The sequence below is a fragment of the Lepisosteus oculatus genome, chromosome 3, assembly GCF_040954835.1.
Source record: "Lepisosteus oculatus isolate fLepOcu1 chromosome 3, fLepOcu1.hap2, whole genome shotgun sequence".
NCBI classification, from domain to species: Eukaryota; Metazoa; Chordata; class Actinopteri; order Semionotiformes; family Lepisosteidae; genus Lepisosteus; species Lepisosteus oculatus.
The window spans coordinates 41,941,051-42,194,101 of NC_090698.1; the positions used below are offsets into that span (position 1 = coordinate 41,941,051).

At 37.3% G+C, this 253,051-nt stretch overlaps 5 protein-coding genes across 12 annotated transcripts in view; 2 read left to right on the forward strand and 3 right to left on the reverse strand.

The window, feature by feature from the left end:
- Positions 1-16,022, reverse strand: part of tent2 (terminal nucleotidyltransferase 2) — a 21,173-nt gene extending 5,151 nt beyond the window's left edge. Inside the window, exons 1-13 of one of the 3 annotated variants that reach the window (XM_015365517.2) lie at positions 15,866-16,022; positions 15,333-15,376; positions 14,770-14,961; positions 12,803-12,925; positions 11,672-11,942; positions 10,926-11,040; positions 9,112-9,203; positions 8,828-8,891; positions 8,162-8,228; positions 5,834-5,910; positions 4,425-4,553; positions 4,239-4,282; positions 2,815-2,951 (exon numbers count right to left, since the gene is read on the reverse strand). In XM_015365517.2, coding sequence (XP_015221003.2) covers positions 2,815-2,951; positions 4,239-4,282; positions 4,425-4,553; positions 5,834-5,910; positions 8,162-8,228; positions 8,828-8,891; positions 9,112-9,203; positions 10,926-11,040; positions 11,672-11,942; positions 12,803-12,925; positions 14,770-14,924 — 1,274 coding nt within the window. In that variant the 5' untranslated portion in view covers positions 14,925-14,961; positions 15,333-15,376; positions 15,866-16,022. Of the gene's footprint in view, positions 1-2,814; positions 2,952-4,238; positions 4,283-4,424; positions 4,554-5,833; positions 5,911-8,161; positions 8,229-8,827; positions 8,892-9,111; positions 9,204-10,925; positions 11,041-11,671; positions 11,943-12,802; positions 12,926-14,769; positions 14,965-15,332; positions 15,377-15,865 lie in introns of all 3 variants that reach the window. The other 2 variants (XM_006626774.3, XM_015365509.2) reach the window with 2 other exon arrangements.
- A 12,763-nt stretch (positions 16,023-28,785) lies between these two features.
- homer1b (homer scaffold protein 1b) lies at positions 28,786-127,291 on the forward strand. 6 transcript variants are annotated; one of them, XR_011189075.1, is made up of 12 exons: positions 28,786-29,938; positions 82,421-82,577; positions 94,543-94,674; positions 96,461-96,553; positions 97,881-98,023; positions 110,980-111,045; positions 117,868-118,024; positions 120,061-120,171; positions 120,788-120,829; positions 122,061-122,141; positions 125,160-125,696; positions 125,990-127,291. XR_011189075.1 is itself a non-coding variant. In XM_069187179.1 (11 exons), the coding sequence occupies exons 1-11, from the start codon at positions 29,934-29,936 to the stop codon at positions 125,346-125,348; spliced, it is 1,176 nt and encodes a 391-aa protein (XP_069043280.1). In that variant the 5' UTR covers positions 28,786-29,933; the 3' UTR covers positions 125,349-127,291. The 6 variants fall into 6 exon arrangements, 5 of the variants coding, with proteins under 5 accessions (XP_069043280.1, XP_069043282.1, XP_015221096.1 ...); XM_069187179.1 differs by having other exon boundaries at positions 125,160-127,291; XM_069187181.1 differs by lacking the exon at positions 125,160-125,696.
- Positions 127,292-127,820: 529 nt separating this feature from the next.
- Positions 127,821-201,117, reverse strand: jmy (junction mediating and regulatory protein, p53 cofactor). The gene is made up of 10 exons (XM_069187178.1): positions 199,567-201,117; positions 176,564-176,737; positions 150,927-151,077; positions 148,004-148,173; positions 145,277-145,442; positions 141,991-142,178; positions 140,791-140,877; positions 138,734-138,829; positions 137,425-138,007; positions 127,821-137,085 (listed from the first exon to the last, which is right to left on the reverse strand). The coding sequence occupies exons 1-10, from the start codon at positions 200,476-200,478 to the stop codon at positions 136,775-136,777; spliced, it is 2,838 nt and encodes a 945-aa protein (XP_069043279.1). The 5' UTR covers positions 200,479-201,117; the 3' UTR covers positions 127,821-136,774.
- A 6,995-nt stretch (positions 201,118-208,112) lies between these two features.
- Positions 208,113-214,886, reverse strand: bhmt (betaine-homocysteine methyltransferase). The gene is made up of 8 exons (XM_006626723.3): positions 214,777-214,886; positions 214,018-214,150; positions 213,742-213,854; positions 212,944-213,135; positions 210,674-210,821; positions 209,717-209,899; positions 208,879-209,107; positions 208,113-208,473 (listed from the first exon to the last, which is right to left on the reverse strand). Exons 1-8 carry the CDS (start codon positions 214,846-214,848, stop codon positions 208,284-208,286), a joined length of 1,260 nt encoding a protein of 419 aa, XP_006626786.3. The 5' UTR covers positions 214,849-214,886; the 3' UTR covers positions 208,113-208,283.
- A 3,270-nt stretch (positions 214,887-218,156) lies between these two features.
- On the forward strand, positions 218,157-251,722 carry dmgdh (dimethylglycine dehydrogenase). The gene is made up of 16 exons (XM_015365644.2): positions 218,157-218,391; positions 219,799-219,973; positions 220,423-220,521; positions 222,179-222,343; positions 223,061-223,265; positions 232,976-233,224; positions 234,409-234,607; positions 236,350-236,519; positions 237,121-237,274; positions 238,508-238,673; positions 239,917-240,047; positions 241,452-241,669; positions 242,172-242,329; positions 243,602-243,661; positions 249,160-249,294; positions 250,626-251,722. The coding sequence occupies exons 1-16, from the start codon at positions 218,267-218,269 to the stop codon at positions 250,836-250,838; spliced, it is 2,622 nt and encodes an 873-aa protein (XP_015221130.2). The 5' UTR covers positions 218,157-218,266; the 3' UTR covers positions 250,839-251,722.
- Positions 251,723-253,051: the final 1,329 nt, after the last annotated feature.

The window sequence follows — 253,051 nt, forward strand, 5'->3', positions numbered from 1 at the left end:
TCTACTGTGAAAGTTACAGACAAGTAATGTGTGGCCATGAGTGGAAGCAATGCAAGGTGTATCTGAGATGTATGCATTTTGGGATTGTATTCCATTCCTCCCACAAAGCCCGAACCAGCATGTTCTTATTTACTAGTGTTCAAGCCCTAGACGTTACGCCATCCCAGTTCATCCCACAAATGGGGCACAAGTCGAACAAATAAGGCAACTGCAGCATAAACAATACATTTTTATCTCACAAGAAAGTCACTGTTACAGGAACACGTATGCATACACAGCTCCCCCTGAAAAGCCTGGAAAGAACAGTGAAAACAGGTGGAAAAATTGTTCCATGGATAACATCTGGAGGACACTGCAGTTCTTTTGGATCACCACAGTACTGTCTTTTTTCTTAACTGTATGTTTTGTACACTAATGATTGTAAGGCCAAACATAGCCAGACATCTTAAGCATTCAGATGACATAGCCCTGGTCAGCTTATTAAAGAACCCAGAACATTATCATGGGCCCATTCTATACATTTTTGAATGAAGTGATGAATTTACTTTGCAGTTGAATGAAAAATAAAAACTCATCATTGATTTTGGGAAACATGTAGTGCACCTTTAACTCAGCATAATAAATTATCAGACTGTAGATGTTTGTTGATGATTAAAAGTATTTGGTTCTGGTCATAGATAATTAAAGATGGGACAAATGTGAGACCTTTTACAAAAGGTGCAAACAAATACTTTTTTCTAAAGAAGAATAAGTTCTCATTTTTAATTTATTGGAAGTGTCTTAACATACTGTCTTAGTTATTATTATATATTGGTCTGGTATAGGTACAGCAAAATGTAATAATCTGAGGAAATACTCCATACTCCAGAGGTGTAACATTAATAGACTTAAGAAATATTTTATTTTCTCTGCAATTGAAGTCACTTCAATAATATAACATTTGTCAAAAGTTTGTTCTGAACTCTGCTCTTTCTTAATGATATCTGTTTTTGTAGTATTGGACACATTTCTTCGAGGGGGTAATAAAGCTTAAATGGAATCAAGCATTAGTCCAAAGAAAGTCTGACCCAATCTTCAAAAACTACGGATCATGTGCTCTATATCAAGAAAAACGTAGGTTTATCTCTTAGGCTGCTGACCTGATGGTTTGAAAGCTGACAGTGGAGCTAGAATACTGAGTTCTGGAAGTATGTAATACTCTATTTAAATTCACAAACACCCTCACTCTCCCATTAAGCCAAGGCTTCAGACATAGCTGACACAGACACAGTGTAAAATAAATACACTTGGATCTCATCACATCCAGTGTTCACATACAATTTGGAACTCCTCATATAAAGAAGCCATTTCTCAAGTCTCCACTGGCTCTGCCAAAGGCCGAATGTGAAAATGCCACCTGCTGCTGTCCATCACTGCAGCAATGTGTAACTAGAGTCCGGAATGGTACATGAGACACTCTGATTGCGTGTTACATGCGCAAAAACAGCTTTCATTTTCAGACACATATCAACCACTCTTCGGTGTAGAGCGGCTAAAGCTCATAGATAAACAAGGATTAAAATACTGAATTGAAATTCTGTTGCTAAAAAATATCCTTAGAAATTAATTCAGTATACCAACCTCAATTTCATATTCCATTTTTTTGGTTTGGTTTTTATTTTTATTTACTCATTTATTTCTTACTCATTCACAGAATATTGCTAGGCTGTTATAGTAGAAATTACGAGCAGGTGCTTAGCATTAAATGCTAAAGGATTACAGAACATTAAAGCTACTTTGGTGAGGAAGCTGAATTACTTAGCTATGTGTTGTACTTAACCAAGAACTGTTAGGAAGGTGAAAATCCAGTGGAAAATTGGGGGTTAGCGAGGGAAATATTACATTTTCTCAGTGACCCCAGGCCTATAATGGAATTAAAGGGTGTCAAAGGATTACTAGTGTTTGCACTGTTGACAGCAGTACAGACTTCTGTAAGCCCACTATCAGACTAGAGCTATTTTTAAACATCTAGAAAGGATAAAACAACCTAAAGCCTTAGTCCTTCACACTGATAAAAAACAAATTGAGAATTATTAAAAGCTTTAAAACATTCTTGCTTTTCCTGCTAATGCCACAGTTATGATTAATCAGAGATGACTTTAAGAACCATAATAAAATGCCATGGAGCAATTTAGGCATCTGACCAAGCTGGAAATGTTCCCCTCTACCAGTAACTCCCTTTGGAGAAAGACACATTTAATGTTTACATACTTCTTGCTTGTAACAAACAAGCTGAAATATTTATGCCCTGTCAGACATAAAATACGTAGGAGAAGATGAGGATAACATGGCCATTAAAAGGGTGCAAAATATTTAGACACCAGTCTTAACACAGTGGTACTGAAACCAATTGTAGATTGAACACTAAAACATGTTTAATGATCTATATTGTATATATTTTTTTCAGGATGTCCTGCTTGATCCAGAATTATTTACCAGAATTACATTTTGCTCATGTCTAAAGAACTTACAAAACCTTTGCCAGGACTGTCAGTACATCTTTTGACTACCCTGTTTGTTAGTTATTTGTATTAATTTGGCAGACAAATGTACGTTAAGTGGCTTACAAGGACACCATTACTTCCTATATAAGTATAGATCTGTGATCTGGTTTCCCTAAGCTTAAAGCCTTAGGTTTAGTGTGGTAATAATATCTCAAACTCACACCTATGTCTTATGAAAACAGCATACCCGCATATAGCTTGAAATTACATCTTTCACAGACTTTCAAAAGTCGCCATTTAAATTGGCTCATGACACTAAAAACTTGCTTACTTGAAAACTGTCGCATAGTATTTCAAGAAGCCCAAAAATAGGTCTCCCAGCGTTGATTCATTCTTTGAAGTGTAAGGAGGAATGTTTCTAGGTCCTTCGGGCACAAGGTGTATATCCATGGAAGGATTAAAGCATTCCTAGAGAGAATATTTTTAACACGATTATTAATGCGACTTTGAATAAATGGCTTAGAAATACATTTTATCTGAATTTCTAAATCTTAAGTACAGTAGAAAACTTACTGAAGATTTAGTTTAAGAGTTCACCAAGAAAATTAAGCGAATGTGTTTTGAGCATATTACATTGAAAAAATTAGAGTGAAAAGAAAATCAAGCTTTTTGGACATTCTCATCAGCATTATGTTTGGCATAAAAGATGAAGCACATGCTGAGAAAATATTTATGACCATGTGTACCATTTTTACAAGATACCTGTTTCTTTCTGGCAAGAAGTTCCAAGCTTAGCCAGTAATGGACAGTTCAGCATGACAATGCATACACTAACATAGACAAAGGAATGGTTAACTTCAGACAAAATACATATTATCAATATCCAGATCTTGAACGTTTGCAATGCTAGCTCAAAATTGCAGGTCACTAACAGAAACCAAAGGATCTGAAGGAAGCAATTCTACATAGAGGAATGTTCTTAAATTTTCCCTCCCTCATCCCAGAACCTCAAAGCAGCACACTATAAGAGGCACCTAGCCAGTGTAATTCCTGGCAATGGAGGATTTACGAAGCACTAACTACTGGGGTGTGAATAAATACGAGCATTGTGTTTTATGAATTTTATTTAGAACTATTTATGACTTTTTACCTCTGTGTAATGCTATGAGTTCACGGTATAATATTTTTAGAACATTTTAAGCAAGAATCAATACCTAATATGTTATTAGATGCTTATTGTTTCTGTTTCTGTTTTATCAGGTGTATGAACGAATCTGGATAGGCTCTGCAAGCTAAATTCTATATTAAGACTTTAATTACTTCAAACACACTGCAGCTTTAGAAAAACTGCAATGGAAACCCGTAGCGTGCAGTGCCAGCTGAGAGCCAATCCTGTCTATTTAAAAGCAGTGCGAAGACTTCTTTGCTCCAAGAGATGCTATTATTTCAAACAAAAACTCATTCAATCTGCCTAAAAGTTTCCAAGATGGTTGCCACCATGTAGAGACTAATCTCAATCAAGATCAGGGGGAAAGTTACACGTAAAAACATAGGAAATCAACCTTGCTAACAAACAGCAGATTGTTAAACATAGCTAGGAGTACAGTAGCTGGTTTTACATGTCCTCAAAAAAGACAAATACAAACCCTGTCATGTTCAACAAAGCAAAAAAAATCTACAACTGCGACTGAAGTCCTGTGAGACACCATATGAACTTCTTATTGACACATTTCAAATCTAAGGAGGAAGACTTACTGGGTATTCCCTCTGAAGACAAGGAATAACAGGTTCAGGCAAGGCTGGAAGAAAATGTTCCAATATGAATAAAACATACTTTTAAATCAAGCACTTTTCAGAAAAACAAAGGAGATATTGTCAAAGTAGCTACAGATTTGTTGCACCAAGAACTAAATGCTTAATTGATAAATCTCCCATACTCACTCTGTAGATAGTGCAAAACCATCAGTACCAAGGAGTAGCTGCTCAAAGTCCCACGGCTGGCATCGTTGATTCCATGGTGCCTGGCCCATTTCTTTACCACAAGGATAATTGGACGAACTCTATTCTCAACTGCCAAAATAACAAGAAACAATGATCTTCCAGTAAGCATGGTGAAGTACTATGCACCACCTCCAGCTCAGTGGAGAATTTCAAAAACAATCACAGTAGGGATCTTGGATTTCAAATGGTATAAATTCTTCTCGTAAGCAACAACGGTCTTTCACGGGATTTATATTCATACCACTTCTAGTAAAGTGCTCTGCTGACGTTCGTGTGTACACTTCAAAAACATAAACATCCAACAGAATAAGGCTTTTCCAATATAATAATTTCCAATAGAAATAGGCTTTTCCAATATTCAAAATTAATGATAAGATTTTCCGTACACTAATTTCTTGTTGATCACTTATACCCCATAGAATTTTTTAACAAGAACATTGATTTGTGGCAGAGACCTGCAATCTATTCTCTGTACCATAAACCCTCAGATTCCAATGAAGTTTTTTACAATGGCCATTTAAATACAATTCATTGATAACTCTATTAATGCTCAAACTGGCATTAATTGTTTACACATTATCACAACACTGACATCTGCAGTATCTCTCAATTGGTGTGCAAATGCAGAAGCAACCAACTACCTTATAAACAATAAGTTAAAAATGCAGCACTTTTTACTGAAATTTATCATCACTAATCACTAAAGCCACCCAACCTGGAATCACTGTTCATCTTCTTTATATCTTGGCTCATGTCTACAGACCTTGTATCTGCACACAATGGAGCATAAGGAAGTCTAGGCAGGCTCTTTTGATCTGCCAATCTGACTCTTATGTTTTAATATGTCACTGGGATGTACAGGAGGTTCAGCGTTCCCTGGAGGAGAGGTGCATGCCTCATTGATGATACTGCACGCTTGTAAGCACCAGGGAGTTCGCTGGACTTGCTGTTAATGTCCTGCCACTTGAGGAATTCCTTTCACAGTTAGCTAGTGACTTGACCTGGGCTGACAACCGTGATCATAGATGTTGGCACGTGCTGATGTGAGATCTATGATCTCAGACCTTTACTCCTTGAGACGCTCAAGAGTCCCAAAACATAAGCTTTTGAATACAATATCTGTTTTATTCAAAAATCCTGTGGGCATGAAGAAAGAATCACAAAGAAAATGTTAGGCAGGCTTTGCCAGTCTGTATTATCTTAAATACAAGAGTTATATCTCTCACAAAACTGAGGTTTTACCTAAATGTAATAATAGCATTTAGCTACAAGATCTAGTTCTTAATTAACCTTACAATAACCTCTGAAACTATATCACTAAAATGTCTTACAAAACACATTTCACTTACTGTATGCATAGGTTCTCAGAAGGAATGTGTTTCTTATTCCAACGACGTTGTTTACATTCAAGTCAAACTCCACTCCGCTGTAGGGTAAATGAGGTTGTTAATTTAGCAATCAATGGTTAATAAAAAAAGAGTGTAGCAATAATTATATCTCTTAAGCGTTCAAGGTAGTGACCTACATTAATAGTTTCAGCATCACGCAACAAAATGTGAGATATTTGATTTAAAAAAATTAAGTCATTTTTACACAGCTTAAATGTTATAAAAACAAAATACAGACCTTCATTCTGTAACTAAAACACAACACATCAATTCACTGACGATAGACACATTTACTTGGTCCCAAGGTTTTTAAAGCAGTCATTTGCCAAGATGGATTTTTTTGGTTCTATACTATGGCTAATGCAATCACACTTCATGGCTTCTCAATTTGGAAATCTTTGCTGTAAGTTTTATTATAGCCAAGAGCAAATAAAGTCATGAGGCTATTAGTAATAACAACTTGTTTTATTAATGCTAGGTGCTCTCTTTAATGCTTTAAATGCTCTCTTTAATGGTTGACAAAGCAGTTCTATTTGTCTGCTTCTGAATTATTATCTCTTTCTGTAAGTTAACCACAGCTTATTACAATGGTTTAAGTTTAATCACTTTTGTTCAACTTAGGAATACTGTATATAGTTAGCACTATATACAGTGCACACCTGAAGAAGGCTCCACGGCCAAAACGTTGTGTTCTCTTTCTTCTTTTTTTCAGCATGGAATAAACCTATTACTTGTTCCTTTGCAGCTTACGCATGCTGACGCAGCTACCCACCTGAACTATAGTTAGCACGTCTACTAAGCTCAATTAAAGGATGTCAGAGCAAGATGAAATCATGCAAGATGTGTGGTAATCAACTCAGAAGTATCATCAAAAGCTGTTTGAGCTGGAGTATTAGTGTGTAAAATGAAAGAAGAATCTCCATAACATGAAACAAGCAAAAACTGAATAACACATAAAAACAGAAAAAAACAATGATCAAAATCATATGTAAGATTTATTAAACAGAAATCCTAGCATGAACAGCTGCCTTTCTGAAATGAACTTAATGACAAGATAAACAGCATTTTAGACTGTCACGTCATTTACATTAGCCCAAACTGAGTTTAAATGTTTTGCAAGGAATAATATTTTAGCTTGTCTAAAATTTCCTTCAAACATTTGCCCTTGCAATATTTTCAGATCCTGCATTCAAAGTAAGCTACTCATCACTATTTTTTACATAATTCCAGGAAGTTCCACTAGTAAAGCAGGCATTATCCTAAGTACAGCTATTTACAGTGTTCTTATCTAAAAGACGTCTAATCTTAACTTAAGCCATGTAATAAAAAAACAAACTGACAATTACTTACACTCACAAAAACAAAAATTATTATTCTTTTGATCATCCTACAATATGTTTTGTTTTGTGGATTTATAAGCTCAAATTAACATTTTGGTTTAATGTGAAAATGACATTCTACACTTTGGTTCTGTAAGAAAGACAGACAGGGTTAAACTTGTCTACCCCTATATATACACCCTTCATTTTCCATTCAAACAATTTAGGGATATTGATATTAGTAGAAATCAAATCAGTTCACCCAAAGTGCAGACTAAATACTTAGCAAAAACCATAAAATACAGCAATATTAAGTCTTTGGGTTTTATATATTCATAAGATATTCATCTGTATGCTGAAGAAGCACTTGGGCATTAAAAAACTATACAATAATTAATGTTTTTTTCTGTTAAAAGATTCAATAATAATTCATCAAATTTCATACAGAAACATGCTTTTTCTCCACCAGCACAAATGAGTGGTGCTGCTGCTCACTCAATTGTGACAGTGAGTCAGTGGGGACTCACAGCACATACAGTTTTTATCTAATTGTGTCCATAAATTGAGTTTTATATTGATCAATTCATGGTGTTAATTTTAAAATAACACATTTGCTGATAATTATTTCTCTGTCATAACTGGCTCATTTCTACCTTCACTTTCCTTTTATGGGTAAACCACTTCCACAATATTAAACAAATCGATTAAGAGAAACATGGTAGACTGTTACTCAAAGATTTCTGCCAAAGCCCCAGCTGACAAGTAGAAAGTCTTCATGCATGACTCTTGCTAGCTTTCTCTTATACCTTAATGTTAGAATTTATATTTTTTCATGGAGATTCCGCAGTGTTACTGAACCATAAAATTATATTCAACTGCCAGCTGTCATTTGTGATTACATCATTCTAGAAGACAAGGTTTTCTCCACCCACACAATGCAACTACACAGAAAATGACATTCAGCACCTACCTGACTTTATCCCTGAATTTCAATATGGGCACTTTTGCTCGAATAAGCTGAGGTCTCTCAATATAAGCTGTTAACAGAAGGATAAAGCTTTACTTCTGGGAATTATAGAAATATATTTTAAAATGAGCTATGAAATCTCATTTCCAAGATACTCTTTTGATGTGGCAAAGTACCCATGTGTTTAGACAGCTAATAAAACGGTCTGTTTTGTGTAAAGGAGGTACCTTGTGTAAGGGTTCTCAGAATCCTACATTTAGACAATATACTAAGTGAATACAGAATATGAATGACCATTGGATAAAAAGGTGAAAAAGATAGGAAAAGCTATTGATATTCAAGCATAAACTTGGCAGCTGTAACACTAGTTCCCTCTAGAGGCTAACACAGAGATTTAAGATTATTATGCAGGCACTGGAATAGATACATACAGTGTATGCCAAGTTTATTCAAGGAAGTCCTTGAACTGACTAAAGTAAAACCTGGAGTTCTCTACCTTCTTTGATAAGTACATTATCACTTTAGATGGTTCACTCTGCTACATATGTTTTTTAATTTGGGTCTTAAAAATAACTGCAAAATTAATAATGAATAACTCAAAACTGAATACATCTTTTTGGAGTTGAACAAACAAAAAAAGAAAATAACCCCAGGAGATGGAACACTTACTCAGCCTGTAAAACAACTTCTGTACAAGACTGAGTATATATACAGCATCTGTTCTCTGGTTCATCTAAAAAGAAAAAAAAGTTAAATCAAAGCAATTTCAATTCAAAGAAACAATTTCCAGTATAGAATGAAAGCACAAAAATGTACATCTGAGAAAAGCAAAACTTTCTATGTCTCAATAATATTTTGGATTTGTTCAGGAAAGCAAAATACATGTGTCTATGAATTTAACACTATAAATGTGTTCCAAATGTTCCACATTACATTCACAACAGTTAGCTTACCGGTCCCTCTTGAACAACTAGGCAAAGATCTGCATCACTACTTCGACTGCCAAAACCATTGAGGGAAGACCCAGCCAGATACACCCGAGAATCTGAAAGGAAAGTAAGGACATACTTTTCTCACTAATTACTTAGGTTTTCAGCATCCAAAGTGTCACTTCACTAATGGCTGGGAGGCACCAAAGATATGAACTGAGATTTCAAAAAGATTTTTTCAGATGATATTAAAAGCAGATCACTAAGGCAAGGTTAACATCAAATTTCACAAATATGTTAAATTATATACATTTGAAAGCATAAATTCTAGGTTTCATTTATGCAAATTTTGTAGCTTCTGCAACAACTCTAGCTGTCTTTGCAAACATCTGGGAAGGAAAAGCTTTTGAGTACGAGTAATTTTAACTATGTGCTGACTCAATTTTATTACTTAAAACTAGTTTTGCTATTTATAATCGCATTAGTTAAAGTGACATTTTATTAGATAACACTTTCACTGCAAATGTTGCAAAACCTATGATAGAAACATGATATAAGTAGTGGAACTAGCTATGTCAGCATGGAAATCCAAAGGAAAAAAACAAGGGCTTTAGTGGATAGAAGTGCATACTGCAGGACTGCGATTTCTGTGTATTACTTCGAAGTGCAAGGCAAAACAGGTGAAGAACCGCAGATCAAGTGACCGCTATTTTCAACCTGGGGCCACTTTCATCATAAACAGTTTGTCGAGAATTTCACAGAGCGAGTTCCTGTAGTTGGGTTGCCATGCACAATTCTTCCCATCAGATCTGGCAATACATGTATGCAAGTCCAGAGGTGCAAAGAGCACGGGTAAGAACTGTGATCTGGTCAATGTACTTCTTATTTCTGTGGGTTCACAGTGCAGGAACAATTCATCACACTAACCTTAGATCAAAATATACCACTGTACTTTACATTGACCACTGTAACTGAGAAGGGGACACAGCAACATCTTCATGTATTCCAACCAAGCAGAAACTGGATTTTATGTAGGCAGAAAGTGTGCCCCTCTTTTATCACACTAAGCAGGGACTGGTGACTCCAAGAAATAAGAATTTCAGGTGTGGGAAAGACCCCCTTTCATCAAAAGTCCATCAGACCACCATGAGTCCCTCTTACAAGCTAACTGTCTCAACCATGGGGGGCTGCATGCAGACAGCTCCAGGATTGACACAGACAACATGCCATGGTGGTTAGGCTCACCTGTACCCATGCCCAACAGACACATGGATAGGGAATCAGGGAGAACACAAACACAAACAGTGCAACAAGGATAACACAAAGCAAACTAGAGCTGAACTATAATTTTATTGCTCTTTCTGACCTTTATTAGAATTGAAATTTTTGAATACCTACATCACTCATTATTATTCACACTTCTTGCCTTGGAGGCAGTATCACATGAGGCAAGTTTCCTACATGGCTCTTTGGCTGATAATATGCCTGTACCATGTTGCTGCCGTGCCTGTTCGAACACAATACCCCCTGGCCACTGGATACTGATAATGTATTTTCCAAATGTGGACATGCGGAATGGGCTGTGCACACAGCTCTAAATTAGAACCCTGTTTAAAAAGGCGCCGCTGCCTGAGGCAAGAGAAGAAGGGGAAAAAAAAACTTTCATTCTAGATCATTATATTATTAGGCCAGTTTGTACTATTGATGTGCAGTTTCTCAAGGACAAATGCCTTTTAACATCTCAGACTGATGATCCACACTCTTGCAGTCCTATCTCCTGCAATGTCACTCCTGTTCTACAAGTCATGTGCAGAGCTGCATTAGTATTTAACACATACGCGGAATGAGTCTCTGGATTTCCCACTGTAGCTGTGCTCGACATAGTTCCTTCTTCTCTAGATCATCATTCTGCTGTTGGCAAACCTGAAACAGCTCCAGGACCTGCTGGCTGAGCTGAAAATAAGACAAAGCTTTAAACGAGACTTCTGAAAGTATTCACCCCCTTCCAATAAAGTCCTAGATTGCTGAATAAAGAGTGATGTTTTTGGAGTGAACATTTTTCATTTAAAGGCTCACATTAAACATTTTACAGATGAAAGAAGTTAAATGTCAGTGAAAACTGCAAAGAAAAACAATCAAAAACAACCATTCCTAACCACCTTGTTAAAGAAGGGATGAAATCTGCACCACCCCAGTATACAAAGTAGGTAGAAATGTAAGCAAAAAGATGACTCACAGCTGTAAATGCTGTAAACAAAATGCTTCCATCAAGTAATGTTGCAGAACTGTGAATGCATACACAATCAAGATCATTTACAATCTTTTTTTACTAATATTTAAGTTCTTTCAACCATACAATTCTACAGTTTGAGAACTCAAGTTGTGATCAAAATATTTCAAACACCTCGTGCAAATGTAATGCAAATCCATCATGTTTCTCCAAAATACTCAAATGACATAAGCAGATTTAAAATAATTTATTATTTTACGTCTTTTATCAGATCTGTCAGAAAATGGCTAAAACGCGAAAGTTTGTACTGGCTGTCAGTCTTACTGGCAGTACAAGGAAAATCTGGAATGGTACCTTGTCCTGAGCAGGTGGCAGTAGGCGGTTAGTGACACTGGAACGGGGCTCACTCCTTAACGGTGGTACGCAGCCGCCTGGCTTTGGGGTTAGAGGGGACAGAGCGGTGTCTAGGGACAGGCCTGACCTGTGGCCCTCACTGCGCAAAGGCACTGCTGCTTTCCTAGCTGCTGCTGGAGAAGATGCTGGGGTGACCACCCCCAGGCAAGGACTTGGAGAGTGAAACCGCTGTCGCTTCAAGTCAGAAGGGCCATACTCGTCGCCCCTCCTCCTGAAACACAAACACAAACCTTCTCGTATTGCTGAACTCTCACTTCCTCTACAAAAGTGAGATCATTTTGTATGTGTGTGTGGGAGTTTTGCATGAAATCCAACTATTTTATTAACAATTTTAAAGAAAACTAAACTGGTATCTAGGTATCTTGTAATTAATACAGCTTTAGGCAGAATTAAACTTCTTTTTACTCATTATACACCTGCAAATCCACAATTATTGTTATTCTGGAATCTTATGCAAGGATAATTGTAACATAGTTTGACTTTGTAATACATTTCAAGAACTTTAAAAGCAATCATTAATGCTAATAAGATGTTTAGTCCTTTTTACAACAGCATAAAGCATGAAACTTACATTGTATTTTATGTGGCCAATTTAAAATGAAAATGTGATTAACCAAGCTGGATTTTCCATTTGCTTGTCAACCACTAAAGGCAAGAATGCATCTTCTGTAATTCTCAATTCTTACCAAGATTTGAAGAGATGGTCATAAAGCATAAATGTAACAATTTATGGGATTGAAAGTAACATTCTATGACAGTGGTTTAAAACTACATTATTACTTAAAGTTTTTTGTGCTGTAAACTCCTGAAAACTATCATTGTACCTACAAAAGCCACAAACACTGGGGAGGAAGAGTAAATGATAATTGATCAAAATTATAGCTGAAGATGTGAAAATGTTCAATTACTTTTAAAAATATAGTGAAAAAGACATCTTCTGAGGTTTAATTTACTATATACTTCTGATTTCCATACTGACATTTATAATTAAATCTTGTTATCAAAGCACATGTAATCCCACACAGAATCTTGCAATACAGATGTTTCAGGAGCAGGCTTAAATGAGCTTACTTTCTTCCTTGTGATATCGCTTGCACAGTGTGGACAACATGAGAGGTACTTGATCCAGGGATCCAGTCATGAGAAGGTATTGTTGGAAAACGAGGAACAGCATTCAAGGGGATTCTGTGAAAGCTGAAAAGGTTCGAGAACTTCAGCATGTAACCCTTTTCCATAGAAAATTTTAGCAGTGTTTCTCAAACTAGGGTCCTTCCAATATGTTCCATGTTTCACCATCCTTAATGTTATACTGACCTTCCTAATTGCAATTAAAAACTGATGAACTGTTGACTGGAAAGGATGTACACATGCAGTGGTGGTTAAAACAATGCACACACTCCTTCATCCTAATTAATCTTTCATCTTTGTTCTATTCAAAACACAAAAAGTGGGGATGCCTGTAGAAATGTATCCTTCAAAACTAACACCGCAGGAAGACATCCTGTGCGTAAGAATTTGATAATGGCCATAAACACACAGGCTAAATCTAAGAAACTACTCTAAATCTAATCTAAGAAGTAACAACAGGTTTTGAATTTGAAGCACTAGCCTTAGCCCCTAAGTCCTTTGAAATGTTATAAGTAAAGGATAAACATGGCACAGACAAGAGCACAGAAAAACAGACCAGAATCAAAGAATAAAAACAACATTCAATGTTAATGTTACATGTATAAACAACAAGACTTTATTTTCATTTCTGATCACTAACAAAAAGTAATATATAAATCAGTGAGTTGCGGATTGCAGTAAAATAATTGAACAACCAGTCTTGTGTGAAATTTTTCACACTAATGTTATCTACCCCTGAATGCACATACATTAGTAAGCCATTTGAAACTAGTTTAACAAGGTATTTTTAAGCATGGACAACACATTTAGAAAAATGCATCAGGAACAAACTTAGTGCTCCATTTAATAATTGATTTAAGGAGCAACAGTCAGCAATCATGCTTCTAATTGTAGTAATTCCAGTAGGTCCTGTTTAATTCAGAACCAGATCTTTAATTATTTTTAAATTACTATTATGTTATTAATTCCTACACCACTGTTCATTATTGTGCAAAACTCTCAAACTGGCAATGTGATTTGCTTATTGCACTTACTGTTAACAGGAAAGAAATATAATCAGGATGCCTTCATTACTGCTTTGTGTCCAGATTAATGCATGTTTTAATTTTTACCATTTCATTTTCCTTAGCACAGAACTTGTACTGCACTTCCATCTTGTGCTAGCCTGATTCATTTAATTAAATGTGCTGTACTTATGTGTCTAACCCAATGTAAAGGCCACATATATACGTAATGTGAATCACCTTAAAAAGTGACATCTGCCAAGATCTTCAGATAAGATCACTTTATTGGACATATACAATTTCTTGTATTAGGAATTTGTCTTTTCATATACCCCAACTTGCTCTCCATGAGACACACAAACAGGGAGAGAAGCTGGGGGTCAGAGCGCAGGGTCAGCCATTTATACGGCGCCCCTGGAGCAGTTGGGGTTAAGGGCCTTGCTCAGGGGCCCCATTGGAGTAGGATTCCTCTGCCGGCCATGGGATACAAACCGGCAACCTTACAGCCGCAGGCGCAGATCCTTAGCCACAGGGCCACGGCACTGTGTAATAATAACAACTTATGGTGGTGTTCAGGGCATTTGCACCAGGCTGTTAGAAACTATATTTTTAAGTATTCTAAGTCTTAACAATAGAATAATTCAAGATAAGGATAGGCAAGCACGCATCAGAATACTCACCACTGACCTCTCCATGCACCATTTGTAATGTGTAGTCTACAGTATCTGTATTTGATCTCCCAACTTTCAACAAAATCTATACCACTGCACATAACCAGAAACTGTACAATGTTAAATGACATTGAGTAGATTCCGATCACACAATACATTAGTGAACCTGGAACAATGTATTCATAAAGATGAACTGAATCAGGTACTTCTAGTGAAAAAAACATTGCATACTTACTTGGAATTTCTAAAATTGTAGTCTGCTTCAATCAGCTGCTGCTGAGAGATCAGTGCAGGTGGGTTGTTTAGGGGGAGCTGGCTAAAAATATTGTTCCCTGACTGTGGTTTAGGAATAAAGGGTGGGTGACCCAGGATGGAAGAATTGGGGAACATAATCTTCTTTACTAGGCTCAAGCATTTATTCTTCTTCCTGCTTGGAATAAATGGCGGGGTTCGTATCAGACCAGGTTCCATACACTTATGCAATTTGGCACTGAAGGAAAAAAACAACTTGCCCCTGGATCAGTTAGGAGCTTAAAGGACTCAATGTTATATAAATCCAGCACACTATAAACAAAGCAATCCTATTCATTAAAACCACTATTAAAAACTGAAAATGAAAGACACTATTTACCGTCTTGTATACATAACCTAAAGGACTGTAAGTCGCAAAAACAAAAATACAAAGCATAAAATGAATATTTACTTACGACGTCTTTGTAAATGAATTTAATTGTTTTTGAAACTATCTTTTAAGAGGGTTTGGATTTTTAAAATAAAATAACCACTTTGAAAAATCACCTTTTGATCGTGAAAAGAGGAAAGCTGTTTTGAAGCTGAGGTTTCTTTACGAAAAAAAAACAAAACAAATAATCCAGTACAGTATAACTTTTGTGTCTCTTTTGTGACAAAAACTTTAAAACGAAGTTGTCGCGACAGCCTAGGAAAACATTAAAGGAGGAAACTGAAATCTGAACGAGTCTCATGTAGCATTTCCTGTGTTCAGCTAAAATTGACAAACCAAAATCATCGGTTTCATTTCTTCACATCTCTTCTTCCCATTCAAAGGAGATGAAGAATTTTAAATCACTTACAATTGCATTTAACACTAGCTCTGTACAGCCCACAACGCTGAATACTATACATTCATAATGGCTTGCTGTTATTACTACATAATGAAAGTATTGTTTCATTGTACAGAAAAGACTACTTTTTATGCCCAAAGGAAAACGAATAAAACATTTCAAAAGTTCTTCTCGGGATGTGCGCAAGTTTTAACGTAAAAAATAATTCCTGAATTCCGTTTACCAGAACAAACACATGGTGAAACTTACCAAAAGTAATCACTCGTGTGCTAATAAAAGCTTTCACTTTTTAACCTTTTCTTTGCTGTTAATATTTTGTAACGCATGGAATTATCCTGCTTTCCCAAAACATGCACTTTTCTTTTCCCCATTTACAATCCGTAAAAGAGAGCACTTCCTGACTGCGTCAGGGTGTACAGTTTTAATTCCGGGTCACCTGTGTTTCGCACTACCGTACTATCAGGTGGAAAAGCGTATTATGCTTTTTTAATAGTGGTCCGTAACTTAGAGATACATGTACTGTACGTTTGTTCTTATGTAATAATCGGCCACTGATATTCTTGCTGTGTTAATAGAATACACGCATACGGGTATACACACGACAGGCAAATCGATCGTGAATAGTAAACATTATTAGGTATCACTTAAACACAAAACATAGTAAGACACGATTGAATATAGCAAGATTGCATAAACTCGAAGGTAAGACGTACTGTAATGACTCAGATACAGTATGTCTTTGAAAATAATCGTAATTTAATATATCTCTGCAAGTTTAGAGATGCCAAACACGGTTAAGCAAACAAGGGACCGCTATCGTTCCACTAACTAAAGATTTTTCCGTGTATTTTTAAGGAATTTTCCTATACAGTGTTTTAACCACATTCTCTTATTTCGTTTGCTAATTTCGTAAGGCCATGTGGGTTTGTTAATGACGATGTTTTAACACGACGTGGGCACTACTACAAGTGCAGTAGTGGTTACAGCTCTGGACTGAAAGGATTGTGGGTTAAAACTGGTGAGACGCATCCACTCACGGTTAGCCTACCAGCATGTCTTTGGATTGTGGGAGGAAACCCACATGAACACGAAGAGAGCATACAATGTCCACGCATATAGCTCCCCAGAAATTGAACCTGCCACGCAGTAGTGCTAACCACTGTGACACCATGCCACCTACGTAGGAAACAAAAAGTGCTATGTAAATCTATGGACAGTATTTAAATTGAACTTTTTCTACAGACTGTTGACTGTACTGTGTGGGAAATAGAAACACTGTGACCGGGCGTGTTGTATAATGTGTGGGTTTTTCTTTTCAGAAATAAAGTGTTTGTCAGAGGTGGGAAGAGTCCTGTCACCCTAATCCACCAGAAGGCTCCCCTCGCTTAAAAATTGGTAGAAGTGCTATGTAGACTATCATCACAATTATGCTCTTCAAGCAACTTTATTAGGTTCTTCATGTTCTTTCTTGTTTATGCAATGTCTTGAATACTTGTCTACCTGGTGAAACTACTAGTTTTGTCACAATATTATCATTTTTAGTGATAACAATGCCACAGTGCAACAATTACTAATTTTCTTTGTAAAATAACATTAAATGAATTGCTCTAGTGCACTATTTGCACTTTTTGAATTGCAAAAGCGATATACTCTTACTTATTCACATAAAAACTGGGACTGTCGTCTGTGTGTGAAGCAGGTCTTGAAATAATTGAAAATTATTTACAGTATTTTACATAGACAATAGCAATAAATAGAATGTTTCTGTATATATATATACTAATGTCCATCTGTGTTCTCTATTCTCATCACACATTAATGAATGGCAATGAACGGAGTTAAAGGAGCCCAAGGGGTTAAACAAAATGTGCAGCCTTGATATTTTTAACACCTGTGAGACCATCTGTTTTGTATGTCTGTCTTTTTGCACTAGCACTTGCCTACCAGAGGTCACCCCCCACATTTCTGGCCTCATAGGCATCAAGCTTAGTGTGCACATAAGACACTCTCAACTACTGTACATTGACACAATCCTGCAATGCAATAAAGATAAAATTTAGATAAAGAATAAATGTATCAATTAAAGTAGCACACTGATTGAAAAAAAGGAAACAAAGTGGGTTATTGCTTACTGTACATATAATGTCAGTTTGTTTAACTGGGACCCAGGACCCAGACCCAAGTCTGGATTCAATTATGCTCTCAGGCAGACAAACAGCTTGAGTTCAGAAAAAAACAGATACTTAGTTAGAATGTACAGCTTTGCAACACAGAAAACAGCATTAAAGAAATATTTAGTTTCATTTGTACAGTATAAAGACCTGCTCATTGTTGTATATTCTCCCTGGTGTATGTAATTAATCACTCTCTTCAGCTAACATGAGATTGTATTTACTTTCAATAATCATTATAGGGGTTAAAGGAGTCTCATGTGGCCCTCTTATAAAACGAAACAGTTTTGTAACATTTCTCCCTGGGTGATCAAATTGAAATTTAAATCCTGGTCACAAAGGTGAAATATTTGAATAATTAGACACCTACAGAATCTCAATCACAGCCCCATCATCAATGGAATGTGCAGCTCATTTATTCCCCATGGATACTTAATTCAATAACTGAAATAAATGTTTCCTAAACTGAGGAACAATTTAAACTTTTTTGCATATATTAATGTATTAATCTAGACCAGTAAAACCTGCTGGATTTGGGCATCCACAGAATTAAAAGGTGACTCATCCTTGATTGTCTTTTCTCATAATGTCAGTTTTATTTAATTATACTATCATTCATAGTGTTATACTATAATTTGACATTTTAGATTAATTCCCATTGGCCTAAAAAGTTATCCTCTTATTTGGAAGTAAGATACTAAAGGTTTTGCTGAAGAGGATATTTTCCTTCATGAAGACCATAGCATGTTCATGTTCATGAAATAGTCTTTAATGGCCAGCAGGGGTCGCCTAATTTTATATTTTATTATTTGGTGCAAAAATCCCCAAAATAATAATAATAATAATAATTGCTTACACTTATATAGCACTTTTCTGGACACCCACTCAAAGCGCTTTACAGGTAATGGGGATCCCCTCTACCACCACCAATGTGCAGCATCCACCTGGATGATGCGACGGCAGCCATAGTGCGCCAGAACGCTCACCACACATCAGCTATCAGTGGGGAGGAGAGCAGAGTAATGAACCCAATTTATAGATGTTACCCATAAAATGTTACCCAAAAGTAAATCCACTCCATAATTTTATTTTAATCTTAAGAAATATCAGCAAAAGACATTTTCTGCAGTGATGGAGAGTGTAAAGTACATGGTACTGGGGATACAGAGTTACAGAGAAAAATTGGGAAAGAGTGGGGTTGTAGTCTGTGTTGGGTCAAGTCTCCATGGGAAGATCTTGTTACTTGTTGCTGTTACTTTATATTATTGCACTAGCCATTTCTAAATGCAATATTTATAAATTATAAATAAATTGTATTATTTATTGAACTAATCTGGGATTTGGATCATTTTGGACATGTAGATTACCTCTTATTTTGATACATTCAACTTCAAAATACCCAACCTAATAATAATAATAATAATAATAATCTTCCCCACCCTTATAATTGTCTTCATGCTTCAAAAATGTTTCAAATGTGTGCACATGAAATACTACTTGGACTACTTGAAAATGTACTTGAAAGCATGAAAAATGTATTTTACTCATCAAAGTGTTTAGTTTGAGCATTCGAGTTTTGTTTCAAATATTTAAAAATGTGTTCACATCATTTGTAATGTGACATCATTGGAAGGGGGTGAATACCAAAGCGTTGTACTTTGATTAATCACCTGTGAAGAAAACTGCTGCACTTCATTTTCAAACCAGTTTGTCAAATCTTTCAGCTCATGAAGTCTGAAAAACTCAAAGCTGTTACAGATACTCATTGTTCAATGAAGAATTAATTCTGTGCCCTTTTCATTATCACTGCATATTTTAAAATGACATTGTTTAAAGACTGCAATCCCGATACATTTTGATTTAATTTTCCATAAGTCGATTTGTAAGACTGTAAACCTTAATGACAGCTTTTCATAATTATTAGCAAAGCCTCTGTGTACTAAAAACTTAAAGAAAACTTTTATCCATCAGCGTAATGCTAAATAATAATAATAATAAACCACAGATAATGAACATTCCCCTCTACCACTCCCAATGTAGAACACCTACCTGGATGATGATACACCAGCCATAGTGTGTCAGTACGCTCACCACACATCAGCTAGGGGAAAATTTGGCAAGGCCACCAAGGTAACACCCCTACTTTTTTTGAAAAAAGCCCTGGGATTTTTTTATGACCACAGAGTTAAGTACCCTTGTTTTAACGTCTATTCTCTACCTCCTCCTACATCTCTACCAGCAGTAATGTAGGGCAATAAACCTTCCCCATGAGCCATCAGCGTAATGCTAAATAATAATAATAAAGAGCACCTACTGTACCTGGAGGATGATACACCAGCCATAGTGTGTCAGTACGCTCAGCACACATCAGCTATCAGTAACCCTTGTTTTAAAGGCAAGGGGAAAATTTGGCAAGGCCACCAAGGTAACACTCTTACTTTTTTCGAGAAAAGCCCTGGGATTTTTTTATGACCACAGAGAGTTAAGTACCCTTGTTTTAACGTCTATCTGAAGGATGCTGCCTTTTTACAGTATAGTGTCCCTGCCACTATACTGGAGCATTAGGACCCACACAGACCACAGGGTGAGCCTCCCCTACTGGCCCCACTAACCCCTCTTCCAGCAGCAACCTTAGCTTTCCCAGGTCTCAAACCTGCTTCACTTCAGTGGGTTGCCAGTTGTGAGCTGCAGGGTGATACAACCGCTGGCTCCCGTCTCTCTCCCCCTGCCTTCTCTACCTCCTCCTACATCTCTACCAGCAGTAATGTAGGGCAATAAACCTTCCCCATGAGCCATCAGCGTAATGCTAAATAATAATAATAAAGAGCACCTACTGTACCTGGAGGATGATACACCAGCCATAGTGTGTCAGTACGCTCAGCACACATCAGCTATCAGTAACCCTTGTTTTAAAGGCAAGGGGAAAATTTGGCAAGGCCACCAAGGTAACACTCCTACGTTTTTCGAGAAAAGCCCTGGGATTTTTTTATGACCACAGAGAGTTAAGTACCCTTGTTTTAACGTCTATCTGAAGGATGCTGCCTTTTTACAATATAGTGTCCCTGCCACTATACTGGAGCATTAGGACCCACACAGACCACAGGGTGAGCCTCCCCTACTGGCCCCACTAACCCCTCTTCCAGCAGCAACCTTAGCTTTCCCAGGTCTCAAACCTGCTTCACTTCAGTGGGTTGCCAGTTGTGAGCTGCAGGGTGATACAACCGCTGGCTCCCGTCTCTCTCCCCCTGCCTTCTCTACCTCCTCCTACATCTCTACCAGCAGTAATGTAGGGCAATAAACCTTCCCCATGAGCCAAGACAACAGCTTCCTTGACTCCTGATTTCCACTGCCTGCCTCACACAATCCAATACTCACACTGGTGTGAGGAGAGGGATGGCACATCTCCAATATTGAACCCAGGACTGAGCAGAAATAGCTGGATTTGCCTTGGGGAAGCCCTTATGGAGTGGTAGACACTTGTCCATGTCTGAAAGAGGCAGTGGACCTCAAGATATAGTCACACATTAGCTTTATCCAGTATCTAACAGCACTACCATACTGATAATGAAATGTAATATTAACATGGATATTTTATTTTCTGGATATTGTACAGAAAACATATCAGGATAGCATAGATTTAAGAAAAGGGAAAGTCTTTAGAATGTCCTTTAATTCAATGTATACAGTATATCTAGGTAGATGATTATGCCTAAAACTGACTTTATTACATATTGTTTTTATGGAAAGCCCTTAAACTACATTAATATCTTTTGAAACCTAAAATGACATGGTAAACATGCTGTGCATTATGCATTTCATTTTAGAAACTTCAAAGAAAGCGTTCATCTATCACCTCAGGCAGAAGTTTTTAGGTACTGTAACTGTATACTTTCAGTCTTGAAAATTGAATATGTTAGTACCCGGGTAATAAATTCCAAACAAATGCTAGGAAGATTGTTTTATTTTTTAATGTCGTCTGAACTGTAATAACATGGCGAATTTTGTGTGTTTTTAGTTAGGGGGAGACTTATTGCCAGCACTCCTAATTAAGGAGGTCATACTGTATACAATACAAAAATGTATGTACTGTATAAAGAATTTATTTAAGAATGTTCTTAGAAACTATCGTAAAAAGTACAGTATATTAAAAGGAATTTTAAGAGGAATGAGGCTTGTAGTGGCATATTAAGGAGGATGTTAGTATTGCTATTTTACAGGCCTTGTGTACTGGGCTTGAACCCTTTTTGGAGCATCCACTGTTTGGAGCATGCATGTTTTTGCTGTGTTTACTTTCTTTTAACCAGTGCCCTGTTTTTTTTTCTCCCACCCTCCAAATACAGGCTGACTAGGTTTATTCATGTCTACAAAATTGACCCTGTGTGCTTTTGTGCGCCCTGCTAGAAGCTACAGTCCCATCTAGGGTGACTTCCTGCTTTGCAGACTGTGCTTCCAGGTACAGTAGGTGTCACAACTCCTACTGACCTAATTAATTATGTCTTTGGCTTCTGATTTCAGCTGAGGCTGTAACAGGGTCAAGACTTGAAGCACTTTTCTACAGTTTTTCTTTTTGCTTCTGGGTAAATGAACAGAAGCCTTCTGAGCGACGTGTGTCATCATTCCTGTCCGTTACAAAGAACAGCTCAGCCAAATGTTCAGTTGCACCTGTCTTAGCAAGTTTAAATAATAATTTCAACCACAGTTGTTCTCTTCTGAGCTTGTCAGCTTATGTTATGCTACACTGCAACGAGTCACTGCAAGATATTTCTCTTTCGCCTTGTGCCAAATGTAAATGGCAGCATCACAGGACAGTATTTCAGATTTACAATGTGAAAATGTTAAATTAGTTTGGTGCCTGGCTAAGCAGACAGGGGTCCTAAAAATCTGAAAGCCCAGACAGACCTTAAAGGAATGAACCTGCATGATCTTGTACGGACTCTGAGGTTAGTTGACCTCTGATCTGGACTTTCTGACATATGTGCCCTAATGGCTTTGTGGATGCTGTATGCTGCTGTATCTGTATCATTTGAAAAGTGTCAGTTTTCTTAAGAAGGTTAGAATCCCTAATTATTCCCCTGTATGAAATCCATCCATCTATCCATTTTCTTACCACTTTATCCAATTCAGGGAGCCTATCCCAGCAAGCAACTGGCACAAGGTGGGATACACCCTGGATGGGACACCAGTCCATCACAGGATACATAAAATTACGCACACACCCATACCAGGTATGGTTTTCCTAGAAGCCAACTAACCTACCAGCATATCTTTGGATAGTGGGAGGAAATCGGAGCACCTGGCAAAAACCCACAAAAAACATGAAAGGGAACATACAAATTCCACACACATAGCACTCCAGGTGCAGAATTTAACCCATGTCTCCAGTACCATGAGGCCATGATGTGTCATCACGTGTCACTGTACCACCATGCTATCCATGTGTCTTCATTATACCATATGAGCTGGGACAATTTGTCTAATATTGTGTGTTCAATTCTTTACACTTGTTTTGTATAGAAAAATCTGGACTCTAGAACACCTTCTGCATAGTACATTTACTTAGTCACCCACAGTATTAACATATCCTTGTCTAAACTATCAAACTATTTTTTGATTGGAGACAAAATTTTCAATTTGTTTGAAAGATTAAGAGAAGTATTAAAGTAATAAGAATCAATTAAAATTGATTAAATTGAAAAAAGTGTAGAAAAACCTAATTTATAAAGAAATTATGTTTCCATGATTGTATAAGTACAAAATGTATTTATTCAATATAAAAAGCTCTTCTCTTTCAGTAGCAATGTAATGCAACTGTAATGCCACTACAAAGAGGTGGTGATTTTTTCAACAGCCCACATCATTTTCTAACTCCTTGACTATTTACTCACAAGAACACTTGGGGCTGTATCTTAACAGAACAGGAATACCTACTACAATTGCATGGCTCTGTTGCTCATTTACACCCAGTGTAATGACCTAACAGTAGCTCAATAACAAACTTGTGAAATAAACACCTACTGTACCTCAGCAGGAACATCATAGTTTGAGCAGTACCTACAGTACTATGGGATTTCCTCAAGATTAGGTCACGTTTTAGGTCAGGGATCTGTGCCTTCTGTTAAAGATTCTCTGTACTGATTCTGAATATCAACATGCCTGTTGGATTTAAACATATTAAAGGTTGCCCTTTATCATTTCTCAAAGGCAACATACAAGTTTCAATATATCCCATTTAATCAGTATGTTAAATTGTTTGATTGGTAATTAAATTATTATATCGGCTACACCCAAGACGTAGGCTAGAGGGATTTTTAGGCTGATTGTTGATTTTCTTATGTCTAATCATTTGTATTTTGATTTGTGCAATAATAAAGATTATATAAACTTATTTTCAAAGAATTGTTAAGGTGTGAACATTGAAAAAATAATTTAACATAAAACATAATAAGAATTTCAAAAAAATATAATACTCTGTACTAAAGTATAATGCTCTCTACATACTTTATACAGTATGAATCTTTGAATTTTTCTACCATAAGTGCTATGAATATATTTAAAATGAGCTTGTAGCTAGCTTAAACTTTTGGTGCACATTAAACAGGTTCTGTTTATCTTCTGCTTTTAACAATTTAGTCTACCAAGAGACATGTACTTACTGTAGCTACAGTATGCTAATACACTACAATACATTAAGTGATTCTATCAGCCATGCATTCCCTTTTAATAGAGGCATAAAATATTACATTGCCTTTGAAAAGTGTCTGAACCTTGCCACTGTGCTTTCATTCCATGATTCATTTGATTTTTTCCCAACATGTTTTATAAGATCATACACAAGATAACTACTGTAAGCATTTTTTTGTTTTTATTAACGGACACATTCCACAATGAATCTGTTACACAGCTCTATTAATTTAATTGTATATAATGGTGTACAAAGAGTTTATACATCAGGTGAAGAAAATGTCCAGGGTTTTCTGTAGTCTTCTTTTTCTTGATAACCTGACTTCAGTTGTTGATCTTGGACATTGCAGGAAAAATTAATGAATGAAAGCACATTTAATGTACACGCTGTATCTAGCTTTCCTGTTCACTGGTTTTAAAATGGGACTTGCTGTTCTTGCAAGATAAAACACTTCCATTTTGAATCCCTAGTTCTGCACTGTACTGTTGGGCTGTCATTGCTCCCTGTCACACATATTTTATATAATGTATACATACTGTAAATACAGTATTCAGTGTGTTTAGCATAATCTATTAGGTTTGTGTTCAAGATATACAGTAATGTAATGATATGCTGATGCATGCTGATACAGCTAACATGCTGCTACAAAATATAACATATTTGAAAAATACATTTTTCAAATATATACAATATATATGTTATTTTAACCCTAAGAATTTTGGATTCTTCCAAAAACAATTTATGTTTATTATAAGCCTCTTCCTTGTGTATAAAACAATTAAATAATAGTTAAAACAGTATATCTTTGTGTAAAATTAAATTGACTAATATTACATTTTTCTTCTTCGTTCATGGGCTAACCACTGTTCATGATTTTAAACACTCACTAGTGTATTACAAGAAACCTGTGAAATCCCCTACTGCTGTCATCAATTAAAGCACATACTTCCAAAAATATACCACTTGACTAACAAATACTGTATGAAATGTCGAGTTTCACAACCAATGTGACACAGCAGAAAATGTGTCATGTAGTTGGAACATTCTTGGCAAAAGTCTAAACTATTGTATGTCATCAGGGAAGGTGAACAGGATTTCCATGGGTACCAAACCAGATTAAGTCAGGATTGCTGGGGTTATAGACACCTTTGTTACCTCTGATTTGTCATCACTCAACTGCAAGATCCTTCCAATTGATTCTAATTCTGCTGCATACTGCACATTGTGTACTATTTTAGGAATGGATAGCTGCACATCAGTACACCTTCTGAAGGAAGGCGTGCAAGATCTTTATCCTTCCCTTGGCTAGTATGAGGGTTTTAGCCAAGTTTACTAGGGGGTAGTTGAAAAAGAAATTCGGGAGAACCTTAAAAGTGCAACTAGATTTAGCCATACCTACTCTTAACACATAAAGTCCAAAAATAACTGTTAAAGTTACATCCCATTCGTACAAACATTGTATGGATCTTCAGAGTTGTAAGAATCCTTTGGCATACACATCAATGAAAAAAGATAATAGAAACCTTTACCAAAAAACAAACAAACATGGACTAGATCCATTGAGACAAAATATAGTTGAAACTATATTGAATATGAAACTATAAAGTTTTTTGGTATGATTTGGTCACATGTCATACTGTACTTGCAGTCAAGTGATCCCGGAAGTGGTAATTCCCTGGAAAACAGATCTTTATACTCTTTACTAGCACTCTACAGTATTCCATTAATATCTTCCATTTTAGACAGAAATGAGCAAGACAGCAAAACCTAAATCGAGACAAAGGTGATCAAATACAAATACATTACAGTGCAGACTCAAACCTCAACAAAGCCTGCATACATGTCATTAAACTTACCAATGCTCTAATTAAGTCTAAATATTTAGATTTATCCAAAGTACATTTGCTTCATTTTGTCATTTTTGTTTCTACTGCAGCTTTCACAGACTAAATAAAGTTTATTGTAAAACAAAAATATTTTCTTTTTCGCAATGCATTCACATTAGCTGTTTATCTAAACATTTTCAATTTTTTTTGCAGGGGACATTAAGTGGGTTTATTTGTCTGAATACTATGATGGCAAGATTTTCATGTATTAAATACAGATTAATCATAGAGTAGATGAAGGCTGAATACATTTTATTTGAATCTAATAAACAAACACTGTTTATTCATATAGATTTGATCTTTGGTAAATACCAAATACCAATATCCATACATGGCTTAAAAAAGTTATTTCTGATAGTTCTGATTGTTTCCATTAAGTCTTTGATAACACAATTACACAGATCTAACTCTTCTAAGACTTCTGCCTTGAATGTTAATCACCAGCACTACAGCTAGACAAAAATAAAGATCAGCTCATGTAAGAAACTGCTCTTGTTGAAGGACTTTAAAAGGTAATAGGAGTGTTATATTCCCTGTTGCTGATATTACAAAACACAAATGTGAGGTTAAACAACATGAATGACATTGAGTTGTACTACCCTTGTAAGGTACACATAAACAAAGGGAGCTGTTATCAAGTACAATTACTACTTATGGTAAAAACAAGTTTTGAGCTGCCCATCTAGCGATAGAAACTACTGAAAGTCCATGCTGTTTTTCCTACCTTCATTTTACTAGTACACATTCTAGTTATACTGTTTGACGAGCAGGTAGAGTGGAATGGAGTTGGTTGGGGGAACATCTGTTGGCAAAGCACACTTCTTTTCAATAAGCAGGTAAATCTTAATATTAAATATTATTTTTATAAAAATAAAAATATTATTTTTATTTTATTTGTATTAATACATATGTAATGCCCTAAGTTAAATGTAGGAGTAAATTGTTCTATAGACAATTGTTTTATAGGTATAATTATACATATTTTTATTTTTTTTCAAAAGTTTTATGTTACACAATACAAAAAAATTTTTGAAGGGTATACTTAATGAATATTTGGTTTCATGTCTGCACAACATTAGATCTGCTGTTCATCCATCTTGATTTTTCTACCTTGATCTTATGCTTATAACAGTTATTTTCAATTTTATTTTAGAATTGTCTCAGGACACATGCTTCTGTGCTAACTATAAGAAACGTAAATCTGGAAAAAAAAATGAAGTACATTTCTACCTTAATTCAGTCCATTGAAACAACATTTAAGAAGATGCAGCAAACGTCTTCACACCAATGAAAACAACAGTATTTGTGTCTCAAGTGTGTTCATGCACATATTTCTGTATTTGTTTTACACTTCTTTGAGGTTGACTTTAGTAATATTTATTAAGTATTGTGGATATTGTTTGACAGGTGGCACAGTGCCGCAGTAGGTAGCAGCACTGGGGCCCTGGATTCAGTTCCTGGGGTTCTATCTGAGTGGAGTTTGTATGTTCTCCCCAGATCTGTGTGGGTTTCCTCCTACAGTTCAAAGACAGGCTGGTAGATTAACTCGCTTCTGGGTAAATCTGGCCCTGGTGTGTGTCTGTGTGTGCCCTGCAATGGCCTGGTATCCTGCCCAGGGTGTATTCTGCCTGGTCCTTGTTTGTTGAGATAGGCTCTAGCTTCCCTGTGACCCTGTGCTGGACAAAGTGGTGAGTAATTGGAGAATGAGGTACTCAAGATTTTAATTTTTCCTGCTTTTCCTACCTTGAAGCAAATCCATGGATTTAAATGAGTCAATTGAAACATTCACTCTCACCCCTTCTGGTTCTAACCGGTTTGGTGGCAAAAATGGTAATATCACCATTCTTTTACATATGGGAAAATTACAGAAATTGCACTATTGTAAAAAAAAAGTAATAGATTATGTGTCATTGTAATGCCCCTGAATGTTTTGAAATTTTATTTAAATTTGATATTTTCTGTGTCCTTGTTATTATAAGTTCAGACAACTGCCTTTCTATTGTATATGCTGTCAACCAAATATTAATAGAAAGGATTTCACTTATATAAAAGGTGTATTACATTTCACAAACTCTGTTCAGTTTCTTTAAAATACTGAGGAAAATTTGTATTTTTTTCTCATTAATTCCATCTATATATAAATTACAGACAAAACGTCTTAGATTTTTTTTGTATAGCTAATCTGCATTTCTAACATCATAACACCTACATACAATGTTTTAATTTTAGAAGTTTGACCAAACCTGAACTACCGTACCGGGGTGAGAGAAATTGCCTTCTTTCCCTTTATAGTAACGCTTCCTGGAGTAATTGGACGTCATCCCCTTGACTGAAATGACGTCAGTCCCAAGAGCATGCAGTGACGTCAGTGCGGAGGGTTGCGTGGTGACGTAGACCTATTTAATACTGTCAGTGAGCGGAGGATGGAGACAGAGATGTTGACTGGGATTGGAGAGATGGAAAGCTGTGTTATAGACTCTAAATAACGAGGAGGATGGAATAGCAACAAAAAAAAATTGTAGCCCATGGTTAAAAACCTAAAACCTTTTATCCTCAATTATACCTCTGAATAGGCTTTCCACTCCTTTTTTGTACACAACCATTATCAGTGATGTACATTTCTGTGATTCTGTGAATATACAGAGGATGATGGAGCTATAAGAATGCACCAGGTTTCCTAACGGAAAAAAAGCTATGAAAAAAGCTGCCTTGGACAGTGCACTGGCGTCTTTTATCCTTTTTTGTACTGGTTTGATTTCTGATTTATCTCTTCCTTTCCGTGTGCCCATGTGACAGTGCGTTTTAATTTGCTCTGGAGGAATTTTGATGGCACAGAAGAGATAAGGAAACTGCAATACGAATGAATGGGGAATGGCAAAATAGTAACTCAATGCTGGAATGAAGGTTAAGCTTTTTTCTTGCCTGAGGATACAGCTTTCTGCGGTTTAGCCAGCTCCGTTCTGAAGAGGTGTCGGTTTTGGAAAGTAAATACCAGAGGGCGTTATGAAAGAACACGGAGTAGTAATACCCTGGCTTTCAGACCGAGTGGATATTTAAGGGTCATTCGGAGACCAGAGAAAGCAGCACTGCTGATAGCCCTCAGTGTACCTTTCTAACGAATGCAAGCTCTTCCCATTCATTTTAGTAAGAAAGGGAAGGAAAAGGATACTGTAGGTGGATTGCATACGCATTCGGGATTTTGTTAATCATGTACCTTGTTTCGAAGTAGCTATATCGCTATATGTTTTTTGGAATGCATAATTCTTAATGAAACCTGGGAATGCTAATTCGTGCAAGAAAAAAACATAGTTACCTTTGACGGAATGTGTATTCGTAAACGTGTATACATTTCTGTGGATCTGTTTTGAAATCAGTCAGCTTTAGACCGACGATCATAAAGGACTATATTGAAACAGTCATGTCTTGCTGAAGGAGCTGAATCTCAACAACCTCACCACACCACCCCCATCAAATCTCATCCACGGCGGCGTTATAATAGAAAATACAGTACTAACCATAGAGCAGAGGAATCTTTCATTTGCACTGACTGGATCATTTCAATCATCCAATCAACCAAAATGGGGTAAGTTATACGGCAATATGTATATTTGGTGAAATACTGTACTGTGTGTATTTTGGTCTCATAATATGAAATACAGTATACTGGTATCTTTTTTCATGGCCCCAAGTAAAGCTATGTAATGAAAGACTAGATGGTATAAATCTTTAGCATTACCTATATTCCTTATAACATAGTGCAGTTGAGCTGTCTCACAATGTTACTTACTCTAGGTCGTTTGTGATATACAGTAAGTGCATTGTATTATAGTCGCAGATAGTAGCTTATACCCAAAATCTGGTGGAGTGAGCCATGACTTTGGCCATGTTATTCCATTTGGAACTTCGTGAACTGTTTCTGAGTGAAGCAATTCTGTAACTTAAACCTACAACAATATAAGGGTAATTTACCACAGATTTAAATTTGGTTGGATACCATCCCACTAATGTAATGCTTTTGTACAGAAGGTTCACTGTTATGATTATTTCTTATTCATGAATTTGAATTAAACATTTCCCGTTTCGAAGAATGGGTTTAGAAGTGCATGTGTTACACAAGACACCCATGACGTTTACTCTGTTTATGTGATAGAAATAACATTGGAAATCGTTTATTTTTATGAAAGTGTTCCGTAGCAGATATCGTTCATTAGAACCACTTGCATGTTTTTTTAACAGCAATGAGTCACATTAAGTAAATTAAGCTCATACAGAACTTCCCGTATTTCACCATAAATCGGGGTGGAGAGAAGTTTGAAAATCTAATTAATGGTTAAAAATGTATGTCTTCTTAAGCCTTAGCATCCAATAACCTCTCAAGATTTACTTCATTTCCCGAAGACTTATCATAAAATAATTATTATTATTACGATTTACTCAATTACTGGCTTATGAGGAAGAAATTTGAAAAATATTAAAGTTTAATTTCCTTTGTTTTTATGAAACGTGATACACAATGTTTACAGTCACTTCTGTTTTTCCTGTAATTTTATTGTTTTACGTTACGTTTGGATTTTAGAATGAAAATTAATCGCATTTTATACATTCAGGTGACTTAAAATGTGGACTGTTTTCCTAGAATATATTTTAAAACTTGGATTTTAGGACAGAAGTAAGAGAATAATTTGCCTGATAAAAAAAAATGAGTGAGCAAGTTAGAGTTCCGAGGCAAACAGTAAGAGCTCGATGATAGTGAAAGGAATTTAAAAGTGGACTGCTATAAATTAACCTTTCAAAAAGTGCAGCTAGATAATGATTATTTAAAAATACCACAGGAAGCCAGAATCTGATTTCCAGTTATCTTGAGATATATCTATTTAATATTTTAAAATTTTAGTTTTCGAAATTATTTTTTCTTAAACGTCACCATGAGGTAAAGAGAATGTTAAACGTGTAAAAAACGTGTAAAAGTTTTGGGGTAGAGGTTTTGCAACGAGTGGAGACGTTCTGTCTCCTTAAAACGCGTTAATACTTAAAAGACGCAACTGTCATCGGACCTTTTTCTGTATTTTCCACAAAACTAAAAAATACAGTATAAAGAAAGTTCAACATTTCTCAGAAGTGTGTTCAAGCTTGTTATCTTCGTGGAATACAACGTCTGCCTAATCAGCTTCTTCGCAGATCAAATTAGCTTGATGAGCTGAAGTACAAAGTGCTTTAAGGACATATATTTCAGAAAAAGCATACCAAATCACAAATCGTCGTTTAGCTTTTGACTTTTGACACAAAGCAATCTTTCTTCAGCCTCTCAGAGGCTCCTTGACGAACATATGCACAGTTATTGGAGCTTGACAGTTCTGATTTACATTTGTCAGTACGAATCTTGTTCCACTGCTCTGGAAACAATGAGGCATGATCTTTTGAAGGAGAAAATCACTTTGATATATTGCTCTTTTTGCACAGTATGGCTTTCTTGGTCCCTTCCTAAAGAACAGATTTTAAAAATAGAACATGTTCAAGGTCACAAGATCCATTGATGGACAGGTTTGGATTTTAACATGATAATAGTCCAACTGCACAGTCAGAATTCACTTACTGTACAAGAGTCAAGTAGTACAACAGGTTTTGAAAACGATACACCTGCTTCCCCAGTCAGTTGACCTTATCACATTTAAGGAAAACATCATGGTAGGTTGAGCTTGACAAAAAGGTAATAGAAAAAAAGTAGAACCAGCATTAACAAGCTGAAGGAAATTGTTAGGGCAGAATAAACAAAAATAAAGAGTGAACTGTTGCTAATGTACTGTGTGATGGGAAAGAGATTGTGCAGCTGTGATTGAGGAAGGATAATTCTGATGAGACATGTTTGTGGAAAACACATCAACTGTTCAATTTTATTTTGATATGGGCAATACAGTTTTATCTTGTTTATTCCAGTTCTTTTTCAGATTCTACCTTTGAGATACGGTACTGTACTGTTTTCAGTACAGTTCCCAAATGGGCCCATGATTTGTCTTCACAAGTGGTAATTGGTGTGTGTGTGTAATGCAGTATATTTATTTTTTTAAATATGTATAAGAAAGTATCCTGGAGGTTCTATTGTGAAGTTAGAAAAACATTCGTGTACATGGGTGGTTGGGCAGTGACACGAAACAGTGTCAGTCTTATCTGAATATCTTCTGAAGTTTTGTTTGTACAGTATGTGGACTGCTGATGCATCACACTTACATTAGGAATCAAAGCAGTGTATATTGTCACTGTACACATTACTTGGTATTCTCTTTTTTGTAATGAGGGATTGCATTTGGATTAGTAATTCCAGGCCTTGTAAATTTGTCTCAACCCATACCATTTCTCATGATGGAATTATAAAACCTCACTAACACTCCTACTCATATACATAGTCATTGGCTATGTTTAAGCTACATGCTGTTAAAGCAGTACAGTAGTGGGTGACTACAATAAGCTAAAGGTATTCAAAAGCCACATAGAGGATTTTGTGGAGATTCAAATATATTGCAGTGTAATTAATAATGTAGGAAAGGATAGGAATAACTGGTGCTGTGGAGTTGTTTTTAAAACTCGTGTTGACTGGATACTGTTCAGTTGTCATGCTCTTTGCTACTTTAAAACTGCTCCTTTGGACTGTTTTTTTTATTAATGTGGGACAGGTAAAAACCATAATTTCATCAAAAAGTAATACAGCATTTGTGCATAATCTGTAATATAACCTGTACATAAAGTCGTGTTGATTTCTGTTTGTTTGGTCATTTTATTTCTTATCAGCGGTTGGTCTTCATGAATGTTAATTTCTCAACAGATTCCTGATTGCTTTTTGGCATGTTGTAGGGATCTGTGCAGTGGTTTTCTGTATTATTATCTTTCTATATTTGGGCAAAGAATTAAGTATTATGGGAGAAGGATTCAGCTTTCTGTTGAGTGTACTGTAGATTTATTAATGACTTCTTTGTACCTTCCATTATCACAAACAATCCTTCTGATATAAAGCTTTCAATGAAGCAGAACCTCTAATGAAGTCAGTTTTTATGCACGAGTTAACAACAAACACCTACCAAATGTTGTTTATTTTTACCCTTTACTACTAAATTAGGAAATTTGTTATGTTTGATATTACATGTGTAATCATGGCTGGCATTGTTACTCATGAAATGGTAACCATGCTATGCCAGTAGCTACTGTACAGTATATTACCCTGCAGCTCACAGCTGGCAACTGAAGCTAGGCTGGTCAGTACCAGAATGGGAGAGCTCCTGGGAAAAACTAAGGTTGCTTCTGGAAGAGGTGTCAGTGGGGCCAGTATGGGGCACTTATACTGCAGCCTGTGTGGGTCCTAATGCCCTAGTATAGTGACGGGGACACTATACTGTAAAATGGTGCCGTCCTTCGGATGAGACATAAAAGAGACTTTCTGTGGTCTTTAAAAACCCAGGGCATTTCTCGAAAAGAGTAGGGGTGTTACCCTGGTGTCCTGGCCAAATTTCCCATTGGCCCTTACCGATCACATAAATCCCCATTTATGTATTGGCTTTATTACTCTGTTCTCCTCCTCACTAACAGCTGATGTGTGGTGAGAGTACTGCTGCACTATGACTGCCGTCGCATCATCCAGATGGGGCTGCACATTGGTGGTGGTGGAAGGGAGTCCTTATTACTTGTCAAGCACTTTGTGTGGAGCTTCCAGAAAAGCGGTATATAAGTGTAAGCAATTATTATTATTATCAACCACACTAATAGTGGTTAGCATTGCGGCCTCACTGCACTTCAGGTTCAATTCCAGACCTGGGGTTGCTGTCTGCATGGAATTTGTGTGTTTTTCCATGTTTGCTAGGTGCTCTGGTTTCCTCCCACAGTTCAAAGACGTACAGGTATGTTAATTGGCTGCTGGGAAAACTGGTCCTGGTGTGAGTGTGTGCATGTCTGTGCCTGTGTGTGTGATGGACTGGCGTCCTGTTCAGGGTGTACTTACACCTTGTACCTGTTGCTTGCCAGGATAGGCTCCGTGAGCCTGGATTGGATGAAATGGTTAGAAAATGGGTGGATGGTCTCAAAGCTTTCCAAACTTTCAGCTTCCCTACTGATAAACTGTCATGCAGGGCCTTTGAGTGTGGTTCTTCCATTCTTTCCGGGACAGTCCAAAATCTTGGCATCTGTAATTGAACTCTTTATTGGGCTGATCAAAGGATGCTTCTCAAATTTGGAATGATGATACATACCATACCATTGTGAAAAACAAAATTCCCAGCACATAATATTCTGAGTTAATGTACTGTACTGTATGTGTTTTTGGGTAATAGAAGAGTGTTAAATCAAGGCTTAAACATTCTTGTTACAAGCATACCTTTCCAATATGTTTTTTACACATCTAAACTGTTCTTGTGTTTGTTCCTCTCTGTGTTTCTATTACTGTTCATACTATGCACGTGTAACTTTTATTTTCTGATGTTGTAGGAACAATATGATTACTTTTTAGTTGGGCTTGGATCAATGCATTTATTGATAGGCAATTGGAGAGAGCACTGAGCATACAATATATTTGGATACAGTATGTGAACTTTTCTGATTCAGTGACATTTTTGCTCTGCCTGCATGTCTGGGTCAGGCTCCTCGGTAGTTCAAAAGCTTGCTATTTCCAAGATTTATCAAGTGTCACTCTTCAGACAAACCCTGAATGATGGGCAATTAATTTGTCTGTCTTTCACACAGTCAGCAAATAAAAACCTTAAACACAAAGATGTAATTTTTAAAACATATCATTCTCTGGTGAAAGAAGTAGCATAGTAAGCTCTGTTTGCTCCTGAGGAATGTGTGTTATTAAAAGTTGAATATGCAACTTGAAAAGCATTTTTTTTATTCATACATATTCATGTTGCTGTAGTGCTCTTCTTTAAGGTGTAACATAGAGACGCTGATCATCAAAAGAAACCTACCACTTCAACATTCCAATATACTGTAAGTGATTTAAAGGCAAATGTTTTTTTATTAAAGACGCATAATGTCAATTTATTATGTTGAATAATATATTTGCATCAATAAGTTTGATCAACAGGTGTCTAAAGTACTATGAATATCACAGGGTGGTAGAATAGATGGTTCATTGGTGGAAGCAATAGAAGCTGTACATCTGCAATACATGTTGCAGATCCTGTCTTGTGGGATTCTGTTCTGTTCTTCCTGAAGATCCTGAACAAGGATCTGTTGTCTCCTGGTATCTGAGCAATGGATGTTAGATGTTATCCCAACTTCTCCCTCAAATGTACTATGGAGCTCAAGTCTGGCATGTAGGACATCCACACTGTAAGTGTCACATTCTGATTTCTCAAGAAAGCCGCTTTTATAGGAACAGCATGAGGACATGCTGGAATGCTACCACATCACAATAAGCCTGCAACTTAGATCATTTAACTTGATGAGTGTAGCACCATGCAGTCAGGTTGACATCAATCCCTGTAAGTGGAGTTCTGTAGCAGCAGCTAGACACTCCTGCCCAAAATATCACACTTGGACCTCCTGGTTGGTTGGTCTGTTCGACACAACAATTAAATATTGTTCTGAAAGTCAGCCATACTTGTTGATGTCCATTGTGGTGGTCTACACAAAGCCTTGATTCATCACTCATGAGGACTTGGCTCCACTGCAGGCATGTCCACCTGAGGTGTTGCTCTCACCTTTCTGCTGCATCTATGAACACTGATGAGCACCGGTTCCTTCTGTGGTCATCTTCAATGCAAGCAATAACTGAGTAGCTGACAGTTAAGCTGTCTAACATTTCTGATGCTTTGGAACAGGCAGTGTGAAAACAGTCACAAAGATGGAACATTTAAAAGTGTTCATCTTGGTGTGGTGTTGCCAGATTGTGACCTATTATTGATGGACTATGTTTGGCTATAATGCCTTGCTCATTTGGAAATGACTGGCTATGAATGCCCCTGATGGGTCTGTGACTGTACTCAGACTTAGTCCCACCTTCCTCATACTGAAAGATGTTGTTTTCTTCATAAGCGGGGCATATTGGTTCCTTGCTGTGTTTCTTTCTTAATTTCCACTCAGCCTGACATTCCACAGTTAAGTCACCTCATCATATGTGACCAATATAATCTCTCAATAATGAGAAGATTTAGTGCTTATACTACAAAGTGACGTGTGTGGATCATGGTCAGTCTTCAATGACCAATTAATCAAAAGTATGACAGACCTTTAATGTAATGCATATCCCAAATCTATATACTTTGTTTTCTAAAATAACCATGATTCAATATAGGGATATGTTTCTTTTGATTTCATTTTAATTAAAACATTTAAATGTATGTTATCCAGGATAATGAAGTTTTTCCTCAATTGGAAAGGTGGTAAAATTTGATTTAGTAATTGGCTGATGAAAAATGCATTTCTTACACAATAGTAAACAGCTGACATAGTTTGTCTGGCAATTTTACTTAATTGAATACAGTGGGATAATTCAAAGAATCAGATACCTGTATACCAGTGAGTTTCCACTCTGTCTTATACTTCTGTATCATATGACAGGGGATCATGCTTTCAGTATGTAACTTAATAATTCCTATTAAAATACATTGCTCTTTCAGACTGCAGTTTAAACTAAAATAGTTTTTGTTTTTAAAGTTGTGTTGGAATGGAAGAAGGCAGACTTAACTTTGAGAATACCCATAGGCCCCTCTTGTAATCTCTGCTTCAGTTTCAGGTTAGTATGACGCTGACTCAAACTTTTTAGTGGCTCCAGCCTCTTGCCATGTGTAATTCTCTTTGCATTTGCGCCAAGAAAACATCCCAGCTGTAATTCAATAGCACCAAGCTAGCTTGGTACATGACAAACTGATGTAGCAGAATGTTCCTGAGGAAAGATCAGTTAGCAGTCTGTTTTATTTTTTTCAAAACTTTATGCAATAGAAATGAACATAACAGAATTAGTGAAAAAGATATGGGAATGAGTCCTGGGTTATTACTTCTTTACTTAACCACAAGCCCGTTTTATTTTAGTCCCTAGCAATTCCAGATCTATGGAAATTTCCCCCAAGTTTCTTTTGTGCATTGATTCATAAAGCTATGCATCTTCTTCTTCACAAAGCTATGCAGAAATATCCAATTGCCATTTGTTGTTTAAACCATTACCACCATACAGTACATTTGTTTTAAATAAAGCAGATTGTTTCCCTCCCAAATGCAGTATGTAGGATTGCATGACCTGTGTATGTCGTTGCTGCTATCAAAGTCATGACTGTTCTGTTCAGTTTAGAGAATGGGATTTTATGCTTTTTAAACAAATGCCGATATAATTTGCAAAAGAGAGCAAAGATGAATGACAAAATACAAAAAACAAAAGAAAGCATACAAAAATGGCTCCTAGCATGAAAAAGGAAGAGAAAAGACCCTATTATTTTTATGAATGTATGTATAGTGGCATATCCAGGGGTGGGGTATGCCACATAAATATAAATATTTATGTAACATAACATAAATATAAAAAATAAATAAATAAGTCCTAGGAAACCCAGATACAACCATGAGGTAAAATAGTGCTCTTATTTGCATACATTATCTTTTTATACATTATACATTATTTGCATACTCCGAAAGTACAAAACAAAAACCTCGCTATTGTTAAAGAGAACGATAACTTCTACACTAACTACACTTCTTCAGTAGCCCTTCTTGATTCGGACAATTAAGTTGCTTTTTGGACCAAAAATGCTTTTTAAAATCCAAATGAAAATTACAACACATCCATGGGCCTAACCTACAGCCACTTCCTTGTTCCCTTCTCCTTCTGATGCAGCACATCTCAGGGGCTCTGCTCTCCTTCTGGATAGCAGAGGTTAATGACCCCTTTGGAAGCCACAGCTTCATGGTTTTAAATATCATCTGACCAATTGCTTTAAGCCCTCATCTTGTCTTGTCTCCCTTTTATTTATTTTCTTAGCAGGCTTCCTTTTTCATAGTGACATATAAAATATATACAGTAAATGAAGTGAACATTAGTGATCTACAGTACAAGGCACAATGGATTAATAGCTAGTCATAGACATACTTGTATATATATCTACAATTGAATCAAGAACATGCATAGGTCATTGTGTCAGGGATATCGACATCGCAACATTCTAAGTATTAATGTGCTCTAGGATAGTTATTAAAGGACGGAGTACAAGGTAGAGAAGGCTATTCCAAAACAGTGAAAATCTATGAAACATTTCACAAAGGCGGTTTGTAGTGATTGTACCCATTGGAAGGGAGACACTCCTGTCCTTAGGAGCAGAACATTAAAAATCCTGGAGTTTAATTGGCTCAGTTAAAGCTTCTGCAATTGGATGCGCAGGTGCTTCATTATCCAGTTAGGATCTTAACACTGTCAGTTGAAAAGCTCGATAGTGATATACTGTATACACCTGGATTTAGTCACGAAAACCTAAAGAGTGCTGTAAGGTTGTCATCTGGACAGTCGGATGCTACCCTATCCAGATGAAATGTGTTGTGAAAGAATTTTGTTCTTGGTGTATTTGGTGGTAGAGTAAAAATGGGATGATGAAATCCAACAAGCTAATGCCAAGAATATTTATTTCCCTAATGGAAATTGTACCATGTAGTGTAGCCTACAAAGAGGACAATCTAGTCAGATATGTTTTAATTTTTCTTCAGGCATATTCTCTTGATGAATGCAGTAAAGAAAATAGTACCCAAATCATCAAAACCTGTGGAGTGAGAGTGAACAGGAATATGGGGTGGAAGAGAAAGAGAACTGGCAGTGGGACTCAACAGCATTAAGACTCATATCTTCCCATCTGTTTTATATCAATCATTGTTATCAAGCTACATTTTACACAATTAATTGCATCTGATAGTGCTGACCAGCCCAAAAGGATCCTAAACTGATTTCCATGTAGACAAAGACCCACTTTAACCCATCTTGATGTTCAGCACCCACGTAGGAGACACATATACTGTAGCAATGTTTACTGTATGTATTGGAGAAAGGAGAAATTACTGCAGCAAAGGAATTAAGGAGGAAATTAACACCACTAATCTTACAAACTCTGCCAGACATTATTTGCCAGCAGCCCCACTGCACAGCAGATTGGGTGAAAAAGTGAGAAAATGCTTCACAAGTTAAATTAGGAGGACATTTACGAAGGCCAGATTAGGGACACACTGCAATTTAACCAGAACACTAGGGTCAACACCTTTTCTCTTTTGAGAAGTGCAATTGCATTTTTAGAGTAAGTGGTCAGGACCTTGCTTTAAATTTTCAGCTAAAGCACCTCCTACCATACAGTGTCCATACCAGGCCATTGTTTTGGACATTGTGATCCAGAGGAAAGAGAAAATTCTGTTATCCAGAGAAATGAAATTTAAACATTGCAACCAAAAAAGGAATATGGGGTGTAAAATAAGTCATCATAGGAGTAAGGGTTTAGAGGCACAAGACTTGTTTTGGACCAATATATTTTACATTCAGATAGTCTGTTATCAATTAAGCTTTAAGATGAGGAAGCGCCTTGTCCCGTTAAGGTTTTAACCTCCGTTCCCGTTCCCGTTCCCCGTCCGCCGGTTCCGACCCGGCCTTCGTGGTTTTTAATCCCTTCTTCTGATGGATCTTCTGGTTTTGGACTTACCCTTGTGTTTTGGATATTCCCAAAGGACTACTCTCTCGGATTGTTCGCCTCGGCCACACCTCCCCCGTGCACCAGCGCACCTTGGACATGCCCCCCTGTCTTCAGCCCCGTATTCCTGCATGACGTTTCCCTAGCGTTTCCCCACTCTGTCGGACTGTGTCGTCCGTGTAGGGTCCGGAAAGAACTGTTCGTTACAGAAAAAAAAATGGAAATATTGAGCACAGCTGGAATGAAAAGGTTACTCCACGACCAAGATTGGAAACCCCTGGTTTAAGGTACAGATGATAGTGATAAATGAAATGAAAGCATTCTAGAATAACCCTTAGTTGTTGCATTCTATGCATTCAGATTCCTTCTCTGCATCTGAACAAAGCACTTCACAAGAGGCTGGTGACTGAGTAGCCTCATCTCAAATCTGCAATAGCCACAATATGTTATTAGGAAAAAACTGGCCCCTAAGAAATCTACGTGGTGATAGTTTTGGATAATGCAGAAAAGTTTTCACCTGATTAGTCAGCCTTTCCAAATCATTTGAGTCGAAATATCTGAGTTTAACAACAATAATGGCCTATAGAAAAAGCATTTTAATAAGCATTTGCCTGATAAGAAACAAACTTAGAGCTGATATACTGTAAAATACTATTAAAAAATTCAGTTTTCATGATAAATTTTACAGAATTCAGTATTTAAAGGATGACTTAATTTTACATCGCCAGAAACATTGCAGGTGTCATGAAAACAAGACATTTCTGATCTTGCATCGCTTGGGCAGCTGTTTTAACTCCTGCAATGTTCCACAAATGTCTAAAAGCTCAAACTGCGCAAGAGGTTACTGAAGCACTTTATGAATTTTGACCTTGGCCATGACTGTACTGCCTTCAGAAGATTCTCCCTTTGTCAGCATTTTTGCCTACTCTGAGTCAAACCCAGTCTGACAAACTGACTCTTTTGCAGTGAATTGTGGTGAGAATAATTGATTGCTTTTAGCAAGATAAACTTGAACAATTACTGATAATTCTGTCTTATGTATGATTACTTTTATGTTTTGGGTTATCAATTAACCAGAAACGTTGTCTTCTATGTGCATTGCTTATCTGTTTGAAATATACAGGGCACTCATAATCTGCTTTATTTTGCTGTGTTAGGAGTGTCACCTGGACTCCTCTGTATGTTGACAGTTGTCTGCTGTTTTGTGTACTGCTAATGTATAAGAGAGCACAACCAGTTTTATGTATAAAAGGATATGACTTTTATATGAGGATATGAGGGCAGGGCATGTGTAGAAGTTTTTTTTATTTCTAATATTCATTTCCTTTTTGGAAATGAATTTTTGGAATTATTGGAAGAAATCTGTTAAGAATTCAGTCATGCTGCATGACTAACCTTATACTGTAGGTTTCCATAATGACTTAGTCACAATGCTTTGCAAACATAAAGATAATTTGTCTTGATCATAAAAAAAACACTTTGCTTTTATGCTCCTAGAAGGCAGTGGCTGAAACACTTCTGGTTTCCTTAGCAACTCACACTCATTAGTGTTCCAAAACATGGAGAAATCAGAATGATATCCAGGTAAACCAAGAACAGCATGCCCTGCACTTTTTTGTTAAAAAGGTCTATTTTATGAGATCCTAGAGCTGCATTTTACATGCCGTAATCGCTCAGTTTTCAAAGCTGTCAGAATGTCCTTTTAAAACCAAATATTTTGCAGTTGCAGCACCTTATGTAATACAGACTGTATACAGTAGATATGCTTCTGTTTGTAAATGTGGGTGTTTTATTGACCTTAATGCTAAATAACAATATCCGTACAGTCATTCTAACTTCCATCCAATTCGGTCAACATATTCCTTTTTGTTTTATCTTTGTAATATTTAAAAAGAAAACTTCACTTTCTTGACTATAAGGTTTTTTCACTTTGTACATACAAGGGTGACTATGTACATTAACTTTAATTGTAAATAGACCTATCCATTATTAACAAAAACTCATTTATGAACATTCATTTTTTTGCCTTATACACAATGTCTTAACATAACACCACTGAAAGTGCATTTTCTGTGAACGGCCAACATACTGTTCATTGGAAGAGTAGGAAAAAGGTCCCAGTGCCTGCTACAGTCAGGTCAGTGTAACTCCTCATCTCAGAACATATCTAAGCCAAGAGACAGAAAAATGAAAAAAACATTCTCTATTTTTATGCTTAAAATATCCGTTTACATGATGAAGTATGAAAAACCTTTCTTTGAAAGAATTAAATTGCAAATTAAAAGAAATAAATTGACAGAAATAACTCAGAAATGTGTATGTAATTTGAAATAAAATAATATTCTTCTATAAAAATGTACATTGAATTACAGTGTTGCTTAAAACCTGCTTTATTCTTAACTTGTGAGGTCTGAACTATGAATTATTGTGTCCATTGTGAAGGTTGTCCTACATAAAAACAACAACAGCACTGAGTTAAATACAGTACATTTCTATTAAAGATTTAAACACTTCTCATTATTTATTTACCAAACAGAATATCCTCTGGGATCTGCAGACTTTTTCTCCCTCTCAGGTTGATATTTCCATAAAGATAACATACTGCACTTGGATCTATTTTTGTTCTCTAGGACCACATTCACATAAACTAATATACTGTACTGTATGTGAAAACAATAAAATATAAATATATATTTTTTTAAATTGGATGGACCTTGTGTGTCACATGGCTTCAGGTCACTAATCGTAACACATTTTTGCTTTAACAAGCTGTTTAACCCAATTAAAATATTTTCCATTAGTGCAATAATTATTTTGGAGATACCTTCATGGAAGAAATAAGTGTCATATACAGTAATTTGATTGAACATGAGACACCACAAAAGTGTTTTTTTATCTGAATAAAAGTAGTTGTTTATGTTTTCAATGAGATTATGACTCTATAACTAATTTTTCCACATTCATTTTTATCATTTAGCAAATGGTTGAAGCCGACTCTGGCTTTACTAGACTTTGGTTTAACACACTGTATCGTGGTAGACAGAATGGAGAATATTCCTATTCTTTGGTCTTGGACTGTTGTAGGTATACAGTATGTTATAGTCACTTTCTAATAATCAGATTAGCTTCCAATTTTTATGTTCATGTATTCTTTCTTTTGTACTTTGTTGGAGACAAAAAATATGGTCCTAAAACTTTAAACCTTATTGTTATTAAACCTTGCAGCAAGGATTTAATGACAATAGACAATACTCAGACCACATTCAGAACCAGAGATTATTTGGTTTGATTTCTTTTTGTTGACAAATCATTTAGGGTGTTTATTCACTTGAAATCTAAATTCAAAGACAAATACAGACAATTAGAAATTGTTATAGATGAATTGTTGGATCTCAAATAAAAATAATCCCTATTTTGGCAATGTTGACCTTCTTGTAGGTGATAACGTTTTTGAGGGACATGTAGCCCTGTCTACATTACTTTTCAGTATCTCTATTTATGTTTAAAAAATATATTTAACTAGGTTAACCACAGTATTCTAGCCAAAATCTGGCATAACTAAATTTTTGTCTTTCAAAAATTTATTCTGTAAGAGACAATAGTTGCTTTAGTGTCAACAATGGCAGCCAGGCATGTCTGAGGGAGCTGCTCTTCAGGGGTGGATGAACTGAGCCCACATTGGAGATCCTCCTGGATGGAAATTGATATGTAAAATGCCAAGTACTAAAATGAAGCCACTGAGCTGTGAATATTAATGAAAATAAATTGTTTTTTGTGTGTGCTAAACATAATAATTAGAAGACGAAACTTGCTTTTACAGTATACAGTATGACACCTTTAAAAGTGGATTTTTTAAAGTAAAGTAAGAAAAAAATTACATTTATAGAATTACACAATCACAAAAAGAGTTTGGAGTATATCGTAGGAAAGCAAAAGGGCAGGCATAGAACCAACTAAATAAAAGCCCTTTTAAAGAAGAAGGTTTTCAGTCTTGATTTGAAAGAGATCAGGGAAGGTCCTGATATCCTTAGAGATAGTGTTCCAGAACTCTGGGGAATAGCAGGAGAAGGCCCTGTCCCCCATAGAGTGTAGACGGGCTTGGGGGATAGATAGGAGACCAAAATTAGACGAACAAAGGTTGTGAGGTAGAGAGTAGGACGATAGTAAGTCAGACTGGTACTGAAGTGCCAAGCCATGTAGAGCCTTATACTGTAGGTGAGCATGAGGTTTTTGAAGTCAACACATATTCTGATAGGAAGCCAGTGCAAGGACTCCAGGATTCTGGACATACTTAAGTTTGTTCAGTGTGGATTTAGTTACCCCAGTAAGTAGAGTGTTATAATCATGAATTTGAGAGAAGATGAAAGTGTTGACCAACTTTACAGCTAAAGTTACTGTAGCAGTAGGACACAGTCTGGCAATATTTCTGAGGTAACTTCAAAATGTTTGAAAAGTAACCTCCTAGATCGTTATTGGACATAATAAAATACTTTCCTGTGGTCTGGTTACAAATTTTAGCTTTATGAAGTAATGTTGAATTGATATTAGTAGGAAGAAAAAAGCTGCTCCATGCTACACTCTTCAGTGTATATGTACTAGTACCCCAAGATAATCTGGAGTGAAAAGCTCAGTGTTCGGACTCCAGTAAATAAATGGGGTGGGACTGGGTGTGTATTTCAGTTATTCCTACCAGTTATAAAAAACTGCTTGTTTTTTCAGATTTGCATCTAAACAGAATCATTTTCTGAAACAGTTGTTAAAAAAAATTAGAAGAATTGTCGTAAATAGAAACTAGTTTCAAAACACACAAATATATTTTTTTATTGTTAAAGCTGGTAAAAAACTCACATCTACACTCAGAAAATATGGTGTATGGTATGGGTTACATAATGACTGCAGCTATAGAATATTTAGTTTTGAGAGAACACTATGACAGCTTAACTTTTAAAGCTGGTAAAATTCAACAGCTCTAGGAACTCATGAAAAAAACATAAAAAAATGCAGGTTATAATGACGTTAATTTCCCTTGGTACTGTATGAATTTGAACTCTAAAAATCATCTGGCATAAGGAAAATAATACATTTGAAATGCAGCTGTGTGTGGAGTTGGTATGTTTTTCCCGTGTTCACGTGTGTTTCCTCCAGGTGCTCAGGTTTTTTCCTACAGTACAAATACATGTCTATAGGTTAATTTGCTTCTGTAAATGAGTGTGTGTGTGGTGTTTGTGCCTGTGTGTGACCTGTGATGGACTGGCGTCCCATCCAGGATGTATCCTGCCTTTTCACTTGTTGCTTGCTGGGATAGGCTTCAGCTTTCCTATGACCCTATATTTTATAAAGCATTTAGAACATTGATGGATGAATGAAATGCAACTTTGAAAACTAAAATAATGTATGGACTATATGTAAAGATTCAGGTTATGTAATATTAAGTCTTATTTTGTGTTTAATGAAAATAACTACTGTATGGTGATGCCAGGGGAAGTGACAGTATTATAGACATTCAGTAGTTCTCTGGGTATTAAAAGATAAGTTTCCCTGTTGGATTGATTGACTGTAAAAATTCTGGTTTATTTTACAACAAATAAGCGGTGTCCATGTTTTACATTTTAATGTTAAAGCACAGTTGAGGTTTAATGCAAAGAATTACAGGTACTTAAACAGTTTGGATCTTCATAGTGAAAACACCCAGTTTGATAAAAGGAACAGTGTTCATTTTCTTTAGTTTAGCACAAGAAACAGTAAATTGTACGTGAAGCAGAAGGAATTTATTCATTGTTCTTTTTCAGTGATGGAGTAGTTATAAAATATTAAACTCTACAAACATTTTTAGGAACAGTTTCAGGGCATCCTTCAGTGCTTTTATTTCTTTTTATGAATAAGGTTAGTACACCTATTAATAATTTGAAATGTTGTGCTGAATACCAGATGATAAGTTTTAAGCAACAGCTCTAACAATTAAAAAAATACATGTATAAAACCAACAGGGAGGAATTCATTGTCTATCCATTCATTTTTAGATGCTTCATTCAATTGAGGGTATCAGAGCCTATCCCAGTAAGCTAGAGGCACAAGACAGGACATTACAGGGCACACACAGACACATTTCCAAAAGGCTATTAACCTTACCAGAAGGTTTTGAACTGAGGGGAAATCCACACAAACTCAAGGAGAACATACAAACTCCATTAGATGAGTTTGCTATTAACAAATAGCATCTCAGGTGGGGGATTGAACCCAGGACCATAGTACTGCAAGGAAGCAATTGTAACCACTGTACCACTGTGTCACCTAATGCTTTTATACTGTATACAGTATTTGTGCTTTCATGTTGACACTCATGCAGTTAATTTCTTTTAAAGCAGTTGGGTTTGATTCATTGAAGCGCACAATGTGATATTTTGGAGGAATGAGGGTGTACTAGATGATAGAGAAGATGATGATAGAAATAATAACTTTGATAATATAATAATAATTGTCTGAATTTGTATGCATTTTGCATCTGTGGCTCAGTGATATAACAAATCAGGTAGAAAAGTGAAAAAGTGCTTCACCACTGGAATTAAGGATAAACTTTAGGGATGCCAAATTGCGCAAGCCCAAAATGGAATGCAAGAACACCAGAGTTAACTGGGGTCCTTGTGCGTAATGCCATGGGATCTTTAATGACCAAGTAGTCAGGTTTGATGCCTCATCTGAAGGACATCACCTCCTAAAGTTCAAAGTCCCCTGTCACCATACTGAGGCTTGGGTTTTGAAGTGTGTATTGTTTTAAAGTTGGCTCCACATAATGGACAATAGAAAAAAAACTATAGTGTACAGTTTTGCGTAATTATCACATTAATATAATGTAGATATTATGTGCAGTGATATACAGTAATTTGAATTTAACCAGATGGCTGGCAAATAGCAGAAATTATTTTCCCATTTGATTTGAAGCAAAGTGACAAATACGTGACTGTGTGTATCATTGATTGCTACTTAAAGTGAATTTGAACTAATATTTCTACTGTATCTGTGCCCAAAGCCATTAGGTATGCCATTTCTTCTAGGTATGTTACTGTGATGTTAGACTTCTGAAATGATTAGAGGAGGTAGCTATGTACAGTAAGTGTGTGAGATGCAAAGAAACAAGTAGGAATAAATTCCACACTCAAAAGAAAAGAGTAAGAGTAAAATACAAACTACTTCCACTGTGGAGTCCTATTCAGGAGAGGAGAAAGGGAGAGTTAAGAAATGAGTGAGAGGTGAGATGGGAGAAATGGAAAAAAAGGTAGAGATGTATTTGTTAAAACCTCTGTCTTGTATAATTCTAGAATAGGAGTCTTTACATCCTCGTGAAAGAGCACAAACAGGTCATTGTCATTGAGGTTAGGAGAGGGTGAAATGGGCATTTTAACACATCAGTATGAAGCCCCCCAAAATTTATAAACCAGCACAAAACAAAAAAATGGCAAAATGGTCAACAAGTTTGTGAGAATATGGACAATACTTGAAAGTGATTATGTAAAGGCACTGGATGTGGGTTTTGCTGCCTGGCTTCTGGTTCTGGTCCAAGGCTGCTATTCGTTGTGGTTCTGAAACATAGTTGTATAATATCCCAGCTGGCTTAGATTGAGACTAGGAGAGGAATTTCACAAAACCACTGAAAATGACACAATAAAACAAGACTATGGATAATTTAGATAATGGAAAACTTGTGCAGAAACAATCTTGGGATGACAAACAGCTTCCAATGGATAATTGGAGGTTTGAGACGGAAATGTGAGAGCAAAATGAATCTTGGATAATGTTGTGGTCATAAAGAAATATGAGAAATAAGCCTCACAGTATATAGCTCCTGAGGACACTGGATTTCGTAGACACAGGGCAAAACACCATCACATCAGACAGATACAGTTTTGCATTATTGAGAAATGAAAAGAAACACAAAAAAAAAGTAACATGGGGTTACTGTTGATTTGGAGAGGTCTTTGATTCTTACTCCTCATTGCTCATTCCCAGTTCTCATTATGGAGTGTTCTGAATATAAGAATGTAAGAATGGTTACAAATAAGGCCATACTGCTGATCTACCCTGCTTGGTAATTGGTAACAAATTGGTCTGTGGATCTCTTACAACTGTTCCTTGAAAGAAGCCAGGGTATACACTTCAACAATATGGTTGGGAAGCTTGATTCATACTCCCACATCCCTTTGTGTAAAAACTGCCACATGTTCTTAGATTTGCAATAGATAAACATCAATTGCATTTGTGTGCTGGATTGACTTTGTCAATACCTCTGATGATTTTGAATACTCCATACTCGTAGTCTTCATTGTTCAAGACTTAAAGGGTTTAGGATATTTGCCTGTCAGTGTAGGACACTTTTCCAAACTATATGTATTACCCGTGTCTACAATGACTGCTGTAGATTTGATAATGGACAATATTTAATTAATACTTAATACTTAATTATCCCATACTTAATAATTAAAAGAAATGGTTAATAATAACAAATAATTGTTAATGAATAACCTTTCTTTAAGTACAGTTAGTAGAATAAAACACAGTAAAAAAGTACTTCTTCTTATGCTCATATTTTTATTAATGATTTATGGATTTTTTAAATTATAGGATTATACCAATTTTATTGCATTTCTTTTGCATTTCTTTTTTTTAATTATGTTTTGGCTTTTGTTTGGAACATTTCAAATTATTTAATACCTAACATTCTCATCCAGTTAAGGAAATTGTTACACAAATTACGGCTATGCCTATCTATCAAGTTCTGAACACTTGCTTTATGAATTTTACTTAAACATTTGCATACCTATTTTCAAAGTTATAAAGAGATTTGCTCTACTGCATTAAAAATAATAGGGTAATTAACAAGCATAAACAAGCAGTCATGTTTTACTTTGACAGTTCAGTGCTTTATTAGATTAAAAATAAGTAACTAGTTACATTAAACAAGTAATTTCTAGATGTCTTGAATGTTTAACACATTTTTTAGATGTACAGTAATGTAATGGGATTTTCATTTTTAGTTTAGGAATTCTGATTCTGATTCTGAAAAATAGTTTTCAAGGAGTCAATAATGTTTGTAAAAAGAAGGATAGGTATAAGTTTATTTGCATGGGGATTGTGTCAATGAATGACCTACAGCAATGCCTTAATAATAGCTTCTCAATAATAATTAATTGAAAAATAAATCAACTACTTTGTGCAAAAGACCAAAAAGACATGATGAAAGATGTTAGCTTTGATGGGATAAATGCATTGTTCTCATTTGAGAGCTGTTCTGCAATGTCAAGCTTTCGTATGAATAAACCCATACAATAACCTGTTGATCTACATCAAAATTTCAAGTGTCCTTTCATCCATCCATTTTCAAACCACTTTTTCCAGTTCAGGGTCACGGGGGAGCCAGAGTCTATCCCGGCCAGCAACAGGTGCAAGACTTGATACACCCTGGACGGGACTCCAGTCAATCGTAGGGCAGACACACACTCACACCTAGGGCAAATGTTCCCAAAAGCCTGTTAACCTACCAGTATGTTTTTAGACTATGGATGGAAACCAGAGCACCTGGAGGAAACCATGAAGAGAACATAAAACATATAGACAGCACCTCAGGTCCAGAACAGAACCCAGGGCCTATAACACATAGAGGCAGCAAGGCTAATCACGTGCCAACATACTGTCTCAAGTGTCTTTTTCACTAGTGAGAACATTTCCAAATATCAGGATGAGTTGAATTGGCCACAGCAGATAGTGACTAGTGGTTCAATGCCTATAGAAAACCAGATTAAAATCTTTTGTGTCTAGTTGATTCATAGTGAGCGAGACCTAGGGGTTTTCGTACAGTTCCAGGCTAAACTCTGCTTGATTCAGAAGTTCAGTTTTTTGAATATGTATACTAAAAACAAGACAATAGGAGTGGAGGACACTTAGTGATCATGAGCATTCTTCATTCACATCTTTGTTTCGATGGTGAACTGGAAGCAGAACTGGGCATGCTGAATTGGGAAAGGAAACTAAATTAGGAGTTTTAAAATTATGTACTTTAAAATGCCACAGAAGACAATTACCATGGTTTTTCAAATCAAGGAATGCAATAATTCCACACAAAGAGCTTGCTGGCTAGAACAGTTTTGCTTGTCCCTCTTTGAATTCTAATTTACTGTACTATGCTAAAAAAATCATTTGTACCTCTTCGACATCAAAGGAAGTGGCAATAGTATCATCTTTCGGTAAGTGGGAGTGGATGAAGGCATTCTGAAGCTACAAATCATATAATGAGGAGGGGCGTAGGGAGTAGTCATAAAATCTGTGAATAACTTCTACCTACTGTATAGGCTTTTCCAAAATTTTAATAAACTGTCTTTTATTTCTACTTTTAAACTGTGAAAAATACAACACCAACTAGACAAGCTGCTTGTGAGTTAAAATGAAAGTGCTGTTATGATACCATCTATATCCTGGTCTGGAATCCATCTGAGAGTACAAGGCATTATCATTGCATCCTGTTTAGCACACAGAAAGCCATTGTTAGAGGTTAATGGTATTAGACTGGCAATCGCTGATAAACATTCAGTTGTACAGAAAAACTGATAAAGCAGTGGCGTTTACAGTAAGGAAACATTGAGCGATTAGGAAATAAAGGAGTGAGACAGCCATCTGATTGTATATATGTCACCATGATAACACTAAAATTATTTTGCATTCAATTTGTCTGACTAGCTCGGTATTTAAAAGGGAGTATTTTAACTTAATCTGGTTTTACGCAAACTATGGCACAGTAAAGTTATACTTGCAAATGTGATGTGTGATATATTATGCTATTCCTTAATAGTTTTCGTCATTTTCATTTGACCTTTTATTTGCTATTATGTGCCACAGGCATAGTCATAGTATTTTGGCCATTAATTTTATATGATATTTATATTGACATAAATGTAATTTTAGTTGCTGCAACTTTATCACATTTTAGCAGTTTATTGAACCATGACCTCCCAAAAAATCACAGTTCAGTGCTTATGTGATGCATTGATTAATTAATGTAATGCTTTCATTTCTATTAAATTAATATTTCAGTAAAGAGGACAATATCATTAGGGTATTGAAAACTCTTGGGTCTAACACTGCTAGCTTGTCCTAGAAAAAATATTTTAAATTAACTGAATATCATAAAATTAAATTTCTGTCTTTCATTGTTTAATACGCTGTTCATCTTACACAGAAATGTCTAGAGTATTTTTGTTTTAAATGCAATTCCATTAGTTTCCACTTGTGTCCTCTGGTTTGTGTTTGACTGTCTGAAGACGTTCCCTGAAGAAGCTGACTTTGCAAATTCTTTTGACGATTTTCAATACTCGGATAGGGTCACCTCAAAGTGTGTTCTTATCAAGTCCCCGAAAAGGTCCAGTTCTTTTAGCCTGTCAGTGTACTGTAGGTAAGTTGAGTAAATTATTAAATTCTTCTTACATATTTAATTTCTGCCTAGAGAATCGAAATGTGGGAAAATTGGCCAAACATTTCCCAAGAAGCTCAACCATGCAAGAGCAAATTGAGCTCTGTTATCTGGATGCCGCAGGTTAGAACTTGGGTCATTAGCTGACCGGGACTGTTAATTAGAATTCCCTAGCTGACAGTGACTGTGACTGTGACTGTGATTCACTAGCTGATTGTAACTGGGATTCCCCAAGTAGTAGTATATGCACAGTGCACAGAGACACTTGCAAGCTTGCATTGCTGCCAGTAAGGGATGCACCTCTCCTCCAGTCAGTACTGAATGTTCCATAGAGGGCTGTTGTGCACATACACAAACACAGGGACAATCACTAGTTTTCCCAGCAAGTAAGTCTATGCAGGAGTGCTCAAAAAACGCCAGGTGAACATGAGAGAGAATATGCATACCCCACACAGAAGGTCCCACAGCCCAGAATTGAAGATGTAACAGAAGTCAAAGTTCTGACTCTTCTTGGCTAATTGTGTGCAGGTTTCCCTATTATATTTATATTAGCTAATGCCAGGACTGGGTGATTATAAAATCAAAAGTAATTACATTTTATGTGTATTCAAATCTGTTACTTGACTTAAGCAAAGTTTTAAAAGTAGGGAAGAATCACAACTAGAGTTGATGAGACATAATTCTTATGACTGGGTTACAACACTATCTAGAGTAAGTTGTTGATGTTAAATGTTAGAGACAGTCAACATTAAATTTAATAAGATTTTTTCTTCTCCGCTAATTTATGATGATGCTTCGATACAGTGAAATCATTGCACATTCCTGTTCTAAGAGTGACCCTGAAATTTCAAGCCTTGTCTATAATACAGAGATAAAACGGAAAAGATCTGTGTGTAATGTGTACAGAAAGATGGAAATTGGTTCAGTTCATGTCTTTCCTACAGTACATGCCTGCACTGTCTGCGTGTATTTGGCCAGTAATGGCCAATTACAATATATAACACATTCAACAGATTTTTTTTCATATTAATTTAATTTTAATTGTTGAATATAGCTCACAAAATGTAATGGGAGCATAAGAATGATTATGTTCTGTGAATGGTTATTGTGTGCAGCATTTGTATTTCTTTTCTTGACTGCTTTTTTTTTGTTTGTTTTGTCCCCTTTCCTTATTGCTAATACTGTGTTGTGTAAAAATTCTTGACATGTGTCTATACAAAAAGCCATTAATCTGGTTCCAAAACTGAAGTAGTTTTCATTCTAAATACATATCGTTTTTTATTAAGAAAAAATCTCTGAATCTGTCTGACCATTTTTTGGCAGCAGTGGAAACGAGGAAAAGACAGATTTATTAAATATGTCAGAGGAGTCTCTAGCTGTTTTGACGCTATACGTTCATGAATAAAACCAAAAAAAGGACAAACCGTGACATTTTAAAGCATATTATATATTTAATTATTCATTTTTCAAATGAAAAAATAGTATTTATTTTTCAATTGATTTTAAATGTTACTACGATTGCATGCAGGTTCTGCCTGAAGTGATTATCACCATCTAGATTTGTAAATGATGGTCTTGTTGATCAGGTCAAAGGAGGAGTGCAATTAACCTTCCAAATTTATTGTTTATTGATTATTATTATATTAATTAGTGTTGGTGGTTTCTTCTTATATACCTTTCCTAGTGGTTATTTTTAATTCTATCTACATTATTCCCATTATTTACCAGTGTATGTATGAGCGTGCAAACGATAAACTGTATCTATGAGTCTTCAGGAAAGCATTTTCTTTTATTTTGCAGCTACTTATAGAAATAACTTAGCTTAAAACTTTATAGTTTATGATGTTTTAGGAGCTTTTTATCTTCGTTTAAAAGTCTCTCAAATTGTAGATTCACTTTTAAAACACCAGCAGAGAACACCAGCACTTCTCCCATTTGCTCTTAAAAGAACACCTAGGAAAGATATAAAGTCAGTCAGCTCATGACAGTTATTACAGTACACATTTTTCAAGAAACTAAATTCTAGAAGGTGTGACTTAAAACCCCTAGAATTTAAACACTTGAATAACCTGCATTAGAGTGACCTGACATAGATAGATACTTTATTGATCCCGTGAGGGAAATTGCTGAATTTTTTATGATAAGATACTTTATTAGCCATATACAATTTCTTGCATTAGGAATTTGTCTTTACGCATACCCCAACTTGCTCCCCATGAGACACACAGACAGGGAGAGAAGCATGGGGTCAGAGCACAGGGTCAGCCATTTATACAGCACCCCTAAAGCAGGTGGGGTTAAGGGCCTTGCTCAGGGGCCCAACAGAGTAGGATTCCTCTGCCAGGTGTGGGATTTGAACCAGCAACCTTCCAACCCCAGCCACCGCACCGCCCCATTCTGTGTGAAGTAGAGCAGAGAGAGAATACAAGGTGATAAAGACATGCTGCAATAGCATGTTAATGAGGGCAATAAATGAATATTAAGACCAATTACTGGAGGTAACATTCTGTGCCTCTGTACAGAAGTTATCGGAAAGTCCTTTCAATCGTGTGGAACCTCAAATAAGAGGTGAAGATTAAAGCACTCTGTGAAGGACATTGGACTTTGTGGAAACACTGTCAAAAGAAGTCAAGAAAGGGACCCAGTGGTCTTTGTTATTAAGACTCTGTGATTAGAGTGTGCTTTGATGTTCTCTTCCATGGGGAAGATGCCCTCTGGTACTTACAGATAAGTAGGATGCAATTGAGTTTACTTGCTGGTGACATTTACATTCAGTGCGAGTATGCTTATATAAAAAGTCTGTACTTATACAGTCTTAGTGCTTTTCTCTGTTCTTGTTCTGTATAATTCCTTAAATTTTCCTGTCTGGCACTTAGAGCCTGACTCCTTAAAACTTGCAAAGTTTCTTTGAGTAAATCTTTGGTGACGACCATACTGTAATAGTATTGCTAATACCAAAAAATTGATTTTTTGTTCCTGTGCATGTAAACACTTCAGCAACTTGTAAATCTGAATTTAATGAGACTTGGATTTGAAATATGTTTTTAAATACACCGAAATATATAAATGGGTAATTTAATGTGCCTATTGGGAAAGTAATTATGAAAAATACAAAACTTCATACAGTACAAACCGAATATTTATATGCTGAGCAGTCAGGTTATTAGTAGTAGAGTCTCTTTCTGAGGGACTGTGCAATGCCACACAATAATCTTTTAGAATGCCACAACACACATTTGCAGTCTCCCTTAAGAGAAAAGGGAAAATAATTCTGCTTTTGAGGAGCAATTTGTTACAAAAATAGACTCCAATCCATAAAATGCACCATGATACAGAAGGTAGCTGTGTTCTTACTGTACATAATTACATTTTTATGTTAATCCGGACTTAAAACCACAGAGAACTAGAACATTCACACCTGAAGAAGGCTTCACAGCCGAAAACGTTGTGTTTTCTCTCTTCTCTTTCCAGCATGGAATAAACCTATTACTTGTTTATTTGCTGTCTTGTTGAGTTGGATTTTTTTTAATCTAACACAAAACAGTAACATGTTTGATTTGTATATTTCTTTTGGAACTTTAAGTGTACATTTAGGGGTGGCATGATGGTGCAGCAGTTAGCGTGGTTTCCTTGCAGCGCTGGTACCCTGGGTTCAGTTCCCTGATTAACTATTTGTGTAGAGTTTGTATGTTCTCCCTGTATTTCTCTGGGTGCTCTGGTTTCCTCCCACAGTCTAAAGACATGCTGGTAGATTAATTGGCTGTTGGATGGAAGGTTCTGTTTAGACTAAAGTTTTATGTACTGATAAAATTTAGTTACAGTACATTTGTCCTGTAACAATAAATAGTATGGGATTCTTAATAATCATTATATAAAGAGAGACACTGAAGAATTCATTATTTCTTCAAACAAGAAGCTGAATTTCCTACTGGTGCTGGTTACATACAGTATTGGTATGAATTGTTTTTCATAATTTTTTTTTTTAACTTGCAGGCCTTGGCCCTTACTATTCAATATACTGTAGCTTACTGTATGTAGTATATTCTACAAATATAAATACTCTGCCATTTTCATGGTAAGTGAAATCTTAAAAGACCATTTAGTCTGATTTGATTCTAAATTGTTAATAGATGTGTTTAAGGAGTCCATTTATTATACAGTAAATTGTTCAATAAATTCCAGTAATAATAGTGAATGCATCAACATATATTTTATCTGTGACATGTTCAGGCAACTAAGCTATATGTTATTTCTTAGATCATTTGGTTCCAAATGTACAGTATGTGGTGAGACCTTTTGTTTTAAAGAGGCAGGTTTTTAAAAAACAAATCCTATTGATTCTCAACCAAACAGGCAATGAATCAATCTACAGTGTACTGTATATAGTTAATATAATTACGTTAATTTGTATGTGACATATTAATAATAGAATTCTTAGTGACTGACATCCAATATATTAACGGTTTTCCAGGATGGTCCTTTATAGTAGTTGCTATAGTAGTCATTCACATTTAATACATCTGCAACATTTAAAACATTTGGTTAGATATTCTATATTTGATATGAAAACAACAAAACAAACATAAAACATAATACACAACCATGAGAACTCTCACTAAAGAGAAGAAGAGGGTCGGAAAAGCACCTCAGCCATAACTCAGCTACCTGTAGATATAAAATAGCTTTACTAAATTTCATAAACACCATTTCAGCAAAATTAATGCAGAAAAGGTGTGATTTAAGAATGTCTTAGTGTCCAGCCAACCTTGTAAAATAGATTTTTGGGATAAGGTAAGATGCTTCAAGAAGATGGATAGTAAAATGGGAATCATTATCAGTCAGTAGCACAGTCACATCCAAAAGCACATTAGTCACATATACCCAAAAGTGCTCCATCACTTGTACACCTTGCGCACAGCTGTGACAGAGAGCACTGGTAGAAATGGTACACTGATATGGTTTTGTGCAGATTCTGTGTACAATTTAAAATGGATTAGCTGTTGTGCTAAATTGTTAGAGGAAGAAAAAGTATTTTCTCATACAGCATCCTAGTCAGGACTACCATTCAGCTTGCCTGTTTTTTTATCTAATCTAAACGTAACTGAGGGTCGTATTTAGACAACAGTAAATCAAACCCTAATTTAGGTAGAGAATAAGGTGTGATTCAAATAGTTAGCCAGAGTACTTTTCAGGGACTGGGGTGTTTGTCAAAATTGATAGGAACATACTGTAGATCTAGCATCGTACTGGTAAATCATAGAGGAAAGGCCTAAAATTGGAACAAAAGTTCACTTTCAGAAGGACAATGATTGAAAACACACGGCCAAAGCTACACTGAAGCGACTTAAGAATGAGAAAGTGATTGTTCTTGAGTGGCTCAGTCTAAGCCCAGTTGGTGTGAATCCCGTTGAGAAACTGTGGAAAGGCTTGAAATTGCTGTCCATAAGTGATCCCCAAGCAACTTTAGGTAACTTGAGTGAACCTGCCAAGAAAAGTTTGATTTCATGTGTCTGAATACTTATCAAATCAAATCAAAGTTAATTTATCAAATGCATAACAATACAGCGTGCAGCAGTAGTTGCTGGCAATGAAATGTCTTTTCCGTGAATATCACAAAAATCACAAAAACACAAAAATCACAAAATTTAGGTTATGAAAATAAGGTTACATAATAATAGATGTAATAGAAGTTTAATAAAACTCAATATGAATAGAGCTGCCATGTGTCCATGGTGTATGCAATATATACTAGTAGTGTGTTTATGCTGAATACAGTGAAAACTATGTGTCCATGTAGCGATTACATGTGATTTGCTAAAGGAGCTGCAGGTTGACTATTTAGCAGTCTTATTGCTAGGAAGAAGCTGTTCCGTAGTCTGTTGGACTTGGACCGAATGCTTTGGTACCAGTTACCGGACGGTAGGAGGGAAAACAGTTTGTGACTGGGATGACTGGGGTCCTTGAGAATGGACCAGCCTTCTTCAAACATCTAGCTGAGTAGATATCCTGGATGTTTGGTAGCTCACAGCCAGTAATAAGCTGCGCTAACTTCACCACCCTCTGCAGTACTTTGCAATCCCGTGCAGAGCAGTTCCCATACCAGGCACTCATTAGTGCACCTGTAGAAGTTAGCCTGGATATGTGACGGCATGCCAAACCTCTTTAGCCTATGGAGAAAGAATAGGCGCGGCTGTGCTGTTTTGACCCCGGTGTTGGTGTGGTGTGTCCAGATTAAGTCCTCTGAGATGTTAAATCCCGGGAATTTAAAACTGCTGACCCTCTCCACTGCAGTCCCATTGATGTAGTTGGTGTGTGATCTCCTCCCTGGTGTTTTCTATAGTCCACAATCATCTCCTTAGTCTTACTGATGTTCAGAGAGAGGTTGTTCTCCTGGCACCATGCTGCCAGGGTTTCAACCTCCTCCATAGAAAGGGTTTGAATACTTTTGCCAGATACTGTGAGTTACTGGGCAACGTTTTATGCATGTAAAGACTGCTGCTTAATTTTCTGATTTTTATTTAACCAGGTAGAGAAAAGATCAATGCAATCAGCATTGTTTTTTTTCTCTTTTGTTTTGCTAACATGTACAATGACTTATCTTACTCTTAGAAGTCTTCAATTAGAGTATTCATGTATGAAAACAAATACGTATGCATCATTTGAGAATTTCACAAAATGCTTCACCATAGAAAGGGTTTGAATAGTTTTGCCAGATACTGTGAGTTACTGGGCAACGTTTTATGCATGTAAAGACTGCTGCTGAACTTAATTTTCTGATTTTTATTTAACCAGGTAGAGAAAAGATCAAACAGAATATTAAGTAGCACAGAACATTTAGAAAAACTCACAGACATGAGAGATATACTGTAAGTGCAGACATCTTGCATAACCGCAAAGAGCAAAATGAACTGCCTAGTTCCTTCACATGAAGTAGTGAAAGTATCAGCTGGAACATGTCCCAAAATAACTCAGTGCTGACCTCTGATAATTTAAGAAACTCTTGTTAAAATCTTCTTTACTTTCCTTAGATTAAGTTATTTTATGGGGCTTTTTATAGCTTTAACATTAAAGAATTCTGATCTTTTTCATTTGATATTACACCTTAGTGAGAGAAATATTGGAATGAGTTTGAAGGAATTATTTTATACCCAGCCACTTACTGTGTGTATCAGTGTGTTTGCAGGGCACAATTCACGTTTTTCTTTTGTAAGTTAAGTTTGAAAAAATCTTTGATGCTATTTAAATCCTGTTGGAGACTAACATCAAAAGCTCAAGAGCAGATTATAAAAAGAGTTTAAACAAAGTTGTGAGAAATGTGAATAGCTTTTAATTTAGCTATTATACTCTACTTAAAATATCATCGGCATCTTCGCTATCAAAGGAAAAGTCTTCCAATAGCTCTGTTGGAATTCCCAGGAAAGCAAAAAATCTTTATCAGAACCCATCATGCTTTGAGAATGTCATGGTTTCAGCAGCTGATTGTTGCTGTTTTGGCAAGATCCTGTGCGTATTTATTGATGCATAGAAAACATTCAGGTTCATCCCAGAAAACTCCTGCTGATCTATTAACTTAAATTATCTTAAACAACCCTGAAGGCATTTTTAAACTACGCTCTTTGCTATCTCACTGTTTCAGGCATGGAATCTGGCTTTTCTTCTTCTGCATAATTTCAAACACGGAGAATATAAAGAGCCTTCTCTCCTAATGCCTGCTTGTTTCCTGACAGCAGCAAGATAAAACAAGGCTCCTTCGTAAAATGTTTTTGTCTAACCTGCCCTGCATTAAAAATGCGTGCTGAGGGGTTTCAGAGAGCACTTAAATGGTTTTATAAAGTAGGGTGCATTGTTTTTTTTAATTAAATGTTGAAAAAATGAACCGTGTGTGTGTACACAAAAAAGTGCATACTGTATGTAATACACCATACATTTAATTCTATTTGCAGTTAGATTTCTGTTTCTTGCTTCAAGATTATTAGAGTTTATAAACGAACATTTGGGAGAAGACAATAATTAACTCCTGTACATGTTGCAGGATCTACAGAGGCAGTCGCTTTATCAAAAGCAGTCACCTCCCACACCTTTGCATTTTGGCTTATCATCTCCCATTCCACCACCCTCCCCCAGTGCTGCTACTGTTGCAGTAGCCCCACATGGGATGGAATTCATGGTTTCTCATCCAGTGGTGAGGTACTTAGGCCTCATCCAAACATTTTAAAGGAAAACCTAATATTGGATACACACAACTCCAGTCAATAGATTATTGTTGTTAAACTACTGAATACACGATTAGGTATTAACTGTGACTATTACTGTGTTGTGGTTCAGTACTTTAAAAGAGTTACAGTTCCTTTGCACGTCTTCTGCTTGAGTAATGAGTAATGGGTCTACCTAATGTAAAATAGCCGATTTCTTTTCTTCAAAAGAATAAAGCAAAAAAATAACTTTATTCAATCAGAATTGTGAGCACCACTCAATTCCAAGTCTAGTCTAGTTTATTTTTTTTGCTGTATATTTGCAGGCTTAAGCCTGTATAACAAAGTTGTTATACAGGTGTTGCTTATACCTGTATTTGGTTGCTTTACCATTGACTTTTGTACAGTAGCTTTGGGTCATCTTCAGACTAAACGCACAATTTGACATTAGTTATATACTATTTGTTAATCAATTTACATGCCTGAACTGCACACCCCACCAGCAGCATTCATGCAGATAACTTAAGATGTACAATACCCTGATTATGCTCAAAGAAAAAGATAAACAGCTGTCCTCAATGTACCATTAATAGTTTAGTCAGTTCTGTTAATTGAGGTTGTTTGTTTTGCTTTATTAGCGTGTTTAACACTGGCTGTTATGAGATTAAACTAAAACTTCGGTAGTGTTTGCAGTACTGTATTCTTCTTTCCATCACATTTTGGATTTACAGTTTGCTTGAATTCATTATACCAGCTTCTGGTTTATACCCATGTAACAGTCCTGTTTTTTTAAGTAAAAAATTACTTAAGAGAACTGTTAACTATTATATTAAAAACAGTTCTCCACCAGTAAAATGAAGAAACAGGTGCTGAAGGAAAAACAAAGAAAAAATTAAAAGAGTAATGACCGATTAAGATGCTTTGCATTTTATAAAATGGAACAGTACAAACAGAATGTAAGGAAGTTAAGACCTTATGTCCCAAATTGCCCTTAAGAAATCCAGGGACATTGAAGGCTGATACTGTTGGATCAAGCACTGTGTTAACTTTGAGCTCTCCTTACATTTGTGCCCAGACAAGCTATTTCTTACAAAACAAAAGCATGTTTAAAACCTAAAACAATTTCTTTGAAGATTCAGTTGCACAGAAAAATGTTTTTGCAAATGCACTTGGTGTCATTCTCGACTCATAAGCTTTGATTTAATTTACACAACAAGTCTTTGACTAGAACTGCTTTTTAACACTTGAGTAACAGTGCTAATCTCAAAACCTGCTTGAACAGGAAGCACACAGAGCTGGCTCATTTTTTTCATAATCTCCCATCTTGACTACTGTAACTCATTGTTTGCTGGTGTGTCTGACAACAAACAACAAAGAGAATGTTGTTGCCACTCTATTATCCAGCCACCTGACCACATTTGTTCAGTTATTAAGTTCTTATATTGGTTACCTGTGAGTTGTCTTTTCAGTAGCTGTTATAACATATAACATTTTTTTCTGTGAGGGACCTCTTACCTTCAGGAGCCTTTAAGTTCTATCACCCACAGAAAATATAGACTGATTATTCCCTGATATCATCTCCAGTAAGCTGGATTCAGGGTTAACAGTTAATATGCCTGTAGATTCTGAAACTCCCTCCCAGTCTTCTTCAAAAATGGTGTTACAGTAGTCTTTTAAAAACTACATTGAAAATGTTGCTGCCTTGAATGTTAGAGCATATTTTACATTTGAACAGTTGCCTGAAATGTCTTGGTATGAAGGGCACTTTTTCAGACTAATTATATATATTATGTATTTTACTGGATTATAAACTGTGCCAAGTTAAAACACATGTGTCCTGACAAGGCTGAGATCTGTGTGCTTTTTCTTTTCTCAGAATCACAGTAATCACAGGATACAGTTAGAGGAACACTATCTGGTTCTGTCTTATTTTACCTACAGCATATCTCTTTAATGTGATCACCCTATGTCTTAACCAAGCCATTAGGAAAATTATCATTAAAACTCTTTTATTTACCCTTGATGGACAGATGGTTGGAAAGTCAAGCTGTGTTTGTCACTATAAGACATTTTCTCTAGATTTTGGTCGCTTTGTTTTGAGGTATTCTTTCTAGACTCCTATATACCAGACAGAGAGAACCAGATGAACTCAAGTGAAGGACACATGAAGGTTAATTGGATTGGAATAAGTGCTTCATAAAAAGGGGGCTTTTATGAAGCATTTAGAGATACAGAGCCTAGTACTGTATGCAGTCCAGTTTTACTGTGCTTTTTGAGAAACACCCCCTCCCCAAAAAAAACAGGGCCAAGTGGTGGCACTTTGGCTAAGGATCTGTGCCTGTGGCTGGATGGTTGCTGGTTCAAATCCCACAGCTGGCAAAGGATTCTACTCCATTGGGCTCCTGAGCAAGGCCCTTAACCTCAACTGCTCCAGGGGGGCTGTATAAATGGCTGACCCTGTGCTGTGACCCCAAGCTTCTCTCCCTCTCTGTGTGTCTCATGAAAAGCAAGTGGGGGTGTGTGAAAACATGAATTCCAAATGCAAGAAATCGTATATGGCTAATAAAGTGATCTTATCTTATATTGAAGTCTTGGAGCACATTCCATCATACCTTTTTACATTTAGAATGAGGGTCTCAAAGGCAGTCTCTGTATTCTGCTTTGTCTCTAAGCTAGTTAGCTTGTGCCATACTCCCACACCCCTTTATGTAAAAGGGTCCACTGTTTTCATTTGTAGTGCACTCTCCTATAGTTATTATTTTGTTTATTGTGTGTTTCACTGTTGATTTTGAATAAGTCTGTTGGGTTCACTTTGTCAATGCTTTTGAGGATTTTGGATACAGTTTTTTACCCTGTCAGAGTACAATCTTTTAAAGATTTCCTATATAGAATTTATTTTTTCACTCTTCTCTGAAATTATTCCAGAGCAGTGGCATACAGTATTATTCTGAATGTGGTAATCAAAATTGTGCATGGTATTTAAATGAGGGTTTACTAATCACATCACGTAATGAAAACTCTGAACTTTCAACTGTTTATCTTAACTATCTTTTTGCCTTTTTAGTGCTTCCCCACCTTCATAATCTTCAAAAGCACCTTCATGCTTCAGAAAACTTTAATTTGTTGCACAGAAATGTGTGCACATGAAATACTTGAAAGTATGAAAAATGTATTTTACCTATAAAAGTGTTTAGTTTGAGGATTCAAGTCTTGTTTCAAATATTCGCTTTATGAGACATTGGAAGGGGATGAATACTTTTGCAAAGCATTGCACTTTGATGTGTCTCCTGCGAAGAAAACTGCAGCACTTCAGTTTTCTTTCAGCTTCTGAAGTACTGAAAAACTTAAATATGTTACAGAGATCCATTGTTCAATCAAGAATTCATTCTGTGCCCTTTTTAGTTTTAGTTATGTGTGTTTAAAAATGACACCGTTTCAAGATTCAAGTTGTTATACACTTTTACACTTTCTCCAATGTGCAGCCCTACCTTAATGATACTACGGCAGCTATCAGTGGGGAGGAGAACAGAGTGATGAGGCGAGTTCACAGATGGGGATTAGTAGGAGGCCATGATTGGTAAAGGCCAATGGGAAACTTGGCTAGGACACCAGGGAAAAACCCCTTCTCTTTTCAAGAAATACCTCAGGATTTTTAATGACCACAAAAAGTCAGGACCTTGGTTTTTATGTCTCATTCAAAGGATGGCACTTATTTACAGTGTCCCTATCAGTATACTAGGGCATTAGGACCCACACAGACCACAGAGTAACAGCCCCCTACTGGCCCCACCTCTTCCAGCAGAAATCCTAGATTTCCAAGGAGGTCTCCCATCCAGGTACTGGCCGGGCTCTCACCTGCAGAGCTTCAGTGGGCTGCCAGTGGTGAGTTGTAGGGTGATATAGCTGCTGGCATAAATATATATGGAGTTTGTACAGTATGTTCTTCCCGTGTTTTGTGGAATTCCTCCAGGTCCAAAGCCATGTTGGTAGGTTAATTGGCTTCTGAGAAAATTAGCTGCTAAGTGTGTGCATGTTTGAGTCTGTGTGTGCACTGTGATGGACTGCTGGGCCATCCAGGGAGTACCTTGCTTTGCTGGATGGATGGGTAGAACATAACAAAAAAGTGAAATGTGTCACATACAGGATATTTGTGAAATGAAGCTAAAACCTAATAATGTAGCCTCTGTTTTTTATAAGTTATTAATGAATAGCCACGTCTCCCAAACCTTTGCATGCACCTTGTTGTTTGCTTTTAAAATACGGAACTGTAGTAAGAGGGGGACTCTTTTCTTTTTTTTTTTGTTCTCCTAGTTAAATTGCTTGCTGAACTGTAAATCACCAGTACATGCTTTATTCAGTTGAAGAAAATGGATCAACTCTGTATTTCAATTTGGCTTTGCACATTGAAAACCCCTAAAGGGGTCTGCAGCTCTGTGTGCCATTTTCATCCCTTAGCCAGACAATTTTCATCAGCATACAGATGACGATATTTTATTTGCACTTACTGAAGCAAGTGGATGTACTGTATATATCTCCAACACTTTGAAAATGTAAAAATGTCGTTTTAAGTTCTCCACAAAACATCTGGAGGGGAATATGTAAAATATTGAAATTTTAAGCAGTGTGATTTTTCTCCTGTGTTTATATTGAGTGTTCAGTAAGAATTGATTAGAGATCTTTCTATTTGAAAATCTTTGCTCTCTGATAAAGTACATTGGGATTTTTTTTCTATAATAATAATAATAATAATAATAAACTTTATTTTATATAAAGTGCCTTTAAAGGTGGCTTCTCAAAGCTCTTTACAGAATGACAACAACAATAAATAAAAAGAATACACAAGATAAAACACAATTATAATACACAGAGAAGACCGTGGATGGTGGTACTAAGTATAGTAGGAGCAGAGGGGTAAAGAATGGAACCAGTTAAGTAAAGGCTCTTCTGAACAAGAAGGTTTTGAGTCTGGGCTTGAAGAAGTTTAGAGAAGGTGACTCTCTGATATCTTTGGGGAGAGAGTTCCAGAGCTTGGGGGTATAACAGAAGAAGGCCCTGTCACCCGTAGAATGTAGAAAGGCTTGGGGGACAGTTAGAAGACCAAAATTAGAAGAGCGAAGGTTGCAAGATGGGGAGTAGGGCGATAATAGTTTCGACAGGTACTGAAGTTCCAAGCCATGCAGAGCCTTATACTGTAGGTGAGCATGAGGATTTTAAAGTCAACACAAATTTTGAAAGGAAACCAGTGCAAGAATTCCAGGATGGCAGTAATGTGAACACTTGCACTGGACCTGGTCAGGATTATGGCTGCCAAATTTTGGACATACTGCAGTTTGTTGAATGTGGATTTAGATACCCCAGGATTTTAGGATGCTGAGTACAAAATTTGAGCCATCTCCTGTGTTCTGTAAGCTGTCTCCTGTATTCATTGTGTTATTATTGTATTCCTTAATAACAAGTAACTCTAGAGCACCTAAGTTTAATTTCCCTGATTTCCTTGCCACAAGGTTGAAAATCAGAATGTTAGTTTTATCTTATCATTCTCATCCACATATGAGCTAAGGAGATTGAAAACAGACCAATATTTTCCCATCTTGTTGCCAAGGTTTTTTTCTGCCTATTCAATGAAAATTGCAATTGCACTGTCTGACCTGGAGAACCAAACTCACCACAATCATCTGGACTACAAGGGCATCAGCTAGACAGGGGTCAGTGTGACACAACAGGACAATTCAAAACCCACTGGTAGAATCTTTCCAGATTCTATTACCAGATCCCTGGAAATATATCTGTGGTAATATATTTTATTCACTTACTTCCTATATATATTAGTTTTTGTAGTGGACCTGTTATATACTACAGTATACAGCAAATAATTGATAAACAAGATAACATAAGAGTTGCTAATGGTCTTTTGGTCTAAGAGGCCAAATTAAATAAAAACTCAGTACATTTGTTGCATAAACATAGAAACCTTTACATAATACAGTATGTCATATGTTCTTAGGCACTGAATGTGTTTATTCTTAATTTTTACTTCAGAAAATTAAGAACCAGGGTAGGGTTGACATTGGCAATCCAATTTACATTTTTTGTTTTGTTTTTTGCTGATTTACCCAAAGTCTTCTTTGTTTCTGAAAAGGAATCAAGTTAATGTTAACTATTAGTGTGTAGGACATACCTATTTCAGCCCTCAGATAATTCTGGATGCTGACCATTTTCGACATACAGTAATATTCCAGTTTAGATTGGTGTAGACAGGTTTAAGCTCCTAAACCTAAAGGCATTTTGTTTACTGTTTTCTTGTCAAGCTTTCTGTGACACCACATTCTACTCCCATAGATGTTTTTCTTTACCTTGGGAGCATATAGATTCATTGTGTTCTGATAACATATCTATATCTGGGACTGATAGTTCTCGTAAAGCAAGAGGTTACTAGATAATACATTTACAGTATTTCCTTATAAATTGAAGGCAGTATTTTCAATGTAATCCAGCACAGGAAGCTAATATGAGGAAGACAGGGCATGGGTAATGTGCTCTCATTTCCCTCATAATCAGAACCATAGCATATCTGAATTCTAAAAAAAAACCTGCAAGATTACACAGACAGTAATGTTTGGGAATACCCCAAAGAGGATATTGCAGTCATGAACCGGGACAAATTCTACAGAAAAAATATACCCAACTTAAGAATTATTCCTGAAATAATTACTTCATTAACTTGAGTTATATGACCCTAAATAAAATATAATGGTTAATAATACCCCCTCCGATTTATCATTCCAGTCTCACTTCAATTATCCAACTCTGTATCTTCAAACTATGAAGTTTAAATTAAAAGGACTGCTTAGGTAAAAAAATAAATGTGAGACACTCCGTAGCCAATGGATGATACAGTGTCTCTACAAAGGCTGTGGTTATGTGTGGAAAAAACGTCAACATTTTTTTTTCATTGATGATGATGAGAGCTCAGAAGTTGTAAAACATATTTGCCATAGCTGAAACCACACAGTTAGAAAATTACTTCACCTGATTTTCTCTTTAAAAACTCTAAGGTTAACAATATTTATTTTTACCATAAAAGTCCCAATAATCAGGTGGATATACAGTAGGTAGGACTATCAGGGAATGAGACAAAGTTTAATGTCTTCAGGTTTTGTCAGTTTTAATTAATTGCAACATTACTGTATTTCCTGTTTTGATTCCCATTCGCGTTTGCAAGGGGTTGTGGAATTGGTGTCCACTGTCATCCTCTGTACTGCTTGAGAAACATAGCCCTTGAATGCTATTTTTAACTGAGTTGTGTCCAATCTGTTTCTCGTGCAGTAATAATCTACTTGCCTCTCCAATCCCCAGAAAACAGTACATACTGTACACACTCAAAGACCTTCATTTAGGAACCTCATAACTGCTTTGTTTCAGGTACAGTACAGAGAAATTGGAAGTAAGGAAAACTTTAGGGGTGAGTAAAAGGACAGGATATAATTTGTTTTGCTTGAAGGGAAATTAACTTTGAATTCCTTAATTAGCGCTTTATCTGCCTTTCCATGAGCAATCCAGACAAGCATCTTTGAAAGATCCATTTGAAATACTGACTGAAGAAGCAATTAAACAGTTTAGTGTGTAAATGCGCCATCTTTATGCCTTTGTTGACCTTGGTTTAAATCCAGCTCTCGTTAGGAAAGTGAAATGAGATTGGCTAATCTAGTTTATTCTTTTTGCACTAGGAGATGGAAAATGTACAGTAGCTCACAGTACATTTGTACAGTTGTAGCACTTTATACCTTGGTCATAGTGGGGAAAGATACAGTAGTTTAAGATCAATTCTAACTGACTAGAAGTCTCTTCTTCTGTTAGCTGAAGGTATTGTTTTCATGTCAACAAATACCTTTGCATTGCTTCATCACAAGCAGGTATGGAAATATAGGTGAAGATACACCACTATTTTTTCACTATGACGTGACACAGTTCTGCATAATTTCACCCTCACCCTCACAGACTCACTAACGATTTAAACAGTGATGAAAAATTCATTTTTTTTTGAATATTTTGGAAAAGGAATTCTGAACACGTTGTAATGATATTAGATATGCAGTATATACAATTGTTGAAAATCCTCAAAAAATCAATTCTAAGCCTTTATGTAAGTAAAAAATAGAAGCATAAAGATACTGTGTAAAAACTGACTTCATGATCACCAAGTACAAGCACCCTTTACTTTTAAGGCTAAGTAAAAAATACCGAAATAGACCATTATACATATGTTGGGCTGCTCTTATGAATAATTCAGAACATTGTATTTTACTTGTCTTGTGGTTCAGTTCTGTGGTGCAACTACAGAAACTACCAATGTTAATGCATCCTTAAATACTAGATTTACTGTACATGGGGGAGTGAGATGGGAGGTTAGCTCCCTTGTGCAAATTAGGTTGTATTGATCCTTTATTTGGCTATGGGTTAAAGAAACTACAGTATAGGAATAATAGATACATTTAATAAAAAGACAGCAAACCATTGTACAGAAAAGTAACCTTAGATGTTCAAAATATGTGGATTGTCTCTCACATAAACTATTCCTTAGTTCCTTTTTCCTGTGCATCCAAACATATAAGCCTTCCAGATTTGCCAGGGTCTTTCAGAAGTACTGTACTTGGTTTTTTCGTTCTAGTTGGGTATGTAATGCATTGTATGATGCATGTTTTCAGACACAATTAAAAATGAAGTACAGCAAATTTGCTGTTTACTGAGGATTTTTTTACTTTGATTTACATTGCTGTAAACTTAGTTTTTAATACCTATTTATAATATCTAACATTAGATGTAAGTGACTGGTTACTTTGTTTTAATTTAAAATTCGTTTAAACATTTCTGTTGACAGAGATTTTGACGGTTTTGTCAGTTCAACTAAAGACATTTCCCTTCTAACTAAAATTGTAAAAGTACGATGAGAAGCAGATTTCTGAGTGAAATGTGACTGGAAACAGCAATACCTACCTCATCCAGGTTACACTGAGGGTTTAGACCTGATGAGTGGCTCCTGCCCTCTGGTGGGGATGTGTCAGAACTGCAACTGTTTTATCTTCCCTTCATGGGTCAGGTTTCATCTTTTAGAAACCTACAGTACATGTGGTCAGAACTAAAGATCCAAAGATAAAGATGTTGGAATTTATTTTTAGTAACACTTATTGTTTTAAGTGTAAAATCCATTCCGCTACTGCAGATAAATTGCATGTGTTGCTGATAAGTATTTAAAAGGTATATAAAATACAGAAAAACTGGAATACTTTGTCTTCCATTCCCCTTCAAGCTTATACCATATAGACCTGAAGTGATGGATGGAAGTAGACTGTGAAAAGTACATTTACTTAGCTTATTCTTTATTTTACTAAATACAGTAAAATATTACACACAACCAATGTTCCTGTAATTTCTGTTAAATAGTGTACCAATACTTATAGAACTGTATAGGATTTCACTGTCATGCAATATTCTGGCAACAAAACTCATCATTTATTGTGATTCATTTTCTGTTTAGTAGCATTTTGTTTTCTACTTCATTTGTCCATGGGTGCAGTTTAATTAACGAGGCAAAGCAAGCAGCTTTAGTGCCCTGAGCTGTACTCAAGCTGTGCACATCCCCTGGGGAGATTTCCGTTGGGCTGGTATTGATTAGATTGCGTCATTTTCATCATACTGGTCCCTCAGATTAACATGCCAGTAGTGCTGTAGTCGAGCATAATCCGCTCCCACACTATAGTATTAATTTCCGAAAGATTAATACTATTTAAATGCGAAGAGCTTTAATGACAGTAATTTTAATAAGGATTGTACACCTGGGTGTGTTTTTTTGTAAAATGATATGTCACCAAGATTCATCTTGAGTGCAGCTATCCTTAGCTGGGCAGCGAACACATTTACAGTTTTAGAAGAACACAGACTCTTTTGTATTGCTGTAAAAGGTTTTTCTCTGCATATCTGCTAGGATTTTCATCTGCCGAAATTGCCTGTTGCGGTGGGGAAGGCACAGTAGTGCAGTATTTAGCATTTCGGGCCATGGGTTCAATTTTGGACCTGGGTTGCGGTCTGCATGGAGTTTATATGTTTTCCCTATGTTTGCGTGGGTTTTCTCTGGGTGCTCCTGTTTCTTCTCACAGTCCAAAAACACTAGTTGTTTAATTTTCTACTAGAAAAATTGGCCCTGGTGTAACAGTGTGGAAATTTGAGCCTGTGTCTGCCCTGTGACGAACTGGCATCCCATCCAAGGTGAACACTGCCATGTGCCTGTTGCTTGCTGGGCTCCCACACAGCACTGAGGTGGAAGAAGCGATTAGAAGATGGATGGATGGATGGAGCACTATTTTGGCATGCTCAGGGTTGTCCACACAGTCAGTCCACTTCATTTATTTGCTTTAAATGAAGATTGAAAGCACTAGATTCTGAGAGTGGACTTCTGTGCAGGCAGCTACTTTCCAAATGGACTCAAACACTACAGCCTGAGTGTGGAAAGATGACTCCATTTGGCGAATCTTTCTCGAGAACATCTGCCTTTTTTCCGGCACAGTGGAAACTATCCCATCCATGCTGCAATATTATTTATTGAAACACGTAAGGGTAAGCTTAGGTTTTTTTTAAACAACTGTTTGGTTAATACATAATGTTCCTTAATCTGTGTCTCTCACTTCTATTGTGGATTGAAAAATGTTGCGTATAGGTGACAAACAGTAAATGGCTTTAATTTTTTCTCCAGGGGTTACTTTTCAAGTGCGTTTGGGAAATTATCATACAAACAGAGCTCTTCTTCAGTACGCTCCATAAAGACTTCCTATGCAATACTATGATAAGGCTAGGATAAAGTACTGACAAGTTGTTCTCTAATTGTTGCCATGTGGTTTGGGGTAGTGTTATCTATTCCACAAATGACATGCTCATTTAAGAAATTTCTGGCTTTGCCTTCTTGTGTCATGGCTTCTTATCCTTTCTAGGAACAGAATGTATCAAATGAAGACTAGATTCCTTCCATTAATACATTGTTCAAATTCCATTTTAGTGAACCCTGAAAGTTCACTAAACGAAGTTAACTAAAACTAAAACTTTGATACACTGTTGGATACATTATGTTAGGAACAATCAAAATGTAGGTATGTATAGTTAGGTGTTCTGCATTTTACAGTACAGGCAGTACTTAAGCCTCTTTTTCAGTAGTGAAGATATGGTTATTCTCTATGTATACAGTATTCTTGCAAATGTCACACGGTACTGTCCTGAGCTTTTTGTATACCATCTTAATGAGTTTGAACGAAGAGCACACTGTAGTATATTAATACTTAAAAAGTTTTCTTTTTACGTCTTTAAAAGTATCTTCCATAATTGACATGGGGAAAAATTTTCAGGTACCTTTTTAAACAATTTTAGTTTCTGTGGCAGAGCTTCCTTCAGCTCAGTTTCTCCTGTTATCTTAATGCTTGAGAGCATATCTTTTCAGTTCCTAAACCTAATGAAAAGCAAATGGAGCATACAAAGATTCATATGGATTTTAGAAATGGGCAAAAACATTGCCAAGTTAAAGCTATGATCAGCACTGGGTCACAATCATTTCATATGGCAAAATAATAGCTGGGTACTGAACCTGGTTGATAGAATACATAGAATAAATGGGCTTGTGCTACAGACATACAGTACAGACATTTGCAAACACAATTATACAAAATTCCTTCCATTCTTTTTAAATAACCACTTTTGTTCCTAGTGGTAGTCACAGAGCTAAATCCAAGGTAGGATTGCACCCTGGATGGGACACCAGTCCATTCTTCTATGGCCATATTTCCCAGAAATCAATGAACTTACCTGTGTATGTTAGGACTGTTGGAGGAAACCGGACCATCCAGAGGAAACCCACGTGAATATGGGGAGAACATGCAAACTCCACGCAGATATACAGTAGCACCCCATGTCTGGAATTGAATTGAGGACCCCAGTGCTGCAAGGCAGTAATGCTAGCCACTGCAACACCATGCCACCCTTAACAATATAAAAATCTTTAATTTAATTCTCAGCAAAAATTTCGGAGGGAATAATGCATATCCTAACATATAGTCTTTTCTAATGTCTGATGGGTTAAATTATCTCTTTAAAAAAAAAAAATCTTTTTTTCTGCTGACACATAAGGATGACACATAATCATAAATCGAAAGAACACATAAATAAAAAGAATAGTCTTAACAGTAATTTACTTTTTTCCAGAATGAGGGATAATTGTTGATGGTTTTTACCTTTTAACATTCACTGTCAAGTGTGTTTATTTTTGTTTTGCTTAAAAAGATCTAAGGATCTGTGGTCTGCCAGAAACAAAGCTACAAACAACAGGCTCGGTTTTCAGAACCACTGTACACTGTGTCACAGGATGAATTATACCTGGCTAGTCTGATGTATATTTGACCTCAGCACTTTCCTTGTAGTTAAAATATCTTTCCAGTGACAATGAGTCTGAGTAAATATAAAAGGGATGAAACAATGTCATTTTAATCAATTATTTCTGCTGTTTTAATATTCTTTTGCTTTTAATAGTCTTTAAATAGTCATCTGCTCCCTCTTACGCCTCATGCCTCTTGTATAGCAAATCCCTTGCTCTTGTCTTTACAAAACACACCATACAAAGATATTTTTATCTTTTTGGAAGGCCGTCAAGCCCCATCATTGTGGCCCATTAGCTCACAGAAAGAATCTTTTCAGTAGCAGTAAGACAATTAATGCATTTAAAATACAGTTTCCCCATTTGTACAGGAGTCCTTCCTCGCTTGTCCCAGGGTCTCTCTGTTATTATTTTCATTTCAATCCCAAAGTGTTTCTTTCGGAACTCTTCCATAATCTGTCCATGGAAGTGGTGCTTCATTTTTTTCTTGAGCTGTGTATACTCCCAAAACAATTTATAAAAAGATTACGAAAGACATTTTTTTCCCTATACAAGAAAACTGTTATTATAATAACGGTGAAAGTAATAAATGTTGTCCTTACCCAAAGAGATGTGGACTGATGACACTTTCATATCAGCTATTCCAAATCATAGCCATTCCTGACGTCATTTCCCAAAAAGCTACTGTATAACACTGTAAGTGAAATTCTCTTTTCATATTTATCTTACGCATCCCTCCTCCACCCCATCTCCACCTTTACAGCTGCCCCTTGGTCACTTCTCCCTCTGTGTGGGTCCCTCCTCGTCCTATAGCCAGGGGACTGGTACTCAGCCAAGCAGGTTAAACCAAATTTCACTACGCCCAAGTCCTCAATAAACATTCTCAAATGTGCTTAATTCTTGAGTTACCCTTGTAAAATTACAGTATATGTAATTAATCTATTTAAACATTGCCCATTTCAATTAAGGCTCCACTAGCGAAAAAAGACACAACCACCTCATTCGGTAAAACATTTAATATATTTACAACTGATCAGAACGTATGCATTGGCACCCCTTTTTGTTTTTTTGTGATTGATCTTGCTTATGTACTGTAGTGTGCTTGACAGGATAGGCTCTGGCTCTCCCAAGACCCTGTATTGGATAAAGCCTGTATTGGATGGATGTACTGTTGTGTTATTGTTCTCTTTTAGTTTTTGCATTTAACATTTCTGCATGTTTAAAAATTAAAATAACGTGCTATCGTGCTATTTCCTTATCTGATGAAACTGTCAAGTACAAAAGAATCGTCAAACAGGAAGTCCAGGACTTAATCTGAGGTATTAAGTCTGTACTGCTGAACTCTAAACCACAGTGCAGTGTCAACATGGGTTAATTTACTTAAGAAAAGCTGATTTTTTTTTTTGTTCAACCAAGGAGCAGTTTATTAAATGGATATTTAAGTAAAGTGCTTTGAGGAAATATTGAATGTTTTATCCCACAAAAGAAAGATAACAGATTTCACAGTCTTGTCAAATAGTGCCATTGTAGGGCACCTGGTTATACAGTAACCGTGGTCCCTTAAAATAAACCTGGTTTACAGCGTTTTGAAAGAGTTGATAGTTCCTTCATCGTAATATACAACAAAAAGAAGAGTTGGGATTCCTAAATAGAGTTCTAAATGAGAAAGCTTCCTATTTGTGGGGATCCGGTACTTCGTCATCCAGAAAGGCAAGCCAGAATGGAAGGGAAACTCTATTCTGCATCCATTTTTGTCAGTAGTGAGCCACTGTTGATCCTTGAGTCTGACAAGCATGTATTTGTAAAGTCCTTCAAAACTACAGTGTTTACTAAGCAGTGACAGGATACCAAAAAAGCCTAATGGAAAGGGAAATACGTTTTTTTAATGAGTAGCTATTTAACCTTTTACTTCTGAACAAATGTAATGAAATGTGAATAGATGTGTCCTAAAAGATTAATACTGATACTAAACAAAACGGCTGACAGTACAGAGCTTGACCCGTTTTCCTGTTTTTACAGTTCCTATAAGGTTAATCATTTTACATCTCAAATACTGTATATCACATTTCAGAATTGATCACTAAAGTGAAGCCAGAGAGACTGCTATGCTTAGCCCCACAAAACAGATACAGTACAGTACAGTACTGTATATGCTGAACTGGACAACAGGGAGATCTGTGGTACCATTTGTTCCAATAGCTGAGAACCTTTCCTTTTTAGTCCATGTAAGGTAAATCACACTTCTTAAAATCACTAAAGCCCCATGCTTCCATCATAGGATGAATATACAGATTTCTAGAGATCTGTTGTTTTGTTTGCAACATGTAACAAGGTAACTGAATGAAAGAAAACAGGTAAGCAACATTTACCAAGTAAACGGACAGTTCAATGAACTGATTATCTTCACAATGTTATATTTGAAAGTTATTATAAAAAAAGAAAGTATGGATTACTTGGAAGGAAAGACTTTACAAATGACAGCTCTTAAACCTTTACAGACAACAGATTTAAAGTATTTCCCGTTTGGTTACATGTGAGTGTACCACAGCAAGTTACAAAACCAGAATTGTGTTCCCGAAAGGACAGAGACAATGCAGAAGTCCCCGATTTTCTCTACTCTTTTGTGCTTCTTTTGTTGTGATCACCAAATGCTATAAGTGATGCAATTGTGTCAACTTTTCTTTCTTTAAAATAACAAGCATCGGTTAGGATTAGTCAGCAACACTTTTGCAGTAAGTGGCCGCTCATATTGAATTCTAGATGACCAGGGAAGTCATGTGAACAGCCGAAGAATACCCTGTGACTTATGAATGCATTTCATATTAACGCCATTTAATCATTTGAACACATGCTTCTAGTGTAAAATCATTTCCAGATTAAATTTCAGCCATATTCGCCCTTATCGTAATAAAAATAAATTAAAGATAACCCCCTTTAAGCCTCTAAATGCAGAGCAGCTAAGCAGGACTGGCGGCAGTGAAATTCCCTGCTGCCAGCTACGAGTGGAAACTCTGGGGAGGGGGAGGGGGGTGACTCTAGGGTGCAAAGCGACAGATTGCACAGGTGACATTAACGCAGTGACACACAGGCCTCTCTCCACCGTGTGGGTCAACGCATTTATCTGTCACATCGGAGAGGGTATTAAAAAGTGGAACGCTTTATTTTCCACACGCATGCTGGCTTTTTGTGCGTGTGAAAGCTCTTAGGGAATGGGCATTTTCATGCAGTACCTCATTCACAAATTAATCTCTTTAATCTCTTAAGTAATATATCATTTTACTAGGGTGACACAACCCCCAAAGTATCAAAAAGCAACAGAGATTTTCAAAGCTTTTGCTTCACATTTACTAGTTGTACTGTAATTATCTGGGTAGGAAGTACAGTAGCTGACTAAGAAAAGGAAATCAGAAATTAAATTAAAACTTTCATTTATGTTTAAGGTATTTAGATGTGAAAAGCGAAAACATGGAGACATTTTTGGTCTTTGAGAGTTTGGCAGTTAATTTGTAATTTAATTGTAGAAATTAAGCCTCAATACAAACCATTAGAAGCTAAACATAGGTGCACATCCAAAGGGTATTTGGCAGGAACTATGAAACTATCGGATTTCAGGCTAAATGCCATATTCTTGTAGACCAGGTTCCTGGAATGCCAGTGTGTCATTGATTACCTAAATCTGCTCATTATTGACCAAATGACACCAATTTAACAGCATCTCCCAGCTCGTCATATAAAATTACAATCAAGTGCCTTCTTAGTTCATTTAAGGTTTCAATTAAGCAATTAAGCTCCGCTGGAATGAAAACTAGCAGTCGCATGGGCCTTCAAGATTAGGATTGGGAACCCTAATCTTAAAATAGCACTAACACTTAACCTAAGCACCAGTGGCTACTACTGTATATATTACCCTGTAGCTCTCAATTGGCTACCTCCTGAATCTACGCAGGGTTGAGCCTGGTCAGTACCTGGATGAGAGACCTCCTGGGAAGCCATGGTCACTGCTGGAAGAGGTGTTAGTGGGACCAGCGGGAGGGACCCACTGTGTGGTCTGTGTGGGTCCTAATGCCCCAGTATTGTGGTGGCAAATGACATGACTAAGCCTAAGCTTCATTAGAAAAAAGGGTAAAAAAAATAGTTTAAAAATATGTGTGAATGTGCAGTGTTTTACAGTTCTCATCTTAGACATTAACAGTTTCACCAGATAGCATATACAGTAAGTGTTGCATACAAAATCTTGCACTTAACATATTCTTGGTTTAATCAATTATAGATGTTTTATAGTTACTGTTCTTTAAGTTTTATCTTTTAAGGATGTCATTATGTGGAGAAGACTCTTTCTCCAAATATGTGGAGCAAGAGGAATAACTTTGCAAAGGCTTGATGATTAATTTACTTTCTTACTAAAGAGCATTCGTATTTGTTTTGCCTCATTTTAGAGCCATTGGTGAATGTTGTTAAAAAGAAAGTTTCATGGTTGGCTTAGCACAATGTTTGAATCATACATATTTTAAATAAATATCTCAATACATCAGTATATATGTAGCATATGCATGTTGGATTTGGTACCAGGATCTGGGTGGATTAGTTTGAAATCATCTGTTGCCTATATTTCATACCACTACTTGTGACTTTTGCATCAGGTTATTCAGAATAATGACATATGCTTTACTGGCAAAGTGTTCAGAATTCAAATTATTTCAATAATCCATTCAATTAAGATGACCCGTTTAGTCATAAGCCAAAGGTAGTTTAATTATTCAGCTTCAGTCATTTTCATCATTTTCATTTCCTTTAAAGATCTTTAGACATTGTGAACTGGGATAAACCATGCTGCTTTAGAGACAGGGATACATTATGTATTTCCCTTTTCTCCTTAATGTCTATGTTGTATAACAACACAATTTTCCATCAGTTCATTTTCCAATCTTCCAATTCAGGGTTGCAGGGGCAGCTAAAGCCTATCCCTGCAAGCAGTGGGCACAAGGCAGGGTACACCCTGGATGGGACGCCAGTCCATAGCCAGACACAAAGACAGACATGTACCATACATACTCATACTTAAGGCCTGTTTTCCTAAAAGCCAATTAACGTATGTTTTTGGACTATGGGAAGAAAGAGGTGTAACCTGGCAGAAACCCATGTAAACACTGGGAGAACATGCAAACTCCACACAGATAGCACCCCAGGTGTGGAATTGAGCCCAGAACCCTAGTGCTGTGAGGCAGCACTGATAACCACTGCATTACAGTTCTGCCTACCAGAGTTTTCATTTTGTTCAAAAGTTAAACGTTCTGTTAATGTTCCTGTCTCAGTACTGTTGTAAATGAAGTGTATACCCTGATAATGATAAAATACCTGTTAATCTGGTGTTTCTGTAACTGTATTAAACTTGTGACAAAAGAGATATATAACCTGTTGGGACAATTTATACATATTGCTACTCAGAACGCCACTTATTCACAGTAATAACAATCCATTACAGTGTATCAGGCTGACCATTTACCCTGTGGACATACTGATTGGAAATGTTTTAATTTCATGCATGAGTGAGCTCTCAGTATGTGGTTAGCAAGTCTTGGTTTCAAATGCAGTATCTCTGTTATGTTTTTTAATCTTAGAAAAAATCTATGCAGGAATATATTGCCAACATTTCCTTTAAAAAAAAGTTGAAACTTTAAAAGACCATTATATCACATCATAAAATTGCATTTATAGTGAAGTATTCCTCATCATGCATTCTGATCTGTTTTGGAAGGTTTTGATCTGTGTCCATTTTCTCCACAGCCTCTTTAAATATTCCTGTGGTTTGCGGTTTGTGCAGTTGTTGAATGTAGATCATTTGGAAAATTACGTCCTAGAAATTCTTAGAATGCAGGGCTGGGGGACTGCGTTCGATTCTGGTTCTGGGGTACTATCTTTGTGTAGTTTGTATGTTCTCCATAGGTTCTCGTGGGTTTACTCTGGGTGCTCTGGGTTTCTTCCACAACCCAGCGACATACTGATAAGGCAATTGGCTTGGGGGGTTATTGCCCCTTGTGGGAAGGTGTGCATGCTTATGTCTGTGTGTGTGCTGTATGTACTGGCATTCCGTTAAGGGTGTACACTATTCTACCTTGTGCCTGTTGCTTGCCGGAATAGTCTTCGGCAAGAGGTTAGAAAATGGATGAATGTAAAGTAAGTCAGATTAACAGTATTATATTTGAAGTATGTTTACATCACATTACATTTGAAGCTCTTAGAGCTGTACTTTTACACTCTTTCATGCAAATCTTTAGAACAGCCAGCTACGTTAACACATTTTTGTTACTGTGTACACATAAAATATTCCCTTAGATATCCTGGTCTGAAGTGCACTCTTAAACAGGCTCAATATTTAAAATATCTTATTACTTTTTAAAGATATCTTTATTACTTTTCTACTCATTCTTTACCAATTAAAGAGGTTCGGAAGGACACGGTCCTTGATTAGTTAATAGCTACAGTATTCATTGGTTTTGAAAAAAGCTTTTGTTGTTTGGGTTTTCAAGTAAATAGTTTCTTTATTTCTTTGTAGAACATAAGTTTTAACACACTGCCTTAAATAGTACTGTACATACAGTAGGTCTTGCTCGATTTCCAGCCAAAGACACAAGAAATATATATTGTTTTTACTGTAGGTAAAAATGCTGATGATTGCAGTAACATCATGTTTTGTTGAAGAATGTGTTAATGTTTTTAGACCATTCAAGAAAATTCCCCATTTCATGTATCTTGGGACAGGACCAAATTTCAGTTGGGTAAATGTCTCTGTGATCTACAGCTAGAGAATGATGTGAATTGATGGTGTTCTGTCTGGTGTATTTTTAAATACAAACACAAATGATCTGGTAGCTGCAGTTCAACAATTTCATGATCCTCAGTATTGTGACAGGTCTTCCTAGGTTTCCTACTACATCTTTTATACATGATTCACTAATACACAGGGTATCATACTACATTTTAAGAGGAAGCATACAATTTGCTGTTTCCTTACTGAAAACATCACAATGGAAATTATAACAAGAAAATGGCATACCTGTACATCAAATTTCATTGTCACTTTAAAGATACTCCTGTTACGAGTTTGGGTCATTTCTGTGGTTTTCTTCAGTGTGATCTAAAATTATTTGAACTGCCTTTTGTATAATGTGAGTGAAATGAGAATTCCCCAGAAGCAAATTGCTCTATATTTTTCCATGTTTCTGCAATGCACATTTACATTTACAGGATACAGGAATAATCAATAAAAACAACACTTCTCCCCATAAGAGTTAAAAAAAAACCACAAGCAGAATAATTGCTACAGATGAAGTTATTTCCTACTCTTCAGAGTTTAAAAGAATGCAGTCTATTTAGCCTGGGACATAGAAGACTTTTGTGAAAATGTGATTTGGGTATTCAAAACCCTGGAAGGGATGTACAAAAGTCATCTGAACTACATTTAGCTAAAGGGGAACCCAGACCAAAAGACACAGACTAAAATGAAGTGTGAGTGTATTAACGACTCAAGAGGGTTTTGTTTGTTTGAGAAAAAAAACTGCCATATTGTGGACTCTCATTTAGTGGGACCAGAAAAAGAGGCTTGAGGGGCCCTTGGATCAATAAATGTAATAGAAACTGTACTAGCAGGGTAGCTCAAAATGGCTCTGTTTCAGTTATAACCTTGGCTGGCAAGATTAACCAGAGACAGGTCAAGAATACGACACGTGACATTAATTGGACATTGTGGCTGTCCCTTTCCCGAACTGTGAACAGGACGAAAAATACCATTGGTTGCAAAATCATGAAGAAATGACCAACGGTAACTTTTGGTGAACCATGAAAATTAGATATTGATGAATGTATTTAAGCGCTTTGCAGCATTGTCTAAAGCCATTTTTCATTTAATTCATTTCATTGTTAAATTGTAGTGAATGTTACTGAATGAATCACTTCAATTATGCAAAGAAGGCTCCGGCTCCCCCACGACCCTGAATTGGATGAAGCGGTTAGAAAATGGATGGAATTATGCAAGGAGGCTTTGATGTTGACAAATGACATACTGCTTCTTCTGCGCTGTAAGAAGTTCCCTATCTGCTTTCCCATGTGCTGCTGCCTTTGAAAATCCTACAATCCCTTACTAGCTTGTTACTTTGTTACTGAATATCTTGCAGCGATGGCAGCTGATTAGAAACTCTGGGTTGGCATTATTTATTCAATTTTGGGAATAGGACAGAGTCCACGTGGGGAGATGTTGAAATCGCCTACCTACATTTTCCGATGCTGTGGCCCATTTACCTGGTCAATGAAAAATCTACTGCATTTAGGCTTGTAAATACGAGATAACGTAGTATAATATAATTTGTTAGTACATGTGTAGTTGCTGACATGGGAAGATGTACAGTCAATGTAGACAAGAAACTGAAATGGTATTTTACATGAGCGCTGGGAAGTTTAATCTTTTGATTCATGAGGTTTCATGGGAGAAAATGGCTGCCTAGGGGGCATATACTGGTGTATAAGGTAGGCGAGGGAAATAACTCATGGTACTGCAGTTGTGTTGTCTGTCTTGGGCCATGCTAGTGTTAGCTGCAGTTGTGTCTGAGCGAGGTTTTCACATCACTGAGCTTGATGTATGCTGTTTCTTCTTCCCTTTGTAAGGGTACTTATTTTAGTAATTTTAGGGTGGATGATAATCGTGCTCCAACCCCCCCCCCCCCCTTTAATCATGCTAAAAGCATGATAGGTTAGGGTAAGGTTTTCTATTCCATATTTAGTTGATTCCAGTGAGATCCTGCGTTTCTGATTAAAATTAATTTACAATACCTCTATCTGCTTTAAAAGCTTGGCTGCTGTGTAATCTCTTCAAACCTGTAACTGTAGTGGGGAAAAAGTGTCCTTAATAACAATTTTAAAAACAGGCATAACTTTGTTACTGTGCTCTAGAAAACACTTCATTAACACCATTTTTATACTATTAATTTGACTACTTTTACTTCAGGTTTAGAAAGGTTGCAGAAAGTATGCAGCATAGGTTGCACAGTGTACTGAGTTTGATAATTTCACAGAATGTAATACAGTTTTGTTCAATATTAAGATTTTGCTGAGAAGAATAAATAACAGAAACACAAAAGGTGTTTTTTTTGTGAACTGATGTTTTTATCATATTGAACACATATTGAACATCGCTGTGGTGAGCAGTGATGAAAGATGAAAATCTCTGTAGCTCACGGTATTACATAAATTAAGTTTTATTTTGTCAATGAGCATGCATTTCATGCTTTAAGAGATTTATGAATGCCCTATCAATAAATTCACTGGGCAGAACATTTTTTAATTCACTATTTTTTTCTAGTAATGTTCATGATATATTTGAGATTGTCAGAGATGTTTGTTGAGCCCACATGTTTTTGTAACTTTAATATTAGCCACAGTACCCCGGGGGGACTCAGCCCTTATAAAACATTTGGAAATTAGCTTGTAAAATTGAAATTGCCTTTGCTGATTTCTGAGAATTGAAGCGGCACAATCAGTGCTGGCATTATGTCTTCAGATGTGTGCTGTCACCCCTGAGAGGAGCTTGTGCTATTGATTTTTGATTCCCAAAGGCTGTGCTTCTGCTGGCAGGCTGTAGGACTAGTGGGACTCAGTAGCCTTTGAGCTCCTCATTTGTTGTTTTTGAAAGGGAGAAAAAAAATCTCAGCCCTCAGGTGCTCATGAAATTGAAGGAAACTGATGGATTGACAACCAGTGTGTACAGTAGTTATGACCTGGCACCTGGCTTAACCACTTTCAACACGTTTTGTCATAGATCCACTAGACTGAGTAGACACTGTTGACTTTTTTGCCCTCTCTTCTCTTTTCCCTTGTCCGCATGCATACTTGCTTGTGAGCTCATTTTCCCAAGGGGACTCAAAGATTAACTCCTCCTCTTCTTGACTCTGCTTCGCTGAACATTTGAATTGGGTTTTCTCTGAAAGCTGACATTGTCCTATGTAGAGGAAGGCCGGTGCGACACCAAGATGAACAGACTGGGGGTGGGACTCTGGCAGATTACTGTTTCTAGAGCTCTATATTTAGTTTGCAACCCTCTTCTGACTACACAGCTGGCATTTCCATTCAAGTGGCTAAGAGCACTGTCTCAGCTTTAAGGCTCTATAATTTGTTGCGTGTGTGGGTGCTCGTTCAGTTTGTGTGCCGCCCTGTGGTCTCTTGTCAAGTTTCCCTACTTTTTGAAGGCTAAATTGAAGAGACCCACGACGACGATGCAAGGGGAGGTGGTTTGCCAAACTAGGGGCAGCTCCGAGACCCCTGCAGGGCTCTGCGAGGCTACAATCCTGCGGCCGAACCAGATTCATCACTTCTACTTTCTTCCTCTCAGGGAGCAGCCCATCTACAGCACCCGAGCTCATGTCTTCCAAATTGACCCCAACACCAAAAAGAACTGGGTTCCAACCAGCAAGCATGCTGTTACCGTCTCCTACTTCTATGACAGCACAAGGAATGTCTACAGAATAATCAGCCTGGATGGGTCAAAGGTAAGCCTTTCACCTTTTCATCTGTTTGCAAAAAACTAAAGTTTCAGCCTCTGTTTTTGGAGAATTGAAGAATTTAGTTACATGGTGATTGAAATAACTGATAGTCTGCAACATTTTCAGCTGATGCCTTATGTAAATAAATATTAATAAAACTTAATAGGTCCTGTATGTGATCATAATTGTCATTGTTTCATTTAAAAGTACATGATGTGAAGTGAACCCAATTCCTTCTTGACCGTTTTCTCTTTAATGGACGTTTCTCATGATGAACACCTCAATCTATGGGGAAGGGGAGGTTTATATAATGAACTTGAGATGAAAGGGCAACTATTTTAAATTTAATATATTGTATAGAGGGTACCCTTAAATGGAGTTTTCAATTAAAGTTTGTTTAATCTAATCTCTCTCCCCTTCTCCTCATCAGAGTGAGTTATGCCAATAAAATACATTAATTCAATTCACGCCACTACTCCACCTAATATTAGGGTTTGAATGAACTTGTTGACAGGGAAAGTACAACACAAAACTGCATGTATAAAACTGCATGACACGTGATGTCATTGTACTGTACGATGATAGCCTGCTCCAGAACATCCCCACAGTGTTACATCACCAGTCTCAAAAATGATTCTCTGGTGTAGACTCCTGTACCACAAAGAAAAGGAAGAGGTACTTGTACTGAAGCAGTCTGACGCATCACGCCCACTTCTGCCATCATGGAAGTACTAAAGCATCTGTTCAGAAACACTACAGGGGTCTCACAAATCAATACATTGCAATACAGTATGTCACATTCATTAACATTTTTATACAAAGGGCTGTACTGCAAGGTGACTATATAGCATTTAACTACTGTATAAAGGATAAAGGATGTAAGATAAAATTTATGAATAAAGAATATTGCCAGTAACAGAAGATGTCTTTTGTGGCTCAGGAGGCTACACTGAGGGAACAGGTTTCTGCATTATGGAGACATTTTGGAGCATGTGATTATCATAGTGACATCATAGGTTCCATGTATTTAAAATAAACTGCAGTTTGCTAAAGTCTGTTGGATATTTGTGTTGCACTGGATACCCCCTTTAAATACAGTGGTATTGTGGATGAATACTATAATACATCATTGTCAATGTATGTTGTTAGCCATTCCTGCAGGGTAATGAGGTGTCATTTACTCATTCTTTGATTTTGTGCCACAAGACTATCATGCTAAGAGAGGGTGGGGGTGTGTGTCAAGATAGCAGCAAGTGAGGAGAGTCACGGAAGTTTTGTTGCTAACGCTAAAGATCAAGGAACCTTTGTAGGAATACAGTCATTATGATTCTGTGCATTTTTTATTCTTCATATGATGTGCAATAATATTTACTGTAGGTGATTCAGCCGTGTGATCATTATGGTCTGGAGTTTGCCATTAAAAAAAATAATTCAAATACAATTTGGAGTGAAACATGCAGGAGATGCAAATGCATACTGCGCAACAATAGAGGCTGTTGTAAGCTATATTTTGATTGATTGAGAAAAAAATAAATCCCAATTAGAAATGTTCACAAATGGCTGTTTCCATGGGCAGGAGCTTGTCAGTGTGCTAAGTTACTGTAATTCTATGTGCTGTAGATGGGGCTCTTCCTTCGTTGTAATTGGTTATTTTAAATTTGTACAACATCCACAGTCTCTACATTAGTGTTCTTACACCAACGTGTCATACAATTTTCTATGTGCAATCAAAGAATCAAACTGAAGCATAGGCAGTCGTCTTGAGTAAATCTGACATTTCAGCCTGGTATGAAGAAGTGTTTATGATGGGGATCTTTCAGATAGGTCTGTACACATACCGAGCAAGATGCCACCTCTTGGGCTGAAACTCTCAAGTTGTTGTCATGCAGTAAGTGGATATATAATTAGAACAGCTAGAAAACGTTTTCAAAAAATGATCACCAAAGACAAAATTATAAATTCAATAATAATAGTGATAGGGTACTCCATATTCCATTTTGGGGTAATTTTGTAGGTACATATATTTCGTAAACATCATAAATGCATATATCCAAACTTTTCATAGAGTACAGTACTACATGTATACAGTACAGTCAGATGCCTAGTACCCAGTGCTGCCTAGTATTTTCCATCAGAGTAATTAGTAACACAGTAATATTACTGTTTACAAAATAGGCTTTGACAAATGTTGACATGATAGTGTGGAGAAGCAGTATAAACATCAAGTTTCTTTTCTTGAGAGAACTTTCAAGCAAATTTCCTTGTTCCCCTCTATCTTGATAAAGGGTAGATATATGGCAGTTAAAATAGCCTTGGCACTTGGCTTACTGTAAATAGATATTTGACTGCCTAACACCTAGACTTCAGTGACAGTAATAACATGCTGCAGGCTGCTGTTCCTCCTTAATAGCACTTCATTACTCAACACAGCAGTCATTATGCATGTCAACACTTTCCCTTTCCTTGAGTAATTATTTTTATTAATGATGTTCCCTTAATGTCATAATTACATGTGATGTAGCTTTAAGGCTTAAATAATAAAAGATTTTTCTTTTTAAAAAATGGTGGTACAAGATGTCTTTTAGACTAGCTTTTGCCCACTTCAAAGTGGCTCTTTTTCTAAGTTTTGTTTTTGTTATTTAGGCTTTCTACAATTAGCCTAACCATCTTTTGTGGCATTTAATGGCATACAAACAAATTGCACAGTTCTTATATCTGCATGCTTCATGCACATCATAATTGATTAAGTGCACCAACATTTTGATTCTACAATTAGACACCACGTTGTCATGTTGTAAGCTACACAAAAATTGTTTTGACTTGCCCCCCCCCCCCCCTCCTTTCTGTCACAGAAAGAGTGCTGATATTTCCCAGGGGTTACACATTGCTTTGGCTGTCTGTAGATTTCGCCTGTGTCTGAATTTTTTAGGTTGTGATTCGTCAAATCGAGCATATTACTGTGAATGACGACAAACACCCCAGGGAAAAACATTTTCAGCCTTGGCCTTTGTGGGATCACTTATGTTATTTAGTTCTTTAGTCTTTTCAAGGAGGTGTAGTTTCATTAATGCACATTGAATTAATACTTCAACCTTAACTGAACTTGCTGCTCCATGTGAGATAGTTTCTCATCATAGGAGACATACCGTTTCACTTCTTGTTAGTAGGGGACAAACATTTTACTTTGGAAGGTTGGTTGTATAGAAATGTCAAAATTATGCTGTCATGCCTCTAAGGTTTTTTCATACATTTATTGATATCGATGGTGTTTGCAGCTTCAGATAAATCATTTGGGACAAACTGAGCATTCAAACCAAAAATGCAGACAGTAATTTACGACACACTTTGTTAGTGAAAATTACAGTATATGGATGTCGGAAGAAGAAGTGGTATATACTGATTTCCTATTTTCTCACAAGTTAAGAGGAGAGTAGAAATGTTGCTATTTTGTTGAGATTGCAAGATTTGTTTGAAGTTCATACCAAAGAAAAACTATTTAATTCATGGCATGGAATACACTTTTTTGTATTTTTTTTAGAATGCCTAACTTATAATAGTTTCAGAATGATTAGCCATCAAATACTCATACAGTATTTACTCAGAGTAAAGGATAAAAAATTACATTCTTAATAAAATTCTTTAATCCTTACAAAGTATAATGCTTGTCACATACAATCTGTACTTCCTCTATTGAATTTACCACAAAAATTATGCTGAAAAAACTTTATAATGGACAATACATTAATTATTGTTATTTTTATATAAAAAAGATTTTGCAGGACATATGTTGACTAATATCAGTTTTATTAATTACTCAACAAAACTGAGGTGAGAACATTTTGGATAACATTTTTCCCTCATGGGGAAATATAGCAATTACGTATTGCATTTGGTAACTCAGAAACATATCATGTGCTCTTTTTGTACACAACATGCGATTCATCTTAACATATTCTACTGTTGGTCACCATATCATTCATAACTAGGCCAAATGATACAGTGCATTTAAAAGCTTTTCAGTCGTGCTTACTGAGGATACATTTTTAAAGATAGGGTCATGGCAAAATTGCATAATCTAATAATACAGTAATTAGCATTGACAAAGAAATGGATAATGTTAACAATGACATTATGGTGTTGAGAGTTATAAGCAAAAAAACAAAAATACAAAGTGGTGTTATACTGTAGTTACATAATACTTCTTGTGTACAAACTATAGTACCTGTAAATATTCAAAACTCTCCTCTACACCTTAACCATCTGTGCAGTTGGATGGTAAATGTAAGAGAATGAGCAACATACAGAAAAAATAATCCCCCAGCAGCATACCTCTGTGTGACCTGAATACCTGTCTAACCCCCAGGACTGTGGCTAAACAGAAAGAGTGGCACAGCAGTGAGAATGCCAGTGATTTGACTACACTGGGCTGTGAGCATTAGTGAGGGGGTTATGTTAATCTTGTGACACTTGTTAACAACTGTCTGCAGTTTCAAATCATTTCATCACCCAGACATACAGTAGTGAGGTGTACAGAGCTGTTGTCTATGTCATTGTACTGTAGGAAAGAGTAAAATAAAGTAAAATTAGAGTTACTGAATCTTTATTTGCTATTGCACCCTTGTACATTACAGCTACATAATTCCTTTTCTCTTTTTCCTTTTCATAAAGTGCCAAGAAGTCAGGTTATGCCTAAAGGCACTACATACTATAGGTCTGTCCTGTATTAATCGAAAGAACTATACAGTGAAATGCTCACTATCGATCACAGTTGACAGCACTATTGGGTGAACATAAGAGTACACACTTTCTTTGCATGTCAGCTTCTAACGATGAATATGCTATAGTTTTTTCATTACATCACACAACACTTTCAATAATCACTGCTCCAAATGAGGGACACAGTGGCCCGGGGCCAGTCTCAGGAATTACTGGGTGCAAGGCAGGATACACCCCGGATGAGATGCCAGTCCATTAAAGGGCACACACAGACACATACTCACTCCAGGGCGTATTTCCCAGGAGCAGATTAACCTACCAACATGTCTTTGAACTATAGGAAAAAAACAGAGCACCCAGAGGAAACCCACACAAACATGGGGAGAACATGCAACCTCCACACAGATAGCACCCCAGGAATTGAACCCGGGTCTTTGGTGCAGTGAGAAAGCAATGCTATGGACCAGTGTGCTGCTCCAGTTTTATACAATCAATTTATTTTAATTTCTTCACCATTTATATTTTGGATGAAACATGATGGTGGAGTTGAAGATTGAGGAATATTTTTGTTCTTGTTTCTGTTTTTAGTTGCCGATTTAATGTGGATGATGTCAGATTTACATTTAGTATCAGACAATAGAGTAATAAAAATTAGGAAATAATTTAAAAGACATGACTCTAAAAATGTGTTTTATTCCTGAGGTTACAAGCACAAAGATTGCCTGTAATGTGAATGTATTGCTTTGTACAGTAGAATCCAAGCTTCTACAGTAGAACACACTGTTCTTTATTAAAAATAGTTTGCACTGAAGCAATTCATGTAGTTTCTGAATGAGATGGAAATATGAAAAGAGCAAAGTGAAACAGTCTAAAGTACATAAAACACATTTTTATTATTATTATTATTATTATTATTATTATTATTATTATTATTATTGAATATCTTTGTGCAGTGTTATTTTTTCAAGGTAATCTTAGAAGCCTGCAAAATGTGCATTGTACACCTGCCATATGATGCAGTTATTATCTCTGCATGGACCTGATTGCACAGTTTTACATGAATTCAGAATATGGTCTTTGCTGCAATGCTGTTCAAACACCTTTCGCATCAGAAATTTCCATGGCAAAGACACTGCTTAGCATTCTAATGGTGAAGCGCTACAGTATGTGTGCGAGAATTTTAACTGGGTTTAACTGTGTGATTGCAGCCACCTCATTATGCAGATTTTAGTAACCATGGTCAAAAGAGATGATCTAATGATTTATACTACCTCTTCCCTGCTGTTTATGCAGTAAATATGCAAACACTGCATCTTATTGGAGCTTGAGACAAGTGAAGCAAATAGATCATTAGCAATCTGCAGAACCCAATCCTTTTCTCAAGCTAAGACAGCCCACAACAGTGGTTCAACCAGTACACTCATTCAAAGTACTTATGACCTACAGTAAATACTGTGACCTTGACTCCTGGCTGTTTCATTAGCTGATTGTGACTGGGATTCTCCAAAATGGTGATGTACAATTTGCAGAGTGGTGTCTTGGGAGGAGGTGACTTGAGACAATTGGGCTACCTTCAGCTTGCAGTGCATCAGTAACCTGTGTGACTAGCTGGGCTCCAGTGTGGTTGTAGTGTGGTCAGTAAGAGCACCATTAATCCTTCTAATCAATGCTCCCTTTGGTGTGGCTACTATGGGATTCTGCAGTGTGAAAAATTGTAGGTGACCCAATTTCTGCTGTGCTCATACAATGGTTGTAGTTAATTATGATTCACAATTAGGAAAGAAAAATAATTGCATGTTCCTATGGAAAAAAATCAATTTTCATGCAGAAGTACAGTACTGTGACAGCAACAAGGTTACAAGTTAGATACCTTAATTCATCTGTGGAGGATTGAAGAGAAGTGCACAAATGTAGTAGAAATGTATTTCCAGTCAGTCCTGGAGCTTCCATCTTCTGTACTGTATGTCCTCACTAAATTTGTCAACACAGAGTGTACAGCCTTTGTTATTTAATGGAATAATCCATTTTAGCCGCTGTTGCTGCTGTAGTACGTACTGTAGTACTTACAGTTATTGTCTTCTGCGTAGTATTGCTTGGATTAGAAACACTACTATTAACTTTGATCTATCAGTGCCTATCAAGAAGAAATTGCAGGTTAGATTCTTCCTTAATCTGTGCTTTTCTCGGAATAAAGGTAATGTCAAAAACTCCCAGACACAATTGAGAGTAATATATGTATTTTATCAGCATTAACAATTTACTCAAAACATCCACAAGTGTTTTCTATTAATATTACCACTTAGACTGCTATTACTACAGCTTTCCTTGGCTGAAAAGAAGCCACACTTGTCACTCTGCAGTCATTGTAATTCACAACAATCAGATTCACAAGGTAAACTACACACGAGCAGACAATATTAAGTGTTGTGGTAAGTTATCATTTACTAATCAAATCCATTTGATTTGTTGTCAAGTGTTCTTCATCTTTAACACATGTTTTTGTCCCTCTTTATAAATCCACGAAGCTGAAGGCTACGGTACCTTTATACAGAATAATGTATAAATCTGTCATCTTTAAACAACAAAACTAACAATAGATCACCAACAGAATTGACTGAAAATAGTTGACTGAAAATAACAGTGCAAAATGTATCAATACTTTTGCAGAGTAATTTATATGTTTTTTTCATTTTTAATCTCAGGAGTGGTTCTTTATATAAACGCACATATTTACAGTCATTATATATATTCATTGTTCATATTACTAGGGCAGAAAGTAAGGTACAATTGATAAACTTACAATAAAAGAATTGGCTTTCAAAGAATATAATGCAGCAGGATTGGTGGAATTTGAATTCATATATTATATTCGTTTATTAAATTCTAATATTACTCATGCAATGTTTGACTGAAGCAACACAAAACTGAACTCAGAAATTAGTCACTGTGTGTCTTTTGCCTTTTTAGGTTTATATTGTACGCTTTGATTATATTATTTTTTGACTCCCTAACAGTGTCTTTTCACATTTGTGCCCCTATTTATATAATGCAGAGAAGTACTTGAGGTCTTTAATAAAGCAATACTTTATAGCTGTACTGTAGATCAGTTAGAATTGAATGTTAACAACCCCTGATCTGTACAGTACATGATCTAATAAGCCCATTATTACAGAAATATTGTAGTCAAAACTGTTCCTTATCTCCATATGAGCCCAGCCCTGGCCAAGCCTGACCATTGAAATCATCCATTTAGTCCTATAAATGCAGAAGCTATCCCTCTGTCTGAAGTGCTAAAGCAGCAGTTGGCCTAATACACCCACCTCTTAGTTCCCTCTTTAAATCAATGGCCGTATGATGTAAGCAGAAGCACAGAGTTGTGCCTCCATTGATCATTTCCTTTTTACAAATCAATAAATCCGTGGGCTCCGCCGAAAAGCAGTTTCCAACAAACTCCTCTGCTGAGCCTCCTGCCCACTATCATCACGAACAACACAAAGCTCTATTCTGTGGGAATAAAGGGAACAAACTGGAAGGCTTGAAAACAAAACACAGGGACGACTCAATAGCAGTAACCACCTGGATGAACATCATTCTCTTTTTGTCTGGTATAGCATTGTGGTAGTGAAGAGGGAAACCACACAAGGATGTGAGAAGAGGGTGGGTGGAGAGTGTCCCTCAGATTCATGTTGTAGTAGCAACATGTACTGTAAGATCAAAGATGCTGTTAAAATTCCTATTGTGGATGGAACCACAATATCTGTACACATGGTTATGTGAGAAGCAGCCCCTTATAAAAGCTGAATCGTCACCAGTTTGAGATGCTTGTTAATTCAAATCAATTTTCCCCTGGCCCCCTGCCTTAGCAGCTGGCCTCCCGTGAACTCAATTAATTGCACCCATTCAGCTGCAAAGTGTCATAGAGAAGTACAACAGAGTGCCTAAGGTTTTCCACACTGTCCTGTGTCATTGACATCTGTTTCAAGATGAGGACGAAAGCTTCCCTCTCTTTGTTTTTTACAGATTGGCTTCAAATGTCAAGAATTTCGATTTCAACTTGCAATTTTTTTAAATAAAAAGGATATCCATCAGGAATTCTAAATGAGATTCCTTATTCAAAATGAGATTTGGTGTAAGTGGTGATTTTAAACCAAGTGAGTCCCTCCCACCCTCCTGTCCAGCAGGGTTAGAATGAACATATGGCAGGAGGCTTATCAAGCTTGTCTGGCACAGATCCTATTTCTTTTCATTCCTATATTCATCTGGTGAATCCAGTCGTTTTAAGAGCATTAAAGACCATGACTGTGTGTTACAAGTAATGTAATGTGTTGCAATTTTGCAAACAATGGTGTTTCCCTTGCATCCTGGAAAATTGTGAATTCTTGAATAGATGATTAGAGAATATGTCATGGAAATCAGTATCTTTGAATGTAAGGTGACTACATGAAATGCAAATGCGTTATGTGAGACTGCTTTTGGTGTTTTTTCCCCCAAACAGATAGTATTTAATGAAAGAGCATTCTCATTTTAAACAAAATCTGAATTTCAAACTGTTGTCATTTGTTTTCTTAAAGCGATTTTATAAGTATATCATGATTGTTCAAATAATGAGATAACTAAGCTGGAAAGGTATTGATACTGTGCTGTCTTTTGCTTTTTTATTATTTATCCTAGTTTTTTTAACACTTTACAATGAATCATTAGATGTGACTGGGAAGTGTGATTGATTACCTTTTGCATGTCTTGTCCACTTATTATGTATTCTTTACCTTGTTCTGGTGTCAACAAAATGTCATGTAAAATGGCTTAATGACAAGATTGATTTCTGCTTGAATTCGTAAGGCAGTTTAAGGAGAACAGTTTAAACAGATTCTTTTGAAACACAAACAGCTCAAAAGTGAATGAATCTATAGCGAAAGTCCCTCAAATGGCTCAACAAATCAATTTGAAAAAAATATAAGGGGAAAAGCACTTCAGAAAATGATTAAGAAAACAGCAGAACCCGGTTAAAGACAAGGAGTCCAATGAATTGCACATTGGTGAAAAGGGATATTAGAAAGACCAAGCATTATTGCAATGGAGGCAGAAATAAATCATAAAATGTTGTTTCGGTACTACAGTGGCAAAACCCTAGTCTTTCAAGAAACAATCAGCTAGCTACTAACTTCAAAATAAGCTCGATTAGCCAAATGGCCTCCACTCGTATGTAACCCTTCTTGTATTCTTATGTTTTCAGATAAAACACAATGTATCAATAACAAATGTAAGTAATGATAACAAGAAGACATCAACAGAAGTGTTAAGTAAATTGCTGGTCTCCTCAGGATGCGTTTATTGAGATTCCTCATTCGGGCTAAGAATGTTGCACAGCACTTTAGAATGTACAGAAGCGCATTGCAGGCAGCAAGGAAAAAAAATCCTTGCCCTTATCTCGTAATTCCGAGAAAATGATCTCGAAATTACTGTACAAGATTGTAATTCTTGCGTACTTTATGTGATCACCCAATAGCATAATTGTCATACTGTATAGCACCTACTGTATATCGGCACAAGTAATAGGTTTATTCCATGATGAAAAGAGAAGAAAGAAAACACAACATTTCAGCTGTGGAGCCTACACCCGAAGAAGGCTCCAGCATGGAATAAACAGCTCTGTGAAGTTGGCCCCCCTACAGACAACACAAACGATGAAAACCACCTCACTGGAATAAACCTATACTTGTTCCTTTGCAGCCTACGCTTGCTGACGTAGCTGCCCATCTGAACTACTATATCGCTATGTGCAGACATACAGTTTTAAGCAGTGGGACTGATTGCATGTGTAACTGTTCATAACGGCACCATCATTGCTTTGATCTCTAAATCATACAAAAGTGGTCCTCATGATTATAATGATTCTGTTCATATTTGCTAAACATTGCAAGATTTTATTATGACTAAACCCTAGTCAAAAGAAAATCCGTACAAAAGCTGCAGCACTGGACATTGACAAGACCATTGGACTGAAAGTGCCAGCCAAGTTCACAGTAGCTTCTAGATGCGTTGAGTGCACATCATAACAGGTTGTACATACACTGAAGTAATCATTGCTATCTCGTAATTACGAGATGCGTTTCTCTTGATTACGAGATACATTTCTCGTTATTACGCGATAAGGGTGCGAATGCTTTTTCCCTTGGTGGCAGCAATGCGTTTCCGTAATAATGCATATACTGTACTGTATATTACTAATTAATGAGCTTTGAAATCGAGGATTTTTTTCCTGTGCATTATTGCTTCCATTCCCTCTGATGAACTAACTGTTAAACTTATGAGAATAGAGCTACAGTATTAACTTCTTTTTCAAATACAGTATATAATTTACAAGGGGTTCACACAGCTGTGAAGTAAATAAAATTGATGTTAATTGCTGAACTGTTGACTGTTCCCTCTAACTTTCCTGAAAAACCCATAAGCACTGAATTAGCCTGACTACGTAACTTCATTACTTTCCCCACGTCATGCATTCTTGGCTAGGTTTTAATATTCACAGATGCCTCTCTGTGACTGTTCAATCTGTATGTGCCATAAATCAAGTCACTTCAGTTGACAGAGAATTACATTTCCCACTGAGCAGAAAAGTAATGCACAATACCTTAGCACTTTATCTCCCGTTATTTGATTACTGCAGAACAAAACCAAAATTCACATGCTTTGTTTAACCAATTATGTACAGTATTTCATAGGCTTTGGAGTTAAGAGTGTTTCATTTGAAGTGGGCTTTGTAAAACTACAAATTGTAATCACAAAACAAACAACTTTTTAGTCCAAGACTCAACTTTTAAACAGAAGCAAATAAATATGTTGTAGGACTCCATTTTGCATTGATATGTTGCTTTTGATTCATCAAATCTCACCAATTGTGCTTTTTTTGGTGCTGCTCTTTCAGAAAGAGCAAGTGAATGCCTACAAATGTTCAGAAAATCTGATGTTTTGTCTTACTTTTAAGTGAATCCAGATGCACAAATATTTTACAAGTGATATTTGTTATTATTTTAGAGCTCTGCAATATACATAAAGCATTCAGGAAGTTTTAAATCTGTTTCACTGGTATATATTTGCTGCACAGTTTTGTTATTAAAATTGTTTCAAGTTTCAATTTGAAAGTTAAGCACAGACTGAGAAAAAAAACATCTCTTCATATAAGACATGATTGTTTTTAAAATGTTTACTTGCAAACATTTTAACATGGAGAAATATATATATTTTTAATTTATAGGCAATAATAAACAGCACCATCACTCCCAATATGACCTTCACAAAGACATCACAGAAGTTTGGGCAGTGGGCAGACAGCAGAGCTAATACTGTCTATGGCCTGGGATTCTCCTCAGAGCACCATCTTGTGAAGGTGGGTGGTTTTTGCTATGATCACTGAGCTGTAGGGAACTCCTACACCTTTCACTTTTTGTGTGATTCATCTCTGTGGGTAGCTTAATATTATGTGGTACATTTTTTGCATCACAATTAACAACTACAGCATTTGGAGGCAGTAAACTGCATTATCTTATTCTTATGTCTCCTAGAAATGGACAGATATGTACGATAGAAAGACATCAACTGACCAACAGGATGGATTACACGCGTGCCACATCTATGTAGAATTGTCAGATTAAACATTTTGATGTAGAGTTCTAACAAATGCTATATTTTGTCCAGACTACATACTGTAAATGTACATAAAATATGGAATTTACCTACTGAATGTTAAAGTTTACAGTATAAAATTATTTCAAAGAAACAGTCTCAGATTTAAGGAAAACTCTTACACTTTCCCAAGACAATTTTCAAACAGAGGGAAACATTTAAAAATCCCACAACATGAGGACCCCATTTACCAGGTTCATTTTCTACATATACTTGTACAGTACAGTAAAATATGTATCCAAGAATATTTTATGGATTGTTTGTCAAATATCCTAATGAATCAGACAACAAAGGATGTTATAGTAGTTTTATTACTGTATAGAGTGAAGTATTATTCTAATTCCACTATACTGTATGTTATGATAGGTTAAACATTTTTGGAGTTCTGGTATAGTAGACATTTTATTGTATTAAGTATTTAAGCAGAATCTGTTTCACTGCTATTTTGGTCTAGAAGAGGCTAACATTATCTAACCACTAATTATTCTAGTAAAGCACTTAAGGAGTTAATGAACATTAACAGAGGACTGTGAAACTCTCTGTATTTTTTTTCTTTGCTAACTCTTCAGAGTATAATTAAGTGATATAAACAGCTGTTTTAGCTTTATGTTTAGGCTCTGGTGTGTAGCAGAATCTAAAAATGCCCTAGGCAAATACTTTGTGATCTAACAACTCTTTCTCTGGGCAAAGGAGCATAAGCTAACAACCTAACATTACACTACAGTTTTTCATGAGAGAGTCAAGTTTAACTCCATTTTGTGAATAGCACAATGTATACATACTGCATGCTGTACTGTATATACAGTAGGTAAAGCACTGAATGTACAATTTTGTTTCATTTAAATTAATTTGAACACAATCTTCACAAACAGCATTAAAATATATACAGTAACTGATTAACACTGCTGTTCAATTTACAATGGGAGAAAGCTTTTTTCTCTAAAATCTGACTTACAGAGACTAGCGTTTAATCAGGGTGCCATTTGCTGCAGTACTAGATGTGTGATTCACCCCTGAAAGATCAGTAGTTTTTGTGTTTAGTGCGTTTTGCCCATCAACACATTTACAGTACTATTACATAACATCCCAGATGGTAATATGGATAAACTGAAGTGCAATTCGACAAAAGTTTTGTGCTGACAGAAGGGCATATCTTCTTTCAGTGTCAACCTCGAGGTCGAGGCAAAGTATATTCACATCAGAAGTCAAACCTGTAAAAGACTCAGTGTAAATTTTCACATTTATACTGAGATGATTCTACAACTGTATAAGGAAAAAAGATATTTCCCTGTAGGCACACATGCCGTGGTAAGCTGCCATATTCTCTGTTCTTGTAATACTGTTCCTTCTGAGAAATCAACAAAAACAACATCCGTCTTTCTTTTTGAGTCACTACACTGCTTTTAAAGTGGGTTTTCAGTCCCTTTGACTAGTGTCATTAGGTTCTTTAGTCGCTACATCAAATGTAGTTGAAATTGTTTTGTTTTCAGTTTGCAGAAAAATTTGCAGAGTTTAAAGAAGCTGCTCGGTTAGCAAAGGAGAAATCTCAAGAAAAAATGGAGCTGACCAGCACTCCTTCCCAGGTAGGTTCATGAGCCTCAAAAACACCTTTCATGGCCACAGGGGTACATTACTGTATGTTTGTAATCCCAAATTGTTTTTTTTTTATTGATATGGATGGGTTTCTTCTCCAAATGTCTACAATTTGTGAAAGAACTGTACTTTTTGAGGTTCACAGATGCAAGTTTAGCAGCACAGAATGTGGATGTGGAGAAAAAAGTGTTAAAAACAGACTAGAACATTTTGCAATGCTGTGCATAAAAAAAAAACATTTTATGACTTACAGTATAAAGTGACAATTAATTGAAAAACAGACTACATGTACAGACTACATAATTATGCTTTTAGAATTTGTTTGTAATTATAATATGACAACTACTGCATAATGAGAGAAAGTTGGAAAGGATTTTGAAATAAAATAATCTGTCCATGTGCATTTAAACAAATTCAGAAAATCTTCAGTGGTATTTGTGTTGTAAAATAATTTCAGGGTTTTGTTTTGGCAAGAGAACTACAATATGATACTACTGACAAAATCTAGTTGTATTAAATTGATTCTCTTGTTTCTTCAATTTAAGGTAAACAGTACTATGAGCCTAATTCCCTTTTGTTGATAAGGAATCAGTGATCACAAACAAAACCTTTCTAGCTACTTTAATAGCCATATCACAAGCAAATTCAAACAAATTTAAAATAAATGTGGAAAATGCATCCCAAACTATTTTAGACAAAATCTGTTCAGAACGCATCTAGCAGTAAATCTGCCATTAACAGATGACTTAACTTTTTTTCAATGAAATTACAAAGGCAGTTTTATGGTTTTAATCATACATCTGTTGATAATGAACAAATCTTGTTAATCTCCCCTCTTCAAAACATAAGCTGGTTACAGCTGTACTGCAGCATCTGTGCTTTTTTGTAGCATTTCACAGAGTGTATGGATGTAAAGGTTGTCTACCAAAATGGAATTATTAGGAGAATAAAAACCATACTTAGCATTATTACAGTATTTGCTTTAAATTAATTCAAGTGAAGTTCTGTATATTTTTTATTCGATATAATTTCTATATTCAACACATACTGTATATGCTGTGTTTTTGTGGAATCTGGGTTTAAACAGAAACTGGCCAGTATGCATTACACACCAAAAGATATGGATTTAATGTATAGGTAATAGATGTTATTTTCATGTTTTCACTATTCAAATGAATGGACCTAACAAGACTGAAAGCTCTTCCTTCTTATATATGGTTACCGTACAACTGTGGAGTGCTTGAGAATTTTTCAAAGGTCATTACATTTTTGTCCATTGCGGTCTCAAACAGCCATGTTGTCATGTGTGGTTGACAGGAATCAGCGGCCGGCGATATCCAGTCACCCCTGACTCCAGAAAGCATAAACGGCACAGACGATGAGCGGGCCACTCCCGATGTGACCCAGAACTCAGAACCAAGGGCAGAACCCACACAGAACGCACTGCCATTCACACACAGGTAACTTACTCCGAGATGCTACGTCAATCTGATGAGCTGTGAGCTGCTGTCATAGGGAGAAGGAGTACAAGTTTGTTCTGCAGTCATTTGATCCCTTCACTGACATCTAAAGGAACAGGCAATTTATTTTTTTGCTGCTTTTCTTGATTAGAAGTGACTTTGGTGTTCTTTAAGATCTATGAATTGGCTTCATTACTCTGCTCTCATCCCCACTGATAGCTGATGTGTTGTGAGCGTTCTGGCGCACTATGGCTGCCGTCGCATCATCCAGGTGGATGCTACACATTGGTGGTGGTGGAGGAGAGTCCCCATTACCTGTAAAGCACTTTGATTGGAGTGTCCAGAAAAGCACCATATAAGTGTAAGATGATAGTATTATTATTATTATTATTATTATTATATTTAGACTAGAATGAAATTGTTCATTTGCTGGGCTGGATTTTGTGGTCTTGAGCAACAGATTATTTGTTGGCAAGAAATAATATTTGTGAAAGCACAATATCACAATATCATTCCGTGCCTTAATTTCTGCAGTACAATAGGGTGGAGTATTGTATCTTCTTTTTGAAAAAAAAAAGGAATTTCAATGGAAGTTTCCAACCATTACTGTGATCTGGGTGTTTTTTACATTTCCCTTGACTCTCTTGCATAACCAGTTCCACCACCATTATCTTTCCTTCTATGGCGGGGTTTGCTATTACAGGACCACACTACCATTTGTAATTTAAGATGATCCTTTTTTAACTCTCTCTTGTTTAATTATTGAATTGCTACTGTGTTATATTTCATAACAAACCTACTTTGGAATCACCAATAATCAGTCATGCTACAGACTGAAAAGCCGGTGGCACACCACTTTAATGAGGACCTTTGAGCACACGTGCTCAACACTGCCTCCTGTCTGCGTTGCTGCTTTATATTCACATAATCTTTATACCATTTCAGTCTTCATTTCGTTTGCACTATGTTTATGTTACTCTTCCAGTTTATGATAGTCCTGTTAGCATTTTATTGGTTTACTGTTTACCTCACTATACCTGTGCCACTGTTCCTGATACTTACTGTACACTTAATGTAGATTTTCTGTTTGGTAAATAACTTTTGATACTGTTGTTTGCTATGCAAATGAACAACAAACAATAGTATCTAGAAAATATCTACGTACATCAGCATTTCTACATTTTGAAAATAGCCTATGGAAAGTGAGGGTACTTGTGTGTTTGGAAGGTCATATAGTAACTAAAAACTGAAAGTGCTTCAAAGCCATTCTAAAAGCCAATTGCCACTACACTATAAGCTTCATGAGTGACAATTTATTCTGAAACATTCTAAAACCTCCTAAAAGCACAAAGCCATTCATTTTTACTGTACATATATGAAATCAGAATCTTGAAGGATATACTGTAAATCAGCATTTACTAAATTTATTTTACTTTTTGGGGTTTTAGTTTGGTACAGTGAATAAAGCTCCAGAATGGCTTTGTGCTAAATATTTCATATCTCTTGTGACTGCACCATTAAAAAGCACTTCGAAAGCAGTCATCCACAAAATGTTGTAGTTAGTCAGTTATTACATTTATCTACTTATGCATGGTGGCTGGAAGAAGGAGCTTTTCCTTTTCTTCAGAGCTACTCTCAGGATGTATTGTATTTTACATGCACGAATACCATGTCACACAAAAGCTCGCTCAGTTGTTTAGCTGGAGTTTCTCTTGGAGCCGGAGTTTCGTTGTTAACGAAACCTCCATCATTTCACTTCAGGCTTGCTTTCAGTCTGAAATATCACTGGTAATGCATGTATTTGTAGGCGTCACTTGTCTTTTTTTTCCCCATCTTGATTCAGTTTAAAGTACTCTCTCTTCTGACTTTTTTACTCTTCTGACTTTTTTAGTCTAGGAGAGGATTTTAAAGTGGAATAATGAAAGTGTATAGATCTATCCTCTTTTAGATCACAGTACTCGATACCATCAGATTTCACGTCTGTTAAAATTCAGGTCACATGGATAGAATTTCAGTGCATTTACAAAATGTATCCACTTAGAAACCTGGCTAGGGAAAGCGAGTTCATTCTGCTTTATTTGATGATCATGTGGTGCTTAACAGTGGTGCTCTTTTCAGTTGAAACCGCCAACTGTTTACTCAAACATTTTGAAATATATTGAAAGATTTTTTTTTTCTGTCAGTTGAGTATAACATAAACTTGTTTATTACCTTTTTTCTTTGCTTAGTGTAAAACCAATCCCCAAAGAGGATGAATTGCCGTTGCAGGCTTTGGGGGAAAGGGTTTTAGTACTGTCAGTATGCTGCTTTGCATTCAGAGAGTGAAGAAATACTTCCCAGAATTTTATGTGAATATGACCACAAATTGTGACAATAGAATTTATATTGAAATCTAGACATGTGCCCCATATTGAGTTTTTTTATACCTACTTCTCTTTGAATTACTTCTTTTTTGTCCAAACAAAACAGTAATACAAGGAGTTGTGAAAGCATTTTGCATGCCACCCTGTGAGCAAATCATTCTGCTCCAGAGATGAGATAGGTGCATGCTTTAATCATTGTTGAGTTAATACACACATAAGATGGACTATGAAGTGAGTTCAGCACATATGGTAACAGGTTATGAAACATATGAAAGGGCTGGGGATTCACGTTAGTGAATTTTTAATTGTATACAAGATAATGGTTAGTAAATGTGTTTCCTGTTTCAAAGATTTTAAATTCGATCTTTTATTTTTTCTTTACAGACAACTGTTTAAAACGTGTCGAGTCTACTCCTTTTAAAAACAAAGAATGGAGATGTCACCCTTTGAGATTTCAGGATTCTAGACAGATATTTTATTTTCTTGGTCTACTGTATGCTTGTTTATGGATTTATACGTTTTTACCTTTTGCCCCTTGATAAACGTCCTGACTGCGGCTTGGAGACATTCTTATATTATCTGATTTTTTTTTTAATTCTGGTTGATGTTCACTTCATAAGAAACAATAGTGTTAACCAAGGTACTATGGATACCTCTCCTTTCAAGGAGAAGATCTGCACTGAAGTCTTGTCAGTTACTTCCGAACATAATTTTTTTAATTAATAGGAAAACTTGAGCATTACATTTATTTCATTGTTTTTTTTTCTGAACTACACTGCTCCATGCCTTTTTTTCTAGTTTTCCTACAAGTTCAAGAAATGTATTTTACTGTTCCCTATAATGTTTCTATCTTGACATATTTGTGAAGTTTAACTCGTTAAAAATCTTTGTAGATGAAGAGATCCAGAATGGCCTAATGTAGTTTATTGATTGTTGTTGCCTGATTAATATATTGTGGATTTTTATTGTCTATAGTGAAAATCTTTTTTGTTCTTATTCAGTCTACCATCAAAATGGTCTTTTTCTCAAGTTAAGCATTAGGATAAATTTTATATTTATAACAAAAAGGTTAAGTCACTTTGAGAAGATGTTGTAAGCAATATTACCTTTGGATCTGTTATATATATATATTGGTTGTATGTGTGTTTATTAAATATTCGACACCATGAGCATTTCACAAAACCACTTTAATTGTTCATTTTTTTCACCATGGTATTCAATGCCTTACAAAAACATTTACATAAGGAAAAAAAAAGGATTAATATAACCATATCATTAATGATGCTTGTAACCAGTAATGGTTAATCAATGATGTACTGTATGACTGTCAAATTGTTGTGAAAATAATACATACAGTAGTGCATTACAGCGCTTGGTTGGTGGTAGCTTACACACAAAACATTACTAGTTCATTTTTTTAGGTTAAAATTGTCCAATACTGTAGTTGAGTGAGGAGTGTGACAAAATGCAAGCTGCAAAGGAACAAGCAGACGTTTATTCAATGCTCAAATTTAGAAAGGGGAAAAAACACTTTTTTATCAGTAAAGCCCTTAAAGGCTTTAAAAAGCCTGTTTTTTTCTTCCTTCTACTTTGATTCATTCTGTGCTTCTGTGGTTGATACAAGTACTGTAGGATGATTTACTCAAGATCTGCATAATGACATTTTTTAGTGTGTTTAAAATTTGATTTATTAATATTTTTATTTAATAAAGTAGTAAAATGAATTTTAAAAATGCAATTTAAAAAGCAAATGAATATACAAGAATAAATCACTTAAAAATCATACTGTACATAAAACATCACAATTAGGTTTTACATTACAATTCAACTATATTCTAACCAAAATTATATTTTGAAGGAACAAAATTATCTGGTCTAGAATTTAAAATGCCGTCCTTTTGTTGAGAAGTATAGTTTCCACAATTTCATTTTTATAACACAACATTATGTTTCACTGGTAGTTCTTTAAAACCTTCCTAATCTTTAATATAAAACCATGGAGCGTGCTTGTCTGATACAGTAGCTCAGCTGCCTCTGTTCTTATATGGTGGATGTGAATAGTATAAGTGTTTAACAGCCAATTAGTTTTATTAGTCTTACAGTGTGACAAATGCCCCTCTTCCATCAAATAAGAGAAATTGTATCATTCTGGGTCTAAAAAATTACAACATTAGGTTTTATGATATAAAAATATGTATTTGAATAAATCCATCCATTTTCTGATGGCTTCATCTAATTGACAAGTTACAAGGGAACTGGAACCTATCCCAACAAACAACGAGAAGAAAGCAGGGTACATCCTGGATGAGAAGCCAGTCCATTGCAGGGCAGACAGACACAAACGCACACACTAACACTAAGGCAGATTTTCCCAGAATTTAATAGAAATGATAATACTGTATATCCCTGAAGAGAAAACCGGAGCACCTGGAAGAAACCCATGTACAAATGGGAGAATATACAAAATCTCTGCAGATAGCATCCCAGGTCTGGAATTCAACCCAGGGCCTCAGCACTACAAGAAAGCAATGCTAACCACTGTGCCATTCCACCCTAATTACTGTATATCTTTCATCATAAAATACATTGTACTATTTTGGCCATCCCACTAAGATACACAAATTTCCCCACAATGAAGCAAAGTAATAATGAATTTATCGGTAAGCAGGATACAAATTGCTTCTGGCCGTAAAGAACATCATGTGTGTGCTGGATTTGTTTCCTTTTTAAATATTCAAAATGTTAAATTTCTTTGTGAGAAAGAAACCAGGCAACTTTATACTGTCAAATTCTATAGAATTGTGAAATAAAAGTTGAAAGTGAGTTCCTAGTCATGCTTTGTGTTGCATAGTTTTATTCCTCTCCTTATGTTCTGCAAAGTGAATTATTGGTTTTTGAGCCATTTAAACTCACTTCCCATTTAATTCGCAGATGTTGTGTTGCAGAGCTTGATTCTCTGTTTCTCTTTCAAAGCAGAGACTTGCAGGTCTTTTGGTTTCTGATAAAAAAAAATAAAAACAATCATCCTGGGGATATTACAGTGTATCACTCTTTAATGTAATTTATGTATTTAACAGTGCACAGTTATCACAAATCATAATCAACCTCCACTTCCTATTTTATCCCAGTTATTTAGCAATGTGTGATCAGTATAAATCTAAAATAAAAAATCAACACTTAAGGCAATTTTTGGGAAGAATTTCTTAAAACTTAAAGTGTAGACTAACTAGACTCTAATGATAAATTAAAAAAGATAACAAAGCAATGAGCACCTGTTCTACCAGTCTTTGTACAGGTAAATACAGGGCCACTTGTGATAGGTGAGATAGCTTTGGCAGGCCTCTGTCCAGGGTTCAGATGCTCCACAACCTTCGCTTATTCAGTCTGAGAGGAATCTGATCAATTCCAGGATCAGTGGCCTACAGTAGCCTTCTCTCCTTGTTGCTCATGTGTGAGTTTTGCCTGCCAGACACTCTGATTCAGGGCAACTTACAATGTAGAAAATGTACTGTATATCAATTATGAGTATTAAGAAAAACTGTGCAGGTGCAGTAAGGTAAAAATCACTGATTCGTCATAACAATATAGCTAGTCTAAACTGGAAAAGCTTGCACAACATTTGTTAATTTTGTATAATACAATACTGTATACACTATTCCCCAGTACGAATGCTGTTTAAGTATCTGAGTGATGATACCAATGAGAAAAAAGCAGAATTTTATCAGTTTTACAGGACTTCATAGACTATTCCAAAGATATGGTTATGGGCTATGGTGGAATCAGTTTGTAATATCTTAAATATGTTCTTCTAAAGTGCTTAACTAAGGTCTTGCAAAGCACGTAACTAATAGTTTTAGAGATAGTAGTTTTAGATACTGTATAGCTCTCTTGGACGTAGATTCCCTTGCCTCTTCAATAAACTCTCTTTTCTTCTCCTTATATACAGTCTATTCTATTATACTGTTTTTATTAAATTATCGCTCACGCATTTCAAAGTCATATGCCATCCATGTGCTGCCACCAGCCATATCACTCTGCAACTCACAACTGGCAACCCATTGAAGCTAAGCAGGTGTGAGCTTGGATGGGAGACCTTCTGGGAAAAACTGGGAAAAAGGTTGCTGTTGGAAGAGGTGTTAGTGGGGCCAGCAGGGGGCGCTCACCCTGCAGTCCATGTGGGTCATAATGCCCCAGTATAATGATGGGGACACTATACTGTAAACAGGTGCCGTCCATCGGATGAGACGTAAAACAGAGGTCCTGACTCTCTGTGGTCATTAAAAATCCCAGGGTGTTTCTCGAAAAGAGTAGGGGTGTAACCCCGGCTCCTGGGCAAATTTCCCATTGGCCCTTACCAATCATGGCCTCCTAATAATCTCCGTCTATGAATTGGCTTCATTGCTCTGCTCTCTTCCCCACTGATAGCTGATGTGTGGTGAGCGTTCTGGCGCACTATAGCTGCTGTCGCATCATCCAGGTGGATGCTGCACATTGGTGGTGGTGGAGGGGAGTCCCCATTACCTGTAAAGCATTTTGAGTGGAGTGTCCAGAAAAACGCTATAGTGTAAGCAATTATTATTATTATGATTATTATTATTACTTCCAGTGTATTTATGGGACATTTCCTGATCTGTTCTCATTTGCCCTCATCAAAATCTATGATTAGTAGTTCCTGGGGCATCTCATTCAAGGATGGGAAAATTTTGAGTAAACTGTCAATGGCTCAAGTACAGAAAAAAGACTGCTGTCAATGTTCCTTATAATTGGAGTTGCAGCTGTTGACTTCTGGAATGAAGTCCTGTGGTAAAATATATTCAAAGAAGGCACAAAACCCTTCATTCCATACCCACATCGGTCATGGTTCTTTGGAATTAAATTATGATTACCTTAAAAGTCAAGTTTGTGATCACATTTTTCCCATAATTTTGATATTGTGGATTCATCCTTACCTATTGGTTGACGTTGTTTGTCTGCAAATTAGTGTATCATTCGGATTTCATTTCTTTAATTGGGCCTATGGAAGTTTGAAAGTATTTATTTTGACATGCAGTATTTCTGCACTTTGTCCCAAGCAGTTCTCAGAATTCCCAGTTAAAGTTTCCAGTTGTTCTTCTTAACAGAGGGCAATAATTCCAAGATGTTTCCAAGCAAACATTTGTTGACCATACCCAAAAACATATTCAGGAGTTTGTTCCGGAGGGATTCCCGAGATTAGAAGAGGCAAAAAAAACCTCTAGAATGATTTCAGTGATAGCTCCAGTAGCTCCAGTTTTCAAGTGATCTATAAACTTACCTCAGTAGAATTTTGAATAAAAACTGCACAGTTTGTTTTGAAAATGAAACCTTTATTCAGCTGTCACAAACAACAATAGAAAAGAACATTCTGTAGGAATTTACTGTATATTTCTAAGTTTCTCTTGGTTCTGGCAGTAAAGACCGGCAGCTTTTTTTCATTCATATTTCTAAAACCAAAGTTTTAAAAATATGAATATCATCATCTGTCTTTACTTTCAGAGCAATGAATGTTGAGAAATCATCTCCATAAAAAAATCATTTCATTCAGACTTTAATGGTTAAAACATAAACAAATATAAACCAAAAACCTTTCAGTTAAGGACAGTGTCTGAGATATGTCATTGAATGCTAGTTTTGTAGGAGCTGCCAAAATGCTAAAGCTACAAAAGGTAATTAGAAATAGGCTCAAAATAATAAATTCAGCTAATAAATTCAATAATAAATTCAGCTAACATCGTACAGTTTTCAATTTGTTGCAAACAGCTTGATAAATCCAAAATGATGTTCTCAACTCCAGCAGAGCTGAAAGTCATTGTTACCAGACGTTCTGGATAAAGGGCTTTATTTGACCTTAGGAAGTTATTTCAAAATGCAGATCATGCAGCTGAAAAGCTAGGCAGGGCATCATAGTTAGAATAATGTATGAATACACAGTAATATTTGCAAGTAGGCCAGAGCTCAACTTGAACAGTTTGTTACAGATGATAATATTTATTAACAGACATTTAACTGCTCCCTTTGTAGCATTGTGAATCAAAATGTTTAGTACTGTAAGTGAACAGCAGCACTTTCTTAAGTAGTGTAGAAAAGTTTAGTACTTTTGATGTGCTGATATATATTGCCTAAAAATGGATACTTCATGCACATATGTGCAGAAGATGATGACCTTAGTTAAGTGAAAACAAGAAATCATATTACATTACTGCAGAAATGTATCTTTAACATACTAACATATAAAAATAATAACGAAAGTCTTCAGAATTCACTTACCAGAAATAGACTTCACTCCTTGCTCAAGATGCTGTTTCAAGGTTTCCTCCACAGTAACGACTTTGAGCAAAATCCTGAAAAATATCAAGTTAAAAATAAAATAAAACATTTGCTAACCAGTCACACCAGATAAAATGCTAAAGTACTTCAGTATTTAAGCAGACCGTAGGAATAAGAATATGGTTTTGAAAAGTACTGTAAGTTTACTTAATTAAGATTGGGCATGTTGTGTGTCTGTCCTGTATTAGTTCTCTCAGTTGCTGTGCTTTTTAAATCCCAGCATTTGCCTGTCATAGCTGCATCATTTTGGAGTCTCTGTGGGTGAGTGTGTGGGAAGGGGGTTGTCATCAACATTTGCGTCACCGAGCGGGGGCACTAAGGGGGTGGCAACGTTGTGTAAGTGTTCAACGTGCTGTGGGAGTCAGCAGAACAAATGGTAATTTCTCTGCTGTAGGTGGTTTGCAACGTGATGGATACAGTATGTCATACAGGCTCACGTAGGACTTGGGCTGAACACTGAAGGAGACTGCCTAAGAAAATTAAAGGTGTATTTTTCCCCTCAGGAGTCGGGGGAGAGAAAGTGGGTAGCGTGGGGGGGAAATCCTATAACTCTTTAAAGGCTGGACACTTCTTTGAGTCTTTGGCTTATAGTACTTTGAAGTCAACCCTCACAGAAAATCCAAAACATTAGACTACCAATTTCTTTAAATCATGTTTCCCTGATGAAGGCCATGGTCCTTTAGGACATTCAAAACTGTTGTATATTATTACGGTGTGAGTTATTTAATTTTCATCTTAAAGCTACAAAACTGCTTCAGAATGGCATTAGGGTGTTATTAGCCACAGGTTTCTAAATGAATGATTTAGATTCCAAATTTACAGTATGTGTCAGTTATGGTATGTGTCATAAACGTAAGTCAGTTTATGGGTTTTCCTAGGGATAGAATTGTTCATAATTTAAAACCACATGGACAGTCTGTTACTGTAGGTTCCTGAGCTTGAGAACTGGACAATGCAATCCCTGTATTAGGGTGGGATTTTTTTATACAGTAGGTACTACTGTATAAGTCAGTATGGTAGTTCCACTGTGTCTTCTGGTTTTTGCTCCATCAGGCTCATTGATTTCATATGTATATTTTTGGGGCTTAATTGTAAATTTGCTTTAAGTTCTTGAAAGGTCAAAATGGGATTTGTAATTGGTATCAACTCTCTCCTGAATGTTGCATCTCAGAGCTGCCCTTTTTCAGGTGTGTTGGTGAAATGTAACCAATTTGGACCTCTGCAGAAAGACGGGCCACCCATTGCAGGAGTGACTGATTGTCTCATTCCCACCTGTGACTGTTCTTCAAAATTTGATCAAGTTGAGAAGAGGCCATGTAAAGTTCTGTGCTGAAGTTGTTAGAAACTGTAACCTTGAAGGACGTATCCAGGACTGACTGAAGAAACAAGTTAAATAAAAGTCTAAATAAGCAAGCAGGTTAAATTGTCAGTTAGCACTACAGATTTAGAGGAACTACTGATATAGGTACAGTAAATGACATGGTAGGGCCTCACAAACTGTGAAGATGTTTCCTAGCTGATACTTCTTAGCTAATTTGTATTTCTAATTTGTATATGTGTGCAATGGGCGTATCATCTCTTTCTCCATTCATGGTAAATGGCTGTTGTTTTAATTAACTATTCCAGAAAACATTGTTTACAAAAAGATTTTTCATAGATAGCTAGGGGCAGTCACTAGGAAGTTCTGTTGCTTTAGTTGGTGAGACATCACCTCTTTCCACTTCCACTTCCACTTCTGGACAATGGTTATTTGAAGTTATATTTTGCTGGGTTAATGGTTTTTCAACGTTGATAATAATCTACACAGAGACAAGAAAAAATAACTTGTACAAGAGAAAGAACATTGTTAACAATACTCTCAAAAGGACAATATACAGTAAAGTACATCTTTCTGCTATAGTATCATTAAGCATCTCCATTACCAGACATAAAAAATGTGTTCAGGTTAGAATATATCATCATTAATGGTGTTTTTAAACACAAGACAGGGAGGTCTTATTCATAATATTGGCCACTTTCACTCTCTTATGCCTAAATCCGTTTGTGCTCCACCTCTTCTTCACCCTTGTAGCAGCTCCCAGGCTCATTCCTTGTGAAGAGAAGGGGCCTGTTTATATTTCAGACTTGCATTGTTTTCTCGCATTTTGTCTCTACATCACATCAATTAGGATTTGACCATACTACTGAATTTACTTTTTGCATTCAAAAACCAGCTCACAGCAAAACCCAAAGAAAATTTTCAGTGCCAATTTCTGTCTAGAAATACATTACTTATTCAAGCATTCAAAATTATTTTGCAGTCTTCTGTAGCTAAAGTACTGTACCAACTATTAAATATTTCCACTGTAACTTCTTGTTATTATGTTAGGCTTAAAGAACGCTTTGCTTAAATTTTGTTATTGGTATTGAGAGAAACATCCCAACTGTGGTATTATGAAATATGGAAAGCCATTTCATTTATTTAATTTATACCTATTCAGTCTGGAATCCAGAAAAACACTGTTCTGTACTATTCTGTGAATGCAGTCAGCCTGAATTGGCAAAAGTAGTGCAGTAATAGACCTGATACTGAAGACATATTTCATCACTTACTCACTTATTTTACAATTACTAGTTTCTATTAAAACTCTTGATTTTAGCTAAGGTTTTATAAGTATTTTTTTCAGGCCTGTTGAGGAATTTTTTAAATCAAGAGATTAAAACTGTAGTCAACTGATGTAGCTCTGATATTATGAAAAGTCACTGAAGTCTTTCAACAGACTGTATTGTCTCCATGCCAAGATAATGTCAGGCAGTGATAAAAGCCAAAGAAGGCATTTTAACAACCGAGAGCATATTTAAAAGAATTTGGATATTCACAGAACAAAATTGTAATACAGAAGCTTTGATCTTGCAGTTCAGTTTTATTTCAGCTGTAAAGCTTGTTTAGAGAGACTGAGTGGTGTGTGGTTATGCAATATTCATTCCCACCTTCTGTTTATCAAAAGATTTTTCTCGGCAAGATGCCGTCTAATACAGTCCCCAAAATCTCTGCTATCTAAATGCATTTGGAAGTAACTATAAGGAAGAGCATACTTTCTTTTACAGTATTTTAAATAAATGACTCTGTTAATTGATTTATATAAAAGCTGTAATGTGACATTTCTAACTCTGCTATTGCTTTTAATTGTTTATTTGTCTGCTTAGAGAGCCAAAAACCACTTCTTCATACAATATTAAGAATCACAGGTGTGGACATTCTGTGTAAAAACTGACAAATTATGATTGTATGTTATATTATAGTTAGGAGACATGGTAGTATAACCATTCCTGTGCAAGCAGATGGATTTTAACTCATTACATACCAGTCTAGTATATAAATATTTCAAAAGAAAAGATATACAGTAACTAATAAAGAAATGACATTTTTAATCATCTGATTCTGAAATCAAGCCTGTTTATCACACTAATTAACTTTATACAGCAACATTCCAGTGAATTAATGTTCTACTATACAGAATGTATCGAAACTACTGAGATGTTTAAATGAGAAGTGCATTTAAAAGAGGAAGCAGTTCATTATTTAAAGAGTTGTGGGTGTTTAAAACAAGCCACACATCTAAGTTGTTGAACCTCATACTTAGATGTGAAATAGTTTGATGGTAACATTAAATCAATTAGCTTTTGAAAATCTGAAGAAGCTACAGTACTTGGGTTATATGGTCCTTTCTAATTTGTAAATGTTGTTTTAATTCATTTTTGTGTTCTTCCATATGGGGATTTGGGAAAGATTGTTAGGGGTACAAATATGTTAAAGTGAACATTTGATGTGGTTAGAATGCTTTCAGTATGTATCAAATGAATGCCTTTATATACAGTAAAGTAATTGTAAGAAAAATAATATTCGAATCATTATAGCATTGGCACTAGGCAATGACATTTATACCAATAATCACTTTGGTTTTGGTTTTCTGTGTCTTACTGTACATATTCATACATATCTCATTTTTTGCATTTCATCACTCATGAAATGATGATGGCAGACCTCCAGAGCTGTATATGTTACACAACAATTATAATTTCCAGTGACTGGTAAGCTGCACATAGTTAAGTTCACGTTGGACATCCTGCTTCAGATACAGATATTTTAATTAAAACCACAAATGTCTTATCTCCTTTTACATTTTCATTTTTAGCTGCCATTTGCTGTCATTAACCTATTGCCTTCTTTCTGTTAGTTTCATGGGGTGTCCCATTCTGTCTTTATAGGCTTGTCAAAGGAGGCGTACCAACAATTCTGACCCACATGCACCTAGCCTCACCAAACCAAGAAGGGTAAGATGTGTGAGAGACAGGACTCGGCTAACAGAACCCCCTGCATCACTTGCATGGGCCAGCCTTCAGTAAAGCCAGGTCTTCACACACAGGGGACGAGAAAGAAACGTTTGGCATAAAGCCTTGTCTAAAGAGAATTACCTCAGAGAGTAGTACAGCTAAAAGATAACTTGTGTTGTTAGAAGTAGTACAGACAGTTACTGAGGAAATCAGGAAGAAACGCGATTCGCTTTGGAACAAAAATATCATGGAAAAATAAGAATTCTCGTTTATTTTCTTTTAAATGCAAATAAAATCAAGGTAGATACTCGAGGTTATGGACTAAAGTCCTGAAAAGTTTTAAAAGTTCATGCCTTGTTGAAAAGATCACAAGTATTGTTGTTACTTAATGCAAGATGGGATGATAAGCTAGTATTTTTGCTTTATGGGACTTATTTTCCATTTAATTTTTTCCCCTTGCTTATTAATTTTTCAAATGGGAAGCTTTGCAAACTTTACATAAGATATATCTAGTAAGTTGTAGATCAATCAAATTAAAGAAGAAGCCTTTGGAATAGACACTTTTTTATGGATTTATTGTTTTCTTTATTGGATTATCCATTCATGTACCTGCTTTATCCTACACAGTTGCAGGAACACCAGACAGGGTACACCCTGCATTGGATACCAGTCCATCACAGGGCGCAAACAGACACAAACATGCATACACTCACACCAGGGCCAGTTTTAGGACCGTTGCTCCTGCTTTTGCTTGGACCATTGGAGTAAACCAGAGAGCCTGGAGGAAACCCACATGAGCACAGGGAGAAAATACAAACTGCACGCAGACAGCACCCCAGGGCCTTATCACTTCAAGGCAGCAATGCTAAGCACTGCGCCACCATACCACCTAGCTCAGGATGAATACCAGTATGTCTTTGGACTGTGGTAGAAATCCAGAGACTGGAGACCATGTTTTTGTCTGACAAATGTAATTTATGTATATTGAAAATGCAAATATATGTCAGACACCCATAATTACATAGAATAAATTAATGGGAATACTGTTCACATAGGTGAATATTATGAGCTGTCTATGTGACTTGTTCAATATAATGATTTTACAAAAATAATTGTGAAAACCACAATTAACATTTTCCGTTCTTTGGAAGAAAGAATCAGATAATGCATTTCAAAAGGTGCAATGAAGGAATTCAGCATGCTCACTGCTGTACTGCCCTGACAACACGTCTTCATTCATAAGCTGTTGCATTGAGTAAACAGCCCAAGATCACTGAGAAGCACCATCCTGTTGTATAACAATTTTCTCTCCATTTTCCTTCAGGAAAATCTATATTTTCTTACTTACAAAAATATTTATTTTAAATATACCCGATACACTATCAAGAGATTTCTAATGTATTCGGAAAGTAACATATCATTTTTATGGTGCCCTTGGACATCACCAGGAAAATACTAGTTTCGTGTCCTTCAGTTCAAAGAAAAGTCAGTGATCTTTGGTGACGTCAAATTTGTGTGCCAAACAGATTTCCTTTTCCGTATATTGGAAATCTGCTTATCATATAGGCATTTTTGAAAAGCAAGTCCTCATTTTCATTAATTGATAACGTCTATTTATAAGTCATACTGTATATTCTGCTTGGCATTGAATTCTAATACCTTTGCTGTGTTTTCCAACCCTGGTCCTGTAGGAACACTGTGTATGCTTGTTTTCATTCCAGCTCAGCTCTAAACCTTCAGTGCTAATTGAATAATTAAAGTCATCTTCTTGCTTGTTTATAATTTTATTTCGCTTGTTTATATGGTTAGTCCTGAGTGTCACAGATTCCCTGCTTCAAGGACACTGTATCTATCCACCTCAGCACACAGAACCTTATGCAGCCTCTCCTCATCTGGTTTGCTGTTATTTCTGACTAAAAAGCTCTTACTAGCTAATGAACACATACAGGTGGGCATGACTCCCATGAGAAGGTCTTTCCTTCTCCACAGATAAAACTGGTTACATAGCTGGCAACACACCCTGAATGTCAGCAGTTATGAAAGGCAGAAATTGATACTTTTAAGAGCTGAAAGCAAATTTATAAATACTCCCTGATTAGACAACTGAAAGCCTTCACATCCATGATGTCCATCAAGTCCAGGCCTGGGACCTCTTGCAAAGCCACTATGGTTTAATGGGCTAAAACTCTTACCTTCTCATGAACCCATGTCCTAGGCATTTTTAGAACAGGAACTATAATGTCAAATTTAGAGGATCGCGTTATCTCCCAGAGTACTGGTCCAGTTCTACTCTACATTCATTTTGGCCAGTCAGAAAAAGATCAGATTTGTATCACATATGGATGGATGATTGCAGACTATCCAGCAGTGACTCACAGTAATTACCACGCAAAACACCGTAGAAGGAGTGGAGAACTTTACTTCCAGTTCCCTTGGTTTAGTAAATGCAGTAATTTAAAGAGATCCGTTGCAGAAAGCCATTATAAAGTACATAAAGCATGTTTATTAGTTCTAATTTGAATAAGCAAATTCAGTAATTAGTTAACAGGTGGCATAGATGGAAATTCGTTTTACCTTGTGAATGACCATATTTAAATGACTTCCCACCAATCATCAAAATAAACAGGCTGTTGCTTTTTATATTATAGGCTAATATTATTACTCCACTCATTTAAATGAATAGGATGTTGTTTTTGCCCCTCTGTGTAGTGTAGGAGTCATAGATATGTTGGGGTAAGACAAAAGTTACCTCACGGGGACTCATCAGAAATGGAGTCAAGTCCTGTTTATCCTCTTTGGGGAAGTTGTTTTGTAAACCACCCTGATGAGCTGGAATGAGGTGTAACCTGTAGGGCTCAGAGACCAGTAAACACATTTGTCCAGGCTCTACAAAAGGCATGGGACAGTGTGACAGACAAGGCTGCTGGTGCATATCACAGATATACATCTTATATTACTGCCGCTGGTAGCTACACATGCTAAAGATGCTTCTTAGTACACCCCTTGTTGATGACAAATATTAATCTTGTGATTTAGTTGTTTTCCTTCTAATAACTATGATTTTGATGCATCTTCTGGTGCTTATATGAAGTTTAGTCATGGAAGAATTGTAGATATACATGTAGATGTACAGTTTTACTATGTGTAATAAACTACTTTTAAATTGGCAATAGGAGCCTACATGTATTTAGCTTTTAATGGAAATTGTATTTAAATGATTAATTCTAAAACAGTAACCTGTAGTATAAGCATATATGAAGTACAGTGGAACCGGCTTTTGATATGCTAAAATGTCTAAGAACTATGGTCCTTGTGCTTCACAATACTATCCTGGAAATGTTTTTATTCAAGCTTAACCAACTGTCAGTCAAGTCTTATTGCTTATGTAAAATATCTGAAAATTATCTGGAGGTTTTGTTGTTTAAGAAGATTAGGGTTTTGTGGAATAGCTCTAATTTACCAAGACAGCATAAGTTTAAACTTCTTTCTTGTTATCATTGTTCATGTTTTGCCGAACTTTCTGTTCTGATTTATAGACTAATTGCAGATTTTTCCTCAAAAATATATACTACATCTCATAAATTGTTTCACACCTTGTATTTAATTTCTCCTCAAAATCTCTTTTGATGTATTCTCTTCATGAAACTGCCCACAAATTATTCAGCTGTTTCAGGGATATCTCGGGATTGCCTGTTTCAGCACTGTTGGTTCATTCTCATTCTCAGCTGTCATAATGAGGAAGTTTTCATTTAATCAGAAGCAATGCTGCTGTTCTACTAAGGATTAGAGGACATTTGTTTGGAAGAGAGTTTTAACTCATGCCTCAGTATCTGGACAGGCCAGCTTTGCTGTGGCATGGTGGTTTTTGACTGATTGTTTTGTGACAGCTGTATTACATAAAGACGTTTTGAGGAACGTTTTTTTTATTTTAAAGAAAGGCAAATGTGAGACCCCATCAAGTTCTAAATCATGTGGACATGTGGTTTAATATTTTTAATGACAGAAGAGCCCAACGACCTGGAAGGATTATTTTGTTATATACAAGGAGTGTAAACACAGCTGTCCCCAGCTTCTTGTAATTGATTTTATTCCACTATACGAAAAGATAAATGTTTTCTATTCTCAGACCCAGTAGAGTATGCTGTTTTTTCCTTTTTTGCTGATTACATTTTGTTTTTTTAAAAATACAATGGTACAATCTTAAACTTTGAAGGTCATTTTTGTTGTTGTTTGTTTTAAACAAAGGGGCAGAAATGATTTTACTTTTGTCATTAGCCTAATAGAGAAAAGTTAAAAGTGTATTCCAGTCTTGCAAGCTCTGCGCTCAAGGAGTTTGTGTACAGTATGTCTCTTTCATACACCTAGACTTTGGAGAAGGCTTCATTTGAAACAATTAAACCAAACATGTTTCATGAATCTGTTTTCCCTGGTACACAGCTGTTTATAAGTTATCAAGATATAGAGTGGACTGCAGACATTAAGTACTGGAGTTGGGAACCTCTGGATTTTAAAATCAATTTCACGATTTAATGAAGACATGAAGTGTCTATCCATTTTCCGTGACTGTTTAGTCCAATACTGAGACACAGTGAACTGACGTTACCATTGCTTCCCAGTACTGGGGCCCTGGTATTAATCCTGTCTGTGTGGAGTTTGTAGGTTTACCACATGTTCACATGGGTTTCCTCCAGGTCTTCTGGTTTCCTCTCTCAGTCCAAAGACACACTCTTAAGTTTCATTAGCTTCTGGGAAAAATTCGCCCTGATGTGATTGTGTACAGTACATGGTTCTGTCAGTGTGAGCCCTGTGATGGACTGGCGTGTGTCCCGATTTGTGAGCTTTGTATGCTGGGATAGACTCTGGCTCCCCCATGACACTGTATTGGATAAAGCAGTTGGAAAATGGATGGATGAAATTAACCTAGCCAGCATGTCTTTGCATTGAGGAAGGAAACCAAAACACCTTGTCAACCCTGAAACCTCTAAAAGTGGCCACAGGATGAACATGCTTACTCCATACATAAGGCACTCCAGGCCAAATTAAATCCAGAATGCAGTATCTGTGAGGCAGCAATATCTAACCACTATGCCACTCACAGACCAGAGCAGCTTCTAGAAGTACTGTAGGTTTTTATTTGCAAATATCTTAGAGAGAGGAAACTGTTCACCATTTTGTGCTCGGTTTTTTCACTGTTGTTGCCATAGGCTCCCACAACCATAAACTTGGTAAGTAACAATTGGTTAGTCCCTTCCGACAATTTCCTTACTAGTATTTCCAAATTTCTCCTTTAAACATGTTTAGCTCCAATAAGTGTCATTTCAAATGAAAGGATTTTCTTAATGCAATTTTAATTTCCTGATAGGATGTGCTCCTGCTTCACCTAGTATCTATTCATACACTTTCTTCCAATTGTAATCACAAAGTGTGATATAATAATAATAATAATAATAATAATAATAATAATAATAATAATAATAATAATAATAATTGCTTACACTTATATAGCGCTTTTCTGGACACTCCACTCAAAGCGATTTACAGGTAGCATCCACCTGGATGATGCGACGGCAGCCATAGTGCGCCAGAACGCTCACCACACATCAGCTATCAGTGGGGAGGAGAGCAGAGAGTAATGAAGCCAATTCATAGAAGGGGATTATTAGGAGGCCATGATTGGTAAGGGCCAATGGGAAATTGTTACACCCCTACTCTTTTCGAGAAAGGAGGTCTCCATCCAGGTACTGAGCCTATCCCAGACTATTACTTATTGCATTTCTTGCAGAAAGTATCCTTAAATGTACAGTATAGATGACTGTATATGGGAGTTGTTGATACGGAATGTATTTATGTAATTGAAGAGGACTGCCCAATCTCAACTGTCTTGACAAAGTCCATGACCTCTTTATCTGTATCCCTTCACAGCAAAATGTATTTTTTAAGATACAGTATCAGAGGCATCATACAAGCATTCAAAAAATCAACAAAGCTCTTTTAAATCTCTCCCTTCATTTCATGATTCCACACACCTTCCCCTTAAATTTGTATGCCCAAAGTTGTCTTTATCTCCCTTTCGGTGTACCTTATGTCAATCCTCCTCATTTCTTTTATTATTTTCCAAACCTACACCTTTCCATTTTATGTCTGCCCTGTCCCCCTCCTCAGACCTGAGTAGGTTGCTTGTTTTTATAGTTACTTTTTGCCTTTTGAGTGTGGAATTAACCTTTACTTAAGATCAAGGTTACAAACAAGAATAATCTATTCATTTGGTTGTTGATAGTTAATTAATCTAAGCATCTCATCTAGCTATTTCTTGATTTCTGCTTCAGCAACCCTGTTCCATACTCCTGCAGCCCTTTGTGTTAAGAAATCCCTCCTGGTCTCAGCTTTACCATACTTCTTCATTTCCAGCTTGCATGCATCAGCTGCAGGAGAGATGGGGATTTCACTGACTATTTTGCAAGCCTGCAGTGAAAAAAAGTGGTCAGTGTGTGGCCTTTCAGAAGGGTTGCTTGAGCAGCAGGCTGGGAATGGCCAACTCACGTCCATTCGGTTCCAATGCTGCAATGCCACCTGTGTGAATTCCAGTCACAGGCAGTTCATGATACAGCCCGTACTTAAAATGGCATCACTGACAGTGGTCTATGGGGCTCAGTATACATGCTGAATACATACCTAGTGTTTGCTGGCTGAGCCACTGATGAGCTGCTGATAACTGTAGGAATTCCTCCCCGTTACTCAGAATACTCTGCTGTGTTGTGGCTTGCCAAGTTTCTGATTTGAAGTGTTCTTTTTTTTTGCGTGTGTGTTGGCTTTTGGATCTAGCTCTACGATCAGTAAGCACTGGGAGGCAGAGCTGGCAGCACTAAAGGGCAACAACGCCAAACTGACCGCCGCGCTCTTGGAATCCACAGCCAACGTCAAGCAGTGGAAACAGCAACTGGCCGCCTATCAGGAGGAGGCAGAGCGGCTGCACAAGAGGGTGAGCGCATGTGAGGAGGCTTTAAGGGCTGCGTGGACATGAGTCTGGTGTGTGTCTGCAGGAGTATATGTGCCTGAGAGTGTACACTTGTATACAGTGACCTCCACAGGTACTGGGGCAGCAATCTGAAAGGTGTTAATTTTGCTTCACAGTCAATTTGTATCTGTGAATAATGATAATTAATATGAATGAAAAGAACAATGTGATATCTATTATTCTGAGTGATTCCATACATGTATTTGATCAGAATAAAGACACATTTTTTTTGGTTCAACCCAGGGATTTCAAGTGATTATAAGTATTGACACACAATCACTTTAAGTTAATTTCAAAGGGTAAATGTCAGTATTTAGTTGCATGCCCCTTTGAGACAGAAACTATTGTGACTCACTGAGCTTGCAAAATTAGAGATGCTTTGCTGCAGTCACATTGCGTTCTTCTCAACTCCTGTGGAGTTCTGACTTTTTAATATACTCAGTTTTTTCTTGAGTATATTAAAAGCATGCTCAGTTGGATTTACATCTGGAGATTGACGTGGCCAGTCTAAGATTTTCTCCTTTTTTTTTCTGCTGATGAACTCCTCAGTTCCATTGGTGGTTACAGCATGTCTTAGGTCATTGTCTTGCTACATAGTAAAGCAAGGAAGCATTTTCTTCTACATAAGGAGACTTAATACCTCTGTAAACATCAGAATTCATTCTGCTGCTGCCATCATTAGTTATGCTACACCATCAATAAAATGAGTGAGCCAGTTCCAAAAGGTGGCTGAGCATGCACTGGCCATGATATTACCTAGTAAAAATAGGGAAAAAAGACCAAATAACCTAACAAGCAAAGGAATATGAGGGCTCACTTAAGAAACATGGCAAAGATACTTGAACCAATAGAAAAAAGAAGGATTTATATAAGGTGAGCCAGCTTACAAACCTACCAGAAGGGGGCACTATTGGTGACAATTCCCCAGCAAAAGCTTATCATTTATGATAATCAACCAGTAACAGTGTAGATCACAGTCAGTCATCACTGATGGCAAGCCAGCAGCTGCAGAATATAGGGATAACCTTTCCACTCCAGACATTATTTCATTCATATAAGTTTATGTCCCCGGTCTTGTACTGTGTGCGAGAGCAAATTAGCACAGGGAAAGGACAAAATACAAAGAAGACACATTTCTGGAAACTAAAAATATACACAAGCCTCCGTGGGGCTTCTCTGATTTCAGTGGTCAGAGCTGATATCCATCAGCTAAGAGGAAGAAGTGTCCTCAAACATACAGCGATGCTTTGGAGCTTTCTTACAGTAAAAATGGAATAAAATACCATTGTTGTTTTAAATAATAATAATAATAATAATAATAATAATAATTACTTTATCATTCACACCCTATTATGTAATTGCTAAGAACTCCATGCAGGTTTAGGCAAAATGCTATATTTGTTGCCACAAAGCATTTTATATTATGCAGTTGTTGAAAGACTTTAAAATTATTTAATCTTGATGAGGACCAATTACTTAACTGTGAAGAACTGTTTAATAAATCTAACACATACAGTATACCTGTACTAAATTGCACTAAAATGCATACCTGTACTAAATTGCACTAAAGTGCATTTTAAAATTTTGATGCAATTGAAATTCGAGAGAAAAGATCAAATGAACCTAATGGCTTTCATCTTACAGGATGATTTTCACAGGGGAATGTAATGCTGCAGATAAACTGATAAACATGTAAATTTATAAACTGATTCGACCATATAATAATTATTAGTGTCTCTAGCAACAGCATTTTCCATGCATTATCTGACTTAAGTGTTTATACTGTAAATGAAATTTGCCATTTAACAAATGAGTACCTTTTACTGACAGATAGACTGCTGCTGACTTAAGAAAACTGCCTGGATTGTAAATAAGGTAGATTTGTGATGACCTCAAGTGCAGGTAAGCAAGTATTAGTGTAGCTTTATCCATGGCAGATATATCCCCATTGTAAAGACATTGTGCACACAGAGAGAACCTTTTGTTCTGTGTTTCTTCAGGTGACAGAACTGGAGTGTATGAGCGGTCAAGCCAATGTTATAAAATCTCACAAGACAGAGCTCAACCAAACAATTGAAGAGCTGGAGTCCACTTTAAAAGCAAAGGAAGAGGTACTGTACAATATATTTCTAATTACCTGGTTGTCAGACAAAATGTGTTTCATCATAAGTTTAAAAAAAAAACAATAAATTGATTTACATGACATCCCTTAATAAAAGGGGTGTCAAATTGCTTTTAATGTTCATGGTTTTTGCAATAATAAAGATTTAATGATTAAACCATTAGTGTCTGAAGACAGTTTTCTGTCACTGTTTTTCACAGCAGATCACTTTATGATACTATCACATTAAAGAAAAAAATTGTCTTTTCCTTGTGTATAAAGTATGTTATAGAAACAGAACATATCTGTTCATGTGTTGTTTGTGAATTTTATTGTACCTTCAAATAATAAGATAAAAAGACAAAAGTGGAACAAAACACGAAAAATAATTAAAATAGCATAGCATGATCAAGACTGTACTTAAACAAATAGTTTAAGATATAGTATTGAGATGTTCACAATAAAATCATAAATAATTCTACTATGATACTGACCCACGAAAAACTATTTGAAAAGAAAATCAGTGAAACTACCATGTTGATGTTTATATGAGAGAACTGGAATGTTAGGATCAGTTACAGTAATGTATATGTGTTTTATTGTTTTCATTGTCTCCTTTTTTTTAGTTGTTGTCTTGCAATCCACTGAAAGTAGTATGGTTCACAAGGGTCAGTCTTTTTTCTCAGCAAACTGATGTTGCCTGAAGGTGGGCTGTCTGTTCAATGTTTATACCTGAAGCCAAATTGTCTCAATGACATGGAAATAAAGAGGAAAACAGGGAGATGTTCTGAAATATATCAAACTCTATTTCTCTGTTCTAAAAATAACTGTTCAGCAAGAGTTTTTAAGTTTCACAGATATTATTATTGTTCCTTTATAGCTAATTGAAGAAATACATGACCATTTTCTTATACCAAAATGTTCTCTTTTTGTCAAAGTGTCACCTACAAATATCTTATTCATTTTATTCCCTGATGATGGAAGGCTGTCTAAAACACGTAGACACTAGAATCTCTCTCTGCCACATCAGGCTCAAAATCACCAGGGCCACAGTGTCAGTGCACTTTGTTCCACACAAGCTTTTAATTGCTTTGGCCAGAGCCTACAGGACACCTGCCCATTGCAGGCCACACACTCACACCTTGGCCAGTTTTCCCAGAGGCCAATTTGAACTCTACTTTGGAGTGTGGAAAGAAACCAGAAACCAGAGCACCTAGAGGAAACCCACATGGACTCAAGGACAGCATACCAACTCGTCACAGATAGCACCCCAGGAATTGAACTCAGAGCCTCAGCACTGTAGCTATACTAACCACTGCACCACCATGCAACCTCAGTTGCTTTAAGTGTTTATTTAGATAATACTGCTCACCAGGCTAAAAAATGCATGTGCAGTACTTGCAATGAACTGCATGCTTAGTGATCCAATCTAAAATATATATACAGTACAATGTATAAACAATCTTATATCTGTCTGGGAAGGTAATTATGGTTAATTACCTTAATCAGTGAACTAGTAGGCAGTGCATTCCTCATGATAGTGAGCATGGGAGCTTAGCCAGAGGACATTGCTTATCTCCTGAATCTAGAATCACTCTAGGTGCTCAATTCCTTCATTCTCTCCTGATTCTTCGCTAAGGAAAGATGGCAAGAGACCTTAGCACACGGATGTCAAAAAGGTCCACATACATCTTCCCTTTGCGTCTCCAGCACACCTTGTATTCGAACCAGGACGGCTGCTCTTTGCACTGTCCTTCTTGCCATTTTAACAGGGAAGTCACAGTAGGGCTTAATTGTTCAAGCTTTGCAGTTTTCGGGGCTTTGTTAAAAACAACTGGCCGCCTACCAAGTTGTAAAAACAAGTCTCTAAGAGTTGATATTTTACTTTGTCATTTGCAGGAAATAGAGAGACTGAAAGAAGAAGTGGACAATGCCCATCAGCTGCAGGCGCAAAGGGATTCTCTCACCCAGAAACTCCAGGTATGGGCTCTGCCTTCTATCCTGCAAACGTCCCCCGAAAGGACCAACATCTACTGTACTGTATGTCAGATGGACTTTTTTTTTTTACAAAATCTGTGCTAGTATTTGAGTTTGAGCAAGGCTATCATATTTAATGAGGAGATTTCCTCACAGAGGAACAGAGAATGGCTTAATCAGCACTGCTTCCTTGGAAGACTAAGAAATTCACCTGAGCGTAGTTGTGGACCTCGCTGAAAACAAAATTAGAATTTAGTACAAAATAAGTGAACCTGTTAATCATGTTGGTACAGAGGCTAGCAATGAGAAAACAGAAATGACTGCACTTTACCTACAGTAAATCACTATAATTGACTAAAGTGGATGAGCACTGTATAGAATAGAGTAATTGGATATTATAATAAGCTGAGTCTGAAAAAGGACAGACTTAGGTACTGTATTCTGCAAGATAGCATCCAGTCTCAATGGAATCTAGCAAGTGATGCCAACCAACAAAATAATATTAGGATTTCTATTGTACAATCTGCTAATGGAAAATATTCAGCAAATTGTTTTTTTACACAGCTTGGGTTTCGGAGATGCACAACTGTTGTAGGCATGTGATTAGAGTGTTATTGTACTCGTTAGTAATGCAAATGACTGACAGTGGTTGCTTTACTTTAATGCAGTAGCAGCTTATTAACCTGGCTGATGCAAACCATCAAAGCTTTTATATTGTTTTGTTAAGGTTTTAGGCATTTCTAAGTTTTGAACTTTGTGTAAGATTTTATTAATAAATTTAACAATTCGAATATTCGAATGAGCCTAGACAAAGAGAAAACAACATTAAAGGAGCATAAAGAGCAAATAAATCTACAGTATAAGTGGTCTCCTTTGTCTGCTCATCAGTAGAGAAAAATATTTGGAATTTTCATTATACCCTTAAAAAGACAGACCTTGTCTATTTAAAAGGTTGAGTATTATTATTTTAGGTATTACGATGCTTTTGATTTCTTTTTATTTAGTTGAATTAGTGTGTATGTTCATCAATATGTGTGATTTAAAAATGTAACCATTGTTTATCTACTTCAGAATGCCCTACAACATAAAATCCATTGTTTTCACTTCAATTTAATCTTGTGCTTATCGTGTGTCTATTCTTGTGCTTAGCTTATCTACAGAAAAAAACATTTATAACATATCTTCAGAACTGTTCTTTTCAATGAAGAGTTTATACATTTATAACAAATCTTCTGAAGAAGGCTCCAAGGCCGAAACGTTGTGTTTTCTTTCTTCTTTTTTTCAGCATGGAATAAACCTATTACTTGTTCATCTTCAAAACATTTTTTCTTTTCAATGGTGGCACAGTGTGTTCAGTTCTGTACTTGGGGTACTACAGGTGTGGAGTTTGGATGTTTTTCCCAGGTGTTACGGATGCCGGGTCAGCTTCCCGTGGAAAGTGTAGTTAAGACACTATGTGAGGCAGCTTATCCGGAAAAGAACCAGAAACCTACTTTAGGGAAGACACTTGAGGTTATTTAGTGCTCACTGTGATAACAGGGAAGTCCATGCAAAAGTGAAGGGTAGGTATCCAAAAGCAACCAAATCCATAAGGGTCTTGGGGAATCAGGAAACAGTCCGTAGGTCCATTGCTTGGAATTCCATCTGGAGACGAACATAGATGCAAACACACGAAGAACAAGATTCTAAGGAATACGGGGCTCCACTGTACAGTAGCTGTAGATGTAGCTTTTAGCTACAACAGGCCTACTGTATACCCTCAGGCTTCCCCTGAAGCCTGGTAGTAGGTGGGCCATCAGGTAACCATATTCCAAAGCTGAGCCCCTAAGGCAGGAAAAAGTCAAATTTAATAGGGAGAAAACTAGATGCACCAGGAAATAACATAGGTAATAATTAATGGTCAAGAGAGGGTTAGAGCACCCTCTGGAGGAGGGGATGCTGACCGTTCCACCAGCTTCACGTGTGTTTCCATTGGGTGCTCCAGTTTCCTCTCACAGTCCAAAGACATACTGGTAGGTTAATTGACCCTAGTGTGAGTGTGTGTGTCTCCTGTGAAAGACTGGCGTCCTGTCCAAGGTGTATCCTGCCTTTTGCCTGTTGCTTGCTGGGATAGGCCCTGGCTTCCTGGTGACCCTATACTGGATAAAAATGAAGAAAATGGATGGATGTTCAGAAAAGAACTGAGCTTCAAGTGAGAAATGGAACATTCTTGAGACATTGGACAGAAATACATAACTTATTAAACCAAATAAAAATGACTGCATTTACATCCATAAATTTAAAGTATTTATGAATGTAAATGTATTAGATATCTGGTGTATATTATGATATTAACATCTGGGTCTGTTTCAGGCTGTCAGGCTGTGCTCTGCAGCCAGGATAGATAAATGCTTTTCTGATGCTCAGTCATTTGCAAGTCTTTATCCTTAGCAATACCATGGACTGATATAAAGGCCATATAACAGCAAGACAAATCAAAATCATCTTCCATCGTTCATTTCTCGTCCATTCAAGAAAAAAAAAAGCAAAATGGTTTAACAGCTTATTTTTCTCAGTTCTCAGATCAATGGGAATGAGATCATATTTTCTTTTTCGATATGCATACCAGCATATCCAACCATCCATCCATTTTCTAATCGCTTCTTCCAGTTCAGGGTGGTGGGTGAGCCAGAGCCTGTCCTGGCAGGCAACTGGCACAAGGCAGGATACACCCTGGACAGGATGCAGGGCACACACAGACACAAACACACACACACTCCAGGGCTTATTTGTCCAAGGAGGCAGTTAACCTACTAGTATGTGTTTGGATTGTGGGAGGAAACCAGAGCACCCAGAGGAAACCCACACAAACACAGGGAGAACATACAAACTCAACGCAGACAGCATTCCAGCTCTGGAATTAAACAGAAGGCCCTAGTGCTGGGTGGCAGCAATGTTAACCACTGTGCCACATGCCACCCCATTCCAGCTCTGTGTACTGTATATAGAAGAAAAGGTGTGGTTATTCCTCTCTCTCTGCAGGAAACGGAAACACGGAACAAAGATCTGGAAGTGCAGCTGAGCGAGCTGGAGCAACGCCTGGAGAGCAGCCAGATGGAGCAGGAGGCCTTCCGCAAGAACCTCAAAACGCTGCTGGAGATTTTAGACGGCAAAATCTTTGAACTGACCGAACTGCGAGATAACCTGGCCAAGCTGATAGAGTGCAGCTAAAGCTCTGTGCCACATGACCTCCTCTGAAAATGAGAACACACAAAAAAACTAAACTAAAGGTGCCCACGGGAGTCCTGCCTACCTTCCTTTTTTCTCCGTTCACCTGGAAGATAAAAGCGTATTATTTTTAACATATGATATACTGCTAATGATGTTTTGTAGCATTCCATCCTATTGAGAAATATACAGTATGGTCTGCTTTTTCCTTCCATTTCCAACAGGTGGTATATATTGTGCTTTGTGCTTCACCTTGAGTCAGTGAGCACTTCTGATTTATTATTAATGCTGTTATTAACACATTTTCCTCTTATTGTTGTTTCTCCATGACAGTTGGCATTATCAGCTAAGGTAAGGCACCTGACAAAGGGAACTGAGACTGTCGATTAGGTTTTTGCTCAGCATCCTTGGCTGGAGCTTGCCCTGATGGTTCAGTGTACCGCATTGCTGGCTTTCTAATGACATGTCATGAAGGCTTTGCTGGTTTTTGCAGTTTGTTACTTTATAGCCGCCACCTCTAGGAATCAAGCCTTTCCTCAGCCATACCTTACTGCCCCAATGGCCTTCTCCCCTCTATGAAACTGCCTCACTATTTATCCTGTAGACGTTACAGGAAGTGTAACAATTACATTTTGTGACTTCAGTTTAAGGGCGAGGCATTAACAGAGACCTGTACACAATGAGCAATACAAGAGGAAGCCTCTGGACACCACTGCAGTCCCACAATCAGGTATTCTATTAATTTCCTGACTGACGTGTGAGTGACCCATGTTGGGCCTGCACTCAGTGGGCTCCTCACCCTGAACTTACACAAAGAGGGTCTTTTATGCTGAGTGCCGCGTGGGTCAGCAGCGACTACAAAACAGTCTTTTTATTTCTATACCTTTTATTCTTTATTTTATTTTTTAATAAAACAACTTTATACTCTTCTTGTAAAAAAGTAATTGTACAAGACTGTTTGGTTAAATCTACAAAGGGTGTTTTCTTTTCTTGGGGGGTTGTCTTTTTTTTTTCAAAGTGCAATGGTAGACTTGACTCCCTCGATTTCTGATTATTTTAATGATTATTATTCGTGATTCATGAAAAAAAGGAAAAATGCTGTTCTTGGACCTCAAAGGCTTTTCTTTTCTTTTCTTCTTTTTTAACGTATGGTATTTATGGGTCTTCTGATTGTATTTATAGGTGTGAAAAACATTGGCAATATTTTTGAATTATTTTAAAAAAACTTTAAAAAAGCAGCTTGTGCTGTTCATGAACGACATGATGCAATTAAGGATTTAGAAAACAAATTTGCCAAATATGTTTTCCTGTACAGTGTATTTATTGAAGATGTCTTTGGAACAGAGGCATCATGGGCAGCTTGCAAAGGTACTGTTTGTGGGGTATATTATTGCCAAAAAATCTGTGATATTATAAACATATATATATTAATGGAGAACACTATTTAAGGGCTTGTAGTTGGATTTGTTCATTTTAAGGAAATGTATTACAGGGTTAAGATGACACTTTCTACTATCAGATATAACAAGCATTATTATAGATCTTTGAAAGGGAGTTTTGAGTAAGAACTTTAAATGTTGATATACCTTTTGTTTAATGACACAATTGTCATCTAAAATTGGTAGTTGAAATTGGTCTGAGCTGTAGTTTTCATTCCTCTCCCCTCTTAGCTGTTAGCTCATATAAAAGGAATTTTATACAGTTTTACCTGAGCCAGATACAAAAAAATGTGCCCTGGTTTATTTACTTTGTCAAGGCTCCAGAGGAATCGGACTCCTGCGTAGGAAAGAAATCGTCCCTGGAGCCTGGAGAAACTTTTGTTCTGTCACTATCAGAAACCTGAAGTCATAACATTGTGTTTAAATAATTGAATTACTACAAGGGAGTCCTGTGAGCTGAAGAATAACAGGTTTTATTTTGAAATACAGTGACAATATTCTAAACAACATGTGTTGGGTTGCTTTATTTGTCTCGGTAATGTCATTTTTCTCCTCCGATAGAATCAATTCACAGGCGTCACAAGGGTTCTCACCAGAGGATATAAAGACCTTGCTGTTTGTTATTAATGAGGTCTTGACCTAGGGGTGGCATGGTGGCATAGTGGCTAGCTTTGCTCACTAGTGGGGACCTAGGTTCAATTCCTGGTGTGCTCTCTGCGTGGGGTCTGTAAGTTATGCCCATATTTGTGTGGGTCTCCTCCAGGTGTTCCAGTTTTCTCCCACGTCATACAGTAGGTCAATTGGCTTCTGGGAAAACTGGTCCTTGCGTGTGTGCATGTTTGTGTCTCTGTCTGCGTGTGCCCTGTGACGGACTGGAAACTCGTCCAGGGTGTATCCTTGCGCCCATTGGTTGCCGGGATAGGCTCCAACTCCCCCCAACCGTGAATTGGAGAAAGAGGTTAGAAATTAGATGGATTGATGGGCTCGACCTAAACCTATATATGAAACAGAAGAGCAAATCAGAAAAGACACAAGATTGTGGTTCAAATAAATATACTTTATTGAATAAAACCAATGTATTATGTCAGCACCAAAACTGTGAATATGATGTTACATCACATGTACAGAAAAAAAGAGGCATTTTCAGTACTTGGTATACAATGTTTTATTCACCTCAGGGAAAAAAATGTAGGTTTGAAATACAAAGCAGTCATCAGGATTACAATGGTAAGAATAAAGAATAGGCAGAATAAAGGCAAAAAACTGTTAGAGCAAATATTTTACATTTCAGTGATATTGCTATACAAATGCTTGCTTAGTTTTTAAAAATTATCTTTTAATAAATACATAATCTTGTAATTTTAGGCAATTGCTCAATGCATTGTGAAGATCCAACTCTAATCCTTTACAATACAATGTACATTAAATAGAATGTTTCTTTTTTTCAAAACATGTCTATTTCTAATATAATATTGCACATATCTAGTGACTGGCTAATCATATACTAATGAGGTTGATCATGATGTGCCCAGGCAAGCCAGATATTTAACATCATAAAATTAAATGGTTCAGGTAACATTCTGTAGTGTTGGCCAAGACCTAGAACAGAGATAAAGATAAACTGAACATTATAAAGCAATGAAAGATAAACGCAGCAAACAGTGTTTAAAGATCAGACAGAAATTACTTTAAATAAATCTAAGTACAGTACATGTAGTTTACAAATATTTTCCTTTTGATCAACTAAAAGTTCCATGGCAGGATACAGTATACTTGGGATAAATCAGTACTGAACAGAAGTCAACAGATGTGCTACACTGTACCATGGGAGAACATTGTGCAATAAGTGACATTATTCAGTTTCATTACTTGAGAATTTGATAACTTCAACATGCCGTGATCAGCAACCAGTAAGAAAACTGCCATTTGGCATGGGCATGCATACACTGTTGTCACTGTATACCATAATATGCACTTGTCATTAATTTGTTTATAAAATAATGTTGCAAAGAAACAATTAGTTTTAACTGGCCAAACAAGGTAATCAAATTTCATTTTAAAACAGCAGGATTACTGTACATGAAAACTGCTTTTTTAAAACTTCATTACACTTCTTACTATATTCAGTGCACCTTGATTTCAAACTTCATATTAATATTCATATCAGGTTATGCTTTAGAAATAAATGGTAATACTTAAAAAATACAAACACACAAAAGGCTCAAATGAGGCAAAATGAATATGGTTTTCTATTTATAGAATTGGATAAAAAGAGGGATATAGCTGAGCTGACCAAATTAATCTGACTTGATGGAGCTGTGACAGTGAGTGGATGATCACAGGGATTTGGCTGGATTCAGCACACTGATCATTAAACACCAGAGAAGTGAATGTCATTAGCCACTCTACCCTAGAATGGCCTGTCACAAGCAGCCTACAGTACTTGAAACTCCACCTCTGAGTCGAACAGGCAGCAGTCAAAGTCTCCTGGTTTTCTTAGAATACTGTTTCACAATGAATAAAACAATATCTGCAGCAACAATAGAGAAAATAGGACATTTCAGCACAAACATACAGCAACAGGCCTGCATAGTTAAATGGGAAGAAAACATTCATTCCCCTGAAGTTTCAAATATTTTTTTAAACAGCCCATACTACTGTAACCCACACATGTGATTACACACTGAAGCCTCATAAATAAAAGATTACCTTGGAACATAATTTGTTCAATAGTATCAAGATTTTGCCAGAATGGTGGTTATTTATAAAACAGAAATAACATAACTATGCATGTAATCATGGGAGTACCAGTTAAGACCGTGTCCCTTGTTAGCAGAACTGTCATTTACCTGTACACATCACAGGAATTCTCTATGCCTTTTGTTAAATAGATATTTTGCTCTACATGGGTATACATGGTACCTCATCATCTGGTTGTCTGAACCAACCGAGGAATATTCAGTTTTGCTTGATTTTTAGAAAACTTGGTTCAGAGCATAGTTTCACTTCACAAAATGATAACCCTGTTACAAGCTTAAAAATGATCTGAATTGTCAGTGCCTTTGATCCCCTTACTTGAAAATAATGAGCACATTCTTCAGAAATTAAAAGCAGCTTCCTTGAACAATACTGATGTAATTCTGATGAAAACAGTATCTGAATAGTAACCACACTCATCCGTTAACATGTCTTTCTAAAATCAGCATTATTTGAAATGCGAGTGGATGCAGCACTGTACCAATAAAACTCTCCCTGTAAGCTGGTTCTCCTCCTTCTCACTGCCCACACAATGGCTAAAGGAATACATCAAACTGCGTTAGTAATGAAAACAAAAAAAAGAAGCTAAATATAAAAACTAATAACGTCTTAGTGCAAGCCTCCTCCTGCTTGCCTCTTGAGATAACTACCCACACGCTGGACTTTAGCCTCTTACATTTAAACTGAAGCTCTTGTTTCAATTATTAATTTCTTTCAAGTCAATTTATTTATTTGAGACAAGGAAAAAAACTCCAGCATCAGAGGGCGATTATTCACAAAAATGCACAAATAGCTTTATATCTTCGTGTTCACCTCACCAGCCATGGCCTGCTCTGATATCATAAACACCCACTTTCCTTAGCAATAACTGCGCAAGCCGAAGACGGCAACCACAGCACCGCTCAAGTTATTTGCACAAATGCCTTAGGGAAGAGCCTTACTACAGCAGACGACCTTCGATCACAGAATCCTAGCGCCACCCAGAGGATGAACAGTAAAACAGATCTAAGATTTCAAAAAACAAATTTGGTATCCAGTCAGAAACCTTAATTCATGAATGTCTTCAAAATAGAAAAAAAACTAAAAATATATATTTACTAATTAAATTGAGAGATACATTTATGCTTGTATTTCATAGTGTGTGAAGTCATCAAGCTGGACATGATACTGAAGTACATTTTAATTTCTTTGGTTAATACAGGGGCAGCACCATGGCACAGTGGTCAGCATTACTGCCCCACAGCACTGGGGCCCTGGGTTCAGTACCTGGGGTGCTATCTGTGTGGAGTTTGTATGTTCTCCCTACGTTCGTGTGGGTTTCCTCCAGGTGCATTGTTTTCTTCCCACAGTCCAAAGACATACTGGTAGGTTAATTGGCTTCTGGGAAATTTGGCCCTAGAGTGATTGAGTGTGTGTTTGTGTCTGTGTGTGCTCTTTAATGGACTGGCATCCTGTCCAGGGTGTAACCTGCCTGGTGCCCATTGCTTGCCAAGAGAGGCTCTGGCTCCCACACAATCCAGTATTGAATACAGCAGTTAGAAGACGGATAGATGTGGCAGTTTGTACTTAAGCATATAGTTCTTGGGTCCTGGGATTAACTGCAGGTTTTTGCACCTTCTGTGAGGAACATGTACTGTATATTCTACCTTTGTTCATGTGTTTACTCCAGGTATGCTCCCCGTTTCCCCCCACCTCGCAAATATATGCTGACTGGGTTAATTGTTTTTCTAAAATGTCCAAGTGACACTATGAAGTGCTACACTTGAACTGACTGTTAAATTTATTAGGCTCTGTGGGGCCTCTTGTGGATAATTAATCTAATTAATTCAACTGAAGTCTGAGGCATTGTCCAAACAAAACTCAAAAGCAAGTGCCTCCACAATTTAAATGAAAAAAAGTGATAACAGCATTATGAAATCTGAATACAAATAACACAGCATAAATGTCTAAACTCTCACAACAACACACTCACCTTTTAAAACTAAACAAGGAAACAATATTTAACAAAACACACAATAAAGTACTTGGATTATAAAATGCAAGTTTGTCAGTATCGTAGACAATCTTTGTTATCAGGAAGTCTGAAAAATCTTTTGTGTATATTCAATATGATAGAATATATACTAAACATGTCAGTAAATATTAATAAAATATAAAACATTTGTATTTTGTTTGTTTTTTAACTGTATTTTTTACTCTTTTATTTGTATTTTAAAAGTCAGCTTTATTGCACTTTGTCAGGGCTTCATCCCACTTTTAAATATGACATTTTTTTGAAAGACCACCTAAAGATGGCTAATGATATTTATCTTGATTATGTAAATCATTGTTCATAACTTTAAGGCAAAGCAACACCACTATTAAAAATTAATATAAAATACCTGTTTTTCTTTAAAGCAGGCAATCTGAAGATCTTCCAAGAGATTACATAATGAGATTAATTTGTGCTGAAACTTTTACAAAGCTCTTTCCAGCAAGGATTAGCTCAATCCCAAATACAACCAAATGGATTGAAAGCCTCCATCTGCCTCCACGTTTTACAGAGGGGCAATTTCCCCTTAACAGCTTGTGATAAATCATTTATATCCATTTCAGCTCCTTCACACCAAAAGCCTTGTTAACTAAACCACAGTTTCACAAGAACCCAAGCCAAAGATCCTCCATTATTGCCTCCTAGACCATTACATTCTCCACAGTATGGCTTTTACTGAATATACTGTGTACTAATGCCTGATAATTGTCTAATAGATTCGGTTCTCTCCTTAAGAGATTGCAATATTTGCGCAAATTAAAAAAAGAAAGGCTTGCAGTTTATTACAACTTTTGTATCTAGGCCATTTTATCTGTAGCCACATACTCTCCAAAATTCATTTTCAGTTTCACGGCCAGTCTTTTTATCCACACTACTGAGAAAGACAAAAGATGTGTTAGACACACATGTTGGAATTGAGGATGGTTTTGTGAGTTACACAAAAAAGGAACACCCAAACCAGTGTGACATTACGAAGTCAGCCGGAAGGTCCCAGGGCCAGGGGTGAAAGAGATTATTCACATGGGTATTGTTCACATTCAAAAATTCGCCCAGACATGCTGAACAAGGGAAGAGTTATAAACACAGTCTGGGTCTTCTCAATGAACTCTGATGAAGCGCACGTCATATCTCTTGAGCCAAAGGCAGTTGTGCCCTTTTGTTAATCATGATCTGAGCTTCTTTTTGCCAAAATTAAACTACAGATCTCCCCTCTCCACAAACACACATTGTTAAGCTTGCTATATACAGTACTGTAATACATCTTACCTACAGTATAACCCATATTCATACAGGTAAAAAAAAGAGTGCTTGGTTAATAATGAGAGCCAACTTTTTATTACTGATCACCTCTTATTTCCCATGAGTGACCATTAAAAGGCTCATGGTGTTTAGAAAGGAATGGTGGGAAGCATGGGAAGAAAGACAGGCCAAATATTAGCTTACATTACAATGCAGTTGCCTGGCCAAAGAATCACACATTAGACTGGACCCAAAAAGAGGGTCCGTCAAAATCAGGTGTTACTCAATGTTATCCATGACAAAGCAATCTTGGGACGTTCCTTGTAAATTTTCTAGACATTCGGGTGATGGCCAGATTCCAAACGATTCTATTGGCTCCAGTTAGTGTGGAGGGGGTGAGGGTTTAGGAGGCAAAGAGTTTAAGAGTCATGTCTGGCAGATACTGTTCTGATGTGCAATTCAGGAGCTGCCGTTATAGAAAAAGACTCCAATGTTATACAGTAGTTGCCATTTTATACCATACGAACCCCGTCTAGACAATCAAGCAATGTCATTGAATGTATACTTCACATACCATTTAAGAAATTCTTATGCTTTGGTACTGACAACATAGCTGATAAAATATTAAATAACCCATTTAATGGGCTTGTGGTCACACCCCTCTCTTGGCCCCTTTAAGGCCAGTTCGGTTTGTCCTCGGTTTGAGGGCCATCTTTCTATTAATTTGCATAGTGGAATGCTGAAGGAAGAAACACAGTCCTCCAGCCTGAAGGTCAGTGACTCTCTAGTGTTTTACGGGATGTAGCATCAGCAATTGATTATGCCGGTGTTATCTCTAAAGGGTCGGCTTTGGCTGTGGTGTAATCAATTAATTTGAGCAGCATTGCCACACCAAGGTCAATATTACTTGATAACGATATTGTCAATTCCCAGTATGTTGGTGGCGTACTGTCTGACTAATGAGAAGCAGGTCTACAAAACTGTACTGGAGAGCAAAATGAAATGTAAAGAATAAGATGTGTCTGTTTATTTTGTAGTGTTTTTGCCACCTGTAAGCAATTTACAGTAACTTCTATTAACTTTTTTTTTATTTTGTAGTGTCTGTGCCAGCTGTAAGCATCTTAACTCTAAGCCATCATGCAATCTAATGGTTCTTTTTCTGCAGCAGAGCAAACACTTTGGTTCCTGACTCACCATTGGAAACGTATTAAATCACTACATCTTTCAGAAATTGAATGTCATAATTAAGGTAGCACAAGCCAATTCCTTCTTGATACAAAGGGGAACAAACTATTGCATCTGCTTGTTTATCAGTCTCAGCCAGCTGAAAGATCAAATCCAAGCAGGGTGCACTGACCAAAGCAATCTTCAATCAAATGACCTGTGCCATTCCTACCAAGGTCTTGACTGTAAGGATTTGGAAAGTGCATTCAGTAAGTGTCATCACCAATGAAACAGTACCCTATTCAGCCTTGAACTCCATATAAAGATGTACTATCCCACACATACTGTACATACAGTAGGATGATAAATAAAGGCAACACAATACAAAATACAGTGAACTCTGTCTTGGTGAAATTAGCAATATCTACAGCCATTCTGGAAAGACAGTTGTACGCACTCTACATCACAGCTTTGCTGAATAAGGAGATTTTCAGTCAATGCCCTTAAAGTTATTTTCTTGACTACCGTATTTCAGTAAAAAGAGGGTAATGCTTACAAAACACAAAACTATAGGTTTGTATAATATTGGCAACAGAAATACAGATGTTATATTTTCATCCACTGCATAACTGAATACTGCACATATCTGCTACTCTGTACAGTTAATGAAATACTCCTATGAGTACCTGTTGAGGGAACCAATGCTTTATATTTGTAAAATATCCAGACTGAAAGCATTCTGACAGGAATAGACTGTTGTCGTCCTACAGTACCTACACTAAATGTTGACTATGAAAAAGCCTTACAGGAAGCTATAGCAAAACATCCATAGTGGGCACGTTCCTATTTCACACAGGAATGTGGGTAAGGATAACTGAATGCTACCAGACTCGCAAACCAGTGGTTCATATGCAATTTCTCCATAAACTGCAAAAAGCAGGTTTGCACACAAATACAGACTCATTTAGTGGGATATCTTAGTCTGCAGGATACAAAAAGATCAATGATATTACCTGTTAAAGTATTTTTATATTGCATCTGAGAGAGAAACTGTGAGGATGTACAGAAAATGTTCAAATCTGTATGTATTGCAAAATTATATTGCCGGATGTTTGACTCAATCATTTGGTGACTTGTTTCAATCTTGTATGATTTAAAATGGTCAAAACCCACAAGGAGATAGCAATAAATACATAAAGTCTTAGATCCTTATGATATAGATAAAGATTTAACTAATTTAGAAATACTGGGGAGACCACTGTAGAAACATTTATGACACTCATACAATATCAAAGCTCTGAAATCTACTCTGAACTCTGAAACTACATGAAATAAAGAACAGTTTGATCATCTTCATTAAGGACTTTCTCAAAATTGCAATGCAATTAACTTTACCTTCCTGGAAACACGTTCCACAGTTAAAACAAATGTGTCAGTGCCCATGTAAGTCTAATTGATTAAATTGATTCCCACGGGAGGCTTTGTTTAAACAGCGGGGCATGAAGCAAAGAAAACTGAGCAGCCTAAACAATTCATGGTGCTGAGTGAAATAACTTAATTTGTGTTTTTACAGAAAATACTTGATAGTACAACATAATCACTATTATAGACAGTCAGAACTTTAATATTCAACAAATGTGAAAACCTTTGCTAAAAGGTCAACATTCTTAAAGCAGGAAATATTTTTCAAAAGTGATCAGGCCACATGCCCTTAACTACACCAACTGAACATCTAATGTGACTGGGAAGGCAAGCTTGAACAAATGGCTTTGGTCCATGATTGTACCCATACTAGAAAGAAGAGGCTCTCATAAGTATTCCACAGGGGGAGGATTTTGGCAAATTCTCCTATGGAATCAGTCTATTGCCAAGTTCTTCTACGTAACCCACACTGGTCAAACAAGAGACCTTATACACAAACCGAAAGGAATAAAAAACATTTTACACACACTGTGGTGTATGTAATTACTACTAATGCGGGTTGCTTCACGTACGAATGCAATAAAACAGTTTAAGGGTGATTTCCTTTCAGGTCATTAAACAGGAACTACCCCCAACTCGACACACACCACACTCCCCAGACCCCCCAGCCTTACCACTTTACTGTAAGGACCAAATCTAAAATGAAAATGAAAACAATGCAGAAAAAGCAGTTGATGGGAAAGACTGAAAAACCAGCTTCCATTCCTTCCATTATTTTCCATGATATGCCTGATCTAGCGTACAAGCAGAGAGTATATTTTATCAATTATAGTTCTGCATGTGGTGTGAGGGTGGGATTTCAGGCCACTCAATTCTTGTCCAAGTTGTGAATCTTGGAACATTAAAGGGACAGAAACAAACACAGAGAACTAACAAACGACGCCAACTATTGTCGGGAAAATCATGAGAGCTTCTTAACTAGTGTGCAGCTGGGCCACTAATTGTGCTATCCCTCTTGTGCTTCTGTCACCCCAGTGCTATGACCCAGGGTATTTGAAGAAGAATCCTGGAGATATGAGTGAGACGAATGTCTCCGATAAGAGTCCTACGGGGACGACGAAATGCAAGAATGCAGTTAGAGTAAATGGACATCCATTCGAGAGTCTCAAACAATCAGAAAGGGGTATGTGACCTAATGGAGCAGGTCTTCAGCTGGAAAAGATCAAATGATTTTCAAGTGGAGTTTCATACGGAAATAATTTCTTCATATACTGTATATATATAAGAAATGAAGTAAACAATAACTGAGCCCAATCTGTAGCAGAAGTTTGGCCTGGGTGGCTCTATTGAGGAGGTCCAGGATGGAGCCAGGAGGCCTAGCTCTCCCAGTCAGCACAGGGCAGCCCCTCGTCCTCCGACTCAGATTCGGGGGAGGCTTCTTTGATGCGGCGCAAGGCTTCATGGATGCTGCGGGTGAGAGGGTCGGCGGAGTCGGGCAGCTCCCCCAGGGAATCCCGTAGCTCCTGCCGCTGCACCTTCTTCAGCTTGACACCCTTCCGGATCTGCGCCAGTATATTGTTGCTGTCGTCCTCATCCGGGGAGGGCGGCAGGGGGCGCTGCTCCACCTTGCGCAAGTGGAAGCTGCCCCGCTTCAGGGAGGCCAGGACTTCATCCATGGGGGAGCTCACTGTCAGCACAAGAAGAGTGCACACAAGGATAAAATATTAAAATTAAGGCTCTCCATGGGTTAACGTTCCCACTCTGAATAGCACAGAACTTATTAGGCTTAAAATATCCGGGCTGTAAAGCATCCCCATGTTTGAAGGTTCTTCTGTTCTTAAAGAACAAATGTTCTTTAAAACATGAGTGTTACTATGGTAACGTGCATTATGAGGAATGAGTAAGATTAGGAACTTTTATTCAGGATGTGGATCAAAACTGCTTCCGCAGAGTACAGAAGCTAAATATTTTGAATGTCTTCAATAGTGGCACAGTTCCACTACGAAAATGAAAAGCAAAGCCTCACCTCTCCTTCGCTGCGAGGCCTCCAACGCCGTTGTCTTCTTGAGTTTCTTTCTGGCGCTCACCAGCTGGCTGCTGTCGAAGAACTGGGCCGAAGCTGGGACGCTAGCACCGGGCAGCTTGGGGGTGTCTTTCTCTTCCCCTTTGGGAGGCTGCGTGGGGCTGCCAGGCTGGGCCGCGCTGTCCGGGAGGGGCTCCTCACTGGGGAGGGGCGGGGGCGGGGGCGGAGGTGGGGGTGGGGGCGGAGGTGGAGGAGGAGGAGCCGTAACAGCGGAGGCAAGCGCAGAGAGATCTCTTTCTGGAGGTAGGGAAAGGAGCGGGGCAGCAGCTGGGCGTTGTTCAAAGGCAGTGTCCCCGGGAGGTAATGAAACACTTTCAAGTTGGCGTGCATCAGCAACAGCCGACGGCTGGGTAACAGCGGAGAGCCCTGAGCCTTCTGCCCCTGTGGTCTCTTCAGTCTGCACGCCAGCAGTCAGCGACTGCGGCTGATCTGAGCTGCCAATGGGAGCTGAGGTGCTGGCACTTTTCCTTCTTGCATAAGCCAGTCGGAGTCTGGTGGATTTCAGTATTACCTGACCAGGGTACCGCTGCACAGGAAAAGAGAAAGAAGGAAGCTGACGAAAGAATCTGGCACAAAAAAATCAATTTGTCTGCAGTGAGGAATGTGAAGGTAAGACGCAAAAGGGTCTAAAGACAAAACACTCAAGCTTTTATAAAAGGAGAAAAAGGAGAAAACCCTGTGCAAACCTGTATGGGAGAATAAATGTATAGTAAAAAGGAAACAGTGGTATTTGTTACAGGGAGAAGAAAGAAAGAAATTTAACCCAGTTAAATTTTTAACTTAAGTCAAGTCTGAGGCGAAATATATAATAAATTAATCAGTGTTTCACATAATTATGAAAAAAAAAGGATCAGGCTAAAAATAAGGAACTTTTTGAATATTTTAACTCCCAATGCTAATGGGAATTCTAATTGAAACTGAAACTGGCCAACTGAAATTCACTAATTAAAATTCTGCAAACGTTTACAACAATCTTTCCTTAGCACATGTTTCATATAATAAACTAGTGAAAGTGGTTCTCAAGCAATTGATCTGGTGTCATTTCATTTATCGATATGAATCAATCCTCAGCACTAAGTGCCCATCTAGTTTAGGGCTTTAATGACAAGGAACTCCTGTTTCTATTTCTATTTGACAAAAATGTCTGCTTGTTTTAAAGTAAACCAATAACCAAGGCTTTTGCAAATGCAATGACTACAGTCCTAGAATCACACAGGGATTTGATTAAAGAGAATTGGGCTCTGGTACCAACCTGTTTGAAGCTGCGCAGTCTGTCCAGTGTTTTCTGTCGCTCCTGACTGACCCATGTGCTCCTTTTCTCTTCTTCTTCCTGTTGCTGTTCTCGTCTCTGCAGACACATAAGTATAAAGTTCCAGATGCAATGATGCAATCTTAAGGGCAACCTCCCATCTCCATATCCCATAAGATGTCTCATCTGGCCCCAGGTGTGCAAATGTTTATTAGATTCACTGTGAAGTGAAATGAAGGAATGAGACTGCAACAAGCTTCCTAAAAGTCAATATTTATATTCAAATTTAGGTGATGAAAAGGAATTGGCTAACATTCATCCATCTATTTTCTAAGCGCTTCATATAATTCAGGGTAGCAGGAGAACCAGGGTCTATCCCAGCAGCCATATCACCCTGCAACTCACAACTGGCAACCCACTGAAGCTAAGCAGGTGTGAGCCTGGTCAGTATGGGAGACCTCCTGGGAAAAACTAAGGTTACTGCTGGAAGAGGTATTAGTGGGGCCAGCAGGGGGCGCTCACCCTGTGGTCCACGTGGGTCCTAATGCCCCAGTATAGTGATGGGGACACTATACTGTAAACAGGTGCCGTCCTTCGGATGAGATGTAAAACCAAGGTCCTGACTCTCTGTGGTCATTAAAAATCCCAGGGCGTTTCTCGAAAAGAGTAGGGGTGTAACCCTTGTGTCCTGGCCAAATTTCCTATTGGCCCTTACCAATCATAGCCTCCTAATAATCCCCATCTATGAATTGGCTTCATTACTCTGCTCTCCTCTCCACTGATAGCTGATGTGTGGTGAGCGTTCTGGTGCACTATGGCTGCCGTCGCATCATCCAGGTGGATGCTGCACATTGGTGGTGGTGGAGGGGAGTCCCCATTACCTGTAAAGCGCTTTGAGTGGAGTGTCCAGAAAAGCGCTATATAAGTGTAAGCAATTATTATTATTATTATTATCCCAGAAAGTAACTGGAGGGATGCACCCTGGACAGGACACACACACAGACACCAACACTCCCACCAGGGCCTGTTTTCCCAGAAGCCCAATTAACCTACCAGTATATCTTTGGACTGTTGGAAGAAACCAGAGAACCTGGATGAAAGCCACGTATACACGGGGAGAAAATATAAACTCCAAGCAGACAGTGCCCCCAGTCTGGAATTGAACCCAGGGCTCCAGTGCTGTGAGATAGTAATACCGACCACTGCACCACCATTCTGCCCAATGGCTAACATTCAACTTCACTCAGGTGTGTAACATGGAAAAAACAAACATTGTGTTTTCTTTCTTCTCTTTTCAGCATGGAAACCTATTACTTGTTCCTTTGTAGCCTACGCATGCTGATGCAGCTACTCACCTGAACTACTAAAATCCTTATGTTCTTTCAAATCACAGTAGTGTGCCCAAAGAAAAAAATAGTGCTTGGTATAATTGTGCAAGTTCAAGAAAAGCACTAAATGGCATCAAAACTTGTTTTAGACTGTTTAATGTTTTAGATAGTTGTACAGTCAAGAAGGGAAAAAGAAGCATTCTAAGGTTTGTTGCTTTTCACAGACATTTGACAGAATCTGGTAAAAAAACGTGTTTGTGCAAACAGCAGTGACAGTTGTAGTTCTGTTATCGAGGTTGCTCCAAAAATTTTTAGGAAAAGTGTGTGTACAGGCCTCACTGTGTCATTTTATTTCCCCATTGTATTTCTGCAACGACATGTCCCTGTAAAACTATACCTCTGACATCACTGAACAGTGCCAACGCAACTTGACTGAAGTAAAGACCACAGGTAGCACTGAGTATGTGAAACTGTTACAATAACATCACCAAGGGTGCATGCTTAATGTGTGGGCTATGCAAGCACAGACAAGATGCAAACTGAATCTTGGCTGATGGCTTTGAACAGGTGCCTCAAGGGATGAATGAATGGATTTAATGGGCCGAAACCTGGCCACAGCCCCTGTGTTTAACTCCCCCTGAAATCCAGCATTTATTTTGCATGTGGAAGAAAAAATCTTAAGTCAGAAGCTGAGAGCAAATACAGAAGCTCAGTGTTAATAAAACAACATACCAGTTGCAAGGCATGATGGGATGTGTAGTCCTCTTGGCTACCTTGACGATGCTGTATCTTCTCATTGTGATTCGCAATGCAGATTTCCTGTGAAAGAAGAACTCCTTTTAAGACATAAAGACCACTCAAAAGTAAGATAAAAACTATACATTCCTAATGTGAAATTAACAATATGCATTTCAAATCAAATCAAAGTTTATTTATCAAATGCACAACAATACAGCATACAGCAGTAGTTGCTGGCAATGAAATGTCTTTTCTGCGAGCTCACAAAAATCACTAGAATCACAAAAACACAAAAATCACAAAATTGAGGTTACAATCACAAAATTGAGGTTACGTTACTTAGTATTTCAATATTAAGTCAAGCAATGTGCTCTACTCTGTCTCTAAATCTTAAGCATGATCTTGTTAAACATACTGTACATGAAAACATGTAAACTAAACTAGTTGAGGTCCATCACTAAGCTTTTATTTATTGTCATGACTTGAGAAATATGGGCATGCTTCAGTTTTCAAAGTTTTTATTCTGTATTTTGTTACACCAATCAGATTTTACAAGTTTTTCATGGCACACAGGGGAGAATGAGAGAAGTACAGGGAGGTGAAGGGGAAACTCCCACCTCTGTAACACTCATCTTTCAAAATCTCACGGACTCTATAGCCCTGTGCTAGAGATTAGAGGACATGTGTGTTTCACACCGACAGCAGTAGTCTGTTGGGAATCCTGGGCTAAGATCTAAGGACATCTCATGTCCATTTTTGAAGAAATCGGGATTCAGAAACCAGGATATGGCTTTTTCATGGCTTTATGATTGCTGGGGTTTGTTCATGGAGGAAAATAGCCTAAGTTAGGTTTTCTGATTTTTTAAAACAAGAGAGATTTCAGATAACATGCAACGGTCTACTAAAACCTCCCTCATCACTAATATTCGGTAAATATGTAATATTGTTTCACTATCCACTACAGCTCTTGCCAGTTTGCACTTGTATTGAATTAAAGACTCCTACTAAAAAGAAGCTTGGTACATTTCAAATTGACAAGTTGCCGGCACTTGTATAAATGGCACTGTATAAGATAGAAAGAAAATATATACGCATTACTCACTTTATTTTCTGCAAGATCAATGTTCATAGAGAGTCGTATTCATGCAGTGAAAATCTAATTTAATATTTTAGCATGAGGAGTAAGAATAGTACCTTCTTGTTCCTGAGGTAGGCTTTCTTGGCAGATATGCGCCCCCTTCTGGCCTCAAGTTGCCGTATCCTTTGTTGCAGTTTGAGGAGCTCCTCCTTCTGTGGGTGAACTGAAGCAGCCAAGTCCTCTGTGGCCAGCATGGCATCCATACTCTCGTAAGTATCATAGTACACCACTTCATCCTGCCTCTCTGCCACAGAGACACAGGCAACAACAAAAAAATCATCTGCGTGCTGCAAACACAGCAAACAGCTACAGTATGTCTTGCTATATCTATGTACTAAGACTGAGTAAGGTGTGCAGTTTAGAATAGTTTAGCATTTGCTGTGTTTTGTTTCTGAATGACAAGTGATGTGTTTAAAAGATTTTAGCAGTTCGCTGTCCTTGTTTGCTCCCAATCAGACACTCTACATGCATAGAACGTTAGAGGGAGATGGATTCCTGAAACCTTCCATTTTCAAAGAATCCCAGCAGAAAACAAAAGTTGATCAGCTTCAATAAATGAGATAATTATCACATTAACATCCAATTATTCCTCTTGCTGATCCTTTCATCTGTGAATACTGGGCCATTTTTGACATTGGGCATTTTTAACAGTTTTGAAGCAATAATTATTTAACCGAGCATTAGCAGAAAACAATGTCTTTATTGGGTCAACATTATAAATCCTTTCAGACACAACAGTGCCATTTGCCATGAGAGAAAAAAAGGAAAATTGGTATGCTAGGAAGTGAAAACATTTATAGCATTTGTACAATTACAACCATTTAGTTAAATGTCAACAACGCACAGGAGATGACAGGTGTTCTGTTCTCCCCTTGATATGCCCCTCATATATCTTCATCAGCAGTCAGAGGAGCTGTGTTTTGTTTACCAAAGACAATGTGATGTATTTAAAGCCTTGATCATTTTAATTTCTTACTCCTAAGAGATTTAATTCAGAATCTGAAGTTAGCAGCTTCCAAAAGCAAAACGTACATACTGTACACTCACAATGATCCTTGTCTTGAAAACTGAGCTGTGTTAAAAATACTTCACTACAGCTAGTAAATATGATGAAGGAAAAATGCTTCACTTTTTTTCTTTTTTGACATTAATTATTGTACATTCCTTGAAGGGCAACTGCAATGCTATTTTCATATTTCAGAGTCAGAAAGAATCGGCATTGATGAATGCATTTCAAACTGCAATAAAAGTAAAATATACTCCATAACTTGTAAAATTTACGATTTACACCACAGAATAGACACACTTTCCAGGTTTCTGCAGCACCCTGTTCAGGCCCTATTATGTTGTAAACAAGCAGATTTGTGAAAACTGTACAGTACATCTCTCTCTTTTGATCCAATAGAAATATTGCTCTCGATATCAACATGGTTTTGCAGACAAATAATACTTGTTAACTCTGCATGCATATCATGTTGGAACATTTCTGCAGTGAAATGTCTGTTGTACAACCTGTATTTATTCACTTGTACATCACATTACATTAGTCATTACAGAGACTAGTGAGGAGGAAGGGCCAAATCACGTCACAATTTGTACTGTAGGAACTCGAATGCCAGTTTGTGACAACATGGCGACTTGCAGTACTTTCACAAAATTCACAATTCTGTTCTTAATTTGAAATTTGTACATTTCTTCTATAACGTCAATTAATTTATTTTGTTACTGGGATTTAATAATTTAATGGAACAGAACAGTAGAACACCAGAGTTACAAAAATCATTATAGATGTTATTTCAGTTTTAAATGTGTTTGCGCTTCTTATTGTTTGAAATGGTTTGTAAGCAAAATGTTGAATTAATGATTCTTAGTTTCATGTCAGGTTTAACAAGTTGTCCTTACTTCAAGGAATCACTTGCCTAAACATTCCCTTTATTTTTGAAGTTTATTTACAATAAATGTGCACAGTTCATTATGTCAATATCTTAGTTTCTTAATCAGAAATAAATCAGCTTTCACTTCAGAGGTATTGTTCCAGTGTTCTATTATCTAAGAAAAACACAACAGCTGGCACCAATTTAAATGTCTAAATCATAGGCTGAAAGAAAAATGAAAATTGTAAAACATTCCTTTAAAAAGACCCTGCCGCGACAAAATGGATTGTTAGTCTTTATTACAAACATTTTGGTTGTCAGTCAACTAGATACCTGGTCAGTTCGTTACTTTGGTGTTTGAAGTTCTACTATGCCTGATTCTTCTGAATTGAACTGAATCGAGGTTTATACAGTATTATCTTTCATCTCCGGCTTTAATGATTCACATAGAATAATACCCAAGGAAAAATACTGCAACTTTCTTTGCATTTGAAACAAAATTTTAATGCAATTTCTTTTATTTTAATTTCTTTCATTTCTTCATGCTTGACTCTGCATTGATATTAGTATCTTTCAGAAAAGAAACTGGTTATACTGTATGTTTACCTACAAAAGTGAATAAGATCAGAATACTGGGGGGGTTCACATACTGTATTTGCTAGGCAAGATTATATTAATTCTGAACACCAGAATAGCAATGAAATGGACTAGTGTGAAGAGTTGCAAGTTTGTTATTTAATTAAGGGAAACACAACACAGGAAACAACAAGAGTTAACTGGAGCTTCAAACATATAAAAGAGCTGTAGAGAATAGAGCTACAACTATGCAAACTGCACTGAAATCTGTATGTTACTGTAGAGTATCCTGAAATGAAATGTACAGCTTGCATATACAGTGTTTACTTAAGTTATTTTTAAATGGATTTAACTCCAGTATACTGATGTCTTCCCTATAAAATCATTCATTTCACAAGCTGTTTTTTGCACTCTTTAATGTAGTCTTTATAGCTTTTTTGCAGAATCAGTGTTTCATCTCATAACTGAAATCTTCAATATAGTCCAAATGAAAAACAATCACCATGGGTGATAATATATCAACGGGACCCAATTGCCACTTTCAGGTAAACAACAAACCTTTACTCTCTGATATTTCTTTTCTCTATATTTGTTGTTGATGCAATACTGAACCATATCAATAAATTAAATCTGCAATCCATCTGCTTAAACTGTACTAGTAGCTTAGGCAACGAGACTTGGCCTTTTAAACAAAAGAATGCTGTTGAAGAATGTTGAGTTAATCAATGGCATTCTTTCAACACTCAGCAATTACATTCTGTTACCAAGTCCCCTTGCCATATTCCAGCCTTATATGCCCGAACTAAAAAGGGGATGATAAACTCACAAGCAGGAAGGCTACACCTCCACTCCTGGGCCTGTTCTGCCAACAGGAAGTGGGTGTGCTGCTTACCGATCATTTGCCTCTTGATGCTCTCCAGCTGTGCAGTCAACAGCAGCTCCTCGCACTTCAGGATCTCAAACTGAATTTCATAGAGCTGGAGCTGCAGCTCATAGTAATCCGATTCCAGCTGGTCCAGGCGGGCCATGGCCTCCTCACCCCCCTTCAGGCTTTGCATCTGGGCAAACCACAGGCGAATGGAACAAAGGTCAGGGCAGGGCAGGCTTGGATAAACAAGAAGACAAGGCCAATGGGCAGCAGACATTTAGATTTTGTCTTCCACAACTCAAGGCAGGAGTGGAAACGCTCACTGTGTCCTTTCATTCAGATTTCGCCATACAATATTCACATACAGTATTACGTTACCCGATATTGCCTTACACAACACCCTCAACCTGCCAGAGATTGATCCTTCAGGTTCGAGGAAGACAATCATCCATAACCCAATAGATAACTGATGAATGAACTGGATCCGGATACCACAACACATTCACTAAAGTGCTGGATAAACTCTGTACCTGTTTAATTCATGTATTCTTTGCCTGTTTATACACTTCCTGCATTGTACATTACATAGAAAATATCTTACAGTATTTGCATTGTATGTTCCTTAGTGGGTTTTCTGGGTCCATGGTATACTGTAACATTGATGGATGAGTGGCTAAAACACATTTAGTTAAATAAGGGACGTGAATCTCTGTTTTTTTAAAGAACATTTGATACTGTAAGTTAAATATAGTACGAAAAAGAGAAAAACTATATTATACTTTTACATACTGTCACACTTTTGCAAAATTAATGCAACCTTTATAATGTATTTTTCTGTATCATCTAGGTGAATTTGCAGTAACAAGTTTAGAATGTTTTGTGCATGTCTGTGCATGCCGTGCCTGTCGGTTCTTAAGTTTTGTATTTGCAGTATCAATTTGTTTTCCAAAGGTTAACGTATTATATTAAACTACAATATTGTTGTTTAATCGTATCTACTGGAATATGGCACTATGATGCACTGTGTGAGGTGTTATGAAATGATCAAATAAAAAGTTTATCAGAAAAGGTTTCAATAGAAATAGGCAGCATTCCAAAGACTTGATGATCCAAGGAAATTCATGCCTTCCAGATCAAGGTATAAACTTTAATAGTCAAACAATTTCAACAAGTTAATGCCTAGATCTAAGGAAACCATGAGTCCAACACCATTAATTGTGCCATTAGAGGGAGCCATTGTTAAATCTATGACAGACTTTCATATGAACTTAAGAAAGTTACAGACAAGAGAAAGCCACTCAGCCCAACCACCTCATTTGGTAACGAGCCAGGCAGATGATACAGACCTACATGTCCCTTCAATACAAAGGATTCCCAAACATCTTCATTACCTTCATTACTAGGCCAGAGAAATTATCTCAAATGCAATGCAACCAGAGATATTACAAAACAAATGAAATCAGTAATGCTACAAATCCGTGAAGCTATATTTTTTACATTTACTTTTGTAGCTCAGAGATTTTTAAGTTCAAATGACGGTGGTGGATATTTGATGAGAATGCAATTCAAATTTTACTTCGAAGTGCCTTAACGTATCATTTTAAACTGAGAAGAAAAAGCCTCTGATCTGAAACATTGTACAGGAATTCTGGTAGAAAGTAATTTAATCCTTTAAAAAGAAATCTTCTGGCAACCTAGTTCGTAGGGCACATGATGCCATTTACAGAAAAAAATCACTTTAAGATGCCATCATCATCATACACATAAAAAATGATAGTTCAGGTGGGTAGCTGCGTCAGCATGCGTAGGCTGCAAAGGAACAAGTAATAGGTTTATTCCATGCTGAAAAAAAGAAGAAAGAGAACACAACGTTTCGGCCGTGGAGCCTTCTTCAGGTGTCAAAAATGATACCTATAAAAAATGATACCTATTATCTATCTATACAACCCATACTAGGTACTTAAGGCAAAAAGACCCCCTGAGCCAATCTCGCCAGAGCAGATTAATGAGAGTTTGCCCAGAGCCCTTCTTCATGGGGAACAGGAACTGGTCAATTTAAAGTAAGACTATCAAATCTACCCTTCACCTCTTTGCGAAGTGGAAGCAAACTGGAGTACCTAGCGAAGCCCACACACTTGCATAAAAAATATTATCGGGAATATCAGCTTTTAAGGAAGATCTTGAGGAGGCTTTTGAGTGGCTACAGTAACTGTATACAGTATTTCTCTTAACACACTGTCCCACTGTACTCTTATCACTGATTCTCACTCTGCCCAGCAAAAATGTCCTTTAATGAAGGAAGAAGATGAATGGGCAATTATTCACATGTCACACAAAAGACATAGCAAATTTTCGAAGAAGAAAAAAAGGTATTGCCAATTTCAAATAGAAAGACATTGTAAAACACCTGACATGCTAAAAAAGAAACAGATACTGTACGTACATCTTAAAACAGGACTATTGCATCCAAGCACAGATAATGCCAATTAAACATCTGAATTACAACTTATTAACAGCAAATGTTAAGCAACAACTACTAAATTGAAACCATCAAACTATCCTTAAACAAACTGAAGAACGTCTTAGAACTACATAAAAACAACAGGTATAATCTTTGAGAACCATCTTCTGTATTAGTACACTATCTCTTACTGTATAATTATTGGAAACAGGAGAGGGAGAAGCAAGCAGCTTTTGAGACAAAAGTAAATCCTCGAGTCGCGTTTTCCCACCCAAGGCGAGTGCGCGTACCTCTTCTCGCAGTGCGTGCTTCCTCTGCTCCAGGCAGATTTCTTTTGCCCTCATCAGCTGCAGCGTCTCCTTGGACACGGCGTACTGCAGCTTCTCCATGCGTTCCACCGCCACTGCCCACGCAGCCTTCCCGAACTTCTTCTGGTCGCCGCGCATGCGGTCGTACACAGCTGAGGCACAGGAGCACAAGAGCACAGGCCCGGACAGGATGAGAGAGGTGTGAGGATGGGGGGGACATCCCAGGACATTTCACACTGTGTACACCGTCTCCGTGACACAGCTCAAGGTTTATTTAAACAATATTTTGCTGTTGTTTTTTTTATTTTACATACCCACCCCATCTGCCTATGCTAACTGTTCCTTTACACCTTGGGTCAGAGAAAGGTGCACCGCACAGCGAGAATAAAGAAAGGCAAATGAACTTCTCTAATGCCCTGTACCCTTGAAGCTGTTTATCTTTGTTAATTTATAATAAAAAAAAATAACTGTACAAAGAGCAGGTGCACAAATTAACAGCCACTCTCCTATTGACCAACAGCGCCTGAGAACAGAGAATGGAGGACCATGGTGTTCCTAGAGCTCAACCTGCGGTCATAAGTAAATAGCTTTAGTGGTGGAGCTACTGTTCTTGAGAGCCCAAAAGTGTCTGAAGTTCTTCTGTAAAAGATTTACTAAATGTTGGTAATTAGTGACACCTAGAGGTTTAAAAGATCAGTTTGCCTATATCTATGGTCAAACATTCTACATCATCCTATTTAAGATACAGTTATTCCTAGCTGGATGATACAAAACCTTTGGTCACTATTGTATATACAGTAGCAAAAATAAAGAATGAGTCTCAAGTTGCTAATGTGAAAGTGCATGAAAAAATAAGAGCCAGATTCTTTTATTGATGATGTAACATACAAGAGAATAAAAATACCACTTCAGGCTCAAGCAATCAGTATGAGTTCAGCATTATGACACTGAATCTTTTAAGTCATGCACAGCATATTTTTAGCCACCTTCAAGCTAGGATGTACAAATTAATCCTTTTCACCTTTGCAAAATTCTACATACGATGGCAAAGAAAAACAGTTATGTTCACTTGAAATGCAGATTAAATTCTCATCTCAGAGGCATGAAAGAAATTCATTGATAAAAGTTGTACATCACAAAATTGCAACCATGTATTGCAGTAAATGTTTAAAGAACAAAATATGTCAAATTCATTTTAAGCGCTGAAGTACTGTAAACCATTTTATTTTCTTTTAAATTTTACATTAACAATAGGTAATTATTGTACAATATGTTTTTTATTATTTAATACAATAAATGAATTCAATAAAACAATAAAGTTTCACATCATTTCCCAAAGCATACATTTGAGTACTTTATAATTGATGTCAGAAAAAAATCATTTCATAAAATATATTGGCAGCTTAGAATAGGGATATGAAACTGCTAAATTGTGCCCAAAATGTTTTTCACCTTTTAGCACCCCAGTTTATTCAAGACCGATCTCAATGAGGTGTTTTAAACTTCATTTATTTGGACATTTTTCTAACCTGTGCAGTTTAACACATTATTTCCACTAACGTGGATTATAAGCAGTGCATCATTGCCAACCAGCATAAAATATTTAAGGTCAGCCCTTGGTGTATGGAAAATCCATACTTTTATACATCATATCAAGGAATTACACTTATTTTCTGCAATCTGTTTTTCCTTGCCATCTTGCTTTTCAGTTCATGAATGAGCCAGGACAAAATGGGAACACCAAATGAAAGAGAAATCAATACAATAAATCGATAGTTCCTTTCTTTAGGACTTCATAGACTTTCATGGTATATGCAGGCCCTGCCTGAGTCTGTCAGCTTCTGAGAAAGTCGATTGATACAGTGCTCTAATCAGCTGGGTTAACCACTTAAAAGGAGCACATTCAGTTTTAATTACCTGTACTATTTTTTTTTTAGGGTTGAGCTGAAGGATAGTCAAAGAACATCCTGAATTATACTCCTTTGAAGTGGGTACGGCAAACCCTCTGAACAAAACAAAATGCAATCCCCTGTGCAACTGACTTTGTTCCTTTACTTAAACATGTACACAAAAAGTTCATGCTTTCTTCCAATCAGAATAACTGAAAAAAGGGTAATCCTCAACTGAATTATTCTGACATGGAGACCTATTTTCAGGCAGTCTTCTTCATGCTTTAAATTATTTTTCAAAACTAAACCACAGATGTCATGTGACTTCATTTTACGACCTCTGATGAGTTCTCTCTTAGATTTTCAGTTTTATTAGTTCTATACCTGTTATCTTTCTAATTCTGCATAATGCTGCAATGCAATAATTGGGTCAATAGCTATAATTGTGTTTCCAGATTGCAGTTACTGCAAGTAAATATTATTAAATTATGCTATGCCTTTCTTTGCCTTTTTGTCATACTGTGGAACCACACCGTTATCTTTGCCTGATTCACAATTTTGTGTCAGTTTACAGACCCTGACTTGCGTCTGGTTTAAATGGAAGCCTTCCTGTCCATCAACAGAAGCCAGGGCTGGAGATTTGGGTATTTAACCCGACTCTCATGGTAAAACAGTTAATATTTGTAGAGTAAAGTTACTCGTGTGAAGTTAAACAGCCTAGAATGATTGTAGGCTTAATTACAGTACTGAAACTGCTAGTAAGGAGTCCCCTTGTGTTTTTTTTATTTATGTAAAAAGAGCACTTTTATTAAAAGGACACTTTTTGAACCTTACTTTGTCTGGCCTATATTTGTTCTGACTTGTGTGACCACCCCTGAACTTACTGCCAGGTAGTTTAATCACCGCCATCATGAGAAAAAAAACAAGAGAACATGATAAACTCCTAAAGCCCCTTGACAAAGAGGAGAAAGCTGAAGGCTGAAAGTGGGTGACAGAGTGCCCCCTTCCCGAATTACCTTTTTGTGCGCGAGCTGTGATTTCGAAATACTTGACAGTGAAGTTCTGTATGGAGAGCACCGCCATGTTGGCCTTTCTTTGCCAGTCGGAGTCCTCCTTCACCAAGCTCTCGATCCTCCGTGGGCCGAGGTAATCATTCTCCATGGAAATCTGAGAGGCAGGAAGAATATTCAGCTGCTTTCCCAACCGAGATTCCCGACCGCAATGTTCAATGTTCTGTTTAAAAAACAGTTCTCCCCGCTAACATTTGGTAACTCCAGTATCACAATGGTACAGTGGGACCAGCATAGTGTGGTCTTGTAACTGGGGGGTTTGGGATTCAAATTCTGGGGCCAAGTGACATTTGGGCCTTTATCCCAATTGCTGCTGTTCACCCAGCTATATGAGAGGGGACCAACTTTAATCTCGGTGACTGGCCGAACTCCTGTGTTGGGAAGGGAAGCGTCACCAGCTCTCTTTTTTGGACTGATTCCACATCTCTTGAAAGTTGTACACGATATTCTAAATTAAGTATTGCTACAGTTGTGCACTGTATAAAATTACAATACTAAAGAATGCAGACAGAGAATGGTTTTCTTTGTCTGCCACGAAAGACTTCAATGACAAATGACCTTTCCGCTTTTGCTTTTTCATTGCTTATTCGTACTAGGTCTTCTCTACTTAACAGAAAAAAAAAAACATCTCAGCATCAAAGGCAAGTGTTTTTCTCCAGGGCAAAGAGAGTATGCTAACAAACGGTCACATAATGACATTAAAAACTTGATTTGCAATAGTCCTATTAATTAACTATTGTTTATATTTTAAGCAGAAATTTTTTCAAGACACTTAAAGAACAATATCCATGAGCAATTAGCTTCAGTAGATTTGTCTACAGGTTTATACAAAGTAATTAACTCACATGACTTACATTACATTAAATGGTGATTTAATCAAATGAGATACCATATATAAATATGATGGATATCCCTCACGCCTACATGTTTTTGTCTCCTTCATGGTTATGTTTAAATTATAGACAATGTAATAAGAGGGTTTCTACACTAAGGAACTGAGAAATTGATACCCAGGTAAATATAACTTGCTGTTTTCTAGATTCACAATAAGATGTACAGTATTTGCTTTTTCAAGCTCCTCCTCTCTAATGAGACAGACTGGAGATAAATATAAGGTTATCCAGAGGGTAGTCAACCAAGAAAGCAACCAATTACACCAAATTAGTGGCTATCCAAGGGCTTCAAGTTTCAAAAACATGGAGCACACTGCAGTCTTAAAACATTACATTTAATAAGGCAAAGGTGATTTAGTTTTGCTGGTTCACAGAATTCAGCAAGAGTGGAAAGCGGAAAAAGTAGTAGCTTATGACCCAAACACGAAGGTTTGTTGATGACCTGGAACAGCAAACACTCTAGGGACATGAGTAGAAACAATATGTCTTCGACAAGGCCAAGAAAGTTATTGTAACTGAAAACAAAAATTGAAATCTTTCATTTACAGGACATAATGGAGAGAGAGATCATAACAAGTTGATTTTGGTGGAAAATGTTATTTTGAAAACCAGAATACCGACTCATCTTAATTCTCAAAACCCTTTACCAGGATTATTTTAGGTGTTTTTACGTTAATGGCAGCAGTTTCTTTGAAAACAATTATACTTGGAATACCCAGAAGACGGACTCTAAAAGTTGACGCAGTTGAGTCTTATTTCCAGTAGACTAACATTTCCAGGCAACTCAGAGATACTACTTCCCATTAAAAACATTTTTATAGGTTTCACTTCTGTACAGGAAATCAACTTTGCAGTTTATTTTAAAAAAGCAGACAGCAGTTATAACAAACTGTCATATTCTTGAATGTACTGTATAGCCTACAATAAACACCTCTCTACCAACAAGCAATTCGGCTAAATGTTTCCAAATGACCATTTGTTAAGTGACATATATTATATGTATACTTCTGGGACTCAGGAAGTGAATGAGCAACAAAAAGGAGACAAAGTCAAACTGCTACATTGAAATAACAAGTCAGCTTCCTTGGGAAGTAGCTATTATAGTCATTATGCATTCTATCTCTGAAGATTGTTCATCAACATCTATCATATCGTGTGTGTGTTGAAGCTCCGTATTGAAAAGAACGGCCCAACATATACAAAAAAAGGAGCCCAGTCAATTCTTTTACATTTTCCAGAAGCAAATTCACTTCTAGATCCCACTCTTTGTCACTACCCAAAGCTGTGTGAAATATATTGAAGCCATCTCAAAGCTGCCATGAGAAACAGCTCTCTGTACTTTATCCTGTTATAAAAATAATTAGCCTCTGCTAACCAAGAGTCATTTAAGTGATCCAGGGCAAACTAGAAACCGCAGGTAGCTCAATGGGGGAGCAATATAACCTCTTTATTTATACATCTAACACTTATGTAGGGACAGATCTCTAAATATCAGGACCTGTGCTTACTGTATGTCTCCACAAAGGAAGATTCTGGTTCTTTACAATCACAGAGCTTACGCACTATAGCAAAACAGATGTGCAGTAATGAGTCAAATAGCCTTTTGCCATTCACATCATTTTACGCTTCTAGGTCTTCTAGTAAAAAGCTAACAGATGATGCAAAATATTCTAAAGAAAATTTAAATGAAAGATTAGCAGTTATACTGCACAGCATATGTTTAAATTCAAGTCAACATATGCTTTAATTTACAATAGTTAATACTTTTTAAGTATTTTAAGAAATGTAGAAAATTTAAGTGGTACAAATTGTCCATCTACATCCAAATCTTTAAAAGTAATCAGTCCTTGTTCCTTCCATTCTGTAAATGTTTTATCATTTTGTGAAGGAATTAAGCCACAGTTGTAACAAATCAGAATATAAACAGATTTTTGGTAACTTATAGACATTTTTAATCTGATTTGATATTCTCAGGGTGCACTCAAAAGGACATTTGTGCCTGCCATTGTATTCTGTGATTCAATTCTACAAACAAGCAAAACAGAAAGAAAGCTGTTGGCTTGTGCTTCTGCTCTTTGTCTAAACATGCAAGAGTTTTGTTAACTGTGCCAGATTCATGGGGAAAGCCAGTTTGCCAATATATCATGAACCTTGCATTTGCAGCCCAATAATAATGATGAAAGACAGGAAGATCTAAACCTCCTGCATTCGTTGGATTTTGCAAATGAGCTTTGGAAATATAAAGAATCTTATAATTCCAGATGAATGTTGTAGTTATTGAGACTAGTGTCTTGAAAAATGAGGAAGCAAGAAACACAGGTAAATTCTGAAACAGTTATAAGAATCTGGGGAATGAATTTACTGTACACACTCCATCACAAAGAGTGACAAAGCAATAATATAATAAAAAACAATAACTGTAGCTAACTTTAAAATACTGCAGAGGAGCATGGAAAAATACTGCTACTCCATTATATGCGCGCTATCACCCCTCCCCCTAATAATTATTGCTTTTGATCACATGTATTCTTGATGAATTCCAAAATCAGCCACACAGTAAAGTATACTTACAGAAAGGAGGAATTTGCTTACTGTTTTTGTGCTGATTCATTTCTAAACCTTACTTTTCTCTTCACATTCCTGTTCAGATTGAACAGGACATAATACGTAATAATTGGGTTTCTACATTAAGGAACTATCTCTATTTTATTTTAAAAAACAGCTTTTATCCTGGACAATGTCTCTGGTCACCTGTAGGAGCTGAGTTGGAATCTTCCCCCAGGAGATTAATGGATTTTTGCCTCCTCAGGAGCAATCCAATTCAAACCAGCAAGGGTCTTAAGCAAACAGGTAGGAAGTCAGATGTGGTGTCATTTTAAATTAAATAACCATTGCATGGTGCTATAAACTCAGTGGGTTCATATTTTATTTTCACCTGTGAGTTATTTTTTCAGTACACATACTCTACGTCTCTCACAACTGCCTGGAATATGTTAAAATAATAAAACACCTTGAAATTACACCTTCTGAGAAATTCTCTGTTCTTTTATTGGTCTTCCAATTGGAATAAATTCCAATTTCATTTATTTAATTTTCAAGTATAGTTTTATTTCTGCTCACCTCCTCAGCTTTAAAAATTACTCCCTTTTTTCTCACACTTGGTATAACAAAATAAATGAGATTGTTGACTCTTGAGACATTCTTAGTACAGTATGTGTTTGATCCTTCGTATCTGCCACTTTTGTTTTATTTTATTGAACTGGTAGAAATCGCAAATCTTATGAAGGCAACAGTTATGTTGGAAGTCCGATTTTGATCATAAGGCTTTCAGATGGTATAAAGGCCTCTAACCTTATTCAGTTAAGCTTTGATGTCTTTTGTAGCACTTGTGGTACTGATGATAAGTTTACTAAGGTATACAAAGCCCTCAACATATTATAATGCTTCTCCGTTGATGATGGCTGGAAGTACTGCTATTGTATTGATGCTCATGACTTGTGTTTTCTTTTCTAAAACTTTTTTTATCATACACAGACAAGCAGAAAGCAATTAGAAGTGCAGCAGGACAAGAGAAAAACAACGATACACTGGAAAAAAGGTGTGTAACTGGAAAATAAACATAAACAAGGACAAAAATAGAACAACAACTACAGTATAAAACAATTGACATAAGAACACAGCAACCAATATGTAAAGCAAATTATGACTAGGGAAAGAGACTAGTAGTGAAGTTTCCAAAGGGAGCTGAAAGGATTAAAAGAATGCAAAAAATACTGCAAGGTTGAATAAAATGTATCTGTCTAACCTTGAGCTGCAAACATTACTTTTTTTTACGTTTTAGGAACTTCACTGCATCTCTCAAACACTGTATTGGTGTAGGAGTTGTAAATAACTTCTAGCTGAACATCTGTGCATCTGACACATACGTTTGCAAAACCCAAGGACTTTGACTGCAGTTTGGTCAGATAAATGTTACTGGGCCAGTGACCTAGCCAGGAATTTATATTTGGGGTGGCAGATGGGTGGGAGGGACACCCAGGGGAATTTTTTAATTATATTATTTGCCTTCTTAAATAGTCCACCGAAATGTCTGTATACGTTAAAACAACAGAACAAACGGTCATATCAAAGGATTGTCATTGAGTCTATTATGGTTCTCCCATGGTCTCTGTCATCTCTTCGTGTCCATTAGATAATTATGTGTAAGCATAACTACCATCTATAAATAGTAAATCATACTAAAATATCACAAATACAACTATCAAATCAGGCATCTAAACATAAGTGTACATTTATCCATACTGTATATGTCCATTCCTGATGTAAAGCCTTCGCTTCTCACTGTCTCTTACCAACTGAACTGACATGTGCTGCCGTCGTTCGAGCTGCAATGACATTATAGGATGACGAAAATCGCACACAATTTTCACTCAGTTGTATGGGAGTAATCTCCAACCATCTGCTGCGTATTTGCCAACACCGAGCGTTTTCAAGAAAGGCTAAATTACATAAGCAATCTTAAAAAATACATTCAAGGTGCGTCATAATTTTTTCTTACATTTATGTTTTTTGCTGGCAAACTGAAGGCAATATACGATTTCAGGTAATGCACTAAATGGCAGAAGCTACACTGTGCCATCACTTTTTATATGGTCTACCATGTTTTTTTTCACTACTACATATTTATTGTCCCACAACATATGTATTGCTCCTGTTGTTATTATTTATTATGTTTGTAATGTACTGTCTACATTGTGTGGTGTTGTCTGTTGTACTGTGTATGTCCCGAGAGATCAATGCGATTAAGAATTCCAATGTATGTGTACATATGGCAATAAACTACTCTACTACACTACTAGAGTGTGGTCAATGTTAGTTCACATTATTGCAGAGAAAGATTTAAAATATGAAAGTCCAGAAGGGAGCCAACCTTTGACGAGAGTAAAATTCGTACAAGTCTTTCTTACAACAGTCACTGTCCCATGCTGTATCTACGTTCAGAAAAAAAAATGCCAATTTAGTCTGTGGTAAATGGATGCAATACAAAACTTAAAATGTTAGCTTTTCTCATCTGGCACAAATTTACCTTTTTCTAATCCTCTTTTGAGAAGCTACTGTATGTCTCCAGTAATACTTTAACTGCAGAAAGGAATGAGGCCTGAAGGGTGATAATGGAGACATACACTTCTGAAATCCAAACTTTATAATACCTTTAATATTTAATACCCCTTTCATACCAAATACAGAGACCCTGGCAAGAAAGAAAGGATGAAAATATAACTGGCATACATGTGAGAAAATACAGAGATCCAGTATATGCTAAACTGTCTCTTGAACTGTGGCAAATCTCATTTGGTATGTTCGTAAAATGGCATAATATTCTATTTTTGAAGGTGTTACAGTCGGTGATTAAAAACCTGTTACTTTAATACTCAGATGCATGAACTTGTCAGGCTCCATTTTAAATGGAAGATTTGAAAGCGGGTTTAAAAGTAAATTCACTCTTGTGAAAATCCCATTTGTATCTAGAGATTACTCCGACTTGCTCCAATATAGAAGGAATGTGGGTATGGGGGACAGCCAGGTCAGAAACAAACAACTGCATGTCATCTGCATACAGAGAAATGTTATATGTCAAGTTCCTCAATTCATAGACAAAGTAAGTGCAAAACAATATATAACAGGGGGACTTAAAACAGTGACCATGTACACTGGCAAAAACTTTCCTGAAGCCTATGAATTAGATATGATTCATTCCGTTCGACTCATAGCTCTGTGATATTGAATAGAGCAAATAGCTTGTCTACAGTATATACAGTACCCCAATGGTGAGAGGGCAGGCAAAATTACAAAGAAGCAATGAGGGTGAAACTGGTGCACCAAAGCAGAGTCTTAGCCAATCAGAGCGGAGCAGGTTTATAATGACCAGAAGCTGTTCCCTTGTGCAAATGCCTTGCTCTCTACTAAATCCAATACATATTTAGTAGAGAGCCCTTTTGCAAATGTTAATCCTTCCAATGATGTCCAATGAGTGTCAAATCACAAAGGTTGAGTGATTATTTTTAATTAATCCTTAAATGTTCAAACTGAATTAAATTAAATTAAATTAAATGTTCAAACAAAATTCGTACAAAAATAAAAAATAAAAAAAATATGTTGATTTCATAAATATTCACCCCCCTTTGTCAATACTTGATGGAACTTCTTTGGCAACAATCATAACAATACAGTTATGAGTCTCCAATAAATAAAATACTCTAGGCACCAAATACAACTGCACATTGGGATGGTCCAATATTGACCTCCCCCAAGTTCTGTCAATTTGTTGGGAATTGTTGACAAACTGCAGTTTTCAAGTTTTGACATTCTGAGAGGTGGAAAATGGGACATCAGTGGAAGAGTGTGAATACTTATGCGAGGCACTATATGAGCCTGTGGCTCTTATAAACAATTTAGTTTAAACACATTTAAGTATTTCTCCTAAGGTTTGCCCCTTCATGGGGAAAAACATGTACGTGACATAAAAAACTACAGAAATGTCACACTGTTTCACACAGCAGTTCTCAATGTTGATTGGTTGATTGGTATGGTATGATGGTATGGACAGACTCACCATTTGGGAGGAAGCTGTAAACATCTGATCTCTCCCTGCAACCCTCCTCCTCTGACAATTTGCATAACACATACATATATGTATACGTCTCTCATTCTCGCTCACTCAGTGTGACACATACAGTATGCAACAGAGTCAAGGCATACTGTAATATAACCTGAAGTAACTAGAAAGCGACCATCTCACCTGCTTTAAAAATATTGTGATTCATCTCATAAAAGGCCTTATTCAGCACCATTTGGTGTCTATGACATTCATGGAAAGACACCATACTGGAGGTTGTAGAAAGGTTGTCAGGGGCTGCGTTATCACTGCATTATCACCTGATGTCCCCATTTCGCACTGTCTCCCAATGTCAACCTTAAAATGTTTTTCTTGCATTGCCTAGAGTATTTTTTTTCTTTGAATACGTTACGTCTCCAATACGGCTTAGCCTAGGAATAACACATGAGCCAGGTGTAACGAACAGTTCTTTCCGGACCCTATGCGGATGACACAATCCGAAGAAGTGGGGAAACACTAGGAAAACGTCATGCAGGAATACGGGGCTGAAAACAGGGGGGGGCATGTCCAAAGTGCGCTGGTGCACGGGGAAGGTGGGGCCGAGGCAAACAATCCAAAAGTAATCCATAGAGGGAATCCAAAAACACAAGAATAAGTCCATTGACAGGTGATCCATCCAAACAAGGAATTAAAACCATGAACCGGGTCGGAACCGGCAGACAGGGAACGGGAACAGAGATTAAAACCTTAAAGGGACCGGGTCCCGGACTCGCACGGTGCGGAAACCAGATGCAGAGCCAGGCTGATCGTCAGCGCCTGGCTTTTAAGGTGGGCAGGGAAAAGGGGTCAGGTGCACAGAATTAAGTCTAAAGTGAAAGGGCTGGAGCACCCTTAAGGAGGGGGGACTATAATCGTGACACCAGGGTTTAACGGACAGAAATACACACAATTCCGTGTAGGATGACAGAAAATACTTGGAAGTAAAAAAAACACAGGGGTAAGTGAACAACAACAAAAAAACAACAACTAACTACACTATTCTACAACCCTATTACCTTCTAAAACTGTCTCACAAGAAAGGGGTGGCAAGGCCAAAGCAAAGTCTTCCGCAAGCTACAGTATCTGTCTACTATCTAAACTGAGCTATAACGGAAAACTAAAAAGAAACACGAATGCCAACGCATCTCACGTTTTCGCTGTTTCTCCTTTTTACACCTCTCTTTAGAACTATCAGGACATCCCGTACCGTCATTTAAAACCGGACCGCTCTTTTCAACCAATCCAGAGAGAGACCTAATTTAGGGACATGCCCACGTCCAAAAATGGACACCCGCACAGGAGGGGAGTAAAAAAAACAGAACATAACAAATATAAATATCTTCAAATCACAAAGGTGAGATACTGTCTTCCTCCCCTCCCCTAGGAAATGGCCACTGATGTATGCTTTGTGATTGTGTAACTCTGCTTGTTAATTATGGTAGCATCAGTCCCGTTAAGGATAATTCTATGGAAGTTTTTGCTGGGGATGGAAAGGAGTTTTGAGTGTGAGGACTTGTCACAGTTGTAGAGCTCCCCTTTCTTTGGCACTCTTAAAATGAGGCCTTTACTCCAGTCTTGTGGCATGACATCATTTTCTCTTACTCTTCCCAGATGGGATGAGGGCCACCCTAGCAGTCATGTTCATACAGTACCTTTTTTTTCAATAGTTCTGCCTGAAGAGAGTCAATTCCAGGGGCTTTGCCATTTTTATTACCTTAATGGCTACACCCACTGTTGTTTTGATATGTGGGCTGGTGTCAGTGCCTACAATGTCATTGAAAGTGGCTTAGCTGGGTCATTAGCCACAGGCTGTTTTAAAACTAAAAACGTTCTGGGCCCACCTTGCAGGTTGTTCCCTTTCTGTTTCTGTTTCTCCCTTGTGTATCTGTGACTGGTATTCAAAGATTAATGCTTTGTCCACAGAGTTGTTTAGTGATCTTGAATACTGTGTTCAATGTTCCTCTTTCTGCAGTCAGTTTTGTCTCTCTTGCCAAATCCTCAACAAAAGCTCACTTGTCTCTTTAAACACTCTTCTTTACTTCTTTGTCTTTGTTCTTATATTGTTTTCCAGCTGAATAAGCCTGTAATGTAACATTCAGCAGTTTTTCCCTAAGCCTTCTTCTTTCTTCTTACACAGCTCTGTTGTTAGTGCTGTTTGTTCTTTTTTTTGCCTCTATCTGATGACTTTCCTGGCTATTCCTGTGTATGTGTTTTTGATGGTACTCCACTTCTCTTCAATTGTGTCTTGATCTTCTTCATTGGCTAATATGCTAAAGGGATTGCTGATCTTGATGATAAAAACTCTATATCAGATTTAAGCTTGGCAATGTAAAAAAAAAACTGCCAACATTGTCATCTGGTATGGGCGACCTAAAATTTTAATTTTAATTTAGCTTAGAGCTCATCAGGTAGTGGGCACTGCTGACATCTATCCTATGGTGGCTACAAATGTCCTGTAAATATCTCCTTCATTTGCTGTCCACAATAATGTGGTCAATCCAGGTAATAGTGTGACTATCCAAGGACCTGTAAATTAGCTTATGAATGTCTTTCTAAAGTAAAATTATGGCTTTGATGATGCAGTCGCCCCATAACTCTTTCACATTGGTGTTGGTGTTATCCACTCCAGCCTTTGCATGGAGCCTTGGGTCCTGTGTGATTTAGTTGTTCATACCAATCATTCTATGCTGAGTAGGAAGTTGCACAGAACTGAACAATGGTCAAGTCAAGACTTGGTCTAATTAGCCCATCACTGATATATTCTCCTTTTATGACAGACCGTGCCTTATCCTTGCTCACTACAAGGGCTACATCAACAGTGTGTCCATAATATATACGTGAAAAATAGGTGGTTGAGCCATTGCTTGTGACCTTGCGTCCTCAACCAACCCATCTACATTTCCAAATTTCAAGAATCCACATTTTTAACACTGCACCATTCTGCCAATATGTGCTGTCTTTGATGTATCATACATGGTGTGGAAATACTGTACCATACCCAGGAAGCTCCTCCTCAAGCTTCAGGGTTCATCTGTCAATAGTAAACATGCTTAAATTTTTAACAAGGGATTTTACAATAGAAAACAAACATGCCCCATATTATAGAAGGAACTCCAGCAGTATTGGGGTAATTCCACCATAACTAATACTGAGTTTCTACTGGCACTACAGCAGCTTATAACCAATAAACAGCTTGGACCTGTTTTTATAATGGTATTTTCACAGTAATTTTCACGGATATGAGCTACAATAACTACAATATATATTAAATCCAAGGATGGTTGCTGTACCCACAGATACTATGAATTGTAAATGTAACTCCAGTTCATAAAATGAGGGAAAAATTGAACCAAGAAACTACAGACCAATCAGTCTTTTACTGTAGGTGTGAATTTATGGTAACAATAGTGACAGCTAAACCTGAAAAATTATTACAAAACAAAATCATTTTAAGTATCATTCAGTGTGGATTTAGAACAGGGTTATTTGGTTTAACATTTTAGAATTCTTCAAATAAGCAACAATAAACAAATGAAGGTGGCCCCACTTCCGAAACGTTTTTTCTTCTCTTTTCAGCATGGAATAAACCTATTACTTGTAACAATGACAAATGATAATACCAAACACAATATACTGTCCTCAGATTTCCAGAAAGCTTTGCACTAAAGGTTCATTCTTAAATTAAAAGGTTTAGACATCAAGGATGTTGATCAAGAACACATTAATGAACAAAAAACAGGACATAATCTCAAAATGGCCTGATGTAAGCAGGGCACACTACAGAGATCCATGCGTGGCTCACTGCTCTTCCTGATCTTCTATATATAAGTTAGATGCAGGTATAAATTGGCAGATGACAGAAAAATATGGGTGGCAGAGTTTAAATAAAGTTTAGATAAATTTAGCTCCTAAATTACTAATTTAACTGAATGAGCAAGATGGGTCAAGTGGCCTCCTCTTGTTTTAAAAACCTCTTGTTTTTTATGTTCTTATGTGACGTTAATGAAATCTTTTTTCAGAAAGCTGAAAAAAAGCTCAATTTTAATGAGAAACAAATGTGGCCTCAGTCCCAAAACTGTTAGCTCTCTAACTTATAAGGCAAGCAATAAAATATATTTTAAAACTGATTAAATGTAAATAATCTAATAATAAGCTATTTCATAGTGGGGCATGTTTAACCCTCTATGATAAAGAGACTCACTTAAACATGCTTGTTTTCTTTATTTTGTTCTTTACTGGCAGAAGGGTTAATCATTTCTCAATAAATCCCTGTGCAGAAAAAAAAAAAACAGCCCTGTCCTCCGTCTCTTGCTATTTTGGGAAAATCAGTCACAGGGCCGGACATCTGATTGAAACAAAATAAATGTTTTCTTCCTGTTAAGTGACAAGAAAATAAAAGTTTAAGCTTGCTCATAATTAATTCTCTCTTCTTCTATAGTTTAAGCCAAATTATCTGACTGTCTTATTTCTGGTTCTGCTGGAGAGTTTATAAAAAAACATTTTTGCCTTTGGAAGAGCCAGGTTTAGGCATTTACAGATTTTTAGATGTTTTTGTGCATTTACAATAAGGGACACTTTGAAATTTTGAAATACATTTAATTTCAGAATGCATTTCCACGCTTCTTCTCTTCTCATCATATGGTTGTCATAATAGACTATATCAAAGAAATGTAGTCCTTTTCTGTCAAATGTAATAAAGAATAAATCACCTTGACTTGTGTCTTAAAACTGAGGCAGCATCTTTTGTTTTGAATTGGTTTTCAGGGTAAATGATTAAGGCAAATTCCTGCAGTTTCAGCAGTGGCGCAAGAAATATTACAGGATTTACTTTTAGAGTAATTTGATTAATTGACTAGAGTTAAACAATTCCAGTTTGACACTACTCATCTGCTTCCACTCTCATGAAATAACAGGTAGGAAATCCTAGCTTTGGCATCAGATATCCTATCCACGGCATATGGATGATAAAACTGCTTTTTATCTACATGATAAATGTGTTTAAATAATGTATTTTCTATTTTTTACTACAGATGCAAAGAGTGAAGGCTTGTTTTTTAGATCTTAAAGAGTACAGTATGCATTGCTTCCATATTTTCTAATTATTCTAATTATTTTTTTAATGTTAAACGTCTAGACGTCAATTTTGACAGTGGTCCCCAACAGTCCTGCAGGTTTTATAACCCTGTGAAGTAGACTTTCCAAATAAAAAACAGAGTGGCACATGCAGGAGACTGGGTAAAGTCTGATGTTGGATAGGAGGTGCTTCCCTTTGTTACTGTAAATAGTTAAAATTAGGATCTGACTAGCTGGTCACAAAAGATACAAATTCACCCTTTGTAAAAGCAGGGGTATTAACCCTGGTCTCCTACCTGTAGGTAGATTCCACCTTGAGCTTTCAAATTCCACACTACCTAAAGTTCCCTCTAAGTTCAACTGGTGAGCCAATTTCTTCCTTTTCTACCTGGTTTGATAGAGAAGGACATTCCACACAGGAGAGGAACCGACTTCATTCACCAATAAAGCTCCACACGAGTATGCCTTCTCCTTTGAGTAGCTCCTTTTTTTGGACTGCACACTTTTGCTAGATCAAAACCACTTGCTTCTGGAAAATGAAGTTTATAAGAAACATCATAATTAAAGTTGAAAAGTCAGAATCCTGAGGAAATCATAGAACGAGAGGCCACAGAACAAAACAAGAAAAAGAAGAGGAAATGCAGAAAAATACTTCCTAGTCTTGTGTGAATGGTTTACATTGGGTTAACTTCAGAACCAATTTAATGACTTATGCATCTCAGAAAGCAATAACAGGCATACATTCCTGACAGAATCTTGATAGAGAGCACAGGAAAAACATTAATGCCTTGCAAAACATCCTTCGATCTCTGCTAGATGTCACAGTAAATTTAGGATTAGGGCACAGGGTTAAAAATGTTAAAAAGTCACAATTTAGAAAAACCTTTTGAGCTAATGAGCATGCTATTTTATTGCTTTCAGATTATTCAGTTCTGAGGGCTAAGCTCAGCCCCTGCCGGTGTTCAACTGAGGTCCTTGCAGGCTCAGATCACACAAAACTCCACTCCCCAGCCAGCATTTTCATATGTTATACAGTACCAAAAGACTGAATCATGTGGTCCAGGAGAATTTTGTCTGAGTTTCAAGGGGGTGACTTTGCTTTTGTAATATGCTACATACCACTGAGCACTGCTATACAAGGAAATTATTGACAGCATTTAAGCCTTGAATTTAAATGCAAAAAATAAATGGCTAATTCAGGAATGTTCAAAAGTTATTCGGGTGGTATTTCTTTACTATTCTATCTGAGCTCATTAAGATTTTATGTCTAATATTAGAAAGCTTGACGTCAGTAACACCACTAGACAGAGATCAGATGGTGGAATGGTTGTAAAAATCAGCCAGATACTACTGTTATAAAAAAATCTGTAAGGTACAGGAATCACTGCTAAAATATACACTTAGTACTTATGACATTAAACTGAATGTGTACTTGAACTCTGGGTATCTTCCAATATGATTTCCCCCATTATGATACAAGACAGAGACACCAAGACAGAGTAAATACTTCTACAGCTGAACTTCCATGCTGAAAGGTAATGAAATACACATTTTTGCTGTGAAGCCTTCTTCAGGTGTTAAGGTTCCATAGCCAGAGTGTTGTGTTTCTTTTCCTTTCAGCATGGAATGTACCCTTACCTGTTCCTTTGCAGCCTATGCAAGCTGATGCAATTCCCTACCTAATTTTGTTGGAAATTTGAAAAATAGAAAACATGCTAAGAAATCAACAAATGGAAACATTCTGACCCGTTTTGGTAATTGTTGCACTGCATGCTGAGTCCTAAGCAAAATCTTTTTTTCTGAAAACAAATGAATCATCTTATTTCTTCTTCCACAGAAGGTAGTACAGTATGTCACCTTAGGTGCCACGAAGAGCACCTAAAGGTAACACACTTCAAGTACATGTTGTATGCACATAGACAAACTCATAAAAACCTTCTATTCCTGTAAAAAAGCAAAAGAGTTAAGTACCTGAATTTTGCAGTTACTCAGCATTTGACTCAAAATCCCATTCTTTTGTTAGCAGATCTGCTATGTTTTCTTACCGTCACCTTTCCACAGCTCACGCTGTGAAAGTAAGTGTATATGCTAAAAATAATGGGGAAAAAGAACAAAAACAAAATCACCAAACTAATAAGACATCCATTAATTTCCGAACCACTTTATCCAATTCAGAGTCACTGGGAGAGCCAGACCCTATCCTGGAAGCAATAGTGTAAGGCAGGGTACACCCTGGACAGGATGCCTGTACTTCCTGTATATAAAAAGACAAATTCCTAATGCAAGAAATTGTATATGGCTAATACAGTAATCACCCATACAGACACAGACACACACTCTCACAACAGAGCCAGTTTAGACTGTGGGAAACCCACATGGGGAGAACCTACAAACTCCACACAGATAGCACCCCAGGTCTGGAATTGAACCCAGGATCCCAGTGCTATGCAGCAGCAGTATTACCACTCTGCCACAGTACTGACCTGAAGTAATAATCAACGAGGTAATTCTGTGCTTGTGTTAAAAAATACAAAACAATCTAGAGTGAAACATCTGAATCTCCACCTTTAACTACTCTAAGCAATTGGCAATTTTCTTTTTCACAGAACAGTCTTTAAAGAAAAGATTTTACTTTACTTATTAGCCCACTTTTTCCGATTGCAGCTGTTCTGAATAACAATGGTAAGACACAACAGCAGCAATAAGAAAAAGCATACCAGTGTTTGCACTGTGCAAAGTCAAAAAGAATAACTGAAGGTGTGTTGTGAAGCCACTATGTATGTCCGTATTAAGTAGCAATCCTGTCATATATCTTTTTGATGCCCATTTGTGAAATTATTTAACTGTATGCACGTCCTAATGTTACTAAGGATTATCCAGAGATACTTTTAAACTGACTAAAATGTTTTATCTTGATTGGTTTTCACTTAGGGTGGCATATACTTAAGCTCGAAGAAGTCATTAAATATGGAAGAATGAAAGTAATTTGATCTGGTTCCAGTAAGGTCCAGCAGTCATCTCAGCACTGCAGATAAACAGTTATGGAAATGTCTGTTATCTGCCTAGATTTCACTCCATTTTCTATTTTTCGATATATACTAGCAGCTCCTAAACTGATTCACAATGGAAGATGTTCAGATAAATTATTTTAAACCAAAGACAAGTTCCACAGTTTTGGTGCTGTAGTTCAAAAGAAACATGGAGTGGTTAATTCTGATCATGTGAACTTTATGATCACTTGTGAGGTGGAAAGTGGAAAGCCAATACTTGATACAATGCTTGATGCCACTGCATTGCACTCCAGAAGTCTCCAGGACATGGCCTACATTGCAGAATAGTCACCTGTAACTCTGGACTCCTGTTTAAAGGCTTTCTTAACAGTAGTTAACCTATAACTAAAATACACATGTACAGCAGTTTAGGAAACTGGATGATATTAATCCAAAACCTCTGAGAAGTTGCTAGAACTTGATCTTCCCAACTTTAATAGACCCATTCATCTCCAAGACTAAACTGCTACTCACTATACCTGCATACAGCAAACCCATGAAACACAGAATAATGTTTTGGATTGAAAGACTAGCATGTTTTCATTCAATATGCATTGGTATCTTCTGTTGTAATTTTGCCACTCCGTTCTAAATCTCTTGTGCTGAAATAGATAACAGTCTTTCCAGAGGAGCTATTCCAAAGCTACACATGACAGTCTAATTTCAACCCATAAACAATAAATGTTGTCAGCATCTATAATATGAAATATTAAAACACATTTCTTACTCATCCACTATGGAAAATGCATTCCATCTTAGTTAAGGATCTGCCTTTAGGAAATGGCTTTCATTCATTGAGCCAACCAGTGATGGATGAATTGTATTCCCCTTTTCCAGTATACAGTATGTAAAGTGCTCTTGAAATGAAAGACACCACACAGATTACTATTGCTAACTCATATAAATCAGGTAATGAGTGGTATCTGTAACACCAGCCCTATATGAGTTTGGTTAAAAATGAGAGATGGCCATTCAGCCAATCTAACTAGTTTAATATTTAATTAATATTTCAGCCAGCCGTGTCTTGAAAGGAGAAAAGTATCGGATTCATCAACATGGATGGGTAGCTTTTTCCCCACTCCTGAAACCCTTTCTGTGAAGAAGTGCCTCCTGTTCTTGGTTTTAATTTCCATTTGTGCCCACTGGCTTGTGTTTCACTACTTTTCTGAAGACCCTTGGGATGACTTTGTCAACACCTTATTATATGTTTTTATTTTTAACACAGTTTTATAAGCAGAAGTGAGTACTGCAATAGATTGATATAATTATGATGCTGCACTTTAATTTTTTTTAATTATCTTAAACGGAACACTTTCTATGCCCGTTTAAATGATTTATTAGAGATTTACTAGGTGTTTTTTAATGCTATTAATGCAATGTGTTCATTTACCGTATATATATAGACAGTATGCAAAGGAACAAGTAATAGGTTTATTCCATGCTGAAAAAAAAGAAGAAAGAGAACACAACGTTTCGGCCGTGGAGCCTTCTTCAGGTGTTTTTCTTCTTTTTTTCAGCATGGAATAAACCTATTACTTGTTCCTTTGCAGCCTACGCATGCTGACGCAGGTACCCACCTGAACTACTAATTAACTACTAATTAGTAACTACCTAATTACTGTGTTCTGATAATTACTGGATGCGCCTTTGTGTCAGGGAAGCAGTTGGGAATAATGTGTTGGGAACAGTGTATGAATCAATTATTCAAATGAATAAGAACAACACACTTGATATTGTTTAACTTTTAGTCTTAATATAATTGATGTGTAATAATGTGATACGTGTTGCTGTTTAAATATTAACTACAGCTCTAGAGGAAGCCTTTCTACAACGCAGTCTAATTAATTTGGTTGCCCTGTAAATAAGGTTAAGCTAAATATTTCTGTTTAAAAGCAAAGGTTAAGAAAATATTTTGAATATCTTTTCTGTGGCCCAATTTGTGAAACTGATGTGACATGCACTCTAGGACCAGTACTTTATGGAGCGTGGTTTTACTTGTATTGACCTTACCAACTTTCACTGAAAAGACCATATAAATCTCTCACCCAATACAAAAAGTGTTTCATGGCCTACTATGGTGCCAGCATATATCCTTTAAAAACAGAAGACTCTCCTTCTCTTATAAGAAAAAGACTGCAGCTCTACGGACACAAAGCAGGTAATTTTTATGGACATAATGAAGATTATTTCATAAGGGCTATTACTGTGATCGCCAATAACATCTCAATGGTAATAAAAAGGAAATGAGCTTTGGCTACAAACCTACTAGGGGGTTCTAATGGAGAAAACTGTTAAACAAATGGTCACAGACTAAAACAGAATAATTTTTACATGCACACAGGCTCTGCTGCAATTTGTTGGCAGTAGGGTGCCCCACATCCCAAATGTAGCATTACATATGTTTTCAATTGTACAGCTAGAGACTAGAATTGCTCCACACAGACATAAGCCAGAAGGATTAGTTTCTGATGCTAAATTTGTACTACTTTATGCAATATTACACTTTAGCTACCCCTCTTATTCTATGTGGCCGGATGAGGAGCAATACTATCATGAATGCACTAATTTCCATTTTATACAGTAGAACACCATGAAAGGGGCATTATTTCATTTTTAAAGATTCAGTTGATACATTTTAATGTTTATGGTACATTCTTGTCTTTCCATCTTTGTGTTTACTGTTGTCTTAAAAAACAGCAAGATACTGCTCTATTTGCTGTTTGATAACCCTTAATGGTCCCGTTAAACTGTCAGATTATCAGAATCTGTGACTGTATGTGTACTGTATGTGCATACACTACATTTGTTGTTATACACATTACTAGAGGACACAAAAAGAACAGAGGAGGAAGAGGTAAATATACAATCATACACACAGTCCTAAATTACCAAAACAGTAATTAACCATCAAGTCCAAACTCCTATGCTGTGCTTTGACAGTGCAGTTAAAGTCCTGGTGCTTTTTTGTGTTTTCATAGTGCAATCCAACACTTAAGGGTGGTAAACTGCAGAAACAAATGTGGCAATAAGAGTTAGTTGTTTACTATATGTGACTCCTGCAGCAAATAGATAAAACACACAACTTTAAGTAATGACTGAATAGATGCTACAGAGCAAAAGCTACACAGCAACAGAATAAGCCCTTTTCTTTTTTTCCACAGTGGAGAATAATCAATAATTTCTTCTGCCAATACTTTAAGGGGATTATTGTCATGAACAGTTCTTTCCGGGAAATATGCAGACGACACAATCCAGAAGGGAGTGAGGAAACGCTAGGAAAAAATCATGCAAGAGAGGGTATGGAGACAGGGGGTGTGTCCAAGGGGTGCAGGTGTCCAGGGAGAGTGAATCCGGGGTGAACAATCCATGGGAAAATGCAAACAGGTAATCCAAGACAGAAGGTAGAGTCCAAGGCCAGGGGATCCATCCAGGGAATAAAACCACAAACCGGGTCGGGACCGGCAGGGCGGGGAATCGGGAACAGAAGGTTAAAAACATAACGGAGCCATCCGCAGCAGTACTCTGGGCTCTCACGAAGCGGGATTCAATGAGGAACCTCGAGTGACGTCTGCGTCTGGCTTTTTAGGCCCCACAGTGGTGCACAAGGCCGGCATTTATTAAAGATACTGTACCTGTGTTTACATGTCTAGATAGCATATTGTTGCATAAAATTAAAATCATTTCTTGAAAATGATTACTTAAAGGTGAGTTTATCAACTGGATATCGGAGAGGGATGACTGGAGCATCTGTTCCCTAATGCATGGAACATTCAGGTGCAGGAGACACCTCCCTAATGTTTCCCTGCACAAACCAGCCAAGTTCAAGCTCTCACACATACGCTCTGTTTCGTAGCACAACGAAACCACACAGAATGCAAATGGAATTCAAATAACCCATTTTCCCCCTCACTGTGTCAAGGCCAGCTGCCCTACATTCTAAACAATCTCCCGTGGTTAAGAGCATGAACAAAGAAAATCTAAAAATTCAGGCACCGAGAGACTCAGAGTTTGCATAGCTTTCAGAATCTCTCTCCTTTTGTATAACCAAACGCAGATGTCTGTATGAACATGACCTATCTATATGCAACCCCCCAGAGCCTAAACTGATTGATTACTGTAGCTCTTAAACTAATTGCCTTCTGTTGACATTCAGTATCACTGGGGATATCTCAGCGATGCACATTTACAGATTTCAAGGGCCACAGTGTCTTTTGGTTTTCCTTTCAGCTGAGGTGTTAATTATCCTAATTAAATAATTTGCTCAACTGGTTCATTGGAACTTTTTACCTAGATTTCTTGATACTGTACTTTGACCAGACTTCATGGTGTCAACAGATCTTCAGACTTTCAAAAAAAAAAATGTTTTGTTTAAAGCATACACGAAATCATTTTCTGAGTTTTAGAAAGACATTATATAGAAAGGCAATGTCTCGTCAGACAACAGAAGGAAAGACTGAGGAACTATGAAGCAGCACTGGATATACTGTACTGTATGTACAGTATACATTGGCGTATTCCATTTCTTTAAATCTGTATCAAGTCTGTTTCTAAACTGGATGCTTCTTTGTTGTTATGGGTCAGTGGATAAACAAACACTGTAGTTCCCAACTAAAGTCAGAAAAGTAACACAGTTTCAGAATCTCGCTGAAGCCACAACACGCCCACCCAGACCACACAATTACTGGCTTTAATCCAAAGATATTTAATGGCCGCCCTCTGAAGGGCATGACATAGAGAACACAAGAACTGGGAATACGTGAGGAGGGGTGGCACTGTGATAAAGACCAGAAGAGAGTCTCCCTTCAGCATTTCCACTGATTTCCAAATACTTTCTCACAAAGACACAGTCAAAAATATTCTTTATATTGGATAGGAGAACTTCCTCGAATGCTATGTTATTCTCGTGGCTTGTCCTAAAAATAGCACATTTCAAGTGCACAACTCTACATTGTAGGGTAGTCTACCTTGTCTATCATATCGCAGATTATCAAATCACAACTTTATTTCTTAGTGGTAAAGGCTGATATGAGTCACTGAAAGAAAGAATGCATCTCAGCTGCAGTACTAGCACAGCACGAGTCATCTAAAATCACAAACTTAATTTGGAAAATTTGGAAAGGAAGTTTGAAAGGCCTTTTGTTTTCATATGATGGCTCAGTTAAGTCAAAATCTTGTCAGATGTAGTTTACAGTTAAGAATATGGTGAGTGATTTCATTCTGATTTAATCAAGGCCCATTCTCCACCAGAGAACCACAACGTCTACACTGCTTTAGTTTATTTTTTACTCCTATTCAGGGGATTGTGACAATACTGCTTTTGGGTCCTATACTGGGTTGTCCTGTGTGTAGAGTTTGCATGTCTGTGTGGATATTCTTTGGATGCTCTGGTTTCCTCCTACCTCCAAAAGGTATGCTAGCAAGGTTAATTGGTACCTCTAAATTGTCTGGGTCTACATCCTGTGATAGAGTGGCATCCTGCTGTGTACCCTGTACGCCTGAAACAGGCTCCAGGTTTCTGTGACCTTTTCCAGGAATAAGCAGCTTTCATATAAAGGAAGGATAGATTTAGGCCACCAGCATAATCAGTCAGAAAAAAACAGGAAGAGCTGAACAGGAAAAAAACCAAAATGCCCGGAGTGTGATTTTGAAGCAGCTGGCAGAAAAGATCCTATACAGTTCCATTATTGTTATTCAGAGCTCTAGATGAGTAGGCAGGTGGATAAACACAAGTTTCTATTCTGTTACTGCCAGCTTTCCAGTGATAATTAGTGAACTCTCCTCCAACTTGCAAAAATCAAATGAACTGACAGCCACAGACATATCTAAATGTCTATTCAGCATTCCTGGTTCTGATCAAGGTCCCATTTTTTCAGTAAATTGTCATTGGCACAGCGATTATTTCAACTGATGTAGTCACTGTGCATGAATGTATTTCTATCTAGTATAAGTGATACTGTACATACATCTTGATAAGAATACACAAAAAGAGCAGGGTAGAGTAAAAAAAATCTGTTTCCCTATATTTTTTCCCTGATGGTTCCCTAGATGGAACTTTTGTATTATTGCCATTGAGCTAGTCATTTGTTGTTTGCTGTTTCAGTCAAACTATAAAAGCCTTCTTAGAAAACTAAGAAAACAGCCTTTAAAATATCTTTAACACTAAATGTGAGGTACAGTCATGGTCAGTCTCAGGCTGCTCTGACACCCACTGGAAGCAGCGATATCCGTGTTGCACTCGCATTTGCCTCATCGCTTTTCCTCAGCTTAGAGCTTTTCAGGAATTTTTTTGCTGTGCTTTTGCTCAAGAAATCCATTCAAATAGCAAGAGAAGCACAATCACAGTTGGAAAATGAGGAAGAAAAACATTATGGAGTCAATAAAGGAAAATTGAATTTCTAGACTACACCGTGAGGTACAGTACATCAAGTCAGATTTTAATCTTTGCCTAATTTATACTACAGTATATGCATTTGCAACAGCAATCATAATTTGGAGACTACATTTTCTGTAATATCAACACAGAACCACATAATACAAATCTCCACCATCAGCGGAGATAGAAATCAAACCCCAGAACTTCCCCTCACAGCTGTTTATACAGCAAAATCACACTCTGGTTCACAAAGAAGCCATTGCACAATCATTCTGATTGCTATAGGAGTTACTGGGATATTTTGCACAGAGAGGAGCAAACTTAAAATAGCTGCCCTTTTCTCAGCATGTCACATATTGCAATTCCAGCAGCCATATCACCCTGCAACTCACAACTGGCAACCCACTGAAGCTAAGCAGGTATAAGCCTGGTCAGTACCTGGATGGGAGACCTCCTGGGAAAAACTAAGGTTGCTGCTGGAAGAGGCGTTAGTGGGGCCAGCAGCAACCTTAGTTTTTCCCAGGAGGTCTCACTCATGCCCCAGTTTAGTGACAGGGACACCATACTGTAAACAGGCGCCGTCCTTCGGATGAGACGTAAAACCTAGGTCCTGACTCTCTATGGTCATTAAAAATCCCAGGGTGTTTCTCGAAAAGAGTAGGGGTGTACCCCGGCGTCCTGGCCAAATTTCCCATCGGCCTTTATCTATCATGGCCTCCTAAAAATCCCCCTCTATAAATTGGCTTAATTTATAGATCGCTGATCGCTGATGTGTGGTGAGCATTCTGGCGCACTATGGCTGCCGTCGCATCATCCAGGTGGATGCTGCACATTGGTCCCCATTGCCTGTAAAGCGCTTTATAAATGTAAGCAATTAATAATAATTATTATTATTAATTAATATAATTCAGTCATCTTCTGACTGTATTATACTATACTCTACAGTATATTCATGCTAGAGAACAATCTTGTTTCAAAATGGAAGTACTGTATATAATTTTCAAAAGCTTGGACTTACTTTCCTGACCATGCTGGGCTGAAAAGGAGCAGAGTTGCTTTTTTCACAAATTATCATTAATATGGTTTTATTGCTTTTGCCTACCTTCCATGGTAGCTTTCAAAACTTTAAGAAACTTCACAAGTAATACATTGAAACTGGAATATAAAATCCTGACAGAGTTCATACAGACTGCTGTAGCTGTGTTTTAATTAAAGCAAATAGGAATGTGCTTGCGTTGAACAAAGATTTCAGATATGCTGCCATCCTTTTGGGTTCAAATTGAAATGAAAAACAACAAAATAACATACACGTCAAACACTTTCAAGACATTTACAGGTATGAAGCTTTTTCTATTTAATATCACAATTTCATTGTGAAGGCGCCAATTATAAGTAAACCACAATAAACAAATATGGACTTCCTCATATGAATATGTTATCCAGTTCTTCACTGGGCTTGGAGTCAGAAAAGCATTGGTTATAATCCTGGAGCTATTTCTGTTGGAAGTAGTGAAGTCTGATTTCAGTTTACAGTGAAGGAGTTGTGGTTTGCTGCAAGGAAAACACATGGTTATTCTGGTCATTATGTTAAAAAAGAAATATCCTTGGAGATTAGAAAAACAAATGAACAAATGGGATTTAGGAGATTTGTGAACGAGCATGTTTTCACATGGAATGTGATGTTTTGGTGCATTTTTAGTTTAGTTATGGTAAAAAGGCCCTTAATGAATGCAAGAAACATAATTTACTAAGAGAAAAGTCAGGTGAGAAATCATTCAACAGCTTACATTTTACATAGTAAACTGAACTATTATATCACAAAGTAAAGACTTCACGAGATGGTTTTTTGTGAGAGTGCTAGCTGGTGTTGACATTCGTATTATTCAAAATAGACCACTCTCACCTACAGAAAAGGGAAACTGGAATGTACTGCACTAGAGCTGGAACTTAGCTCATTCAGTCATTCACAGCTCGTAAATTCTTCATAATTTAAAATTTCAATGGTTATTCTAAAAAGAAAAAACTTGATTGAGCAATTAACAAGTTAGCATAGTTACAGGATACACTCACTTTAAAAAAACAAGACATGAATGAATGGAACAGCTCTGAAAGGTCATAATGTCTTTAAAATCAGACCGCTAAGCTATAAAACATAACAGCAGGAATGCAATTGATTGTGGTGGAACTAAGCAAGGTTGACATTTATCTAATTAAATCAGGTTTCATGCAAAAATCTTATAAAAACAACAAAGGAAATTGATTTGATCAAGCTATTTTAAGAGCCAAGAAGAAAGTATTTAAATAATGGGGCCATTCAGATCAAATTATCTTCTGTTACATTAAACGATGCTAACTGTAAGTAAAGCCCAGCTACCACAAGCAATGGGCATGTTAAATTTAAATGCTAAATGCACACATATGCGTGCATCAGCATAATGAAATTGGAAAATATCTGAGAGATCACAAGCCATGTGTATACTGTATGTAGTACCTCAAACTGGTGTTAAACACAGCACCATTGAAAGCAGAACTTCGCAATCCTACCCCCTGCTTATTAGTTTTTTCTAATTTGCATTCTAGCCAAGCTCTCATTGACTTTATCAATAAACTAATTAAAGTAATTGGATTTTTAATTGAACTTTTGCATTTACTGCAGCTTGATGATGTAACTCACAATGCCTAACTTTTAAGGAGTTAAAAACAATTAAAGGGTCTAAATGAGGAAATATATTTGTTTTACTGTAGCTAAGGGTTCAATTAGGGAATTGACAGCTTAGTTGCAGCACAAACTGAAATAAATAAGGTTCCAATGACCAGCATTGTGAAGCCCTCATCCATTGTCTTCTACAAGGCCATATCATTTAGTACGAGTAAGCAGTAATTTTGGCATAGTTTTAATTAGACAAATATGAACTTCTGGCACAGAATCCTCTGCAGAAGGAGTTCAAGAATAGTCATCACGGGATTTCAGATTAAGTCACTGAAATATTAAAATTTACTTTATTGTTTTGGGAACATCTATTATACAGATGGTGGCGTATTGGTTAGCATTGCTGCCTCTCTGGGCCTTGGGTTATATTCCTGGGGTTCTGTTCTCCTGTTTTTGCAAATGTTTCCTCCTGGCGCTCTGGTTTCACCCCACAGTCCAAAGATATACTAGTAGGTTGACTGGCTTCTGGGAAAACTGGCCCTGGCGTGAATGTGGGCATGTTCGTTCTTGTGTGTGCTCTGTAATGGACTGGTGTCCCATTCAGGGTGTATTCTGCTTCACACCTGCTGCTTGTTCGAGAAAGACTCCAGCTCCTCTGTGACCCTGTCCTGGATAAAGTGGTTAGAAAACAGAGGAATGGATATAAACTTAAGGACGGCTACAGACTTCCATTACATTTGAAGAGCTATCACTTTTATTCATGCTTGACAGGGTGCTTGACAGTGTCCCTGTACAATCCAAGGAAAATGACAGCATTTGTCTACCAAGTGAGATACCCGGGCAGCCTACCAGAGCCGTGCTGGATGCCTTCCACCTGAGAGCCTCTCACCTTTATTTGTTGTCTCCTCAGCATCGCAAGTTCTCTCATGTCTCTGAAGGGCTGAAGCAGGTACTGGTAAAGCTCAGTTGTGGCCTCCACGAGAGCACCATAGGCCTCGTCTTCAGCTTGATAGATCTCCAGCAGCTCCACCATACTCTCCATGGTTCGGTGCTTCTCCAGGAGCTGCGGGTTACAACGTTCTCAATTAAGGGCCTCTCGGTTTATGAGTAGACACCAGCAAAATTGAGCATGCACTAGATCTAACCATCATGTTTCAGCATTACAGTTCCTCCCTTAAGCATCTTAAGAAAAGGGACCATGGAAACAATATTAAAACATTTCTACTGCGTCGTACAACTCACATTTCTACTATGATTCTATTTTAAATAACTGTAGTAGGGATAATTTCCGTAATTGCCAGTAAAACCTCAAAGGAAAAAAAAATAGCACAGTACACAAGCACATTTCTATCTAAAAAGACCGTAACGTTGCATTTTGGAGTAGAGTTACTTGTAGTTGTGCATTTCATTCACACTTCAACAAAGAGAAAACACCTCCCAAGGAACTGTAATAAAGTGTTCACATTTTATTACACTGCACTTCAACCAGAAGGTCATAGTAACAGATGGAGGGTTTCTTTATTGCTATGCTCATCCCGAGGTGCCTAAACAAAACAGACCTTCTGAGATCATAATGAATAATTTGTAAAGCTAATGTATCCACATGGAAGGAAGCACATCAAATATCAGTTACACTGTGAGGCTCACAGCAGACAGAGAGTATGGCTGATGTGTGGTGAGCATTCTGGCGCACTATGGCTGTCGTTGCATCATCCAGGTGGGGCTGCACATTGGTGGTGGTGGAGGGGAGACCTTATTCCCTGTAAAGCGCTTTGAGTGGAGTGTTCAGAAAAACACTTTGTACAGTAAGTGTAAGCAATTATTATTATTATTGCTGTAAAAAGAAACAAAAAGGTATGCTACAACCAGCTCCAGCAGTTCAGCAAGGCAATGAGCAAGTCCATGTTGATTAAAGTCTCATTGCTTCAGAAACTACAGTATTTGTATTATAAAGTGATGTAATTTTTAAAGTCATTTACCGAGGTTAAGAGACAGTCTTGCTGCATTTTTTTGAGCTATGTTAACAATAAGACAATGAGGATATGCTTTTTTGAGAAACCAATTAATCATTTATAGTGGTGATGTACAGTTGAATATTGCCCCTTACTATAAAGTCTCTGTTTGTGTACTTAAAAAGAAGGCAAAGAGCATAAACTGGGCAGACTTCCAATTCAAACAATCACTGTAAAAAAACAGTACAGAAACGTTATTAAAGCTGTCATTAGTTAAATTATACACTTTTCTGACTAGTTTGCCAAAGTTTAATTTTCCTAAGAGCTATTAAGGTCTTTTATATCTCTATCCATTATCCCTAGCCTCATAATGTGAAAACAGTTTATATTCATTTACATAGACCTTACTATTCTGGACTTATTTTATACTTGTGTTTGAATAAGGACTTACACATTTACTGGCAAATATTTTAGTTCCTTTTCAGTGATTTTTCCCCACTATACAAAAAATATAAACTAGAGTTTATTTTTGGTCTGCACCTTTGCCATAGGCTGCCGGTCATATTAACAGTTCATGTAGTGCACATAATTTCTTGCACTTTAACTTATCTGAACAAATTAAATACTCTTTTGCATTTTTCATTCATGCATTGTAAAAAGAGGTGCCTGAAAATGCTGTTTTTCATATGTGATGCTAACTGTAAATCCTAAAATCTGTAAAAATAGATTGGTTGGAGGAATTAAAACAGCACAAGAAACAGTACCACAATATTCACAGTATTCAAATTAGTTATGCTAAAGATAAAGTGTTTAACTCACATTAGGCAAAGTACCAAACATAACTGTTATGCCCCACACTCTCCCTCGCAAACGACGTTACATTCCCGGAACCTCTGCTTCCCAATCTCATCCCTGATTGAACCCAGCACATTCTCACATGCACTAGATTCCTCAAATTCTCACTCCCTAACCAATCATCCAATCACACCCCTTTCCTTTCAGTATTTAAACCCCCTTCGCACACCTTCCCACGCTCACTATTGAGAAGCCTATCTTAGTATTCTCCAGTGCGCGTTTCCAAACCTTTTGACTGCTCTCCCGTTATGAATCTTCTGCTTCCGCCTCTTGACCTCGCCTTCTGGATTTTGCCTTTGAATTGTTTTGAATATCTCTCGTTACCGGACCCTCTGCCTCCCTTATCGACCCAGCCTTTGGATTTTGTCTTTTGGATTGTCCCTTTGCTACTCTGTGTCCTGTGGGATTCCGGTCATGCATAAGGATCCTCCTATTCCACGTATTGGTTCCATGACAATAACAGTGTCCATCCATCCATTTTATAACCTCTTTATCCAATACAGGGTAAAGAGTGTGCCCTGCACACAATGCCAGTGCAGGGCACAAACAAAACAACACACACAAACATGTACTGTACACACTCAAACCATGGCCAAAATAAAAATGTAACACAGAAAAATCATTGCCAACAGAAAATGTATTAGATGCAGTCTTATACGAATTTGTCCAATACATAGAAAAAAGCGATGTTAAAAAAATAAATCTAGAAGACCTTAGGTCTTCAAGAAATGCCTAAGCAATGAGTGAAGGACTATCCTAAGAAATGTATGTACAGTAACTTGTTTCACTAATTTTCCCAACATTTTCAATATGGTGATCTCATGCATTATGAATGTGTTCCTGCCTCTGGTTTTAACATCTGACCTCAAAGTTGATCTGGGCTGTGAAACAATGTCAGTATTCAGCCTTCTGCAGTTTTACAGTTTGAATGAATCACCTTTTCAGGGGTCTTTCTGGTTCCTCTAAGTGCTCTACACACTGGGAATGTGGAATGGAGGATGATTTTTTGAAAAGGTGTGTTAAGGTGAATAATCCATTAATATTTGTGTCTTGTCTACAGCAGGGCATGATTTACTTCTGTTTTGCATACATTGTGCAGCTACAAGAAAATGTGTTTCCTCTTGCTGGCTGCTTACTTCTTTAGATTGTAAAACAAGTTTGAAAGTCATTAGAGTGTGGACCCTCTCACTTTGATAAATTCATAATTGTTTGCAATATATTTACCAAAAACGTAAAAAAAGGCAGATCTGAAATATACAGTGCCAAAACAAAAGTTTGTAACCCCCCCTAAATAATTACAGGAATTGCAATGTCCTACCATGATACCCCTGTTTGACCAAAATTTTTTTTTTTTTTAAATAACCAAAGGGGTTTACCAATTCACTGTGGGTTGAGATGCAACGGTATATGAAGTAAAAAAAGTTATAGAATTTGTAAATGTTAAATAATAAGTGAAACTAGTCCCTAGTTTTCCTAGTACACTTAAAGGGGTAATTAGAATCAGGTGGTTAAATAACTGGCTAACAAGTAAACGAGAACTGGATTTGGGGTTACAAAAGCATTTCTAAACATTTCAGGCTCCATTAATCCACCATCAGACAACTAGGGAAATACTGACAAACAACAATTTGGAAAATTCAGAGTAATATTGAAGGTTCTGCAGCCCTTCAGCTAATGCCAGTGTTCATATCTCAACCAACTGGAAAAAACTCAACAGGAATGGCTTTTATGGGAGGATGGGAGCCTGGAAGAGACCATCCATACATCTATTTTCTAAACACTTTATCCAATACAGGGCTGTGGGGGAATCAGAGCATATCCCAGCAAGCAATGAGCACAAGGTAGGATACACCCTGGACAGGACACCAGTTCATCACAGACACAAACACACTCACCCACATCAAGTGTTCCCAGAAGTCAATTAACCTACCAGTATGTCTTTGGACTGTGACAGGAAACCAGAGCACCTGGAGAAAACCCACACAAACTCAGGGAGAACATACAAGCTCCATGCAGATACTGCAGCACCCCACGTCTGGAATTGAACCCAGTTCTCCAGCACTGCAAGCAATGCTAAACTTTGTGCCATCGTGTCACCCACCCACATGGAAGATGGAAGAATGTTCTCTGGACAGATGATTCAAAGGTTTTGGCTATAATAAAATACCAAGCCTTTCAACAGAAGAACTTCTTCCCAACCCTCAAGCACAGTGGTAGGAGTGTCTTGCTTGGGGCTTGCCTCGGGACTTAGAGGGCTCGCCATTATTGACCGAACCTTGAAATCAGATTGTAACATCAACATCAATTTGTTAGTTGAATCTGAGCCAAAATTGGGTCATGCAGCAAGACAGTGATCCTTAACATACAAGCAAATCTACATCCTCAGAAATCTAAATCTTCAGAAAGGCTGAATAAGAAAGTTCAAATACTGAACAGGCCAAGTTAAAGTCCAGACCAAAATATCACTGAAATGTTATGGAAGGACCTGAAGCCAACTGTTAAAGACTTAACCAACAAATACTCTCAGAAGTAAATGTTAGTAGAGGTGCTCCCACTAAGTATTGACTCAAGGAGGGAATACTTAAGTAATCAATGGACATTTTTGTTGTTGTTTTTTGTTGTTTTTAATTTTTGTTGACATTCAACTTTTTTCACCTCTAAAAGCTTCTTGTTTAAATTTTGCTGCAATTCTACAAACCATTGGAGGGAGGTGAATACAATTAGCAAAAAAAATTTGATAACTGGTTTGAAAATGCCTTCTTACTGTACATAGGATGTAAATTAGTTGCTAGCTATGGCAATTGATGGAGCTATGAATTTGATTCAATAATTCTATATCAGTGCAACATCTGGAGCAAACAATACTGTGATTTATTGAGCTATTGCTTTTCAAAAAAAATTAGAATGCATAGTTTATTATATATGAAAGAGATCTTTTTTTATTCCTCCTGTGAGTCATTCAAGTAGAGTCTTTCATGCTTTATATTTCTCAAAAAACACTGTCTGATTCAGCTTTAACACAGCAACCACTGTTTACCTTGGCTCCAACACAGCACGACAATTCAGCAAACATCTTAATGGACCCCAGCCCCAGCTGCAGCCTACTGTATTAAGTGTTCCAGTGGTAGGAAGGACATGGAAAGCAGAAACTGCTTTTGACTGCTGAGCTTTCAGCCTTGCCATAACACACCAAGACTAGAGGATTTCAACATCAAACTGTGACATTTATATGCTGGGTGTTACTCTCAGAATTACTCTGCTGTACCTTGAGTCAAGCTTCTTTTTTCTTTCATACCATGACATACTTCCCATTTTCACCTTAGTCCCTATTTACTTTAAACTGGTAATTTATGTGCCATATGCAGAGTAAGGAAGATTGCTACCTTACAGTGCTAGGGTTCAATTCTGGACCAGGAGTGTTATCTCTGTGGAGTTTGTACAGTATGTTGTCCCCTGGCTGGTGTGGGTGCTCTGTTTTCCTTCCACAGTCCAAAGACATACAAGTATGTTAACTGGGTTCTGGTGAAATTGGCCCCCGTGTGAGTGTATGCATGTCTGTGTTTGTGTCTGTGTGTGCCCTGGACTGGGATTTCCTCCAGGGTGAACCCCGCCTGGTTGCCCACTGCGTGCCTAGGTGGGCCCCGTCTCTCCTGTGACCCTAAATTGATAATGTGGTTAGAAAATGGTATGCATTTATACATGTATGCATTCATATTAATCTTCAAATCTTGGTTTATTATAGAGCAAAACCATGGAGTAAATATGAGGTAAAAAAGGTTAAACTAGCTGTTTAGAATAAGTAGTTCAGGTAGGTAGCCGCATCAGCATGCGTAGGCTGTAAAGGAACAGGTAATAGGTTTATTCCATGCTGAAAAGAGAAGAATGAAAACAAAGCATTTTGGCCGTGGAGCCTTCAGCTCATACCCGAAGAAGGCCAAAACGTTGTGTTTTCTTTCTTCTCTTTTCAGCATGGACAATAACCTATTACCTGTTCCTGTTTAGGATAAGGCTAGCTTTGTGCAGGCCTAGATAAGTAATAAATCATGTACCATTACCCTAGCTACTTTGTGCTTGAGGTTTTCTGGCTAAGTCTAAGTATATAACCAAACCCAAGACAGCCTCCGTTGACATTTCATATGATGTTGACATACTCCTAGCCTCTATACTGTCTATACTAATACCAATCCATTCACAAGAGAGGCTTGTGGAAATGGCAAGGATGGATACTGTTTCTCAAAAGTCTCTGTCACAAGGTAATACAGTTTTTGTTTCCCCCCCCAGGTCCTCACTGGTCACGAGAAGGGTCATGTCCGTTGTGGCACTACACCTCTCCTCTTATGAGGGGAAATAAAGTTGTCAGTCCATTAAGCCGCTGTCTGGCTGCTGCCTATTAATCCTTACAGCACGATTTGTGATTAGTCGCACAGCTCAGAAATGATACAAAGAACTTTAAATGTTCTAGGTCCTTTACATTCAGTTGAGCAGATCTACAAAAAGCAGCAGTAATTCTATATGAGCTGCAATGCAGCTGTCAAAACAGCACTAAAACAGGTAACCAAATTACTGTACTGTTCTGAAAAAGCCCACAGTCAGTGGAGCTTGTTCTTTTTCTTTTTTGTTCGGTTTTATTAAAGCTGAAAGTCTTTTTTGGTAAGTTTGATCCTGGTGGATCCTGGTGGGCAGCCAAGCATTTATCTGGCTTCAAAAACCCCTCTCAACTAGAGCCATATCCTTACAAATGTAAAGGTGGTGTCATCTCTGCAACCAATAGTATCTGGATATTCACAACACTGTTTTTGTTGGTTATGTCAAACACCCCAAAAAGTAATTTCTGTGCTAAAAATATGCTACAGTTCAACGTAAATATTTAGTGAATGACCTGTAGTGTGTCGTTTTAAAATTAACTGATTTAACAGCTTCACCTTTTTGACATTTTTTAGTTCACTGTCTTTTTCCTGTGTCTGTTTTGTTTAACTGAACCGTTCTGGCTATATTCAGCTCTTCCCATTTACAAAAAACATTCCACAACATGAACCATTGCTTCCAGAATTCTCTGTTAACTTTTTATTTTTTTGTGCAGAGCAGTAAATTACAGTAATTTTTCTGCAAAGTATCATTTGCTAGAGAATATGTATTGGTTGCCAAAACTCCTTAGATGAAGTATGTAGTATTTTGACACTGAATGTCCTGGAGACATACAGTATGATTCATTACATAGTCTCTTCTCTAACAGTGACAAATATCTGACAAAAAAGCTTACAAGGCATCAGACATCATTCTGTCTTGAAGCCAGTACTTACATAGTACAAACAAAAAATCCAAAACAAAATCAACCATAATATCATCAAAAAAGAAACCAGGTTTATGCAGTTACTTGTTTTGATGATAAATGTAACAAATAATACAAGCTATCATGTAAGCAAGTTTCTCTGCACACTGTATGTGACTTTGCTGTTGTTTCCATACTCATGTTGATGACTTTGTCAATAACCATTACTAATGATCTTTAAAAGTATAATTTTATAAAGTATAAATGACCTGTTTGCAATCAAACTTTATTTAAAATGTCCAGCATTTGAGTGCAGTGCCCTTTTATTGCTGTTTACATACAGTGTCTTTGGGCAAAGTACAGTGTAATAATATCTGAGGGACTAAACCAAAAATTAACAACTTTGAGAGCATATTACAGTATATATTAAACTACACATATTTTACAGTCAAAACTGAAGAGACAGTGTCACTACAGTGACAGAAAAATGAGAAGGAAATGATTGTTTCTGTATGTCCTTGCTTACTACAGACACACAGGTCAATGCTTTGTAGATGTTACCTAGCAACAGTAACACACAAAGCTGCTTAACGACAGGTTATATTACCTGAATAAACATGTTCCCTCATACTGTAGCAAAATGGGTCCTCTTGATAAAATGAGACATCAGCAGGAATCCTTTAGCTAGCCTATTCTCTTTATAAAAGCAAACTTTATACAAGAATGCTTAATACAATTCAAGTCGTATTTTACCTATAAAACAGCTTTTCTGTATTTATAATTTGGGGGGGATTTTAAAGTGAAAAATGTACCGTTCTAAAAGAGATTAGTTTGTTCATAGTATAAAGAGACTGATTGTGGACCTATATGTTTCTCTTCACTACAACTGAATTAAGCAGAATGTTTTTTAAAGTGCAGCCAAGAAAGCCATGAGAATCATATTGAAGGTGGACAGACCATGTACAGTCACTTGCTTTAATCCTGACATGTCAACCATTGAGTGGTTTCAAGGTAAGTGAGAAAACCATCAATGAAGAAAAAGAAACTAATCATTCCCAACTACATACAAAGTCATTAAATTGCTTAAATAAGCTTACGTAATATTCTGAACATCCACGGTCACTGTTGAAAAGTTAACACTACCTAGATACGTGCTCATACTTCGATGAAGAGGAAAAATAAAAAAGGAATTAAGATTTGCCACTTGAATTCCTTAAATTAAATTTATAAACTTAAATCCATTCAACCATTTTCTAACAAAATGCAATTCAGGGTTGCAGGGGAGCCAGTATGCAACAGTCACAAGGCAAGATAAACCCTGGATACTGTAGGTCACCAGTCCATCGCAGGAAACAGACATAAAGGGCGGAGTGGTGGCACTGTGGCTAAGGATCTGCACCTGTTGATGGTTCAAACCCTGCGGCCGGCAGAGGAATCTTACTCCGTTTGGCCCTTGAGCAAGGCCCTTAACCCCCAAGGGGTTTATGACACGCTCCAGGGGCGCTGTATAAATAGCTGACCCTGCACTCTGACCCCAAGCTTCTCTCTTCCCATCTGTGTGCCTGTGTGTCTCATGGAGAGCAACGTGGGGTATGCGAAAAGACAAATTCCTAATACAAGAAATTGTATACTGTATGGCTAATAAAGTGATCTTATCTTATTTTATCTTAACACAGTGGTGGAAACCAGACCACCTGGAGGAAAACCACGCAAACTCCACACAGATAGCACTACAGTCAGGAAATGAACCCAGGGCCCCAATGTTGTGAGGCAGAAGTATTAACCACCGTGTCACTGTGCTACCCCTTGAAATATAATATGGGACAAAAAAAATACTGTATTCCGGTAATAAATAGGAAAAAATAATAAGACATTTACAGTATGACACCTTGTTTTTTCAATCTGGAAGATTACAAATGAAGTTGTGGAGAATAAGTACTAAAGCACAAGGCCTAATTTTATATTGCCTGACGAAAAAAACCCAACACAAATACAGAATTCTACAGTGGTCCTCCATGTGTGCAGAGAAAAACATACAGCCTAGCTGAGTTCACAGTTCACAACAGAGAGTGAGCCTGTCAAAAGAAGACATACAGTATCTATTGTTCTGTGCACAAAGGCTGTTTGTGCCCCACAAGGCACCTTAGTTGTTGAAAACAAAGGTTAACTGACAGACCAACTGTTTTAAAAACGGTTCACTTGCCTTTAGGTGATTAAAGAACTGTGTGTCCAGGAAATAAACAAATCATCATCGGGTCTCTTCAGATTTAACGGTGACCAATAACTGACAAGAAGGCTGAACTGGCATCACACTTCACCGTGTGTAACATTAAGTGTGTACTGTACATACCGAAAATATAAATTAAAGCTGAATTATAATAAATATAAGACTATTTTAATGCCTTCTTATATCAGAAACCTACAAATAGGCACACACTAGGTATCTTAAACCATGTGTTTTAGGCTACTTACAGCAACATTACTGCTGGCATTTCATTGGGTGACCTCATTATACATAAATGAATCTGAATAATTGAGGAATCATTGTCAATCCGAACTTTGGTATATAACTAGATAATTAAGTACAAAAGTAAAGAATTTACAGAAACATAAGGCAGGATTAAGATATTTGTGTCATAGTAAAAAAATATTCAAAAGGCACAAGGATACTTTTATTGCACTCAGAATGATCACAAATATTGCCTCTACAATTACACATGGATCTTCTTTGAACACGCTTTTTTTCAGCAAGAAAAAATGAAAAAAAAATCAGTGTTAAATATAACACCCCAGCAAAACCCACAGGAGTTCCTCTGGGAGTCATAAATTAACAGTTTTTTTTTTAATGTAGTACATGACAGTAAGTAAACACACAGCTCATAGAAACATTATATGTGGAAAATGGTTCTAAAAACCTCACCAGTAAAACCCCCAATTAAAGAAGCAAGGTAACATAGTGAAGAATACATTACTGAATACAACGCACTGCACCAAAGTCTTGTACATCACTTAGAGTAATCTGATTATTAATTTGTTTTTTTTCTGATATTGTGTTCTTAGCATTTTTTCCATTGTTCATAATGTGTGAAGATGCAGAACCTATTAAAGGTGTGTATCCAAATTGTTAAGAACATGAACGCAAGTAAGATCAAATAGTAGATTTCGATTGAGCTATGAATTCAGTTAATTGCATTTCTATAAACTTCTCCTGCAAAAGAAATACTTCAAAACACAAGAGTGATTTTATGGAAAGAGAAATGCCTTTGAAGAGAATCTGAACAGGAAAGCACATGTAATTTTGAATAGAATGATACCTCTCTCAACCTTGCGTGGCTGCTGAGAGACTGGTCTCTGGCAGTGTAAAAGGACCCGTCTGCTAATACGTTAGTCCAGCACAGAAGCAGGACACAAATAAGGGCTGATTATAAACCACTCAAACCATACAAACCACATAAAGTTCTCAGTGGAATTAAATCACATTTAATAATCAAGCCAAACACCGACATACTATATCAATGTTTGATAGTCTATGGAAGATAGTGAGCTCACCAAGTTTCAAGAAAAAGAATTCTAATTATCACCATTCAATACCAAATCAGCATTTTAAATTTTATTAGCGCTCATGACTTTGTTCCCCACCTTAAAAGTGTTATTGATTTTGTTGACACTCAATTAGTGTACATCGTAAGTATGCCAATACCTAACACAATTATAAATTATAAACCATCCTTTTATGCACTGTGTACAACTATACGGATAGGAGACACATGACAAGCATTTTACTGATTAAAGTTATTTTCCTATATGCCTTGTTTAAACAAGAACCACACAGAAAGCTCAAATATTTACACCATTCAAATTTTCCCATTATGTCAATCAGCCAAGGGAGGGCACCTCACTGCCACTCCTAGAGGAAGTAGTTATGCATGGATTTCCAGTCCCTCATCAGTAGCCTCCTCCCTCTTAATAAAGATCTCTGAAACACACTACATTATCCATTATGAGAAGAAAGGTATCCTCACCCTGAAGAGTGCAAGAATGTATTGGGGCTCATTCCCATCCCCCGCCAAACGTGTTTTATAAATCTCCCTCTGGGATTCAATTCTGGGATCTGAAGGCACAACAAGAAACTACGAACCAGTGCACCAACTTCCTCCTGACTCTTCAAAATAAATCCATTAGTCCCAACTTTAGTAGGGAGCCATGTCTAAAGCTATACCAGCCGAGACCATCAATTTCTGCACTACAAATTATTGGATCAGTTTTATGCATTAACAGTTCGATTAAGGCACACCTCCTATCTTGATCTTAATACATGTATGCAGCATTTTAGACTATGTACCTGGTCTATAGTACGTATGTAATATCTATTTTACAGCTTGTAAACATTTGCTTTAAGGGCAGTTATGGGTCTGATTGGTTGTGCTACTAATCAGTCTTCAACATCAAGGTCTCTCTCTTTTGTCTTTTTTATTGTTTCACCAACGGCTTCACTGAAATGTATGAATGCAAAAAGAAGGGTAAATATAAAAGTGCTTCACTGGTAAGATTTAGCTTACCATTTCCTAACTGAGTTTACCAGATGGGGCAATACTAACTTACACCAAACTATTTCAGTTCGACTCGCATACCACAAACCATTGTTTGAAAAGGAAAAGAACAAAAATATCCATGAGGCAAGCAGAGCCCCTGGGGTATAGTAATTATGGAAACAGGGCCACAGCTTCCCTTACACCCACCATTAAATAATGGAAAATCCTGGTATTCCACCTCACTCTCTCCTGGTTGATATTTAGAGGAAGTTTAGTGAATAAGAGCGGATCTCAGAAAATGTGCAAATTTTACATCAAAGCGGAGTTAAAGTAAAGCCTTGATGCTGTTGTTGCACAAAACTGCTGTTTAACAAGTCTTTTAAATTAAAATGAAATAATTTATGTTTTACAAAATACTGTATAATTGTTAGTTTTATCTACATAAAAGGCTTATCAAAATGTTTTATTTTCAAAATGTGACATTTACTGCATGAAAGAGAACCTTTCATGTGCTTTTTTGGCAAATTCAAGGTGCAGTTCAGTTCAGTGTCAAGCTGTTGGTTGTGGGCTGAGACATATTCTGCTAATTACAGCAGGAGAGATTCATATGTCTGCATAAAATAATGTATTACCAAGTCAAAAGCAAACAAGCTGCTATTTTGTTTACACTGCTGCTCCTCAACACTTTTTAACCTGGTGTGAGCGGCTGTATGAATTGACTTCCTGCACTTTTTTTTCCCCTCTATTACTTGATATCCCGCCAGCAAACAGGCTGTTTTGTATTATAATTGTTGTTTTTTCCACTCCTTCATCTTTAAAGTGGCAGATAGTGCATGTGTCAGATTTGGCAAGCTCATGAGCAACATAAGAAAGAACATTACAAATCTGTGTTCACGGTGGCTTGACCAGATTGTGTAAAATATATCTGCTTACACAACATTGTTGAACAAATCTTGTTGATTTTGTAAGATCAAAACTTCTTAAGCTAAAAGAAAAAAGGGGATTATTATACAACAACATCAATATCTACTGTAATTCAGATGATAACAGATAATCATTATATTCATTTTTTAATATAAAAAAACCTCAGTAGGTTATTAAGTGGTTATATCTTGAATAGTATCCTAAGAGATACAGTAGTTATATGATCAATATTCTATATATTATAAATAGCACTGTCTCAGAAAAACTGGACCATAATATCTAACTAAACAATACTGAAAGTAATTCATCGTGGTCGTTATCAGAGCTTTAAGCTACCAGAAAAGTGACTAAACAGGCATGTCACTGTACTACATCAAGCAATTAAATAAAGAACTCTGACCTAAAATGAAAAGCATCTGAGCTGTGAGACACAAAAAGCCGCTGCTCTAACAAAGACTCCTAACAACTTCAAAACAAATCTTGATAAAAGCCTAAGCTGCAACAAGTCGTTCCTTATTTCACTTTGAAGTCCATTCAGTTAAAAAAAGAACAATGCAAAGAGCTTAAACTCCCAGGTTTTCAGGGCCAACAGGCAACATCATGTGCAATCTGACTACTGTCGCCACTAAGAGCAGGATGAAATGACAAACTAGGCCAGGGATGGAATGTACAGTATTCAGCACACATGCTCTGCTAGCAGTGCCGTAGGCATCTACAGGTAGAGGTTTGAATTGCAGTGCCCTGTTCATACTGAGGCTCTGCAGCAAATGTGACCAAAAAAAAAACACATTTTAATCCACTAAGTACTCCAGAATTCCACATTTTGGAAGTCAAGGAAATAAGTTTTAAAGCAATAGCTAGTACCAGAGAAATAGAAACCGGTATAGAATAGTATAGAATGTGGACATTAAAATCTTAATTAAAAAAGGCAACATTTCATTTAATCCTTTGTACAATATTCCATTGTACACTAAGGTATATAAGCTATAGCAGGTATAATCACTTTAATCCGGACTAATAAATAATTCGCATTTAACAACAGGTATAAATAGGTATACATTTTAACTGAAGTTAGGTTTATAAGGCAACATACTGTATTTGCTAGATCAGGTAAATTTTGGGCAGCTGTTGATTAAATAATAATATTTTGTCAAATACAATTCAGACAAAGTTAAGGTGAAGCAGTGGTGTAGGCTTTAAAATTAAAGTTTTAATGAAACCTAGGATTTTCACTAGCAGTCCCATGAATTCCAGGCCTATTGAGCTTTCTTTCTGTTGGGGTTCTCAGATGCTTTGTACCCACAGATCCAGTGACAGCAGGAGGGCCAGAAGAGAAGTGTGCTGCTCCGTACTGACAGGACAGTGGGTGGAGGGGCTCAGCGCCACCATACCGTGATAATAAGCTTTCGTGTGCAGCCGGAGCCTGCCCACAAAGGATCAGCTGCGAAAATATTTAAGCTGATGAATATGCCTTGAAAACAAAGACAAATCACAGCCTGAGAGCAGCTCGTGATTCTCCTTGCCCATGGTGTGTAAACCTCTCTACACTCTGTACACTAATCCACTCACTCTCCCCGCAGTCCACACCCTCTTCCATCCTGACCCTCCATTACACAGTTTTGCCAGAATTCCAGCCTCAAAAAGTACGTTTTAAGTTAATCACTTAAAAAATAAAAGCAGGAGACTACAGTGCAGAATGCATTTGGCATTGCACAGGTGTTTGTGAAACAAAACGCCTTCCAGCAGAGTGATTACAATGTTGAACCTAATAGTTCACAAAACTGTTTTAACATCCAACATATTAAGTGTCCATCAGAGGCCCCTGTGGGCTTCAGAAAAGTTTTAGTTGATAGTCTTCTACACAGAGAGAAAACCTAGAAAAGCATTAGCATTAGATTTTAATACTCAGACACAAATCAGTTTATTCATCTCCCTAATCAAGAGAACAGGAGAATGTTTCCAAAAAGATTTTAAATAAAGAGGGAACTAATTATAATGAAATTCTCTGTTGCTCGAAATAGAAAAAGCAAAATGAGTAAAAATACAGAAACTAAAGAGACAACTGTTCATGTCTTAATTTCCTTAAGAAGAACAAATAGCTTTTAGTTACGACAAAGATGATGCAGTCTTTGGGGAGTAAATGTAGACATTGGTACTGTACTTGTCAAAGAAGGTCAAACATTCAGAACTATGACACTGAATGTAGTGCCGAATCATTTCACAAGCGTACTGTGAGATTGCAGTCCCTCTAATCTGCTGTATTGCTGTATTTTAATGTAGCCACCTCCTTTGCTGATCCTTCCAATTATCAAATGAATAATTAAGGAACTGATAGTAGAAAATTGTAATGAAGCAGATTGAATGGGCTGCAAGTTGAGTAGTCCTGCTGTACAGCATTTTGTTATAGTGGTCTGGAGTCAAACAAGTACTACTATATATCAAAGTCTTGGATATCCTAAAGCAACCAAGGAATAAACTGAGAAGGAAGTTATACACTTCAGCAATATACTGAATACAATATATTGAATATGTGTTTATTCAACAAATTACACAGTAAAAACAACTTCTCACTCAACAAGCGCATCTGGAAAAGATTCATGACCACACTTTAATTAAATACTCTTAAGCCAAATGGTCCATGACCAATCAATGTATTTGACAATTTTACAACTCCTAACACCACGTAGACTAAAGAGAGCAGGCCAGAGCCCATCCTGGTTTCTACAGTATTAAGCGGACTTAGAGAACATGACCTCTCACTGGATAGGGCTCTAGTCCAGTGTAGGACTCCCCTGAACAAAGTGGGTACCCCTGTAATCAGCTAGACAGGAGCAATTAGAAACTCAGGAATACAATGACAGTTGGACATCATTCCAGTGAGGAATCCACATTTCTGAGCACTACCCTACACCTCCTATTCCCATCAAGAACACATGCAATACAGTGCAATACTGCGTTTTTGAAGTAACATAAAACAATCACAACAGAAATTGCCACTGAAGGTCATGTCCTGTTTGCAGAAGCCTCTAAAACACTTACCAGTTACAGTAGGCTCAGAAATGAATACTTAGAATCCTGACTAGATAGCCTGAAAGAGATAACAACACTAATGTTGTGGATTGATTTGAACATTCTTCTGCTTATGTTCACAGAGCTACATGGCAAGATCCCCCAATATTTAGCCAATTCTCTAATTGGTTTGCCTATCTTCTACATAACCTTACTATAATTGAGCCATTGCTGTGTCTGTACTGTTTGTTTTGTCTACACGTTATGGATGACATGGCGTTTTGTTGCTATGACTCAAAGCTCTGTACCACCAACCCAGAAGAATTCAAACTCAGGCAGATCAAATTAAAAGGAACCCAAAAATTGCTTACTGAAAGGTTTTTTGTAATTATTACATTTTTTACATCTACTTTATTTTCTTGGCTTGGAATTTTCTTTAATTATATTTTGCGTAATGTGCTTTTCATGTACAGAAAGTGCACTCAGATAATTGCTTTTAAAGCTATCTAAGATGTAGTAAGAGGTGGCTCTACGAGGAAGTAGAGGCCCATGGTGTGGCCTTGAGCCAAGATGGTCACCTGTTAATTGTGCAACACTGAATTAAGCACAGCTGGCCTGAATGAGTCTTGAGCACTGGGAGGGAGTAGAATTATGTGGACGTGATGGAAATGAGCTGTCAGGATAGGCCCAGCATGGAATTTGCCACTCCTGTGAGTGGAATTATGAGGCTTGTAAGACCAGTTGTGAAGACAAGGATTTAGTCTGTGTCTAAGCTCCAGTGGAATTAGAGAAAGTGAGGGTGCTGGTTCTGGTGCTGGTGCTTGATTACACTAGCTAAGAGCCCTGTGTGACCCAGTGAGCTATCAAGGCTGTAAGAAGATACCTCAGTGGCTGTACTGAGGGGACATCAGCGGTTCAAGACAGCTGAGTTATGTGGTATCTTGTGCCCAATGGTGAAGATATGCAGTGCTGAGAAACGAGGTTGGCAATGCTGGACCAGAGAGTAGGGGTCTACACAGCACAGACTAAGTACCAAACACTCCCTCTGGATTAAGAGCTGCAGACCGATAGGTTGTCTCCAACTGAAAACAGGGAAAGACCGGCCAATGAAATGTAAAATATTACTTTCTCATTTTGGGAAAATCCTAAATGAATTTTAAAATGAACGTCCTCAGGAGATATTCATTAATTCATTCTAAACATCAAAACCAGGTTCACTTCACGTTCACTTTAGTCTATCCCTCACAGTAAAAAAAAAACAGCTACTTCAAAGTTCTAAAGTGCTGGCCATCTGCCCTCATCTCTTCTCTTACAAGACTGTTCTGAGTCTCGTTTGCAACAGTTTAGATACTGTGGGCATTTTTCAATGCTGTCTGTACAAGCTGCCACAGTTTCTTTAAACCCATTAAATAGGAAAAAAAAAGAACCATGTACAGCAGTTCAAAGCTGATTTACTTTGTAAAACAGATTAATGCTGCTATCTGGACTGGTATATCCAAACGAAAACCATTAGCATGCAAAAATTACAAAAGTAAAATGGGATATGTCTGGAAATGCAAAAAACATAAATTGAATCTGAAGCCTTTGACAAATGGCTTTGCAGGTCTACAGCTGTTTTTTCATATGTAGTGTAAAATGATCCTGCATATGCAAAAAAAAAGCCTCTGTTCATTATGTTTATACTGTATATTTAAAAATTATTCTGTATTAATTTTGGAGTCAGGGTGGAATATATTCTCTGGGTAATTTATAGAATTTCTACATCCTTACAATAGGGGACAGTAACTGAGCAATGTAACAGACTCACTTGCCAGCAAAGCCAAATACCGTTTGTTTTGTTTGCTGAAGGAAACTGGTGCAGAGCAGCATGACTGAAGAAATCACAACAAGGAAGTTCAGCCTTTCCTGAAAGCACACAGAGCTAAACCAGGTTCACCAGAGTCTGTGGAAACCGGTTACTTTCTAAAACAAAAAAAAAATAATGGCTCCATGTAGCTGATGAAGTCATCTGGATAGAATTGTGAATGCAGTCCAAAAGGGTGCAGAGGCGGTTTAAGAAAGAAATTACAGGTTGAAAAATTGTCAGCTTGAAATACCGACAGTGGTGATTTTGTTTGCCGGTTTGTCTCAGACTTAAACACCGCCAAGCTCAAAACCGGGAGAACCGACATGACCGTAGCTAGTTTTCAATTATCAGAATCAAAAATTACAATATGAAAAGTGACTAGAATAGAGATGATATTTGAATTTGGCAATGATTTTTTCCTAAGCACAAAACCAGCCACAAGAAACAATTTACAAGCATTATTTTCTCAAATGTATTGGCACAGTCTATGTTTTACTAATGTAGTTTCTAATTTTCATACACTAAAACTCAGTATCAAACTTGGGATGAAAAGTAATTCCCAGTACCATGAAATGTGTCTTATAATGTGTCATATATTACATTATAAGGTAGGCCTGCTGCTCTACAGATTGATGAAGCCAAAGTGCACACAGTACTTTGACATACATTAAAGTTAGAGAAAACATTCATCCATCCCTTCATTATCAAAAAGATGCTAATTTCACATTGATCTACAGCAACACAGAACCTATCTGGAAGCATAGGAAACAAGGAGGGTCTACACGCCAAAAGGGATGGTTAAATACTCAGTAAAATTACAATTCTGTATTATACTGTAGATACAGGAAGAAATTAATGCTGTGTGTGCAATGATCAGATCTTAATAAGAGCAAATTAGGAATCAGGGCAAGGAAAAACTACCTTAAAACACAAGGCTGTTCATGTTTTGCCAAGTCGTTAAATTCTTTCAGGGACCAGTTAGATGTTGTGATCACAGAACTGATCTAAATTAGGCTAGGCAACCTCTAGGCCTTTCTTAAAGGAGTCATCAAAAAAATTATCCAGTCATCAAAAATGTGCTGTGTGTGTAAGAACAGCTGTTCATGCCGATATAAAATGGCTACAGTGCACAGCCATTTTTCTTAGTGCATTAGATCAATAGGGCTGATGTTTATTTTTGAGAATCTTCCATCAGTCGAAAGATGGTAAAGGATTGAATGTACTGTAAGAATGTCAGGATTGAAGCTGTACGTTTTGTTTTTAAACCAGGGTAAACATCAGGATAACAATGAATTTTTAATGGTTCTCACTTGTCTTACAAATAAAACAAAATGGTGTTCTGCATATTCTAAACTTGCACATGAATAAAAAAACATGGGCATCCTGTACACAGACTGACTGCTGCTAGAAGATTTTGCAAGTCAATGACCTAATCCAAAGTAAATAAAATGCAATTAGTCTGTGCTACCACATTGTTGGGTCCTTTAAAACTAAACGAAAAGCCTACTTTTATCTTCAGGTAAATACTGATACTGCTAAAAGAAAAAAGAAATGTTAAATAAAATGAATAACTGATTACTACAGCAAATTTAACCTTTTATTTTTACTTTACTGTTTTACAAAACCACACACAAAGCAGTATAAACTGCAGCTTGTCATTTCTAATGTCATTGCTGCCTCTGCTGCTCCAGACAGTTACTTCTTTATAGCAGTGTCAGTGTTCAAATACAAATATCTATTTAACGCCATTTGCTCACAATGGTACTGTCATGTGATATTCTGAGGCACTGATCCATTTAGAAAAGTCTGTAGCCAACTGACAGTGCTGGGGCACCTGTTTGATTCTTCGTTGGTTCTGGTCTCAGTTGTCCTCCTTCTGTCACAGTTTCTCCTTTATCTGCTTTGTTTAGCATCAACAGCTGCTTTCCCCCTTGTTCCTCCACAGTGATATCACATTCCAATAAGCAATTTCAGCACCTCATTTTAGCCCATCAGACTTCAGCCATGCTTAGAATGTTTCTGACTTGGAGTTGCCACTGCAGGGGGAAAACTGCAATACTGTAATGGTCTCCAACCCTGGTCCTGAAGAACCCCAATCCAGTTAGTCATGCAGGACACCTTGATAGGTAGGGCCTGTAAATTACTGATGAATCATTAATCCGTGTAAGAGAACTCTGATCCTTGAGTGCTCAACTGTACCCAGACTTTAATCCTGTATTATCTCTACACTACTTTAATTGAATAAATCACCTGTTTAATAGATCACAATGGAATTCTTCCAGATCTATAGAAATTGCTGATATTGGTGGCCTACTAAATGACAAAGCCAGTTGGGGTGGGACTCTCCAAGACCACAATCCCTTTCTTACAGTATTCCAATTTCCCCTGCAGTGGCAATTCCAAATCCTGATTCATAGTCAAACAGGTCTAAGCATGGCTGCATCAGCCATGATACATTCTTACATTCTGATCACTGTTCATGATTTTCCCACACTACCATGAACATTCCCAGCACAATCATGTAATTAAGTTGTGGGCCTGAAGTTAATACAGTAGTTGTACGCAACATTCTTTTTAGCAAAACACATATTCTAAATACCTTTGAGATGTCAAAAATGTGGATTTGTTGTATTTCGGACACTATTGATTTGTCTTTTTATAATAGGGTGCAACATTGACATTGTGGGTCTTTGTAAGCCAGAACATTACAATTTTAACCGGAGTACATTATGCTTAATGTTCCACATTTGTAGTGTTTATTTTGACATGAGATGCACATTTAAATATGCCTTCTGCCAATTCTGTTTCCAAGGCGAACATATTAAAAATGCCACTAAATATAAAACAAGGCAAGCTGATATTTTTCGCTTACTGTTGTTAAGTATTTGGCCTCGTCAACCTGCACGTTTAACCTGCATTTCAGTCATTGTCTGCATTGTTTCCCAATTGAACATGAAGAGGACGCACATGTACTGTATTGATGCCTGCATTGGAATGAGGCATTCCAACGATATTATGTCCTGTTGAAATAAGGTTTATGAAATATCCAGTCACAACAAGGATATTTAAGGACCATAAAGATAAGCAAACAAGAGCCATCTGACCCATGTAACCTGTTTGGTTGCTAGTAGCTAATTGATCCAGTGATCTGTCCTACTGTTTCCTGAAAGAAGCGATTTCCTGAAAGAACCACTAATGATTACAGTACTAGGCATTTAATGTTTGACATAACTCTGCTGTTCCGCACCAACTGTTTTACAGTTTAAGAACAAGAAACGTCAGCCTCCTACAATTAAAATTTTACAACATCTATAATTTAGCATTAATTATGGAAGAAAATGAGATGTATCGCTCTGAATCCAACAAAGTAATTTTTATGCCTGGAATTACATAAGATGACCAGTATTGCTCAGGATAACAATCCTCAGTTCTTGTGTTTGTCACTATTTAGAATTAATATTAAGGTTTACAATATGTGAGGAATTAAACACACATTTAAATTTGTAATCTGATCCAGAATCCATCTGCAGAGCAGAATGAAGTTGTTACTTATCAAAATTACAAACAGCTGTTTTACAAAGCAGATGATATGTATTTTTTAAGACATCGGTTTACCATTCATTCTGCTCAGCGTGTGATCTCAGAAAATTCCTGCTTGGACTCCTACAATCAGACAATAAGGATTCGCGTGCGGGGATACCTTTGCTTTTTCTTCCTACAGTATGTGTCTCATTACCACGTGGGCTACTCGGTCCACAAGTCGAGAACGAAATTCTGAAGCAAACAGATGTGTTTTTAATACTCTGTTGGCTCGACACAAAGTCTGCCCCCCCTCCCAAAAAAAGTACAACCTACTGTATTAAGCTCTGGGGACTTACAGTTTCACCGTCAGGGAATCTGCACTGAATCATGAAACTGCAGAGGAAATGTCAGCTGTGACGGAGCCGGCTGTTCGGTACATCATGTGGCTGCTCATTAAAATAAACCCCATCTAATTTCACATGCAATTCATGCAGAGTGGTGAAGTATAAAGACAATGTGCACCGGTCTTGCCTCCCAGCCTCTTTAGCTGCAGGGCACAGTACAAGGCTCTGCATCGGAGGAAGTGGTTTCTGCACCTCAGATCGTGTTTCTCACATGTACTGTATAGCAACAGATGGCCGCTTAGGCGATTTTTGAAACAAAGGAACAGAGAGGTCCATGTGCTGAATGTTTGGCTCAACATCACCCCTCCTCCATTTAGTCAGGATTGTGAATTATCAGCACAGGGGGTTGAGTGGAAGAGTTCGCTGCAGGGCTGAGGCAGCAGAATCACAGCCAAGGATGGTTAATTTGGGTATATGAACGGCAGGCACTGAGACTTAAAACAGTCACGACTCCTCGCTGCATGAGACAGGTTGCTTTAATCTGTTTCATGGCTTCCATCTGTCTTGGATTTAACATTTCTGCGTGCTTCTTGTGGCTTTTTCGTTCAGCGTACCTGTATGCAAGAAAATAAAACTATCCAGCGCCTTGCAGCGAAAATGCGAGGCACTTATAAAAAAAACAAGGAGGAATCCGCATATAGCCAATAAAAAGGTTTAGACATAGGCTAGGAGCGAATAAGAAAAGTGTAGGTTGCTCAGACTGAGGTTAAGTGTCTTTCAATGCCTTGACAAACATTTAGTATCAGAAAGGTCGGGAAAATGCAGGATCATAACATTTAATTGGAAAAATATTCATCGATTCACTGAATAGTGTGTGTAGCCAATCATGCCCTGATTGGTAATGCAGTCCAGAAAGCTGCGTAACAGTTTGATGAGTCATTATTACAACTCGGCGAACTTGATGCCCTGCCTTCTTGTCACATTAAGTTTTTTTTTTCCTTTCAAACACATTCTCTCAAAATAATTCTGATTATTATTTGTAAAATAATGATTTTATGACCATAAACAAATTGTGTAAATTCATTCTATAAATAGCAAATGAGTTAACAATATTTATCAACAATTACGTAAGATGTATTTTCTGGAGCTTCTGCGGTTTAGATTTAAGAGCCTTGCTTGCTGTATTTGCCCATGCTAAAACATTCCAAACTTTTTTTTTCCCAAATCATTCTCTTCATGTATCTTCTTCGACATACTTAACTGCAACTTCTACCTTTTTTGCATGTCAAAATGGAAACTGGCAATCCGGAAACCCCCAGAAAAGCTACTGGATATGCACCTGTCCCTTCAGTAAGGTACCGAACGATACACAAAACCTGGGTGACTGCAGAGGTGTGATATTTTTAATACTGTATATGCTGTACGCCGACATCCTAAATGTATTAAAGGAAAATGTATACAGACGGATTCACACAGATCAACCTCTGCTTTCTCAGTTTAAAACCACCTAAGCGCCTGTTACACCGCTGTAGTAACGTGTCCCTCGATAGGAAGGGCACTAACTGCGAAGTCTCCTTTGCAAAGATAGTGATGACAGCGTGCGATGCGCGCAAGTGGCTGGCTTTGCCTCTGCTCTTACCTCATGGAGATGCTTCCTGGCTCTGTTCAGCACCTCCTCGTATCCTTTCTGCCGCAGTTCGCTGAGGCTCTCGTAGTACTCTTCGGGGTCGTCGCTCTCGGTGAACAGCACTCGGGAGAGGATCTTCCAGCCGCAGGTGTCCAGTGCGTGTCCCAAGTAGACCTGCAGCTGGTAACACAGGGCGTCCATCTCCTTCTGCGTCACCTCCGGGGGTCCGAATAACACTGTCCACATTCCGGAGGGCTCCTCTGGAAAAAGGGGCAAGCAGGGCTCCAGGTCTGAATTGACAGAGCACAGCTGTAGATGCACTGCCCTCAGGTCCTGGAAGGAGAACAGTCCTGCCCAGCTGCAGTCCTCTCTCACGCCGCCCTCCAGCTCCTCCGTGTCTGCAGCTTCGCCCTCCGGAGTCCGAGACTCATCCTTGGGACCTGTAGGGTCAAGGACCTCGATGTCCATCACTGTCGCCGGACTTTTGCCCCGCACTGCTGCGAGTTTAACGCCAGCTTTCACCGGACTTGAACCATCCGATGATTTCTTCCGCATAGGGCATTTTGGGATACTTTCTCCTTTAACTGGACTACTTCTGACCTTGGGCACACTGCCCCCGCCTTCTGCCCTTTCTTTGACCGGACTCCTTGAGGTTTTGAGTTTGTCCTCTTCGGTCACTCCTACCGCAGCGGATGTCAGACCCTCGCCAGCCTTCAAGGCGGCCATCCCAGCTGCAGCGAAGGAGGGATCCCTGACTGCGCTCCGTCTCTGGACTGTCCTGTTGTGACAAGTGATGGCGAACTTGCCTTCGATTTCGTTCCACGCCACAATAAACACGAACTTGTGCTTTTCCTTCTCCTCGAAAACATTGGGTCTCACGGCCACCCATCCCGACTCCAAAGTGTCTTCCATTGTGAAGGACATGGTCTGCAGAGGTCTAATCTCCTTTACTCCACCTTCCCCGCCGATCAAAACGGAAAGAAGTTCCAAAGAATTGCGTGTAATATATACAGCCGAGTGTTTTCGAACACTAAGATCCCAGTCCCAAACCACAGTGCCTCATCGGGGATCACACAATCTCCAGAAAAACAGCCATCTTTCTCTAGCCGCAAAGAAAATGATCTTTTAAACTGGTCCTGTAGTTGACATCCCCTCTACACCTGCTTCCCCGCTCACCTGAAACCCGATCGCAAAAGGGCCCTTTTTTGTTCTCATGAAGCTCCTCAGACAATGCGGACGGTTCCCATCGTCACGTGTGAGTCTCTGTTTACAATCAGACACCGCCAGCGGAGACCGAGAGCGCTGCTGTCAAAATGTTTCGCGTGTTTTTTTTTCCTGCTTAGTCGCAGTCTCTTTTTTCCACCCTCTTCTATCCCCCAACTCGTCACTTCCAACTCCGGAACCCGCAAGCCCTCCGCCAAGACCTAGCTGTCAGCCGAGTGATGACCCATAACTGTCCAGATTCTTTCCCAAAAGCTCATCCGACAATCTCTCGGTCTGTCGGCCGCCTGTCCTGCTCCTCATTTCTCCATTACAATGTTTCCATCTGACGGACCGCTGCTGACGTAGCCATCTGCACGTGGGGCACGCAGTGAACGGGGTGACGCAACCCGCTGATCGCAGTTGCCATGCGGCTGAAGCGTCAAACTTGAGAGAACAAAACAATGGATGTGCTTTGTTGGGATTTGATATACGGAGGTTATTTTTTTTTATCCCTAAGAGCTTTCTAAATTCGGAATTCTTCATAGATGGGCAGAAAAGAACTAATAAGACTAGTTTCAAATAATTGCTTGGGGATTGGGGGCATGTAGTTTTAGGAAGAATTTTTGGCTTTTTTACAGTAAGTCTGTTGTCACAGTGATAGCTGGCATTTCCTGGGAAAGATGTATCTATCCTAACCTCTCACGTGAAAAACTTAACCCCTTTTCCTGAATTCATTTAAACTTATTATGTTACTTAGGACGTATTTAACCACAGTCCTCAACTACACCATATACATAATTCAAATCTAATGAGTGCTAATTATTATAGAGCGCTGTTAATTTCAGCGATATCCCCAAATCAGTAAAAACAAAATACAACTTTTACAATATAAATGTCTAAAAACTGTTAGTCTGAGAGGGACATGGGCACTATTTTAACAAACGTGCACTCGGGACTCAACGTACTTTGCAATGCAAAGTAGTGTATCATTCACAACAAACCTACTTATTTGCATTTTGCAATCTGAAGATAAAATGTACGTTTAGTAACACCCCTTGAAGTAATTAATGGAAACATGTCTCTTATCAGTAAAACGGGTTAAACAAACATAAGCGAAAATTAGTTGTTGAAAATGATATTATTTACATTCTTTGCAATTATTATAACGATACAAGTACGACGTTTCAAATAAAAAATATACCCTAAAACGATCTGACATCATACAGCCTACTGTGTGTTCATAGACGATCCAGCTTTTATTTCTTATTGGAACTGGTTGATGAAATTCTGAAATGTGTACATTCGAAGAATAAATACTTGGACGAGATTATCGGACACAGAACTCATAACTACTTTATTATATTTCTGTGGTATGCTGTTTTAAAACAATTAATTTCATTTCTTAAAGAATAAGGCCTGAACGTAATCATACAGTATATTCTGCAGTAAACGGACTTCAAACGTTCACGGTATGGAACATTTCATTCTCGCTACTTGGGAACTTCAGACTTCCAGTAGGTTATGAAGCCAAAGGGCGTTAGCTAATTAATTTATACTACTGTTCGTTTAATCCTCTTATCTAAATAAATAGCACTAGGGGAGTGATTAAAAAAAAACAGAAATACAACTAAACAAGCTAGAGGTATTCCCTGGGAAGAAGCACAGAATAAACTGAGCAGCTGTACTAAATGAGTAAAGAGGGCGAGTTAAAACTGTATTATATTACAAAACAGGGAGATTTCTGGCATTAAGGACACCGGCTGTGATACGAGGTCTCCAGACAAAAGGTGAGGGTCATTTTAAGCCCATCTTATCTCAGATAAGGGGCTTAAGCTTTTATACAGTATGTCAATATTTTGCCAAAAAGCATTTTTATATTTAAGTGTACTTTCCACCTCATTTCAACTCTGAAATGAAAATCCTACAATATACAGTACAGTCCCAGATACCACAATATTATTTTTTTTTTTACAGCTGTGTCTCAGTGATAATGACAGAACCTCTTAATGTTAATGTTGCGGAAAACTATATTGGGGAAAAGAAACATTGCGAACATTAAATAAATATATTATGACTACTACCTATATGTAAAATTATAAATAAATGTTGTTTTCAGAATAAAAATTGGTTCCAAGTTATATTTTTCTTTGACTTAATTACTAAAAGAACCATTCAATAATTTTATGAGCTTAAATGCAACCAGTGACCCTTATTAGAAAAAACAGCCTGAAAAAGTGTAGATGGATAGTACAACCAAAATATAGTTTTTTATTATTTGTGACTCATTTGATGTTTGTTAGAATTAGAGCACTCAACCTTAGGATCTTCTTAGTTGTGTGCTGTGAGGATCTTCTTACTAATGTGCACTGAGGGTGTTGACATGAACAGCTTTAGCCAGGATCAAGCGTGATTATGACTAATATTAAGGTCAACAAATCTGAATATCTGGAAAGCATCAGTTAAAAATACTGTAAATATTGTTATTTATAAGATTTGTTTTTAACACAAACTCCCAAGTTAATATGGAATGGTGAGAAGAAGGTGGCATTTTGGGTTTCTTTGCTATGGGTCTGGGAAAAAGAAGGTTGTTGTGTTTTAGTTGTGTATTACACATTGGTTGTTCGACCTGAGAAAAGGATGATAAAAGGGATGTTGCATAAATAAAAATGCATATCTTCATCCTGTCTTTCATGGCTTACAAAACAGAATTCATTAATAATGTATGTAAGGGATGTGAAAAAGCTTTGATGTGTGGCTTCTGACTGCTTTTATACTAGCAATTTACAACTCCTGCAAACAAAATGCTTTTCCTGTTCTGCTAGTTAGCTCATTTTTTGTTGTAATACCCACAATCCCATATACGATGTTTTCTTTATAATTATTTATATGCAAACAGTGTTCATCTTCTTTGTCTCTGTATTTCGGCTGCAGTATACAGGTATATAACTCATCAATTTGTTACAAATAAGCCTCTAAACCAGAGAAAGACCACAGCTGGCTGGAGTCAATCTGAGAATAATTGGGCACAAAGCTGCACTTTGAAAACATGACTGCTCTCCCCATTCAGGACTGGACACCCAGTCTATCACAGGGCCACAGAGAAAAGGGATTTTTCGATTTACGATAACCATTCAATCCTCTAGCATGACTTTCGATTGTTGGAGAAAACAAGACATAAACAATTACATGTGGTAAAAAAATATAGAGGCCACAAATGGTCATCTTTCTACTTTTCTGTATTGTTTACTAAAGGAAGGATCGCCTTGTCAGAGAGCTAGACATTTTCATTTTAAAATGCGGTTTGACGGATGTTGTTAATTTACCAGGAAACGTACATTCACAGAGAAACCATTGGTTGCAACGTTATCCATACATGTATGAAAAATAATGTAGTTACCTCTGCAGTTTCTGTAGTGGTCAAAATCCAAGGTGATCCAGCTGAAATACATTACAAGCCAGGAAGACTCGCTCAAAAAGAAATAATGAAACTATGTTTTCTTAAACGAGGATGCAAAGTAGAAAGGTGTTTGGTAATGAGTTGAGGACAACACAGCTATACTGGTTCTATTGTTGGTATCAGGCTTGTTTTTATCTCTTACAGCATGTCAAACTCACTGCAGGAAGTTTAGGTCAGGACGTCTGGTGAATCCAGCACATCTGTTACAAAGGTGGTTGTTTTTGTTGTTAAATTAAGTAATTTAAGAGGTTCTGGACTGAATAATCTGAATCTTGACCCAGCACTTTTTGGAGATTAGATATTCAATAGAGCTTCTCATATTCTCTGGAGCTACTCCTAACAAGATTCATTATGGAGAGGGTGTCCAACAGAAGATGTAAGTGTGACAAATTCACATAATAATGTCATCAGTGGTCTTTTAACCAAGTTATTTTCCTGTAAGGATAATAATTGTTTGGATAATAATTGTTTGTTGTGTCTTTCTTTATGAGTTGTATTTCTGTAAGATCAACCAAGTGACCTCTCAGTTTTGAATGCCAGTCAATTATTGCACAAACTACAGACATTTCTGAGGAAGAAAACCTGTATAACCTGGGAGGGTCTGTGTCTTCTACAATAAAGGAGTTTAGCATATTAAAAATATATACTGTTAAAATATATACATGTATCTCTGTTCAATGTTAATATTACTAAAGTAGCAGAGTGACACTTCATGGATTTGTTTGGTGGGCAATCAGGCGTCAAGATGGACATAATACCTATGCAAATTATTTGATCTCCTCTCCATTCATTGAATGATTGTCCCTCAGTATAACAGAATTTGTCTCCGTTGTCTACATTTCTCAGAACAATTACACGCTATGTCCACTGGGGGGCACACATTAGCTGTGAAGAGTAATATATATCGAATGCATTGAAACGGTATTGAGAAATGCGTAAAACGCTTATAGATGTTGTATAAACCAAAAATTGAACTACCTGGTTGACAACATTATGCCATTATACCAATTAATTATTCATAGAGGTACGTGTCCCATGTGATGAGACAGCAGGTACGACATACTGTATAAATCTGCTGTACTTACAGTAGATGTTATGCTTCAGAGAAAAACACATGTCCTATTGGAAAATGAAGGTGGCACTCTTATTTCTAAGAAAATCGAAACTCATGCTCCTGGCAGAGGACACTTGGTACTTTTTTCCATGTTTTTTGCAGATTCTGGGTTAACCCTTGTTCCATTGTCACATTGAACAGGTTTTTAACCCAACTCTAACATTAAAAGATTCAAACGCACTCAAATTTACCTGTTTGTTTATGAGAGGTTAGAACATCTTAAAGAAATGAAGATGGAAAGTAATTGTAATTGAAAGTAAAAGAGCACAGTTAGAACCATCCTAACAGAGTGTTTTTTATTGCAATGTGTACAAAGACCCCACTCCAGATACAAATATTGATTTTAAGATGGAACTGGATATAAGTCATAAATAGCTAAACAGATTTAAGTATGTTCTAAAAAAATTTTTCTGTTATATTTCAACAAGAATTCCATTCAGTATGCTACAGGTACCATAATAAGGAGTTTTAAACTGGCCTGAGGTCCTGAATCTAACTGGTGTAACATTTAGCTTATTATTGTCAGCAAAATAACACGGAACTGTTAATGTAGTCATCTTTTATATTAAAGATCTGTGATACATCTGATGTACGGTATACAGTATCAGTTTCAAATAAGCCTTTAAAAATGATGTCTTCAAGTGTGTTGTGCTTGGTTTGGAAAAAAAATAAGTTCAAATTGATTAAATTGTCATTTTATGACACTGGTAATATGTCACATGGCATATTTTAAAATTATGTTACAAATTGTCAGTCATGCATGTAAACATTTTTCCACACACAGGAAGGCTGGTTAAATGCATTACTGATATTTAAATCCACAGACTGACCATCATTAAGTCTGTCTTACATATCTGAATAATTTTGTTTTCCATATTTCTACAAAGACACAAAAGTTTTGCAAAGTAATTTTATTATTTTCTTTCATTTCATATACTGTACAATATGTCCCATTACTACCATTATGATCAACAACAATATACACCTTAATAAATGCATAAGAATATTTTACAAATTACATTTCTCTACAGGGATTGTCCTGTCATTCTTCCTTTCATATCAGGTGATTTCCTGATTCATCATGTCTGAATGAGTGGCTGTAATTGTGATTTTCACAGATTCTGGGCACATTTCAAAACTTAAGATCATAATTTATTCTTGAGTTTGTAAGGATTCAAGAAAATAGGAAGATGACAATGAAACTGAAACAGTACAGGCATGGAAAACATGAAAACATGGACTTTTTTTACTTTAGGATTTCAAAACAGGCTCTGTCTGGAGGGAGCAAAAAGCTTGTGCTACAGCTACAGCTAAATGCTTTACAAGTCCTCTACTCTTAATCATCTGGATTAAGATATACAGTAATGTTCCCTTAATGATCTTCAGAGTTGGTACTGTATCTGCATTTAACAGAGCTTTATGGAAGCAGAGGCATATATAGGCATTTCCTATATAAGATGCTATTTCAGTTTACTTTGTATTAGGATCCAAGATGGTTTGTAAACTTTGTTCTGCTGATTTTTGAAAGTAATTAAAATTTGCTTGAGTTCAAATGTGGACAATCAAAAAGCACCAAGTTAAGAAGCTTACAAACAAGAGGTCATTTGACCCATCTAGTTTGTTTGGATCCAAGGTACAGTAGCTACAGTAATTGAGGAAAGGAAAGAAGCTCCTTCTTGAAAAAAGCCAAGATATCGGCTTCAGCAATGGCTGACTGACTTGTTCCATACTCCCACAACCCTTTGTGTAATGAAGTGTCTCCTGTTCTCGGTTTTAAACGCACTTCCACATAGATTCCAGTTACGTCCTCTGGTTTGTCTTTCACTGTTCATTCGGACTTTGTCAATGCCTTTGACAATTTTCAATAACTGTATCAGGACCCTTTCTCATTTTCTTTTTACAAGACTAAATAGGTTATCTTTTGAACAAAGAGAGTTAGGCTTAAAGCTAAAGGCTTTCAAATGGACAAATGCAGAAAAATGTAGTTAAATTGTAAGAATGTTAAGAGTTGGTTCCAATATGGTCATTGAATGAACACTTTCAGATCATTTGTTATATTTCTACAGCTATTACACGTCCTTCATAAGTCAGCCAGAACAAGGGGTGTCTGAACAGTAAACACCCCCCACACTGAAGAGCTTCAGCTGGAAAGACATTCTTATTCTAGTTTGCCATGATTCTCTGATGGATCTCTCTCATCCTAGCGTTAATCCCGCATCAGCAGGGTCCGCTTGTCGGCGCGCCCGTCTCCATTTGGTGGTTTGAACCAAATCTTTGAGCTGACGTTGCCATTAAATGCAACCGAGAAATACTCCAACCAGCGCGTCGCTCCGCCTGCCGTCGGAGTGGTGGGGGGGGGAGATTCTCTGATGGATGTTCTCTCATATATTCTTCCCATTCAACAGAAATTTTGTGTCACAATTTTTTTCTGATTTATAATTGATTTGGACTTTTACATGTAGCTTAAATGATCATGACTATGATTAAACCTTCTGTAGAGACCTGTATTTCTACATAAAGAAAAACGCTTTTTTCAGAGCAACAAGTCTTTTCCACAGGAGTGTACAGTATAACCCAACATTGTTGTGCAGCATAGTTACCTTAAAACTGATTATGTTGTTCTTGTGTGTTTATATAGAGTAGCATATTGGAAATGTTTTTTGTTTCTTCACTTTGAGCAGGACTACGCACACATTTTCTGGATCTAAACCTTTACTTTCTTTCAGGTTAAGGAAACTAAAATTGTACAACACACTAATAAAAAAAAACTTGCCATCGAAATGATTTAGGTAATGAATTCTGTTTATTACCATATGATTGCATAGAAGTGGTCCAGTAAAGTTTTCAGAAACAAAACACATCTGTTGCAAGTGCCCAATATCCAAAATATCAAATGGGAATGGACAGAAAAAGTCCCGCTTTGCCTCCCTTGAGCCCAGAGCTGTTTGATGAACTTCAAGCTGTGACCTTGGCCTTCTTTTGCTTTTCAAACAGCTCCTTCAGCTGCCCCTCAGTGGTCGCCTCTCTCTGCTGCATCAGGTCAGCATGTCCCTTGGTCACTCCCCATCCATCTGGTGTAGACATGGAAGGACACAGGGGGCGCCCTGATGCCGGCAGCAACTTCTCCCAGTAATCACGACGAGCCCTTCACAAAAACAGGGCAAGCAGTCTTAAGGTTGATGTACATTTCAACAGGTGGGATGAATGTGAAGGCTGAGTGTGTGTGCTGCTTTGTTACTCTTTGTTAAAGCTATTTTTACGACAGTGGACTGCTTCAGCTTTGATACTGCAAAATAACTGATTACAGATAATGCTGGTAAATGCTTTCAGTAAGTAATATTTAGAATGTTTTTGCAAATCCCACACATGCTATACAGAAAGTGGAAGAAAAAAATGTATAGTACCGCCCACAAAGAATTATCAATGTACATATACAGTAGCAGATATTGCATATCTCAAAACACCTCCAATGGCCTAATAAATTCTTGTGGAGAAACTGTTTGCCAGTAAATGTGCGAGACTGATTTGAAAAGCTTCCGAGGCTTTTTACCTGGCCCTGACCCAGGGCTTGGTGTGCATGTCCAGACCATTACCCCAGCTGCCATGCTTCTGAGAGGCGTCAGGGAGGAAACCTCTCTCGGGTGCCAGCTCTTCTGCCAGGGCACGGGTGTGGTACGGCTCGAAGCCGCAGCAGCCACCAATGTAGCGGATGCCCATGTTGTAGGCCTCTCTGGCGTATTTGTGCATGTCCCACCTGGTTAGGATTCTTGGCTCCAAGGCTGTAATGTGTAAAAATGAATTGATGTATAGGGTTGTGTCTACTCAACGTGTAGTCAGAAACTATACTGATTAGGTTTGTGTCTACTTTACATATAGTCAGAAATTCTTCCAACTCATGCTTAACATGCTTAAAATATCTAATTTGATCTACAAACGGTTGCAACAGGTCTGTCTTTAACACCAAAATTCAGAATGTGTCATTTCCTTATTTTGTATGAGGAAAAAACACAAAGTCAATTATGATTACATTTTAAAACAAATTCAGCCCACGGTGTGCAGTGTGTTTCATTGGGTAAGCCTTTGGTCCAGAATGATTACATTCTGTTCACTCAGCAATGTACCTATGAACTGAAGTGGAAGAGCTAAACACCTCATAAAAATATATTTTCCTTTTTTAAGACCAATCAAAAATATGAATATATCATCACATGTTTCATAAACACCTTTTTAATATTAGAACTTTCTACCCATTATAATATTTCAAGTATTATAATTCTGTTTCAAGCGATAGGTGTACTTGACACTATTAAGATGAAGTGAACAACAGAATTTCTCTTAACCTCCTTAAGATATCAAGCTGATATTCTGAACGCACAGCATGGCCTTACCAAAGGGGAATTCTGGGAGGTCAATGAATCCCTGATGGTTACAGTCAGGGGTGTGGTAAGCAAGGGGCTGGATCATGAGATGAGCTTTCAGCTTTGCTGCCTCCAGGCCTTCCTTCATGAGCTTCACAGTCTTCAGGCACGTCATGGGATCAAAGTGACAATTCACACCGACAATCTTGGCACCTGAACACAGAACACAGCCACACTGTCAGAACAAAAATATTTCATCACCATTCTCATCCTGGTTTATTTATTTAAACTCCAACACAACATGAAAAGATAAATAACAAGATGTTTCATTCAGACCACAACATTTTATAATATAGTTTATTGTCTTTACCAACACGAGCTGCCTTTCAAGGTCAGTTCATCTCCATTTGTCAAGCACATACAGTAAATGCAGCAGCTTTATTTCAGAGGGAACTTTGTAAATGTTGGGATGGTTTTAAATCCACTTTTAAAAGTGGATTTCTGTAAAGTGACAAGTTGAACTACTTTGTAAACGCAGTGAACATACATTAAGCAAATGTATTTTAATTAATATAAATTGTTGAATAAACTTGCAAATAAACCTGGCCTGGTCTCTGTGTCAATCCTTATAATCCTTATATAACCTTGTATAACAGAACAGAATAAGCATACTGTATAATCTTCAGAATACCTAAGACACCATTTTGTCTTCTTCATAAATCTTTATCAAATTAAGCATTAAATTCCCTGCTGTGGTTCATACCTATAGCTGTCTTTCTTCATCTTAAAATAATCTGATTGTCAACATACTGTACAGTGTTGCAAAGGAACAAGAAATGCATGTTGAGGCAGCTACATACTTCGACATACAATGTTGTTGTTTTTCTAGCACGAATGTCATATAATGCACATGGAAGGAAACTAAAGCAAGTTTTAAATGTTTTAAAAGCATCACTGAACAACCAGAAAATCCAAGATTGAACCTACCAGCCTTGACCAATCTGACAGCACATTCACCACAGCTGACTCCATTCAGGTCTCCTTCCGGCCCAATACACAGAGTGGCTGCAACCGGCTTTCCACTGGTGTTCAGAACCTGAACTGCCCACTCAGCTTCCTCCACGTGCTCAAAGTACTATGGGATACACACAAAGCAGGGGCAAATGGGCTTTACAGGAACACAAAGTGTGATTAGAAAGAGTAGATGGGATGACTCACAGGAACATGAAATGTGAACAAGCAGACTGTTGCTCACATGTCTGAAAATAGGTTGTGAACGTCTCAGCAAAATTTTCATTTTTTTTATAAATGGATGCAAAGCAGTTCATTCTGTCAATGATGTTGCTGTGCAGCTTTAGAAATTGGGAGGTACTGCAGCAAAACATGATTGTGATTGTGAGTACAAAACATTTGGGATACATAAACTCTTGCTGTATTGTTGCTGTATTGAACACAGTCATTGTGACAGGATTGAATATAGTAGATGTCCTTCAGAAAAATAACATGAACCTAAATTGGTCCAACTTCACAAAATTACTTTGGCACATCGCTCAGTTATTGAAATGGTGTCTGTCTGTGTGCAATAAGAGTGGTTCACCTGATTTCAGAAGAAGTGCATCTTTGTAAGGGCACTCATTCAGGTAATGAATTACAAGCAAATATTCAGACATGAAGCTAAAGAGATTGCAGAAAAGTTCAAGGATAAAGTTGTAGAAAGGCACAATGGCATGACAAGATTTCAAAGGCAATTAATATCCACTTGACCATGGTGAACCAGATCATTAAAAAAATGGATGGTGTGGAGCATTATACCATACAAACATTGCTTAGTTCAAACAGTCCTTCCACAGTGGTTTGGAATTCAACCATGAGGCCAATGGTGACTTAGAAAGAGATACAGAGCTCAACAGCTGTGATGGGAGAAAATGTCCAAGAGTAAACAATATGTCAGTCACTTTAAAATGATGACCATGTATGGAACATAAAGAAACTCATCTCAAATTTCACATGGAGCTTGCAATAAAGCGTTTAAGTGATACTGCAAGTGTGGCAAAAGGTTCTGTGGTCAAAAGATACAAAGTTTGTTCTTTATAGTCTTAATAATTGATATGTCTCTTGCACATCTAATAAACTGCATCATCCAATTAACACCAACCCCACTGTCAAGAAGAGTGGAGTCAACATTATATCTTGGAACTGCTTCTTATCACCAGGGATGGAGAAGCTTGCTAAGGTAATAATGGATGGAGCAAACCAAATGCAGGCTAATGCAAGAAGAAAATGTGCTTCAGTATGTTAAAGACCTAAAGCTGGGTTGAAAATTCACTTTTCACAGGACAATGACCCAAAGCACAAGGCCAACACTGGAGTGGTTTATCAAGAAGTAAGTGAATGTCCTGGAGTGGCCTGATCAAAGTCCTGATAAAAATCCAATATCTGTTGCAAAGCATGATGATTGATATCCATCAGTTGATCCCAAACAACCTGACAGAGCATGAGAAAGTTTGCAAAGATGAAATTGCACCACATCCTCATTATTCACAATTGGCAGAGACTTACTCAAAAATATGTAATTGCTGACAAAAATGTTTCTACCAAGTTTTGGCTCGGGAGCCAGAATATTTATGAAATCAACATGTTTTTCTTTGCAGATTTTGCCAACATCTTACTTCTTTCATCCATAAAAGTACATGTCATTTGTAATTAATCAAAAAGGGACATCACTAAAAGAAGTCAAATGCTTTTGCAAGGCACTGTACTTAAAAAGACAACAGAAAACTTTTTTGGTAAGTTTGAATTAAATTGGTGGACATCATTCATTTGTCAAACGCCGTCAAAGTAATATCTTACAGGACTATCTATACCCCACTGGATTTCTGACTGTAAAATATCAATGATACTACTATTCCTGTTATTTGAGAGATGTGATGAATTTATGGCATTACGAAATAACTGAAATTTATTGTTCAAGTACAGCTGAATTCTTACTTTCACATCTTCTCCACAAATCTTTTAGAACAGCTCTTCAAATGCAGTCCTTGGTGAAAAGACTAATGATAGAAGCAAAGATTATGACACACGCATGGGTCAGTTACACACTGTACTATTTTAGTACAACATCTATAACTCCTTGTGTGTAAGGACTATATTGTGAACTGATGTGAAGAAAAAACGTCATTCTTGAATATTAAATGTTTATGTACTGTAACACACACAAATAGTTTAGTGCTTTCTGGAACTCTCCTGTATTCATTTACCTCAGCAATCAGAAAGTCCACATTCTTTTTAATGAAGACCTCCAGTTGTTTCTTGAAGATTGCCTTCACTTCATTCTCACTCTTACAGCTCAGGTAGGAAGGGGTCTGGGACACTCCTCCGGCAACCAAGGCATCTCCTTCATTGGCGACTTCCCTGGCTAAGTCACAGGCTGCTTCATTGATTTTTTCTCCCTTGCACAAAATGAAGCTGTCATCATTTGAGTTGTAACCAAAGAGGTCAATGGAACAGAGCAAAACATTTTTAAAAAGTAAAGGTTGATACCACGGAAAACACTAAGTTAAGCGGATTCATTTTAGTAGAACATACAGTAGGGTTATGATACAACCTATGACAGAAGTAAATGCTTGGTATACAAAATGGTGGATCCATGCAGAAACACACACATACAGACTTACTGTACTGCTAAATACCTACAGTATATAGGGGACATAGAGAAATGTTTGATGTACAAGTTAAACATACAGGACAATAGTAATTATTTAATTCTGATCAATATTCCAGATATTTCATCCAATGTTATATATCATAGCAACTGATATGTTAGAACAGAAATAAGTTATACAGATATAGAAAATTAGTTCAGGTGGGTAGCTGTGTCATCATGTGTAGGCTGCAAAGGAACAAGTAATAGTTTTATTCCATGCTGAAAAGAGAAGAAAGAAAACACAACGTTTAGGCCGTGGAGCTTTCTTCAGGTGTGAGGAGTTGCAGATATAGAAAAGTCATGCAGTAAATTACTGTCCCACACTTTTCCCTAAGAAATGGAGAATACTCACAGATATTCTCAAGTCGTTGCCCCGGTTCTCCAGTTTATCGTCACTGGCATAGAATGTGAACGTCTGCATGACATTTGCTCCCGCTCTCAGAAATTCCCTGTGCAGCTGTCGAACTGCAAGAGCAGAGGAGATCATCTTAATTGTTAAAAACCACATTACTCACACGGGAGCGCTATTATTCAATCAGTGCAAGGGCGCGCAACGTACTGTACAAAACTGAATACAGTCTAAACTCAATAACCCGTCTTTTGCGTTAATAAACTCAAGTTATCTTACCTGCCTCAGGGTGCTCTACCGCAGCTTCTGGAGTCCATGGCCCTGCCTTCACATAGCCTCTTTTCTCCAGGGCAAACACAAACCCCCCGTCACCAATAACAATCTCCCCAGCATCCAAGCGCTCTAGAATACCCTGCAAAACACGTTTTAACATTTACCCAGGATCATCAAATGACATTTTACCTTATTGTGAATTAATTTAAATTGATTTAGATGTTTTCATACGATTAGGCGGATTAAACCATTTGTATTCACTAGCTGCTTCACTTTATGGAAGGTCTTATTCTACACCGTATCAAACTATAGCTCTAAATACTGTAACTATACTTAGGCTAGGCACAGCTCTACAACAGCTCAAGCTCAAGGACACCACAAACATCCACAACCCATCCATTGGTCTGTAGCCAAAACCCCACAACTGGCTTAGACCAGTTCGCAGATGGGACAGGAATAAATCGATATTCTAAATCCCAGGTTTTAAATTTCAGCTATATTACTTCAACCAGTATCCTGTTTTAAACCCTTTTTAAAAAGCACAGAACGTCGCTCCAATTACGCACTGACATTTTTTGTTAAATATTGTATTTATTCGGTTAATACACACTGCATTCTTAAATATTATTTTGTCACTACTGTACGTCTCTTTTTTAAGTATAAGCAGTCATTGCACGCTTTTGTTCACGCTTCTGTTGTTAGTGTAGCAGAACTAAAGGAAAATGATTAATAACTTTCTGGTTTAATCTAAGTGTGTATACTCACTTTCTTGGACCCCGCTGGTGCCATTTTACCAAGTTCAGATATAACACTAAACAAAACCTCAACAAAGTTCATGTGTGCTGCCAAATAGTCTCTGTTATATATTACTCCCCGAGGGGTGGGTGCTTCTGATGTCATCCCAGGCCGTCTTGCTGATTGGAAACCAGCATTTAAACCCGTGCGAACTGTATTTACTAAGTCATACAACTACAATTATACTAACAAATACTGAACATGCATCTTTTTATCCTGATAATCCAAACTTCACATTATACGTCACCGTCATTGTTGCCATTATCGCTTAAATAACTATCAATAGTGCAGTCGTATGTAGTTATGTTTTGACAACGTCACTTACATTTGATATGGACCTGTCTGCCTGCTGTAACAGTTCTAAGATCTGCTGTAATTGTTCGCTGTAAATAAATTTAAGTTTACTGCACAAAACTAATAAACAGTAGTTTTTATCTTTTGTTACACAAAAAAATAACGGGCTGCTATAGTAACTGTTATGTTATGTTTGTGCATTTGTATTTGTGTCTGTGTGGACCCTGCAATTGACTTCCAGGTTGTACCCAGCCTTGCTCCTGTTGCTTTCTGAGCTTTCACTTGCCATTGATTGCACTTTTCTATATTCCAGATTCTTTGCCCTGAAAGAAGCCTCTTAGCAAACAGTGCTGCCTGCTTTCAAGGTTTAGCAATCTTTGTGACTGACAGTGCTTTACAGCATGATGTATTAGTAATTAAAGCAGGGATGACATCCTTTATTTTTGTCATTATTATCTTAAGTAACATCTCCTTCCATCATGGAGTTGATAGGGACTTTTGATCTGCTATGTCAATGCTATTAATAATGAAAAACAAATTGCTTTGGTCATTTTCAATCAAAAGTCAGGTGAAGCCTTAAAGTATTTGAAAACCTACATTAAAAAGTTTTGCTTTATGGAAACCCTGTAATGGTGTTTACATGTGAAATGCAAACAACTTTCTTATCTCTCCTGCTTGTGTGTGATCCTTCTTTCACAGACCAAACAAAACCTAGAAAAGTACCTAGAGAACCATGGTTCATATATGTCACATATATATTGTGTCCAGCAGCCATATCACCTTGCAACTCACTGAAGCTAAGCAGGTGTGAGCCTGGTCAGTACTTGGATGAGAGACTTCCTGGGAAAAACTAAGGTTGCTGCTGGCAGAGGTGTTAGTGGGGCCAGCAGGGGGTGCTCACCCTGAAGTCCATGTGGGTCATAATGCCCCAGTAGAGTGATGGGGACACTATACTGAAAACAGGTGCCATCCTTCGGATGAGATATAAAACTGAGGTCCCGACTCTCTGTGGTCATTAAAAATCCCAGGGTGTTTCTCGAAAAGAGTAGGGGTGTAACCTCGGCGTCCTGGCCAACTTTCCCATTGGCCCTTATCAATCATAGCATCCTAATAATCCCCATCTACAGTATGAATTGGTTTCATTAGTCTGCTCTCCTCCCCACTAATAGCTGATGTGTGGTGAGCGTTCTGGTGCACTATGGCTGCCGTCGCATCATCCAGGTAGATGCTGCACATTGGTGGTGGTGGAGGGGAGTCCCCATTACCTGTAAAGTGCTTTGAGTGTCCAGAAAAGCGCTATATAAGTGTAAGCAATTATTATTAATTATTATATATCATGACCACACCAACATGCTATACGGTGTTTCCCAAACTAGCAATTTCCATAGCACCATACCAAACACAGTGCTTTTAAATTAGGAACCTCCAGGAAGAGGCTTCGTTTTCCTTTATCATTAGCTGGTTATGACTGATATCCTCTACCTGAGTTGGGAGAACATTACTCTCTTGGTTTTATTCAGATTTTAGTGTACCAGTGACTCTATGAACCTGCCAGGCATCCATTTGCTCTTTTTGTACTTGTACTTTGGAATACAACATTTAAAAATTAGAAAATTAAAACATGATTGAATATCAACCTTTTTTAGAAATCCAAACTACACTCAAACATAATTTGTACAGTAACATGATATACTCTGCAATATTAATTTAGAGAAACAGCCTAATCAAGGCAGTGTCTGAGTAGTTTGATATAACATGGCTTAAGGGATATTCAGTGTCTTTCAAATTCTGTATGAATTGCTCCTGATTTGTGCCTTTCTACAAGTTAATCCCTAAGTTGCTCTGAAAGCTCCTTGGTCTTCATTGTTGAATTCACCCATCCATACACTTTCTAACTGCTTTTCCAATTCAGGGTCGAGGGGGAGCCAGAGCCTATACCAGCAAGCAATGGGCACAAGGCAGGATACACCACGGACAGCATGCCAGTCTATTACATGGCAAATACTGTAGACACACACTCATCCAAAGGCAAATGATACCAGAAGCCAATTAATCCAGTTTGTTTTTTACCTGTAGGAGGAAACCCAGGCAAACTCAAGGAGAACATACTGTACAAATTTCACACAGAAGAACTTCAAGTCTGGAATTGAACCCAGGTGGCCTCAGCACTGAGAGGCAGCGATGCCAATCACTGCACGACCGTACTGCCCTCATGGTTAAATCTTTGCTTGAATTTCCCTGCCTGGCTGTGTAGGATCTAATGGACTTTACAGGTACAAAAGAGTTTATTCTGAAATCATCTGAACCACATTTTTGCTATTTAAGTATTCATGTGACTGGTCATAGTAAGTGCCCCTGAAATAACTTAGCTTTTCTATAGCGAAGAATGCTGAATACCTGCAATGAACATAATTTAGGTATTTATGTATTTGCCTTTGCTGATATTCACACTTTTCACACATAAAAGTATTCAGTTTTGATTGTGGAAAAAAAAACAGTTTAAAAATGTCTATACCTTTGTAATCTAACAAATCTAACAAATTAGGGCATCAGGGAAGGGGGTCGACACTTTTACTAGGCACTAGCAAGGAACAGAGCAAAGCTTGCGTTTAAACGGAGTGAAGAGGGACTTAGTCTCAAGCATGTGCTAAAAATGAGATTTTCTTGAAAAGCCAACTTGGAAGAGTGAAAAATGTAATGTTTCTAGACAAGTACAGTATGTGCTTCATGCTTTTTCTAGACGTGAGTTTTACAACTTAAGAACGTCATGTCTGTATTACAAATCAAATAATTCCAGTCTTCTGAAAAATATTCACATCACATTTAATCAAATATTCGTTTACCAGTAGCTTGCACTGTAAGCACATGAAGGAAGATACAGCTGAAAGAAGCTGTTTTTATGGATAAATTGTGTTCTGCTAAAAAAACAATTTAAACATCTACTATTAGCCTTGCTAGACATAAGGATATTCCTCGAGAATCTGAAAGGACGTCTTCGCAGTGATTGGTTACAGTGGCGCTGCTCTAAATTTGTAGAAGCCAAGTAGGAGGGTCCTGTCGACTATTTACGAATAACTGTAGTGTAGTGTTAGGTAAGGACTGGGTACGTACGGTAAACTAGGTAAGAGTGAGAGTTCTTACTCTCTGTATTGTAAGATATCCTGAGATGTTACGAGTTTTCAATGCAGTTAATACCCAGATCCGAAGCAGTGCATGTTTGTGCCCAAGTGCGTGTCGATTTCTTCTGAGGTCCCTAGGCAGCTCTTCGCACAGCAATGCAACCGGGGAGGGGTGAGTGTTTTTGGTTTAAAGTATAAATAGTGCGTTGGCTTTTCCCCCCTCGATGAACTCTGTACCTTTAATTTGTTACACAACGTACAGTTGAACATGAAGGCTTACAACAGGTGGTGAATAGTTATAATACAAATAAACTGCGGGACAAACCACTATAATTGTATGTTTCACTAGGCTGTACAGTTACACAGAGTTATTGTGTATGGACGTACGAGGAAACAACCTCAAGGTGGTGTGTTTATATAAACTGATTAATTTATATGAATATAGTTAAATGTATAACCCATGAATATAAAAAAGAAACTGCCTGGAGCCACGTCTTAATGAAGGCCTATATACAATTGTATTATATAGTATTATTTTGTAAAACAACAGATAGTCATACTGTATACGGTACGTACCAGTGTTTTTAAATTGCAATTCCTTACTTATTTCTTTAACACAAACACAGGTACCCTGTTTCAGCATCTGTGATTGCACAAAGGTGTTTAAACCACCTTGGGCAATTTCTAATTAGTGCATTTAATTAAGCAATTAAAGGAGGAAGTAAACATCAGTGATGTTTCTTCACATGAATCTATTTGTATCTTTGCTCTGGTGCACATAGATAACGACATTGCTGATTCTAATGGTTTTGGTCACAGTATCAGCTTTCCCAGAATGCAACAACTTTGATGCATTATTTCCATTTAACTTATATGCTCTTTTTAATAGAAGAGATTCATCTTCTGATAAGAAATCAGTAATTTATGTTTCCACTTTTAAAATTTTTGACAATATAACACAGAATTATAGCATTTTGTTTGCAACTTTACATAAATTACATCCTGAAAAATACTTAAAAGTATATTTAAAATTAATATAGAAGCAGTTAAAAATGCTGCCAATGCCAACACATAATTTAACTTTCAATTCAAGATTTAAAAGGGTAATTAAATGTTGAGTGAGAAATATCTTTATGTAATGCACTAATTCAATTACATGTATGGCACAAAAAGTATTTTAGTAGAAACACAAATAAATAATGTGCCAGTACGCTCACACCAGCTATCACCAGCTATCAGTGGGGAGGAGAATGGTGGAGAACAACAAACAATTAATACGTAGAAAGCAAATTGTCAGTAATTAAAGGGAGACAGTGAAGTGTAGTTTTGGTGCTAATACAGCTAATTTTTGCATGTGTACAGAAATTACTCAAATAAACTCAGCAAACAGGTACTGTAACCTGGCCTGATCTGGACATATTTACCCATACAAGTGGATAGTTGAGATTGGTGTAATGTCACCAAGGTTATTCTAACAAATAAGTGAGCAATCCTGGGCATTGTAAGACTTTAACTCTCTAACCTAAAAGAGGATTTTCCCAAAAAAGTGCTTCAACCACCACTCGTTGTCTGTTGCCAGGGGTGATGGGTTTCCTAGCGCCCTGAGGAAGAGGTGGAAGGACAGTGCCGAAACAGTGGTCATCGGAGGGGGATGTGTGGGCACAAGCCTGGCCTACCACTTGGCCAAGGCGGGCATGAAGGATGTGGTGCTCCTGGAGAAGTCTGAACTCACTGCTGGCTCTACCTGGCACGCTGTAGGTTACTACCACTGAAAATGGGATTCAAGAAAGGACATACTGTTAGGAGAATTGAGAAGATAAGAAATGTGGAAATTCCCCTCAGGGGTCAGACATCTTCATATCGAGTGCTGTCATCATTGTGTGAACATTTTCAACCCCAGAGATAGCAAATTGAAGAACAGAGAGAGAAAGGAATAATAAAAGTCATTATCTGATAGCATCAGCATTTTGTTCTTCTGAAAAGAGGCCTTTCTATGCTGTGAGCTTGTATTTTTTCTGATACAATTCTCATAGTTTTTTTTAAAGTATTTTTTGTAACCATAGTAGTTGTTCCATGAGAGGATAAAGCTAGCTTACTAAAGGAAAAAAAAAGTATATTTTCTGTTGTTTTTCCTTAATATAAATGCACTGTTTTTTCATATGATTATTTGTAGATTAACATTTTGCCTTCCTCTTTTATCTAGGCTGGTTTAACCACTTATTATCACCCTGGAATCAACCTGAAGAAAATCCACTATTACAGCATTAAACTGTACGAAAAACTGGAGGAAGAAACAGGGCAGGTAGGCTCACTTCTGGGAATGATCCGTTTGGCAACTTAAAATAGAAATAAGATCACAAGCTAAAGTTTTCTTGTTTTAATCAATGCCACTCTGGATACAAACTTTAAAATGAAATCTACTAGTCAACTCAAGTCTATAGCCCAAAATGGGTGTGTAATTAAATGTAAATGTAAATGGTGGGTTCTCACAAGTATATAAAAAAACAACTTGTGTTTACGATCTAGAATCTTGTTTTAAACTGTTCGTGAATATAAAGTCATATAGAGGGCAGCACAGTGATTAGCATTGCTGCCTTGCTTTCCTGGGAAAATGGACCCAGGTGCGAGTGTGTGTTTGTGTCTACCCTGCAATACACTGGCATCTCCCTCAGGGTGTATCCTGCCTTGTGCCCATTGCTGCCCCACAACCCTGAATTGGAAGAAGCAGCAAGAAAATGCATGGATGTTTTATATTTGTATTCTACACTGTTCACTATTATTCTACACCATGCATTAGAGTAACCACCCCTTACTGTTAAAATACTGTTAAAAGGCAGCCACCTTCCACACCAACTGCCTGTTATACTGGCTATGCTGTTAGCAAGCAAGACCCTATGCGGATTGTTTTAGAATGATCCAAAAAGGCAAACTATCTTATAGACGCAAAGCAAGAGGCAAAATCCAATGATCAAGGTGAAGGTGGAGAATCCAGAGAGTCTAAAGAAAAGGAATTGCACAGTGCAGGTAAACTGAGCAATCAGCAAGCTCACGGGCTAGTGACTCTTAATACCAAGCATAAAAATGAGGTAACAAGGTGTAATTAGTGTGGACAGGTGCAGTACGTGGACGTAACACTGCGATGAGCTCAAGGCAAAATATCTGCATGATGAATCTGCTTTCTGTGTAACAGAAGACTGTGGACCACAGGGTCACTGTTGTGTTGTGAACTGGGATCAAGCAAGAATATATTTCCAAGGAAGGTCATTATACTTCTAAACCCTTACTGCAAATATGTATAAAAACAACAGGTGAGCTGCATCTAGAGCTTTATTACAAAAAGGTGTGAAAAGGAGGATTTGCAATTCATCTTTTAAAAACTAATTTCAAATAGATAATACTTGCAGGACTAGTGATGTGTGCTTCTAGAACTTCATTGCAAATGGATTAAAAAGTAGGGCAGGCAAAAATGCTTCTAGAATATTATTTCAAATAGATTAAAAAGGGGACTGATTACAGCTAGACTAGCCAAAATTAAAGAAATAACGACACAGCAGTAGATATACAGAAGAATTATTATTTCTTCATCAGAAGTCAGTACCAGTATCTCATTGCAAGTGATAAACGGATGACTGTCATTATATTACATTTGTCGAGGTTTTAAATAACTTTTTAAAATATTTCTCTCATATACATAAGTATATTGTCAGCAATATTTAATTTTACTTCTGCTCTAGTGTTAAAATGCAGGTGTTGTAGGCAGCACTTTTTCTAACTGACTGTGAATTAAATCTCTGGAATTTTATCTGCATTATTAGCTGAACATCTGTAGGGCTCTATCTGCAGAAGGAGTGGAGGAGTGAAGGATGGAATAATGCTCTGTATAGAATATGGAAAACTCTGGAAAAAGATGGATGAAGACCATTAACATGAAGGTCTGTTTGCCCTCTCAATCGCTGTAGGCTGTTGGGTTTCATCAGCCTGGCAGTATCCGTATTGCTTCCACTCCTGCAAGAGTTGATGAGATAAAGTATCAGATGTCTCGCTCCCACTGGCACCCCACTCCGCAGTTCCTCATAGGCCCTGAGAAGGTGCAGGAGCTCTTTCCTCTGCTGAACATGGACAAGGTATGTGTGGTAAAGCAAGTATTCAGACATTCTCGAGCACTTTTCCCTGAAAGATTTTGTCCAGATCACATCAGTCCCGAGCACCGTTACAAAACACATGTCACATGACACACAGTGCCAAAGTACAGGGCAAAGGAACAATGCAGAGGCAACCTGATTGGACTGAATACAAGACAGTTCATTATTTTGATCCACCCAAGACAGAGTCAGCAAAATTAGTATTGACTCTCTTGTTTGCAAGAATATAAGCAAGGTTTGCAAATGAGAGGGGGGTTATAAAGCCCATCTTGCTTATTTGGTAGTTTAGTATCTCAGTGAGTCTAATACTTAAATGAAATGCCCTCTACTTCAGGCTAAGAGATTTAGTTCTCTCAACCTGTCCGTATACAAGAGTCGCCTGAGACCAGGAATTATTTATATTGCTCTTTTTGCCACATTTGCTGAACACAGTGTTCTAGATGAGGTTTTCCTAGTGCGTTGTTGATATAGTAAACCTTCCTGGATTTAAATGCTACACTTTCTGATATACAGTACAGCATCCTATTTGCTTTTCTGTTGCTTCTCTGCATTGTCTTGACAAGGACATAGACGAATCTACAGTACATAAACAACAGGGTTGCTTTCTTGTGTAACTTCCTGCAGCTCACACAGGTTTGAAACTGTAAGGATGAAGAATGCATACATGTATATGCACTGTCTCTGTTTACATTCTCTCAGGTGTTGGTGGGGCTGTATAATCCTGGAGATGGTCACATTGATCCCTACTCTCTCACTATGGCCCTGGCTGCAGGAGCCAGGCAGTATGGGGCTCAGATTTACTACCCCGCGCCGGTCACAGGCCTCACTCCCACAGCTGATGGGAAATGGATTGTAGAAACACCACAGGGGACCATTAAATCCAACCGCATTATTAATGCCACAGGTGCGTGTTTCAACTCTTGTTCCCCTCCTGCTCTTACTTCCCAAGTCTATATATTAAGCTCCACTGAATATGCCATGTTGAATTATTCTGCTATTAGTAGTTATTCTGCTACTGTTTGAAGATGAAGAGGCATGTTTTCACGTGATGTCTTGTTATAAATGTATAGAACACAACAAATATTTTAAGGAATGGAAGTATACTTTCGAGTTTCTAGATTTGATCAGTACTATTTGATAGTGGTCAAAAGGTAGTGGTGACAGATGTTTCCCTTGTTAGTACTGTCATTGCATTAATATCAGTGCAATAACATTTGCAGACCTCAGTTAAATTTTCACATTTGCTGCAATTATTTTAAAGGTATTTTACAGAAATTAGCTGAGGGAATAAAACTGTATCTTTTAGGTGTGTTCAGAAAACTAGAAAACTGAATTTCAATGGCAGGAGACTGGGGTTGGACATTACTTTCTGTCATGCATTTCTGGATGGTTATAATTTCTGTTCTAATTCTATTATTTCAGTTCAGATTCTGTGCAAAATTAATGTGGAGAGGTCATATGTTAACAGTAGCTATTTAAGGTTAATGCATAAAACCACATAAAAAGTAAAAATATACAGTACAGTAAGTACTGTGTTCACTCAACAACATTTAATTGATCATTCACCTTTCAGTTTTGAGGTATTTTTGTTAATTGATTTGCTTTTCAATTATAACCAACATTTTTGTGAAGATTTTGGTTGTTTTCAACAGCAATGACTGGGCTAAAGCAGTTTATTTCTGTTATAAGTATAGAAAAGGCCTTGGATTTTAAACAAACTCTCTCCTCCAATGTAATTGATAGGCACTGAGCCATGTCTCCTGCCTTCTCCTGCATTTGCACATATGTGAACTTTGTCCTTTGAAAAGAGTTGTGAGCTTATTTTTACTTATTTCTCTGCGTTTTGAGCATTACAATCTGTATCAGTGTGAGAAGGATTTTGCCAGCAAATTAAAGGATTTCTGCTTTTATGGTCATGGGCAGCAGAAACAATTTTCAGGTTATCTGCATACCCTGTAGCCCACATTTAAAAGCCCATTTCATTACAAGTTCAAAGTCTGTTTTTCACAAAAATACCTGAGCCAGACAGAAGCTACACTTGTTTTTAGTAAAAATGTAATGCTTTGGTGATGTTTTCAATCCTTTGGAGTTTTTGCTTATAGGTTTTATCAATCCCATTATACATGATTATGAATTAATAGGGTAATTTTGAAACTATTAATTAGTATTAACCTAAGAGTGTATTCATGACCACTGTAATCAATGGTGTCTCATTTATACATTTACAGTATACTGTATATTTGCCTGATTTTAGTTCTCACTGTTATTTTTTGGCAAGGTAATTATTCAGTGCAGGCTGGTTACTGAGGTGTTAGTTTGCGAAAGTATGAAGTATACCGTAATCAATCATCTTTTTCATATTAAGGATGGAAGAGTATTTTTATACAAACTTTACAGATCTTGGGCTTTTCTTTAAGTCACTCTTAATGTATTTTATAGATTGAATGTTTAGACAAAAGGCAAACTTCTTGGTTTTGCAACATTTCAGAAAGTGACTTGGCAACATTGTTTGGGACGGAATGTTAGTCAGAAACTAAAACAGCAGTAACAAGATCAGCTTTAAAGAATCACATTGCTGAAAAAGGCAAAATGTATAGTCTATATCAGTTATATTAATAAAATAACTTTAGTTTATATACTTAGCTTCTTTAAAAATGGCTTCTCAAAGTGCTGTACAGACCAAAAAAAAGCATAGTGAGAGGGGATAGTAGATGGGGGTTCGGAATAAAGTAGGAAAGCAAAGGGGGCAGACAAATACAACCTCTTCTAAAAAAGAAACTTTTTAATCTAGATTTGAAAGAGCTCAGGGAATGTGACTCCATTATATTCTTAGGGATAGAATTCCAGAGCTTTGGGGCATAACAGCAGAAGGCCCTGTCACCCATAGAGTGTTCATGGGCTATGGGGACAGACAGGAGGCCAGAATTAGATGAAAAAAGGTTGCATGGTGGGGAAAAGGATGATAGTAACACAGGTAGGTACTGAGGTGCTAAGCCATGCAGAGCTTTATAGGTGAGCACGGGGATTTTGAAGTCAACACGAAACCTGATAGGAAGCCAGTGCAAGGACTCCAGGATAGAAGTGGTGTGATCACTTACACTAGACCTTGTCAGGATTCTGGCTGCCGAATTCTGGATATACAGTACAGTAGTTTGTTCAATATGGATTGTGATACCCCAATGAGTAGGGAGTTACAGTAATCAATATGAGAGAAAACAAAATTGTTGACCAACTTTTCAGCAACACTTAGCAACAACATAGGACAAAGTTTGGCAATATTTCTGAGGTAGGAGACTGATATTTTGATAATAAGTTACACATAAGGGTCAGATGTCAAGCCTGGATCAAATATCATCCCCAAGTTCTTCAATTTAGGTTGAAACCCAAGTACAGTACCATCCACAGATAGGGTTACTGCATTAGCTATACATACTGTAGGTTGATGTGGCATGCCGAGAAGCATGATTCCAGTCTTGTTGCAGTTTAAAGGAAGGAAAGTTTGAGTCATCCATGTTTTGATGTCAGAGATGCAATTAGAGCCAGCAGACTCTACTCTGACAGTGCCTGTCTTCTGACAGTACATGTCAAAAATCATATCCACCCATTATTAGAAAGCTGTCTGAGCTGGTGAGGCTCACAGCAACCAGGAGACCCTCTTGGAGTGAAAGTGAAATTAGTAGGAGAAAAAACATGCAAATTCCACACAGAAGGGTCACAAGCACATGAAGAAAGCCAGGACCCAAGACTAAATTTAATTCTGTCTGACTTCTCTTTTGCTTTTAACATTTCTGTCAATATTACTTCCAGATTTTTGCTTTAACATGTTGGAAGCTGTTAAGTATTGCTTTAAGCATTAAGAAATTTAGATTGTCATAGTAGTATACAGTATATGACCATAGAAGTGTCAATAGTATTTTTCCAGTGTTAAAAATGCATGGCTTTGCTTTTATTGGCCCAAGATATAATAAATATATATATATTGTTCATAGAATACCAGCTGTGGTAAAGCAGAGAGCCAAGTCATGCATAGATTTCCAGACTTAACAGCAATTCTTTCTAATAATGCACGCCTATTTTTTGTATCTGGGAGGACAATGTAGTTAATTGTTTATTACGTATTCTAGAATTAATCTTGCAGCAGATATTAGAGGGAATAATCATTAATTATTTGGGTTATCTCCCTTTTTATACAATGGTACAACATAACTGGGAAACAAATAAGAGTTCCAGATATGTTTAACTAAACAGTTACAGACATACTTGTTTTCAGTTAACTAGCAGTCAGACAATTGATATACTGTACATTTTGGGTTTAGATTAGCAACTGCATGTGAAGCAAATTAAGAAATTAAAGATAAGCATATACAGTAGTTTAAATGCTATCCTGTTCATGTGCAGATACTGTTGGCTTGTTATGTGTGTGGATATACCCCTGGGATATTGATTTGAAAACCCATACACAAAATACTTGCCTTTACGTGAACAATTCAAATCTCTTGTTTTAAATGTTTAGAATTTTCAGTGAACTGGAAGGTCCTTTGTACACTAAAATATGTTTTATTTTTTATTTTTGAGCTGCTTGCTTTAGGATAATTGTTTTGTGATATATTCATCATTGTGCAATTAGTAATAAAAAGACACACAGACAAATGTAGTTATTTTTCTTTAGAGAAACATGCATATTGTACATACACTGTCAATGCATCTCCATGTGAATCCTGTGCATCTTCTGTTTAATCCTGTATTTAGTGTTGTGTAATTTGTGTCAATAAAACACACAATACTCTTAAGGAGGTAAATAGTCTACAATGCAACTCAATGATATTGCTTTTGAGCGTGATGTCATCCCATGAAAAGTCACAATGTACTGTAACTCATGCAATGTGCATTATTAACTTTTTCTGGAATACTAATGAAAAAGAGCCAAGGTTTTGTGATCATAATCACCCAATACAGATTTCTGTATCCTATGCACTTTTAAGGAGTTTATTTAGCACTGTTTGTTTTATTAATCTGATTTTTATGGTCAACTAATCCTAACATGCCCCAGCATCAGTTTGTCCTCGTTGCTTAAGTCACATGAATCTGCTAGTTGTAGCCTTTCTGCTGCCAGATCCCTCTGTGTAATGCATTTATGGCCCTAGCCAGTTTGTGCCAAAGCATTTCTCTCTCTTTTCATTCAGTTCCCATTCAAGGCCAGTTCTTGTTTTAGTTGATAAAAATTGTTACACAGTAAACAGAAGTGTATCTAAAATGTGACCTTCCCTGGACTGATTCAGTTAGTGCGATAAAAATTCTAAATGTGACCTTTTCATTTCAATCAACCATTTCTTCCCTGTGTTACAGAACAGACGTTTTTATTTTGTTTGTAAAAACTGAAAGTGTTTTGGGGGGAATAGTTGCATTTCACTGTGATGAGCCCCTCACTGAATTTAAGGGGCTTCCCTTGCATTCCACACCAAAAGATTCCACACTAAAAGCCAGGTGGTTGATTTGTGTTTAAAAATTAACGCATATAATCTGATCAAATCAAGCTGTGAATAAAGAAATTCTTGAGCAGTGTAAGGGGACAGCCAGCATGTTAAAGATTGTGACTTAGAGAAAGGAAACAGTGAAAAGGGAAGATAAACTCCAGACAAAGAAACTTTTATTTTCATTAGTATTTCATACCTAGGGTAGAAATAAATTCAGTCTCATCATTGATTCTAATCAGCAAGGGATAGGTATAAAGCTAGAGTTCAAGGGTATTTAGACTTTCAAGCTTTTGGGCATCCCATAAAGAAGGGTGTACTGTACTGTTGCTCTTTTTTTTTACATTTGTTCACCATATGAAATTAACACTGGCTAAAGAACAGGATTCAACTACACTGAACTGAAGCTGACCCAGAAAACATCAGAGACAGTTAAATTTCAAGACTTCACTTTCTAGACTTTTAACTAGATGCCTCCCAACTATTTTTAAGTACTGTACTTACTTTTTAAAAATAGCCGGTTTAAAATCCTTATTTCTATTGTCGGGAATGGATGGGGCTGAACTTGAATTCACAATACAGTTCTCATGTTCAAAATGCAACTGTAGGTTACTCATTCTCAGAAATTGATCTGTTCAAACTAAACAATAAAAAGTATAGAATCTAAAATAGGGTTAGTCTGAGTAAATGTTGCTGCTAACAACCATGACAAGGATACTGTATGTTTCTCTTAATTGTCCGGTAATATTTTATGCTAATATACAGTATATTGTTATCCTAGATGATTACAGTATGTCTTCTAGACATACAACATTTGTAAATATTGTAGAGAAGGTGTTCTGCTGATGAAATGCCTGTACATGTTCAATATACTATACATAGACTAAATAGACAAAATACAGTGTTTTTCAACTATTTATAATTGGATTATCTATCTTTGCATATCAATTTAATTAAGCTGGACCAAAGTATGTGTTCTTTTTCACATACATAAAGTTTTTTTTTATCATGTGACATAGAAAAATGTATAATATTTAATTCAGGTCTCTGTCTTTTCCATTTCCCTTATAGTAATCTAATTCAAAGCACAAAATAAAACAAATGGAACTTATTACCTGATGTTCAGGAGGGATAATGACAACAAGTTAAACTCACGCAGTTGTTCTTAATCGTAATAATTCCAGAAAATTAGCTACTGTATATATCTCACACAAAAACATCTCTAAATCAGAACTGATAATAATAGGAGTTACCAAACACTATTGTTCTGTAATTTATGGTTTCCAACTTAAAAACATTCAGTACAGAAAATTTGTTTTTTACTGAAATCATGGACTTTCTTATTCAAACATTTGATACGCTATTGTACATAATACAGACAGAATGAGCAAAAGAACAACTTCCACAACACTTATGCTTGATTAAAAGAGACATTCTTTATTTAAGAAGCCTAAAAGACAAAAAGCATTGAATGATTTTTTAAATACTAGTTAATGTAGGTGTTTCAACGCAGTAAACACAGGAATTGGTCTCACTCACTTATCACTACTGCCTGTTTCTTACTGATTCAGTGGCAACTTCAAAATACCTGGTCTGTCTCTTTATGGAGTCAAATTGAATAGGATGCATGCAGTTCTGACTGTGTTGTTATCACCCTCTAAATAAGCCACTGGCACCACACAAGTAGTAATAAGGCAAAAACCACATCTTGTCAGTGTCGATGTGGGGTTCTTTTCCCTATCACACACTCAAGTGCAGGCAATGATTATGCCCTCCTTGTCTACAGAAGTGGCAGATACTGTATATGTAAGATGAGACTGTAGACCCTTGCTTGGCATTTCTCTGAGCTTGCAAAATTCTCTTCGTTGGCTAGAACTGTGGTTAACAGATCACATACCTGCAGCTGTTGTCCTTACAGAGTGGGAGTGGACAGTAATAAGAACATGCTATAAAATATACTGTTTTGCTTCCCAGTAGTGGTCAGGATCAGCATTCTTTGTTTTGTATTTGTCATTGAAGACTTTTGATCCCAGTTGTTGGTTATGAATCTCAGTAGTAACTCTTAGATTATTTTGGTGCTGTTCGCTATGCAAGACACCAGGTTAATCAAAATTGCCCATGTTGTTCCAAACAAACACATTTCTTACCTTATTAGAAAACAACCCAAAAGAATTTGGAAGTGCTATAAATCTTCCAGGGTTGTAATCTGAGATTTACTAAAACAGGTGGTACAATTAACACAACATAAAAGTTTCTAAAAAAGTTAGATTTCAGGGAGGCATAGTGGTTAGCATGGCTGCCTTGCAGCCAAGAGGCCCTGGGTTCAATTGCTGGGGTGCTATCTGCATGGGGTTTGTGTGATCTCCCTGTGTTTCTGTGGGTTTCCTCTGGTAAAATTGGAGAAACTGGGTGCTTCAGTTTCCTCCCACAGTCCATAGACAAACTGGTAGATTAAGACAGGTACCAAGGTTAAGTGTGTTAAGAACTGAGTTGGAAAGAAAACCTGCAGATACACTGGCGCTAGTAGACCAGGATAGGAAATCCCTGGCCCAGATGCCTGTATACTGTTTTTTAAGCAATTGTGATAATGAACCTGTGGCAGGTCATGTCACATGAAGAGCTAGAAGCAGAAAGTGGTGTATTTAGTGAGCAGCTGACACTCATGTACAGTATGCTGTAGAATGAACTTTTTAATGTTTTCCTGCCATTTATACTGCAGGCAATATGAAGAGAAAATCTGTGCCATTTGTTCTTATTCGTCCCATTTTTGCTTTTCTAATATGATCTGCTTGTTCATTTTGATTAATCTATGAGACCATAAAATTAGAAAATCCATGCAGAGATATGCATTTATATTTAATGTACAGTATACACTATATAAACACCACTGCCATTAGACTGTGCAGTTATTTCTATTTCAGGAACCTTGTTAGGTCCAGGGCCTTAAGAGTCTAGTAATTTATTATATACAGTAGTTTAATAAATGAAGCTTTATTGGTTGTAGCCACAATGGACTAGGGAAAATGCTTAATGGTCATTATTATTATTACTTTAATGGAAAATTCAATGTTGGTTCATTTGCTGTCCAATGATGAAACTAAGTCAGGCTTAGGTTTATGTTTCTCTTTAAGCGTGATTACTACTGGTGATTGCTTTGTGTTAGAACCTGCTTAGCTCTGTTTCTCTCAGCACAACCAGCGATGCATCTCCAGTCTTCATTCAAGTTCATTCAAGTTCAAGGTCACTGTCATGGTTTTTGAGCTGTGACGATTTCACAGTGGATGTCAAGTGGAACAGTTCACCCAGGAGTAGAGGGCAAAGTTCAATATCCCCTTACAAGCCTCCGGCAATATGTTGTCGACCCAGCTGTTTTGTTCAGTGAACCGATATAGAATGATTGTCGAGGTTTGCTAACAGCTTGGCAGAAATAGCCCAAGTCAACAGCTGTGCCAAACATCTTGTGTCTCACCATCCAGAACTGGTTTATGCAAGTTACTACTAGTGTTGAAAAACAAGCAGCAGGATTCACATGGTCACTCCAGAAATACCCTGATCTCCATCTGAAGAGATTTCACAACTGGATGAATGTTCTGTCTGGCCATGTACCAAGAATATTAAAGTGTGTTACTCTGTCACTTTGTACTTGCAGAGGATTATATAATATAAAGATAGAGTAGATAGAGTAGTTTACTTTAGTTCTACAAAAATGGGGATCTTTAAAATATGGCCGATGATTATCCATGCCAAGATATCAGCATATTCTTGTTTTCAGTGACAAGTAAAATAATAATTTAAGATCTTAATAAAATAAATAATAATATAATTTTGTGCCTGAAGTATTTATTTTCTAAAAATATTTCCCTGTCCCCTGTTCAGAGGTCTCCCTGAACCTCCTTTTTTATAAATGAAAAACTGGTTAATTTTTAACAAAATGCAGTAAATATTAAGAAATTGTCACTATTGTAAAAGAATTGACTATTTTGCATACATTGTGAGAATACATATAGTTGGTGATAGAATGTCAGTGTCTTTTGCAAATAGGGAAAAATAATTATAGCAGAATTTTTCAAACTTTTTTAACAAAGGACTGCACACAAAATAATGCAATACAGATCTTAATGGTGAAAATAAAAGTTCACTAAACATTAGTGATGGGGTCTTAAAATGGAACAAGCAGTTATTATTAATGGAGATTAATAATAATCTGCTGTATGTCGATATATATATTTTTAACAGATTTTTATAGTATGTCTTTCTGGGTTTTTCTTTCATGCATATAGTATTTGTCCTCTTCCAATGGTTGTCCCATCTCCCTATCTGTGCCTTTGTACAACTTTGTCCCTGTGGTTTTTTTTTAAATCTTCTTGGTGTTTCTGGTCTGCTTGAAATTCACTATCTGACAGAGGAATGACAGGTGTATCTATTCTAAACTTGTGCAAACCATTATTATTGCACATGGGCCATCCAATTAATTGTGTGACTTGTCAAAATATAACAACTATATACTATATATACAGTACTTACATAATGTATATAATGATGGTATGTCTGAATCCATGGTGGAAGCAAACAATAAAACACAGCTGTTTATCAGGGGTGGCATGTCGGCACAGTGGTTAGCATTGCTGCTTTAACAGTGCTGGGATCCTGAGATTAAGTTGTGCTGTGATGTCTGTGTGGAGTTTGTACGTTTCCCTGTGTTCACATGGGTTTCTTCCAGGTGCTCTGGTTCCCTCCCAGAGTTATACTGGTAAGTTAGTTGGCTTCTGGGAAATGTGGGCCTGGTGTGAGTGTGGGTCTGTTGATGTCCTGCAATGAACTAGCATCCTGTCCAGGGTGTATCCTGCCTCCCACCCATTGCTTGCTGGCATAGGCTCTGGCTCCCCTGCAACCCTGTACTGGATAGAAAATGGATGGATGAATGTTCTGTACACAGTATGTTTTGTAACAATAAAATAACAAGGAGCAATATTTTAAGTAATTGGATTTTAAGTTTATTGTGTTAGAGGGTGATTGCGTTGTACTCTTCTTGTTCTGTTCTTTAAAATTAAAATGCAAACTGATTTACAAAACAAAAAAGACTGTTGTGTTTTAGACTGGAAGCAGAACACCTGTTTTGTTTTTGTTTATCTCTGAATGGTAGGCTTCTGGGCCCGAGAAGTGGGGAAAATGATTGGCTTTGAGCACCCCATCATGCCTGTCCACCATCAGTACGTCGTCACTTCCACTATCCCGGAGGTAAAGGCCTTGAAGAAAGAGCTTGCTGTGATCCGAGATCTGGAATCTTCGTACTACCTGCGTCAGGAGCGGGACGGGCTGCTCTTTGGGCCGTACGAGAAACAGGAGAAGATGAAGCTGCAGGACTCCTGGATAACAGATGGTGTTCCCCCAGGTAGATCGGAAAAAAACTTTTTTTGTTAATTTTATCGTAGTAATTTGGGAAGAAGATAAGATCCTAACTTTGCGCACTTCTGCTCACCTACATATTTAAGTCTTGCATCCGGGACTTCCCAGGCATATCTCTCTCGTACACCTCCCTCCACCCCGTCTTCACCCTCTGCAGTAACTCCCTGGCTCAGTTCTCACAATACTGAGACGGGGGGCTGGGTAGCCTCACCTTTCTGGCAAGACTGCCAATTCCCTCAGCCTGGTGAGCTCTCTGGGTGCCAATACACTCTGCAAAGCTCATCTCTTTTTCACACATATTACAATCTAACCAAACTAATGAATAGAAAGCATCAAACTTTAAAAGTTCCCTAAAATGCTCTTGAGATCTTGTTTCAATAGAAACTTTTTTTTAAAAGACCTATTGAAACAAGATCTCAAGAGCATTTTAGGGAACTTTTAAAGTTTGATGCTTTCTATTTATTAGTTTGGTTAGATTGTAGGAGTTACATGTAGAGGAGAATGACCTCTTCTTGAGTGACTTTTTTTAAAAAGAACTCTCAGGATTTTTGTTCTTTTGGAAAGCTATTGTTGGGCAGAACTTCATCCAGCTGGCTAATTTTTACATTGTATTTAATCTTTGCACATCACAGTAAATAGAAATGAATGTGATGGGATATATTGGTTACACACATTGTAACTGTTTGATATCTGTTCCACACGATGCAGAAATACAAATCGTCCATGATTACCAAGGAACCTTAAAAAATGTGAAGGGAGTATCATTTATATGCATTATTATTCTTAAAAATCTTAGTTCAATAAAAACTTCATTTATCAAATGATAATTTAACAGTAACTAAAAACAGAGGAGAAATATACAGTATGTCAAGAAAATTACAGCAGCCATATAATGGATAGTGGCAAAGTTTACCTGTGAATGTAATTCCAAATGAAAACGTCGGTTTTCAAACTAGATGCTGATCAATGGGATTAATCTCTTCATACATCTCTTAGACAAAAGATGCTGAGGATGTTTTCATATTTTGTTTTCTCTTTATGGGTAAAACTGCATATCATTACTACTACTAGACAAGTTTGTGCACTGGCTGATCTTCTGCAAATAATACGAACATGTCTCTTCACCTGCTTGAGCTGCACAAGCACTCTGAATGTTGGTTGCTGTTCCAGGCTTTGGGAAAGAGCTGTTTGAATCAGATTTGGACAGGATCATGGAGCATGTTGAATGTGCAATGGAGATGGTTCCGGTGCTGAAGAAAGCTGACATCATCAACATAGTATCAGGTCCAATCACCTACACCCCAGACCTTCTCCCCATGGTTGGGCCGCACGTAGGAGCTCAGAATTATTGGGTGGCCATTGGCTTTGGGTAGGTACAGTCTTGATTAGAAGCATATTTTATTGTAGTCATACATGATGTTAACATGAATAGAAAGTTCAAGAGTGCTGTGCTAAATAAAGTCATAGCTGTTAGCTTCAAATTAAACGACACTTCAATACCCCTGTGTACTTCAAGCACTCAGGTTTCTTCTACAATTTGCATTCCAGAGTGGGGATTTGTTTTGGTTTCTTTACACTCTGGTGAAATCACTCTATATTAGTTCAAAGGTGAACGGCTATTTTTACATTTTGGGGTTATAATAAATGGGTAATAATGAGGGCATTTCAAACCATAATGAAACTACCAAGGACACAGTAATGTTTACAACCACAAAAGAGATGAGGTTTCGATGTATGCGTAGCGCTTTGTTGCCGTAATTGTCCGGGATTCAGAACAAGGGAACAAAATGTCCGGTGACATGAAAGTGGCCCTATTACATTGGCAACATGCCTTAGACCAAGTGAATTTTGATACTATATAAATTTTTTCATATTTTCATGAAACTGGCACATACAAGGTGATGGTTTTTAGATACTTTTAAGTATTGCAAAAAAAAATAGCAGCCTGCAAACCAACTAAAATACATTTCTTTTCAAGTTTAACAAAAGTGCTCTGTCATTACATTGGTGGTTATTTTGTGGGTAATCTAAAAGAAATTCTACTGTAGAAGGACTTATATTTTCAGAGGGCTTGCTGTGTCATAGCCCGAGCCATCACCTGAACGGCTGATATGAATGAGTCAATTGAATTGAATTCAACCTATCGACTTTGAGGCGGTTTTGCCAATAAATAGTACTTATTTGGTAACTTTGCAAGGAGATCACAGTGGGGTGAAATGTCTGCTGCACAACCTGTAATTAAGCAAACACACATCAAAATGAATCTTGTTGAGAAACATGCAAACGTCCGTGCCCATGTTTATTACCCATCCCTTGGCTAGTTAAATACCCCTTTAAAAAAAGAAAACAGTTTGACTTTCTGCTGATCCGATTTTGTGTTTTGTATGCAATCGATATGATCTGAATAGCCAAATGCTTGACAGTGAGGCATCATTTTAAATATATGTGTGCGTTCAAAAAGACAATAAAGGCTTAACATTGCTGGGAGACCATGTTTCTCATTTACTTACAGTGACTAGTGAGCAGGAAGAGCCACTTTCACATCACAATTTGTGCAAACTCTTGCTCTTGTTCATGGGAAAACCAGCTGTTTGTGACAGTACGGCTACCATACAGTAATCACAAAGTTTATGATTTTGCACCAAATTCAAAATTTGTCAAATTTGCGATTTGTAAATTTTTCCAATCATTTATTTTGTTACCGAGATTTAATAAGTGGTCTGAGAAATTGTGACTGCAGTTACCCTTTAATACAGTGTAGAATATCAAGCTAGATCAGTCATTCCAGTTTAATCAAAAATGATGTGGGAAATGGCTTTTGAAATATAGCTTGATACAACTTTGAAAATTTCTATTGCAGAATCCTGTTTTGAGGGACAATTTACAACCGACCAGTGTGACTACAAGATTTCTGATTTTACATGTGAATTATGTGTTAAACTAGGAAATAAGATAGTACTGTCCTCAGAAAATAATAAAGTATGCCAACACATCAATTAAATTTCCACTGTCGTATACTTTCCCAGACACACTTAACACTCTGGCCTTTTTCTGAATGTTTTTACTAATGAATGGCAGTGGCAGTAATGTCAGTGGACTGTACCCCTCCAGGTATGGAGTCATTCACGCTGGTGGCATTGGGAAGTTCCTGAGTGACTGGATCATGAAGGGAGAACCTCCCTTTGACCTCATTGAAGTGGACCCCAATCGCTATGGCAAATGGACTACAGTACCATACACTGCAGTAAAAGCCCGTGAATCTTATGGATTTAACAACATTGGTAAGTTAATGGTAATTTTCAACCTGAGAAGATGAAATGCACAATATGTTAATCTAGGTTATAAATAATATGAATGAAATATTTCTACAACTATTAGGGCAACAATGCTTTATCTAAATCCTAAAAGAGGGGCAAGTTCTGCAGACTGGTCTGCAAAAAGATGGACCCATTCAAAATGTATTCAAAATTTCTGCTCTTCTCTCCAGCATCTTCTCTGTACGGTCCTTTCTCCCAATACTGTATCTTCAGTCCTAAACCATGATACTGTAAATTAAATACATTTTGTTGTGGTACCATCACAAGAAAGGTTGGCTTAATGACCTAACCAAGAAAGGTGCAGTCTTAGCAAATATTAGTAAACTTGCAGGCCAGCTGGGTTCCTGCCCTTGTGGCTTCCTCAGTCAATAAGATTGTGGTGTGCAGCTCCTATCCAAACACCCCTAAAGTATGTCCATTGTCACTTAAAGATAAGTGCAGTGAGGTGAGGTTAAACACTTTATATCCCCCAAACCTACTGTATAACAATATTGTATAAAACTAGTTTTCAACTGCATGAAAGGGAAAAGGGATTAAAGAATGTTCTGTACCCCTTATTTCATAGTCGGGTACCCCAAAGAAGAGCGATTTGCAGGCAGACCTACAGAGAGAGTGAGTGGAATTTATGAAATCCTGAAATCAAAAGCATCCATGGGTTTCCACTCCGGCTGGGAACAGCCTCACTGGTTTTATAAGCCTGGTGATGAAACAGGATACAGGTAAGACAGTAGGGGTATGTCTATGACACAGGTTCGCAGTGCTGTTGGTGAGGGGCATGGTGGCACTGATGCTAAGGATCTGCGCCTGTGGTTGGAAGGTTGCAGGTTCAAATCCCACAGCCAGCAGAAAAATCCTACTCTGTTGGGCCCCTGAGCAAGGCCCTTAACCCCAACTGCTCCAGGGGCACCGTATAAATGGCTGACCCTGTGCTCTGACTCCAAGCTTCTCTCTCCCCATCTGTGTGCCTGTGTGTCTCATAGAGAGCAAGTTGGGGTATGTGAAAAGACAAATTCCTAATGCAAGAAATTGTATATGGCTAATAAAGTGATCTTAATCTTTCTTCTTAATGGCAATGAATCTCAGGTATGGGTGGAGGACCCTTGCCAGGGTTAGAGAGTTCATATCCAGGAGCCAAGACAAGAACAATTCCGGCCAAAAATAAATTGCTGTATATAAGTCGGTTAGAAGTAAAATAATTGTAAAATATTAAGGGAACAGACAAGGATAGATTCAATTTTCATGTGTGATGTACAGTATATTGGTAAATATGTGGATTGTACAAAAGGATTGTTGGGCAATGTCATCTGTAAGTTAACAATTCGGAACAGAATCTGATCATTTGAAATCTTTAATACTGGAAAGATGAACTTATTTTTTTTAAATATGTTTGATTTACACTTTCTTTTCTCGACTTTGCCTTTGCCCTTGTATATTCTATAAATAAGATTTTTTTTCTGCGCATCACTGATTAATCTGCTGCTGGTTTGAAAGTCCAGGACATCTCCCGTGATGAAGGTGTGATTATTTTGGAGTGCACAGGAAGTTATGCAATAACTTGAAGAATTTGTCTAGTGTCCTAATCATGGACTATGGCTGTGTTGGGATAGTTGCCAACTCAGGGTGTTTGGACCATGTGTTTTTTGGGGTGAGGAATGGTGAGAAGGTCCTATTCATTTTTTAAAAGAAACCCCTCCTCTAGGTTGAACTGCTTATTCCCACAGTCAACAGCTTGGTAACACCCTTCAGACTTTACAATACTGAAAACAGAAAATTGGCATATTTGGGCCTGACAATTTGTAGTGTCTTTCTGGCTTTTTCTGCATTATCTTTTAAATATGCAATCTTGTGTTTTGTTTCTGAGACCACTGAAGCTGCTTCATCATTTAGTGTCAGTTAAAAAATGCTTTTTGAATTAAAGTAAAAATTCAGTGTGAATGATTTTTTTTTGTCAGACCCAGTTTCCGACGTACAAACTGGTTCAAGCCCATTGGTCGGGAGTGCAGGTTGGTGATGGAGAAGGTGGGAGTGATTGACCTCACCCCCTTCGGGAAGTTTACTGTCAAGGGGAAAGACTCCATTCAGCTTCTGGACCGGCTCTTTGCCAATGTTGTGCCGAAGGTATGTTTTAATTATCCTACTTACCTAGGTAATGCATTTGTAAGGTGCTATGTTATTATAAGTTGGTTTTCCACTTACAATTTAGTAACTTAATATTTGAAAATCATGTAGGAGTGTGTTGGTACAGTACATTCTCTTTATTGTGTGTTTAGGTTTGTTCTTGTTCTTGTAGGTGTAAAAATTGGTTACATCTGTAGACTATTGATGGATCAAGAAAGTAATCTAATCAATTAAAAGAACATGGGTTCTCTTAATTCAGTCTTTGAGGGCTGATAGGTATTTAGAATTTAGTCTCTAGATTTCTAAAGTTTACAAACCACCTGTTAAGTTGATAAATGATTAATGTATGTGTTTGAATTTATTTTAATGTAATTGTTCCCCGTCTGGGTGGCAGGGTGGTGCAGTGGCTAGCATTGCTGCCTTGCAGCACTAGGGTTCTGGCTTAAATACCAGTTAGAAGTGGAAATCATTCACCACTCTGCATTTGTGAGATCTTAAAGGTAGAACAGAAAGCTGTGTGGAGTTTGTATGTCCTTGTTGTGCTTGTATGGGCTTTCTCTCACATTGCAAAAATGTGCTGTTAGGTTCATAGCTTCTGGGAAAACTGGGCCTTGTGTGAGTAAATGTTTGATTGTGTGCCCTGCAATACACCCTGTCTAGGCAGTACTCTGCCTTGCACCCGTTGCTTGCCGGATTAGACTGCGGCTCCTCTGTGACCCTGAAATGGATGAAACACTTAGAAAATGGATGGATGGGGCAATGTTAACACCCCTAGTCTTACAGCCCGTGGAATGGGATCATTAATGGCAGTGGTCAAGGCTTCTCTTCAGTGTCCTATTCAAATGATGGTACCTTCTACACCACTGAAGCCCCAGTCACCATACTGGTACATGTTTTTTTTTGTGTGGAAATTCTAATTTTGAGAGAGGGGCGCCACCTACAGTTCTACGAACACCACTTACTGCAGAAACCTGGATTTCACTAATATATTTCTCTAAAACAATTTGTCAGCATCCAATATAATAATCCATGAAAATCAATTGTGTCTGTGATAAAACTTCAGTCAAGTTCATGTAATAGATTACTTATCAAGAGATAAGCTAAAAAACTGCTGAAGGTATCAACTACCGTTTTAACTCTGGAACATATGAAGTAGCCTTTGCGGGGGTAGACGTGTTGTATTAATGTACATGGAATATTTTTTTCTGACAATTATGTTTCTCGCTGCTCTGACTTGTTTCAGGTTGGTGTAACAAACATTAGCCACATGTTGACTCCTCAGGGCCGGGTGTATGCTGAAGTTACAGTTACCCATCTCTCCCCAGGAGAGTTCCTCTTGGTCACTGGCTCTGGTTCTGAACTTCATGACCTCAGGTCGGGTCATGTTCATTTCTGTCACTCTCCAGTATGTCTCAGATCCAGCTGGTTACCAGGGCAATAGAAACTCACACTCAACAGTGGGATTTTTGTTTTGAGTAGTACTTTTGTGTGGAACGTGAATTTCTAGCCAGTTAAGGTTTAAATAACATTGGGGTTCAATTTGTTTTCTATTCATTGCATAAACAACAGTGACAGTTTTGCACAGTTTTCCCTTAATCTATAGCCTGGATGACAGTGCACTACAGTGCTTCTGGCACTGTTACCATAACATTATACATAGTTTCCAATAAAGCTAGATTTATACAATAATTAAATGTCTCTTACTTACTAACAGAAATATGTGAAGTTAGGGGCCTCCTCAGCAGTGTATTTAAGCTCTCTGTAATGTTAGAACCTTGCCTTTGTGTGCAAGCACCCTATTCATTAGCTCCCATTTGAATGCTGTGTATAAGTTGAAATCATTCACCACTCATTTTTGAGATCTTAAAGGTTGAACAAAAATGTAGTTATTTAAAGGAAATTTATAAAACAAATTGTCACTCTTTAGATTCGGTCATTGCTTTAATCATCTCTTAATTATCTATCACTAACATGTTATGAGTAAACAGTTATAAAAGCTTATTACATAACCCCGATTTTATGGACAGGGTTAGACTAGTAGTCATCAGACTACGGTCAGGGTAAGGGTATTATTGCTAATAAACACAGTTAATCTACGGTAAAGGCTGGTTATTATCACATTCAATAAATTTAATAAATGTATTATTATCAAATGTTTAGAAATGCCATTTGCAACCCATAACCTAAACTGCCATCAAAAAATGGGAAATGGGATTTAGTAGCTGTTTAGGAGGTTCACTATATTCAGACTGTATGAGTGTGCCTTTCTGAGAACTGTATGTACCTGAAGCTGATTAAAATTCTTATTACAGTTAGATACCTGCTGGTCTGAGCTGCTGTACATTTACCTCTGTCGTTGGTTTTGTTTGAATTGTTTTGTTGCTAGTACTATAATAATTGCAATGCCTTTCAAATATTCCATATATTTACCCATATCTTAATAGGGAAAACCAAACTAGCTATGTTACATACACCAGCCAGAACCTTCTTATTGTAGTTCAGATTTTGTTTCTTAATTTCTTAATTATCTATGCAGGGTGACCTACAAAACCGTGATAAATTAAATGTACTGTAATGAAGTACAATTGGTTAATTGTAAAAAATCCCATTTATACAAGAAATTGTTCATTAGTAGTTTAGTAGTTTAAAAAGAAGAGTAAAGGAACTTACAGCTTGCAAGCAACAGTGTGTCAACAAAGCAGTAAGAGAAAGTATAGTAAAAGCTTTTTCAGCTTTGGACAGATAAGTTTGAATTTTGAGAGTTTTTTTTTTGGCCAGGTGGATTGAACAGGAGGCAACTAATGGAGGCTACAACGTAGAGATTAACAATGTCACTGATGACATAGGGGTCCTGGGCATAGCCGGGCCCAGCTCCAGAAAAGTTCTTCAGAAACTGACAACAGAAGACATAAGCGATAAGGCTTTCAGATTCCTTCAGTGCAAAGTCATCAAGGTTGCAAACATTCCTCTGAGAGCCATCAGAATATCTTACACAGGTGAGAGTCTGATTAAAATACTGTATTTGCGTGTCATCCTTTCCTTTTTCTGTGGGAACCACAGTGATGAACAGACTCAACAATATAAATACAATAAGTACTACCAACGTTGTACTACCAATCTTTTGAAACTGAAACATCAAGTATGGTGAAATTCTTGTTTATAAAAAAGGCTTCAGTTAGTAAAATGTCAGTAGGGGAAGAACAATTACATGCGGTGTTAAACTGGACGAGAATAAAAACAGCTGAATGGATTCTGCTTCTTGCCACTGTGCTGTGTCTAGGCTGCTTTAATAGCTGTTGGACAAATCTTACCATCCAAGGCTCAGAGTAACCGCAACTAATGTAATCTCATCTTTGCTTTTTCAGTCTGTTAGCAAAAATATCACATTTATGCGAGTGTCAAAAGTGCCCGTCGAAATCCCAGGAGAGCGAAAGTTAAAGTCCTTTTGAGAAGCGGAAGTTTGTATGAGCCCTCAGCTCTCTGCCGACTGTGTTGCAGGTGAGCTGGGCTGGGAGCTGTACCATGACCGACAGGAAACTGCTGCTCTATATGAGGCCATCATGCAGGCAGGGCAGGAAGAGGCCATTGACAACTTTGGCACCTACGCCATGGGCTCGCTGCGCATGGAAAAGGCCTTTCGGGCCTGGGGAGCCGAGGTCAGCAAAGAGCAGACGTTTTCCTTGGTCTTTTAGAGCTGAAGAAAGGAATTTAAGGGGCTGATTATATTATTTGCAGTTCTCTGCTACGACTTGTTGTCATACACTAAGTGACAGTATATTAAGTGTCAGAGGATATGGTGGAAACGTTTTCTAGTGTGACAGAGGTTTCAGCCCTGCACCACACCATGGGATGTCCTTCCTAGGAAGTCTTTTCAAATGCCAGTTTATGCTGATGAAAATAGTGCAGCATTATTGGGATAAGCAACAAGAGCAGAACTCCTGTTAAACCTTTAAAAATGATCTAAGCAGGTGCCTCGAAACACATTGTCTTCTTTTTGGATGTCTGCTGTGGATCGGGGTCTGAGCTGGAAGATTAATGTATAGCTGTGAAGTTTTCTGTAAGATGGAGGTTGGCTTTTATTTATGGCAAGTCCTAATGCAGTATATTTTTAATCTAATTTAAAATATAGTTGTACTATTAATCCTAGCCTAAGTTTAAGGGAAAATCTAATTTTTGTGATTGCTGATTTTTTAGATTTTGAAGTACTTTTAAGCAGGGACATGTTGATACTACAGTGGAGCTGAGGATGTAGCTAGGATGCATAGGATTGTAATGAAAGTTATATTTTGATGACTTTTTGAAGGATATTTTACTAACTGTAAAAAGGATACACTAGATAGTTGCATTGGACAAAAGTGTCAGCCAAATTAATATTTGTGTACTGCAGCCTCTGTGTAATTCTTGTTTTTTTCTTCAAATATTACATACCATATGATATGATCATGAGTATATGATTGTATAATTAAAATATATTAAGATACAGTAATCCTGTTCAAGTAACTCATTCTACTAAATTGTACAGAATCATGCACATTTAGTTTTCCCTATGAAATAAAGGTTATTATTTCTACATGTTAATGAAAGTCACACTTTCTGAAACATGTTAGTCATTAATAAACTTAATATACAGGAACTGAATTTACCAGCAATGGCTACTTTTGTCCCTCAGAAATATGATTGATTTACTGATATTACAACTTTAACAGTGGGTACTCTTAGGTATAATTGTCAGACCAGATGCTTTTTAATTGCAAAACTCCTTTTTAAACTAACTCAGTTATTTTTATAAGAACCTAAGAATTGTTTCAATAATTTAATATTAATTATGCCTATTAAAGTAATAGTAATAAATTATTGGATTATTTTATAGTAATACAATATTTTAATATTGTGTGTGTGTGATTGTAATATACTGATCCTTCTCCTAGATGAACTGTGACACAAATCCACTGGAAGCTGGCTTAGATTACTTCATCAAGTTAAATAAGGTATGTTCAAATTTGGCATTATTACAGTTTTTAGAAGTATACTGTACTCCCCAGTTCTAAGTCTGGAAAACTTTTTTTGTATAGTATCCACTTGTGTCTTCTGGTTCTTGTTTCACTGTTGATTTTGAAGAAGTCCATTTCTTTGACTTGGTCAGTGCTTTTAAGTACTGCACCTATCTTGTCCTATTGCCTGCTTTGTCCTATAAACCATCCCTATGGAGGCTATCTTAAAGAACCTAGGAATGATCTGGTCACTGTTAAATGTTTATGTTCTGAGAGCTAATGATTTAATAGAGAATTAGTTTAATCTGAGATAACTGTTAGTACCACTCTTTGATCATTTGGATGTTATTGTGAGACACAGTATCAAATCTGCAGAATAGACTGAGTCTCTGTATTATTTAGTCTCAATATTATTAAAGTGAATACTTTTAATGAAACCATAAATAATTATAGTGGACACTTCTATGAATGAAAGAAACTTAAGAATAAGTTAAAACGGCAAAGAAAGTGTTGTAGATAAGTGTTCACCCCCTTTGCTAAGGCAAACTTAAATTGGTAAACAAAATTACGTTCTCAAGTTACATAGTTAGATGAATGGTCCCTGTCTGTGTGCTATAATAGTGGTTCACCTAATTCCAGAATATTCCTGTCTCTGTGAGGTCCCTCATACAAGTAGTGAATTTCAAGCAAGGATTCAATCATGAAGAACAGGGATATTTTGAAATAACTCAGTGAGAAAGTGGGAAAGAAACATATCGGGAGAAAGGTATAAAGAATCTCAAAGATACTGAATATCCTATAGAGCATGGTGAAATTGATTACTGAGAAAAGGAAGTTGTACCATAGTTCCCACATACTACCTAATCAGGCTATCTCACTGGACTGAACATCCAGGCAAGGGGGAAACTGGTTAGGGATGCCAATGTAAGGCCTTCGAAAGAGCTACAGAGTTCAAAGGTTGAGACAGGAGAAGATGTCCATGAGTCAACAATATCCTGGTCACTCCACAAACCTGACTGGTAAGGCAGAATGGTAAGAAGGAAGCCATTACTGAGAAAAGCCATCTCAAATCTCACAAGTCTGCAATTAGCAACAAACCATTAAAGTAATACTGTAAATACAGTGTGTGGGAGGTGGCACAGTGGTTAGTGTTGCTTCCTCACAGTTCTGGGGCCCTGATTCCAATCCTGGACCTGGGGTGCTATCTGTGTGGAGTTTGTATGTTCTCCCTGTGTTTGCATGGGTTTCCTTTGATTGATCTGGTTTCCTCCCACAGTCCAAAAACATGCTGGTAGGTTGATTGTCCTCTACGGAAATTGGCCCTGGTGTGAGTGTGTGCTTGTCTGTGTTTGTGTGTCTGTCTTGCATCCCATCCAGGGTGTATCCTGCCTTGCGCACGTTGATTGCTGGGATAGCTTCAGTTTCCATGTGACCCAAAATTGGATGAAGCAGTTAGAAAATGGATGGATGTAAATATATGGCAAAAGCATTTTTCATCAGACAAGACAATATAGAAAGCTTTTTGTCTAAATGCAAAATGTAAATATTTAGCTCAAAGCCATCAGAGCACATAATCTGTTTAACAGCATTCCTATTGTCAAGTCTGGTGGTAGCCACATAATGCAATTGCTTTATATCGGCGGGGATCTGGAAGCTTCTTGATACTGTGGAAAAGCGGGTGAAGCAAAGTACAGGCAAACCTTAGGGGAACCTCTGAACCTCTGGTTCAGTTGGCTAAGGTCCTAAAAGGAAAATTCACCTTTGGTCTGGACATGAATCCAAAGCACGACGCCACAATTACCCTGCGGTAGCCTTTGAGTGCTACTGGCCTGAATCTGATTAAAAGTCTGTGTGGGACTTTAAAAAATTGCTGGGCAAATCACCAGCTAAGTAAGAAGATAGGGTATACACCAGCCTGGTGTGCAGAGTTGGTAGAGGCTTATCTAAAAGGACTTGCAGCTATAATTGCTGCCAAAGGTGCCTCCTGATGCACTGAAGTAGTCCTGAGCCCTGCCTGTCTATGATTTTACCCTGATGGTACAACACCAGCTTCTGATGGATCCAGAGTCCCTATCCACTACTCCACACTGCTGTCTTTAATAACAATTTGTCTGACATATAGATCAAGGATATCTTGCATGTTGACTCTGGAATAAATAACAGTGCCCCTATATAATGTACAGTACCAATTCTTGACAAGTTCCAGTGTTTCACAACACTGATTGTCCCACTGTGATCAGGTGTACTGTATTTTCTGTACTATTTCCCATGTCACCAAAAGATGGCGCTGTATACACACACACTGTAGTCCAGGAAATCCTCGCTAATTAAAAACTTTTTCTTTCGGTGCAGGAATAGATAAAACTACATCTGGGAATAAACAGCTCATTGCAAAAAAAAATTAAAACATATTTTCTGTTTGTCTGTTGATTTGCAAAATGTGTTAACATGAATTATGTTATAAATTAAACACCATTACACCACCATTAAGGATTTACTTTAAAATTACCATCTGTTCTTTATTGTTTATATTTTAGAATGTTAATGAAATATTTTAGTATAACAAATGGGCAACAGGGTAATACAGTGGTTAGCATTGTTGCCTCACAGCACTGGGTCCCTGGGTTCAATTGCACACCTGGGGTGCTGTCTGCTTAGAGTTTGTATGTTCTCCCCATGTTTGTCTGGGTCCCTTCTAGGTGCCCTGGTTTCTTCCCACAATCCAAAAACATACTGGTATCTTATTTGATCCTTGTGTAAGTGTGTGCTTGTCTGTGTGTGTGCCCTGTGATGGACTGCATTCTGTCAAGGGAGTATCCTACCTTGTGCCTTTTGCTTGCTGGGATGGGCTTTGGCTCCCCTCTGTCCCTAAATTGGAAGAAGAGGTTAGAAATGGCTGGATAGTCAAAAGTGTCGGTCTAGTTCCCTCTTCCAGAATTTTACGTGTATGCCAGAGATGTCTGCGAAGCAGCAAATAAAAGACTATCCCATGCATATACAGTAGGAATAGCACCACAAATATCATGTTAGAGAACTGTGACATTTAAAAACTATATCGTTTAGAACCATTATTCCTCAAGGATACAGTTTTAAGACACTATATTTATCCTGTTTTGATTCATTTGAATATTGCTTTTTTTCCATAGATTATATTTTGTCTCAGTAAATGCGGAACTTATTTTCACTACTAGAACAAAATTTAATACAACCTTCATTTATCCGCTTACCTATATTATCCATAGAAGCTATTTAAAATAAAAGTATGCCAGAGTCTTGTGTTGGTGACCAGACTGTTTCTCATTAACTGTTTCTGAGTTTCCCTCACAGCTCAGTGGTCCTAGGTTTACTTACAGCCTGGAGAAACGTTCTTGAGCTTCAGTTCTGATTACCCTCCTGAAATAGATAATCATTAAGCCTCACCATAAATTATTACAGTATGTCCTTGTAGGTCTGAACTTTGACTGGGCAACTCACAGACATTCACTCTGTTCTTGTCACTGTGGCTTTGGTCTTCAGATCTTTAACCAGTTTTCAGCTCCTGGGTGACTCCTCTATGATTCACCATCCAGTTTTCCACCAGTCCTGACAAGCTTCCTAGTCCTTATCATGGGAAGCATCCCCATAACATGAGGCTGCCGTTACTACACTCCACATCTGGAATGGTGATGTCTGTGTTGGGCTTGCTTTTAGATGTAACAATTTACATCAAGACCAAAAAGTTCATTTTTTTCCTTGCCTGAAAATAAAATATGCTGCAATATATCTGCAGTATATATGGGAGTCATGGAAATTTAACATCTTTTTCAGTAAAGACTTCTTTCTTGCCACTCAAGCATGAAAGTCAGTTCTGTGAATGGATTGAAATAGTGTAGATGTATAAGCAGTGATTCTCATTTCTTTAAAAGCCATTGTTGGCTTCACAGTAGCATCTCAAACCAGTATCCTGTTTGCCGGGCTGCTCAGTTTGAAAGGTTGGTCTGATCTGGTTAGTGTCTGGTTACGTGTGTCACAGGAGTCAGAACCGGCTCAGAAATGCATAGTTAAAGACCCTATGCAAGATGCTATAATCCGGAAGTGACTGGAGTAGGACATCAGGGAGGACACAGCAGGATCAGGTTGGGTAGAAACACAGGGGGTGGTGACGGCCATGATCTGGTGAATGGGGGGAGCGCAGGCAATAAGGGAAATCAGGGAGCAGCCCAAGGTCCAGGTGCTGGGAGATCCATCCAAGACGAACACAGGGAACAGGGAATTAGGAATACGGATAGTTAAAACCTTGACAGGACAAGGCGCTCCGAGCCCTGGACTCAGTAGATCAGGACACCGTGATGAAGTCTGTGCCCTCGGGCCATTCCTGTGCCCGGTGGTAGGCGGGCTTCCGGGCATCCGTCTTCCAAAGCTGAGCCCAGAACTACAGAGACACGGGGCTTAAATAGGGAAAAGAGGATAAGACACAGCTGGGATAAATAAAACTGGGAACACAACGAAAAAGGTAGGAGCGCCCTCCGGATGACAACTGTGACAATGTGGAACATTCAACTTATTACTGATGAACCTAACTGTCATCCAATAGATACATAATCTTCTCCTGATCTGTGTCCCCTTGCACACTTTATCCATGATTTATTTTGAAACGTACTTTGTCTTTATATTGGATTTCTCTTATCATTATGCATGTCGAGTTTGGAAATTTAGTACGTGAAGGAACATACAGAAATAGATGCGTTTACTCTGAAGACAAATTAAACCACTTTGATTGCTAACAGACAGAAATCACCAATCTTTGACCTTCCAAACAAACTGACTTGATTTATAGATGTCACAGCAAAGAGGCTTAACATTTATGTTTTCTAGTTTTCTTTAAAAATGTAATCTGTTTGCATACTAGCTTTATCGGTTTGGAGTAGATTGTGTAAATTGTATAAAGTATAAGGTCCTAGTCTGAAATTGTCATGATTGCAAGTTCACATGGCATTCAAATGTGGAAACATTTCAGGGAATACCTGTACAAGGCACTGTATATTAATGTTTTACTGTATAGTGAATGAGGTAGTTTATTATATAAACACTGTTATATACCTATAATTAATATGTATGTTTAAATTAATGTATGTTTAAAATCCAGGCAGCAAATGGAAATTGTAGTGCTATTGTTTGCTCAGTATAGCTAAAACTGTCATGACTCTCTGAACAAAGTAACAGATGCAAAGATACACTCCTCAACTGACAACTGTTGTTAATATTTAAAAGAGGCAAAAACACTACAAGGATAATATTGGCACCTTCCACATCTTCTGGACTTTCCATTAAAGGTTGTTTGAAACTTTGTACAATCAATAAAAACCTTTGGCAACTTCAGCATTTGACCTGAAGCAGATCCTCCAATGTTTTTGCCAGATGGCTATTTACTGTTCTTATTATATGGGTTAAAAATGTTCGGAGCCTGGTAAAGTACTTATAGGAGCATGAAAGTATTTTTTCATCCTTTTTCCCAGCCTGCAGACTTTATTGGTAAGAAGGCCCTACAGGAGATCAAGGCCAAAGGCCTGTCTCGCAAGTTAGTGTATCTCACTCTGCAAACCGATGACGTTGATCCAGAAGGCAACGAGACCATTTGGCACAATGGCAAGGTGAGAGTTTGCTGCACAAAGAGGGATGTGAAAAGGGGTCTTCAGACAGGGATTTGGCAACCCATGGGACTGCATATGGGGACAATACAATTCACCCTATACACTTCAGTTTGGATTTTCTTTCATTTATTTGTCAGTTATAGGAATTTTTTGAACAGGCAACCTTCATTCTGTAAAGGTTCAAATCCAGTTTCAATGGTGTCTTATAACCGTGTACTTTGTGTTCAAATGAACAAATATGTACTCATGTTTATTCATTTCCAAGTGGAACATATTCGCACAAGGGGGTGCTTTCTTCTTGATGCAATATAAAGATTGATTTTACATGAATATTTGGAATAACCACACGATTATGTGATTGATATGTCACTCTGAGTCTAACTGTCAACAGTAAAGCCCTGTTTGCCTAGTGTTCTTGCTGTACAGTATATTGAAGTCAATTTTTAATCACTCCTGCCTTATTTCTTTATCTAATTTGGCTTCTAAGATACAAGTGGGAGATTGTCTCTCCAGGTTTATACTGTACAATTGATTTCAGCTGTATCACTTTCAAAAAAGTTTCAGTCATATTTAAAAATGCCTCAGTTGCCTTAGTAGTTACAGTACTAAGTAGTTACAGTTGTGTATTCTGTAACTACTAAGCGGCAGTTCAAAATGAGTCAAATCACATCATAAACTACTGTTAATCTTGAAACACTAGTTGACTGAAAGAGACACTTTATCCCCTAAAAGGAAATTGTATATGATTACAAATACTTTGAACCAAAAGATACTGTCACGCCCTCTACATCTAGAGGGCACTCCTTCTCTGTCCTGTTCCTAGTTTCCTATGCTTTTCTTGTTCTTCCTGTTTGTCTTTGTGTGGGGCTATATATTGAGGGTTCGGATGTCTTGAAACCCGAATAGCACCAGGTTGTCTCCTCCGTGGCCTGAAGTTTCTACCCGACATCGTCTGACCCCCTGAGTCCGGGTTAACCTCTGTGTTGCCCCTTTTGCCACTATGCATAGGGTCTCTACTGCTCTCCTGGTCATTCCACTGCATGCCCTTCCTGGCATTCGTGACAGATACCAGTGGAAACTACATGGAAATGCATTTAAGACCAAGTAATAGAAGGCACTTGGCACTTCTTTACCCGAGGGATTGTGAGAGTATGGAGCAGCCTGCCATGTTGTTGAGGACAGTGACCTGACTACTTTCAAGAAAGATGTTTGGATCAATAAGCTACTAACTACCAAACAAACTAGATGGGCCAAACGGCCTCCTCTCATTTGTAAACTTTCTTATGTTTATACATATACATAATTTCCACAAATCTGATTTTTTTTTTCAGGTTGTTGGAAACACCACTTCTGGAGCCTACAGCTACACCACCCAACAGAGTGTGGCTTTTGCCTATGTGCCTACAGAGCTTGCTAAAATAGGCCAGAAGGTAGAAGTTGAGTTGCTAGGCAAAAACTACAAAGCAACTGTTGTGCAGGAACCGTTGGTGCTGACTGAACCCACAAGAACACGTCTTCAGAAACAGAGTAAAAGCAAGGCCTAGTGAGGCAGAGAACAGGCTTTGACCAGGGCTGCCCATGATCTGCAGGCCACAAAACCTCTCACTCAAGAGACTGAAAAAAATGGAATGTTAGAGATGAGAGCTTGCATACGGTGAAAAAAACATCCCAGGAGACTGCTTGGTCAGGAAAAAGGGGAATAGATTTCCCAGTTCACTTTCAAATGAGTAAGCCATGTTTAATGCAAAACATGGAATACAGTAGATTTATCGTCTACATACAATATAGTTTGATAAAGTTCAATAAAGGTAATAAAGTCCAGTGAAGACAGGAGAGCTGAAGACCAGGGCAATTTTGTTGCAGCTCACACAGAAGCTAAAAAATTTCAGAAGAAGGTGATAAGAGTTTTAAATACTTGCATAGCAAAGCTGAAGTGTAAGTTAAATCAATGCAAAATTGTCCACAAGCTTTCAAAGTCGATTTTACAGTGTTATAGAGTGGTAATGTATGAAAACAGAAAATAAAGTGCTTTAAGGTCTTAAAGAGATACAGATGTGTTAAGTGTTAGAAGTGCCAGATGTGTTGAAATTAAAGCTACTTTCCTCTGGCAATAGTATTTCCGTATATGGTTTATAATAGGGACTTTGCAGTATTGTTCTTAATTTTAAAATGTATCCAACAGTAAAATAATACATTCATCTCAGGGTAATAAAAACACACAAAAATTAACTTTCATGTAGCTTAATCAATTGCTTTGATTGAAACTGTATTATGCTCCCAATATCACACAAAACACCTTTGTATTTGTAACTTTTGTATTATAATTTTGTTCCTGCTGTGCACTGTAAAATTTAATAATGAACTGTGTTTTAATATACACTGAAATAAACTAAATGAGTTAGGGTTCTAAATACAACAGTGCTTCATTCATCTGTTAGTCCGTTATTTTTTATTTATTATTTTCCATTTTCAAACAAGAAGCTCATTAAACACGCAGTGATATACAGTAAATGTATAAAAGTAAGCTGCTGGTTGTTCAGACTGAGCAGAACCCTTCAAATAATAAATACAACCTGAGCTTCCTACTCTGATTGCCCTTGAATGAACAGTTACATTTCACCGTATTTTCATAATTTACACCTTTACATCAGTGACAGGACAGTGAGGCTCCATGTACTGGCCTTAGAGCAAGTTGACCTGTCAGAGGCCCTCTGCTCACACCTCCTAGACGTCACACCTGACTGCTTTGGGCCAGACAGAGGCTGCGATGGACTCGGCATCAGGTCCTCTTCACGGATGAGTCACTCTTCAGCCTGTTCCACACAGACAGGAGGGCCAGAATGTGGAGGAGGAGGTGTTGTGTTTCTTTTTTCCATCAGTATACAGTATATAACCACATATTCAAAATATGTAATAGAAATACTTATAGAATAGCCTACAGCTCATGTACTGTATAGGTGTAACAAGTTTCACAAAGTTTAGTTCAGCCTTTAAGATGCTATCTGAGGTACTTCGGGCCTGAGAAGTTACTCTAAGCCACAAACTAGACTTGCAAGCGCATCAAGTCTCATATTTTATTATTCTTTCTCAAAATGGAGCAATAATCCAAACGTACAACACGTTGCATGAAAATGAATGCAGTTACACTTCAGAAAACTGAATGTTGTATTCTGCACAATTTTTGCTATTTTACCAATTTTGACTTAGGACAACCGAAGTTCAAAGAAGAGGTGTACTCCTCATTTTTTACAGCTCCTTTCCTTATTTGAGGACGGTTAAAGCACAGTTTTAATATCGGGGGGGTAGAAAAAAGATAGGCCTATCTATACAGTCAACATCTGGTGAAAAAAAAACAATTTTTATTAAATACGATATTTAGAAAAAACACCAAAAAATTAGATGTGTACTGCTTAGACCGCTTTTGCCGTGTCTGAAACTCTACATTGATTAGTCCAACGTACTATGAGTATGATGAGATTTTGAAATGCAATGTGGTTCATGTTCTGATACAGATATTGTAAGATCCTAGACGTGAAAATCCAGTAGAAAACTTCTATTTAATAATTACAAGGGATATATAGCTCCGAGAATCATTTTAAAATAACCGTTCCCGTTTGCTTCTTGTTCTTAAAGACTTTTTCCTTAAAGGTTGGGAAGATACTTTCTACTTCAGGTTTTCACAAATATAGTACCTTACTACAGTATATTTACACTTAGTTCTCGAAGTTTTTACTTTGAATCTTTTTTTTCTACTCAA

Coding starts and splice junctions, on each gene's coding strand:
- jmy (XM_069187178.1), bottom strand. CDS start 200,478: ATGTCCTTCACAATGGAAGACACTTTGGAGTCGGGATGGGTGGCCGTG. Junction 148,174..150,926: donor CACAGCTCGCGCACAAAAAG/GTAATTCGGGAA, acceptor CCTGTGCCTCAG/CTGTGTACGACCGCATGCGC. Junction 142,179..145,276: donor CATCAAGAGGCAAATGATCG/GTAAGCAGCACA, acceptor TCTCTGTGGCAG/AGAGGCAGGATGAAGTGGTG.
- homer1b (XM_069187179.1), top strand. Junction 111,046..117,867: donor GCCTCACCAAACCAAGAAGG/GTAAGATGTGTG, acceptor TTTTGGATCTAG/CTCTACGATCAGTAAGCACT. Junction 118,025..120,060: donor CAGAGCGGCTGCACAAGAGG/GTGAGCGCATGT, acceptor GTGTTTCTTCAG/GTGACAGAACTGGAGTGTAT.
- dmgdh (XM_015365644.2), top strand. CDS start 218,267: ATGTTACGAGTTTTCAATGCAGTTAATACCCAGATCCGAAGCAGTGCA. Junction 222,344..223,060: donor CTCTGCTGAACATGGACAAG/GTATGTGTGGTA, acceptor ACATTCTCTCAG/GTGTTGGTGGGGCTGTATAA. Junction 233,225..234,408: donor AACAGATGGTGTTCCCCCAG/GTAGATCGGAAA, acceptor TTGCTGTTCCAG/GCTTTGGGAAAGAGCTGTTT.
- bhmt (XM_006626723.3), bottom strand. CDS start 214,848: ATGAACTTTGTTGAGGTTTTGTTTAGTGTTATATCTGAACTTGGTAAA. Junction 214,151..214,776: donor CACCAGCGGGGTCCAAGAAA/GTGAGTATACAC, acceptor CGTGTTTTGCAG/GGTATTCTAGAGCGCTTGGA. Junction 210,822..212,943: donor TGGACTTTCTGATTGCTGAG/GTAAATGAATAC, acceptor TGTATCCCATAG/TACTTTGAGCACGTGGAGGA.